Consider the following 288,358-nt stretch of genomic DNA (forward strand, 5'->3'; position numbering starts at 1 on the left):
GTATCCCAGAACTTATAATACTAAAAAAAGACACTAAGCTTAAAAAAAAAAAAACCACTGTCTTATAATGCTATCAAATTTCAATAGGAGCAATTAAATAACAGCAGTTAAACTAAAAAGAGATAAAATTGCTTTAGAAAAGAGAAAACACAGACAACTCTTCTGTTGCAATTATGGGTGCTCAGAGGTCAGCTGCTGTGAAGGTGGAGTCAAACCTTCATGTGACTCTGGAGTCAAATCTTCATGTGATCCCATCACAGCTTCAAGCTCTCCCTGAAGATTCAGGGGCTTTCCTAATGTTATCAGGACCTGTGAGCTGCATGCAGAACAGCAGGAGAAAAGGGTCACTGGAAAAGACTGGAATTAAAACTCTGTTTTAGCCAATATTTATCTGTTATGGTCATTTTCTTTTCTTGACTCATTGAGAGTTCTCTTGGTCAACAGAGCTGCCATTCAACTTTCTTAAGCCCTTTCCCATAGAAGAGAACCTGGTTTTGATAGGAAAGAATCATTCTTTCCAATTTTTGGCCCAGGCCTTTGGCCATCTTCCCATAGAGGTTGCACTTCTGAGATGTGTAGTTCATGCTAACATATGCTTTGGGAAGTTTGTTCTCTGTTTCTAAGCAGCACATTTTGTCCTTAGCTGATGTTCTCTGAAGCTTCATTATATGTTCTTGATGTATTTTAGGCAGTATTTGAAGTTTCAGCTGAAGCTTCTGAATCCCACTTTCAAGCTGTGAGTTTTCAGACTGCAAAGACACTTGCTCAGTTTGGAGACCTTTTATTTGTCCTGTAAGTTATTCATTTGTTTGATTTTTTTCAGAAAAGTCTTTGAATATTTCTTATTTTTCTCCTTGAAGGCATTTAGTGGAAACATCTACATTAATAGATTCCATGAGTTTCTTCACCTTCTGACTGCTAGCCTAGGTGATCTCCATTTTCTGATTCACTCTTTGTCTCTAATTCCACGTTGCTATCATTCATTTAATCTTTAAAGAGATCAGGAAAATGTGTGATCTTCAGCACGGTTTCAGTCAGACATCTTAATTTTCTCTCTTTGTTATTTACAACCGTTTTCATTCCTGGGTTTGAGTTTTCAAACACTTTTTTCTGTTCTTTAAGCTTTGCTTCCATACTGCAGTTTCTTGGGCAAACAGTTTTAGACTTTCCCAAAGATGAGTATTTTCTTTCAAAGTGTGCATTAATTTATTCTGAAGCAATCTGCCTCCTTCTGAGATACTTTTAAGACCTTTTTTTTTTTTTGCATCAGTCACTTGAGATTGGAGGATTTTTTTTTTCGTTTTTTTTTGTTTTGTTTGTTTGTTAACTTTTAGAGACAGGGTCTCACTCTGTCACCCAGGCTGGACTGCAGTGGCGCGATTTCAGCTCACTGTAACCTCTGTCTCCTGGATTCAAGTGATTCTCCTGCTCAGCCTCCCAAGTAGCTGGGATTTCAGGCATGGGCCACCACACCCAGCTCATTTTTGTATTTTTGTACACATGAGGTTTCGCTACGTTGCCCTAGCCTGGTCTGAAGCTCCTGGGCTCAAACAATCTACCCGCCTTGGCCTCCAAAAGTGCTGGGATTACAGGTGTGAGCCACCACATCCAGCCAAGATTAGTGGGATTTTGATGCCTTTTTGAGTGATCATCATTAACCTATGCAATGAAAATTCAAGCTCACTTTTCTGTCCTTTTCCAAGGAAGTCTCCTGTGTCCCTAAGTGAAGACCTGTTTGGACTTTTATTACGTGCTTTGAAACTCAGAGTTTATTGCTTTGGGGGACTGGCTTTCACCACAGGTGACTTGAGGGCTTGATAGGCTTCTGTAATTATTCCCATCTTTTCACTAACTTTGTGATATTCTTAGATCTGGGCAGAAAGTCTTTTGGCCAGCTTATCCCTCCTTGAAGTCTGTTGGCTGTTTACTATAAAAACAACGACAGCAGCACACACCAGGATCTTCCAGGGAAATCCAAAGAGACCTGAGACTTGTCTCAAGCTTTAAGACAACACCAGAAAAGCACCCCACAGCTGCTCTGAGACCAGTTGGGAGGATAGCTTTGTGACAGAAAGCAGGCTCTCCTTGGCTCCAAAGGGCACTGCAGCCCCGCCTCTGATTACCAGTATCCTGTAGGCCACAGCTGACTGCATGGAACCTTAGAGAGTATTGCCTTAAATTCAAACAAGTGCCTGGCAAGCAGGACAGACCACCAGTTGGGCTGGGGAGAGGGGAAACCAACCAGGTTCTATAAAACGCACTTTGAGGCTGGGCTTGGTGGCTCAGCCTGTAATCCCAGCACTCTAGGAGGCCAAGGTGGGCACATCACGAGATCAGGAGATTGAGACCATCCTGGCTACAGTGAGCCGAGACTGTGCTACTGCACTCCAGCCTGGGTGACAGAGGGAAACTACGTCTCAAAAAAAAAAAAGCACTTTGATTTTCTCTGCACACATAGAAAGTGGTATTATTATCCAGTGCATTTGGGGAAATGGAAAGATCTGATTGCAGCCAGAGACCACCTTGGAGCTTGCACCACTCTAGGCCCCACCTGGCCATACAGAAGCCCCAGAAGATCAAAGCAGTGTTATGCTTTTCCCACTTCTCTGCACATGGGCATCGGGGGGCATGATAATGGGCCTGAAGTAGAAGAGGGCTCATGTGCTCATATCCCTGGGTGAGGTGAACTCTCTTGAATCAAAGTTTCTCTCTGCAACAGAAAGGCTTGATTCTGTCTTAAAAGTACAGAGATCTCCCTGACCCGACGGCTCCCACTCTCCCCTGTGTTTGCTCAGTGCAGGCAGGCAGACACAGAAGACTGAAGGGTCTCACTAGAGGTATTAATTAAAAGAACTAAAAGAGGTATTAATTATTGAAGAACTCTGGGGAGATCAGTTGAAACTGCCAAGGTCTTCAAGTTTCATGGACTTTCTGTGGAGCGAGTTAGTCCTTGTTTGATCCAAGTGGATGGGGATGAGTCTCCTCTGGGGCTGACTTCATGATCCAGGCTCCTTCCCTCATGTGGCCCTGCCATTTTCCACACATGCCTCTCAAGGTCACCCTGGAGCCAGTCTCCAATCCACAGAGTCATCTTCAGAAAGTGTGCTGCTGCGTAGAGAGCAGATCTTCTTTTGGCTAAATTTGCCACTTTTAATTTCTTCAAATCACATCTTATTCTCTTACTATCTTTCCAGTAGACTCAGGCTAAGAGCCTCCTTGTCCATCACCTGGGTCTCTGCTGTGAATGATTCCTCCCTAGTACAACTTCCAGGATTCTCTGTCTTGGTCTGTCCTAAGTCAGAAAAAAAAGGCCTCTGGGTGTCTGTAGGTAGAGTTCAGTTCTCAGACTGACAGCATCTGTAGTTGCAGGCCTGTGCTGGGAGATAGTCCTATTGCTGCTAACACAAAAGGTCGGTGGCTCAGGCAGCCCTGGAAGAGATATGGGGCTACTCAGGTGGAGAGAATTACACTGCACAGCAATGCAGGGATGGTCTTCTTCTGGGGCATTCCAGCAGCCATACCTCAGGGCACCATGGCCCAAAGTCATGTTGCAGATGAGAAGTTGCTGAGCACCAACAAGGAAAAATGCCTGGACCAGTAGAGCTGTTGGGCAGAGCTTCCAGACCCAAATCCTACTAGTCATACCCTTATGGGCGACGATGTAGCTCACTGGGTGGAGTTAATGATGTGGGGGCTGGAAAGGGCAGAATGGCAGGCTGGAAATTCAGGTAAGAGTTGAAGTTGTGGTCTTGAGTCTGAAATCTGTACGACAGACCAGCAGGGTGAGAATTTACGCAGGATTTTTATGGTACATTCTTTTTTTTCTTTCTTTTTGTTGTTGTTGTTTTTTTTAAGAGACTTGGTCTTCCTTTGTCATCCAGGCTGGAATGCAGTGGTGTGGTCATAGCACACTGCTGCCTCGAATCCCTGGGCTCAAAAGATCCTCCTGCCTCAGCTTCCCAAAGTGATGGTATGACAGGCATGAGCTCCCACACCTGGCCTCTATGGTACATTGTTGAGACAGAATTCCTTCTTCCATCTTTCTACTTTTTGATGTATAATTTTATTTCAACTACACTGGAGAAAAGGAGGACTTTCAAAAGTAGGAAAAATACAATCTCTAACAAAAAATAATAGTGTAAAATGGCAAAAAGGAATTCCCTCTTCTGGGATTGACAGAGATTTACAATTCAGAAGTAACCTGCAAAATGTAACTGAGAAAGCTCAAAGGAAGAGACAAATTCCCACACTTGATCTAACTCTGAAAGTACAGTTTAGGTAAGGGATGGCCTTACACGTTGACCCAGGGCAGGCACACAACATGTCTCCAGATTGCAAAGCTCAGCCTTGGGAAGGGAGAGAAAATGATGAAAATGTTCAAACCTTAGATTTCCTGCAGGCTTGACAAATGAAGCCTGACATCTCACCTGATTTTGGGAGTGTCTGCTCTTCTGCAGCAGGTCTTATTTTAACTATTTGATCCTAAGAGTAGGGATTTCTCAGCACAATATAATTGTGACAAAGCACTTGCTCTGACGCAGAAGCTGTTGACCTGGTTGGTGCCAAGGCCAACTTTGAGCAGATTTCCTGCGAGCAGATGGGTCAAGGAAAGTTTTTCACTGATGAGTAATTTATTTAATATTGCCACATTGCCCTCCTCCTTTTCTGGGAGTGCCGTTAACAGAATGCTCCCTAGACTTGCCTGAATGACATTCACTGCCCCAGTGTGAGAATATTATTATTATTATTATTATTTTGTATAGGATAGGTTTGCTTGTTAAGGATGTTTTGTTATTTCAGCAGCCTTCAAACATGTAATAAATAAATTTCCCTTGGGTTGGCCCTTCCTCTCATTTCCTGAAGGAGGAGCTGATTGTTCTCACAGCTCCCCTGGGATATTTCAGGCCGTCTTCAAATGACTAAAGTGATGATGACGTCATTCCCTTGTGCACACCATTCACGTAGAGAACCCGGGGAAGGTCATTTATAGTATCAGCATCAAGGCTGGGATTGTCTGCCCTGGATTTCTCTGAAGCTAAAGAAACCACCACATGAAGTTTCCACAGAATATGGTAGAAGAGGCTTAAACTCATTGAGATGCTCCTTTAGAATATTTGCCTTGCATAGTAGCATCTAGAGAAGAATAAAAAGACTTGATTATTTCCGAAGAGAATGAGGACAGTGTGATTTCCAACACAAAGTGCAGCTAGTTCTGCCTGACACTGGACAAAAACCATTAAGCAGATAAGCCTTGCAAACATAATGGACATTTCTGGAAGATGATGACTTCTCTTCAGTGCTATGTAATTAGATTTGAGTGTATGAAGCAAAGGTGCTAAAGCTATATTGCTGCCCACTCAAAATGATTGAATGATTATGCAAAATTTATTCCTCAGAAGTGTGGGATGCTCAGAGCTCAATTGCTTGCAGTCCTGAAATAAGAAGCTATAATTTGACAGTCACTTAAACTGATGTTTTTTTCAATAATAATGAATTGTTCATTTTGTAAATGAACCCCAAATCCTCAGTCCTGGTAACTGACTAAACATTCCTGCACCCTAATTTCAGGGACATAATTATGTAATTATGAAGTTATTAAGTAAAGCCAAAAAAATATAAATATAAATGATTCTGAGGGTTCAGGGGGTTTATCTAACATGACAACATTATTGGAATTATTATTAACGTGAGTTTCTACAACATTTATTTCCATAAGTGTTCCAAATTATTGTGCTTTTTAAAGTTTTTCTCCAGGGAGAGAAACAACAAAAAAGGGGAGTGCGCTAGAAAAAAGGCTCTTCCTATTCTTTTCCTGTTCAAAATTTTAGCTGATTTGAATGCTACAGATTTATCATTTGGTGAATCCTATATGTTCTCCTTTTTCACTCCAAATCAAATATTTTATTCTTTTTCTATTATCTACAGTATTAAAGTATATTCTATTATATTTAGAAAATATAAATAAAATAAAAGAAGAAAAATATTCTGAAATTTGAAACCAATATTGTTAAACTTAATTTTATTATGAAAATAAACCGGGCCAGGTGCGGTGGCTCATGCCTGTAATCCCAGCACTTTGGGAGGCCAAGGTGGGGGAATCACGAGGTCAAGAGTTCAAGAACAGCCTGGCCAACATGGTGAAACCCCGTCTCTACTAAGAATACAAAAATTAGCTTGGTGTGGTGGTACATGCCTGTAATCCCAGCTACTCGGGAGGCTGAGGCAGGAGAATTGCTTGAACCCAGGAGGCGGAGGCTGCAGTGAGCCGAGGTTGCACCACTGCACTCCAGCCTGGGCAACAGAGCAAGACTCCATCTTGAAAAAAAATAAAAAAGAAAGAAAAGAAGCTCCACTCCAATTACATTGAATTTTACAGATATTCTTTAAAGTATAGCAATGGCATGCCCTTAGCCTATTAAGTGTATTTGATTGATAATTTCAGTACATAATTTATTCTCAATGCAGGCTTAGGAGTTAGATCGCCTGGGTCAGATTTTGTGATTCATCCATCACAGCTGTGTGACCTCTGGAAAATTACTTATTTTTTTCATGCTCCATCTTCTTCACCTGATATAATGAAGTGTGGATAATAGTACATCTACTTTCTAGGGTTATTATGAAGATTATCTGAATCAATTATTGAAAGTACTAAGAATAGTGCTTAGCTTATCCTAAGAATTCAATAAATATTAGCTATATTGATAGCGATTACAATAGTAGTGTGCAAAACGATACTTAACTAAATATCTTAGTAGATACAGATAGCTGGGTGAGGTCTAATTCTTGTCCTCAATGAGTTTATAGTGGAATAAGGCAAATAAGTGAATGACAATAATATAAAGATGAGAAGAAAATTCTGAAGTATTTGATATTATGTCGGGGTTAAAGAATCATTAATCCAACACACATTCTGAGGTACCCGGGGATTTTGGTACCTGTGACAAGTTTTGATAAATCTAATATGTGTTGAATTGCTTAGGACAAAATTTTGATTTGAGAGGGTTCAAGAAAGCAAGAGACTAGAGGTACTTGAGGCATCCAACTATAAACCATTTTATCAAGGAATTTTGCAACAATGGGAAGCAGAAAAATAAGGGTAATGGAGAAAAAATGTGGTGTTCAGATGTTTGTTCTACTTAAGATGGGAGATAGAATCATATAATTTAATGATGAGTGACTGATCCAGTTCAGAGAAAGAAATAGATCATGAAGAAGAGAGTAGAATTGCTGGAATGATGTCCTCTAGTAGGTAAGATTGGATGAAATCTAGAACATAAGTGAGAAGTTGGCCACAGGTAAGATCAGGAGGGCAACAGCTTAAAAGGAGGTAATTTTGGTATAACAGAAGCTGGTCAATGCACAGATATTGCGAAGAACATTGTGGCAGTGCCCTTCTGATTGCTTCCAAGTTTTCAGTGAAAAAAAGTAGCTGAAAGTAAAGATTGGAGATGAAATATTAGGTGTTCTAAGAGGGAAGAAAAGGTATACAACAATTGTCTAGGAGACTGAGGGTGCATGTGGGAAGATGATGAGCAGGTACAGACTTGGGTTTTATCAGGGTTAAAGTGTTTGCCAAGAGTGCATATGAGCAACAAGGGAATAGTTATAATTAAGAAGTATAAAATTTAATTTAAATTAGATCAGAGAGATATGATGTCATTAGGAGGTAGCTGGTTAATGGTTAGCAATTCTCAACAAGCTAAAGATAGTTGTAATCAGAGGGAATGATAAAGAAAGGTCTCATAGAGTGGAATGCGTGGAATTGATATTTTAGAGAGATTGTGGATATTGAAACAGACAAGGCCCAGAATATGGCCATGGGAGTAAGAGAATGAGATAGGTGGAGTAGGAGATCCTTCATTCACTTATTAACTAAATATTATAGACAAGAAGATCAAAGAACTGAGAAGACAGGATATTATGTAATCTATATGAGTTTTGGTGTTGTAATACAGGATTGCAAAGAGTAAGAGTCATCCAGGAAAGAACTCTTAATAAAGACTTTTATTAAGAGTTTAGTAGGTGACGGCCATATGGAGGGAAGTGCATGGAGTGTGCTGATGCGTAAGCTGAAGCTAAAGGACTTGAGGGGGGTAGAGGGGAGAATGGTCTCAAGAGTAAGGCTTCCTTGGTCTGGAGGTGCCAGGGATGTGGCCAAGAAACAGTCATCTCTGAAGTGAGCCGATTAGAAAAAGCCATGCTCTTAAGAGAAAGCCATATTTTGGTTAGAGTTAAGTTTAAAGATAACAGCAATTTTTCTGACTACTGACTTTAAATTCTGAAGGGTACAGTGGAAGAAGGGTTTTAGATGTTGTAGAAGAATGGAGAGAAGTTAGAAAAGGCAATGTAGGTTAGAATCTGAAGGATGACATGACTGGGGAGACCTTGAATTCTTGCGAAAAGCAAGATAAGATGATTTCTCAATATTTTATGGCAGAGAGTGATAGTGAGGCCTGGATTGCTGGATGGAAGGAGAGTGAAGCTCTTGTCAGGAGGACATGGAGATCCAGGAGGTCCTCTTCATTCAATAATGATGATGTGAAAGAGGGAATGAGTTTTCTTTTTCTTTTTCTTTCTTTTCTTTTCTTTTCTTTCTTTTTTTTTTTTTTGAGATGGAGACTCGCTCTATCACTCAGGCTGGAATGCAGCGGTGCGTGCCATCTCGGATCACTGCAGCCTCCATCTCCCAGGTTCAAGCGATTCTCCTGCCTCAGGCTCCCAAGTAGCTGAGATTACAGGCACCCACCACCATGTCCCCCTAATTTTTGTATTTTTAGTAGATACAGGGTTTCATCCTGTTGGTCAGGCTGGTCTCGAACTCCTGACCTCAAGTTGTCACCTGCCTTTTCAAATCCAGAGAAACAGAGTTCCTGAGATTCCTCTGGACTGGTGATGTTGCCAGGAGGTGAGAAGATGCACTGGCTTCTCTGATACAGTCAGGCAAGGCAGGTAGGCAGGTTTGACATAAATCCCGGGTCAAGAATGGCCATCAAGGTGACTTATTCTACACCAGGGTCCTAGGGTTTCTCCATCTTATTACTATCAACATTTTTTGCTAAGTAACTCTCTGTTGTGGGGGCTGTCCTGTGAGTTCTGGAATATTTAACAGAATCTCTGACCTCTACCCACTGGTTTTCAGTAGCACAGTCTCAGTTGGGACAACCAATAATGTCTCCAGACATTGCCAATGTTCTTTGGAGAGCAAAAAATCACCTCCAGTTGAGAACCACTTGTCTAAATCTATGTAAGGAATCATGAGAGCATAGGAGACAGGGCAGTAAACTTTATTGGGATATATCAGGAAAGGCTTCACACAGGAAGTAATAATTTTCTGGGCAATCCAAACACTTGGGGAAAGAATTCACAGTGAGGAAATATTAAAAGAAACTTGATGTTGCTGTTTATTAAGCTAATTGAGTCATTAGGTGGGACCGTTTCTAAATGAGTGGGTATATAAATTAAGGACCCTTATGTTTGTTTAGATTTGTAGGATGTTGACATGATCAAAAAACACTCATTGTTACCGCTTTGTATATAGAATGAAGAAATCCTATATCTTCCTTAAATTACCGCTTTTCGTGACCCTGAAGTATACAACTATTGAAAAAAAAGACACAATCAATTCATATGAAAATGTCATAAGAGTGGAATTTTTTTCACAGATTTGTGACTGCAAACAGATGGTGAAAAATCATGAGAACGAGTCTGTTCATTGTTGAAACTATCTATTCCAAAAGATAGTCCTCATCAAAGTTAGACTCTAAGTCACAGTTTTAGAAAATATTTGAGCTGGTTTAATGCTACCCTTTTCATCTTCATTCTTAGTTTCCTCTTAATGTGTCAGTGCATTTTTATGTCTAGGGTATTGCATACCAAAGTTGACATTAAATTCAAAACATTGCTTATATAAACTCAAAATTGAGATAATTACAAACAACCGCATAATTGACTGTTCAGATATTTTTCATTCAGCATCTTGGCCTCAAGTAAATATAGCGCAAATATGACGTTAAAACAGATTGTGCCTTTTCAAACTTCTCATACTACATAGCAGAGCCTGTACAATGGACTAATCTCACTATTTACAATGCTTTAATTCTTACGTTCAATTCTTGTTCAGTTTTCAACATCTATTGTCTTTATGATGTAATAACCTCCTAACTGAGATAGATTAGAATTATTTTGTCCTCAGGAATGCATAGAGTTGCTAGGAGCGGTGACATAGTGAAAGTTTGGGACTCCCTTATGTGACTCAGTGCACTGACTCAGTGTATCTTTACTCCCCTAGGATGGTCCTCTAGATGATCTTCACCTTGATAACTAGATTGACATAATCAGATGGGAATGATAATCATGAACTGAACCCACTGTGGGAAAAGTCACTTAGTTCAAGCTGATAATGCAAAGGCATTCTTCATATCATTTGGTTTTCTCCTTTCCCATAAAAAGATAGAGAGAATGATCATTTTGGAGTAGTCTGCCAACAGTGTTCTGATCTTTAAGTAAATTTTAGGTAATTAGAGATACACTAACATATTGGATTATTATAAATGTGATGCCTTTAATCATAAGAATACTATTTGACAGTATTTACTTTTGAGGTTTTCCAAAAGTATGTTCTCCTGAAGGTTCTTCAATAGTAGTATCAATTTGGGACCAACAGTGTGTTGTAGAATCACTAATAAAGTGAATTTTTCCATTATGCCTTTGAGAGAGTACCATCTAAAAAAATCACACCATAGGACTTCACTTCTGGGAAGTAGACATACTTTTTCCAATTTCTTCCTCTAAGAACAACTAAAAGCTAATTATATACACAAAACAAATTCTGAAAAGTGGAGAAAAGAAGGATGATGGCTAGGAACCTCAGAACCCAAAGAATAAAACAACAGTGTGTCCCCTGGGTTTTCTTTCACCTCATATATCCCAGACTTGGAGATGAAGAAGCAGCAACCCAGACTGGCCAACAGGTAAAGACAACAGAAACCTCAGCAAAGTTTGCTGTCTCTAGCTAAACTCATTAAGACTGTGTGGTATTGGTAAAGGGATAACAGATAAATCAATGGAACAGACTAGCTAAAGGACCAGAAAAAGGGCAGCCTAGTAAGAACACTTTTAGACAATAACTCCTCTGCTCTAGCAGAATACCGTGGAAAAAACTGTGGCCCTACTCCCGCCCATGACAATAAAGACCGAATGGATAGCCTAGACTGCCATTCTCACCACTGTAATGAGGTGCCCCAACCCACCTGGCAGTGTGAGATCAGAGAAGCCTGGGTAGGGAGCTGGAACTTTCATCCCTGCTAAGTGGCCATGAAGCATCCCTCTGAGGTAGTGTCAGTGGAGACCTTGTGAAGATACAGGACTTCCCCATCTGTCAGTAACGGGGCATCTCTCCCCATCCCTCTCCCCTGCTGTGGTTATGAAAGTGGAGGCCTAGTGTGAGACTTTCAGCAAAGCCCAGAGGAGGTGAGACGCCACCTCATGGTGTCAATGGTGAACAAATAGAGAGACTAAAGAAGAAATTTCTACCCCTCCCAGCCAAGGTAGCATCAGAGGAGAGCCAGAGGGAAGACAGAACCTCACTTCTAGCCAGGATTACCAAGTAGCCCCTCCACTTTGGGTGTCAACAGAAGTCAGCTGGGGTACCTGGATTTCTACCCCTGCCCATTTGTAACAAACTGGCACCCCTCATTTCCCCGGCTGAAGAGGTATTAGAGGACACCAGCTAAAATAAGTTTAAATAAGATCAAAAGTCTTCTACCATCATACCCTAAATCTTAGTAAATTTTAGGTAATTAGAGATACACTAACATATGGCATTATTATAAATATGATGCCTTTAATCATAAGAATACTATTTGGTTTTAATTAACATTACTTGTCATACCAAGATACAGTAAAAACACAATTTGAATAAAAAATGTCAACCTATAGACACCAACACTGAGATGACAGACATGTTTGAATTCTCTGACAAGGATTTTAAAGCAGATGCCATAAACATATTTCAGTGTGTAATTATGAAGACACTTTAAGTAAATTAAAAAATAGAAATTCTCATCAAATACTTTCTATTCTTTTTTTTTTGATAAGTCTTTCTATTTGTTCTGGAAATAAATAGAAGAGATGAAGAAGAACCGAATGGACATTTTAGAACTTAATAATACAAAAAGTGAAATCTCAACAGAAGTTAGAATGAAGCAGCTACCCAATCCGGAAAGCAGAAAACAGACTGGGAAAGAAATAAAGAGCCTAAAGGATCTGAGGGATTATAGCAAAAGATCTACCATTGGTGTCATTGGAGTCCTGGAGGGGTAGGAGAAAGACAGCAGGGAACTGAAAAAGTACTTGAAGAAATAATGGCTAAAACATTTTAAATACATCAAAATACACAAATAATATAATGAGTGGAATTACTCTACCCAATTTCATGACATAGTATGTTGTTATAATCATCAAGACTGTGTGGTATTGGTAAAGGGATAACAGATAAATCAATGGAACAGACTAGAGAACCCAGAAATATATCCAAACAACTATGCTCAATTAATTTCTGACAAAGGCACAAAAGCAATTTGTTGAAGGAAAGATAGAGTTTTAAACAAGTGGCTCTGGGTCAGTTGGCTATTCATCAGCAAAAAATTGAATCTCTATCTAACCGTCATACTATATATAAAAATTAATTCAACATGGGTCAAAGACTTAAAAGTAAAATATAAAATTATGAGATGTAGGACTAGGCAAAGAATTCTTAAATTCAACACCAGAAGGACAATCCCTAAAAAAGTTGATAAATTGTACTTCATTGAAAATGCACTGTGAGAGGATTAAAGAGGATTGAAAGGTGAGGATTGAAACACAAGCTACAGACTGGAAGAAAATATTTGCAAACCATATATCTGACAAAGGACTAGTACCTAGAATATATAAAGGATTCTCAACACTCAACAGCAAAAAAACGCAAACAAGCAAACAATTCCATAGTTACAAAACAATGAGTATTGGGTGAAAGCCACACAAAAGGAACAGAACAAAATAGTGTCTTCCGTGTTTGGTAAATCCATTGGGACTTAAAACTGAATTTCTTCCTGAATCATCAGTGTGTTTCCAAAGTTTATTTGAAGTTTTTCCTTTTAGATCACCATGTATGAAATTTAATTTTATGTCTTCTCAACCTATTATGGAATATCTGACATGTGATGACACATTATTTTCTTAAGAGTTAAGACAAGAGTTCCTCAGGGATGCTTGCATGTATCAACCTCAGAAAGTCATTTAGTATTGTGTAGTTTTAAGGTAATCACAGATAAAATGATTGTTTTACATTCGTATGTCTATGAAATCCTTGTGTTAATCAGGGATATTGGTTACTAAATATATTATAGAAGAAAATACTTGGTTTCTTAAATAAGATTTTTTTTTTTTTTTTTTACAGAATAAGAACTCATTCTAGAAATGAGTTGGATTTTTTTTGGCAAAAATTTATTACTAAATGATTTCTCCATTTTTTAAATCACTGACATTTTTATTTCCTGATGAAAATGAATTGTACAGGTCTGTCAAATATGCTGACCAAACTTCAGGCAAGTTGAGAACTTGACATTTTTTGCCACCTATTTTGCCCAAATTGAATTGGATATTCCTTTATGCTCTTTAAAAACCTCAGTGTGAACCAGTGTAAAATCTACCTATCATCTCACTGATTATATATTTTCTTGGGCTCTTTAAAAATTATATAAGGAAATTTCACAGAGCAAACAACATAAAGTTTGTCTGGTGGAACAGCTAAAATCACACTGCTTCTTTTATTACATTATTCTTTATCCTGGAACTTTATGTGGGGTCATTTACTAGCACACACTTTCCCTCTTTACACTTAAAAATGTTAGACTCCTTTCAATTCCAGCTTTATTAGACATATGGACTTATATAGAAATACGCACAAAATGTGTCCAAAACATTTCCAAAATGTTACTTCTCTATACCCTACTTACATACTGAAAGTGTTATGCTCTTGTACATTCATGGAATATCCATGTTATATAGCAGAGGAATCCATTTGTTAAAATTGACATGGCGTTAGGGAAAGTCTTATAACCTAGAAAAAAATCTCAAAAATGGTATCTTTATTTTAGATCTGTTTACTATTCGTTTAAAAGAATGACAGAAACATGAACTGCTGCCTTGGCACACATGAAGGACTAATTAGTATCTCTTACTTTTACCCAAATGCCTGAGGCCACACAATATCCTGGAAAGAAAACAGAAAATTATTAGGGAGCGTATGTTTTAGTTATGCCTCTCCCACTTGCCTGAGACTGTTCGTGATTAAGTAAACCTTTGTGTTTCAATTTCCCTATCTTGTAAAGTCCTGATAATATATGCTCTGCTAATTTCCTACAGATTTAATATAAATCTGTGTTTTTTACATAGTTGGCATTATTCCGAGTACTTTACATGCACGGAGGAATAAAATTATAATGACTTACTGTGCTTTGCATTTCCAACATTTCTAGCTCCCTCTGTCTTTTCCCCACCCACTTCTCAAATTTAGGGACTTCTCAAGACGTTTTATACTTACTGCCCTCGGGGTAGAGTTCTTACAGTAGTAATACAAGGAATCTACTGAGCATACTTGTTGCTGTTGTTTTAAAGTAGACTTTTGAGCCTCAAAGTCAAGTCCATGTCATTGAGACAAAATTTTTTTGAGTTTTCACATGTATCTATTGAATAGCAAGAGCCAAGCTTCCCTGTCTAAACAATAAACAGAGAATATATAGTAAGAGCTAGGCTTTTTCCTCCCCAGCCACCTAGATTGTATTTAAAATTCCACAGGTTGGGAAGAAGACGAGAAATTACAGAGGGAAGAGTACAGTGAGGTTCTCTGTACAGGGACATTGGATGGCCCTGGCCCCATCTCCAGAGAGCCATTGGTTGGATTAGGCTTTAGCTGAGATAATCTAAACAGAGCTGTGCACTCCGCTTTCTCGGAAAAGTGAACAAGCAGGGTGCGGGCTCTTCCTGATGTGTGCCAGCCGGTGGTAGCAGCAGAAGTGTAGAGATGCCGGCATGACTTGCTGAGGCAGAAAAGGCTTGAGGAAATTTACTGAGTCTCTGCAGTCTTGAACATCATCTGTGTTTCTTACAAGCCCACAAGACTAGGGATAGCCAAAAATGAAACTGTATATCTGAGTTCCTTGAGAGTCAGGTCAAGGAAAATAGAGATTGTGTTGACTAGCAATTGGAGAATTCCAGAAAAGCAGACATCTAAGCAAATGACAGTGTGGTTGGCTGACCTCATCCAAGGACCAGAAAGTGCAGAAATTCACACAGGGCAATATGGAACAGATGCTGATATCCAGGAGCAGGTGTTCTCTCTCAGCACCACAATGTGTAAATTCCTCATGGCTAAGATGCTACTTGGTTAAATTTAAAGTCTGAAATGACAAAATTTTTCCGTAGTTAGCCAACATTATTTTTTTCATCAGATATATATTACCTAAAAAGAGAGATAAAATCACATTATAGACAAAAATTACATTATTTATTAAAAATGTTAAAAAAAATTTTTTACATATAAAAAAGTTAAAAAAAGTTTTTTGCATTACTGAATAAATGGGATGAAATTCATGCCAATCTCACACACATGATTTTAATACCCACAATAGTTATGTGAAGAAATGATTATTATTATTGTTCTCCTTTTTACATAGGGAATTGTAGGCTTTGGATAAGAAACTTGCCCAGGTTCACACAGATGATATAGGGCAAAACTGGGAACCAAACAAAGTATGCCTGGTTGGGGAGACCTAATTCTTAATCAAAAGAAATAATGAATGTGGTAAAATTTGCAAATAATGTGCTACAATAGAAGTTCATGTTACATACTTATTACAAAATTATTTTTGTAGTCTGCATATCAAAGTATATAATCAACAGAGTGAAAAGACAAAAGACAACCTACAGTGTATTAGTTTGCTGGGGCTGCCATAACCAAAAAAACACAGACTGGTGGCTTAAATAACAGAAATTTGTTTTCTCACAATTCTGGAGGCTGGAAGTCCAAGATCAAGGTGTCAGCAGATTAGGTATCTTTTGAGGCTTTGACACATGGCCATCTTCTTGCTGTGTACTCAAATAATCTTGCGTTGGTGTGCATACATATCTGTGCCCTAACTTTCTCTTCTAAATGGACACCAGTCAAATTGGTTTAGGATCTATCAATATGATTTCATTTCACCTTAATTACTTCTTGAAAGGCTTTACCTTCAAACACACATTTTGAGGTAGGGGAAGTTAGGACTTCAACACATCAATTCAGTGGGGACACAATTTAGTCCATCACATGTGGTGTAAGAGAAAACACTTGCAAAACATATCTCTGATAAAAATTGAATATCCAGAAAACAGATAGAACTCCTGCACTAAATAACAATAAAATATAGGCTAAAGACTTGAATAGACATTTCGCCAAAGAAGATACACAAATGGTAAAGAAGCATATGAAAAGATGCTCAGCATCACTCATCATTAGGGAAATGCAAGTCAAAACCACAATGAGATATCACCTCACACCCATTAGGAGAGCTTTTATTTAAAAACAAAAAACAGAAAATAACAAGTGTTGGTGAGGATCTGGAGAAATTAGAATCCTTGTACATTATTGGTAGGAATGGAATATGGTGCAGCACTTTGAATAACAGTATGGCGTTTCCTCCAAAATTCAATTACCATTTGATGCAGCAACTCTGCTTTCAAATATATATCCAAAGGAATTGAAAGCAAGATCCCAAGGAGTTACTGGAACGCCATTGTTCATTACAGCATTATTCACTATAGCCAAGAGGTGGAAACAGCCAAGTGTCCATCAATGGTAAATGGATAAACAACACTGTATGTGGAATACACATACAATGGAATATTATTCTGCCTTAACAAGAAAAGAAATTCTGACACATACTACAACATGAATGAACCTTGAGGACATTATGCTAAATGGAATAAGCCAGTGACAAAAGGACAGATACTATATGATTTTATTTACATGATCTATCTAGAGTAGTTGACTCCATGGAGACAGAAAGTAGAATGGCAGTTGCCAGGGGCTGGGAGTTGGGGGGGTGTGTGGGAGGGGAGAAAATAAGGTGCTATGGTTTAATGGATGTAGAGTTTCAGCTTTATAAGATGAAATGTTCTGGAGATTGGTTGCACAATAATGTGAATAGACTTTAATGCTACCGAACTGTACATTTTAAAATAATTAAGACATAAATTTCATGCAATATACACTCTAGTTTTACACAATTTAAAAAATATATATTTTCGAAGATTTGCTTAACATTTGACTCCAGGACAGAAAATGAAAGATGATTTCTTTTACAAAAAGTATTTTTAAGCCAGCCACAGTGGCTCACGCCTGTAATCCCAGCACTTTGGGAGGCCGAGGCGGGCAGATCACTTGAGCCCAGGAGCTTCAGACCAGACTGGTCAACATGGCAAAACCTCGTCTCTACCGAAAATACAAAGATTAGCTGGGCGTGATGGCACACGCCTGTGATCTCAGCTACTGAGGAGGCTGAGGCACAAGAATTGCTTGAACTGGGGAGGCGGAAGATATCCACTGCACTCCAGCCTGGGCGACAGAGCAGACCCTGTCAAAAAAAAAAAATTATAAATATATAATAGGTTCAGTAAACATACAGGATTCACTCTACAGAAATCTTGCGTTGTAATGTGTAATTTAGATTACATTATAGGTAATGTTTCATTACTTCTTGATGTCTATAATTATAAATCGATATATATACATTAAAAAAAGGATCCATTTTAACTATTAATGCCCTTTGTTCTATTTCCCCCACTTATGGAATGTCTGAAAATAAATATATCATCATATTTTATAGCTACCCACTTTCAGTAGATATTTTTACATATTTTTAGTGCCTAAGTACTCAGGTACCATCACCCGTGTTACCACTTGGTTTCAAAATGCACATGAATTTCACCTTTACAAAATTAGATGTAGTTCAAAGCCAAATAAAAACACATTTCTGGAAATGAATAATTGTATATGGATGCTATCAAGATAGTCTTGGCTTATGCGCCAATAACAAACTTCCCCCAAATCTCTGTTCGCTTCATACAGCAAAAGAAGATTTCTAAATCTACTCTGAGTCAGGACAATGGCCACCTGCTATATTCTTTGGCCTTTTGATTTCAGCATGAGGCCTCCTCAATAGTTAATCTTGAATGAAGAGTGTATTATTATTATTATTTTGAGACAGAGTATTGCCCAGGCTGAAGTACAGTGGTGCGATCTTGGCTCACTGCAACCTCTACCTCCCGGGTTCAAGAGATTCTCCTGTCAGCCTCTGGAGTAGCTGAGATTACAGGAGCGTGCCACCAGGCCTGGCTAATTTTTGTATTTTTAGTAGAAACAGGGTTTCACCATGTTGGCCAGGCTGGTCTCAAACTCCTGACCTCAGGTGATCCATCCACCTCGGCCTCCCAAAGTGCTGTGATTACAGGCATGAGCCACTGTGCCCAGCCAAGAGTGTATTATTTTGCTAGCATTGATGTAAAATATGCCACAAACTAAGTGGCATAAAGCAACAGAAATGTATGGTCTCACAGTTCTGGAAGCCAGAGGTCTAAAATCAAGGTGCAGGCAGAGCTCTCTCTCGATTCTCTTAGGAGGAATCTGTTCTATGCTTTTCTCTGAGCTTCTAGCATCACTGGTGGTGCTTGACAATCCCTATCTTGCATCTGTGTGACCCCAGCCTCTGCCTGTGCATCGCTTGGTGCTCTCTCCTGGTGTGTCTTCGCATCATCTTCTCATAAGGACCCCAGTCACGTTGGATGGAGGGCCCACCCTCCTCCAGTGTGACCTCATTGTCGTCTACCTAATTACATCTGCAAGAACACTATTCCCAAATGGGTCACCTTCTGAGGTACTGGCGATTAGGACTTCAGTATATTTTGGGAGGTATACAACCCAACTTACAACAAAGGAGAAGAAAGTAAGGGGGAATTGCACAGTGACCCTTCAATGCTTTGGTCAAAAGGTGGCACAAGTTGCTTCTGCTCACAATCCCTTGGCCAGAAGCAGTCACATGGCCCCACCTGACTACAAGTGAGTGAAAACACATCATTCCCATGTGCCCAGAAACTGACAAGTATAAAGCCTAATGGTTTGGATTCATAACATGTGGCTGATCTTCTGGGAAATGTCATCTGCCTCTCTTACTGTGTGGCTTTAAAACATGTCTGCAAATTCTCAGACAATCCTCTCACACAAGGTGGCGTCTAAATGTCTTCTGAAGATGGACAAGCCTTTGTGACCCACTTTTATTAGAATGTTGTGAGGCTCGATTAGAAACAAAGCTGCTGTGGGGCACACGTCTTGGCAGCCCTGAGGGGGCACCTAAGAGGCCCTGCTCTCCTGAAGCCACCATGCTGGAAAGACCATGTGGCAAGGCCACAGACAAATAGAGATTATGGAGCCCCACTGATGTTAGAAAGTAGCTATTTTAATATTCCCAGAGCCATCCTCCCACAGGGGTGAGTGAAGAAGCCCTCATATAATTCTAGCCATCAGTCTTGAAGTCCCCCAGTCACAGCTGAGGCCTCATGGGGCTATGCTGTGCTCAGCTGGAATTCCTGACCCACAGAATCTGTGAGCAGAATAAATGTCACTAAGTGTTGGGGCGATTTGTTGTATTTCCATGGTAATGGGCACCATGCTATTTATATTTCTCTGGCAGGATCAGTATCTTGAGAAGAGGGGTAGATGCAGAGGCAGATGTGTCTCTCGTCTTTTCCACGTGAAAGGAGGAGTGGCATATTCTGGAAAGAGCTGAAAGCAAGAGGCTTGCTTCCTGGTATTGCTTAAAAGAATTTAAAAACTATTCAGAAAGTAAATATATTATTTTTAAATATCCCTTCTGAAGATATTCTAGACCTTCTCTTTTCTTTTTTTCATTTCCAAAAATCTTTATTCACTTTTTAATTGATATTTGATAGATATACAAACTTTCAGGGTACACGTGACAATTCCATACATTCATATAATGTATAAAGATCAAATTAGTGTTATTGGGCTATGCATCACCCTAAATATTTATCTTTTCTTTATTCTAGGAACATTTGAATTATTCTCTTTTAGTTATTTTGAAAGGTACAATAGATTACTGTAAACTGTAGTCAGCTTACTAATCTTATTTCTTCTAACTGTATATATTTGTACCCATTGATCAATCTACCTGTCTCTTTTGTAAACAGCCTTTATTAATAGAAAATTGTACATATAAATAAATCCACTTTTTCAACATGGAAAATTGATCTCATCTTCTCATATTCTGATTTCAGGAGAAATCACTCTTCTTATTTATCTACTTAAAAATTTTACTAAGTTGTCTCTTTATGCATTTATCATTTCAAAAAATTACAATATTAACAGTGATTGTCTCTTGATGATAGAATTAAGTGAATTTAAAATGTTAGTCCTAAATTCGTTTATTTTCTGAACATTGTATAAAGAATTTAGATTCTTTTTATAATCTAGTTTAAAGTGAAAATAGCTTTTGAGAAATATGACATGTGATATCAATTGATTGAGAAGGAATGGAATAGGCACCACAAGGGGCTTAATGACACCAGGAAAAGTTTAGTGTTAGGAAAAGAAAAGAAATACTTGGGAAAAGTAGAGGGTCCAGTCCAAACTTATGAAAAACCAGACAGTGGTAGAAAATGCTACTGGGATTTTTGTGGAGTTCTTTGTAAGCTAGAAGGAAGATTCTGCTTCTGATATAGAATTCAAGATTGTAAATTAAATGTTTAGGTAAATAATATAATCGGAATAGTGTTTTAGGAAGATGATTGTATTCATAGTGCTTCATTTCAAATATAGTGAAAAATGGGGGAGAAGGGAATTGATAAAATAACGCACAGTTGCTTACTTCCTACTTAGAAGAATAAAAGATGTTTGATGATGGACACAAGCTGATCTGAGAGTCAAGGCAGCTTTACAGAGGGTAAAGAAGAAAACTCCTATAATAAGTAAGTCTGGCTGTACTGTGTTCTTCCTGAACAAAAGAACCGTGTATTTCTCTGTAGACTCTCTAGAAATAAACAAAGGAGTTAGTTTCTACGGATTAGGTCCTTCTTAAATAAAGTCCCCACCCAATAAACTAGTTTTAAGAACTAGTAGGGGCGGGTCACCGTGGCTCACGCCTGTAATCCCAGCACTTTGGAAGGCCACGGCAGGCAGATCACAAGGTCAGGAGTTTGAGAACAGCCTGACCAACATGGTGAAAACCCGTCTCTACTAAAAATACAAAAATTAGCTGGGTGAGGTGGTGCGCACCTGTAGTCCCAGCTACTTGGGAGGCTGAGGCAGGATAATCACTTGAACCCGGGAGGTGGAGGTTGCAGTGAGCTGAGGTTGCACCACTGCACTCCAGCCTGGGCAACAGAATGAGAGCAAGACTCCATCTCAAAAAAAAAAAAAAAAAGTTAATATGAAAAAGTATTACTAGTTCTTTTTTTGTTGTTTTTTGTTTTTTGAGATGGAGTTTCGTTCTGTAGCCCAGGCTGGAGTGCAGTGGTGTGATCTTGGCTCACTGCAACCTCCGCCTTCCAGGTTCAAGCGATTCTCCTGCCTCAGCCTCCTAAGTAGCTGGGACTGCAGGCACTCACCACCACGCCCAGATAATTTTTTTGTATTTTTAGTAGAGGCAGAGTTACACTATGTTGGCTAGGATGGTCTCCATCTCCTGACCTTGTGATCCGCCCACCTTGGCCTCCCAAAGTGCTGGGATTACAGGCATGAGCCACAGCGCCCAGCCTCCTATTAACTTTTTAACTGACTATTATTTTTGTGATTGTCACTTTGGATTAATAGTGATTAGGCAACTGAAATATAGCTCTCAGCCCAACAGAAGTGTTATATTGCTTGAATTCTTTTATTGGAAACACATTGGGCAATTCAAAGGAATGAGCAAAGAATCAAATAGAAGTTGGAAACAATATCCAAACAAGAAAACAATTTGCATTACCTCCTGACAGTTAGTTTTAAACCTTGTCTTACTAAAAGTGTGACTCTTCAATCTATAAACTGACCACTTCCTTATTTAAAATCAAAAGTTGAATATTTGAATTAATCTTCATTTCCAAAAGTTAAAAAATTTCCAAGAGTTTAGAAAAGTTTTCTTTAATTGAGGAATAAAACTGTAGAGTTCTCCTCAGTAATATACTTCCAAAATCCTTTATCCTTTCAGCTTTTGTTTTTTTCTTTCCAAACTCCAATGACAGAAAACAGAAACCAGCTCTGTGCTTCCAAGTTTCTGGAATAGTTGCAGATGAGTCAATATAAATGCCAATTTTCTGGTCTGGTCTAGAGTGAATATTTTGGTGATAGTTTTGATAATTTTTGATACCTGGTGCTTTTGAATCCAGTTACAGGAAAAATGCAGCAATTTCTCACTTTTGTTTTTATGGAGAAAAAACACTCAAGCAAGTCATGTTTTTCTAAGTTGTTGTGGTTTTTTTTTTTTTTCCAGTATCAGAGAAAAAACAAAAAACATCTGTTTTCCTTCAAGTCTTTGTGACTTTCCATGTCCATTCCTCAGTTATTACCAACTGAATATAAAGTGGGTGATTTTTCTAGGATGCTTTCTGAAGAACAGGAATAAATAAACTTGGGAATCTGATATTTCTGAACCATAAGTTCTGCATTTTGGATTGGCAAGGAATTCTCAGCTCCTAACAAACCAAACTATGACCTAGGTTAACTTGCTATTTGCATCTGGTTTGCACTCACCTCATGGCATCAAGCCATCTCCATGCATGTGATGGTGGAAACATTTGCAAGACGTGGCAGTGACAACAAAGGTAGCATTATGACCTCAGGGGTGTGTGTAAGACTTGGGGCTTGGTCTGCAGTAGGAGACAATTATTCTGCAATCTTCCTGGTCCTGCCATTAATTTATTTAAGTCCTGGAAGAATACTTAAATTGGTCTCAAGTTCCATCAGCAAGATGGGAGTAAGTATACATATCAATCTCAAGGGCATTATCTGAATCATGACAAAAATAGATATTGGTTACTTAACTTTACAAATCATTAGAGAGAAATATAACTAATACTATAGTACACTCTTCTGAAAACTAAGATTGTAATAGAATTAATAGGACATTTCCAGGACTTATAGGCATTATATTTGAAATCAAATTTTCCAAATGTTTATTTTTTCTCTCATTCATCTCAAATTCTGCCAGTAACCATGCATTGATATAAACTAATATAGCCCAAATGTGTAACTACCATTATACCTAAAGTTAATCTGATATATTTATCTGCTGATGGTTTATTGCTCTGCCTTCATTTAGTGTTACAGATGCAAAGCTGGACACAATAGTGGATGCTTCATAAAGGATACTGATAAAAGAAAATATACTAAGTATCTGAGGCGATAGAGGATGAAGTGCAACACTGTGCTTATAGCCCAGCTGCAGCTTTATACAGGAACGGCAGGCAGGGCTGAGGAATTTCTTTTGAGTGCCCACTGTGTACAACACATAGCACTAGATATCCTTTAATGTACTAGCTCATTTAATCCTCATAAAAACCCTTTGGAATGTGAGTTATTTGTTCCTTTTTTCCAAATGGTAGAACTTGAGGTTCATTGTGATGAATGAAGGTGTGTGTAATCACAGCGTTGGTTAGAGGCAGAAGTAGAAGTCAGAGTTCTCTCTGACTCTAAAACTTAGACCCAGCTGATAGGCCACTTTCACTTCCTAAGAGCTGAAACTGGCCATCTAAGTAGGAAGGAATGAAGGTCAATTCGTGGCTTTTGTTTGTAGTTTTTACAGTGTGGCTCCATTGATGATAGCAAGTTATCTGTTAGGCAGAATTCTAAGATGACCCGTGACCTTCTTCTGCTGGATGTTCCTCTTTTGATCGTGTTATATTACGAGGCATGGAGAGTTTGCAGATGTTGGGATTACTGATCAATTGACCTTAAAATAGGGAGATAATCTCGGTGGGTTTAACCTAAACACATGAGCCTTTTACAATTTTCTCCAGCTGCTTGCGGAAGAGTAAGTCAGAAATAATCTAAGCATGGAAACAATTCTACGTGAGGGAAATTAATCACTGCTGATATGAAAGCTGAAACAGATGGCTTAAGGGATGAGAGTGGTGCTAGGGGCCCCTGGTCAACCTCCAGCAAGACAACAGGTACTCAGCCCTGCAACAGCCAGGAACTCAATGCTGCCCACACCGTGAATGAGTTTTGAGGCAGATTTTTCCCAAGAACCTCTAGAGAAGAGTCCAGGCCAGCCAACATCATTAGTTCAACCTTGTAAGGCTTTGAGCAGAATCAGCTTTCTGGACTTCTGATCTATAGGAAGGTAGGCTAATAAACGTGTGCTGTTTTAAGCTGCTAAATTTCTATAATTTGTTTTGCAGCAATTGGGTTACTGGTCAAATTAACATTGTTTGCACTTACACATACTAGTATTGTTCTTGACACAGTTCTTAATTATGAGTTTGGTTGCCTACTGGAATAATTGGATCAATGTATTACTTTTCTTTAGTATGAGATTTCCTCCACTGGAAGACTTGCTCTTCTTTATTTGAGCAGGTTGATGTGTGCCAAATCAGAATAATGCATTTGATTCTGTCAACTTTTAGTTCGTTAAAGATAATTTATTTTAAAAGAGTATAGAGTTTGGTCTAAAATGTAATATTTTCTATATGTTCAAAAAGTGGACCATGTTTTTAATAGGAGATGCAAAGGCCTACCTGGTAGTGGAATGCTGGCTACAAAATGAATATGTCTGTGTTTGTGAAGGAAAGAAGTTATTGCAGAAAAAGTGTCTTGTGTACTGTTAAGAATTAAAAAGGCTTTGAATCCACTGGAATATCTGGCAACTTTGCTATAAAGTCTTGTTTTCATTAAAATGGTTTGGGCTGAACCTTTCTTTGATAATTTAAAATTCCTTTCCACTCTCCCTCCTCCTTTCTGCCTCTAACTCCCATGCTTAAAGCATCACTGGTATTTTGGCAAATCAGGCTAAGTTAAAAACAAACTACTTGCTTACATATTCTCCAGCATCTGTCTAGCAGTCACACAAGAGTGCGCTGGCGCTTTCTTCCTGCTGCTCTTGTGTATGTTTCCTGTTGCCCTTATTACTTACTGGCCTAATTATCCCTATCCAGGAGTTCTATATTCCATGGAAAGCCTCATTGCTGAAATGGCCTAGACACGTAAACAATAGCATCTGTAATGTCCGTGTCTATTCACTTCTCTGTTTCTTTCTTTTTTTTTTTTTTTTTTTTTTGTTTGAGATGGAGTTTCGCTCTGTCACCTAGGCTGGAGTGCAGTGGCGCCATCTCACCTCACTGCAAGCTCCGCCTCCCAGGTTCAGGCCATTCTCCTGCCTCAGCCTCCCGAGTAGCTGGGACTACAGGCGCCCGCCACCACGCCCGGCTAATTTTTTGTATTTTTAGTAGAGATGGGGTTTCATCGTGTTAGCCGGGATGATCTCCATCTCTTGACCTCATGATCCACCCACCTCGGCCTCCCAAAGTGCTGGGATTACAGGTGTAAGCCACCGCGCCCAGCCACTTCTCTGTTTCTTTAGTCGTTTCTTCCTTTACTCTTGTATTCTTCGATCTAGCCTTGTTTTGGTTACCAGTGTTATGTAACCAACTATTATTTACCTAGTACTATAAAATTGCAACAGCTGTGTTACACTCATTGATTCTATGTGTTAGGAATTCTGGTAGGGCACAGCAGAGATGGCTTATGTCTGCCCATAATGTCTGTGGCCTCAGCTGAAGGTGATTCAAACATCTGAGGGCTGGAATAACCTGAGGTCTTCTTCACTCAGCAGCCCGTCTGGTGCCCTAGTACCTGAGTTGATGTGACCCAAAAGCTGGACTAAGGGCCAGGCATGGTGTCTCACGCCTGTAATCCCAGCACTTTGGGAGGCCAAGGCAGGTGAATCACCTGAAGTCAGGAGTTCGAGACCAGCCTGGCCAACATGGTGAAACCCGGTCTCTACTAAAAACATAAAAATTAGCGCATGGTGGCACGCGCCTGTAGTCCCAGCTACTCAGGAGGCTGAGGCAGGAGACTCACTTGAACCTGGGAGGTGGAGGTTCCAGTGAGCCGAGATCACACCACTGCACTCTAGCCTGGCTAAGCTCTAAAGCCATTAAGAACCCTAGAACAGTTACACCCAGGACTGTGTGTACACCCAGCCTGGGTGACAGAGTGAAACTCCGTCTCAAAAAAACAGAACAAAAACAAAGGCTGGACTCAGCTGGAAATGTTGACTGGAACTGGGTTAGGATATTTACCCACTGGACAGGCTGCAGGTAGGTGTTCCACAGTTATGGCTAGGTTCCAGGCTAGTTCTGAACCCACCCAGACCTGTAGCTAGGTTCTGTGAGAAACATACCAAGGGGCGATGTCCAAAGAGTGAGGGTCTCAAACATCCCAACCATAAATGCATTATGATACTTATGATCTGGTATTAAAGGTCACATAGCAGCATTTGCACATGTAGTTGTACTCTATTGGTTGAAACAACTACAAGTCCACCCAGGTGCAAGAGAAGGAGACATAGGCTACACTTTTTGAGGGGAGAGTAGCAACGCACATTTTAGAGAAATATTTTGAATGGGATCTATTTGGTGGCCATCTTTAGAAAATGCAGCATGCCACAATCTGCCCTAGGGCTACAACAATTTGTATCCCACTGACATGCAAAATAAAAACACCCTCTCCCAAGACCCCCAAAAGTCTCCATTTTGACTTTCATTTTAGACTCAAGGTCCAGAATCTTATCATCTAAATTGGGTGATATGGGGCTGGGTGTGCCGACTCATGCCTGTAATCCCAGCACTTTAGGAGGCCCAGACAGGAGGATCACTTAAGCTCAGGAGTTTGAAACCATCCTGGGCAGCTTAATGAGACCTCGTCTCTGCAAAAAACAAACAAACAAAAAACAAACCTAAGTGAGCGTGGCGGCATGCCTATAGTCCCAACTACTCAGGAGGCTGAGGTGGGAGGTCACTTGAGCCTGGGAGGCCTAGGCTGCAGTGAGCTGTGATTGCTCCACCGTACTCCAGCCTGAGTGACAGAGTGAGACCCCATCTCAATCAGTCAATCAATCAAATGGGTGATATGTAAATAAGACACCTCGAGTGCAGTTCCTCAAGTATTTCTTGCAATCTGACCTGTGAATGTAAGAGAGAGGTTATCTTTCTCCAAAACACTGAACATACAATAGTCAAACCGATATAGGATAACCACTGCTATTCGAAAATATAATCACTGTTTCATAGCAATTCTGAAATCCAGCAGGGAACATGTTACCAGTTCCTTGATAAGGCTTAGACCCACAACCTGAGAGTTCTTCTCCGCAGCTCTTATATTCATCCTGGGCTCTTTGTTCCACCCGAGTCATTTTTCCTTTTTATAAGGAGTAGTCCATGTCTACAGCTAAGCAGATTTGTATTTGTCTGTTTCTTTATTTTTTAAATCATGTATCTTGCCAGTAAAAGTTTTGGAGTTCAAAAGCCTTTTTTCATTTGATACTGTCTCTGTCCCTTTTATTCCCATCTGATATAATTTCTTTAAAAATGTTGTGGGTTTGTTGTATGTCAATTTATAAGTCTAACATTTTGAGAGGGAGTCTCACTCTGTCACCCAGGCTGGAGTGCAGAGCCAATCTTGGCTCACTGCAACCTCCACTTCTGGGTTTGAGAGATTCTCCTGCCTCAGCCTCCGAAGTAGCTGGGATTACAGGTGCCCGTCACCAGGCCCAGCTAATTTTTGTATTTTTAGTAGAGACAGGGTTTCACTATTTTGGCCAGGCTGGTCTCGGATTCCTCACCTCAGGTGATCTGCCCACCTCGGCCTCCCAAAGTGCTGGGATTACAGGCATGAGCCACCACACCCAACCTGGAATAACATTCTTAAGACCTTTAGAAGCCTTAATATTTTTCTTAACAGAGACATGCCCTGAAGATGGTTTGAAAGCTTTTGGTCCATCTCAGTGTGTCTACAGGGCACAAACATAAATTTTTCCGAGGTCTGCATAAAGGGTTTTGTAGTCACATCTAAGGTTTCATCTTGATTCCAAGACAATGTTTTTCTGCTAGCTCTCTGGATTTAATATTTGAATCAATGACTCTTTCTTAATTGAGAAGCCTTTTCTGTCTGGAAAGACTCTCCTAAACCCTTGATAGTTGTTCTTGAAAAGGAAGAGTTTATTTTTTAGTTAATTTCTCTCTGCTCTCACATTCTACTATAGCTGGCTAGAAGAAACCACAATGCACCTTACACTCTTCTTCCAAAAACCTCCTTACCTTGATTAAGTTCATTAGCATATTTCTTATTTTCCGTATTACTGGTGGTAACTGTGTTGACAAGCTTTCTACCATTATATATACAAGTTTCCTTCCTCTAGCTTCCAATAACAATCTCCTCAGTCTCTTTCACACTTTCACTGACTCCCTTTTTGAGGACTGTGTTACTTTTCTGTGGAAGCTACAACAAAGTACCACAAGCTGGGTAGTTTAAACCAACAGAAATTTATTCTCTCACAGTTCCAGAGGACAGGTCAAAAATCAGTTTCATTGGGGAAGGTCAAGATATTGGCAGGGCCATGCTCCCTCTGAAAATTCTTTTTTTTTTTTTGAGATGGAATTTCACTCATCACCCAGGCTGGAGTGCAATGGCGAGATCTCGGCTCACTGCAACCTCCGCCTCCTGAGTTCAAGCGATTCTCCCGCCTCAGCCTCCTGGGTAGCTGGAATTACAGACACCCACCACCACACCCGGCTAATTTTTTGTATTTTTAGTAGAGATGGGGTTTCACCATGTTGGCCAGGCGGATCTTGAACTCCTGACCTCAGGTGATCCACCTGCCTCGGCCTCCCAATCCCTCTGAAAAATTCTAGGGCAGAATCTGTTCCTCACCTCTCCCAGCCTCTGGTAGCTGCATCACTCCAATCTCTGCCTCTGTTTTTACTTTGTCTTTGTCTCTGGGTGCGGTCAAATCTCCCTCTGCCTTTGCCTTATAAGGACATTTGTGATTGCACTTAAGGCCCACCTGGATAATCCAGGGAAATCTCCCTATCACAGAATACTTTGATCACACTTGGAAAGAACCTTAAAAAAGATAACATTCACAGTTTCCTGGGTGATGATGTGGACATCTTTTGAAGGGCATTTTTTAGCCTACTACAAGGCTTTTTGGACATCTGTCTGACACACAATCCTAAAAACAAATTCCACCTGTTTTAGGTTTTGTTTTGGTGGTACTTCATTTCTAGATCCCCAATTCCATTTCATTTACCATGATGGCATAAATAAAGCACCTCAGACCTTGTTCAAATAATTATAATCATGTTGTTTTCCTCGAAGATCTTGTGGTTCAGGAATTCAGACAGGATTCAGTGAGATGTCTTGTCTCTGCTCCGTGATATCTGGGGCCTCTGCTGGGCTTCATTGGAATGACAGTGACTTGGAATCATGTGGAAGCTTCCTCACCCTTATGTCTGGCACCTGAGCTGGGATGAATCTAAGGCGGTGCTCAGCGGGGAATGTGCACCAGAGCATCCGCATGTGGCTCTTCTGTGTTGCTGAGTCCTCATAGCATGGAAGCAGAGTAACCAAGGGATCCTCCTGAAAGGGTGTTTGGAGAGCCCCATGACCCCACTGGGCTCAATCAGTCACAGCCCACACAGATTTGAGTGGACAGGACTTGCGATGGGGCAACTGCTGTGCCACTTGCCACACCATCTTCCTCCTTTTTTGTTTAGGTGTTTATAACATGTGCTAAGTTTCAATTCTTTTTTTTATCTTAAAATAAATCATGTCTTTTTAGGATAAAGAGAACTCTTTTTAGGTTAAGGGAACCAAGCAGAATCAGCATTCATGATGAACAAGCATTCACCCCCATCTGTATAATAAATCAGGAAACCAATGTAATGTGCAGACAGCTCCTGAATTAGCAATTGTGTCTCATTGAAGGAGTCCATAAGAATACAGTGTAAATGTTTTAAGGCCCAACAGCCAGGTAGTGAAGAGAGTGAACTCTGGAGGTAGCTGCTCTGGGTTCAATTCCCAGGTATATCACTTATTAGTTCTTAGTTTAGGAAAATTTATTCAACCTTTTAGTGCCTCACTTTCCACATTTCTAAAATGGAGATCACATTACCTTCCTCACCCAGTGCAATGGAGACTAAATTAATATCTATATGGAAAGCACATAAAGCAATATAAGAAATAGCAATACTCATTAGTTTCTGTGAAATCAACTTTTCAATTCATCTTTACTACTAAATGGCTAAGAATAGACACACACACAGACACCACCACCCTTCCCCCCGAAACATGTAAAAATCTTGAATCACTGCCCTTGCGAATCAATGGCTAAGGAAAAGATTGGTACTGTCATGAATGTTTGAGAGCTGAGAGGGTCTAAAAGGATTCGGAACACAAAATTTAACAAAAATATAAAAGGCACTAAGGAAAAAGAAACATTTTTATAATACCTGAATCACTTTTCTCTTTTTCTGCCTTAATAATTCTCCAGACAGTGAACTCTTTGGTGAGCCTAAATAACTCCTCAAGATGCCTGGAGGAAATGTCCCACAGAAGCAGGTTTTTTTAAAGGACATTAATTAATGGAGTTGTTTAGCTTTATATTTTTGAATAACAATATTTAAAGAGGGTCTGAATAGTATACTACATGGTTAACTTCTCAATTTCTGCCTGTAGAAAATATGTTAAGAGTTTTCAGTAGAGAGCAGACTCTCTCAATCGTGAAGACATAATAATTATTTACCCGGCTTACTGTTTTTCATTGCAAATGTAAAGGCATTCTCTTTTTATGGACTCAAAAATCACTTTTAAAAAACTTGATTTTGAAAATAAATAGTAAAAATTATGACACTGGAATATTATCGATGAGTAGGACCGAGGAAAAAAGGGCAGAGTGGAAAATATTGGAAATGGCAAGGTCTGGAATTTCCAAAAGCACGAGCTGACTCTAAACCTTCAGATAAAAATTTTCCTCTCCTCGAACATTGGCCTCACACTTTTCTGGGTGTCGTTTTGGACTGTCAAGGCTGAGATGAATAATTTGGGATTTTCTCATGACTTCTGATCTGTAGCAGCTTGGATTTACTTAGACTTCAGCACCTTCAAAATGACATATTAGTGTCATCTATGTTCTTTCATGGAGAAATAATTCTGCCTTCCTCAACTGTCCCCTGCCACTGAATTTAATATGTGAGCATTTTGCTGTTTGGAAGTTTTCCAACTTCCCCATAAAGACCAGTCGATCACCTTGTCGCCCTTGTAAAGGTATAACTGCCTCTCTCAAAGAGAAATAGTTGAGATATTTGTGGCTAGAGGCAACTTATTTATTATTATTATTACTGTTATTATCATTATGATTGCCCAGTGGCAGATGAAAGGAGTTCTGTAGTATCAACGGGTCTGGCACCTTTGTTTCAGCTGGGGTGGCTTTAGAAGTGGGCCAAGCAGTCACCTGTGTGAGCTCCCGATTTGTAAGACCTCTGTGTCTACAGATATCCTGGTTTATTCTCCTTTGTTGACACATTTGAGCACCGTTATAGCCATAATTTTATTTGGTGGCATGTGATTGTTGAAATGCTCTTTTTGTACTTTGTACTTGCAACTGTGTGGGGCTAAAGCTGAACATTGTTTTCTGTGATTTATAACAACGCGGGAGAAAGATTAGATCTCTCACGTAATTATTCAGGATTTGGCGGATTCTTGAGCTGGATTTTAAGTGATTAGAAGAAAAAGGGGGTTTTGGAGCAAAATACTCCTTCATCATCTTGATTTTGGAGGACTTTTATACTCAGGGTGGTTAAAATATGCATGTGAATATGGCAATGTAGACCTTATTGCTGAGGCATTGGAAGCCTCCTCTTATTTCTCTCAAGCTTTTGAAGAAGAGTGTTCCAAAGGACACTGGACATGCTGCCTTAACCCAAACCACACCCCTCACCCTAGGCTCCCCTCACCCTATGCTCCCCAGCACACTCACCTCACTACTAAAAATCAATTCATGTCTATTCTCTGCTTCAAAATAATATTTCTCCTTAACACTCAGGGCAACTTTGATTTCCTGAGCCCTCACTTTGAATTTCTACCACCATCCTAGAAATAGGCATGATTCTTAACCTCATCTAAGTATGAAAAAACCAGGACTGAGAAAGTTCAATAACCTGTTATTTTGTATTTAGAACACATACGTTTAACCACTAGCTTCTCATTCTCCAAATCTCTAAATGGGAACAATTATAACTGAAATGTTAGGATTTTGAAGAATTGAAGAAAATGTGTGTAAATATCTCATGTTATGTCTAATGTATTGTCTCACTTAATTTCAAAAATAGCTAAAAGATCTTATTGAGATGAAAAGTTCCTGGATTGAGTATGATTCCATATCATTTGAAATGCAAGAATATATTTACCCCACATATATTACAGGTTTTGAAAAGCCAATAAAATTATGGTTCTAGTCTCCTTAACTCAGTTACTTTCAGCAGGAAATAGCCTGGTTTTTTTCCATGAAGTGGCTGTGTGATCCCAATACACTAGTGTCTTTTACTGAACAATATTTTGCATATATTATAACTTTCTATTTCTATTTTTTTTTTTTTTTTAGACAGAGCCTCGCTCTGTCACCCAGGCTGGAGTGCAGTGGCGCGACCTCGGCTCACTACAAGCTCCGCCTCCAGGGTTCACGCCATTCTCCTGCCTCAGCCTCCCAAGTAGCTGGGACTACAGGCACCCACCACCACGCCCGGCTAATTTTTTGTATTTTTAGTAGTCATGGGGTTTCACCATGTTGGCCAGGATGGTCTCAATCTCCTGACCTCATGATCTGCCCACCTTGGCCTCCCAAAGTGCTGGGATTACAGGTGTGAGCCACCGCACTGGGCCATAACTTTCTAAGACTGAAGATTCAATAGTAAAATAAATTTTTTCTCTGAAATTTGACTATGCAAATGATAATCTACAGTGACTTCTTTTCTGTCCGTTGCTAACTCCCAGCTTTTTGCGTCTACTGGGCTAAAAAGCGTTGTGCTCTACATGCAATAGCGAAAGTGCAGGCTTGGGTTCTTCCAGGGCTCTGACACAGAGAAGGGGTGAGGGGACTCTAATCTATTGGCTATTTAAGACACTAGACAGTAGCATCTTAGTTTGAGGACAAAGACTGAAAAGCAGGGTAACTTGAGAATGACCTGGGATCTGATTTCTGAGATCTGTGGAGATCTATAGGAAGATCTCCATTGGTCTCACATTATTGATCTGACTCTCAAAAGCCAAAGAAGGAGCTGAACACCCCAGCTGAGTCTCCCTTGTCTCGAGTCTAGGGAAAGTAGAACTCCCCCAGGTGTTTCTGCAGAAACAGGCAACTTCTTAATGATCAATAATGAGACATAGGAATTAAAATCATGATATTCCAATTAATCAGTAGATAAATAGCAAGAAAAGTCAATCACCTTTGAAGCTTGAATTATTTGACTGGAAGATGAGGTATAAAAATATTTCAAAGTCCAGAATGAAAATATTATGGAGATGAACATATGAGGGAAACGAAAATACCTTTGGGAGGATATATTTAAGAAGTCAAGCAGGTGATTAACAGAACTTCTAGAAGAAAAAAACAAATAGCGAAAGGGCAATACATATACGAATAATATTGTATTGTGTAACCAAATTATCCTAAAACGAAGTGGCTTAAAACAGTATACTTTTTCTTTATCCCATAGTTTTGATGGGTCAGGAATCCCAGAGAGGGTTAGTGGAATGGTTCTGGCTCAGGGCCTCACATGGGATTGCAGTCAAACTCTCAGCTGCGTCTGCAATCTCTGAACTTGACTGTTGATAACACATCCACTTTCAGCTAACTCATGTGGCTGCTGGTAGAAGGTGAACCATATGAATTGTTTTAAACAGAACAGCCCAGAGCAGGGGTGTCCCCAAAGCAAGTGATTTAAGAAAGAGAATGAAAGTGAGTGAGCAACAATGCTCAAGATAGAAGCCAAAGTCTTATACCTGAATCTTGGGAGTGACTTGCCATTTCTTCTACTCTCTGCTGCAACACTTCAGCCTTGGTATAACATTCGAGGGGACTCCACAAGAGTGGGAATACTAGGAGGTGGAGATTATTGGCAACCATCTTAGAAGCTGCCTGCCACAAATATTATAGAAGGAATATCTCTAGAGTTGAAGAAGAACCTCAACCTGAAATTTCAGAGGGCACACTCAATTCCAAGTTGGGTCAATAACAAAACATGCACACATATTCTCCATAAAGGTCTCCAATGCTAAATATCAAGTGGAAACCAGATAAGCTTCAAGTTTAAACTCACCTGTTACACCAAAGTAGAAAATGTGCAACTGGCCTGACATATATCTCTGCAAGAATGTAGGCCAGAAGACAGTGGGATAATATCTATAAGTGAATGACACATGACTGCAACTCAACGATTATAGATCAAAGGCTGAGGGGCGGTGGCTCATGCCTGTAATCCCAGCACTTTGGGAGGCCCAGGCGGGCGGATCACCTGAGGTCAGGAGTTTGAGACCAGCCTGGCCAACTTGGCAAAACCCCGTCTCTATTAAAAACACAAAAATTTGCCAGGTGTGGTGGCGGGCACCTGTAATCCCAGCTACTCAGGAGGTTTAGGAAGGAGAATCGCTTGAACCCAGGAGGCGGAGGTTGCAGTAGTGAGTCAAGATTGCGCCACTGCACTCCAGCCTGGGTGACAGAGCAAGACTCCATCAAATTAAAAAAAAAAAAAGAATTATAGATCAAGATATCAAGCTGAGCTAGCATATGCCTAAATAAAATATAAAAGAGAGTTTAGAATACATATCATGCATTTACCCCATGAGAAAAAGAATTGAGAAAAGACATTAACCAATCACCGAATAGACCATTATACAGAGCTCAAGACAGGGGAAAATAAAAGCAGAAAGGAAATACATGTAAACATTGTTGCATGGATGAGAATATATAATGCAAATGGTAACTAGGACTTTTGAAAGGGAAGGATAGAATAAGCTATATTTTGGTAACTCTCAGCCCCCAGATTTCTGTGGCTTTCAACAATAAAAGCTCACTTCTCACTTGCTCATACAAATCCTCTTTACGTTGAGCAAATCTCCCAAACAGCCAACCTCCATGAGTCCACTCAAATTTCAAGCTGCTTAAATGTTGTGGCTGTACCATCTTAAGACAAGCGCTTCCCCTTGATCCTTGATTTTCCTGGGAGAGGAAGATGGAGGTTCTAGAATTCCACAAAGGCTTTTCACTGCCTCAGCCCAGAAAAACCCAACATGACTTCTTGTATTTTATTGGCCAAGGACTGTTTGATGGCCTCGCCTAAGTGTAGGGGAGCTAGGAGATGAAATGCAGGAAATAAAGGAGAATTTTACGTATCTTAGCAAACGTAGGGGTAGGAAATGTGAGGTGAACCAGGGAAAGTCCACTGCTACCATGGGACATCAATAAAAGACTACGAGATGATGGAGATCAATGTATTGCAAAGTCGTCATCTAATTGAGGTGGATAGGAGGACTGTGGGTCTTACTAGAGAAAATGGTTTTTATCTTGTCTTCATATTATAGTTGAATCTCTGTGTGAGAGGACAGAAAGTGAAATTATCAATAAATTGAGTGGACATTTGAAGTGGATTTTCTTTATCAAACCGACAAAAATAAAGAGCAGGGCGTGGTGGCTCATGCCTGTAATCCCAGCACTTGGGAGGCCAGTTGGGGAGGATTGCTTGAGCCCAGGAGTTCAAGACCAGCCTGAGCAACATAGTGAAACTCCATCTCCACAAAAAAAATTAGCTGGGTGTGGTGGTGCGAGACTACAGTCTCAGCTTCTCAGAGGACTGAGGTGGGAGGATTGCTTGAGCCCAGGAGGTCCAAGCTGCAGTGAGCTGTGATTGTGCCACCGCACTCCAGCCTGGGTGACAGAGTGAAACTCTGTCTCAAAATAACAATAATAAGGATAATAAGTAAAGAGGAAATAACAGTACAAATAAATAATATGATTGTGTATAAAATAAATCAATTATATGGGACATTAAACTAAATATGAACAAATCAGATTCTTACATTAGAATTCAAAAACATATTTGCTGTTTTCAAGAAACAAGCTTAAAACAAATGAATCAAGGAAGACAGAAAATAAAGAGGCAATTGCAAACTGAATTAAAAGAGTGGAGCTATTAATACCAGAAAATATAGGCCTTTGGGGTGAAAGCACTGAATAGAATAAAGGGTATATTGTGTAAAACATTTCAATTCCAGTTTGATTTAAAAGTACATCAATCTATTGGGCAAAAATATATTCTTCATAATTGACATCAGAGTAATTAACATTGTGTGCGTCTGACCATGTGCAAAAACTGGTGCTAGGTGCTTCTGTGGAAATTGTATGTATTTTGGAAATGTTCTTATACTAAGCATTCTGGCATTCTGCTCTCATGCTCTTCAACTTTGTAGATGGTTTGGGGTGTAATGTTTAAAATGCAAAGATAGATGAATATTTGTGACCATTATTGCAACTTATTTAATGCTGCACATGATTAAAAAATACCAAATTTCTTCATTTTGTCAATCATTTGAAGTGTCTTAAACTAACTCATTGGTTCAAAGTCCTATAATCCAATGTGAAGACACTTCAATCTTCCAACTAAGAATGGTATCACCCTCTTTTTTCAGTAGTTCAACTTCGTTATATATTTTTGTAACTAGACCTAAAATTCAGTTGTGAGAGTTTCATTTATAATTGAGTCAGACTTTGTGTTACAAATGATAGTTTTGTAATAATAGTTCAGGCGATATACTGAAAACAGGAAACATTTAAATGAAACCCATTCCTTTAGTCTGAGGCAGATAACATTTTCTTTTTAGATATCATCTCAAAAGTGAACGTGTTGAGTTTACTTGACTATGAAGAAAACATTTCATAGACTATGAAATTACATGGAAATATCTGGTTTGCTATAAATAGAATTATGTGGCACAGGAGCTCATGAGGCTCTGGCGATTTAAAGTTATTCTGTTCTCAAAAAAAAGTAGGTAAACAGACTGCACATATGAAAGAATAAAGTTAGGCAGGAAATAGGAGGATTGCCAACCTGGCAATGTCTTCACAGGGCCTGACAGGACACAAAATTGGAAAGGTGCTGTCTAAAGTACTGAAATTCTTTTTAGTCACAGTCACTTGTGGACAGAAAAAGAATCTGATTTCCTTGGTGATAAAGAAAAAAACTGGCGGACTGAAGTAAATATTTTTAAATAGAATGAATAACATTTGAATATTTTAGTCTGTCTAAAAAACACAAAACATAAATTACTGGATACTGATTTATTAGAAATTGTATCTAAAATCAAACTGGATAGTTTGAGACTTCTTCATACAAATGGCTCCATAGTATATGAGCACACTGAGTGGGTGGATGCAGCTGAAGTTTTCTGAGAAGGTTATCATATGAAATGAGGACAGCAACAGGGCAAAAGTGAAAAAAATGAAATTTGAGACTATTTCTGCAATGATTCTTTCTTTCAAATATGTCTATTGCTCATAATACTATGTGAAGAAAAAATACAAGAAGGCTGCAAGGTATAATGTTTTAAATGTACTCTGTTACCTGCAACTTATTTGACTTCTGTTTGGAAAATATTCATGGCATTGTAGCCTGAAAAGCCATTTCATGATTGAAAGAGGTCACAGGTTAAATTTGTATTCTTTTATTACTCTTATTTATTGTAAGTAGCATAGGCTTTTAACAGACATCATTCAGCTTTTAACCAGACACGTTATTTTGAAGTTTCCTAGAGCTGCCATTGGGGGGTTGAGATGTGAGTGTGGGGGTGCAGGAAATGGAAAAAAGACTACATAATTAAAAGTTTCAAAGATAAATGGATTGATCTTGAGCATATCCTGAGTACTACGAAGTCATCGTAAGGATATAAAATGAGAAAATACAGAAAACCACCAGCATGTTCACACTTACACTATTAGTTTATTGTTCTCTATTTGTGAACAGTTAGCTTGATGCTTTTGTTTGTTTTTGTGTACCTAGGTGCCGTCTTCTTGAACAGTGAAAGAGTAGTTTTTTGAAACATCATAGTCCACAGTTTGAATCCTCTGAATAACACATGTGTCTGTTTTAGTTACCAAAACAATGTATCTTTCAAGCATTTATATAATATTATATATAAATATATAATAACATTGTGAGTTATTTACGTGAAATGAATGCATGCATATTTATTCAATGCTCTCTTCTTATTTAGCGACTCCATTGAAAAGAAACATAATATATGGAAAAATTACTAGAAAATCTAGGAAAACTGACTGAATGCTTTGGAAAGACACAGTCAAGGTGAGTCAATTTTTTTAAAAAAAGCTGAACGATTAGGTACGCACAAGTCAAGTATCAATGTTTGGGTCAAACAAAAAATAATTTTTTTTACAGTTTGCTTTGAGAAACTTGAATTTCTAATCCACTTTATTGAAATAAAAACTTAAAAACAAAGGATCGCAGGTATTATGTCTGTAAGAAAGCCAACACCTAACTCCAAAGAACAGGTCTTATTCCCACAACAGAAGCCTAGTGAATCAGTGCACATGTGTATATAAAATTCAATTATATTTAAAATATGATTATGTTATACTTAATGATCCTCAGTTTCACTTTCAGATTAATGAGCCACCAACAATGAGCTCTGATTACTTAATGATAAGACCTTTCTATTTCAATAGATTTCAGTCTTTATGCTGCACAAATAGCAGAGGCTAAAAACACTTATTTTGATGTTTTTAATTTTGTACAATGAAAATTAAACACCTCATACATTCCACACCTATTGCCAAGGGACATGCACAGCTGGACACAGAACCTCAATTGAGATTCTGTTACCACTTTCATTCGGGGAGTGCCATTCTCTCCCCTGCTTCTAACCTTCCTCTTACCCTATGTTGTTTTTGACATTAACAGAAAGATTTTATATTTTTATATGAAGATCAATAAAATGCCATTAGAAGAGAAAGAAGTTATTTTATATTTTTCTCAGTAGAAAACACCTTCGCCAGGATTCCTTACAAGTTACCTGGTTGGTGACTAACAAGAGCTGGTGTCAATTCTGTAACCATCTTTGGGGGCCACTTCTGTATAGAGAGTAAGTTGTAAAGGCCATTTCCAAATTAAGGCATGTTTATCCTCAGCATGTGGAAAAGACAAATTGTTAAGATGTGACTTCTTTCAATATTTGTGCTACGTAAACATCATAATCTTAAGAAGCAGTGGGACTTGGAGATAAAATGCCATCAGACTGGCTAGAAGTCCCTCATTCAATTCTCTAAACTCTGTAGTAAAATTCTTATGAAGACCGCTAATAACTCTCTGCTAGACAGATGACAGGTAGTATCTGGAGGAATTTATAAAAAAAAAACAAACTCTAAGACTGAAATAATCAGGTTTAGAAAAAGGCTGGTGATGGATCCAGTCATTTGCCTTCTGAAACAAAGCAGTCAGGCAGATCTGAATAAAACAGCAAGTTGCTAGGTAATTCTCCCACAGTGTGACAGTTGGCTAGAGAGATCACCAGGGGAAGTTAGGCCCCCTTCCTCTTCTGTATTGGTGCTAATTTTGAGGTGATTAAACTAATATTCTCCCCTTCACACACCTTTAGGCATCATTTGGAGATTGAAATTCCCAGAAAATACAAAGTACGGAAGTTGTGGGAGTGACTGATATTATGTCTTATGAGATGAAGTCCTTGTGGCTATTAGGACCTAAGAAAATTAGGTAAAAGAAGAGAAATAAGGAACACATGCTGTATTCACCAGAGGAAAAAAAATGGTTAAGGCTAAAATATCACAATACTGATGAAAGAATCAAAAAAGATGAATAAAAATAGTATATGGCCTAGGAAGGAACCAAAAATACATAAGAAAATAATACATAATAAAAGATACATGGAATAAACACACACACACACATCCCACAGGAGAAAATAATTATTTGAAAATATTGGTAGAGAAATTGACTAAATGATTTGGGCAAAACATAAATCAAACCATACACTGAAATAAATTCTTGTTTAAAAAGTTAAACTTTGTATATATTACCATTAAGTAACCATTTACTTGTTTAAAATAAGATTTTTTGAGACAAAATAATTGATAATTTATATCACAGATTTTCTGTCATGCTTACATTTTGTAAGTTTGTTTTCTCCTCTGGATAGTTTCACCTCCTTATGCTGGATATGCGACGACTCCAGGAATTTTCTAATCTAAGAACGAGCGTGTTCAGTGAAATATCATCGGTGTTGCAATCCGGGGGAGCACGTGAATGTGCCTGCCAGGGGAGTCAAAAGCCCTTCTTGTAGAACCGTGAAAGGAAATAGGAAGTGAAAGCTTTGCCATGTAGAACATTCCTCCACACTGAGAGCACAGAGGATACAGACTTAGTTCATATCCCAGCTTCAATCTTAGAGTGCCGTGTAGATATTCCTCTGTGAGTAATGACATTTCCTCAACATTTATATAACCCTGAAATATCTTCTGATTTCTGCCTTTGGTGTATAGGAAGCAACAGCACTTCTTTTAAAAGGGGAAGGAGGGTCAGCGCGGTGGCTTATGCCTGTAATCCCGGCACTTTGGGAGGCCGAGGCGGGCAGATCATGAGGTCAAGAGATGGAGACCACCCTGGCCAACATGGTGAAACCCCGTCTCTACTAAAAATACAAAAATCAGCTGGGTGAGGTGGCTCACACCTGTAGTCCCAGCTACTCGGGAGGCTGAGGCAGGAGAATCGTTTGGACCCGGGAGGCGGAGGTTGCAGTGAGCCGAGATAGTGCCACTGAACTCCAGCGACAGAGCAAGACTCTGTCTCAAAAAAACAAACAAACAAAAAAAAAAAACAAAAAAAAAAAAAAAGAAGAAGGGAGAGGGGAAGTAGGTCAATATAATGAAAGATAGCAAAGTAAAATAGTTTGACTACATAACATTTTGTTTTGTACCTAGAAACAACAAAAACTACATTCTCAAGATAATAGAAAACAAAAAAATGCAAACAAGCAGAATATCAAAGGTTAAGTAGTATTAACACTTAAAAAGCTCATACAGTTTGATAAGGAAAGCAATCCAATAAAAATTGACAAAAGCCTTGAATAGGTTTGTCACAGAGAAATACTTTGTCAATGCTTGAAAGCATGTTCTACCTCACTAGTGATCAATAAAACTGGAAATGAAAACAATTAAGATAGCTTTTTCACTCACAAATTGGCCAAGATTTTTTGAAGACAGTATTAGTCGAGTTGCAATGAAACTTCAGTCTTTCGTACTATTGGGTATAAATGGCCACCATATTTTCTGGAGGGCAATATTGGGATTTGTATCATGATGCCTAAAAAATTAATAGCTTTGACCCATAGGTTCTACAAGTAGGAACTAGCTTGAGGAACTAGATCCATGGACAAAAACATATAAACAAATACAAATTATTATTATATGAAGGGTGAAAAATTATGTTCAGCTTTAATATTAGTGGTCATTCAAAATTGAAACATTGTAAAACAAAAATGTGTACACAAAAAATTATGTGCTAACTGCCTGAAACAAATTTGTATAAGTCATATGATCCGTTTTGTATATTCATTAAAATAGTCATAAAAATATAAACAATGTAATAAGTATGTTTGAATAGTATTATGATGGGCTACTTTAATTTTCTCATATATACATTATTCATTTTCTAGTGTAAACATGAACTTTTTCCAAAATTATTACTTTTAATAAGAGGTAGTAGATAAAATAACAGATTACAATAGCTGTTGTAAAATGAATTATTTCATACTCTGTTGTATCTGATATCTTTTATCCTGCAAAATAAAGTTTGCTTCTTAAAATGTTGAATTTGTGATTTTTTTTTCTCTTTTCCACCTTCTTCCTCCTCCCCACCTGTACCTACTACTAATAAAAGTGAGCACAGACTGATGCTGAAAGGAAAGATCTTATGGAATTTGACTAATCAAATCAATCTTTCTCCAAAGGAGTAAACAAATATAGGAAAAAATGAAATATGTGATTGGCTTATGATATGTTTAATGCCAAAATATTAACTGAAACCTTAACATATGCATGGACAATAAATGGGGTATTGAATAAATATTTATTGATCATCGTTTACATGCAAAATCTGTTGTGGTTTTGATAGACACTATTGCATTGAATCTTTACAGCAACATTGACCCCAATGTGGATTAAGGAACTGAGGCTTAGAGAGGTTACATGACCTAACAGCTATTGAGGAGTGTCGGCATTCAAACTGGGCTCTTTCTCCTACACCAAATGAACTTCATTAGCATAGTTTATTTGGGTCAATCTATTCTTTTTCACATATCATGTTAACAAAATGACACATGTCTAACCAATTGGAAATTATTTAAACATAGTTTAAAATGCTACTAACACAATATGTATTAGCATATTTTTCCAAAATCGTAAAGTTGCTTACAATTGTGGATGCCCGGTCACCTTCAGATGTTGAATATAGTCCGCCAGGTTGTGGCTGCCTTACCAAAATATATAAAGATAGTGTTTTATTTCAAGACCAGCTCATTTCCCAAATGTGTACGAAGTAGTCCTTATAGAGGAATATTCTATGGTTATAGTAAAATAAAAATAGTACCTGAAAGCTGGAACCTATGGATAATATTTAAGGTGGGACTTACAATATGGAGGATAGTCTATATTTTTATGAACATTATAGTACGATCCTGTTTTACTTAGTTGTCTACTAGTATTTCAAAATTATATATGCACACACTCTTTGTCTGAAGATATTTACAGCATTATTTTTAAATTACTGCCACCTCTCCTCCAAGCTCTCACAATTCTACACCTTAACCTTTAACCTTTTTGACAAACTATGCTTTGAATCACATTGACTGAACCTTCTGTTGTTCATCTTTTAAGAAATTTACACTGGATTTCAGTGGATCTCTATAAATTTATTTTCCTCTGACAAGAGAAAGAATAAAAATTAAATTCAAATATACCAGAAATGTGGTGAGAATTCCCAGCATAGCTATTGCTGAGTTAGAGTATTTTTTTCCAACAGCTGCTTAATAGTTACATATAACTTTATAAGCAAGTTATATGTTAAGGACATGGTGTTACCCCTTTGTTCAGTTTGAAGTACAGGAACATTTCGCATTGCTTAGTGACATTTTCCAGATCATGCTGCCTTTAAAAAATGCAGTAACAATTCCCTCATAGTTAATGTTTGAAAAGTTCTGATTTAAACTGAGTTTATAAGATTTAAGAAAAAAGCGTTTTTTATTAAAAATGAAAAAAATTCCTACTGAAATGTGAGAAATTCTTAATCAAGTAGAAATTTGAATAAAAATTCAAATTTTATTTTCAAAGTTTATTTTCAACTTTTTGTTATTAATATTCAGGTACATTTAATTTTTTCATATTCATTTCTTTTCTGTTTCTTTCGTTTCAAAAACATTTTTTATGCAGTCAAAACTGCCTCTCATTCTTGGAATATTTATCTTGATCTTTCACAGCAAACTTCCAGTCTCTGTGTGCTGTTTTACATATTAAAGGAGGAAATGTCAGGAATGATATATTTGAAGCACAGTTTCATGACCTGATGTAACAAAAAGTATGATTGATTCCAAAATGCATTACAACATTGTTTTATATAATCATAGTGGTGGTAAATTTAGATTCTAAAATTTGATGTTTGACCAAATACCAATATTTTCTCAAGTTTCCTCCCTCTTAGAATTTTGAGGCTTAACTTCTGGATGCTTAGAAATTAATTAATTAATTTAATTCTGCTTAGAAAGAGAATTTCACATTTGAAACTACCCAAGATTATAGAAATTACATAGTGAGGGCTTATTATGAATCAGGCACTGTTCTAACCTTTAAAATAATTGTGAATTTTGTAACCAGCAACCAAGGAATTAATTGCCCTTTGAAATCAACAACTGTGGCTGTGATTCTTGGTCCCCCATAGAATCCCAGTGTGGAGTGAGGCCATCAGTTTTATCTTCTGCTTGGAAAACCATTTATAGATTGCCACAGTTATCACCAGAGTTCCTTCCAGTAATTTAGTTACTATATTGGTAATGAATGAAAGCATCAAACAATTGTTTAGAATTAAATATAAGCTCCTTACAATGTGGGGCATCAGACTATCAAGGCAGCTATTTTTAAGTCCGACTTCGGAGCAAAATCCAGTTCATGCATACAGATATTTTATCATTTTTACTTCAAGCTCAGTAAAGCCGTTTTTCAACAAGCTCTCTCAGGTAGAGTTTTCAGTATAACTTGAATAATTGAGCTAATTGTTCTCTCTGCAAATCTCCAGATTGTAAAATTCTTGTTTACTTTTCTTTTATCCCCAGCTCTCAACACTACTCAGATACTCTAACTGTCTTGGGATATTTTCATTGGTTTCAAAATGTTTGATTCATATTCGACTTTTTCTTGCTAATTAAAATTTGGGCACAAAGATTTCTAAGGACTGAATTGTGTCCCCTCCCCCAAATCCATATGTTCAAGCTCTAACCTCTAATGTATTTTGAGATAAGACCTTCAGGGAGGCAACTAAGGTTAAATGAGCTCATAAAGGCGGGGTCCTCAGCCAGCAGTACTGGTGTCCTTGTAAGAACAGGAACAGATACCAGATCTCACTCTTTCTCTCTCCATATGTACAGAGAAAATCTATGTGAGAACGTAGTGAGAAGGTGGCCATCTGGAAGCCAGGAAGAGAGGCTTCACCAGAAACCAGCCAGGATGGCACCCTGATCTTGGACTTCTAGCCTCCATAGCTGTGAAAACATAAATTTCTGTTGTTTAAGCCACCAGCCTGTGGTATTCTGTTAGGGAAACTCTACCAGGCTCTACCAGGGAAAGTGGGTTTGAAAATGCAACCTTCTGAAAAACCTAGGCATATTTGGATTTGCATCTATTTGCATCTGGATTTGCATCAAACAGGGAAACCTCTGTATGAAGATGCAAAGTCCTTGGTAAAATAAATTTTCATAAGAGAAGAGAGAATCAAGGCATATGAATTTGGTGAAAGAATTCTTAAAAGTTCAGGACTGTCCATAACTTTATTTGTAAAAATGAGAGGTTGACCTCTACAATTACTGAAAACCCCTTCTAGGTCTAAACCAAATTCCTCGAATTATCTCAGATGCAGACAAGAGACTGATGATTGTTTAAGTGAACTCTGCAAACTCCAATATCCCTCCATTATTGAAGCTCTAGTTTCCCGGAAGCCCAGGGAATAAGTTACCACATGATGTGGACAAATAAGAGTTCTCTTTCCTACATGCCCTAGAGGGTGAGTTGTCAAGCTTGACTGCCCACCCAGATACTGAGGTAGGAGGTGGGGCTCAGACACTGGACCAAATGGAGGACTAGCTAAAACAGGTCCAGGGAAGAAGCACCTCCCCCTAAGACAGGCCCACCAGTGTACCATGTCAGCTTACCATTGCTACAGCAACACCTGGAAGTTAGCACCGCTTTCCACCACAATGACCTGAAACCTCAGAAGTTACGACGCTCATCCTAGAAATTCCTTTATAAACTTCCCCTTTATTTGCACGTAATTAAAAGTGAGTATAAATATGACTGCAGAACTGCCTCTTGGCTGCTATTCTGGGCACACTGCCTACGGGGTAGCCCTGCTCCACAAGGAGAAGTACCTCTGCTGCTGCTTCAATAAAAGTTGCTGTCTCACACCACTGGCTTGTCCTTGAATTCTTTCCTAGATGAAGCCAAGAACCCTCCCTGGCTGAGCCCCAATTTTGGGGCTTGCCTGTCCTTCATCAATATGATAGGGACAACTGAGCTTGTAAATTTCTCACACAAAGAGCAAGCCAGTCATATGTCTTGTTAGAAAAAAAAAATCACAACCAAATTCTCAGGTGATCCAAAATTTCATGTAAAAACATCTGCTTTAAATCTAGAAATTAGGAAATTATTAGTTTCTTCATGCTCTCTCAAAAGCAATACACCATTGTATGAATAATCATAGATGATGTGGCATTAGAGTGTCCATGTGCACAAGTAAAGAATGAAGTTATTTCATGCCAAATACCTTTCACTGTTTTATTTCAGACTTTTACCACTGAAATTTTCAAACAACCATCACGGTATTTATCTCATTTACTTAATAAATACCACAATCCAATTCAAATACTGCTGAAGAGATAATATAATTTTGTCTTTACCATTCTTGTTCACAAATTGCAGAAATTTCTCTGTGCATTTCAAGACGTGACCACACCTTCCCTATCCCTGTCCCAACAGGTCATGAGACCCCCCTCATGTTTTCTTAAAATTTTAGTGTTCCTGCTTTTTCTCTTTTGTTTTCCTTTCTCACCCTTCCTTATTTTGTTCCATATTTTTCCTTCCTACTTTCTCCTTTTCTTCATTTCCTTTCTTCCTTCGTTTTTCCCTCCCTTTTGTTAGCAAGTCCAAGTGCTTGTCTGTGGCCCTTTACTTACTGCGTGCTCTATGAGGAGAATGAGCTTCAAAGGTATCATCACAATTAAGAAGTGCAGTATTAAAATGGGTATCATTCTGTCAATCCAAAGCCTGGGAAAGAAAGGAAGGAAGCTGAGAATGTTTGAACTTAAGATTCCAAAATCTTATCTGATTCCTGGTATTGTTTTTCCTGTGATAGCTATTATTGAGCAGCAGTTGCCAAAAATATTGTGGAGTGGAAACATTAGAGTATGAGTGTAAAGAAAGAAATAATAAAGGGTTAAATCATATTGTTTAAGATGAGAAGGTGATATAGAAAAAAAAAAACTAGTGCTTTGAAAAAAACCTGTATAGAAAGGAAATATGAAGTGTGAATAACAGGGAGAAGCCATTTGTTACATATTTAGGAAGGGCTCTGTGAAATCTGGATGGCGTGTGTTTAGCGACGTCACTAATATCAAAGAAAAGGAGTCCTTTTAAAATTGAATGGACAGAGTTACATTTTTTATAGGTGTAATCATATTTCCAATAAAGAAATTCAATGGACCAGGCATGGTAGCTCATGCCTGTAATCCCAGCACTTTGGGAACCCAAGGCTGGCGAATCACTTGAGGTCAGGACCACTCGAGACCAGCCTGGCCAACACGGTGAAACTTCATCTCTACTAAAAATACAAAAATCAGCTGGGCATGGTGACGAGTGCCTGTAATCCCAGCTACTCGGAGGCTGAGGCAGGAGACTCACTTGAACCCTGGAAGTGGAGGTTCAGTGAGCTGAGATCATACCACTGCACTACAGCCTTGGTGATAGAGTGAGATTCTGTCTTAAAAAAAAAATTACTGAACAGAGCTATATAAACTATATACATTTGAATATAAGAAAATGAATTTTCAAAAAGGCTAAGAGGATGCACAGCTGCCTTAAAATAATGAAAAAAATTCCACATGACTTTAATGGCACATTAAAAATATTGCTATAAAGTCCAATGGTGTTGAATATTCCTGAAAACTTTTTTCTCTTTTTAAAAGTATTCAGAAATTTTCTTTGTAAAATTAAGTATTTTGGTTTGAGACATTTTCAATTCTTTCTTAGCTGGAAATTCATTACTCAGTGAATTTTTAAAAAGTTTTTAACAGTGTTTCACCATCATTTCTATCCAATCAAAACAGTTATTGCTGGTAGTGTGGACAGTCATCGTCATGTTTCATCAAGTCTGATATATAATCAGTCCTGGTGGGTGAGTCTATGGGTAGTATTCAACATTTTGACCTCTGTACTTACAATTATATAGATGTCAAATCCCAGAAACAAAGGTCCAATCCCTAATGAAATCCTATCATCAGAATGCCATATGGTAACAACATTAGAAATTGATTTTTGCTTCAAAGGCCTTGCCTGGACTGAATACAGTATATGTGCATCTGATTGAGCTTTGGAAGGCATGCACGAGAAGTCTTAATTTTTCCTTCCTTATGAAAGTTTCATGGTTTAATTTTTTTCAAGATGTTTGAAAATAAATTTTTCAAAGTCTTTATCCATATCACCTTTGATATGAAGAAATCAGGAAGAATGATGCTTTGAGCTATGGAAATGTGTTAGGATTTAAGAAGTAGAATTAGAATTATAGTATAAGGCTGATATGTTTTTCATTTATAATTTTTTTACATGCAACATTTTTAAAAGATAAATATTTCCTCTTAATGGGGTCAGTAATCTCAAGAATGCTGTGTCCCTGGAGTTCTTAAAATGTTCTGGTTTTGCTTTCCCCTTGTACATAGTTTAGAACAAACTTTGTAACTTCAGAGCCAGGATTTCATACACAATTTTAATCCAACTCTTTCCTTCACAGATTAACATGCTGAGACTCGGGAGGTGGTGATTTGCCTAGGGACACAGAAAAGTAAGGATTAAAAACTTAGTTTAGGATTCCCAATCCAGAGCTCCTTCTATTACAGTATGCTTCTTTAGACAACGAGTTGTTAGTTATGTAATGAAAAGAACATATGAAACTGGCTCACACTTCCATAAGCTAGCAGATAGTTATTCCCCACTTTAAAAATATCCATATAGGGCAGGGCGCGGTGGCTCACACCTGTAATCCCAGCACTTTGGGAGGCCGAGGTGGGCGGATCATGAGGTCAGGAGATCGAGACCATCCTGGCTAACACGGTGAAACCCCGTCTCCACTAAAAATACAAAAAATTAGCCGGGCATGGTGGCAGGCACCTGTAGTCCCAGGTACTTGGGAGGCTGAGGCAGGAGAATGGCGTGAACCTGGGAGGCAGAGCTTGCAGTGAGCCGAGATCGCACCACTGTACTCCAGCCTGGGCTACAGAGCGAGACTCCTTCTTAAAAAAAAAAAAAAAATCCATATATACCAATAATTCAAACATACGAACAGATAAATTAGTAATTCTTTCATAATTAATTACTTTATGACACGATATGTGTCACTGACTTCCTTAAATTGTTGTTTGGGTGTACGATAGACACTTTTATTTGGATTTATTCAGGACTTTCTAGAATTCATCTAGAAAAAATCAGACACATTCCTGCTCTTTCTTCTGTAGCAGAGTGAAATACTATTTTTATGCTATTCTCATTTTTAATTTAAAAGGTAAAGTCCCTAAAAAATATCCTTTGGAAAACCTGCTAATGAAAGCTCAGATCTTGGGGACAGCATAGCAATGTAGAAGAGTGTGGGCCGAGAGACCTGTGTATTCTCTTAGCCCCAGCACTTCCTAGACAGATAAACATGGGAGCTTCAGTATGTAGGTAAGGAGTTTCATAAGCTTTGCCGTATTCATACAGCAAATGTATGAAACAATTGCTGTAATATGAACTCTCTCACCTGTTGTGTCTGTTTCTTCTCTCTCATCCACTGAGTAAAATTCCTTCATAAGCGGGGTATCCCTTGAGAAAGCCTAGTGCCTAGAGATAAGTTCATGACCCTTTCTCTTTTCTTTAAAGTGCATTCTAGGTACGTCAGTGAATTCAGTCTTATATTTGCCACTCAAACTTGTTTTGAGTGGTGTGAATACAAAGAACAAAGGTTATTTTTAGAAATTCTAATAATGGAATCTGTTTCAGCCAAGCAGTTAGTAAATGTCAAAAGCTTTCCCCCAAAAAATCTGGACGCTAACTCTTACACAACTGCTCACCAAAACAATTTTTCCTTGAGTCTTTTAAAAGGAGTATGTGCTATTAGGTTTCTGGACATAAAATTCTGTTTATAAACTTTCTAAGATTTGGAATATACTAACTGCTTTAAGATAATAACTGCTGCGAGCTTCCAGAGTTTTCTTAACTTTATCACTTAGGTTGACTGAATTGGCATCTCAGGACTTTCCTGCAAAGTTTATGAACATTCTCACTGTAGTTTTTAGCTTTTTTGCTGCATCATATTTGTTAATCTAATTAATTGTTTAGCTTTATCTTTAGTCCATTTTCTTCACTGGCTACACAACATCTCACTCATTATAATGTGTTGAAGAGGGATTTTTATGGTCCACATAAAATTGTTTGCAAGTATCTTCGGCAATATATTATCTTTGTTTACGATACTCTCACTTTTGGTCAAAATTATTACATCTCCAGGGACAAGATTAAATAGTTTTTCTGGCATGATTCAGGCTTTAGTTTTTGATTTCGTGTTTTCATTCTTTGGTTTACCCCAAAAAACTAATGTTTAGCACACGGTTTAGTTTGTTTTCAAACCTGATAACGTATGACAGTCATTGTATCAGGTTCTACTATTCTTTACATGGCCTCAGGGTGCTTACTGAAACTTAGAATATATTTTACTCCTAATTTAGCTTAAAAATTAATGAATATATCAAATGTAAAAATGATTGGCCAGATCAACAGTAACAGATTATGTAATGTTTATTTATATTCCTTTTGGCTCAAATAAGATGAAAAAATGAATCTTAGCTGAATTTCAAAGATGATGAGCATTTTATACACTAGGGATTGTGATTCCCTATAAGATGAAAAGAGGTTATTTTGATCTCAATTTTCGTTTTGTAATCACCCATTGTCAAATTTACTTTTCAAAGTTTTTTTTTTTAACTATTCTTAAGTTTGAAAACTTTCTAGACCTTAGCCAGTATGTAGAATGCCCAATGCATATGTTGACTGCTGACAAGCTTCAGAGCCATTGTTACTAAAAAATAGAAAAATAGTCTATAATTCGTAAATGAGAGTGTTTTGGAAGACTGCTTTCCTTTTCCAGGACATAAACAACTTTACTTCATGAACTAGATGATAATGCTGTACAGAGCACACAGCTGGAATTCAGTAACCATTGCACTAAAACCATTTTTTAAAGTTAGTATTGAAAACAGGATATTTTCAGGGCACTGACTTCCTAATTAAACAGTTTGAAAGAAAACATTATTTTGTAGCAAAATATATAGATACTGATATTTTGTATCATACTGATTTGTCACCTATACCAGTTAAAAATGTTTTAGTGGGCTTCTGTAGTCCCAGCTACTCGAGAGGCTGAGGCGGGACAATGGCTTGAACCCAGAAGGCAGAGCTTGCAGTGAGCCGAGATCGCACCACTGCACTCCAGCCTGGGCAACAGAGCGAGATTCCGTTTCAAAAAAACAAAAATGTTTTAGTTAAATTAATGTGCTACCTTTACATGCTTATGAGGAATATTTTCTCTTTTCAGGACTAATTATTTTTATACAGTAGTTATGATGTACCAGTATATAATTCTCTGTCAACGAACAAACCACTTATTTGGTTTTATTTATGCAGGCAAAATCTTTGTTTTAGTAAAAGGTATTTTAGGCTGGGCACGGTGGTTCATGCCTGTAATCCCAGCACTTTGAGGCCGACGTCTGTGGATCACTTGAGGTCAGGAGTTCGTGATCAGACTGGCCAACATGGTGAAACCCCATCTGCACTAAAAATACAAAAATTAGCCAGGTGTGCCGGCACGTGCCTATAATCCCAGCTACTCAGGAGGCTGAGGCAGGAGAATCACTTGAATCCGGGAGGCAGAGGTTAGGGGCAGTGAGCTGAGATCACGCCACTGCACTCCAGCCTGGGCAACAGAGCAACACTATCTGAAGAAAAAAAAAAAAAAAGATAAAGGTATTTTAGTGTAATGCCTTTTTGAAAATGAAACAAGCACTTCAATTGTGTGGCTGAAATGTTTCCTTTTAAACATGCATGAGTATTTAAATATTATTTTTAGTTTTTTTTTAAAATGTATTGGATAGGAGCACTTCCACTCACAAAAAGTATTTTAGCTGGCCAGAAAAAGTCAAATATTTGGAAAAGATTATTTTTGAGAAAATATTTAAAGCCATTTTAATATATACTGCAGGATTTTCTACCAACGTAAGATTCTGAATGTTCTCAGAGCACTGAATGACTTTTAATCACAATGCTAAGTAGTCTATCTTACAAGATGTTTCATATTGATTCACTTGGTCATAAATTCAAAAGTATCATGTACTAAAATGTTTATAATCATTAAACATATAAGAGATGAAGCAATAGCATTCTGTTGTCCTCTGACACTCTCTTTCACAGGATCATACTTTTTATCATAGTAATACATATGTGACATCTGGTTAGAGAACAAAAAAGGGCAGAGAAAGATCAGTGTCTTCATGATAGTAGTTTTCGTTCATCATGTAAGATGATAATGGACTGAACTTAGCAGCTTATAATACAATTTTCATTTTATTTTAAACATATTTTGCATGATATAAAAATATTGATCACAGTGAGTTTTACCAATTGTTGTTGCTATAAAAATGAATGCAGAAACAATATTTTTAGTGGAAATAAATTATATAGTCATTCTTTTAAAGAAATCACAAGAGGAAAATCTTGGCTGTTTGGTCATTGGCAGAAAACCAGTCTTTACAAGAGGCCTTTTGCAGATGAGCTCCAGTCCATTTCTGTAAAGTTATCCACATGGTTCAGGAAAGACAGACTTTTGTCTTTGTTAGCATGGACCCACAAGGGTCTCTCTGTTCACAGACAGTTCTACTGTGGCAACACAGTTTTCCATAATAGAAAATCGATGAACTGGAAAACAGTACAATCTTAGCTCATTTGTGGTCTTTTCCAATATGAAGGGACACAACGACACACTTCTTCACTATATGAAAATCCTGGCTCACAAGCCTTCTGGCGGTTCGTACATGGCCGTCTGTAACAGCTAGGAGAACAAACAAGAACACACTTACGTTAAAGATCAAGGCAATGGATTCATCATGCTACCAAGGTATTTCTGTGTTTTTAAATTTCAGACTGGAATAAAATTACTAATTTTATGACGAAATTGTTCATAGGTTTAAAAAAGTTTGTTTCTGCTTAGAATTACAACATTTAAGAGGAATGGAAAAGCCTTAAAATAAAAGTCTTGCTTGCTGATATAACAAATGGAAGGATGAGGTATTGTAAGCATTAGTTCCTTTGAAGTGCTCTTTGCTTCATGGGTGAAAGAAACATAAAACAGAAATTCTGAAAGTGAACACTGAAGGTCTGCTGACTTACTGTGATCACATAAGCATGGCAGAATTCACATGAGTCTGGGACTTGTATGGGACCCAGACTTCCAGGCAATTAAACCCAGCCATGTTGGCAGAACTGTGGTCCTCAGTGAGCAGCCCCACCCTCACTCTTGTGTCTCTACTTGGCAGCTGGCTGCATGACGGTGACTAACTCTTCCTTTCCACCTTGGCTCCAGGTGAAACAGAGGCATTCTGGGGCAGGGAGGTGAGAAGGACAATACTCAGCAGCGAGGGTCCCCTTCCTCCCATCCTAGACTTCCAGTTTCCAGTAGCGGTGAGAGGACAAATTATCAATTGGTCAGTGTGTCTCCTGCCCTGTTGCTCCAGTGAATTGAGGCTTCATTTTTTGAGACAGAGTCTTGTTCTGTCGCCCAGGCTGGAGCGCAGTGGGGCAATCTCAGCTTACTGCAACCTCCGCCTCCTGGGCTCAAGCCATTCTTGTGTCTCAGCCTCCCGAGTAGCTGGGATTACAGGTATGTGTGGCCACGCCTGGCTAAGTTTCTGTATTTTTCATAGAGCCAGGGTTTTGCCATGTTGGCTGGGCTGGTCTTGAACTCCTGGCCTCAAGTGATCTGCCCGCCTTGGCCTTCCAAAGTGCTAGGATTACAGGTGTGAGCCACCACGCCTGGTGAGAATTGGAGCTATCTTTTAAAAACATTTTGGAGTATGAGCATGCCTAATGTGTGGGAATAGGTGTAAAGGGAAAAGTGCAAGATGACCTGAGGTGGAAATCAAAAGTGTGCTATAAAAAACCCTACACAATTTGGTTTTGACATTTCATTTATTTGGCTCTAGAAAAGAAAGCATGTCTAGTTAATTTTTCTTAAACTTTGCAAATGCAAATTCATAGTTATGACTACTGGTATTCCTCTACTAAAAAGGGATATGATACTTAATGATCCATAAAAGCTGTTAATTAAGGCAATGAACCAAAGAATATATACTCTGCCTACTGCACTTTGTAATAGATATTAAGAGAGAATGAGGAGAATATATATTTTCAAAATATGATATTTTCTCTTTTGCTCCAATTTATATCACAAAGCTTGGAATTATACACTTAGAAAAATGAATCTAGGATGAGTTGCAGTAAACAGAGTCTTTTTGAAAGAATGTATAGTATTAGGAGAAATGCAATGATAGAAATATTGTCTGTGTTCATATAATTCTGTAGAAAAGTAGGTATGCAGACATAAGAATTTCAGATTTTTCAATGTATACTAAATTCACTCAATAAGAATTCAATATAAAACATAGTTTAATAAGGCTTAAAAAGATTTAGTATCTATATCCTTCTGAAAATAGTAGCATATACATTTTTGAAATGTCCTCTTGGTTATTACAGTAGGAATATATAGGTAAAATTGGAATATAGTTCTTTCTCAAAATAAAATTATACCTATGATGTACTTTGCAGTATAAGGGAAGAAAAATATAATCAATGAGATAGCCAGATCCACTAAAGCCTTTTTATCCAGTAGCTAAAATATTAGTTTAGGAAAACCACCAAAAATATACATTAAAATAAGGACACAAAACTCTTGAGAATAAAAAGATGAACTCGTTATATACTGTGGAAAAATAATAATGAACATTAGTGAAGATAGTAAATAAATGAAATACAAGCTTTTTTCTGTTAAAAAGAACATTATCTACCCATATGTAAAGAATGGATGTAAAAAGAGAATCCAGTGAAAGTGATTAAAAACAAATGGTCTGAAAATTAAGTAGACAACTAGGAAAGTACAATGTCATGTCATAGAAGAGGTGAGCTTAAAGAAAAAGGCCATGGAAAGGACAGGTTACCTAAGGACAAAATTCTCTGTTGGATTTGGCAACTATGAGGCCAATGAAACGTTAAACAGAGGTTTAACATAGCACTGTAGGCCATAAACCAGGTTTTAGTTGGTTGAATACATGGTAGGTGAAAGAGGTGAAAACAAATGCCTCGTTTTTGAGCAGCTTTGAAGAGAACAGACCTGGGTTGCTAAAGTTTGCTCAACTTCACAGTAAGAGGCTAATAAAATAGAAGAAATTTGGGAACTTTTATAAACTAAGGGGAAAAAAAGTAGAGTTGAAGATGTTCAAGTTACAGAAGAAAGAAGGAATGGCATGAAGCAATGTTGAAGGAATGTGGAGAAAATGTCAAACGGACAGGTCTGGCTTAAATAGTAGGATCAATTTATTCTCTGAGATTAAAGAGGAAGAGGTTTCGGGATTAACACTGAATGTGCTTGAGTCGAATAACTTCATTTTTTTTTTCTTGATGCAGAAGAGTCAAAACCAAGTTTAAGACATGAGTCTTGGGTACCTTTAACAACATATTCATTTATTTCTCTAATTCTATCAAATACTTAGCTATGTATTTTCATTTCCAGATATAATTCTATACCAGTGGTACTCTCCTGTCCTTTGTTTGTAAGTTTTGCATAAAAATTGTCTGCATTTAGAACAGTTGTCCTAAATTATGTCTGAAGGCATCCTACTTTTTGGTGGGGGTGAAGTGGATTGCCTTTAGGTATTTTGAAAACATCCCACAGGAACCACTAATTTAGAGTATATTCTGAGCTTGGATCTAATTTTGATCCTCAAGGCTCCTGTCTTGCTTTTTTGGAAGCAAATCCAGTCTCATGCAAGTTTAGCATTGGTTAAAAAAATATAAGATTTTTGTCTTTCAGAATGTATTGGCCTCATTCTAACAAGCAATTGTTACTTTGGTTAAGAAAACTGCTTTTGGTTTAGAGCATATTTCTAGTAAGATAAATTAATATTCTTCATGAGGATCTCTTACCTGCATGTTTGGTGGTGGAACTTCTTTCCTTTTAACAAGCATTTCTGTGGACTTTCTGTACATTCACAGGCACATTTTCCAGGATTTAGGGGTTGATTTCTGGGGCAGGTTCTTTTACATACACACTGGCATGTGTTTTCATCAAATTCTCGGTTGGCCCCACATTGGCTGGGGAAGAGTTTGTTTTTACAGACACACTGGCATGAGTTTCTGTCTAGTTCTTTGTGGGGTCCACAGCTGGCAGGCCGAAGCCCCGCTCTGCAGACACACTGACAGGTCTCTTCATCCAGCTCCTTGTTTGGTCCACAGATGTCATGGAATCCATCTGTTGAGTCTAGACAAATAGTCAGAGAATCTTTACTATACCTTACTTGGTTCTGGGTGTGGCATGAAACAAAAGCTTTTAAAAGCATCTTCCTTTTGTATGTTTTCCATCAAAGGATTGGGTACAAACATGAGTATGTTCCTTTATAAAGGAGTTCAAAATAATACCAACGTGAAGTAGAAAATGTACTATTTTTTAGTCACTTATTTAGAAGAATGATGAATATTATATGTGTGGTTTTAATATTAGAGTATGTTAATCACAATATAGACCCCTGGCGTTTAGTCTTTAAAGCATCATTCTGCTTACCATCTCCAGCATCCGAGGAAAACATAAAATCTTCCTGAGCCAGGCATCTGCAGATGTGATTATTCCACATGTAATTGGTGGGGCAGGTCTTGTTCGCTGCCTGACACCTTTGGAAGAAACAGACGAGGTTTAGCAATGGTGTAACTGGTACCTAGAAGGGACCATCTCTGCTCACATATGTATCAAAATAATGCTCATAGAAAAGCTTTAAAAATATAAGAATTATGAGATAAAATGTGAATGTTTTCTCCCAAACTCTCTCTACCCACAACTGCTATAAAATTCCAATCCCAGAGGTGATCACTGTTTGTGGTATGGTCTTAGAGGACACCAGACTTTTATCTTTTTAAGGCAAACACATTGGTTTGTATAATCATATAGGGTTTTAGCTTGTGAAATAAATAAGGTAAAACCTTTTGCTTTAAAATTTTTTTCCATTATACAATATATCATGGACATTTTTATATGTCATTGAGTAGAGTTCTGCTCCATTATTTTTAGTGGCTATGTAATATTCCATACAAAAGATGTACCATTATTTATTTTATTCATCTCTTAGGTAACTATCTACATCACTTTGATTTTGGCTTTTCCAAGCAATACTGGAGGAAACATCTATGTAAATGTATCTTTACTGACTTATTTCTGAAGCACAGATCCCCATCTTGTAAAGCCTCCAGAAATGCAAAATTTCCACTCTGTACTCCCCCAAAAAGTTATCAAAGATATTTTGTTTCATTGTTGTTCTAGCTCTTTACTTCCTTCCTTCCCTCCCTCCCTCCTTTCTTCCTTCCCTTCCCCTCCTTTCCCCTTTCTTCCCACCTTCCTTCCTTGTTTTAGAGTAAAAATTATGAACCTACAGGCTTCAGTCAAGTACCCTAATTGCTCCTTTGATGGTCCAATGGCCCCACTGTTGCTACCTGAGACCCCTCTCTGTTGGTGCCCACGTGACATGAGCCCTCTCTGGGGTGAACATATATCACAAGCTCAGCTTGCTCATTTTCTCCTCCACACCTGGCATCAGCCATTTCTTCAGGAGCCCTAATTCTCTTTGTTGGAAAACAGCATTTTAGAGGCTATCATTTGAGATCAGAAGTGTTTAGTGCCATCAGATCACATTACTACTAGACCTTTTCAGGGGGCAGAGCTAGAAAAATGCATTATATCCTGTAGAATGTTTTCCTAGTTAATATTTACCCAGTAGAAGGATTTTTGGTTTTAAATATGCTAATTTACAGGATATATATCAACTTCTCACTACCTCATTTTTTCATCTAATGTTGGTGTAGACATCAAATAGAAGTATTTATTTATATCTTTCACACTCATTATATATTGTAAACAACTTTATGTGCTGGAAGAATGTTGAGTTACATTCCAAATTGATAGAACATAGTAAGAATCCTATGTAGCCATCTTAACATGTGCATTGAGTATAAACAAACAGGCCAGTTACTAAGAAAGTTTTGCAGACATACTCAGTGTGACAATACATCTTTCTTTTAATAATAGCCTGGTAACTCTTACAGCATCACATAGAGGAATTTTTCAACAGAAAAACAAGCAAATCTGCATTTTGCAACCAAAATGCAGCTTGAACATCTTCCTTCAGCTTGAACATCATTTCTGAAGATTTACCAAAGCTTTCCTGTCCAGCAAGTCTCTACAGCATCTACTAGACACAGACATGGGGAAGGTCTCTTCATTCCTCTTCATATGACAGTTTGTCGAAGATTGCCCCCTTGTCCTCCATCCACCCATCACCTTCTGCAAATAGCAATGACTGATTTGACCTTTCTTTGTCCCTTCTTGAGTTTCTTCAAGAGTCATTTCTCCTTTAGCAAGGTGAAAAACAGTCTATTATGGGTCTTTTATTTATTTTAATTTTGACTTTTAACTTTTTGATTGCTGTGTTATTTGCTATGCTATACCACAAAGTGACAATTTCTCATACAGCATATACACGGTCCATGTAACTAGATACAAAGCAACTGTATGTTAGCAACATCAATAATTGCTGATTAGGAAACAATATACATTTTAGATTTTATCAAGAGAGTTTGTCACTTTTCTATGCTTTTCTACAGGCATTATTAGGTATCAATTATTTTGTAGGAAATAGCTATGTTTTGGTTTACCTTCCATTCACTATAATTGTTCCCATTTAGAACAGAAATGTGCTCTCAAAATCTATTTTTGGGAATAGATTACTGATCTTAAGCAAGAGATTCCTGCACACATTTTTAGAGAAAAAATTTCATACTGTTACTTCCAAATCCAATTAACATTACTGGATTTTAATGTACTACTTTGACTTCATACTAATAACTTCCATGAAAACCTTGGCTTCTAACAATCTTCACATAAACTGTTATTTGCTTTATCCTGCATATATTATGTACTTCTATGTTCTTACTTTTGAGAATGTCAAACATGTATGTAATTATCAGAGTTAAGACTATGAGAAAAATGTACAGTCAGAGAAGTTCTGTATCATCAGCAAGTTTCTTTTTTTTTTTTTGGCTTTTTGGTTTATGTTTTCAGGGTATCTTCTTGCCAAAAAATTGCATATATGTTTTTTCACATTTTGTTACACAGATAGCATCCGTTACACATTATTGTAAACCTTGTTTTTTTCACTTACCAATATTTCTTGGAGAACATTGTACCTTCCTAATAATTTTAGGAATTCCAAGGGCAAGTCTCTACTCATTGCGCATTTTTGTCATTATTTTCTAGGTTAATCATGAACATATATTGTTCTAGATAAAATGCAGACAGTCAGGACTTATCCAAAACAGTATCATTGTTTTTAAAATTTATATCCTCTTGATAGTTAGCATCCTTCCATCAAATATGATACAACTTATATTAAGTTCTATAATAGCAATGCAATTAATCCTGGCTGCATGAAACTCATAATCTTCTATAAATGATGGTAAAAACATTTTGGTTATGTCGCTTCTGTGTTGATTGATATATGGTTTAAGTAACACACTGCCATGTTGGCATCGAGTGGCCATTATAACGTGTTGGTAGAAAGGCATCTTTCATTTTACCAACATGTGATTTATACTGCCATTACCTAAGCCAGTGTTATTCCAGCTGCTGCTTGCAACCCATTAATGAATCATGAAATCAATGACATGGGCTCAGAAATGCATTTTAAAATGTAATAGAATGATATGTAATAAAATACAAACCAATAGAATGCATGTGATACAGATTGGTTCCTAAAGAAAGCACCGTGCTTCAAAAGTGAGGAGCAAGTTCTTCGCATTTAAAACTTCTCAGGCAAAAATGGTGGGCAGGGGGTCAACATTTCCAAAATATTTTTATTTTAGAATGAAAGGAAATGTGGTCATGATGGATAGAGGTTTAGTAAAATTTGGTTATCTCCTTTACGTTTTAATCTCCAAAGCATTTCTCCTTACAGAAATTTCTCTTCTAGTTCTGAATATTAAAGTATGCATAAATACTTTAAAGGTTTATAATTATGTTTTTTGTATAGTGTATTTATAAAAGACATTGATTCAAAGACATTCTGTCTGCAAAGCAAAGCAGGGAATTGCACAATTATTTGCAAGGTATGTCTATGTTGAGAATCATGTGAATAAACTAACTTTCCTATCCCCCCACCGACCCCACCACACACACACACAGGCACAACCACAATCCTGCCTATAACCTGTATGAAGGATAAAGATGCTTTTATCAGAATTGTTTCATTAATTATTTTCACAGCTTCACTTGACTTTGGTGTGGCAGCTATTGCTTTATGCTGGTTAAAATCACGTGACAAAAATATGAGTATATGTGTTTTTCAAACTAAAGAACAATGAATTTAATGATAAATAAAATCTTAGTTTGCATTTATCTCTCCTTTGAAATATTAAAAGATAAATGTATTCCAAATACGTTCTGTTACATTATATTCTAAACGTTGGGTAATAATTACCAGCTCTTGGGGAGGAGCCAAGATGGCCAAATAGGAACAGCTCCGGTCTACAGCTCCCAGCCTGAGCAACGCAGAAGACGGGTGATTTCTGCATTTCCATCTGAGGTACCGGGTTCATCTCACTAGGGAGTGCCAGACAGTGGGCGCAGGTCAGTGGGTGCACGCACCGTGCGCGAGCCGAAGCAGGGCGAGGCATTGCCTCACTTGGGAAGCACAAGTGGTCAGGGAGTTCCCTTTCCTAGTCAAAGAAAGGGGTGAGGGGCAGCACCTGGAAAATCGGGTCACTCCCACCCGAATACTGCGCTTTTCCGACGGGCTTAAAAAACGGCGCACCGGCCCGGCGCGGTGGCTCACGCCTGTAATCCCAGCACTTTGGGAGGCCGAGGCGGGCGGATCACGAGGTCAGGAGATCGAGACCATCCCGGCTAAAACGGTGAAACCCCGTCTCTACTAAAAATACAAAAAATTAGCCGGGCGTAGTGGCGGGCGCCTGTAGTCCCAGCTACTTGGGAGGCTGAGGCAGGAGAATGGCGTGAACCCGGCAGGCGGAGCTTGCAGTGAGCCGAGATCCCGCCACTGCACTCCAGCCTGGGCGACAGAGCGAGACTCCGTCTCAAAAACAAACAAACAAACAAACAAAAAAAAAACAAAAAACGGCACACCACGAGATTATACCCGCACCTGGCTCGAGGGTCCTACGCCCACGGAGTCTCGCTGATTGCTAGCACAGCAGTCTGAGATCAAACTGCAAGGCGGCAATGAGGCTGGGGGAGGGACGCCCGCCATTGCCCAGGCTTGATTAGGTAAACAAAGCAGCCGGGAAGCTCGAACTGGGTGGAGCCCACCACAGCTCAAGGAGGCCTGCCTGCCTCTGTAGGCTCCACCTCTGGGGGCAGGGCACAGACAAACAAAAAGACAGAAGTAACTTCTGCAGACTTAAATGTCCCTGTCTGACAGCTTTGAAGAGAGCAGTGGTTCTCCCAGCACGCAGCTGGAGATCTGAGAACGGGCAGACTGCTTCCTCAAGTGGGTCCCTGACCCCTGACCCCCGAGCAGCCTAACTGGGAGGCACCCCCCAGCAGGGGCACACTGACACCTCACACAGCAGGGTATTCCAACAGACCTGCAGCTGAGGGTCCTGTCTGTTAGAAGGAAAACTAACAAACAGAAAGGACATCCACACCGAAAACCCATCTGTACATCACCATCATCAAAGACCAAAAGTCGATAAAACCACAAAGATGGGGAAAAAACAGAACAGAAAAACTGGAAAGTCTAAAAAGCAGAGTGCCTCTCCTCCTCCAAAGAAACACAGTTCCTTACCAGCAATGGAACAAAGCTGGATGGAGAATAACTTTGACGAGCTGCGAGAAGAAGGCTTCAGACGATCAAATTACTCTGAGCTACAGGAGGACATTCAAACCAAAGGCAAAGAAGTTGAAAACTTTGAAAAAAATTTAGAAGAATGTATAACTAGAATAACCAATACAGAGAAGTGCTTAAAGGAGCTGATGGAGCTGAAAACCAAGGCTCGAGAACTACGTGAAGAATGCAGAAGCCTCAGGAGCCGATGCAATCAACTGGAAGAAAGAGTATCAGCAATGGAAGATGAAATGAATGAAATGAAGCGAGAAGGGAAGTTTAGAGAAAAAAGAATAAAAAGAAATGAGCAAAGCCTCCAAGAAATATGGGACTATGTGAAAAGACCAAATCTATGTCTGATTGGTGTACCTGAAAGTGATGGGGAGAATGGAACCAAGTTGGAAAACACTCTGCAGGATATTATCCAGGAGAACTTCCCCAATCTAGCAAGGCAGGCCAACGTTCAGATTCAGGAAATACAGAGAATGCCACAAAGATACTCCTCGAGAAGAGCAACTCCAAGACACATAACTGTCAGATTCACCAAAGTTGAAATGAAGGAAAAAATGTTAAGGGCAGCCAGAGAGAAAGGTCTGGTTACCCTCAAAGGGAAGCCCATCAGACTAACAGAGGATCTCTCGGCAGAAACCCTACAAGCCAGAAGAGAGTGGGGGCCAATATTCAACATTCTTAAAGAAAAGAATTTTCAACCCAGAATTTCATATCCAGCCAAAATAAGCTTCATATAAGTGAAGGAGAAATAAAATACTTTACAGACAAGCAAATGCTGAGAGATTTTGTCACCACCAGGCCTGCCCTAAAAGAGCTCCTGAAGGAAGCGCTAAATATGGAAAGGAACAACTGGTACCAGCCGCTGCAAAATCATGCCAAAATGTAAAGACCATCGAGACTAGGAAGAAACTGCATCAACTAATGAGCAAAATAACCAGCTAACATCATAATGACAGGATCAAATTCACACATAACAATATTAACTTTAAATGTCAATGGACTAAATGCTCCAATTAAAAGACACAGACTGGCAAATTGGATAAAGAGTCAAGACCCATCAGTGTGCTGTATTCAGGAAACCCATCTCACGTGCAGAGACACACATAGGCTCAAAATAAAAGGATGGAGGAAGATCTACCAAGCAAATGGAAAACAAAAAAAGGCAGGGGTTGTAATCCTAGTCTCTGATAAAACAGACTTTAAACCAACAAAGATCAAAAGAGACAAAAAAGGCCATTACATAATCGTAAAGGGATCAATTCAACAAGAAGAGCTAACTATCCTAAATATATATGCACCCAATACAGGAGCACCAAGATTCATAAAGCAAGTCCTGAGTGACCTACAAAGAGACTTAGACTCCCACACATTAATAATGGGAGACTTTAACACCCACTGTCAACATTAGACAGATCAACGAGACAGAAAGTCAACAAGGATACGCAGGAATTGAACTCAGTTCTGCACCAAGCGGACCTAATAGACATCTACAGAACTCTCCACCCCAAATCAATGGAATATATATTTTTTTCAGCACCACACCACACCTATTCCAAAATTGACCACATACTTGGAAGTAAAGCTCTCCTCAGCAAATGTAAAAGAACAGAAATTATAACAAACTATCTCTCAGACCACAGTGCAATCAAACTAGAACTCAGGATTAAGAATCTCACTCAAAACTGCTCAACTACATGGAAACTGAACAACCTGCTCCTGAATGACTACTGGGTACGTAACGAAATGAAGGCAGAAATAAAGATGTTCTTTGAAACCAACGAGAACAAAGACACAACATACCAGAATCTCTGGGACGCATTCAAAGCAGTGTGTAGAGGGAAATTTATAGCACTAAATGCCCACAAGAGAAAGCAGGAAAGATCCAAAATTGACACCCTAACATCACAATTAAAAGAACTAGAAAAGCAAGAGCAAACACATTCAAAAGCTAGCAGAAGGCAAGAAATAACTAAAATCAGAGCAGAACTGAAGGAAATAGAGACACAAAAAACCCTTCAAAAATTAATGAATCCAGGAGCTGGTTTTTTGAAGGGATCAACAAAATTGATAGACTGCTAGCAAGACTAATAAAGAAAAAAAGAGAGAAGAATCAAATAGACGCAATAAAAAATGATAAAGGGGATATCACCACCGATCCCACAGAAATACAAACTACCATCAGAGAATACTACAAACACCTCTATGCAAATAAACTAGAAAATCTAGAAGAAATGAATAAATTCCTCGACACATACACTCTCCCAAGACTAAACCAGGAAGAAGTTGAATCTCTGAATAGACCAATAACAGGATCTGAAATTGTGGCAATAATCAATAGCTTACCAACCAAAAAGAGTCCAGGACCAGACGGATTCACAGCCCAATTCTACCAGAGGTACAAGGAGGAACTGGTACCATTCCTTCTGAAACTATTCCAATCAATAGAAAAAGAGGGAATCCTCCCTAACTCATTTTATGAGGCCAGCATCATTCTGATATGAAAGCCAGGCAGAGACACAACAAAAAAAGAGAATTTTAGACCAATATCCTTGATGAACATTGATGCAAAAATCCTCAATAAAATACTGGCAAAACGAATCCAGCAGCACATCAAAAAGCTTATCCACCATGATCAAGCGGGCTTCATCCCTGGGATGCAAGACTGGTTCAATATATGCAAATCAATAAATAAATGTAATCCAGCATATAAACAGAGCCAAAGACAAAAACCACATGATTATCTCAATAGATGCAGAAAAAGCCTTTGACAAAATTCAACAACCCTTCATGCTAAAAACTCTCAATAAATTAGGTATTGATGGGACATATTTCAAAATAATAAGAGCTATCTATGACAAACCCACAGCCAATATCATACTGAATGGGCAAAAACTGGAAGCATTCCCTTTGAAAACTGGCACAAGACAGGGATGCCCTCTCTCACCACTACTATTCAACATAGTGTTGGAAGTTCTGGCCAGGGCAATTAGGCAGGAGAAGGAAATAAAGGGTATTCAATTAGGAAAAGAGGAAGTCAAATTGTCCCTGTTTGCAGACAACATGATTGTATATCTAGAAAACCCCATTGTCTCAGCCAAAAATCTCCTTAAGCTGATAAGCAACTTCAGCAAAGTCTCCAGATACAAAATCAATGTACAAAAATCACAAGCACTCTTATACACCAACAACAGACAAACAGAGAGCCAAATCATGAGTGAACTCCCATTCACAATTGCTTCAAAGAGAATAAAATACCTAGGAATCCAACTTACAAGGGATGTGAAGGACCTCTTCAAGGAGAACTACAAACCACTGCTCAAGGAAATAAAAGAGGATACAAACAAATGGAAGAACATTCCATGCTCATGGGTAGGAAGAATCAATATCGTGAAAATGGCCATACTGCCCAAGGTAATTTACAGATTCAATGCCATCCCCATCAAGCTACCAATGACTTTCTTCACAGAACTGGAAAAAACTACTTTAAAGTTCATATGGAACCAAAAAAGAGCCTGCATCACCAAGTCAACCCTAAGCCAAAAGAACAAAGCTGGAGGCATCACCCTACCTGACTTCAAACTATACCACAAGGCTACAGTAACCAAAACAGCATGGTACTGGTTCAAAACAGAGATATAGATCAATGGAACAGAACAGAGCCCTCAGAAATAACGCCGCATATCTACAACAATCTGATCTTTGACAAACCTGAGAAAAACAAGCAATGGGGAAAGGATGCCCTATTTAATAAATGGTGCTGGGAAAACTGGCTAGCCATATGTAGAAAGCTGAAACTGGATCCCTTCCTTACACCTTATACAAAAATCAGTTCAAGATGGATTAAAGACTTAAACGTTAGACCTAAAACCATAAAAACCCTAGAAGAAAACCTAGGCATTACCATTCAGGACATAGGCATGGGCAAGGACTTCACGTCTAAAACACCAAAAGCAATGGCAACAAAAGACAAAATTGATAAATGGGATCTAATTAAACTAAAGAGCTTCTGCACAGCAAAAGAAACTACCATCAGAGTGAACAGGCAACCTACAAAATGGGAGAAAATTTTCACAACCTACTCATCTGACAAAGGGCTAATATCCAGAATCTACAATGAACTCAAACAAATTTACAAGAAAAAAACAAACAACCCCATCAAAAAGTGGGCGAAGGACATGAACAGACACTTCTCAAAAGAAGACATTTATGCAGCCAAAAAACACATGAAAAAATGCTCACCATCACTGGTCATCAGAGAAATGCAAATCAAAACTACAATGAGATACCATCTCACACCACGTAGAATGGCAATCATTCAAAAGTCAGGAAACAACAGGTGCTGGAGAGGATGTGGAGAAATAGGAACACTTTTACACTGTTGGTGGGACTGTAAACTAGTTCAACCATTGTGGAAGTCAGTGTGGCGATTCCTCAGGGATCTAGAACTGGAAATACCATTTGACCCAGCCATCCCATTACTGGGTATATACCCAAAGAACTATAAATCATGCTGCTATAAAGACACATGCACACGTATGTTTATTGCGGCATTATTCACGATAGCAAAGACTTGGAACCAACCCAAATGTCCAACAATGATAGACTGGATTAAGAAAATGTGGCACATATACACCATGGAATACTATGCAGCCATAAAAAATGATGAGTTCATGTCCTTTGTAGGGACATGGATGAAATTGGAAGTCATCATTCTCAGTAAACTATCACAAGAACAAAAAACCAAACACCGCATATTCTCACTCATAGGTGGGAATTGAACAATGAGATCACATGGACACAGGAAGGGGAACATCACACTCTGGGGACTGTTGTGGGGTGGAGGGAGGGGGAGGGATAGCATTGGGAGATATACCTAATGGTAGATGACAAGTTAGTGGGTGCAGCACACCAGCATGGCACATGTATACATATGTAACTAACCTGCACAATGTGCACATGTACCCTAAAACTTAAAGTATAATAATAAAAATAAAAATAATAATAATAATAATAATTACTAGCTCTTATACTTTCAACATCACAGCAGGCTATTTTGTGCATGCTATTTTTGTGATTCTCATATTCTACACTCTTTGCCACGGAGGTTTTCCTACACTTGGAGATTTCTTGACTCCTCAAATCCACATTTAAGGAACTAAAACATGCTATCACCTTTTGTTTGGTCTTAGTCAGAACTGGGCTGAAATGTTATTCTTTTTCAAAGAGCTATAATCTGCTATAATCTCTTATACATTTGTATATACATATACATATATATAATATTCATGCATTTTTCCAGCTTTATTGAAGTATGATTGATAAATATTGTACATATATAAGGTATACAAAGTGATGTTTTGGTATATGTATACACTGTGAAATGATTACCAAAATCAAGCTAATTAACATATCCACACCTCAAAGAGTTACTGTGTGTGTGGGGGAGTTGGGGGGTGCAGTGAGAATACTATTGAGTAGAGTAACTATGCTGTACTATACGTTAGGTCTCCAGAGCATATTCACCTTGTAACTGCAAGTTGTCACACTCTAACATTTCCCCATGTCCCCCACCCCCAAGACCGTGGTGACCACTCTTCTATTCTGTATCTATGAATTCTACTTTTCTAGATTCCATATATAAGGGAGATCAGTAATATGCATCTTTCTGTGTCTGGCTTATTTCACTCAGCACAATTTCCTCCAGGTTATTTCACGTTGTTGGAAATGACAGAATCTTTGTAATATATTTCTAATTGAAAAAAATTAACTGCACCTTGATTTATGTTAAACTACTTATTGATTTACTTCCCCAGATCTCTCTTAAAATACTTCACAGATCATTCAAAATGAATGATAACATTAATGTCAATTCAACTGTAGCACATGATGATTTTCTTGAAAAGCAAATTATTTCTATAGATACGAACTGTGTTATTAATCAAGTACTCTCATTGGAAGCTCTTTTAATAAGGTTTTTCACAACAACACAACAAATAAAAATTTGGCTTACCATGTGGCACCTATGGTTCCATAGCTGTGTCCCTCAAATAGCCTTCCTATCTCTAGTCTTGTTCAATGGGAAGTGTGAGCCACCAGCATTAGTGAAACCCATGTTTCAAGGCAGGTACCACAAGCTCTCATGCATTCCTTCAGAGCATCGTCATGTCACTCAGCGGGTTATCCAACAGGATGTTCTGTACCCCATTAAAGAAACAAATAAGGGAAACCTGACTCCATTAACAATCTTGATAAATACCAAAATAGGGTTTTGGTTTTCCACATGCCAACTGCTGATGTTATCTGAAGTTCAAACTTGTAATTGTATTATGAAGAACATAGATACAGACCCTTCTTGCCCAAGCTTTCTGTCTGAATAGCAGCTGGAAGAGCAACTATATTCTTTCATTGTCAGAGCTACAGAGCCCTGGGTAAAAATGCTTCAACAATTTTGTCCCAAATATCTTTGAACTGTCATGTTCATCTTGAGTTTGTTACGCCTGACGCTTGTATACACTTGACTATGTACACAGAGACTGATTTGCTTACACTTTGGAAACAGCAGTTAATAGTGAATGGAAGGTGGTTAAGTAAAAGTGGCCTTTATATTCAACGTTATTAAGTAACTTCTTCAGTACTACAGGTAAAAATCAGAAATACATATATTTTAGGTTTTATATAAATTGTTAAAAAGGCACATGCTTAATCGTATGTATCAAAAACACATAGACTTATCTTCTGTTGTACTGATTTTTATTGATTCTGCATGAACTTGTGTTAGCGTCTGTTTGTGTTACTGTTTGCTCTTGTTCCATTAGTCTACTCACAGGGAGAACAGTGAACAGAGTTGGGGTTTGTTCAGATATTAAAGGAAAAGATGGTGAGTAGGATGAATCAATGAAAACTCCATAGTTGTAACAATTTTGCCAGTCTTAATGTTTGAAAGGCTAATACAATCATTGCATTAATTTAAAACATGGGTTTAGGCTGGGCACGGTGGCTTACGCCTGTAATCCCAGCATTTTGGGAGGTCGAGATGGGCAGATCACCTGAGGTCAGGAGTTTGAGACAAGCCTGGCCAATATGGCGAAACCCCATCTCTACTAAAAATATACAAATTAGCCAGGTGTGGTGGCACGTGCTTGTAATCCCAGTTACTCAGGAGGCTGAGGCAGGAGAATCGCTGGAACCCGGGAGGCAGAGGATGCAGTGAGCTGAGATCACGCCACTGCACTCTAGCCTGGGCAACAGCATGAGACTCTCGAAAAAAAAAAAAGGGTGTTTATATGTTTAATTTTTTCCTTTTTGTCTGAGTATAAACTAAGCAGTAATCTGCCACATAAAAAACTCACCTAGTCTGAGACTGACTTGGATATAAAACATGTCACATTGTGTGGTCACCAACTGGCTAAGTACAGGACTTAACTGAGTTGGAAAGCCACCAGAAGTGGGGATGGGGACACAGGGAGAGTAGGATAAGTATGGAAGCTTGTAATTTTCTGCTCTACTATTTTTTATATTTTCTTGGATATACAAGCTTGAGAGAAGTATTGGCAGGTTGAAACAATGGAAAATCCATGGTTATTGGATTTATCAGCTTGTCACATAATTCAAGGATAAGTAACCAGGAATTAAGAAAAAAGGTCCTCCAACAACAGCCGCTGGTCTCATTACCTTGTCACAGCCATACGTCATTAACAGAAAAACAAAAACAAAACAATGATGACAATAAAAAACACGTTATGAGGGTATAAGAGTTGATATGACATCAAAGTGGCTGGTTGATGCCAGGAATACAGGGGAGGAGAAATGAACAGGCGGAACACGGAGACTTTTAGGGCAGTAAAAGTATTCTGCATGATACTGTAATGATTGACACATCATTTATACCTTTGTCAAAATCCACAGAACTTACACCCAAAAAAGAGGGAACCCTAATGTAAGCTATGGATTTTAGTTAACGATCACATGTCAGTATCGGCTCCTCAACTGTTACAAATGTACCATGCTAATGCAAGATGTTAAAACTAGAGGAAACTCGTGAAAGAGGATGTTATATGAAAACTCTCTATACTTTCTGCTTTTTCTGTAACCTAAAATGGTTAAAAAATGTATATTAAATTTTAGAAAACAACTGGTAAATCTGGTCTAATATGATATTAACAAAAATTGTCCATGTGTTTGGTTGAATGTAACTTTAAACTTTAGGACAATCTTTGATCTAATAGCCCCCAATTCTAGGCAAATCACTGCCATAATTTCGGTGCAGAGATGTATTGATGCAATCTCCTCAGCTGTATATATTTTGCTGTTATTTCTCACAATCTATCAGCAAGCCATAGGAACGCTGTGCTTTCAATTATCGTATTTTAGAAGGTAGAAACAAGACTGTCCAAAGGCAGGCAAACTATATATAAAAGTTACCTTCCCTTTACAAAAACAGTAACGCTCACAGCCTGGAATCTCTTGCCTGAGTTCCACTGGTAAATCCATTCACATCAACAGGTGATCCTTTGAAGTGTGAGACAATGTTTAGATAATGAGCTTTATAGGAAAGGGGATGAACAGACATATGACTTACGATTTCAAAAATAACCGTATATGGACATAAAGATTTTGAACTGGCAAAGAGGATAATTTCAGGGGAGACTAAAGATGCATGTTTTAAAATGCTGAAAAACAGTAGTTTCTGATGATCTAGTACGAGACTGTGGTCCAATTAACTGGAAGCTAAGCTATCTCTCCATTTCTGCTCTGATACAGTTTATTAAATTTATGTTATTAGGCTATTTTGCTTCATTGTCTTTTGGTAAAGCAATAATGTATAACCTTCAAATTAAAAAGGAAAGAGTGAAGCATTATGGCTAAAAGTACAACTTATGGATATTTAAGCATCTAGGCATTTGGACTGAGGATCTGTTAAATATTAATAGACCAAAAACACGGAGACCTCAAGTTCCAAATCAAATGTTTCCTTGGCTATAAATCTACTTACTCTATTCCTTGGAAATAAGACATGTTCTCATAAGAATAAAATCTTCTTAAATAAACCCTAGTAAGTGTAACTTCTTGCAAGCAAATAAGTTTTACTGAGTAAACAATGTCAACATTTTAATAAAAGAAATAAAAGACAGCAAATAAATAAATATGCAAATTAGCCTTCAGGCTAGATTTATCCATTTTTTTTCCTCATCTTTTTTCATCCCTTTTCTCTTTTTCACCACGAGGCGACTGTCTTCCAAATTGAAATAATACCTATCTTCTATATTTATTATCCATTAAAAATAATTCAAGATTTCTTGGCTATGCTGAACATTGTCTTGTCAATCATTCCTCTACCCAGAAACAACCTCTGCTCCCCTAATACCTCTACAGAATAGGTGAAATTCCCTAGGCTGCTGCTCAAAGCTTTAGAATCACAGTATTGTGTTTTCATTTAATATCCAATTGCTTTCACAGCTTAAGACTGAAATCAACCTGGTTTATTAACTGTGCACAGAACGTGTTATTTTATTACATCTTTAGGGACATTGTCCATGCTAACCAAATAACTAATAAATTTAGCACTATTAACTTCAAGGTCCTTGTCTATTTGACATCACTCTCTCCTCTTTGATTGTACTCTCTTGCTAATCTGTAGTGTATATTGACTTCCCTATAGTACATCGTCACAGAATAAAAAAAACATAAAAACTTGTGTTTATTTAATGGAATGCTATATAGTTATTAAATGAATACACCAGGTGTACAGATAGCAATATGACTATATCTGTAAAACATAATGTCAAGAGAAAAAAAGTAATGCCAACATTTTAACTTAAAATACAAAACACTCAAAGCTGCACTGTATAATATCTTCTGGTATGTTAATAAATCCAGATGCCATAAAAATACAGAAGAGTGAGAATAATACAATTTTTGAGTGGTGGTTACTTCTGGGAATGAAGAGTGAAGAATGATGACTGGGGATTTGGGTTGTATCTTTAGTAAATACAAAAAAATAGTTGTTACATTTCAAATTGGGGTAGAAGGGAACTTTTTTGTTTTGTTTTTGTTTTGTCCTTGATGTTTGATATTTTTTAATTTATAGAAGTTAAAAATAAAGAAAATCTGTTATATATACACAACGGAGTACTATTTAGCCATAAAAAGAATGCAATCCTGTCATTTGCATCAACATGGAGGGAACTGGAGGCTATTATGTTAAGTGAAATAAGCTGGGCACAGAAAGACACATATCTCATGTTCTCACTCATTTATGAGAGCCAAAAAGTGAATCTCACGGAAGTAGAGAGTAGAATGATGGTTACTAGAGTCTGGGAAGTGTGGGTCAGTTGTGGGGGGAATGAAGAGAGGTTGGTAATGCATTCCAAAGTACAGTTATATAGAAGAAACAAGTTCTAGTATTCCACAGCACAGTAGGGTAACAATAGTTAATAATATTTTATTATATATTTCAAAATAGCTAGAAGATTTAAAATGTTTACAACACAAAGAAATGATAAATGTTTGAGGTGATGGATATCCAAAATATCCTGAGCTGACCATTACGCATTATATGTATGTATCAAAATATCACATATACCCCATAAATATGTACAATTATGTATCAACTAAAAAACAATAAAAATGCAGTCATAGCCACACCTCAAAAGAAATGGATTATATCCAAACAAATTTAGTTTGAATCTCTGCTTTGCTACTTTTCTAGTTGTGTGACATTGGGGAAATTTACTTACCCTTTCTGATTCAGTTTCTCATGTGTAAATGTGAATTTCTTTCACTGTCTTGCTTTCTCTCCCCCTTTCTCAAAACACATTCTCCCTCTCTGTGCCCAGAGTATGGTAAGTTATTAGTAAATAAACATCTCTATTTCATGCTGTTCAGCTAACAGAGTAAGTCCCAGTTATTCTTGAACCTTTCTAATATTTGGCACCTCTTACCACTTCCTCCTTCCTTGAACTCATGTCTCCACTGGCTTTTGTGGTCTCTCTCTCTGTTGTTATTCCGATTGTTCTGATTGCTTCTTCTCAGTCTCCCGTACAGATTACTGTTTCTCCAGATTATTGTGTCTGCTCTACAGATAACTGTTTCTTAAATATTGATTTCCCCACAGTTTCATCTGTGGCTCATCTTGTCTTCTTACTTGCTATATTTCTTTTGGTTGAGGTCATCTCTTCCAATTACTCTACCACTCTGATGTCTTACAAATATTACAAGCACTCAAGCTAACATGTGTTAAAAACTCAGTTCTCCTTTTCAGGTAAGTTCCTACTATGAACAGGTGCTCCTTGTCTTTTGAATGTCATCCATACAGTTTCATCCTCAACTTCTCCCACTTTACCATCCCCCATATGCGGTTCCCAAGTCATATGCTTTCTTGTATTTCAAACGTCTTTTCCACCTCTTTTCTTTCTATCCCCATATCCACTGCTGTGGCCACCATCTTTATTATTTTTCACTCAGATTATTTCAAATGATTACTCCCGAATTTTTCCACCTCCCGTTTTGCTTCCTCTAATCCACACACTCCCTTGCCACCAAGCTGTTCTTTCTATAATACAAAACTGCAGATACCACATCTCTGCATATATACTTTTAGTAGTTCTCAAGAGACTTTAAGAAACAGCCCATCCTTGGCTGGGCATATGTGATTCTGTTGACCTCTCCAGACTCATGTATCCCCTCTCTACTGTAGCCATGTCTCCAAGATGCTTCCTCACCACACTGATTTCACTGATTTCAGTCATATGTTTACATGTCTGGTTCAAGAATGGAATTTCTTCTGGAGTAACAATTCTATGTATCTTTCTATCTCTGTGGTCTAACCACCTTATTAGTATCTAGCAGAAACACAAATGCTATTTGTTGAATGAGTGAATGAAGTACAGCATAGTGTTTTAGACACTTACTATACTAGAAATATTGTTTGTTTGTACTCTAGTACATGAGTTATTTTAGCTAAAGAATTATATTATTCATTTAAAAATACCCCACATTTCCTAATACAGTATTATAGAGATAGAAGACCTGACATAAATGTCTCATGAATGAATAAACAAACACTACTACCAAGGAGGAAAATCTAGGGGATCGCTACTTAATCACAAATGACTCCCTCCATGAAAAGAAAGTCTCTACTAAAGGGCCCATGGAAATACATGGAGTTAAATTTGAAGAAAATATGAGAGGAAATAATTGGAAAAAATAATCTGTGAGAACACCAATATGAAAATTGGTATCTAACTCTGTCTGCTAAAGAGAATTGCTACTTCCTCTGGCTTTTATGAAACTTTCTGATATTGAGACTTGAAAGTTTTTCTGTAAATACTAGAAATGTTAGAAGATATTGGGGGGAACACATGGGTTTCAGAAATAAAATGATTTTAATTTTTATATTTTCCTGGCAGTTTTTTTGGCTCTTTAGCATTTTACACATTAACATTTCTAAGACTCAATTTCCAAATCTGTAGGATGTTAGTAAAAATAGTAGCGATCATTTATTGAATGCTTAATATGTTTTAGGCACTGTGCTAATATTTAACATGGATTGCTGGTTATAAAGATCACAACATCCTTGAGTTAGGAGTTATTATTATTATACTATGCTATTCTACAATATCAGATTAACATGGCTATGGTATGTCAAATATGGTATAATGCTATTGAACAGATTGATTTCAGTGAAGATTAGCTTATAAATATTCTGTATGATGTTATATGTAACATTCTTACTTATGTGCTCTTTTGTAGATTAAAAAAAATGTGTCACAAGAAAGTTTACAGAACCTACTCAAACTCAAAGAGAAATCAGAGACTAAATTCTCAAAACTGGAAGCTCCCTACAGCATCCACACTCTTCAGCCTTGTACTATGTGATGTGTATTACGAATGGAGCCACCGGCAGTATTTGTATGAACATGAGACAATGTGTGGCAGATGCTTGGTGCTTTGTAATATTTAGTAAAATAAAACAATAATAATGTAACTATAATATGTGTTGTTCTTACTTGACTATAAGTGCTCTAAGTTCAGAGCCAGCCAAGCGCATCTTTGTTTTCTCTAATAGGATCTAGAAGCATTCTTTATCTTAGTGACTCAACGTATAGTTTTTGGATGACTGTGGGAAATCTCCCTCCCTAATCAAAGATTTGACTTAAAATGTTATTGTAAAGGTTTTAAAAAATCTACTATTTTGGCTGGGCGTGGTGGCTCATGCCTGCAATCCCAGCACTTTGGGAGGCCGAGGCGGGTAGATCACAAGGTCAGGAGTTCAAGACCAGCCTGGCCAGAATGGTGAAACCCCATCTCTACTAAAAATACAAAAATTAACCAGGCATGGTGGCGGGCAACTGTAATCACAGCTACTCGGGAGGATGAGGCAGAGAATTGCTTGAACCCAGGAGGAGGAGGTTGCAGTGAGCTGAGATCACGTCATTGTACTCCAGCCTGGGTGATAGAGTGAGAATCTGTCTCAAAAAAAAAAAAAAAAAAAAAAAAAAAAAGAGAAATCTACTATTTGAAACCTAAGCTACTTAAAAAATTGTACTTAATAAAGGAATTCTTTTCTAGGCTTTTCAAAAATCAATTTTATTGGGGAATAATTTGCATACAATAACATGCTCCTATTTTGAATTTATCATCTTTTCGTAAGTTTATGTATCCACATTAACTACTGTCACAATCAAAATAAAGAATGTTTCTAACACCTCACAATGTCTCTCTTGCCCATTGTCAGTCAATCCTGATCCAAATCCTCAAACAAACACTGAATTGCGTTCTCTCACTCTAGAGTACATTTGCGTCTTTTAAGGGCCTCATGTAAATCAAATCATAGAGAATGTACTCTTTTTAGCCAAGCTTATTTCACTCAACTTAATGTCTCTGAGATCCTTTTATGTTCTTGTGTGTATCAGTAGTTCATTCTTTTTACATTGCTCAGCAATGTTCCACTGTATGCATATACTAAGATGTGTTAATCCACTCATCTTTCATGGGCATTTGAGTTGTTTCCAGTTATTGACTAATAAAGAACATTTGTACACAAGTTATTGTGTGGAAATATGTACATGTTAAATTCATAAGAAACTGTCAACTGTTTTGAAAAATGATTGAACAATTTTAATGCCCATTGGTGACATAGGAGTTTTGGTTGCACCACATTCTAACACTTGTTTTTGTCAGTGTTTTTAATTTTAGCCACCGTGGTGGTGATTGTTCCTCTTAAATCTTAACAAATGTTAGAATTTTATAACATAGTCACATGTCCATCATATATATATTATCACTAGTGTAGCTTTTATTGAATTGTGGGCCATAATTCATAAAGGGTTGAGACCAATATTTTCACAAAGAAAAACAGAATAGAAAAATTATTTGGGTATATCACACGTAATAATAAGGCAAATATTCATAAAGGGAGTAAAATCATCTCTAAGGGGGTAAAAATTGGGTATGAGGCCTGGATGGGGCTAAAATCTTAATATCTCAATGATTTTTGGCTCTCCAAAACCCAAGAAAATAATATTCCTTAATACTTAAATTCTATTTGGTTTTATTGGCCATTACATGAACAGCATTGGCAACGGAACACACCCCAAGTGTTTGCAATATATGAGCTATGAAATTATGGTGACTAGATGGCTATGACTGGAGGATTTTCTCTTAATTGACTGAGTGATTTCAAACATATACTGAGTGGTACCTATGTGGGCCTATTGGCTGCCATTGGTTGCCCTGTGGATATTGCTTATGCTTGGTCCTTGGTGTTTTCATGTGTGACTTGAGCTTTGAGAATTAAATAATAATAATTTATATTTTATTATTAATTCTACAAATGTTAGTCATACCATTACATGTCAAATGATGAAAAGAAAAAGTTGACAATATCTAAATTAATATTTATCATCTATATAAGTTAAAAGTTTTCTCATACTGAGCAAAGTTAATAGTTAAGCTCTCCAAATATTTTTAAAGAAGTTATTTTAAAAATTATTTTACTTTTGCTGGAAAAATAGTGATTTTGAATGTTTTTATAAATTATTATATTTGTATTATATATTCATATCAATTGTTACTTTGCATATGTAATTTGATATATTACAATTTATATAAGTAAACAGATTACCTTAAAAGTTTCCTGGCAAATACAATTATAAATTTATGTTAGCTGTTAAGAGATTAAAAATTTTTAATTTAAATGTTAACTTAAACATTTTATTTGTTATTTAACACTACATTGAACAAAAAAGTAAACTTTACACTTCCTTTTTATGTATAAAGCACAGAGATACATATAGTATAAAGACAGAGTATATTTGTTACATTAAAATTTTATGGGGAAAGTGATTAGGGAAAAAATGTTTATAAAAGGATCCTTGGGGTTGTGATAATGAGAAAGCTTGAGCAGCACCATAATTAAGGACAATATTTTTAAATGGTAATTTGTTTTAGTTTTATGCTTATACATAATTAATTACATGTGAAGTTATCTAGCTAATTTAAAATTCTCTAATATCGACATATATATATACACAGAGACACACTATGTGTGTGTATACCACACATCCTGGTTTGGAATATAAAATGTTTTTCTTACTGTAGATAGTGGTTTTAAAAATACTGAAAAACACATGGGTGAGGAAATGAATCAGACTTAGATATTAATGGTAATAATAAATTTGCCCTTTAATGACTACCTTCTGGATACCAGACACTCTGCTAAGCATTGCATAAGCATTCAGTACTTCATTCAATCCTCTTTACATCTTTACAGTTTATATATAAGTAAACTGAGTTTCAGAGACATAAAACACCTACCTGATCACAGAGAATGAATTAGTGGCAAATCTGAATTCAGAATCAGGTATGGCTTACTCTAAGACTCAGGCTCTTTTTGCTGTAGCTTCCTGTCTCTTCTTGACCTCAAACAGTGTATAGGATAGTAGTTATATGAATAAGTAATGATGAAAACATGGCAAATGCTATAAAATACATCCAGGAAATGAGTCATTTTATTTAACAAGCATTTATGTACATTATTTAGCCAACAGCTTTGGAGTGTGATTTCCACCTTTATCTGTAAAATAAGGCAAATGCTGCTGCTGACCTTCTAGATGATTTTGTTAAGGGTTAAATCAGACAATGCAGGTAAAGGGGCTGAGAGCACAGGAATGGCTCAAGTATTTTTGAGTGTTGTTAGCTGAATGTTGCAGACAATATAAACTTACTGGAAACACTCTCATAATCCAGTTCCACATGCAACATTTGCAGACCCTGATAAAGCCATGTGAGGATGAAGTTAATCCAGTGAGTGCTATGGGTATTCAAGAAGCAAAGTTGGCCGTGGTATTCGGACAAGACAAATGCAGGAGAAAGACCTTTACCTGAACTCTGAGAAATGGAGAGGGCTTTGGAAAGGCAGAACACAAGCCAGGGCCAGAATAGAAACAAGATACAGAGCAGGAAATGAGCTTGGCGTTCTGGGAATCGGACTTGGTGAAACACAGACTGGGTGAATAATGGAAGACAAAACAAGAAAGGAAGGCTGACACCAGAATAGGGTGGTGAGAAATTTGTGCTCAGTTCTTTGAGCAACTGAAAGTCACTGTTTCTGGTGAGATGAATGAAACGATGCCTTTTAAAGCTTACTTCATAAAACAGTGACATTATACAACAGGAGAAAGACTTGATGCTTGAAAACTAGTATTAATATCACTGCATTAGATCAGAGACATGCATAATGAAGTGGATGATAATGGCAGTGATGGAAATGAAATATAAGTTTAGCTTGGAACACATATCTCCCCCTCCTCCAAAATAATCAATTGTGTTTAGATGGGATAGAAGAAGAAGAAGAAGTAATGACAACTCTGTGATTTCAAGGCCTCAAAGAAAATGAGAAAACACTGCCATGAATAATGTAGAAATAAAGGATTTAACAAGTCTTTCTCTTTGTACTTACAGCTAATATAATTACAAGCAAAGCAATAGAAGATAGATTTAGATAAAATATTATAAGTCAAAAATATGGTTAGATCTTCAAATGTCATTTTGGAAGCCATGAGTATGGAGATAATGGCTAAAGCTCTCAGAATGGAGGAGTCACTGAGGGCTTCTGCTCAGGGCTGAGGAAGGTGAACAGAACTCTCTAGCCTGCGGGGATGAAATTGCACATACGGCATCCTCTTGAGTTCAGATGGTAGTGGTCTCTTGCTTGTATTAGCATACATTTATTCACAAATGTCTGTAAGATCTTTGCTTTCTCACATAAAAGGGGACAGATCTCTGTCACTCAAATTAGGCTATCTTCCAGGTTTTCCTAAACTGTCCCTGGACAAACAAGGGGTCCCCCTATCTGCCACACTAAGCAGAGTAGTACAACGTGATTCAGTGGGGAAAACCATGGTTTGCATATTACATTTATTGTTGAGTCTTTTAAAAATGTAAGGTTTTCTTTTTTGTAATATATATGTATTTTGATCAATTTATTTATACATTTGTTACAAATGCTAGAGTTATGTAAGTTTCATCCATATGCACCGGATATCCTAAGGAACAAAGGGTTGCATCCCTACTTTGGGGCAGAAAACTCTCAGATCTTAGGCAGTAATGCATATTAATTCATTATCAGCTATTCACAGGGTCAGAACATGATCATACAGGAGAACGTGATAAGTTCTCCTATATGATCACATGAGGTATATGCTGCCATTTGCCCCTCCAAAAAAATAGGATGGAAAGGAAACCTGAATAACAAATAATGGTTTGAATGTCAATTTGAAATGATATTAACAGAAATTTTTTTCAAGTAATTAAGCACTATTTCACTATTCAAATATTGCTGAAATAAGAAACATGGAGATACATATATACACATATACACACACACACATATATATTTTTATGTTTGAGATTGAAGAAAGCAACTGAATGCTAATAGATATAAAATTATTTATATTTACTTTTTGTTTTGGCCTAAAATCTTATCAAGGCTGAAATGTTTTGAACTTTAATATGATTTATGAGTTAGCATACCTGATTTCAGGAATGTTAAATCAATTAAGCTACCTTACTGATATTTTATGAACACTGGTGGAATGTGTTTTATTTCACAGACATACTTCTTTTATATTGTGAATTACTTTGCCTCTAAAATACGCTTCCCACTGAATTTTAATTTTCAGTTTATTTTCATTGTATACTATACAAAATTTTGTCTTTGTTTTGTATTTGAAGCAGAGTATATTACAGTAAATTTCACAGAGGTTATTTGTTTAACTTATGTTTACTTGAAAATAATTTAATATTAGTAGAGGATGCAGAAAAAATAGATTTAATTCATACTCACTGTGGTAGTGTTGCTGGCAGGGAACGTCTAATAATGGAATGAACTTGTCTGTAAACATCCAGTTTAGACATGCATCGGCAGGAAGTGTGATTGGCAAAACTGATTGTTACTGGTTTGGGGCCTTGAGAGAGAGGCACTGTAATTTCAAATAACTACAAAGAAGGGACAAAAAGAAGAAAAAATTATATAGATGCTGTAAAGCACTTTTATGGTAAATATTGGAGTCCGAAAAAGAGTGAGATTAGCTCTATATAAGTAGCTGCCTAGTGTACGCAGGACGCTATGTTTTTATGATTACAAAGTAAAAACTGTCTTGCTCCTAACCAGTATCTTTTATCAGAGTAATAAATACTCCATATGTTTATCTTATGTCACTAGTTATGAAGCATATTAGAATTAGGATAACCAACTAATTGGTTATCCTATTAGACGTGACAGAACAATGTGTTCAAGAAAAAAGAACTGTTTCAAAGTTATAGATTATTTGAAATGAACATTTAAAATATTCCAGGGATTTAAAAAGTGTCACACACAGAAACATCTTTGTGATTTAGGAGCAAAGCTATTGGCCACACAACCCAGAAATACTTGGTTATGACCTACTTTAAATAAACTGAATACATAGACGTAAGTTACATAGATGTAAAGTTAATTTTTATTAAATTTCTACCTCAATGTAGTTTTATATGTCTTAGATCTCTTATAAATTGATTATGTTTAAAACAAAAAAAACTACATTTATAATTTAATAGATAAAGCCATGTTTCTGCTATCTTGGTAAAGGAATTATGAAAATAATGAGCTTAAAATAAAGTAGGGCATTTTACACAATTCTGAATTACAGTCAAAATTTAGTTTAACTGGTCTCCTTCTGAACGCCTTATTTATGGATCAAGAACTTCTTGTGTTCTCTTCCTTCTCCAAAAACAATGTTTTAAATTAAATAAACAAATACATCATTGATTAAGTAAAACTAAGTAGATTTAAATTCCTAGTGTTCTTACACTCTAAATCATTACCAGAAAAAATGGTAAAAGTGAAATCTTGCCCACTAACTGCTTGATAAGATCAACTTGCAGTCATTTAACTATAATTGATCCATGTATTACTTGGTGTCTTCATGACAATCTGAGCAGTGATAAAAAAGATGACAAACTTCAAAGCATTGTGACTTGGCCTTTGCTGAACTTTCACGCCATCAGCTGAAGACCATTGAAAATATTTATGGGATAGGATTAGCTGCCAATTTTGTCCATGCCAACAAGGAGACTTTTTAAATGAATTCTGAATAATGAAATACAGAAATATGTAAATTATAAAATGCATATTGTCTTCATTCAAGATGTATTCCTTATATATTCATTTAAAATGTAACTACTTTCTTTAGAAAACAATATGCTTTAGAAGAAATAGGTACAGGGTTATACCCAGACAGGTGGCTTTTATTAGCTCTCCCATTTATAAGTAGCATAAATTTGGAAAATTCATTTGACTTCTCCAAGCTGTATTTTTCTTTGATAATCAGTAAACTAAGGATAACACTTGACTCATTATTCTCAGATTATAAAGATTACATAAACTAAATGAATCTGATATGTATATTATTTGCTATACAGATCTAAGTTATTACTATTTGTGTAAATTCTCAAGATTCTAGGTATTCTCCACAATACTGTCTGATCTGCATAGATAACTTCACTATGTGACCTCAACATATGCCACTATTATGATTTTGACCAGTTTCTTATCTAAAAAGATACCCGTTTATACACGTTGGATAAAATCTTTGATTAGGTGAAATATTGCAATGGCAGTAATCCTTTGCACTATATATACCTATTTTAAGAGAGAATTCTGCAGTGTCTTCATAAGCTACAATTTTTCTATCTTTTAAGACATCTATGGAATCTATATTAAGAACTAGCACTACAGAAGACATACAAAGTGGTTTTAAAAAGCAATTTTTAATAAATTTATAAAATTACTTATTTTTTATATTTGTATAATTTATAATTTGATTATTTAAGCTCTGCAATAATGTAGATGGTAGGAAGGTGTACCTAAGAATTTAGGTCTAGTAGGCAGTCACATATGTGTGTCTAGAGTTTAGGAGAGCCATTGAAAAGTCATGAACATTTAAGCTGTAATTGGAGTCTTGGACATTGATGAGATTACTTGATGAGCACTCTAAATGAAAAGAGAAAATGTCTAAGAATAGAAACCTGGGGCACAGGAACATCTATGAGGTGGGAAGAGGCAAAGGAACTAGTGAATATGTCTGGGAAGAAGCATAACAATGATGGAGCATCAGGAGGGGAGACTGTCAAGCCAACGGGTGCCAGAGAAAGAGGGGAGAGCTTCAAACAGGTGTGTGTGGTCACAGGGCCACATGTCTTCGGGAAGTCAAATGTAACAAGAATTGACAGGAGATAACCAGCACCCGATGTGGTTCCAAGGGCTGTGGCAGGGCAGGGGCTGTAGGAAGGAAGCAGCAGTGGAGACGGGGGACAAGAAGAGGTGCTCCATGTGACTAGTGGGAAAGGGCTCAAGTGGCTCAGACCAGCAGAAACAATTTTGCTTACACGCACAGTGTTTGTAATCTGATATGGTTTGGATCTGTGTCTCCTCCAAATCTCATGTTGAAATGTGATTCCCAATGTTAGAGGTGGGAGCTGGCGGGAGATGAATGGGTCATGGGACCAGATCCCTCATGAATGGCTTAGCACCATCCTTCGGTAAGAAGTGAGATTTTCCTGTTAGTTCATGCTAGAGCTGGTTGTTTAAAGGAGTCTGAGACCTCTCCCTTCCCTCTCTTGCTCACACTCTGGCCATATGACACACCAGCGCCCCCTTCCACCAAGATTGCAAGCTTCCTGAGGCATCACCAGAAGGTGAGCAAATGCCAGCATCATGCTTCCTGTACAGCCTGCAGAACCATAAGCCAATTAAGCCTATTTTCTTTATAAACTACCCAGTCTTAGGTATTCCTTTATAGCAATGCAAAAACAAAGTAATAAGTAAGCACAGCAGGATTTGGCATTGTCTCCAGTGAAACCAGGCAGGACAGAGCCTGATAGTGAAGGTAAGGCACTATTTGAGATAACTAACAGCTATTGTAGAAGAGTTTATGTTTTCCCACCCCTAACCCTTGGCAGCATCATTCCTGCTCCCACTGATGGCTGCCCTTCCAGATTCTGCCCCAGCCTGTTTTCCAAATGGTAGACAGATTGCCGTGAGCAGTATCAGTGATCATGGAGAGACCTCATCCATGCCTAGGTAGATAATGTTCACAAATCAGGATCCACCCATGGGTATCAAGCATGAATTCAGGAACAGCAGCTTTGAAGAATGTTCTGGTGAGATGAAGAATAGCTAATTCACATTAAGAAAGCATCTTCCTGGAAAACTAAGTGTGGCTCTATGCTTTCAAAGGCTGCAAGAAATGTGTTTTTGAATACACTGACTAAAAGAATAAGGAGACAGGTAAAACAGCACTAAAACCAAATCACTGTTTAGAGAACTGTCTTTTCCTCTAAGTTGAAGACTTTTATAAGTGGTAAAATGGAAGACTTTTTTACAGTTGGAGAGAAAAAAATCTTTGTTGCAGTTTAACTACTTAAAGGAAATAAAGGAAATCACAACATAAAGGAATCAAAATCAAAATCTTAATAACTAATGTCTCATTTCTCTTTTTTGTGTCTAAGTAGCAATTGGCAGGCTGAATTCAGTTAATTTTGTCAAAAGGAACAGAGATTGAAAAATTAAAGTTAAAAAATTTTGTTCTTCTCTTGAAACACATCCTCTATCCCTAAATTTTGACCTGCTACTTGATGATACCAGTGTGAAAAAATTTTAAGAGTCCAGAGAAAGATACCTTTGATAATATTAAAAGTAGAAAGAGTCTTGATAATTGAGTTTTATTTATCTATCAACTTCAGGAAAATTAGTAATATCTACTGGGAATATGCCATCTGGGTATGTATTAAGATATAATTGTACCTATACCAGCTCTTGTCACATACTAAAGAGGCCTCTTTAATTTTTCTAATTCTTTCTGTGCTGGTCTCATGTGTGTATATTGACTGACTTACTCTTATCAGTTAGACATGATTACAGTTTCTACTGCCTTTTCAATAAATATAGTAAATTCTATTTTCTTGTTTACAGACCACTTTGTGAATTTTTACATAGCTATATTTAATCCCTACGTTACTAAGAATTTCCGTAAGCTTTTTTTCCTAGATAGTATGTGCTTAGAAAATATACATTTTTTGAACTGAAAAAATAATAATTAGAAGTGCATTATAAACTTGCATGGCGCCCTCCCAAAATAAATACATAACATTTTCAAATCACTGGCAACTTCCCTACTCCACGAAGTATGTAAGAATAAACAAGAGTTTACTTAGTCTTGAGAAACAGACAGTAATTAGAGTCCTGGATCTTCAATTTACTACTTCTGAGACTTGGAAAAATTACCTAACTTCCCCAAGCCTCCATTTCATTACCTATAAAATAGGGATAATAATAATGGTGATTTCAGTGTAATGTTTGGATTTCTCTTCCTCCTCTTCTTTCTCTTGTTCTTTATCATCATTCACATCAGCCAAGATTTAGTTAAATTTTTGTTAAAGAAATTCTAAATTTTAAAATTTTTATTTAAAATCTTTCCTTGTTTAGTTTTCAGTAACTATTTATTCAGTACCTACATGATACCAAGCACCTTGCTAGAATCTCAGGATAACAGTCATCAGTAATGACCTTGCCTCTATGCTGATCAGAAACCTAACAATGAGGGCGGGGCATGGTGACTCACGCCTGTAACCCCAGCACTTTGGGAGGCTGAGGTGGGAGGATCACTTGAGGTCAGGAGTTCAAGACCAGCCGGCCCAACATGGTGAAATCCCGTTTCTACTAAAAATACTAAAATTAGCTGGGTGGCGTGGCGGATGCCTGTAATCCCAGCTACTTGGGAGGCTGAGGCAGGAGAGTTTCTTGAACCCGGGAGGCAGAGGTTGCAGTGAGCCCAGATTGCACCACTGCACCTGCACTCCAGCCTGGCCAACAGAGGTGGACTCCCTCTCCGAAAAAAAAAAAAAAAAAAAAAAGAAAAAGAAAAAAAAAGAGACCTCACGGTGAGGGTGAATGAGAACATACATATACACAGAGAGAGATACTATGGTAGAATTTCTGAAATACCAAATAGCTTACCGTAAACACTGGAGTTTAATTCCCTTATGCAATTTGTTCTTGCCATTAATAATGATCTGAACTAACATAGTAACTAGAATTTCCTCTCAAAAGAGTTTAGATCTATCCAAACATATCAATGTTTGAAACAGTAAGTAGATTATTTTAAGAAAATATGAATCATGATACTATTGTCAGACTATTTTGTGCTTTATTGTGTATATAATAGTATTTTCTGTTCTACATTTAAGTTCATAGCACATAAAATTTATGTATTATTCAGCACTAGCTAATAGCTCCAAGTATGTTTATTTAGTAAATACTGATTGATGATGTATTTAACTGATAATGTATCTATTATAATTTGATATTTTGAAAATTATGATTTTTCTAAAACAGTTTTATACAATAAAGTGAATTGTTCTGAACCAATAAGTAATATTAACTTGTGTCCAATGTAGGACACAAAAAAAGTTGTAATAATACAATTCATTATGAAGCCTGACATATACTTTAGGCATATAATACCAGTTGTTGGTTTTGGAGAAGATCAAAAGGACATATAAAAAAAGGCATTTAAGCAAGGTTGGAAACTGAAAAAAAAATCTGACTGTATATTCTGTAAAACTATAATAAACAAGAGGAAATGGCAAGTGTTTCCAACTGAGAGGTTCCCAGTTGTAATCTACTGGCATTCTTTAATAGGAATATTTAATAGTCAATTCTCACCAACAAGAATGGACTTCAAATAAAGCCACATTTTGAAACAATAGGTTGTTTACAGCAGCATAGCAACGGCTATAAAGCAACAATTCCTAATCGTACTTATCTTGCTGGCTATTCAAGAAAAAGGTGTAGAACTTCCTTACTGAGAGGATCTTGAGTTATAATTTAGTACTAAATTATAAGTAATGTTTGTGTGGATACAAATATGACACAAAAAATGCCTTCCTTTAAAACACCATTATATCCTAAATATAACCAGTTTCTCTTCAGAACAAATCTCACTACCATATTTAATTTAAATTTAAATATTCCAAACTTTAGTCCATTAAGTACAGATATATGTACCCCCAGAAGAATATGATTAATAACTATAAAATCAGATTTTAAAACTACAACGAATTTAAAGAAATAATGCCCCAAAATGGGAAAAGGTCTTAGCATTTTGACTTAGCATTGCAACCACATGGCCAGCTATAAAAGGCCTGTGGAACTTAAATTGGGTTTGGGAAAGAAAATGGAATAACAGATAGCCTAACAGATTTAAATCTGGTACTGAATTAATTTTAACATATTGTTATGCATAAAAAGTATACACAGTACCACAATTAAAATAAAAACCTCAATTGAAGAGTTTTAGAAATACTGAATAAAATACGTGAATCTCATTGTACCTTGGGTTGGAAAAAAGTGGTATTTTTCACAGATGCATTAATTATGTTCTTAAGGCAAATGTTATTCTTAAAGAAAGTTCTGATAACTGGTACTGGCATAGAGTTCTTTTTCCACATCAGGATAAAACCTGATTTCCAAAAACTGTGCTTGCCAAATATTAACTTGCTAAAGATACAATACAAATCACGTTCCACTTGCTGAATACAAAGGAATGTAATAAATTAATCTTCCAGACTGCTGCAGTATTCTGTTTAATTAATGGAAGAAATATCTCTGACTGCAGTGCAAAATAATACCTCTAATTTCATTATATAGTTGCATATTTTACTTAGGTTTAAATATTTTTTGTTGTAAAATTTTATGAAACATCCAACTTAAATATAATCGAGCATGTCTTTGTTAATATACATGCTCATATTATTGATTGCTCATATTATTGCTTTATAAAATAATGAAAAAGAAGTAGCTGCTTGTTTTTAAGATGGCAATGTAGAATTTAAAATAATGCTGCTTCTATGTATCAGAATTAGCTCATAGCAAGCTAGCTTCTTAACTAAACTGGCTTCTTTAGTCTGGCACTAATGAACACAGCAAAGAACTTCTAGTTCCTTGAGCTTGATTTAACCCCACCATTTTCAGGAAGACTCTAGAGATTGAGCTGTTTTTCTTTATTCTTTCCTAGATTTAGTAAAATATATAAGGTAAATACTAACATTCAAGTAACTTTTAATCCAAATGTGTGCCTCAAAAGCAGATGACTTTCTTCTGCTTCTGCTTTCATCACCAAATAATTTACCCCCTGCAAAATTCATTTTCTACTTTTTGGTTATATCTCTTAAACATACAACTTCTCATAAGAAAATATACTCAAAGTGTATGTTTATGAAAGAGGTTGAAAAGACATCCAATCTACTTAACTTTTCAAAGCCACTTAGATACTTGTGTGGAGAACTTTGAAGCAGTTTTTATCCATTAGTATACTTTGGAATGCACAGTGCATATGCTTTTACTTTTCAATGAACAGCTGGCTTCCTCACACGCCCTGATAACCTCCCCTTCATTGAGTCCCATTTTAAAAAAGCATTTCTATGAAGTATCTATAAAAAACTTGAGTTTAACATTACCTAAGGTACATTGTCCTTACAATTTACATCATGCCAATTGGTGGCTTTGCTACAAAATGTGCCTGGAACTCTTTTAACAAAACGAAAAGTCTTTTTTTTGTTTTTTTTTACCTTAAGAAAACACAGCATTAAGAAATTTCCTTTTATATTTGAAGGAAATCATCACACACTCCCATTCATACTACACTGATAATGCAATAAATTGAATAAACTCAGGAAAAGCTGCTACTTAAGTACACGTTTTCAGAACTTGGAATATTAGTAAAAATGTAGGAACACTGCATTCTTGCTTTCAGAAATTTTATGCCTCGACCTCCCTTGGTTTATAAACATCCTGGATATGCACTTCCATAAGCCTTTGTACTTTTCCTTCACAACACTTAAACTACTTTTAATTACTTGATAAATGTTGATTTCGCTTGCTAATTTGTTAGTTCCATAGGGCAGGATCTATCCATCACTGTACACCTACACTTTGTGCATAGCATGCTTTTAGTACATAATATGAAGCGTCACATAATGGGTGTACCACATGCACTTGTCTAACTGAATTTAAATTAAAACTATCTGCCGGGTGCGGTGGCTCATGCCTGTAATCCCAGCACATTGGGTGGCCGAGGCGAGTGGATCACTTGAAGTCAGGAGTTCGAGACCAGCCTGGCCAACGTGGTGAAAACCTATCTCTATTAAAATACAAAATCAGCTGGGCGTGGTGGTGGACACCTGTAATCCCAGCTACTCGGGAGGCTGAGGCAGGAGAATCGCTTGAACCCAGGAGGTGGAGGTTGCAGTGAGCCAAGATCACACCATTGCACTCCAGCCTGGGTGACAAGAGTGAGACTCCGTTTCAAAAAAAAAAAAATTCCTTATACTATAAACAAAAATATAAGCGAATCCTTTGGATAGGAAAAGGGCATGATAATACAAAATCAAAGAGGGAAATGCAGGGCACAGCTAATGATGAATGTTGGCTTTCCCTTGGTACTGATGTTTGCTCTTCTCTTGTGATACATCAATACCCTAAGAATTAATAAGCACACCAGGCTTCAAATGACATTTATCAGAATGATGCTTCCTCCCAAATCTATATTTAAAGACCCAGTTATTGTTCTAAAATTTTAGAATTGTACATCAAACCTTCTGGTATCTCCACCTAAACACCATTCAGACTCTTTCAAATCAGCATATTCAAAATTTGACCTTTGACCCCAAATTTGTTTCTTTTTATTCAAATATTCATTTTATTCACTTCTAAGTGTTTGCTATGTGCCAACTACTGTGCTATTGTTCAGTGTAACAAGCAGACGCAATCTTTGTTTTCATGGAGTCTAGAACCTATGGAATAAGACTGGGTGCAGTGGCTCACACCTGTAATCCCAGCACTTTGGGAGGCAGAGGTGGGAGGATCACCTGAGGTCAGGAGTTTCTAGACCAGCCTGGCTAACATGGTGAAACCCCATCTCTACTACAAATACAAAAAATTAGCCAGGTGTGGTGGTGCACACCTGCAATCCCAGCTACTTGGGAGGCTGAGGCAAGATAATCACTTGAACCCAGGAGGCAGAGGTCACAGTGAGCTGAGTTCCTGCCACTGCACTCCCCCACCTGGGCAACAAGAGTGAGACTCCATCTAAAAAAAAAAAAAAAAAAAAAACCTAGGGAATTAAACAAAGATAAAACAATCTGACAGATAAGGTAATGATGCTAAGATACAGCAACAATGGATGCTGTGGAAGCACATAACAGAATGTCCTGGAAGTCACATTTATGTTTAGGCCTAAGGATGAGTAGACATTAACTAGATACATCGAGATACGGGATCATGTGTAGGGAGATGTTTCAAACACAGAGTACAGCATTGCAATACTGGAGGTGACAGATATTGACATAACCCAAGAAGTGAAAAGAATTTGGGTCTTAGTGGTAAGTAGTGTTTGTGGGGAAAAGCATTGACATTTGAGGCTGGACACTTAGGTAGCATCCAGATCATTGAGGGCCCAGGAAATTATGTTTAAGGGATTTTGTCTGAAAGAAGAGTTCCATTCAAAACACTAACAACTTAGAACATTTGTACCAATCAATCTGACCAGATGCTGGCCTAAGCAACCCAATTAGAAAAGATAAGCTTATCACCACACTAGTTGAATGCTGGCTCCATCCCAATAAGGCAATGTTATCAAGGAGTTTTTAGCAGTATCTGACTTAGCATTAAGAAAAGAAAAAAAAATCACTGCTAAAAAGTGGCAAATAGATTGGAGGAAAGGAAGAATGGAGGTAGGAGACCAGTTATTAGGCTTGTCCAAGAGGAATGGTCTAGGTAAGGGGTAAATGTGACCTAGATCAGAGCGGGATTAGCAGCGTGGAGACACTGGATAGGTCCTAGAGATGTTTGCAAGGTAGATTGAATAGCAATTAGTTTTGGTGAAAGGAAGAATAACTTGGCTTGACCGACTGGCTGAATGATGATGTCATTTACTAAGACACAGAACACTGGAAAAAGAATAGGATTCACTTACTTGCTTATTTGGGCAAGGTGGTAGGGAATAGGTTCTAACTGTTAAGTGAGACAGACTGACCTGTCTGAGGGACAGCCAAGTCACAAGGTTGAGTGGACAGTATAGAAATCAGGAAAGAAGCCTGAATTGGAGGGAAAGGTTTGGGAAAAGTAAAAAAAAGTAGATGAGAAAATACAAGGAGAGTTACAGTCTGCAGAGAAGGTGTCTTAGGTCAGAATTCTCAGGAGAAATACCATATTTTTGATGAACTACAAATTTTTAATTCTCAAAATCTTCAAATCTTTAAAAAATTAAAATGACAAAATAAAAACTAATGCTATATAAATTTTAAAATATGACTGCATTACAGATCAGAATGTATAAATATTGTGATTATTGTAAATATATAGCCCACCAATAGGATAGAAAAAAAACTGAAAAAAAAATCAACCAATAACAAAAAAGCAGACAAACTTCAGAAATTTCATGGGCAAGTCCTGATTTTTCACACAAGCAAATGATTGGGAAGAAGTTGACAAAACTCATATCAACATTGTAAATCTATTATAAAAGTAAGCCTAAATTCTGCAAAGCTGGGAGGTGAAAGAGATGAAATACAGCAAGAAAAGATTCCATGTGATCTAAAGTAGACAATTTTCTTATAGCAAATATCTGATGTTTAAGTACTAAGTAGACTGGGCAAAATTATTTCACCTATATGCAGCTTACACTTAGCACTAAATGCTCATCTTACCCCTGGCCCCTTGTAATTTTTTTCTTTTGTTTTTTTTTTGTTTTTTTTTTTTTTGAGGCAGGGTCTGGCTCTGTCACCCAGGCTGGAGTGCAGTGCTGCGATCTTTACTCACTGCAGCCTCTGCCTTCCAGGATCCAGCAATCCTCCCACCTCAGCTACCTCCCGCGTAGCTGGGACCACAGGTGCACAACACCATGCCTGGCTAATTTTTATACTTTTTTGGGGAGACAGGGTTTCACTATGTTGCCCAGGCTGGTCTCCAATTCCTAAGCTCAAGAGATCTGCCTGTCTTGGCATCCCAAAGTGCTGGGATTACAGGTGTAAGCCACAGTGCCCAGCGAAGCCTTGCAATTTCTAAAGCCTAAACCTCTCCAACACCTCCCTCTTGATAGAGCAATTTTTATGCTACTGAGCATACACACCTACCCTTGAATAAATACTTTCACTCCAATACCCACTGGGTGAATGTGACACCTAATTAGACCAATGCAGAAAATGAATATGCAATGGTCACAGAAAAAACTCAAATGGTTAATAGAAGACTAAATTTATTTACTTTGCTTACTAACAATGTACTGATTTTCTGTTTTCCAAGTTTAGATTTTACCTAAGGTATGCTTAGGTATCTATTTGGCCCATATGTAAAGTATGCATTTATTTGGTTGACCAATAGTAAGAAAGATATAATGTTGGCTTTTGCTCATATTAACTAATGAATGAGAGAATAAAGAAGAATTTTCTTCCTTATCTGTAAGAGAAACAGATATCTATATCTCATCTAGTCATCTGGATATCTAGATATAGATATAGATAGATATGTTTCTTTTACAGATACATATATGTATATCTGTATATACATATGTATATATATACATACATATATAAAGTTTATATTTAGGTTTGGGGGTCCATGTGCAGGTTTGTTACATACGTAAACTTTTATTTTAGGTTTGGGGGTGCATGTGCAGGTTTGTGACATAGGTAAACTTTTATTTTAGGTTTGGGGTTTTATTTTAGGTTTGGGGGTCCATGTGCAGGTTTGTGGGTCCATGTGCAGGTTTGTGACATAGGTAAACTTTTATTTTAAGTTTGGGGTTTTATTTTAGGTTTGGGGGTCCATGTGCAGGTTTGTGACATAGGTAAACTTTTATTTTAGGTTTGGGGGTCCATGTGCAGATTTGTGACATAGGTAAACTTTTATTTTAGGTTTCGCGGTGCATATGCAGATTTGCGACACAGGTAAACTTTTATTTTAGGTTTGGGGGTGCATGTGCAGGTTTGTGACATAGGTAAACTTTTATTTTAGGTTTGGGGTTTTATTTTAGGTTTGGGGGTGCATGTGCAGGTTTGTGACATAAACTTTTATTTTAGGTTTGGGGTTTTATTTTAGGTTTGGGGGTCCATGTGCAGGTTTGTTACATAGGTAAACTTTTATTTTAGGTTTGGGGGTCCATGTGCAGGTTTGTTAAATAGGTAAACTTTTATTTTAGGTTTGGGGGTGCATGTGCAGGTTTGTGACATAGGTAAACTCATGTCATGGGGGTTGTTGCACAGATTATTTCATCACCCAGGAATTAAGCCCAGTACCCAATAGTTACCTTTTCTGTTCCTCTCCAGAAACAGATATTTTTTAAAAGATCAAGCTAAATTGATAGCATAAACGTTTGTTTAGCAAAAAGACCAATTATTTGAAAATTCCACAAGTGTGTTAATCAGCTATTTTATTATTAATAATCTTCAAGGCAGCAGTTTTAAAGCCTGGTTTAAAGGGAAAAGGCTAGGGGTCAGGGAACAAACTCCCTAAAACTGTGGGGGGAAATGCTGTGGATGTGTCTATATTTTCATTTGTTCTCATGAAAGGGTCCACAGTTTTTATGTGATACTAAAAGAGATTTGTGCACTGATTCTGTGGTAGGCACTGGGATAAGTAGTGAACGGATCTGTTTTTGCCTTTGTGGAGGAGGGAGACATTAATCAAGTAACAATGACTACATAACTATAAACTATGTGATTATAGGCTGTAATAAATACTATTTTAAAAATATGGGAAACTATAAAGCATTTACTACAAATATTGGGTCTAATCCAAATAGGTCAGAAAGTCTTGCCTGAGGCCTTGCCAAAGCCACTTGACACCCAAATTAAGATCTGAAGAGCTAGCACCTCAGGAAAGAGGAGACAGGAAGGCCAGGTTAACCTAAAGGTGTGTGTGCAAGGGCCCAGGAGCAGAGGAAACACGATGATGCCCAGGAATTGGAGAAAGTCTAGAGCACTGGAAGCACAAGATCAAGAATCATTACATTAGATGATGCTGAACAGGGGCTATGGGGCAGAGATTGCAGGTTGTGATAAAGATGTGGTCTTGAAAATCCTGCATGTTCTCATTTATGTGGGAGCTAAACGAGTGGATCTCATGGAAGTAGAGAGAAGAATACTGATTATCAGAGGCTGGGAGGGGCAAGGGTAGGGAGGATGGAGAGAGGATGGTTGAGGGGTACAAAAGCACAGTTAAATAGAAGGAGTAAGTTTTAGTGTTCAATAGTACATCAGGGAAATTGGAGTGAATAACGATATATTGTATATTTTTTAAAAAGCTGCAAGAGAAGTACTGTATTGTTCCCAATAGAAAGAAAAGATAAATGTTTGAGATGATGGATATCCCAATTACCCTGATTTGATCATTACACATTTTGTACAGGTATCAACATATAACACATGACCCCAAAATATGTACAGCTATGATATGTCAATAAATATAACCTTCAAAAAAGATTTTTGTCTTATTTTACAAGCAATGGGAAATCACTGAAAGGCCTTTATGCTGGAGACTGACATCAGCTCTGTGGGGTTTTTTTGTTTTTGAAACAGGGTCATGCTCTGTCACCTAGGCTGGGAGTGCAGTGGTGCAATCCTAGCACACTGCAGCCCTGAACTCCTGGGCTCCAGCGATCCTCCTGCCTCTGCCTCCTCAGCAGCTGAGACCACAGGCGTGAGCCACCATGCCTAGCCATAGATTTGGATCTATGTTTTTAAAAAATATGCTTGAAAGTAATTTATAGAAAAGATTATGAAGAAAGGAAATGGAAGGAGGAAGAGCAGAGAGAAGGTTATCTTATTAGTTGGAAACAGTATCCAAAGTACCTTGGTTTACTATTTGATTTAAATCAAATACCATATTAGGAATATAATCTAGAATACATCATATTGCTTAACTGAATTATTTTAAAATATAAATCATTAACGGCATTCCAAAAATTGTATATTTCAATTCCTAAATCATCCATATTTATTTTCTCTAACTTTAAAAGGAAATGACATATTTCTCAAGAGACTCAGTATACCAAAATTCCCATTAAGAGGTTTGGCTTGAAGATAAAAACAACATTTTAATTATTAATATGTTTTAAAAATGAATATTACCTTTCAAAGAATATCTGCTTGGCCTAAGTATTTCTATTTAATTTATTTTAAAGTATGCAGTTCTAAAATTTAGAGGATCTTAAAGAATCCTGTTTGATTTCAGGGTTATGATAAAATACATAATACCAATAAAACCTGTTAAAGTAGTATTAATTTATTTAGAATAGTAAGTACAAAACTATAACGTCTTATTGTTTATTGTTGTTTGATAAAGACTCAGGGAGGATAAATGAACTAAGGATAACTTTTGCTATGTCCAATAGTATAATTATATGTTAGTCTATCAAAAATATTATAATTTTGGCAACCACTGAAATATTGTCATGTTCCTACAACTGTACATTTTTCTGGTAAAGTTTCTAAATGCAGGACTATGTTTAGAGTCACATTGTATTCCTTGAGAACACATGTTGGAACGACCCCTACATTATTTTGCTGTGCTTTTAGGAAATAATCAGAATGAATTGCATCTGGCTAAGCTTAACTAACTATGATACTAAAAGAAATGATAGCAGGCCCCAAAGCATCACCTTTTAATTTTTTTTAACCTTTAGAGTTGAGGCAGAGGCAAGCTGAATAGAAAATTTAGCTTTATAATTTATTTTTTGTTTCTTCTTGCAAGTCTTAATCTAAAATGGCTTGTTTCTTTATCAAGTGGGTGAGCAATATAAAGAAACTCAATTTTTGAAAAGAAAGCAATTAATTTGGGTTGTATAATAAGACAATGTCTCCAAACTCAGAGGCCAAATGATCGTAACAGTAAAAATTTTGGAAATATTCAGCTAGCTGAAAAAATGTAGTTCATGGAATTGAGATAGTAATCTTAACTCTGATTTCTATTAATACTATATTGAAATAAGAGTAGGTTTTATTACTGAAAACCATGTAGATCAGCTAAAGTTTGCATAAAATTAAAATGTGAATTTTCTGTCATACCACATCATACAAATCAAATCTAACACCACATCTTTCAATTTCATTTTTCATTCTCCAGGTCAAAGAACAGTTCTGAATTTAGCCAGATTTACGTGTGTGAGTCTAACTCCAAAAATAGCTTAGAAAGGTCATTAGGACAACCACAGTTTTGTCTTTCGGGAGAAGTTTGCTTCAGTCCAGCCCACGGGACTGGATTTCTCCAAACATTTCTGTTCAGAGGCCAGAGGTGCACACAATTTCAAACAACACTTTCATGGTTATCGCCAGCACATACGCGTGTTCCACAGCCAGCCTCCTCTACCACGTAAGGCCCACAAAGCGGGTTTATGTGTCTGGTCTGAAAATCCCTGATCCAAAGCCAACCTTAAGAGACATTTCCTGGTTATCAGAAGCTTACCATTTAATGAGATAAACTTCCCAGTTTATTCAAAACATCTGAGATTTAGTGTCAGAGTTATTTCCTTTGCTTTCGACAGGAAGACAATAAATTTCTTCAGTGAGATGGCTTATTTCAATACTATACCACTGTTTCACAGAACACACGCATTTAATTTTACACTTTGAATACTGTTTGCACTGTTATCTCCACCATCTGAAAACTCACCCATTTAAAAGTATTTTATTGCCAAATGAACATGTTTATTCTTGAAGATCAACACACACACATACACACGTACATGTACACACATACATACGTATATTTATTGTTTTCTGCATGAGGCTTTGACTCCACTATATGAAGAGTTTGCAAAGTAATAAAGCATCAATTACTTTCTTTGTGACACTGTGTTGTCAAACACACAAAACACTGAAAAACTGACTTCATTCCCCTAAAGAAAATATGAGACCCTGAGTTGAACCAAGTTAGTTTAAAGCAACCAGAAGTTTAAACACATCATCCCCAAAGTTAAAGCTTCTGATTAAGGGGGCTCTCGCAGGTAGCAGGAATGGGCAATACCCACCGTCTTGCTGAGGTAGCTCGTGCTGGTGTTCATGCACTGCAGCCCCTCACTATTGCAGCAACCCCCACATCTGTAGACGGACACACATGGAGGTTTAAAGAAGGTGTTTGTCGCGACTCCAAACTCCTTCCCCACATCTATACACACCTCCCGTGGCATGCATTGAGTCTTTCTCCACTCATTATCAATACCTGTCAAGTCATAGGGAAATCAGTAAGTTTTACGGAAACCACCAAGATAAAAAAAGCCCACAGCAGCTGCAAATCACTCACATTCATTTCAGATTTTAACATTTAAGTTCAATATATAACTAAAGAGACAGCTGATGGGATCCTAAATTGACTTGTGAATGAGAATGATATAACATTGAAAAGACAAGCTAAGGATATTTCTTAAACTCATTTCTATAGCTAGGCAATAAGAAAAATTAGCATTATGCTTTATTAAAAGTACACCAATATCCCACAACACTAATGTTTGGTTTTTCTTTCTTAGGAAAATGGTAATTTAATATATGAATGTTTATAAGATGTGCAGAGAGAGTCATGTTCATTCTCTATAGTATGGGCCATTTTTGTGCTCTCAATGCAAATATAAATATAATTTTATTTTTCTTTAAAACTGAGTTGCATATGAGAAGACAGCTATGGTTTTAGATTCAAGTCAAACGTCCTTTTCAGGCGGACTATTTGGCAACCTTGAGTAATGTCGTGGCTGCAGCTACATAAAATACAAGGCTATTTTTCACCAACTGGGACTCATTCTGAACTTTCTTCAGCAAAGTCAATATTTCCTATCCCTTTTAACTCTCCTCTGGAATTTTGTTTCTGATGAGTTAGTAGCTTACCTATAATACTGTTGACTTTTTAAATTCTGCATTACAAATAATGTACTTCCTAAGTATACTAGTTTACTTATCCCATATTTCCCCTAAAATAGAATTTTTGGAAAAGGACATAAACTATTGGTTATACAACCATGAAGCCATTTTGTTTGCCTCTGTTCTCAAAATACTTTCCAATATCAAACTTTTATAGCGATTAAGAGCTACCAACTGAAGGCAAATATGTTTTTAAATTACTCCACCACTTTTTAATTTTTTTTAATAGAGATGAGGTCTTGCTGTGTTGTTCAGGCTGGTCTCTGACTCTGGCTTCAAGCAATCCTCCCACTTTGGCCTCCCAATGGTCTCGGATTACAGACATGAACCTCTGTGCCCAGTCATACCCCACCAATTGATGCTATGACATTTTATGCAACATGATCATTTTTTGTGAAGCTTTATGCTAGATACCTCATCAGCTTAAGTCCCGCTCTGAGCCAGTTATCTGTGAAGCAGCAAAGCAACAAGTGACATCTGAAAAGGTGATTTCAAATGAAGCATTTCTCAATCCAAATCAGATAGGAAATTAAGGTATAATTATTTGATAAGATAAAGAATGTTTAAGTTATTAAACAGATATAGTATGTAAAATATAGCCATCTGTTTTAAAAATTTTCCAATGGCTATCACCTGAAAAAATAAATGTGTGTTGTTTATGCATGGACCTATCTATCCTGTATTTTATGAAGTCATCTTAATACTCAAAGTGAAATCATAAAATGTTGTATTTTGAAGTAATTCTTTATTTTCTATTTGCTTTCCGCCCTAAAGGTGTATTCGGTGATACAAACACTGAAATTAAAGAACCAGGCTGGCAACTTCTACTGGTTTGATATATAAGGCTTACTATACATTTTATTTCCCATACTTACTTTTCAAGATCTCTGTATTATAATGTGCTGCAGCAAATTTTATAGTCTCTTCTGTCCTTGAGTTGAGGTTGGCCTGTTCTCTGTTATGTTGCCAGCCTCCTTTCCTTAGCTGACACTTGTACATTTTCCAATATTCTGGGTAGAGTACAGTCATGAGTTCATCTACACTGGACACAGACCGTAACTGCTCCTCCAGATCTTTGCTTGCATAAGCCTGTCAAAGAAAAATGCAAGATCAATGACTTACCAGCTTAAGGGATTTAGAAACAAATGCACTATAAAACGGTTAGGTTTAATAGTATCTATGCTCCGTTCCCTAACACAAATATTATTAATTACTCCTAAATTACTTCACTTTCCTTGGTAAAATTATATTTGTATTTTAATTTGTATGAACCAAAACAATTAAAAATACATATTTTGTTGTTAGGAAAAAAATTTTGTGATATAATTTTAAAATAATTTTAAGGTAGCTTATTTATTTTATTCATAGCTCTTTCAAATAATTGGTCAATTTGTATGTTTGAAAATTTATTCATTTGTATCACTCTACTAAACAGATAAAATTACACTGAAATCCACCCTAATGCTTTGCTTTATTTTTAGTTACCAGCAACAATACAATATGCTTAAGCAGGATGCTTGAGAGTAGGAATTTTACTTTCATGGGAGCTATTTTAGAACAAATAATCATATGAAGAAAGGAATTTCAACAACATTGTCACAGTAAGATTTATATTTTGGCAGAATCTCTCAATATTTAAAAGAAAATTTTATCATCAAGATTAATACCACCTTCATAGAAATGAAATAGTTCAGAGAACACTAAATCTTATTGACGGCTAACTGCATACATAAGTATACTCATTTAAGTAGAACATTCCAAATTATATTTTAGTAGTTACCATATCTAAGAAATAAATACAATTTTTTTCTAATTATGCTTTAGAATTAGGAAAAAGGAAACTTGTATAGCTTTATCTATCTGCCAAGTAAAATACAACATCAATTGTTTATTTTATATTGTCATGATTATCCCAGCTTTTAAATATAAATATGTAAGTAAATACTTTGGACACTGGTTCTCAAAGTTTAGTCGAATAAGAGTCAATGAACTAACTGTCAGAAATGCAGGTAACTGTCCCCCACCTCTCCATGGTTTCTTGGGTGGATCAAGAACCTACATTTTAACAGATTATAGTTTTCCTGTCTAATTTTTGAGCACAAAATGAACATATTTGCCTTAAAATTGAAATCTTATTTAATCTGAAAAGTATTTTTCACTTCTATTTTTAATAATCGAAGTTATTCTATGTAAGTGATTTTTGTACCATATATTGAGAAACATAATCTAATCTCATTTTTTAATTTCATTATAACAGAGCCTCCTAAAAATAAAAGTCAATTATTAATATGAAATGTGTTGTTCCCTATTAGATAATGAAGTTGGCTGTGAATGTTGAGTTTACCCTTTCACTACCATTTATGGTATGATTTGAGTATATCACTTAATCTCTGTAGGTCTATGTTAGAAAAATATTTATATTATTCCATTACTTTCTGAAGTATATGGGATGATTCCTGATACACCATACAGCCATAGAAAATCTACTGAATATGGGAAGGGTGGAGGTGGAGAGGAGATCTTAGTTTAAATGAAAGTTACAAAACATCCTCTCACAGTTTCCCAATTAGATGTTTATAAAATATTTGCCAAAAAAACTCACTTATGACACAACATTCAAAACTCAAAAGTGTTTCAGAATCTCAAAAGGTTACTACTGAAGGGAAAATTTATAAAAGTGATTATAAAAATAACAATATGTGAGGTGATGGATATGTTAACATGATTATGATAATCATTTCACAATGTACATGTACAGCAAAACATCGCATCACATACCTTAAATATATACCATTTTTATTTGTCAGTCACACCTCAATAATGTTGGAAAAAAAACAGTGTACAGGTGTATTTGTGGTCACTGTTACCTGCAGTAAAATGTGACAGATCAGTTTTTGTTTGTCTCTGCTTGTTGAATAGCCCTAGAAGAAAAGGAGCAATAGGGACCTGTGTGTGATTGGAAGGTTCCTGGAACTCTCCACTACAAGTCAGCTGTGATTCAAGACAGGTTGTGACCTAAACTGATCACATCTATTTCCAGAACAGGTCTGCATGTTCAGCCTAGCAAGAGGAGCTGCAATACAACATCCTTACACAATATAATAAAAGATATTCACCGAACTGTTAAGAAAGGGATGATGGTAGACAGAGACTTTCAATTAAGTATTATTTGAAGTTTTAAGACAGACAAATTAGTACCGTAAAACTTCGAAATGAGAAATAACTATAACAATATTTATATTTATTAAAAAAACACTGTTCCTCAATAGATCAGCTGGAGAAAAACATAAGCATAACATTCACAATAGAGAAAATGCAATATTAAAAAATGAAAAAAGTAGAAAAGCTATTATATTTATACTCTTAGGCTGAAAAAGGCCTTTTTAAAGTGAATATAAAATAAAATGAAAATTTTTGTATGGCAGAAAACACTGCAAACAAATTAAAAGACAATAAAGTACGAAATTATTTGCAATATACATAATGGATAAAAATGGACTAATATTCTTAAAACACTGCATGAATACTGGTGCTTCAATAGAAAGATGGACAAAGAAGGTGAACTGAATATTAACGAAGAAGAAATATAAATAATACATATTGTATGATGGCAAAAGTGAAAGAAACTATAATTCTTTTCAATCCTTTTCAATCTATATCTAAGAGACCCCCAGACTAAAGTTCAAGTTCATTCTTTTAACAAATTAGCACCTGAAGTTTTCTTGCATTTGTAGCAATTAGCACCTAATTTGTTAAAAGAATGAACTTGAATTTTAATCTGGGGGTCTCTTAGGTACAGATTGGTTTGAGGAACCTGAGTAGAAAGATATCACTAAAAATGGACCAAACTAGAGGTTTTCAGGGGAGCCAGATAATATCAATGAGAAGATGCATGACTCATTAGTTTTTGAGAAAAGAGGATTTCAAACCCAATTTCTCCTTCAGTGGAATCCGTGAAAGTGGATGGAAAGGCCTGAATAAATAATGTAAACATTGCTTAGCTATTCAGAAGATAACATATGGAGAGAAGAAAGAAAACACATTCATTGAAAAAAAAAAACTCTTCAGAGAGCTTTTTTTTCAGAAGAAAATATTTGTGATCATAGATGAAGCAAAGTTTTCTTACACTTAATACCAATAGCAATTTACATAATTTTTAAAGTGACAAATTATATTTCCAGAAAATCGAAATATTCTGCTTTCCATAAAACACACAAATGATAAACAGTGAGAAAACATTTACAAAGCACATAACTGGTAAAGACTTGTATCTGAAATATAATCAAAAACACAAACATGGACAAATGATTTGATCAAACTCACCAAAGAAGATAAGCAGTTTACAAACCAACAAAAAGAAGTAATATAATGCATTAAATTAGAGAAATGCTTATTAAAACCTTAATAAGACACCACTCCACACCCATTAGAGTGGATAAAATTAAAAATACAACCCTAAGTGCTCACAAGGACGTGCAGCAACTGGAACTCTCACATGTTGCTGTTGAAAATGTAAATCTGTACAGCCACTTTGCAAAAACAGTTGGGCAGTTTCTCACAAAGTTAAACATATACTTACTAAAATTTCAGTCCTGTATAGTATCTGTTTAGGTGAAACAAAAACTTATGTTCACATAAAAATTTGTATGCAATATGTTTATGGAGGGTTTACTCATAATAATGAAAACTGAAAACACCCAAATGTTCTTTAGCTGGGCAAATGGATAAAATGTGATTGTACATTCATGTAATGGAATATCCAACAATGAAAAGAAGACTACTACTGATATCTGCCACAATAGGAACAAATCTCAAATGCATTAAAACAAGTAAAGCAAGCCAGATTCAAAATGCTACATGATGTGTGATTCCTTTATATAACATTCTTTAATAGGCAAATCTACAGGGGGAGTAACAGAAGTCATTGTAAAAGGCTAGAGGCGGAGAATGAGTATGACCACAAAGTGTCACCAGGGAATATGTTTGGGAAGGGGAGAAGTGATGTATCTTGACTGTGGGGATGGTGGTTATACAACTCTAGTTGTCAAAACTCGCTATAAACAGTAAATTTCTCCATATGTAATTTCACCCTTATTAAAAAGAATAGATCCTAAATCTAAATTTTAAATACACATAAACTGAGAGCTAAATAGAATTTAAAATTTCATCTAAAAACTTAAACCCAAAGAAACTAAAAGGTAAATTTAAAGGGGAGACACAACCCTAATGCTCTTGATTTCTCAGCAATCTAAAGAACTTTAAAAAAATAATTTTGCTTTCATTCTAGAAATAAATTGCTTGGTACAAACAGGATTTTATGAAATTTCTTTTTTGTTGTTTTCAGATGGTAAGACCTTATCTTCTGAGACCTCTGAGTTGACAGCAATATTAAATTATGTTGAAGATCTTGACAAAACTAGTAATCTGTGGTCTTATTTGTGTTTTGCTTCTAGTCACCAGCTAGGTAACTTTGAATAAGTTACTAAAATTCTCTGGGTCTCAGTTTCTCCATTTATAAGACAGTGAGTATAATAACTGTAAAAACTTCTATTGCTTTATGTTTTTATACATAAACATACAATAAGTATGGCCAAGTACAATAAATAAAAGATTAAATAAGAAAGTCACCAAGTTACTTCTAGTTTAGGTGAAATCCACATGGTGTTTGGTTATATTATTATCTGTAATTTTGGCAAATAGTTTATAATTTGAAGCATATTTAGCAGTTACTGTAATAAATAAATTAGTTATTAAAAACCAAGAATTTAGCACTGAGTTTGTTCCACTACAAGTGCTCAGCAAACAGACTACACTATCACATTTTTATGTTAGAAAACCTATCTTTAGACTAAGAAATATACGCGAGAATTTCTAAAACAAATAACGTTCACCTTTTGAAACTAAAAATAACCCCTTTTGTGGACAATCAATGTCAAATGTGAAGTCATTATGAACTAAGTGCAAAAACTGAGTGAAAGGAATTTGCAGACTTTAAGAAACTGCTAAAAATAGCAAAAACTAAGTGGCAGAAGGAATTTACATTTCTTTAGGAAACCTAAAGGAATGTAAAAGTATTTGAAAAGAAAATGTTTAGAATGAACATGTGCGTTTATTATACATTCATATCCAAAATTGAGGGTTTCAGTTATAAAATGGCTGTGGGAAAACAATCAACAGACTTCTAAGCATGTAATTTTATAATAATATTTTTTAAAATTTAAACTGATAATTTTATGCCTTTGTATGAAAGCAGAAATTAAATAAATGTAATTTAAAAGCATTCAGCCATTTTTTTTTTCTTTTTACCTTCAATGACTGGCAAAGCAAATGTTTCTGATTTTGCCAAAAATGCTATCTATAGATGATGAAGAGGCCAGTTATTGCTTTGAAAAAAGGGTCTATTTCAAGCCACCTCTGTCATGGAATTTTGCTGTTTTCAATCTGTTTCATCTCCTCTGGGAACTCCTTCCTACATCACTTTCTAACTGTAAAATAAATGATCCAAATACAATTTTTAAATCCCCATGTTCTATTATAATTTCTGAAAACCAGTCTTTCAGGTATAAATGGAAATCTGTCTTCTGTTCATTATATGACTTTAGATATTTTTAAAATATTGTTCTTTATCCAGCACTTATAGCCTGTAATTTAAGACTACTTTGCTTATCATTATTTCATCAGGGTAATGTTAGTGATTGTGTATTTTTATTTTAACAATTTAAATTTCCACTGTTTGGATGTAAAATGACAGCATTCTGACTCATCGGTCTTTGAACCGATAAGTTTCACTATTCACACATAAAACAGGAAAGAAAAGAAGAAGACAAAAAAATTACTAGTGGATATATGCCAGGACCACCTTTTCTTGTTTCAGCACTGGATGTTTTGGACAGAGGCTCTTAGAGGAAATCTTCCCAGAAATTAAATTCCTATTTTTGCCCATTCTGGTGTGTAGGAAGAGTTCAATGGAAATTGTGAAACACAAAATGTAAGAGGTTACATATGCAGGCTTCTGAACAGGGGCAATTTTGAACAGAATACTGCAGGGTTGAAGTTGGACTCTGGAGAATTTACCATTGACCTGAAAATGTAAGGGGCCATGGGACCACATAACATCATGCCAGCTGCTTCAAAGAGGTGCCTGCCATTTAGGTCATTTTCAAAATCATCATTTGAGAGGACTGTGAAATTGTTTCAGTGAATTATATAAAATTGTTTCCTGTAATCTTTCAAAATGTATTTTATGTAAATTGGCACATTTAAATAGCCTTCTATAATATCTTAAATAGCAAAGCCTTTGGAAACTAATTTGCCTTAATTGAAATAGGTGCACCTGTTCATTCAAAAGCAAATTTACCTCATTACATGCTAGAAAAAAGACACTATCTCCACCTTGAAGCCCCACCTCGAAGACCCACCTCCTCCATGGAATCTAGACCTAAAAAGTACTTCTCAATTAGGAGAAAAATCTTGGAAGTAATTTGCACCTAAGTCACTAGTGCAAAAACAGAAGACCACATGCTTTTGGACAATGATAGCTTTGAATTTCACTGTTTCTTAAAGTTCCCCCATATTTCTAGAAAGCTTTCCTAATAAAATGCCCATATTTTGTATAAATATCCTATAGGTAAATTTTGTAGTGTTTTCTCTTGATTTATATAACTTTAAATAACTACTTGTCGGCCTATGCATATAGGCCGATATATAATAGTTAAGAGACTAGCTTTTAGACTTGGAATTTTACTCAGCTGTACCACTTATCACCTGTGGAACTTGAGTACATCATTTCCTCTCACTGTGCCTCAATTAGTTCTACTATAAAAAATATAATAGATGCACCTGCCTTGTAATTTCTTGTGATGATTTAAAAAGATGTCTTTATAGAATTTAACATAATGCTTAGTACACGTAACACTTCATAAGTATTAAGATATTTTCTCTGAGGCATTAAGTGATTTAAGTATTTTGAAGTTTAAATTTATACACATTTAAAAAATAAAAGACTCTTTCTTGGTTGTAAGTACTCATTTGAATGAAAATATTTCTTGCAGTGATTTAAAAATATTTCTTTAGTAAAATTAATTTTGCATAATTGTTTGTTAAATAATTAATTGTTAAATATTTCATGACTGCTTCAAAAATTTTCATATTCCTAATAAGGTACTGTTCACCAAATTAAAAACAATTCTTGGCTAAACACATAGCAATAGAAAAAACTATAGACTAAATATTTATCAATGCACTACACAGTGAAGCATAAGTCATTTTAATTTTAAGGATGGATTTTTAAGTAATGATCCTTCCAGTTCAACAAATGATAACTAATGTTTTTATTTTAAGTATTCTTAAACAAAATATATATCAGTATATAAATTTTAAGTGGTTATACAAAACATACACTATTTACAAACCTGACTGATAATATTAATGAAAAGACCACCCACTTTATTGTATTAACTAATAAACATCCTAACGTCAAATGTAAACCAACATTGAAAAAGAAATGTAAACCACCATAAAAATTAGTTCATTGAAGGAGGGAATTATATTATAAAGTTTGTTGAAAAATATTCTATATTTATTAACATTAATGTTAAATGTTAATAAATATAGAATATGTTTATAATATATATAGAATATGTTTATAATATATAAATATAGAATATATTTATAATATATAAATACAGAATAAATATTATAAATATAGCATATTTTCCAACAAACGTTATAATATAATCTCTTTTTAACATTTCTATGTTAAATTTGAGATGTTTTACAAATCAATAAAATATAGACGAATCCAGAATTTATTCAATGTTTCCTGAAAGATAATTTATGTCTTTTAGTGTTCATGTAATTTATGAATGTTCAAAATAAAAAGTTTGAAAAGAAAATATACCTTTCTTCACTTGATTAAAAAAGGCCCCAAATAATAATATAAATTCAGATTCTGAACAGAATAATCATAAAAATAGTTATATATTAACTATTGTAGGATAACTGCTTTTCTCCAGTAAAGCCATCCTTAGAAAATCATATCAATTCTTCACAATTTATTTTTAGCATATTTTATTCCTTAGTGATTATTTGAAAATCACCCACGTTTTCAATTCCCATCATATATAATTACAAATTGGGTTTAAAATATATTTATATATCTTTATAAGCTACAGAAGCAGAAAGCAGAAGATGAACAGAATATGTCTTGCAAATGAGAGATATTGTGGTACATTCTTCAGTTGCTGAATAAAGGTTTAATGGTTGTGATGGTGATAATAATTTAAACAAACTGAACAAACTGTCCTCTTGAAAGAATAAGATGCTAATACAGCTAACAAGGGAAGTGAAAGACCTCTTCAAGGAGAAGTACAAACCACTGATAAAAAATTCAGAGAGGACACAAGCAAATGGAAAAGCATTTCATGCTCATGGATAGGAAGAATCAATATCATGAAAATGGCCATACTGCCCAAAGTAATTGATAGATTCAATGCTATTTCCATTAAACTACCATTGGTATTCTTCACAGCATTAGAAAAACTTTTAAAAAATTCATATGGAATCAAAAAAGAGCCCAGATAGCCAAGACAATCCTAAGCAAAAAGCACAAAGCTGGAGGCATCACACTACCTGATTTCAAACTATACTACAAGTCAACAGTAACCAAAACAGCAGGATACTGGTACAAGAAGAGACACATAGACCAATGGAACAGAACAGAGAACCCAGGAATAAAGCCACACACCTACAACCATCTGACTTTTGACAAACCTGACAAAAATAAACAATAGAGAAAGGACTCCCTATTTAATAAATGGTGCTGGGAGAACTGGCTAGCCACATGCAGAAAATTGAAACTTGACCCTTTCCTTACATCATATGCAAAAATTAACTCAAGATGGATTAAAGATTTAAATGTAAAACTCAAAACTACAAAAATCCTAGAAGATAATCTAGGCAATACCATTGAGGACACAGGCATAGGCAAAGATTTCATGACGAAGACGCCAAAAGCGATTGCAACAAAAGCAAAGATTGACGAATGGGATCTAATTAAACTAAAGAGCTTCTTCACAGCAAAAGAAACTATCATCGGAGTTAACAGACAACCTACAGAATGGGAGAAAACTTCTGCAATCTATCCATCTGACAAAAGTCTAATATCCAGAGTCTACAAGGAACTTAAATTTACAAGAAAAAAAAATCCCATTAAAAAGTGGGCAAAGAACATGAACAGAGACTCTTTATCCAGTCTATCATTGATGGGCAATGATTTTATAATATAATGATTTATATTCCTTTGGGTATATACCCAGTAATGGGATTGCAGGGTCGAATGGTATTTCTGCCTCTCAAAAGAAGACATACATGCAGCTGACAAACATATGAAATAAAAGCTCAATATCACTGATCATTAGAGAAATGCAAAATCAAAACCACAATGAGATACCATCTTATTCCAATCAGAATGGCTATTATTAAGAAGTCAAAAAACAACACATGCTGGTGGTGTTGTGGAGAAAAAGGAACCCTTTACACTGTTTGTGGGAGTATTAATTAGTTTAACCATTCTGAAAGACAGTGTGGTGATTCCCCAAATACCTAGAGGCAGAAATACCACTTGACCCTGCAATCCCATTACTGGGTATATACCCAAAGGAATATAAATCATTATATTACAAAATCATTGCCCATCAATGATAGACTGGATAAAGAGAATGTGGTACATATACACTATGGAAAACTATGTAGCCATAAAAAGGAACGAGATCATGTCCTTTGTAGGGACATGGATGGAGCTGGAAGCCATCATCCTGAGCAAACTAATGCAGGAGCAGAAAAGCAAACACTGCATGTTCTCACTTATAAGTGGGAGCTGAATGATGAGAACACATGCACACATGGGAGGGAACAACACACACTGGGGCCTGTTGTGGGGGGAGCGTATGAGGGTAGGGAACGCATCGGAAGAATAGTTAATGGATGCTGGGTTTAATACCTATGTGATAGGATGATCTGTGCAGCAAACCACCATGGCACACATTTACCTACGTAACAAACCTACACATCCTGCACATGAACCCCTGAACTTAAAAGTTGAAGAAAAGAAAAAAGAAAATCAAAGAATAAGATGCTAGACCTCGGCAAATGGTGGGAACAAACCACAGATTGAAATCGAGAGAGGAAGGTTTTGAGATCATTAAAGAAATAAAATAAAACAAGGTAAGTAATAAGTTGACACTTGCAAGTCTAAATGCCAGGCTAATAGGCATTATGGCTATAGAATATATATAACTATATATTCGATATATCGAATATATATAACTATATATTCGATATATCGAATATATATAACTATATATTCGATATATCGAATATATATAACTATTCGATATATAGAATATATATAACTATATATTATATATTCTATATATTCTATACATATATTCTATATATATATTCTATATATAGAATATATAACTATATATAGAAGTTATATATATAGAATATATATAACTATATATAACTATATATTCTATATATAGAATATATATCTATATATAGAATATATAACTATATATAGAATATATATATAGAATATATATAACTATATATTCTCTATATAGAGTATATATCTATATAGAGTATATATAACTATATTTATAAATAAATATATATAACTATATATTTATATATAGTTATATATATTCTATATATAGTTATATATAACTATATATTTATATATAGTTATATATATTCTATATATAGTTATATATATATTCTATATAGAGTATATAGAGTATATATAACTATATATTCTATATATAGAGAGTATATATAACTATATATTCTATATATAGAGAGTATATATAACTATATATAGAACATATGTAACTATATATTCTATATATAGAGAGAGAATACATATAACTATATATATATTTGATCAAATCTAGCCTTCCCTAATAACTGGAATACTCACATTATTTTCTAGATGTGGCTCCAAATAACTTATTTTAGATTTGCCATCGTCATTTATACTATTCAGAAGAAAACACTGCCACAGGTCATGGAGACATTTTCAAAAGTAAATATTCCAAAAACGTCCTAAGCAAAGACAAAAATCACATTTGTCCGAAGTTCAGGTGATTTTTGTTTCATTGCACCTTAAACAGTTTTATATATGTAGAACCTCAATTAACACGTTTATTACAATAAATAACGTTCAAGGAATGAATAGCAAGTACTCAACAAAAGTTTGTTGTATAACGTTATCATCGATTAGTTAACCAGGTTAAGAGCTTTCTGGATTTGAAAGTTAAACCAAAAAGAGGAATATAAAGTATCTTTAGATTTACATTCTTAATTCATCAATTATTTTTATCAATGTAATTAATTGTTCATTGTCCAATATCTCTTATGTATTGTTTGTTGCCACATGGAAGAGTCCAGGTATTTATTTTTAAACCAAATGCTCCATTTTGGTAGGCTTTCTTAGTAGATCGGAAAGTTATACAACACAGGGAAGATTATGTTTGTTACATTTAAATCCTAACATTGCAGCATGGAAACATTTTTAGTGTACGGAACAGGAAAAAAATGTTTGTGCTAATTCCTGCTGATTTAATTGTTGGAATAATGACGGGGTTTATGTCAATCACTCTAGTGCCCAGGGCTGTGTGAGCTGGACAATCAACATTGATGAAAATTATATTGGAACATTCCACAGGCACATTAAAACCCGAACATTTCAGGCCAGAGAGTCCACTTAGGGGGTTGATTTATCTGGTTTGGTTTATTTTTAGTGTCATAGCAATTGGGAAACTGTCAGATAGCTACTGAATTATGCTTTGTATGTGATGTCTCAGACCGTCAGATCTTAATTTTAAACGGAGTACACACACACAGTGTCTCTTTCATCCTAAAACACATTATTCTATGGATAATAAAAAAAGATAAAATGTAACCTTCACTTGAAAAACCATTACATGTATATTGCAAATTGAAATGTTTGGTGCAACTGTTACTGATTGTACTGTTCATTAGAAAAAAGAAAATCTGAATTGCAACCAAGATCTACATAAAGGAAAGGAAAGGTGAACTAGAGAGATTCACATTATACAGTTTCTTGACATGTAACCAGATTTTGGAAGAAAAGTTATAAATGATACATTATTAAAGTAAGTCTCCTAATTAAGTTGTTTTTTTCTCCTCCTCCTTCTTCATGTATTTAAGCACATAATTTAAGAGGAAAATAGCGATATGCAGATCAGAAATATTAATTCAAACCCTAGTTCCTCTGTTTTTTGTTTGCTTGTTAATTTTTTGTTTGATTTATTTTAGATTCAGGGGCCACATGTGCAGGTGGGTTACAAAGGTGTATTGTTTCAGGCTTCAATTTGGCTTCTACAACCCTTGTTCTCCTCCCTCTTTCCCCCCATTTTGGAGTCCCCAGTGTCTACTGTTTCCATCTTTATGTGCTTACATGACCACTGTTTAGCTCCCGTATAAGTGAGAACATGAAGTATTTGATTTTCTGTTTCTGTGTTAATTCACTTAGGAAAACGGCCTCCAGCAGAGTCCATGTTGCTGCAAAGCACATCATTTCATCCTTTTACGGACGCATAGTATTCCATGGTGTGTATGTACCACATTTTCTGTATCCAGTCCCCCGCTGATAGGAACTTAGGCTGATTCCATGACTTTGCTATTAAAAATAGTGCTGCGATAAACATGAGTGCAGATGTCTGTTTGACAGGATGTTTCTTTTCCTCTTATATAGTACCACCCGCATACCAGTAATGGGGTTGCTGGGTCAAACTGTAGTTCTATTTTTAGTTCTTTGAGAAATTTTCATATTGTTTTCCTTAGGATTGAACTAATTTACATTCTCACTAAAACTGTGTAAATGTTCTTTACTTTTTCATCCACCCTCAAATAATTATTAATTATCATTCTGATTCTCAGCTTTCTTAAGCTTAAATGTGTTTCATAATAACTCTCTTGAAGGCTGTTCTAAAGATGAAAATGCTTAATATGTTTCAAAATGGCATATCACCATCTTTATACATTTTCTTAACACTAACTTGTAAGTTGTAAAATTGCAAAAGTCAGACCTAATCTTAATTTTATTCAAATTCCCCCATGATTGTTGGTGTAAGTCTTGTTTATGATGATGTGAAAAGCCAAACATTGAATTTATTCAACAAAAATTTATATGGCAAGAACTCAGTCAGGTGCTGGAGAAGACAAGTGGATGTCTCCTAAGTTGAGACAGTAGTCATTCTGATATTACGGAAATATTACAATGATAAGCAACTGAGTTTAGCGAACTACAGAAGCGAGCCCAAGTGGGTGCTGCATCAAAGGAACCGGAAGAAGCAGATACTGAAGGCCAGAAATACTCAGTAAGGGACTGGCTGCCCAGGAAAGTGAGAAGCACAAGAACAGATCAAGTGAGAGAGTCAAAAGGTAGACCTGGGCAAACACCTGTATTGAGCAGTGCTGGCAATTCTCCTAGCACATTCTCAACTTCTTGTGTCCTGTGATAGGCCATCTGCATTCAAATAACTGAAGAAATAGTAGATGATAGAAGCTTGTTTCCAAACTATCTATTTTCATATTTAAAAAAATGCTAAAAATATTTGGGACAAAAAAATCTGTAATAAAGTGTGTATGGAGGTATTTGATATGCCCTGTTAATTAATAAAAACTGAAATAATGTCCAATAAAAATTGTACAATAGAATCATAAAGTAAGCATAAATGATTAAAACTCTTGTCATGACAACTGACTAGAGACGGGATGTACCATGCACAATTATGTAGTCACCGGATATAAATAATGTATAATATATGTAAACAACATTGGTGAAAAACAGCATATAATAATATAATCTGTATAAAACAATATATTATACCGATATATAAATATATAAATTATGAAATATATAATATTATAGATAGATATAGATATATATGTCTGATGCTCCAGGATAGCAGATAATTGGCTTAAATCTCTCCAGCAGCAGTGGCATGTTATTTTATATTTCAGCTTCTACTGTTTTATTCATATGGATATAAATGTATGTAGGCATTTAATAGTATATGTTATTCTGTGATTTTAAAATATTTATTCTGCAAGCTAAATAAAAATCACCTTTCTAACCTCTTCATAATACCTCAGCAATGTAAATGTGAAACAAATATTGTTTCTGTCCTATGACCCCAATCTTGTGTGGACTCCATATTTAAGTCCACACAAATTTATCAATATTTTCATTTCCAAAAATGTTGGTCATCATTCCAAAAGGGAACAATAGCCACAATTCCCAGAAACATTTGTTACTAGATTTTTAAAGATTAGCTATCCATTCTCAAATTCATTACCTGACTCAAAATTTTCATGTTTACAGCATTAGTAAAATTTGAATGTAGTAAAAATCCCATTCTAAGGAAAAAAATGTCACTTTATGTTGAAAATGTTTGATGGTGATTAACCCTGGATTCTCATTTATATGAATCCATTGACTCTGTCTGGCTATGAAGTCACCAGATCAAATTATTTCAATGAACTAAATTATACAATACCAGTCTCCAATTTATAAACATAATTTATTACTAAGCTATGAGTAAGAATATACAGAGTGCTCAGAACATCTAGAGAATTCAGGGCAGCAGGTACACAATTTAAAAAGAAAAAAAAAACCTATTTTCTTAGAAATGCTCAAGTGTCCAGGGCTAACTTTTCCTTCTGAAATATCAAGGTTCTTTTCTGAATGGAAAAGTAACTCTCCATTCCGTTTATAACCGAGGGTTCAAGTGGGAGGCAATGTAGTAGGCCTATAGCTACAAAGTTCAGTAGGCAAGGCCTGTTCCTGTATAGCCTTAGGATGAAAGATGGCATTTAGCAGAGGAGATTTTGGCATCTCCATCCCAATATTTTTATAAAGTCATTGATGAAGAAAAAGATATCAACACGTTTATTATAATAGTAACAATTATTAGTATGTTTATTATTGTTGACCAGGGTCTGTGCTAGTTTTTAAAAAATACATTATCATCTCTCCTATAATACTTCAGTGTAGATAATATTAATTTGTTTTATAAATGAAGAAGCTGAGGCTTAGAGAGAGGTTAAATAGCTGACAAAAGGTATGCAGCCAGTAAGTAGGAAAGAGAAGACTGACTCAAGCCCATATGCTTATGATTTTTGCACTAATTACAAAGCCTGTGTTACTTACACCATATTACATTATTTCTACGCTAATTCCAAAATCCCCTAACTTTTACAAGCCCTAGTTGTAGTGCAGCCTTGATAACTGGGTCCCAGCCTTACCTTTTCTGTCTGAATTCTCCAGACAACCAGCTTTTTACTGGTCCACAATAGAGACTGTCCTACGTGCTAGTAACTGACCAAGGTTTCAAGGACAGGAAGTCCTGAATCAAACATCTCAGCCACTTATCCTTAGGGACTTCCAAGCTTTACCCTTTTCTTGAATCCCTTGGGAGGCTTTATCAATTCCTTTATAAGTCATCCAGTTGATAATTACTTGCCTGAATATCTACTGGTGCTACCATCACTATATCAATGATTATAAAACTTTTGTTAAAAATGCATATATGTAATTTCTTTTTTGTTAAAAAAATTTTCAACTCCCAGGTCCATCTCCTGAATTATTTGTTCATCATTTGACAATCAGGCATTCCATGTGATTAGATCTCGGGAACACTCATTCAACAGCGCACACTGTGCTGCGTGTTCCACCTGAACCTGCCAGGAACCGAGGATTTATCTGCCTTCACTGCCTGACTAGAGAAATAGCCAGATAGAGTTCCAGGAACTGTCACTAGAAAGTGTCCCCAACTAATGGGGCACACATCCTGGCCTACCAACAATTCATGGGAAAAGTCCAGGTACTTTAGGTATTTACAGGTTCATCTGAAGCCAAAAATGTGATGTCCTGCTAACACTATACTGGGACCTGCTTGGGTCTGTCCTGAGAAGATCACAGATGGAGTATTATGTCCAGTTGTAATTGTCACATTTTAAGACAGAGGGGAATGATCAGATGGGGATGACAGCAACAGTGAGAATATGGAAAGTCAGGCTGTATAAAGTGTGGTTCAGAGAACAAGAGAGATGTAGCATGGGAAACATAAGCCTGAAGAAAGAGATATCTTTTTGCAAATAATGGCTGTGGACATATGGAAGACTTCTTTTCTATTACTGAGAGGACAGAGCCAGTACCAGTGTACAAGGGCAAAATTTTAATTCAGTTTAAGAAATAGTTTTCTAAGACCTAGGGCTTCCCAATAATGTAATGTAAAGGAGTGAAGTCAACATAAAACAGAAGTCAAGTAATTTGTGAGGTATGCCAAGAAAGATACCAGGCCAGGGACAGTGAAGAAAACATTAGTACTAGAAGATAATACCACAGAGCATTTTCTATTTATTAGTCACCATTTGTTTTCATCATTTTCAAAAATGAGACAAGCAAGGTGTCTCTGTGACACACAAAAAATACCTTATCCTCACCTTGCCTCAGTCTGTGCTACCTTTCTGCTCTCTGCTTATATATATGATTGGTCCAGGTCCAGGGGTAGAGAAAATTAACTCATGCTAGGCCAATAATGTCCACCTTTATGAGAATTCTAAACTTATTTTTAAGAAAACACAGAGCTGGGCATTCTCTGGAAATGAACAAATGATATGTCAGAGAGAAAGATGTGAAATCCCACTGATGTCCAGGAGCCACCAGCAACCTTCCAGAGCCTTGGCTATGCAGTTTTTATTTGGTGTTCTGCACTATCATTGCATTAATTTTTAAAGGAAAAAAGCCCTCTTAATTTAGTAGTTTGTGAGCACCAGTTTCCATTATTTGCTGAATAATAATATACTTTTAAAAACCTCTTCCTCTTCCTTATAATTCCTATATTTTATTGATGTGTCTTCTCTCTTGGTACTTACATTTTGGAAAGTTGTGCAAATTAGGGTATATGTGATAACACCAAATGCTAAACAGCCTTTTGATTGGTTGATGCTGTGGTTTCTAGTATGAGTAAAGCAACCAAGAGAAAGTTGATTGCCATATTAAATTCACAATAGCACACAAACAATATCAAACCCCTACTAAAATTCCAAGCAACCACTAAATTTATCAAAGGTCGCCATCCATCAGTTATTCATATAAAGCCAGTAAAATAAGGCAGATGCCAGATGTTGATGAACTCCTGTTTGCTGAATTTATTAACCAGATGCAGAAATTTACTCATTGCTTGAGTGCTTCGATATCACAGAGATATGCACTTTAAGAATATGCAGATAGGGAGATTAAATAGCATCACTTGACTGTGCGTCTGCCGCATAGCAATGCATAATGAATAAGTAGTATGCTTTTGCTTCATGTTTCCTATTTACATAATTCAAAGCTTTGACATCATGGAAATATATCATGGGATTGTATCCTGTTACATCATGCATAAAATCTAACAGTGTAGTTATATAAGCTATGAAAACAGAAGCATAGGGAAATGAGATGCACTTAAACACTAATCAAGATAAATGCAAATTGAAGGCATGAACTGAATATGTTCTTCTTCACCAGGACTATGTATTACAATAAACTAATTTGAGTTATTCATACATAAATGATGATCCCAATCTTATTTTGAATAATTAATAATGAGTAAACATAAAGGCAGAAATAAATTAGATAAAAACAAATCCCTTTTAAAAAAAAGAAATAGCACAGTCTTTATTCAAAAACTCTAAGGACTGTGACTGCAAACCCTGGGTCAGAAGGTAAGATTAGGCTTCTTAAGTGCACCATGTAAATAACAATCAAGTTTCAAGGCTGGGCGTGGTCCTCACACCTGCAATCCCAGTACTTTGGGAGGCCAAGCTGGAGGACTGCTTGAGCCTAGGAGTTCAAGACCATCCTGGGCAATACAGCGAGACCCCCATCTCTACAAAAAATTTAAAAATTAGCCAGGCTCATTAGCCATGAGCTTGTAGTCCCAGCTACTCAGGACACTGAGGCAGGAGGATCCCTTGAGCCCAGGTTCAAGGCTGCAGTGAGCTACAATTGTGCCACTGCACTCTATCCTGGGCAACAGAGCCAGACCCTGTCTCAAAAACAAATGAACAAAAATCAAGTTCTCTTTCATTAAGCATCTTATAAGGAGGGAAGACAAATGAGGGTCAGGAAATAGGAGGAAGCTGGCTTGGGGCAAATAATAATTACTTTGCTAATTACAAACTGAAAGTTCAGCCTAAGATTTTTAAAAATATTATTTAAAATTTAAATATTAAAATATATAAAAATTTCATTTAAACAAATTTTTAGAACAATTCCTTTGGGATTAGCAAGGGCTTTTAAAATATACCTTGAGGCATTCAATATGTATATAAAAACTTTGGGAATTTTACACTATGCCAAGACTGCAGCAAACTGGTTTTGTGTGGACCCCACATAGGCCCATTATTAGGTGACGACATACATACAATTTATTTTAAAACAAAATTTTTCTATGTTTTAGAATCAACTCACAGATAACTGTTGAAGTGAAGAATGATTACTTTACCATAATAAACAACAAAGCAAACTGACATAGAATGACACAGAGGAGGGTTCTAGAATAAACAGAGATATCAATCCAAATTTGAGCTTTGCAGGGTTATACACTATAAAATCTGCTATACTTGTGGCTCTTATCCAACCTCATTAAAGTTTCAGTTTCTTCAACTATGAAACAAGAACAATAATATCCATATCACCAGATATGGCTTGTGAATTAAACAAATAGTAGTGTCTGGATATTTCAAGTAGTACGTATACAGCATAAATATAGAAACGAAGAAAAGAAGGAAAGAGGAAAGGAAAGAAGGAAGAAAGAAAGGGAGGAAGATTGCTTAATTTGGCATTAATATACACATAAGAATATAATAGGTATTAAACTGCACTTTTTACAATTAAGACTTTCAGGAAAACAACTTTCCAGAATAAACCCCTATTTCTGATAGTAATCAGAAATGCTCTGTGAGCACTGTCGCATATTTTAATTATAAGCTTTTGCTAAAACTCTTTACCAAAGTAAAGTGATATGAACTTTAAAAGAAGTTTCTGAATATATTTAAATATTTTATTGATATAGTCTACCCACAAAATTTAAAAAAGTCATATACTTTTACAAAATTCTTCTAAAAATTACTTGAAGATTTATGATGAATGAGTATAAAATATTTAACTACAAAAGACTGTTGGAATAAAACCATATGGAATATAAAATAAAAATTTATGTAAATGATGGGTAAACATATATAACAAGATTAAAAGGTCATATTATTCTTGAAAGAAGAAGTTTATAATGCAAGTCAATAATGCAATAATCTCAACCTAAACTTAGATAATGCTAACAAAGACTGAGAGTGAATGGAAGCTAGAGCTGAAATTAGAAGCTGAGTATAGACTTGGTCTCAAATAGGGAAGACTCAAAGATGTTGAGTCCTTTTGGCCTAACAATGAATACAGGAGAATGGATGTTGATGGAAACCTTAAAAACACTCAAGTCCTCTCCCTCCACTGACAATTAAAAGCTTGGAAAATATAAAAAACAAACTCAAAGAAAAGATTGAACCAACTATTAAACTTCTTTTAAACAGAAAAGAGATGTTATAGTGTTGGAAAAAATCAATTTGAGATTATTTATTCACAAATACTTCGATATGCTCCTTTCATTCCAAGTTATTTAATATTTTTTATTGTTTTAAATGTCAAATTTTGTGTATTTTTTAGCACACTATAAAATGTGTACTTTATTTACCCATAAAATGATTTTCATTACCTAAAATTAGGCTCTCAGAATAAAAATATTTTCTTTATTCTGTCATCTATTAGTGTATATATTTAATTATAGCCACAAAGTTCAATTACTTAAGAATTTCTTACCTTGAATGTGAGGTACATATGTATACAAAAATATTTATAGAATATAAAATTTTCAAGAACATAAAAAATAAAATCTTAGAAAGTGGTCAAATATATACCAAAAATCCAATTGTGAGTCATTAAATATGAAAACTGAAATTGAGATAGTATGTCACTCCCTCTTGTTATACAGAAGAGAATTTGGCGGAGTCTCTTACATGATTTTTTTCTTTGTAATAACATAGTTAAGTAGCAGAAGCAAAAATAAACTCCAGAACCCCTACTTAACTGTCCCACCATGTACTATATTCTATAACATATTGTGTCTCTTCATCTTTGAAAAAAACCTGTTAGCTTTACACTGAATTACTGAAAATTACAGTGTAAACATTTATTAAAAAATTATGCCAAAATGCAGTATTAAAAAAATAGATCGGTAAACAATCTTCAATTCATGGAAAATTTGAAAGAACTAGAGATTTTTTTTATTTCTAAAATTAAATTTTCAGCAAAATCCAAAAGGAAAATAAATATTGAACATTTTTAAATTAATCCTTACAGGAGTCATAACACTGGGTACATGCAGAAAGGTTCATTATTACTCCGATCTCTGAAACTAAATGTAAAGCAGTTGTTCAGATAAATGAAGACCACAGCCCTTACTGTGTTGTGACATATCAGTAATTATGACTATGTGGATTTATCAAACTCACATATTAGTGATAATCAAATTAGATTTTTATAAAACTACATGATGATTACAAGAATAACCTAAAACAAAACTATATTTGTTTTGAAAGTTTAAAATAGAGACTGAAGAAAATATACTATATAGATACTAACTTGAAAAAAATTTATATATGTAGTAATACTAATGCCAGTAAGAAAAAAATGTAAAACAATGCATCAAAGGGTTCACAATACAGTAAAAGACGTAGAGTCCACTGAGAAGCCATTTCAATTATAAACCTAACATTACTACCTTTAGATTTCTAAAGGACTTGCATACCTAAACCCTTCAGGGGAAGCAGGAATTTAGTAAAATAGAAAAGATCTAACATAAATTTAACAAGTTTCTTCTCATAGGTATACATATAAAATCCTGTCTGGATTGACATCTTTTTCAGATACACAAAAACTATTTATGAAAACTGACCACCAGCTGGGTTCCAAAAGATCACAAACAATTTCAAAGAATTGGTATCTTACAGAACCAATGTTTTTTTACCATGATGTTACAATAGAAATCGTTAATTAATAGATACTGCAAAAACTTTCTGCAAAAAATTTCTATACGTTTGAAAACTTCAGTAGCCCATGGGTTATAACAGGAAATCCCAATAGGACAAAAAGAAAAAAAAGAAAGAGAACCAGAACTTTACAATAAAAGGAATACTTTTCCAAACTTGTGGGAAGAAGTTAAAAGAGAAATGGATACATTTATTTAATAAATGAAATACATTTATTAAAAACTATAAGACTGAGAATAATAAATTTAAGGTAATTCAACTCAAGAAGTTAGAAAAAGAATGAAAATGTACTTAAACAATCTAAAAGGAAGGATTTAATCAAAGCAACAGTATAAAATAGTGAAATATAAACACAGAAATAGAGAGAGCCAAAAAACCAAACAAAATTCTTTGAAGAGACTAAAGAGTAAACAAACAGTCTTCCAAGAATGAAAGAGAAAACTTACAAAGAATTTTAGAATTGAAACGCGAATAGCTCTTTATAGAATGGATGGCAAAAATCATAAGGGACTACTGTCAGTATTTTCATACAAATAAATTTGAAAATTCAAGGCATTTCAACCACATAATTGACAAAGGATTAATAGAATGATCAAAGAATTCCTACAAACTAAAAAGACCACCATTCTTTTTATAAGGAAACATCAAAATGTTCACTACAGTACTAATTGCAGCAGCAAAATGTTTGAAGAAAATGGAATATCCTTTACCAGAGAATTGCTAACCCATGGGTCATACAACAGATTTCTACATATATATTAAAGCTATAGGCATCAACAAGGCTTAATCCCTAAAATAAAACATAAACAAAAACAGAAAATAACATGTTGAAGAATGTATGTTCAGCACAACATAATTTACAAAAAGTTGGATAGATCAATGATATGTGTAAACGTAAAAAAAAAGCATAAAAATATAAATACTAAATTCAGAATATTGGTTAACTTGGTGGAGGAAGGGGAATGAGATTTCTGAAGGCTTATATGGGGGTCTTCAATTTACCTGTAAGTTTTTTTCTCATAACAATATCTGGAAACATAAGGCAAAATGAAAGAATTTGATAGAGCCCCACCATGGGTCCCTGAGGCTTTTAGGTCTCTGTCCTCCTCTGTATATTTGGAATATGTCATAAAGAAAAAAAAAATAAATGGATAAATTTCATATTTCTTTGTTTTTATAAAATATAAGATTAAACCCAATTTAGCTTACATTCTGAAAAATTCAGTATACAAGTCTTACCAAAATGTAATAGTTATTTTTTTAATTTTCCATGAAATTGCGTTAAAATTTTTGAGCTGTATCTTTTCTGTGATAAATACTCCAGTATCCTCAATATTAAATTGAAGGCCTTCATGGAGTTAATGAAGTTCTTTACGATTTTAAAGCCCTAAACAAGTGGAAAATGGCAGACAGGCTGCCCCGGATCCTGAAAGGTGCTAGGAAACAGAGGGCACAATTTATATGGAAAATAAAGGCCTCAAGAGTCACTCTTCCTCCAGTCTTGAGATGACTTTTACATAGCTCATATTGGCACTCCGAATGGCCTGCTGACTTTCTACAATCTGAGTGTAATAGAGACAACAACTTTTGACTCCAAACGTTCTAAGGTTACTGCCAACAAAACTACTCTTCAGTGTTCAGTAGGAGCACAATGCCTGTAGGATGAAGGGATAAGATGCAAAGAGAATCACTTCCTTCTCTTCACTATTAAAACGGAAATGTCTTTGAGTGAGTCTTTAGTCAATTCAGTAGTGACGCAAAGATGAAGACATCCTCTGATTAAAATTTCCCATGTAAGATGTAAATGTGCACATGTACATGATAATGTAAGTTATATCACACAAAACTAAGAAATAATAACTTACACACAAATCTAAGTTACATCACACATAACTAAGAAATAGGACTTTCCCATGTTAGAATTAGAACTTGGCTAATAAAATCAGGGGGGCTATAGGGAAAGAGCCTAGACTTCCAAGACCACTGGCTAGGACACTTGGTAGCAAGATTTGTGGCCCAGTTGCTATTTGTGAAGTCTGCTTCCTCATTTGATAACAACAGTACCTATAATCAGATGTTATTTTAAGGACCAAAACTATAGAATATGTTCAATAAATAATTGTTAGAATTTATTGATGGAGGGTAGAAACTAAATGCATGGAAACAGGTGCACAACTGCTAGTTGTCATTGACAGCAATTAACTAAAACCTACAAGGAGGAGAAATTTTGCCCCGCCTCTCCTACCTCTAGCCTGATCCTGCTGAAACAGTCAGTGACAGGCAGCTGCTGTGGCATTCTTAAGGGCTGGTGAATGGTAGTGCTGACTAAAAATCAAACAGCAAATTGTTTATTATTGTTTTGCTTTGGGTCTATTTTGGGGAGGGCCAGGAAATGGCAGAGGGTGTGAAGGAATGATGTAGAGTCCACAGGATGAAACACTCAAGTGCCAATTCCTTATGTACAGGCTTAAGAAGAGAGAAGCCAGCAACTGCACCTTATGGAATTGATTAGCTGTGTGAATTCCTCACGCATGAGTCCATGGCAGCTGGAGTAACAGTATGAAACTGCTCAGCAGGCAGCTCTTTTGGTCACTGGCAGCTACGATGACCCTTTCATAGGGATGATTTGTTTATTTCTGTGCCCCAAAGAATCTTTGCAAACATAAAGACATACAGAAGGGAGAATATGAGATAGAATATTATTTTACCAAAGTTTTAGGAAATTGAGAGTTAGAACAGTTTTATAACTCCTCCCTCATGAATGATGTGGAGAAGTTTACCATTTAATAGTCCACTAAAGTGCTTTTATTCCTGCATACATGAATTGTTTTAAAATATTTCTATTTAAGGCACAGAAAATGCAAATTAAAATGCATAAGACAATAACAAGGACAATTTTTACTCTCAATTAATAGTCAATCTTTTAACTGTTATGACTTACTCATCATAAATATAGCATATACTTGCCAGTTTGATACAGAAATACTCAGAAATCTACAAATTGACTAGGATTATGTGGTTTAATTTATGTCTTTTGGATATCTGATTTCTTTTAGCACTATTATTTGCTAACAAAGCCAAATAAAATTGCATGTACTATGTTGCAGACTACAACGTCCTTTCGCCTAGGTTATTCAAATTAATACTTACAATGAACTCATGAGGGAAGTCAGAATATTATTACTGTAACCATATTCCAGATGATGAACATAAAGCAAAGAGAAATTAAAAGTTATCTGAGGTTAAATAGAGAGTAATTAGGCAGAATTCCAACTTAGTTTTGCTTACTCGAATTTCGAATTCTTTCAATGGTCAAAACACAGCATTTATCACTGCAGTGACATACGGACAGTGGAAATACTGCTATGACCTTTAAAACATAGGTCTTAACTTGTTTTTTTTTTTTTTACTTGAGGTGACTTTACCTCTGTGTTTATTAGGTAGCTCATTAGTTTCTCATTGCTGCTGGTGTAAAGTACTACAAGTTTAGTTGCTTAAAACATTAGAAATGCATTTTTTTTTACAGCTTTGCAGGTGAAATGTCCAAAATGGTTTTCACTGGGCTACGATCAAGGTGTCTGGCAAAGCCTGTAAGGGGCTCTGGAGAAGAATACACTTTCTTCCCTTTTCTAGCTTCTAGAAGCTCCATGCTCTCCTTGGCTCATGGCTTCCTTCCACATTCAAAGCCATCAATGACCAGATGAGTCTTTTTCACATCACACCATTCTGAATCTGACTCCACATCCTCTCTCTTTCACTTATAAAGAGCCTGTAAAGACACTGGAACCATGTAGATAATCCAGGATCATAATCTTTCCATCTCAAGATCCTTAATTTAACCACACCTGCAAAACCCCTTCTGCCATGTAGGTAACAAGTCCACAGGTTCCAGGGAGTAGGTTGTGGACATCTTTGGGGGCCATTATTCTGCTTACCACAGGTAGATTTGAGTTATCAAAAAACTATCTATCTATACCAGTGTGAAGTGGGATGAATAAACATAGGAAAATATTTAAAAGTTTCTTAGGATATCCACTGATAAGTCCTAAAGAGAACTGTTATATATTACATAAAAATATAACTTTCTCAAATATACCTACAATTCCTGAAAATACAGATTGTCACAGGGTCTGCACCAACATATACATTCAAATAGAAACCCATGAACTTAAGAGCATTGTCTGTATATTCTATCTGTCCTATTACAGGTAAGTAATTTCTATATTTCACAGTTTTCATGTAGTTACTTTCATCTGTTGGTTCCAATTCGTATAGATGTATACATTCAGAAATGCATGCAGATTACCATGCATATATGAGTAGTTTAGAAGACCTTGTTAATAGCCTGCGAGCTGTCCATGGTCTCAGTATTTCAGTAGATACCAGTCCAACTTTCAACTGTTATCATCTCCACTTTATTCCCTGAGTTTTTGCTCTTACTGCCAGAACCCATGCTGCCCACTTACAGCAGACAGGAGACAAGTAATTATGCTCCCCAGAGCAGCCCTAAGCCAAAGTTTAACAAGACTTTTTGTATAAATACCCAGCTCCCTTGCATCTTGGTCAGGATAAGTCTGAGTTGTGTGTTCTACACTGTTTCATAGAGTCCCCTGTAGAATTAAACTCCAGATACCCATAACGATAGCTCGCTTGATAACATACCATTTATTGGGTCCTCTCCCATCCTGTCTCATTTTACCATTTTCCTGCCAAAGTGCCCTGGGATTGCCTCCCAGATAGACTCCTTGCCTCAATTCCCTGTCTCAAAGTCTACTTCTAGGGAAACCCAAATTAAAACACTCAGAAATATTTGCAGATAATTGTTATCATCCATTGACATGCTAGGTAAATACTAAACTATCATACATCCATAATCCTACTGATACACATATTTGTATTCATATCACTATGAATATTCAACCCATACGTTAATTTCTCTATGATGAATGTATTACCACATTACTGTACAGCCAGTCAGATATTTTTAGGTTGATGACTCATCTAAACAGCTGAATAATGTATCAGGTTAAGTAATGCATTATTTACTGTAATGCATTGTCAACGCATTACAGTAATGATTTATTATATGAATGCTATATTCCTATGCCAGAGATTATTTTATAGATATATTAGTTGATATAGTAAGTTAAGAGAATAATTTGGTACATGGGAGGGAGCATAATGTGATGTAGACATCAAAGACTATAGGTAAAGTTCTAAGGTCTGAAACACATGAGCTCAAATTCTGACTCTGCCACTGAAATAACTGGATAACCCTGGGCTTATCTCCCACATTCATGACTTTTTAAATCTATTAAGTGATAATAACAATATAAATTTATAATATTCTGAGATTAGAGGAGATACTATTTTCTTATTTAATAAAATGTACTAAATGCTTATAAGCTATTTTTTGAATGTCAAAAATTAGTCTAGGTTCTGGGCATTCAGCTATGAACAAAACACTTTAAAGCTTCTGGAATTTCTACTAAAGAAGTAGAATCAATTAAGGAATAAACAATAAATGAAGAAAATGAAGTGTTGATGACAATAAACTGAGGGTCATGATAGAAACTGGGTGGCTACTTTAGAACAGATAAGGAAGGGTAGATTCCCTTAAGGAATTGGTAGCTGGGACCTCCACAAAAAAGAGCCAGTCATGCCCATCTAGGGAAGAACATTCCAGGCTCTTTGAAAAGAATGTGCTTACATGTTAGACAAGAAAGAGCCGTAGCCTTTTGAAAAGAACGGGCATGGCATGTGATGGGGATGAAAAAAACGTACTCCAATTCTGATAGGTCTTATCATCCATACAGAGTTTGGATTTTAGTCCAGATATGATGGAAAGAAGTCACTGCTAGGTTAAGATGTAGAAATGATATTATCTCATTTACAATGAAACACACCCTGATTTCAAGAAGTAGATTAGATTTTAAGGGTGTAAAGCAAGAAAAAGATAGGACAATTAGGTTCTATTGCAATCACCAGAGCAAAGGATGATGACAGCTTAGCCTAGAAGAATAACAGGTGAAATGGATGGATTTGGAATATATTTCAGAGGAAGAGAAGCTTTTTGACTTCCTAATAGATTGCTGGAAGGTTTAGGCAACTAGGTAAAATGAAAAATCAAGGATGTTTGCTAGATTGGTTATATGAATTACATACAAAGCACTCTGCTCAATTCTGGACATATATTAAACACTCAGTAGATGGTAGCTAGACAATAATGCTTGGTGGCTAGAAAAGAGAACTTAAATGTAGACGGTAAAATGAGGAATAAATGGACAGAGTATGTTAACAGGTGATGGAAATAAGTATTCATTATTAATTATTCCTTATTCATACTTTTTTTTCTAGGCACCATTCATAATCTAGACCTATATAACTAAACAGTGAATGTTAGGGGCCATAAAGGAACACACATGTGTACTTGTCTTCAATTCCATTTCAATTACATGCCAATTGAATGGAATAAGCAATAATAAACACACAAGAATTAGAAGACAAAGGTCCCTAGATCTGTGATAAAAGCTTATAATATCAATATGAGAACAACATTATCCACCTCTTCTAATCTAAGTCATGCCACTGTATGCACAGAGCATAAAACTATAATGGGTAATTTGATCTGTTAACAACGATTTCAATAATAGAAAGCAAGACTCATACTGCTAACACAATAATATTGGTACAGTCATAGATAATCAAATTCTAAAATAATTCTAAATATGTATTACCAGGGCTAAAAAACTTTAAAGAACATCAGCAAAAAAAAAAAAGTGCTCTTCATTAACAATTTTTGTGATTATTCACCACCTTGGGTTTAACTTTTAAATTCTCTTTCTTCTAGTTGAACATACCGTCTGCTAGTTTTCTCCATTGTCTTTTTCAGGTTCCAATTCTTTCTCACAGATTTAATTCTCATATAATTATCCTTATGTTTAAAGAGAAATAGTCCTCTTTAATCTACCTGAAATTATAATTAACCTAATTAAAGATTTGGTGTCCTAAAGGAAAATTTATATTCAGGGAAAGTATAGATTTACCATGTTTTGGGGGAATATTATTCCATTATATTTAATATACTGCCTTTGACTTAATCCCCATAAAAGTAAAAACACAACTCCACTGGACAGATCCTGAATCTGAAATTTCATATTTCATAAATCTGAAATTATGTATTCTACTTCTCAACACTTTCTTTTGTAAATTACTCATTCATTCAATAATATACATTCTTTATTACTTGGTTATGTGTGAAAATTCTTTGTATTTTTAACCCTTAGGAGAGAAGTTATTTAGACATAGTCTTATTAGAGTGAGAAATAAGACATATTGACAAACAAGTTGTTAGTAGAAGAAAGCAAAGATTGGTTACCAGCAGCAAACAATATTCTATCATATATGTGAGGACAAATATTTCCTCAGTTTTGAAGAACAAATAAGTTAATTGCCTCAGTTTTTCTTAATAAAGTTTATTCATAATCATTGTGAGGTTTGCCACACTTCAGTCACCTCACCGATCTACCAAATGAATATCTAGAAGTTTAATTTCTTTCCCAGTAGTAAATTCATATTTAGATGAACAAGTACCAAGCATCAATCATACCAGACACTTCCCAGAGCTAGGACATGCACATTTTTTAATCTTGGCAGCTGGTGCTAGAAAACCTCCGTCTTACTGACTAGAACTGAATTAAATGTGGTTATCAATCTCGATTGTTGTCAGGGAGGATGTAAGGTACATTAATAAGTAGCTTCCCAAATCGACAGCTTTCTGACTTGCTGCATTTCTTGCTCTGAGTAACCTATCTCCAGAAAGTGGGCTCCTCTTCTAACCCTAGTGATTACTTTAGTTTGTGTCCTGTATGCAAAGTCTGATACTTTTCCATGATGTCTACCTCTGGCCCCACATTGCATTCAAATACCAGTCGTCATTTACATCCATGCTGTCAATGCTTTTTCTCCTCAGATGCCCAGGTTCTAGCCCTTTCCTGTACTCATACCATCACATGGCCATTGTAAACAACAAAACCCTGGTTTCTTTCATGTTATTTAGCTTCCAGTGGCATTTGCTCAGCTGTATCCTTGGCATTGCAAGCTCATCCCACTGCCATCCAGGGCCAGTGATAGCAGCCACGATTACTCATCTAAAAGTTCATTGTTAGCAAATTATATTTTAAATGCCCTAAGAGAGTTTCCCATTGAAAAGACTGAGACTTTCTGAAAAGCTAAGAAACTAAAATAATACCTTACTGAAGTAAAAACTCAAAAACTATACTTTTTATTGAACTTTGGAACTGTCAGGATAAATTTTCTTTTCTTCAACTTATGTTTAGAAATTAAATGTAATAGACTACCCTTTGGAAAGACTTCTTAGACCTGCCAATTTGGGGGTTGAGCCCATATATTTGGGACAGTGGGGGGAAAAAAGGTACTTTGTTCAACCATAAAAAAGAAGGAAATCCGGCCATTTGCAAAAAGATGAATAAAACTAAAGGGCATTATGCTTAGCAATATAAGCCAGGCACAAAAAGACAAATATGCATGATCACGCTTAAATGTAGAAATTTAAAAAAATCAAATGATAGAAGCAGAGAGTAGAATGGTGGATACCAGGGGCTCGGGGACTGGTGGGGTGGTCAACGGGGAGATGTTGTGTACAGGGTACAGTTTCAATTAGACAGAAGGGATAATTTCTGAAGATGTAATATACTCATGGTGACTATGGTAAATAATAATAGAGTAGATTTCAAACATTCTCATCACAAAAAATGATAAGTATGTGAGATGATAATGTGCTAATCAGTTTGATTTAATCATTCCACAATGTACTTCAATCAAAACGTCACAGTGTACACCATGCATATAGCCGAGTTTTCATTTCTCATTTTTAAAAAGTAAAAAAAAATAAAATAATTTAAGTCTTCTATCTCCAAATACATCACTAGAACAAGACATGCTTTTTGGAGAGGAGAGATGCAGCAATTGGTTTATATCGCATTTGCCAGTGAAATAAATTTAATTATTGGGACTGTTTGAATAAAATATATTAAAATATTTTTAAAAATTTAAAATGTTAACATGGTATCATTGACGAAGGCATAGCTTCCAAATTTAGAGAAAATATGTAAAGAAATAAGTGTTTTTACACAGAAAAAATTAAAAATAGTTAATAACAAGGAGGACATAAAACAAATAAGTCGAAATGAGGTAATGCAGTTTTAAAATCATATTCTTGAGGGATAGATCAGGAGATGAAAAATAGCGTATTTTAAGAGATATTTTTAAAGCAGGCTATGAAATAATAGGTTTTATTTTCTCTGAATATAGCTTTGGAAAATATAGAGCAAAGAATGGTAAGTTTTAATGGTGATAGTACAGATATATATTTTAAGATATTTATGCTTTTTAGAAATTACCTACAAAGATCTTAAAGTTCTTCTGTAACTTGAAAAACAATTCAAAATATAGGCCATTTTTAATTGAATTTTATGCATAGGTTTCAATTAAGATATTAGGCAATAGGCTTTTCCCTAATAGCTGCTCCCAAAGAAAAAAGAATTTCTCTAGGCAAAGCCATCTTTTAGCGGTTGGTAGATTTAATCTGACTCAAGCCTCGCTAAAATATCTTCCAATGTTTTTAGGTTATACTGTCTATATATTCTTAATAAATATTTATCAGCCCTGTAACTGAAGTTTCCCCAGAGTAGTAGGTAAGAAAGAAATGTGATGAGAATTCCACTCCACAGCAAGCTTTTTCTCTTTCCTTTTCTTATCCAACACTCCCCCTCACATATCTATGCCAGAATTTTTTCATACGAGCTAAAGCTGTTCTCTAAAACACAGAATGAAAGACTTAGCCCTTTCTCTAGCCAATTTTTCCCATGCATGTGATATTGCCAAAGTCATATTTATTCCCCTCAAATACTCCATTCATTAATAATATGCTGACTCCAAAACAATGAATTTTTTTTAAAGAACCGAAGAAATGCGATATTGAGGGAGCTTCAAATGGCACTGATCTTAGCTGGATGTATTCTAAGCTTATCATCACTCACTCGTGGTACTAGCAATGATTGTTTCGCACATGGCAAAATCATACATAGGTAGGAAAAAGAAGTTTATGATACTGCAAGTCTGGCCCAATGGGCAAAGTTCAAAGATCCCATGAATTTGAAGTGATTTCCTCCACTTCAGAAGTGGAAGGGGAAAACGTTCTGTATTTTCTTGTGATTGATTTAATAAAAGCAAGTGAATATTTAAAAAAGTATATGATTATAGATCCTATACAAAATTGTCCTAAAATTGTGAGAAAATTAAATTATACAATTGATGTACTCATATATTTACCTTTACTTGCAATACCTTTTCTCTCAAGTACATTGAGATAATATTCAGTGTAAGTATCAGTGAGAACTTATTTAAGTCCTCAGCGAACATTCTAATATAAATATCCTTAGCCTAGGATCATAAGTATAAAAATATTGTGAATATAAAATCATAATATTCAAACTGGTTCATAACTATATGCCCATGCAAGTTTTCTGAGGAGTAAATAATGAGTTTTATAGATGCTCCCTAAATAAAGAAACAAGGAAACTATGTCACAGTTTTATTAAGATTACAGGAATTTGGAATGTTGAATACTACATTAAGGACAATAGTGAATGAATAAATCAGCAAATACATGATTTTTAAAGGTGCTCCCTAAATAAACAAGGAAAACAATGTCGCAGTTTTATTAAGATTACAGTAATTTGTAATGTTGAATACTGCATTAAGGACAACAGTGAACGAATGTGTGTGGGCCCACGTGTATGTGTCTTCTGTCTCTGATTGTCAGCCAGTTTCCCTACATTATACATGTGCCTATGTAACCTTGGAAAAATAAACATATACTTAACACTTTTGTTAACTTTATTATTATAGGACACAGAAATAATAAAAAGGAAGTGCTTTCAGGCAGATGGAAGGGATCAGAGAAGAGACGAAGGCATGGAATACAAAATGAAACAGCAGAGAGTGCTAGAATTCAGAGTTGGAAGAAGCCATCAGCCTGGAAGAAAATCTGGCCCAAGACAGAGAAAGGTAAGAAAGCAATTAAGAGTAAGCTCAGATGTCTCTGACGTATCAGTTTTCTTTAGAATGCATTTATTCTGTGCCAGCGAAGCTCAGGGAAGAGGTGGAAATCTGTTTCACCCCATACCTATGACTGAAGAGGCTCTGCCTGCACAGCGGATACTATGGTAGCTGATGTCAGATGTAGGCTCAGAACATGAGGCCTGAAACTCACCAGGTCTTAGGGACAGTTCTAAAATTTCTTATAAAAACTGAATCAGTTATTTCTTGGTATAGTTTGAATGTCCCCTCCAAAACTCATGTTGAATTCTAATTGCCAATGTAAGAATATGGGGGGAGGTGGGGCCTTTAAGAGGTGATTAGGTCATGAAGCCTTTGCCCAGATTGGTGGGTTTAATGCCTTTACAAAAGGGCTTTCATGTATCATGGGTTCTATCTCTTTGCTCTTCTGTCCGTCTGCCATGTGAGGAGCAACATTCCTCCCCTCCAGAGGACGCAGCCTTCAAAGCGCCACCTTAGAAGCAGAGACGGGGCCCTCACCAGGCTCCTGACCTGCCAGCAACTTGATCTTGAACGTTTCAATCTCTAGAACTGTGAAAACTAGATTTCTATTTTTCATCATGTACCCAGTTTTAGGTATTCTGTCACAGCAGCACAAATCAGACTTAAGACATTTCTGTTTCTAACAGTTCGGTAGAAGACTCTTTCTGAAAAAGTGCATCTATCTATTTATCTACATACATGCACACATATGTACTTCCATATGTTTAAACATATGTGTGTCTGCATATAAAGATCTATTAAGAAGGTAAAGTATTCCTAGGGGTGCAAAAATAAAGTGAAATAATTCAGAGAGTATTCAACACTAAGTCATATTCACCCTGGAACAGTTGCTCCAGCTGGTGAACCTGGGCTTTGAACTTGACAGTTTAACAGGCAACAGAGCCCAGAGCTCTCTTAAAGAGTCTAATAGTAGTTCCCTAAGTTAAGCTAGAACAAATCTATAGTGTCCTCTCAATATAAGGGCAAACTAGAAAAATAACTCTGATCTACAGAAGGAGACTGCAAGGAAATTTGCCTGTCTCAACATTTGCTCTGGGTAAAAGGAAGAAAGAAATCTCCTCCTTGGGATATAATCAGGAGAAAGCTCTCATCCTAGTTGTGGTCTGAAGTAACACTATCTGTGTGGTTCGAGCAGACTTAAGCCAAAAATACCTTTGAAAGTGGTCTCTATTTATAGTGTCCACAGGTGCGGAGCACAAGCAAACAAAAAGCTGCTCTAGAGAAATTCATCTTCAACTAATTCCCAAATACAATTCCAAGGAAAAAGGACCAAAAGTGAAAGATCAAAAAGCACGCCATTTCTATTAATAATAAATGCATATTTGGGAGATATTATACAACATAATCTCACCACATTGAAAATAAGAGAAAATGAAAAAAAACTATAGTTAACATGAATGAATCACAGAGATGATATTAAGATAAAGCAAGTTATAATAATGCAAGTTGCAAAGAGGTGCATAGAACATCATTCCAATTACATAAATTTCAAAAGCAAAAACTCAATGAAATATTTATAAGGAATACATATACATAAAACTCAATGGGACTGGTAGTATTTTATTTTTAACTTGAGTAGCGGTACACTGGCATTCATTTATTGTTATAGATCTTAAGTATATGTTATATTCTTTCACGTAATCAATATTTAATAGAAATATCTTCAAATAATTTGGTTCATATTAACCCACTGGAAGTAAAGTAAATATTATTACTACTTTCAGAAATGCATGATTTAACCTTACAGGTTCCATAAGGTTTCTGTATCATTTGAGACATATTTACTAAATTTACTATGTGATGGTTATTGTAATCAGTACTTTAGGTGAATATTTTCCAATTAATCCTCCTAAGAGTCCTCTAAAAAAAGGTCTTTTTTTTTCTGATTACAGGTGATAAAACTAAGTTTTCAATGGAACGGTATCTCAAACATAGTAAGAGGAATTTAAACCAAAGGCCTATCCAAACAAAAATGTGTTCCCTTAGTCACTAAGCCATACTAACGGCACAATAATTATCAAGGTAGTTGACTTAGCAACTTCCACTTCTGACCATGATGGAATAGCTTGTGACAAAACAATGTTCCCACTGAGAACAACTAGAAAATATGAGATGAAACGAAAAGCAACAAACACCTATTTGAAGATATAACCATAGAGACAGCCAAGCTTTCAGTTGCCAAGATCCTGGGCAGAAACATAAAGTAAGAGAGGTGAGCAGACATTATGAGAGCAACATTTTCCCTTGGGTAATATAATATGATAGTCCTTGGATAGGTAAGAGGCTGAAAATCCAGGCAGAAAACAACAGAGTTAACAAAAGTGAGACTGCCAGCATTTTCACAGAGCTGGAGAGACAAAACATTAAAGTTTGGGCCTTTAAAGGCAGTCAGATTTGAGGGGCTAAGATCACGGACAGAGGGTACACAAAACAAGAGAGAAATGAGGTTCCCTGATACTTAAGGTTTTCCTTTTGAGGCACTAAGTTTTCAAATTATCCATGGTAAGAAGCAAAGAAGCCAAGCAAATATCTTCTGAAAAGCACAAGAATGTATGCAACAGTCTCATAGTGCAGAGGTTACAAAAATTGAAGTTCAGAACCCACCAAAGAAAAAAAATCTCATAAATTCATAGGCTCTGAATGGGTATCCTGAAAGACAACTCCCAAGGAAAGTGGGTAGGCCATACCAGACTGATACACACAGGCTTCAGAAAAGCTTCTAGCCATGTCATATTCTAATGGAACTGGAGTGATCTGTCTGCCTTTTGGCTGATTACCAGAGGATACACTGAATCCTCTCTAGAAAGGCAAAACTGCATAGTCTAGACAGTTATAATTTTTAAATAAAACATCAAACATTCAATCAAAAGTTTTCAGCAAATAAGAAAAATATCCACAAATAAGACTAACAAAAAAATAGAAAAAATAGACAATAAAAATGAAACTTCAGTTGTGCTTGATATTAAAATAGGTATTGTATACTCAGGAAGCTGAACTGGGAGGATCTCTTGAGCCCAGAAATTCAAGACCACCTTCAGCAACATAGCAAGACTCTGCCTCAAAAAAAAGAAATAGGTATTGTTAAAGTACTACAACTAGTATGTTTGAGAAAACAGAAAGGAAGATGAAGAATTTGAGCAAAGAATAGAATTTATTTTACAAAACAGAAATTTGAGAACTGTAAAATGTAATAACTGAAAATAGGTCTCAATATATGGAATTAATAATATTAGAGCTAAAGAAAGGATTAGTGAACTGGAAGACAGATCAGTAGAAAACATCCAGAGAAAACTAGAAAAAAAAAAGCATAATAGACATAGATGATTGGAAAAGTGACATAGAGATATAGAGCAGATACTGCAAATGTTTAATATATATTTAACTGGAGGATAGAGACTATAAAGAAAAAGGCATATTTAAAGAAGTAGTTTTCTAGGATTTTCCAAGATAACAAAAAGCATCAAGCTGTAGATTCAAAAATTGCTATGATCATCAAACAGATTAAACACAAAGAAAGCTACATCTAAAATACTACACCATAATAGAACTACTGAAATCCAAAGACAGAATTTTTTTTTTTTTTTTTTTTTTTGAGGCAGAGTCTCGCTCTGTCGCCCAGGCTGGAGTGCAGTGGCGTGATCTCGGCTCACTGTAACCTCCGCCTCCTGGGTTCACGCCATTCTCCTGCCTCAGCCTCCCGAGTAGCTGGACTACAGGTGCCCGCCACCACACCCGGCTAATTTTTGTATTTTTAGTAGAGACGGGGTTTCACCGTGTTAGCCAGGATGGTCTCAATCTCCTGACCTCGTGATCCCCCTGCCTTGGCCTCCCAAAGTGCTGGGATTACAGGAGTGAGCCACCGTGCCCGGCCCCAAAGACAGAATTTTAAATGCTAACAGTGAAAATCATTTCTTGTTCAAAGAAGCAACAATAAGATTGATAGTGGATGTAATAAAAAACAGAGGGTAATATGGAAAAAAATCTTTAGAATATAGAAAATAAATGCCAACCTAGAATACTATACACAGAAAAAAAAAGACAATGAAATGCAAAAACAAATATCCTTTGCCATAGCTTCCAAAATGTCTCATACCTAGGTACCGAAAAGGAAGATATGCAAGGTCTCTACACAAAAAGAAAAACTTAAAAATGATTATATAATAGGATAAATGCTATAAGGCCAAAATAGAAAGCCCATTATTGCTAATATATCAGTTTTCCCCAAATCAATTTTTAGATTCAATGGAATCTCAATATCTATATTCAAGGTGATATTAAAGAACAAACTGTAGGTATTTCTGTCAAATATTAAGGTACAATGAAGCTGTGCATGGTGGCTCACAGCTATAATCCCAGCACTTTCAGAGGCTGATGCAGGAGGATCAATTGAACCCAGGAGTTCAAGGCCAGTCTGGGCAACATAGTGAAGCCTTATCTCTACAGAAGAACACAAAAATTAGCCAAGTGTAGTGGTGAGTACCTGTAGTCCCAGGTACTCAGGAGACTGAGGTGGGAGGACTGCTGGACCCTGAGAGATTGTGGCTGTGGTGAGCCATTATTGCACTATTGCACTTCAGCCTGTGTGACAGAATGACACTCTGTCTCAAAAAAAAAAAAAAAAACAAGGAAAAGAAAAGATACTATGGAACTTCAGAATTTCAGGCAGTGTGATACTAATGCCAGAGAGCATACAATCGTAAAACAGAGTCCAGAAAGAAACCGTATAGAGACATGATTTATTTACAAGGGTAATGCTACAGAGCAGCAGAGAAATATGCTAGGTTACCTAGTTATCCAAATTAAAAATAACTAGTCTTGATTTCTACCCTCCCCACTACACAAATATCAATTCCAGGTTGATCGTAAATATAAATCTGAAAGTGAAAAAGCAATAAAGCTTCTACAAGACTATTTTCATAACATTGGATAGACAAATGTTTCTTAAACAAGACATAAAAAATATTAATCATAGAGGAAAAACAAGAAAAAATCACCTTACATTAAAATTAAAGAAATCTGGCCAGTAAAAAAAAAGAAAGAAAGAAAGAAAAAAGACCAGTAAGAGATGGAAGAAGATATCTGCAATACACACAGCTTTAAAAAGCCTGGCAACCAAATCATGTAAAGGAATTGTAGAAATCTAAAAAAAAAAAAAAAAAAAAACAACCAAAAAGAAAAATGAACAAAACACTTAAACAGGCATTTTATAAAAGAGGATATCCAAATGGGCAACAAGCTTGTCAAAAGATGTCCAACTTCATCAGTTTCCATGAAAAGGCAAAATAAAACCACAATGGGATGCTATTACATCACCACCACAATAGCTAAAATAAAAAAGACTAACAATGCCAAGTATTTGGCTGGGATGTGAAGAAAAAATAGGTTGGATATTCATTCTCCTCACTCTCCCTCTGCCTCACCACATTTATGGTGCCTCACCATAGTGAGAGAAGTGTGTGCACTCTACAGTTAGAGCTTCTATTGACAGCCCCTCTCCTACAGTGCCCAGCAATTTCCAGGGCTGATAGCACTATTCGCTCACCTTGCCCCTGCAGGACTAGGGTAGTTAGGACTTCCCACTGTTGATAGTACCTGGATGCTTCATGTTCTTTTGTTCTTTTCTGTTTCCTTGACACTGTCCACACCTCTATAAAATGAACCAGTCGTTAAACTCTTTTAATTGAAACACTGCCAGGGCAATGACTACTATTACTTGATAGAGATTTTGGTTTTTACTTTTTGTGAAGTAGGGAACTATTCTAGGGCCTTACATATAACAGGAGAGGAATATAATGTGACTTACATCCTAAAAGGATTCTTCTTTCTGCTCAGTTGAGAATACACTCTAGGGAGGTGAAGATAAGAACCAGTGAGACTGGTAAACAGAACGCTGCCCTGATCCAAGTGGAAGACGATGGTGGCTCAGGTCAGAGATGTAGCAAGTGGTTAGACTCTGGTTATATTTTTGAAGACACAGCCAAGAGGATTGGATTCCCTGATGAGTCTGAATGTAGGGTAGGAAAGAAAGAAGTCAAGGATGATACCATGAATTTTGACTTGACCAACTCGGAGCAATTTGTTGCCACTGACTGAGTTAGGGAAGGCTATAGGTAGAGCTAGAGCAAATTTGATCAGAAACGGAGAGATAAAAATTTCAACTGGGAATGTTTAAATTTGAAGTGTCTGTTAGCCATCTGAGTGGAAATGACAAAGGCAGCTAGTTATATTTTAAAGTTAAGAAGACAGATTTGGACTAAAGATACAGATATGAAGATATCTAGAACCATGGGACTGGGTTAAATCACTAAGAGAGTGAATAGAAATGAAAAATAATAGAGGACAGTGGGCTGAGCCCTGAACACTTCGACATTAAAAGTTCAAGGAGAGTAGCCAGCAGTGGAGAATGGGATGGAGTAACCACCACTGAGGTAAAATGAGTGCATTGAAGACAAAGCTGAAAAATAATGATCAAACATTGTAAATGCTGCCAAGTAAGAGGATGTTTTATACATATATATATATATATATATATTTCAAATTTTTCTGAGTACTATGATATTTCGACATCTTAAAAAAAAGTTTATGGCTTGGGAGAGATGGCCCTCCAGGGGCTGCCAATCCTTACAGACAGCAAAAACCTCAGCAGGGAGAACACCTTTGGTATGCAAATTACCCAATCCAGAGCCATACCTCCTTTATCTGGCTATATACCCCAGGAGACAATATTCCTCTGCCTTAATTTCCCACTGTCAGGTATCAAGCAACTAGGGATTAATCCTATACCTTAGAGCCTACTGAAAGTATTCAAACCAGCCAGTTCTAAACTGTTTACCCTACTCTACTCTGCCTTGCCTTTACCCTGAAACTCCAGTAAAGGCTGTGGCATAAGCTCTCTCCTCTTTCCTGTCTTCTGCCACATGGAGAACCACCCCCCACCCCCCGTGCTGTGGTCTGTAATGTCAATGTCCCTCCAAAATTCACATGTTAAAATATCAACCCCAGCGTTTTGGTATTAAGAGGCCAGACCTTTGGGAGATGATGAGGTCATGAGGGTGGAGCCCTCAAGAATAAATTGGTACCCTTATAAAAGAGGCTTGGGAGAGCCTGCTTCCTCCTTACCCCTATCACCATGTGAGGGGGACGTGCAACAAGGCACCATCTATGAAGAGTGGGCCCTCAGCAGATGCCCAATCTGCTGGCTCCTTGATCTTGGACTTCCCAACCTCCAGAACTATGAACAATGAATTTTCTGTTCTTTATAAATTATCCAGTCTAAGACACTTTGTTATAGCAGGCTGAACAAACTAAGACACCCTGTGACCCTGTGTGGCATGCGGTGACCTCCTGTCTAAGACCTATGAGTATAATAAACTTTGTTTCATTGTGCCTCTCCTGTGTGTCCTCTTGCGGTCTCACCTGTGACCATCACAGAAAAGCTCACAGAACAGAGAAGTTCTAATAACTGTTGGCTTTAGCAACATGGAGGTCACTGGTATCTTGGAGCTATTTGTTATTTATATTTAATAAATATGTAATTAGCTAGCAGATATTACATTAATAAATGGCTATTTAGATTAATTTTATTCCATCTGTGGGGCCTTTGGTCACAAAACCTCAAATGAGAACCACGAAAGCATGAACATGACTCACAGGGATGGAGTTAGAATTCTAACAGGCCCTGGAGTGGGAACTAATGCTTTATCAGTAGCTAACATGAGACAATGCTTTAAATGAGCTCTGTTACAATGTTGTAACGTATACACTATTTTGCCCAGTTCACAGCCTGACTCAGAAAGCCTGACTCACAGAATTAAGGTCATACAGCTCCTGAGGCCCATCACTAAATTCAAATCCAGTTCTGATTTGGCAGTTTATGCTGTTTCAACCTACCCTGTACTCTCCAGTAATAACATAAAATAGAATGATTAAAGAAGGTTAATCTGAATTATCTGGGAATCAAATCTGGGTCCCTGAACTCCCTGAAAATATTATTTCCTAGTAACCCATGCCAAAAAAATAAGTCAATAAGACATATTCCTATAATGCTTGGGAAGAAATTTCTATTTACTAGAAAGAAGTCCTCAGATTAAAAAATATCTGATAGTTACATATGATCTTAATAGTAGTTCTGCAAACTTGATTAAATATTTAAGCTTCCAATTGTAGTTGGATCTTATCCCTCTTTTCTCATTAGGCAGAAAATATTTAGAAAAGCTACATTAGTAAAAACCAGGCTAACTTCTTTCCACAGCTACCTAATGACTTCAGTCAGTATTATTGTTTAAAATTAATAGGCCACATTTAACAAAAACTTTATATTATTAAATTTCTTCTCAAAACATGTTTAGCAAGAATATCTGGCTACTCATCTTTTTAACCTTGACAACTCATTTCCAATGCAAAAGGGTAAATCCTACTATTAACAGCATTGTTTTTGTGGAAACAGTTTAAGACACTAGTCACTAGCATGATTTTCTAAATATGCTTAGCAGGTTTATTTGGCTACATATGAAGTCTCTTTTAAAACCTGACATATTATTTCCAGTGACCTGAATAGGATATTTATCTGAGAAAGCAGACCAGAATAAAGCCTCTATACAGACTTTCCAGATAGAGAATAAAAATAGTATCTAATATATTTTCGACTTTGAAATTATCTATTTCTGTTATAGTGTCCTCTGGATCACTGCCCCTGAAAAATAGCTGAGCTCCTATTTTAGCAATATATACTCTCTTGAGGTGGTTTCAGAAGATTAGGACACAGAGTTCAATACAAGCTATGAGAATTCCACTGCAGCTGGCAAACACTGAGGCCTGTCATAGACTTTTCTTGTTTTTCCACATGAGAAGCACCTTCTCCACTCCTCTCTTCCATCCACAGGGAATCCAATTCTGACTTGACCTTTGAGATACCCATGAGAATGTCCATTCTTCTACCCCTCTGCCATAATACAACCTACTACTGTCTTTCATTCAATTGAAGGTGCAAGTAACTGATACACACACACACACACACACACACACACAAAGGTATTGCTCTCAAGGACATTTACTTAATTTTTAAAAAAGGAATCAAAGCTTGAAATAAAATAATTAAATTCTACTTTGAAAACAAGTTAACCTGGTTTTTGCTAGTACAGCTTTTCTAAATATTTTCATCCTAATGGGAAAACATCAGCATATGTGACAATTACCCTTATTCAAGTCACATTAAGAATAATTCAAAACATTAAAGAAAATACTACAGTTGCAGGGGAAACAATTTAAATAATATAAACTGGCCAAACCCTAGTGAATCAGATGATGATCTATGGAAACTGACCAACGGAAAATATCTAAAGTTCAAATGCCCTTATAATAGCTGTTTTCTGCCATCTTTTAAATGTCTTTCCATGTCAAATCCCTCTTAAGTTTGATACACAGTCTACTTACCAAAAAAAATTGTTTAACACATATATGATTATGAATTTGAATAATAAAGCAATATTGTAAAATATCAAGAGTAGTAAGGAAATAACAGAGGACTGTATCCAAGGTTTCCATTAACATCATAAATGCACTAAATGCATTTTTGTGAGCTTATGTTTTCCATTTTTGTATTTCTTTCTCTGTGAGTAACGTGTAAGACACTTAAGAGAGGCACAGGTAGACACACTGCAGCAACAAGAAAAGTCTAAGGTTCTTGTTATCTGGTACCAGTGCTGTGGACACGCCACTTGGAAGGAGGAACCACTGTTTTTCCTCTGTGAGGACAACACACTGCATCTGTACCAGGTGTTTTATGGGAAGAGTGAATAAATTTTAATCATTCATCGCCCTCTTATGCTTAGATGTTTGTCATGATCACACAGTGTGGGATCTACAAATCAACACAGGAAAGTTGGAATTATGGTATTCTGTTATCAGAGGAGCCTGTGATCTGAAAATAGCTGATCCCCCAATTTTCATATGACACTTGTGTGAAGAAAAAGAACAGAAATCTCCATCAGTACCAACTGTTCTCAGAAAAGGCACAGCCTAACAGAAAGAAAAGAATGAGCACGTTGGCTGCAGAAAGCCCTATTACGGTTTACACATTAAGAAACGGAGAGGAAACGATCCAAAAGAAGGCAAAATTTGAATATTTCCTGTTTCCAATGTCACAAAAATTACAGAGTAAAAGTGAAATCAACACCAATATGTTAAAGAAAATATTTTAATGTTATATTTACTTAATTTGACATTATTTAATTGGTCTTACACTGAAATCGACACTACTCAAATACTTTTTCAAGAGGAGTGGCCTTCAAGTTTTTCCTTTCTCTGTTATGCGATTTGACACAATGAAATTAGCAAGTTTAAGTTCTCATGTTTTATAAGGTTTTCATGTAAGTGCTACCTCTCCAAACTGGAATTTTAATCTTTTGGACAGTCAAAAGGTCTTACATGGTAGCATTCATCTTTCTTTCTTAAACACAATACTTCAGTAACATTAATCTTTCAGGTGGGTATACAAAGAGTACATCAACGTTGCAAACAACCTGGAGAAAACAAATCTAGAAAGTACAATGACGCAATGTCACAAATGTGGTTGCCTCCTGCTACAGCGTGAATGTGTTCCCCAAACTTCATGTGTTGGAAATTTAATCCCCAATGCAAAAGCATTGAAAGGTGGGACCTTCAGAAGGTGATTAGGTCATGAGGCTCTGCCCACCTGAATGGATTAATGGTATTATCTTGGGAGTGGGCTCCTTATCACAGGAATGAGTTTGTTATATAAAGTTCCACCTGTTCTTGCACTCTGGAGAAATCTCTCCTGATGTGATGCCTTCCACCATGAGAAGACACAGTAAGAAGGCCCTCACCAGACACAGCCCTGCAACCCTGGACTTTCCAGTCTTCAGAATTGTGAGGAAAACTAATTTCTTTTTATTATAAATCATCCAGTTTGTGATTTACAGCAACATAAAACAGACCACGATACCTACCCAAAGTACATTCATTCTCCTTTCCTTCTTTGTGAAAAGAATTTCAATATTGTTAGAAAGTGCATGTATTTTCTTTATCGGCTTCTCTTACAGCCAGGAATGGCAAAAATGCACTTCTACCTGAGAAGATGTAAGGGCAAATCTACTGGGGATTTCAGAGAAAACTTTTGCTTTGGTTTGAATGTGTTAAGGCAACAACCTCCTCTCTCACTATTCTTTCTTCCTTGAAATCAGACATAAAGCTGCACAACAATCAGCCATGTTGTGACCACGAGGAATGAAGCACAGAAGGCCAAACTCTAAAAATGATCAAGTGAAAAAAGCACAGGAGTCTGGACATTGATGATATGATGTTGCTCCATGTGGTACCAGCCCTTAAACGCCCACTGGGGCCTTTTAGTTACTAGAGAAAAATAAACTCCAATTTGCTTTAGCCACTACAGTTAGATTTTGTTACACACAAACAAATCCCATTTTAACTGATACTCTCAAAATAGTTAGTGAAATCACCAGAGAATGAAATAAACTTATTTTACAATTTGATCATACCTATAAAAATAATAAATGTCTTCCTAGTATACAAAAAAACAGAAGCAGGGGAAAAATTTTAGAGAAGGAGACCAAAGAAAGAAGAATAAAAGCAAAATTTTAAAAAGTGAAGGCAAATAGTAGAGAGGTTAAATAAAGATAGCACTGAAAATTGATGGGAAGCAGCAATAATTTTCATGTGTAGGTTTGTTGTTGTTTTTTAAGAGACAGGGTCTTGCTCTGTTTCCCAGGCTGGAGTACAGTGGCACTATCACAGGTCACTACAGCCTTGGACTCCTAGGTTTGAGCGATCCTCCACCCTCGGCCTTCGGAGTACTTGGGTATATGCCACCATGCCTGGCTAATTTTTTTTAATTTTCATTTTTATTTTTTATTTTTGTAGAGATGGGGTCTCACCGTGTTACCCAGGCTGGTCGTGAACTCTTTTTTAATTACAGCTGAGTCATTAGGGTGAGGTTATATTTAATATACTTTACTTAACACAATAAAAATTTGAGTTATTAAACTCAACAATGCTCATCTTTAGAAGTCCAGAAAATTCACTTATAGAGGCGGCTTCATTTGTTTAGAATATTAAATAAATGACAAGTTAGTATTCTCTGCTTGTGAAATTTACTGGTTCCCTGTGCATTGCTAGGAAAAATAACAGAATCAATAATACATATTATACAGTTTATTTATGATATGTCACTACTTGCAATTATTAAATAATATATGCTATAGGACTACTTAATATTAATTTAGCAGATAATTTTAATAGAATGAAACTGCATAATAAATAAAAATTTTGATTCATATTTTGAATTATTAAACCCAGCAAAAATTATGAGAATTAACTTTATGAGTGTTAGTTTTTAAATAAAATAGAGAAGAATATGTAACATCATTAATAACTTTGAAAGCCACAGAGCCAAATGAGTGAATCACTTCTGCTCGTCACTCAGCCACTATTATTTCGTTATGCTAATTACACAGTCTATGTGTTTGGAGTCTGTTAAATGTTTATTTTTGTGGCAAACAACTATCTTTGCATATGTAAAATGGGGACAACATGTGAAAGAGGAGAATATGAAACCAAAAATTTAAGTATCAAAGAATCAAGAAATGGAAAAATATAACCAATCCTATAAAATGATCCTCCCATATACACTCAATAAGTAAAAATACACTTCATGGTCCAGACTGTCTTGAAGATATATTACACATTAGAACATATGCTTGTTAGTGGGTGCAGCGCACCAGCATGGCACTTGTATACATATGTAACTAACCTGCACATTGTGCACATGTACCCTAAAACTTAAAGTATAATAATAAAAAAAAAAAGAATGCAAAAAAAAAAAAAGAACTTATGCTTTACTGTTGCTTTCTGCACTTGAAACATCTTGATTTGTATCCTCTAGATTGTCAGGTAAGAATATCGTTAGAGATCAATTGGTCCAGCCTCAGACTAGGGCAAGCTTCAGCCCGATTGATCAGATGTGAACACCTCATATGGTCAAAGTGCCTTGAGCAGAGGAAATACACTGTGCAGATAATACTGACTCACAGGTATTATAACAATCTACCAGATGGGAAATAACGTGGCAGAAGTGACTTTTAGATATTTACCCTGGAGTGGAGGATGATAAATCCACTGCTCCAAGTAGAAGCAAGTAACCTGCAGACAGAGGGCTTGTCAAGTATAAAACCTTTAATCATTTCAGATATACTACGGATTGGCCTATGGGCTCCAGCTCTAGAATTTTACAACTGAGAAAAAAAAAGTAATGAAAGAGAAATATGTTGTGTTCATAAATAAACTATTAGAATAAATAATTTAAACAAGATTATATTTCTTATTTATCATTTGATGTTGATTTTTTAACCCAAAACCTTAACTTGAAACTCTTAATCAGTATAAAAGAGCTTGAGTATATTTAAAATTGTGTTGGACAGCCTGTTTCTTAGGATAACTCTATATGTCAGCCAATCACATTTTTTGAATCACCTCTAAACATTCCATTGACTTTTGTAATTGCAGTTAAAACAGTTCATGTGACATATGCAAGCAGTTGTTGACAGATGAGAAGATAAGCTTATAGGCCATGTATTGTATTTCCAGCTGTTTTAAATTTAAATTAACATTCTTTCGTAATTTCTAATTTTGATGATTATGATGACAAATTCAGGCTTGCAAAAGCCTAGACTCAAACTAGATTTTTGAATAGTTCAAGTGTTTAATTACTTATTAATCTGAATGAAGTACGTAATATATTTTCTTGTTTGCATTTGTTTTTACTATCAGTTCTGAGACTTCTCATCCAAGTTTGTCCTCTCTCAGTTCTTTCTAGTTACCATTTCCCAAACAATCAGAGATGGTCAAGGGTCATTCCCACGCTATTAACACTTTTAAAAGCTAGAAGAAACAAAGGTATAGGCTTACCAAAAAAAAAAGAACCTTTATTTATTTGAAATGTGGCAATTGAATAAAGCTTCTTAAAGTATGTACAAAATATAAACACATAACATTTTAAAGGAATCTATCAGCCAAGCAAAGAATGTTAGGTTATAAACACACAAATTATCTTAACCCTAAGGGTCAATAAATTAAGATCATGATAGTACAACTTTGGAAAGTTACTCCATAATCGAGGCAACATATTAATTATTAAAATCTTGCTTTACATAAGTCTGAAAGTGTTATTTTGAGAAACAAAGGTAAAGTTTTAAAATTATAAAACATTTTCTGATTTCCATGGAAGGAAATAAGGGAACAAGAAGAAAAGCAGTGCCTTAGCAAAAAAAAGCAAAAGTTTTCCCATAAATCCCTGCTAGATTTTCTCTTATGAGCAAGAACTATTCGAGGGCAACATTAGCTGCAAAGGACGCTGGGAAGTGAGTTGAATTTTTTTCTTCGTTTTTTAAACTGGGTACATGTGACCTCAAACACAATTTGGTCAAAACTACATTTAAAACCTCCAATTAACACTTTGAATTACACTAAAATAAAAAGGAGCCAATGAAGAGAGGCACAATACAAAACATATGATCAAGTTCACAATGAGTAGAAGCAGCACAACTGTGCCCTATATTTCACAGGTGTGGCCAAGGCCACCTACAGAAGAGTCGTACAAGAGAACCAAAGCCAAAGAGAGAGAAGAATATGGGTCAGAAAAGAATCATCACATCCTGATACTGACACACAGTGGACCAAGCCCTAGCTTAACAACTGTCCTTTATTCAATAAAATATGGTGCAACGGCCAAAGATTTATGGCAAAAATAGAAAATTGTTAACATTCATAAAGTTTTAGGTGTGTTTTATTTTGCTTGGCTTTGGTTTTTTGTATCTATCAAAATGAACAACTTAGACATGCTAAAAGTTTTATCATAGTATCAATATTTATAGTTATTCCATTATTTATCTTTAATATTTTAAATTATAAATAGCACAGTAAGTGTTGTATTGTTCTAATATCTCCTGCTTTAATATTTATTACACAGCATAACTGGACGGGAGATGTTTTAACTTCACTGAACATTAAAAACTACTGGCCGGGTGCGGTAGCTCACGCCTGTAATCCCAGCACTTTGGGAGGCCGAGGTGGGTGGATCACAAGGTCAGGAGATCCAGACCATCCTGGCTAACATGGTGAAACCCCATCTCTACTAAAAAAAAATACAAAAAATTAGCCGGGCGTGGTGGCGGGCGCCTGTAGTCCCAGCTACTCAGGAGGCTGAGGCAGGACAATGGCTTGAACCCAGGAGGCGGAGCTTGCAGTGAGCCGAGATCGCACCACTGCACTCCAGCCTGGCCGAGACAGCGAGACTCCGTCTCAAACAAACAAACAAAAAACTACTGCATGGGCTTTGAAATAGCTATGTAACTAATTGTTATTTTTTGCTTCAGTCTAAGTTCTTGTCTATATTCATATACCATAACAAATGAGTCACTATTGTCTATATAAAACTTTTAAATACCTAAAACACTTTACATCTTGGAATCTTATAGAATTGGAATTTTACTGAATCTTATAGAACTGTTTTCCTCAGATTTTATATAATACCTAAATACTGGCTTATAGGCAATAACTAGCTAAATAATAAACAAATATTATGAAGTGACATATAGACATATAAAAGCAATTCTTGTTATATATAGGCCAGGCTCCGTGGCTCACACCTGTAATCCCAGCACTTTGGGAGGCCGAGGCAGGCGGATCACAAGGTCAGGAGATCGAGACCATCCTGGTTAACATTGAAACCCTGTCTCTATTAAAAATACAAAAACTTAGCTGGGCATGGTGGTGGGCACCCGTAGTCCCTGCTACTCGGGAGGCTGGGGCAGGAGAATGGCATGAACCCAGGAGGTGGAGCTTGCAGTGAGCCAAGATTGTGCCACTGCACTCCAGCCTGGGCGACAGAGCAAGACTTTGTCTCAAAAAAAAAAAAAAAAAAAAAAAAAAAAAAAGCTATTCTTGTTATATGTAGAGGATCTATTTTATAGTCAAAATGTGCCTAAATATATGGTTCTTCAGCTTATTTTACAGCTTATTTTACTTGAAGGTATAACCACATTCTAAAATAATCTTTCAAATACAACAACTTGGTATCTTTTCTGTTTATAGTTCAAAATGAATTTTTTTCCCCACAATTATGATCACTGAGATGCTGAACTTGAATCAGAGTAAAGCATAAATAGGAAAAAACAACTACAAAACAGAGGACAATACGACTTCACTTGCTGATGGTCTAGCTGTGGCAAATGCAGTTTCCTCACAATAGACATACTTGCTGGCAAGCTCTGATGACTAAACTGTGCTGGAAGTTACACAGAATTTCGATTGCTATTTGCTCACAATTATAATTGGGAGCAAGAAAGACAATGCCAAAAGGAAATAAAACACATATTTAGGAAAAAAAAAACAAGTAAATAGGAGCTTTTTCTAGTAAAGAATGCTAGTAGAGGGCAAGTTGTTCCTTAGGATGCCCCCCGCCACCAACAAAAAGTCTTCAACAGCCAGCCAGAGGCCAGAAATCCCAAATTATTTAACGCTACTACATATATTATAATCAAATGTTGGATCAAGTAGGAATAACCCAATTAAATAATTTTAGCTAAATCATCTAACTCTGATGGCAAGTTATTTTGTTGAACAACTAAAGATTTATAAGGGCTATTGTAAATAATATTTACCTCTCAATTACCACATTCCCAGAATAGAAGTCATGCTTTGATGACTAAACATGGCCCGGCGTCAACCCCTGCTGCAAGACATTTGCTCTGATCTAAACACCCCCTAGTTTGCATGTACAGGGACAAAACCTTCTCAATTTTCTAAGAATATTTCTTTCTGTCCTCATAAACTCGAGATATTCCCCCTAAAAAAATGCTGATTTCAAAATTTAGCAATGGAATAAATCAGTTTGACAAAATTTTAACAAAATTTTACATGTTGCCAAAGACTGGCCACCTTCTGCCCCCACCACCAATCAATCAATCATCACAGAACAGGAAAAAATGTCTAATTCTTCAGATTAAGTGCACACGCCATATGCTAGAATGTATAGTGCTGTATTTATGAATATAGTCTATGTACTAAGTTTTTCAAGCCATAAAACTAGCTAATATTACATTAAAATCAAAGCTATCCTAATATAATAACATCATGTATAAATCAAAATAGTGGGAAGATGTACAATTAGAGATGAAAAGACAACAGAGCTGATAGAACCTGATTTTCCAAAAGAATTTAAATTTAAATTTAAGAAAATCTAGTCCCAATATATAGTATTTTTTATAGGATGATATTTATATAAGTAATACAAGGTGGTATAAACAATGAATAATTCCTCACTGTGATGGACATAGTTATTTTGTCATTAGTAAAAGTAGTTTGAAGTAAGAAGTTATTGGAAGAAGTTTTTTTCTGGAAGAAGTTTAAAATGTTTTAATTGCAAAATAGTATACTGGAGTAAAAGAATAAAAGGAAAGAAAAGAATGTGTAATTTATAAAGAAGATTTGCATAACACGTGTCTAAAATTTTGGTTTAAAAAAGAGTACTACTCTTTCTGTGAGCACCCAGGGGCACATCATCAAGTGGGGTGAAACACTTTCCTCTGGAGTGAAACATTAACCTCTAAGTTACAATCACTTTTAACCTCCTGAGGAGACCATGCTCCTGGAATGACTGCACATTTTCCTATTGCACATAGGAAGGGAACTGCTAATGTCAGTGCGAAAGCAAAGCCCCCAGATAGGAAAAAAAAAAAGATAAAAGGCTCCCTATCGATTTAATTAACTCAAATGTTAATACGTTAGGCTTAGAAAACCAGAAACTGTTCTGGACAAGAATGAACTTAAACATGGACAGAAAACAATGTGCGAATGTACCACCAGTGAAATCATGTGTCTTCAGAACTTTGTGTGCTATTAAGTTGGAGTGAAACCCACAGTAACATGTATTAAAGCCCATGTTTAAGACATCTTGGTCATATTTTATTAAAGAACGACAGCTCTTAAACATGTACATCTTTAACTGGAACTTGTTGCAGTTCTTAGTAATGGCAACTGATTGCTTGGCATTTTACAGGGGTATCTATTAAAACTCTTTTCTAGGCCAGGTGTGGTGGCTCACGCCTGTAATCCCAACACTTTGGGAGGCAGAGGCGGGCAGGTCACCTGAGGTCAGGTGTTCAAGACCAGCCTGGCCAACAGGGTGAAACCCAGTCTCTACTAAATAATACAAAAATTAGCCTGGCATGGTGGTGCGTGCCTGTAATCCCAGCTACTCAGAAGGCTGAAGCAGGGAGAATTGCTTGAACCCGGGAGGCGGAGGTTGCAGTGAGCCGAGATTACCCCACTGCACTCCAGCCTGGGCGACAGAGCGAGACTCCATCTCAAAAAAAAAAAAAAAAAACTCCTTCTAACCCATTCACTAAGCACTAAGCACGCATTTAATACCCATGTGTAATACACAGTGCACCAAGGACAGCATGGAGTTCATCTCGACATCACAGATTTAATTTTAGCTGTACATATATTAATTTATATCATTTCAATGATTGAATGGAAAATGAAATTATATCTATACAGTTATATTAAATTTAAATCAGGCATATGTGTCCTCCTCCTTCCCAACACATTGCAGATATTTAACAGGGGTGTAATAAAGTTAAACTCAACATCAAGGATACATTTAATTAGGAAAATAGCACAGAAAAGCAAAATTTGAATTTCAGGTGTTTTGCACTAGAGGAAGCCCGAGCGTCAGTCTTCTACGTGTGTCGTGTTAACATGACTTGAGGCTGTCACACTAGCACTGCTCCTAGTTTTAGACAGATAGAAGAATAAATGTCAAATCAACATGGCACAAAAAATCACCAATTTTAAATATTTTCAATCTTTAATTTACTAAGTTATGTGTCACTGTGTGCTATATTATAGTAATAAAATAACTACACTGTGCTCTCATGGACATGAGCACAAAGGTACATTTTTCTAAAGTAAAACAGAATTGGTCTCTAACAGAGCAGGCTTCACTGCTACCAATATTAAAGGAAAAAAAATATTGCATTAAAATTTATGACATCATTATTTGCTTTAATGTGTATCTGAAGCAGCTTCAAATTACCCAATTGTTAAGTGTGATGGTCATGACTCATGAATAATTTTGGCCTTAATAAAATTCTAATTTGGCATGGACAGACACCAAAATTAAAAGAGAGATCTAGGACTCAGAGAGAACAAACAATGAATCACTATTATGTTAAAACTAAAATTTGGCTCTGAGACAAAGGGATCAGTTTGTTTTTTAGGGAAGTCATAAATGTCATGACCTGTAAGCAAACATGAATCTCAGTAAGTGTTCTCTTTTTTCAAAACATAAACTTGGAAGAGGACTTTTAAAAGGATAAAGTAACTAAATACACAAAACAGACACAAACAAAAAGAAAGAATTAAAAATATTCCATGTAGGCAATGATATTATAGTAAATTAAATCACAGTGATTTAAAATAGCCTCGCATCTGGTATCTGATATCAACTAGCTACTTCCAAGAAATTTGGAGTGAGTGGAAATAACAATCCCTTTTACAGGTTATAGGAATTCAATCACAGGATTCATGGCAGCTGTGTGGTCACTTCAGTTAAAACAGAGTAGTCAAGACCATTTTCTTTAACATTTCAGTCTGATTTGCCAAATTCATCCACTCTTGGGGCAGGGAGGGACCTGGAGGGGCTCATTTAATTGTAAACAAAGACAAGGGAAGGTGAACTGTTTTCACTATTGTTCACCAAGTGAACTATTTGGTAAAATCATTACCCACACATCCTTTTAGGTAAGGTGATTATGTTTGTCATTTCAGTAAAAGGGCGTTAAACTTTGAACACTGCTTGCCTGAAGCAGATTAAGTAGTCGGCTTCCCATACCCTATTCAATTACCACAAGGGAGAAAGTGCTGCCTGTCTCAGAGTGGCACTCACTCACACGCATGACTCTTCCTCAACTACCGCAGTGCCAAGGTCTGATTATTTTCACAAATGTTTCATCCTTTTCCAATATTTTAACAAGTTGGAACCAAAAGTATTATCAAGTTCAAGACTGTTTCTTCTACATAAAAAGAATATTAAATAAGCAGTTATTTGAATCCTGTTTCTAACAATAAAAATGTAAGCAAAGCACTTGTAAGAGAAAAAGAAATTAGGCTGGAACAGCGGCTCATGCCTGTAATCCCAGCACTTTGGGAGGCCAAGGCAGATCACTTGAGCCCAGGAGTTTGAGAGCAGCCTGGGCAACTTAGTGAGACCTCATTTCTACAAAAAATTTTAAAAAATAGCTGGGTGGGGTGGCACGTGCCTGTGATCCCAGCTACTTGGGAAGCTGAGGTAGGTGGATCACTTGAGTACAGGAGGCGGAGGCTGCAACGAGCCACGTTCATGCCACTGCACTGCAGCCTGGGAAATAGAGTGAGGCCTGTCTCAAATTAAAAAAAAAAAAAATTTTTAAATAAAAAAAAGTTGAGAGAAAAATAAATTAGTGTGACAATGAAAAATTACTATGAAGAAAATCACATTAAAATGTTAATTTGAATTCTATAATTGGGAAAACATAATAGCACTGAACTATAAAGCTTCATTTTATTATATGCTTACATACAATTCTAATTCTGAAATACAAATATTAATACGAAAATTGCTTTTAAAAAGATGATACAGTATCTCCATAGAGATGTGAATGAATAATATAGTATTATCTAATTTTTAATGTACTTACATACTACCTGAGGGTCTATTTAGTGTTTAGTGCTTTGTTCCAGTTCCAGTCAGAAAAAAAATTCTGTTTAAAAATGTGGTATCTGGTCAAAAGTTCTAAAATACTCCAACTAACATCTGCACTGGAATCCTAGGGAAGTGAATACTTTCTGGATGTTACTGAATCAAAAAAATATGCTGTCAGCTGTTCAAGAGCTGGGAAGTGTGTCCACCACTGATTTTTCCTCCCTTTTTCCTGTCTGCTCACGGGCCTCCAATGCCCCCAGCACTGTAGTCTTCAGCACAGGGTAACCACGCAAGTCACAGCACTGACTGGCAAATTGACAAAGAGAACCACCAAACAAAATCAACTATTTGGAATAAACTAGAGTACTCAAGCAAATCAGCTTACTCTCAGAGAAGGAAAGTATCTACTCCATAATTCATCCCAGTGTCCCAGTGTCCGCACATCTCAGACAGCACACGCTGTACTAGTTACCATTCTGGAAGAGGGTCCCTTAGGAACAGTGCAATCACATTTTCCTAAACAAATTCACACAAGTTTAACTCTGGCATATAGCATTCTCCCCTTAAGTTTTCTTTATATTTTCCTCAGTGAAATTGTTGATATTTTAGGTATTCTGTGATGATTTCATTGTAAATTTAGAATGCATATTTATTTTTTGTGGCAATAATATAGATGAGATATTTACACATCAAAGTAGCAACATTAGCATGTTTCATTAATAAACATTTAAACTTGAAAATGTATATGCTCTGAATATATTCAAGATGAGTTCATATTAAATTATATGGCATTATAAAAAGCTTATGTGTACCAAAATCCTTTACAGCCAAATGACCTAAGTATGAATGAAGCACATAAGGAGACAGCATCATCCCAGATTCTTTGGTTTGGTGTGGTCTATGGACACCTGTGCTGCCCTCCAGGAGAGGAACAAACCCCGGCACCCAGGGGAAGTGGGAACATATTATAGGCAGAACTACAGTATGTAGCCTCCAGACACTGAATGATTAAACACCCTGCATTTCCTTCACCTGTTTCAAAATCAAACATCAGTATTATATCCTCTTGCTATATTTTAGAAATTGGGAAAATTGTCAGTAATTTATAATTTTAAAAATTTAATAAATTAGTTGCAAGGTGCTGAAGAATCACAGTTATGTCATATGTCTAGGACATAGTACTTACATGCTATATTCTTTGTTTGTTTTCTGATCATGAAGACTATCTATTTAACACAAATTTACAGAAAGCTTACTATATGCCAATCATGGTTCCAAGGGCTTTATATGTATGCACATGCTGTTTTTTTTTTTTTTTTTTTGAAACAGAGTCTCACTCTGTTGCCCAGGCTGGAGTGCAGTGGGGTGATCTCAGCTCACTCACTGCAACCTCCGCCTCCTGGGCTCAAGCCATCTTCTCACCTCAGCCTCCAGAGTAGCTGTGAATACAGGCACGTGTCACCATGCCCAGTTAATTTTTCTATTTTTTGTAGAGATAGGGTTTTCCCCATGTTGCTCAGGCTGGTCTCAAACTCCTGGGTTCAAGTGATCTACCTGACTCAGACTCCCAAAGTGCTGGGATTACAGACGTGAGCCACCACACCTGGCCTATATACACATTCTTATCCTCAAAACAACCTGATTAAGCAGGCATTAATTATATTCTACATTTTGGAAGAGGACTTTTAAAAGGATAAAGTAACTAGGCTGGGCGTGGTGGTTCACACCTGTAATCCCAGCACTTTGGGAGGCCGAGGCGGGCAGATCACGAGGTCAGGAGATTGAGACCATTCTGGCTAACATGGTCAAACCCCGTCTCTACTAAAAAAATATAAAAAAAAAATTAGCTGGGTGTGGTGGTGGGCACCTGTAGTTCCAGCTACTCAGGAGGCTGAGGCAGGAGAATGGCGTGAACCTGGGAGGCGGAGCTTGCAGTGAGCTGAGATAGCACCACTGCATTCCATCCAGCCTGGGCTACAGAGCCAGAGTCTGTCTCAAAAAAAAAAAAAAAAAAAAAAAGATAAAGTAACTAAATACACAAAACAGACACAAAGAAAAAGAAAAAATTAAAAATTAAAAATTAGCATCTACTCATTGTGCTACAAAGAAGCAGAGAGAAACTAAGTAACTTGTCCAAGGTCACACAGGTACTAAGAGGCATCCTCAGGACATGAATACAGAAAGGCATGTCCATACCCTGTGCTCTTATCCACTGCACTGCATCTCTAAACAAGTTACGTCACTGACACAAGCAACAGTTATGTGACTGAAACAAGCAGAAATATTGGCAGTGAGTTCTTCCAGGCGCTATCACAGGCAGTGTAAACAGAGTGCATAGGTTCTGCAGTTAGCAAAATAGCTAGCTTTGATCCCAGCCTTTATCACTTATGACTGCATACTTTACTATTGCATAAAAGTAAGAGAAAATGGTAATTTAGGGATGAAGTTTTAGGTAAATTAAATTACAAAATAAATGTCTAAATAGAAACCTTTCAACTATAGAAGTCAAACCACATCTTTCTGGTCTACCCCAAAATATACATCTTTCCACCTGTCCAAATGAGGACAGGTTGAAGCCAAACTTCTTTAGAAGTGAGTCTTTTAAACTTGTAAGTATTACCTTTTACACAAAGTTGTGCATTTGAATATTTCCTCTTTCAGTATGTCCTTTCTCTAGTAGGTGGCATCTCTTGAGTTTGAGTAAATTATTCCACCATATTTAAAAAAACCTTTTATAAGAACAGCCAAAGTATTTATATTGTTTATTTGGTAGTTTACCCACCTCCTCACATCCCCACTCCCACCTTTCTGGTCTCATTTTTAGCAGATTTTAAAAAGCAGGAATTTCCAGGACACTTTAGGGTTCTCTCCTTCTCTTTTTTTTCAATTGCCCACTGACCTACAAATAAATGTGTGTGCAAATATAGAGATTCTAATCTTGTACACTTCTGATTGTCTAAATATTCTATTTCAATGAACTGTCTACAAATTCTTAACCATGCAAGAAAGAACACGTAAGTCACACTTGGCAGTCTGAAGAACTATTAAGCGGTGTATGCATGAATATGTGTGTGGGGGGTTCTGTGTATGTGTATCTAAGCATGACCACTGTTTACACTGCTTGCTTCGTTTGGAATGCAAACCATAATGGCAGAGATGTCTATTTCTATACTTTTGTAAATGTATCCAGATAGCACAATGATGGGTGCCTACAGTAAGTCAAAAGTAATCACCACTATCATCGCCAGCAATCAGGAGCATATAGAGGAGTTCGAATACCATATATGGGTGGCCACTGTAATGAGAAAGGCAGAGTCACTGCCAGACACTTTAAGAAACCCTGCAGTTGAAAATGGCTTCTGAGAAGCTTCTGAGAAGCTTCTGGTCAGCTTTCTTAGACACTTCTGTGCAACAATGCCAGGTTAAGCTCCTTAAAAACCTCACTTTCAGCATACCACTAAAGAATCTTCATTGGCTCCTGCTGCTTTCAACTCAAACTCAGACTTTCTCTTTGGTTTTCACACTTCCCACCATGCTCCCTTCAGTTTCCCTTAAAGCTCTTGACTTTTGCACCAAAGGGTTTGCTTCTAGTTCCCCAAATATCCCTGACCTTTACTTCCTCTGTACTTTGCTGTCATTCTTCAATATTCAAAACATCCCTCTCTCCCCCATTTCTGTAATTAGCATCTACTCATTTTTAACATTGGGTCTCATATCATTCCACCTTTCCCAGGCCTGCCCATGCAACTCCCAGAAGGCTAGCCAACAACTGGTGGTAACTCACAAGACTCTCTTACAAAACCACTTACATGGTCTGGATTTATAGTTTAATTCACTTGTAGTATTTTTAATGAGTAAATTTATTTTCTCCAAAATGATTATAAGCTTGTTATAGACAAGATCACTCACTCTACATTTTTTGCATCACACACTGAACTGTAATTTCCTGCTTAGAACTGAAGCTGCCACTAGTAAGAACTGATTAACATGAGTTGAAGTAGATTAAAGAGCAAATAAACCTGGTACTAATGGGTAAAAAGGAATTAGGAGCATCCACATGGCTTCTTTCTTGAATTCCTGGATTACCTTTCCCTGCCTCTTCCAGGCAGCCCCAAGGCAATAAAGCAATGGAGGAAGGCCTGTGGAACAGGGCTACAATCCATCTGCTTATCCAAAATGCCTGGAGACTGCAAGAGTCTCTGAACCTGGAATTTTTCTGGAAACCAAGTGCATAGACATATTAATACTCACACCCCAAAAACAAGCAGGACTGATGGCAGCATCATGTAAATAAATACATTACTATTTTCCCAGTGAAGATTAGAAATATTTAAATTAGATAATAATGACTATAAATAGCCTTATGTCAGTTCAGATCAGGATTATAGCACCAAATAATTTAAGAAAATTAGCTTTTGGGGCCGGGCGCAGTGGCTCATGCCTGTAATCCCAGCACTTTAGGAGATCAAGTGGATCACCTGAAGTCAGGAGTTTGAAACCAGCTTCGCCTACAAGACAAAACCCTCTCTCTATGAAAAATACAAAAATTAGCCTGCTCTAGTGGCACATGCCTGTAATTCCAGCTACTTGGGAGGCTGAGGCACGAGAATCGCTTGAACCCACGAGGCAGAGGTTGCAGTGAGCCAACATCATGCCACTGCACTCCAGCCTGGGCAATAGAGCATGACCCTGTCTCAAAAAAAAAAAAAAAAAGGAAAGAAAGAAAAAGAAAATGAGTTTTTGGATTTCAAAATTGGAAAAAAAACTATCGTGGATAACTCCTAACACCTGAAAGCCACTAGGGCGCGAGCAGTATAAGGAAACAGTACTAATCCACTGACAAAGCATTTAATGTACAATTTGATTAATTCCATGATGGATGCCCAATAAAGCAAATTAAATAAAAACAGTCTCTGCTTTCTCATGGTTAAACATAAACTCTGAAAAAAAAAATTAATCAACCGAGGAAAGAAGCCACCCCAAAAATTTACACTAGTAAGTTTCAGAAAAACAATTACACAAACCTAAAATATTTATAGTAAATTTTATAATTACACTATAACTCAAACTCATCAGCATCTCTCCTTGTTTAAAGTTCTCTGCTATATCTGTTTTTTCTAATGAGAAAAATCAATGATAACTTAATCCACAATTTATACAAATCTGTACATACAAATATGTGTTTGTAACAAAAGGTAGACCCATATAGTATTTATAAAATGCACATCTACAAGGAATAATGTAACTGGTGAAAGGTGAAACAATATATGCTCAGAAGTCAGAGGAAGTATAACGCTTCTGCCAACTTAAATTTGTTCTTTCCAAATCCACTTATTTGTGAAAGGTCATTTGGCAGAGGTAAAATCACAATCTTTCACTGAAGTTACTTGAGCACAACTTTGAAAAACCGTTTGTCAGAAAATCTTGTTAAGCCTCCAGTTAAGCAGTCGTTCTTATAATATTACCATGGATTAGGTCATTTATAATTTATCTTTAGTCAAACGAACACCATGTGGTAAAGCCTGGAAGAAAGTCTGGGTTTATTTCCGTTTGTCCCGTTGTGGGGAATTAGGACCTAAATAAATGCAACAAGGTGCCCCTAACTGCAAAGTCACACGCAGTGCTTTTCTCTGCCTTCCTGCACGCTGCTATAGTGTGCCAAAGGAGACCAGCAGAGGGGCTGAAAGGAGTCTGAATCACAGGCCCAAAGGCCCAAACCCATTACCACATTTCTCTAAAACATACATGCTTCTCGATTTACGATGGGGCTACATCCTGACAAATTCCTCCTGAGTTGAAAATATATTTAATATACAGTAGAGTACCTGTTGTTTACTCTCACGATCACATGGCTGACTGGTCACAGCTCACTTCCATTGTCCAGCATCCAGAGAAAGTATTTTACTGCATATTATTAGCCCAGGAAAAGATCAAAATTCAAACCTTGAAGTATGGTTTCTACTGAATGTCTATCGACTTTGCACCATTGTAAAGTCCAAAAGTCCTAAATAGAACCATTCTAAGTCGGGGACTGTTGGTATATGCCATAAAACTTTTTTTAAAAGAAAAAAAGGAAAAAAACATCTATTCTTTTTCCTGGTTAAGTCATTCAGATCTTGGGTTCATCATCCTTAATGAAATAAAATAATGTCCATATTATGGAGGTGTAGTGAAAAACAAAACTAACTTGCAAAGCTCTTTGCGAAGTGCTTAACACACGTTATGAACATCACAGATAATGATTATAAACTCCTACTCTCAATAACAACCCCAGGACTGCCAAAGGCAAGCAGGCAAGCACAGTCCCAGGGATTCGGGAAACCTTCATTAGTCTCACGCCAGTTCCTCTGTTGGTGAAAACCCCAGCAAGAGCTGAGAAACAGCATTCTGGGTTGGACACATGGAGATAACTAGGAGGCCAGGACCTTCCTCTCAAGAGGAACCGGAACCAGAACTGGAAGTCCAAAATGAAATCTAAATCCACTACCCTCCGTCTTTCTCAACTCAACTGAAAAGGACAGGATTAGAGATCTACGGGTCTTAGACATATGCCACTAAGATCAGTAATTAACTGCTTTCTATGAAGCAATTTTGATAACTGTCTTGTGAATAAATAGCTATCAATCAGATATTCATAGTTCAGAAGACTATAATGGAGTGGAAATCAAAATGAAAGATGAATTGAACTTTCTATATCTAAAACCTCATATAAGTAGCATCACTCAGAGGAATGTCAGAAATCTCTTATAAGAGTAGATGTTGACAAACATAATCATATACTATAAGAAAAATTGTAAATAGAACAGCTTCAGACTTGCTATTCTCTTTTGTTCCCATCATGTCCAGTTAATTTTACTTTTGCCTGCCTTACTTTTTTGACACTGTCTTGTTTGTGTTAACATCCTTCAGAGAAACATTTTAAGACTTTTCAGTAAGTCATGCAACCACAAATAACTAGAAATAGGAATCCAGTAAATGCAAATATAAGTCGAGGAATAAGGAGATCTTCATTCTATTTGTGATTTTTACCTACAATCTTTTGCATGGCTTTACGGGTGGGCTGAAGGGCTGGATGGCTAACCTTGGTTCATAGTTTGTGTGCTATTTTTGATTTTTTAAATATTAAAAAAGTTCCTAGGTGAAAGTTATGAAAACATTGCATCTATTGGGATTATAGATATTTAGCATCTTCTGTTTACCTTCTGAAATATTTTCTTGGGGTTCATGTAGTTATAGAAAATTAACAATTGATTTCTCCCCAGTTCTTCTCTAGTGCTTAAATCTAAATGTGGTGCTTGTACAGGCCACTAGGGAGAGACATAGAGTCTTCATATCAGTTTCTTGGCAGTTGTGTGACATGTTTCATAGCAAGGACACAGCAGTTTCACTGAATGCATTAATGACACATGCCCTGTCAAGGCTCTATTCACCCACTGGGGAACGACACTTTAATGGAGCAATGAAATACTGCTTTGTGGTCTATGGAACTCAGAGATGATGTTTCATATGGGAAATGATGTTTCATCACATAGGAAAGGAACCCACATCACATGCAGAATACTAACCCATATTCACCATACAGAATATAAAAATGGTTAAATATGAAAAGCGACATTTGCAAACAAAAATGCATAGTGATTTTCACAGCAATGGTAAAATTTGCCATATCACCAATGGCAAATTTTACATCACCAACGAAGACACTTTTGAAAGTTAAAAATAAGTTAACTTTTTTAATCCTCCAATCCCATACCTATACATAACACACGTAAACACACACACACACACACTCAAGGTACATTAATTCTAGACTCACCCAGCAGTGAGTGACTCTCATACAGGCTATTGGCTTATCAGGGAATGTTTCTCATTTTACTCTCTACTGCACATTTTCTTACTGTAAACCAAAGTAAGTGACCGTAACCAATACAGAGATGTTGCCTTACTAAATCATACTTTTACTAGTTTTGACTTTGCAGAAATAGCAAATAGGTACTGCAAAATCAAGGACTCAAATTATCAGAAGCGTTATTGAGCCGATTATTACATTTCTGCGGTATTTAAGAACAGAAAGATATTTTCATCACTATAGTTACGGCAATGTAAGTATAGGCACTGAAAATTATTTTTGTGATTCACAGAATGCAGTCTGTTCTATTTCATGTATATTGTTTTTACTCAAGAGGCATTCCTTTAACCCCTATATTAAATTATTACACATTCCAACATTTTAATGTTTTCCCAAAATTTAAATGCAAAGGTAGTTTGATTTCCAAAAATTAGTCTTCTCAATCTTTAAGTGTATTTCAAAATATAAATATAAATAAAATATTTCAAAATATAAGGCTATTTTCTACACATTGTGTATGTGTTAATCAACAGTCAAATTAAAGTTGACTGTAACACACCACAGGTACCTCTCCACTTGCCACCAGTTGAAATAAACTACCGCAGTATAGTTCCAGCAAGGGGTACTGCAAGTGTTTGAACTGAAATGTCGAATATAACTTCTTTAGGAACTCTCTTAAGCATACTCTATATGGTTATGGCAGGTATGAACTTTTTAGATAAAGATATACTCTTTTGGAAGAGCCAGTAAGAAGTAGGAACACACACAAATCCTTTTTCAAAATCAGGATGCCTCAAAAGTATTTTGGCAACATTTTCAGGCAAAGGATTAAACACCTCTTATTTAAAAGAAAACAAAACAAACAAAAAACCCAAACAAGAAAAAAAAAAACTTAGTTTGCAGTATCTCATGACCAGATTTTAGGAATGAAGAGCTTATAAAGTTGAAACAAGCCTTGCATTGCTTGATTGTGATCTAACTGACTCTAATCTCCCGTTACATCTCAAGTCTGACCAACTTCAAGTGAACTCTGAAAGCTCTGGAGCCTGGTTACTAAAGTCCCTGACACTTTTTTTCTAAAGTCGCTCACAGCGCCTGGTGCTCTGCAGACTATGAACACTCCAGGAAAGTAAGGCTGGGTTGACTGATCACCAGTGTCCCAGAATCTGTTTGGAGTCCCATGAATCAGCTGGGGAAAGAAACGAGCATTTCCCGACCAAAATGAACTCATACTCTCCAGAGCCCCGCTGACTGGGCAGGGTTCAAGACCCCTTGGTTGCCCCAGAGGAAACCAGTCTGAAATAGATTTCGGGATCTCTCACTGGGCACCTCTCCGGGCCCTTCACTCGTGTAACTTGCTTGCCTCTCTAGTAACAACTTTCTATTTAAAAAGAAGAAGATTTTTCTCCAAAGCAGCGTGCACTGAGCTCAGTAACTTTGGATCCCACGTACACAAGCTTAAAGCACACACACTTTCCCCCGCGCAGGTTCTCGGGTCCGCCGCAGACCCTAACGCAAACTCTCGGGTTCTCCGCAAACCCTAACGCAGACCTACCGTGGCCTCGCCCGCGTCGGGCTCCGCGTCCGAGAGGTCGAGTCCGGACTCGAAGGCGGCGGCGGCGGCGGGCGCCTCGCGAGGACCCGGGAGCAGCGCAGCGGCGAGCAGAGAACACGCCACAGAGAAGAAGCCCAGCAAGTGCATGGTGGAAGGACCGGGGGTGGGGGACCGGTCCGCTGGCGGGGGCAGGGGTGGGGGCGCGGGCGCCCCTGCGAGGCCGCGGGCCCCTCCTGGTCCCTCTCCCCCGGGCTCCTCCCGGCGACCCCCCCTGGGCGAGCCGGAGGCGGCGGGAGCGGGTCCGGGGCTCCGCGTTCCCAACTTTGCAGGGCGCCCTCCCAGCCAGTGCCGGGGAAAGGCGGCGGGTGTCAGGTAAAAGCCTCACAGGAAACCGGACATCCGAGCTCCCCGCATTCGGAGCCCGCGAGGTGAAGCGAGGGCGAGGGAGGACGCCGCCGCGGTCCGCGTCGGTGTAGCTTTTTGGAGAGGCGGGGCGGGGGACACCAGAACACCCCGCGATGTTCAGCCCCTCCAAACCCGCCAGAGCCCTCGTCCCCCTCCTCCCTCCCCTTCCCCGAAGTGAGAGGAGCCGGGCCGCGGGCGCTGCGGCGGGGGCGCTGGCGGCGGTGCCGGGGGCGGGAGGAGGGCGGCGGGGCGGCTGGCGGCGGCGGGGCCCGGGAGCGCCGCGGCGCAGGATCCTCCAGAGCGCGCCGGGCTGAGCGGCGGCGGCGGCGGCGGCGGGCGCAGGGGCAGGGCATGACTGACGCGCCCTCTGCCTGCGCTTATGTGAGAGAAAGCGGCCGAGGGAGGGAGCGTGCCGAGCCCGGGCTGCCCTCCCCTCTCACTCTCCCTCGGAAGCCGTCTCCCTGGAGCTCCCCGTTTCCCTCGCCTCCTCCCCGGCGGCCCCACCTCCCCCGGCCCCCCTCTGGATCTCTCCCTCCCCGCCCCTGTCCCCTGCGGGGAGCGGGCGGCCGGAGGGGCAAGTTCAGTCCCGGGGCTGGCGGTTGGCGGGACCGGCTTTAGAGGTGATGCGACCACCCTGGACCACGTGCAGCGGGGAGAAACTGGGCACCGTGGGGTGGAGGGAGCCCCCGCTTTATCCTCGGCCACTCCCGAGTTCTTGTCCTCCCTCCCGCACGCCTGGCCCCCAGAGCCCTGCTCAAAGTTTGGAAATGTCCTGGGGGTTGTAAAAGTTCCAAGAAAAGGTCATCACTATGTCAGAGAACCCTATGGGACCTCGGAGGGGTCCCCTCTCTCCCTTGGTCTGTGTAGTTGAAAGTTGCCTGATGATCCAAGAACCGCAGTTCTCAGGATGCAGTGCAGGCTGTTGGGATGGATGCTAATGATCCCTTTGGAATCCTAAACTTCTGACAGGTGAAGAGAAGGGCCAGAATCTTCGTGGAGAGTAAAGAGACACATTGTCAGCTTCTGCAAGAAGTTGGTTTACTTGAAAAAGGGGGTGATAAAGAGAGATGTGTGTGAGACATATTCCAGAAAGGATGTGTAGCATCCAAAGAAAAGTGACTGCATTTCCCCATTGGAAAAGCACTGGGGTTTCCGTTGGGCTGGTGGCATTGGCTAGCTGCCTCCTTGGGGCAGGGTGAGCAGGTTACAGAGGACCACGCTAAGGGGTTTCAACAGTGTACAGAACATCAAAAGTCTGCCTTTCACTCCCAATCTACTTTTAAGTACACAGATGTTATAGGTCCATAATATCTTACCGGAAGAAGAGACTTTCTTATCTGGTTCAACTCTAGATTTGAAACTCCTCACCCATAATTTACTTGAAGGCTTAAATATCTCAAAGGACAGGGAACCTTCCATTCTGTGTGGCTGTTCACTCCCTTTATTGATGAGCAACACTGCTGAAAAGCATTTCCTTCTATCTCTCTATTGCTTTTGACTCCTGGAGTTTTACACAATAAATCTAATCTCACTTCCACAACTGAGTCCTTCAAATATTTTGAAAATATTTATCATGGTCTCCCTAAGCTAACTTTACTCCTGGCTAAATATCCCTTTTATTCCCCAAGATGACAGTTCCAGTTTCCCCCCTTAACCATACTGTTAGCTTTCCATGTTCATGAAGTATGCGGTTGAGAACATGGCTCGGTACTTAGTGCTGTAATGAGCATGCAGAATGGACAGTATGCCTTTGTTGATACAGCCTTGGATTGAGTTTATTTTCTGGCAGCCAAATCACAGTGTTGACTCACACTACCCTTAAAGTCAACAAAATTCCTCAATAATTTTTCATATGTACTGCTACTTAGTCACGTCTAAATTCCCCTGTATTTGTGGAGTTAAGTTTACTGTATCCAAGATGCTTTTTTATGTATCTTTATGAAATTCCATCCCATCAGACTCGGTCCATGATCTAGCCTGTTGAGATGTTTTGTGATTTGGAACATGGTCAGTGTATCACTCTCTTGCTGTCTTCCTGCTCTATGCATATTTGATCAGCCTGCCATAGTTATCTTCAGACATTGATAGATCTGTGAAAAGGGAACAGCTAAGGGCAGACTGGGGTAGGATTTGAATAGAAGGTGGAGTTTCCATTCAACCATTTGCTATTACAATGATTCTAAACTTTGATTGCACTTGGCATCACAAAAGGAGATTTTGAAAAAACAGATGCTTGAGTACACCTTCTGCCTTTCTGGCTTAACTGGTCTAACTGGAGTAAGGCTTGGACATCAGGATTCTAATAGGCAAACAAAATTGAGAACCACAGGCATTTCCAACACCCACAGGCCTAGCAGCGGGTGAAGACTGGAAAATCAACAAACTCAAAATATATCCAAAATATATTAATATCATATTAACTACTGTTTCATTTAAATACAGCAGTAAGCTGTATTCAAACTTTTTTCTCACAAAAGTGTTATCTTCCTGCTGCTATACTTTGAGTCAGAAAATGCTGGCAAAAAGTTTATTTGAATAAAAAAAAGGTCTCCAAAAACAATCATGCAGTAGTTGTTTGTCTTAAGGTTGGTCGGGCACGGTGGCTCACGCCTGTAATCCCAGCACTTTGGGAGGCCGAGGCGGGTGGATCATGAGGTCAGGAGATCGAGACCATCCTAGCTAACACCGTCCATCTTAGGGAGACCATGATAAATATTTTCAAACGTTGGTGAAACCCCGTCTCTACTTAAAACACACACACACACACACACACACACACACACACACACACACACACACACACACACACACAGAATGTCTTAAGGTAAAAACGAATAGTTGCTCAGGACTTTTTGGTTTTTTTTCTTCCTTACCCCCTGGAAACACTTTTTGCCACTAGCAGATTTTAAAGGTTGAGAAAGTCCTTTTCACTGGTTTGTGAGTTCATCACTAGCTTCATGCAAGACCTATTTTACAACAGGTCTTCTAAATCTGGTTATTCAAAAAGCATTGCTCAGTCAGTGGAGAAAGAGAGGTAGCAGGGCCCCAGCCAGAATAACACCTCTTTTACATATTGAGTTTTTGTTTTCTTTGATGATAGGTTTTGTTCTTTGTGTTTTGTGTCTGTGTGTGTGTGTGTGTGTGTGTGTGTGTGTGTGTTTGTTTGTTTGAGATGGAGTCTCGCTCTGTCTCCCATGCTGGAGTGCAGTTAGAGTACAGTGGCACCATGTCAGCTCACTGCAACCCCTGGGTTCAAGCTATTCTCCTGCCTCAGCCTCCCAAGTAGATATGGGAGATGATAGTTTTGGATGGCAAAATAATGATGATAATATATCCATTGTACATTCTCTAATATCCATTCTGACCATCTACTTTATTTCTCATTTGTTATTCCCTACCTTCTTGCTTTGTTAGTTTTACTTTGTTGCTTCATTTCAAGCTTTTTTAGCTGAATGCTTAGTTCATTTTTCTTCTTTTTAGTTTAAAAATACAAGTTTCGGGCCATGTGTGGTGGCTCACATCTGTAATCCCAGCATTTGGGGAGGCTGAGGAAGGAGGATCACTTGAAGTTACTTTGAGACCAGCCTGGGCAACACAGCAAGACCCCATCTCTGCAATCAATCAGTCGATCAATAAAATACAAGTTTTGTCTAAATTCTGCTTTACTTGTATTTCTCAATTTTGATACGTAGTGCTTCCTTTGGCAAACAGTTGCAAATATATCTTAATTTGTTTATATTTTTAACCCCCAAATTATTTGTGTTTTCTTAGTTTAGGGATATATGATTTTTATCAATTTCTAATTTTATTATATTTAATTTTTGCTATAAATGATGTTGCTTTTAGAAATGCATTCAGGCTTTCTTTGTAGTCCTGGACATGGCTGATCATTGCAACTAATTCTGTGTGTGCTTTATTTTTGTTGGGTATTAATTTTGAGCTTATTATAATGTTCAAATCTTGTTTGGGAATGACGTTAAAATCTCCAGTTATAATTGTTGACATGTTTTTCTGTTTCTGACAGTAGTTCTTCCTGTTATTTTTTAACATAATGGGATACTATATCATTTTGATCTAATTTTCTTCTTGGTAGTATACAATGTCATTTTTTTAACTTCTGATATTTTTATTTGAAGTTCTACTTTTTCTGATATTAAAATCATAGGCTTTAAGAATTGAGATCAGCTGTGAACATGACTTAGGTAAAACTATGAACCAGTTATGTACACATGACTTAGTTGTTTCTTCTAGGAAACATTAGCCTGGAAAAGATAAGACTGCAATCCAGTATTTAAATTCAGTGTTTGCTTCAAGAAATGCTGGCAAAACAATATATCGAAGATAATAATATTCTGACTCTGGTAAACAGCCTGCTTATTAATGACAGTTTTCTTACCCAAACTCTCACTTACAGATGTTAACTGATCCTAAACTACTAGATCATGAACGTTGCCCAATCTTACTCAATTCCCCACTTTGAAAGACCCACCTTAAACTACTCGTGTCCAGACTCCAAAGCTCTACAACTATTCTGCTTCTGACTTACCCAAGACACCCTAAGACCCTGTCCAGGTGGCACTCTCCCTTACTGCTGTAGGTTCGGCTAAATGGAACTTTTGTTTATTGAAAACTTTTCTACTGATATTTTCGGGTGTACAACAACTTGGAGGTCCCATTGAAATCCTTCTCCCTAGTAGCTCAAGCAAAGATCCTAAATTCAAAAATAGTGCAAATCACTGAGGCCTCTTGAGCTTCCTGGCTTGGTGGGGGGAATCACTCTGACTGCAATGAAGGGTTATGTCTTCTGTTAGATTTCAGTCCCAGTTTCTTTTTATCAAGCTACCAAATGCTAAAAGATCTCCTTTCAAGAACCCTTTGATTATTTGATCAGACTTGAACAAATTTATCCTCAATAGATATCTGCCTTATTACTATTGCTTTTTATCCCTGCTGCCTTCATAATTTTCTCATGGGAGTCAAAAAAAGGAAGTTCATAAGAAAGAGAATAAGCACGGGTCCTGTTAAGTCAATTCACTGAGCCATCCCTTGGGACTAGATGCCCAGAAGGATTGGTATTGACTAGACAGATATTGCCATAAACTTTATCAAAAGCTTATACAACGATTTGAAGTCTTGTTTTGTCTGTGAGACACTGATTTTGAATGAGATCTCTTGGTCAAACTTTCCGTCTTCCCAAACTGCACATTTATCAGATTTGCCACTGGAGATTACCTAACCTTTAGTTTGGGGAGCCAAGGGCATGAGGTACACAAACAACTCATTTGACCACCCATTGCCAGATCATTTTGCCTTTGTCTCAGATTAAACCCAAGTTCATATCCCCTCCAAGCCATATTCCTGCCTCCTACATGTATTTTGCACTATAACTGATACTATGTATCTCTGTCTAAACAGCTTAATTTTACCAACATTAATTTAGAATTTCAGAGGCCATTTGAGAAACCTTTTGTAAGAACAAAACTGTTCATTTGAGAGGTGCCTTATGGAAAGAGAGTGAAATTCCAAACATTCAATGATATGTATGTTCTGATTGATATAAGAAGTCTTACAATAAAAATACAGATTCCACAATTGCTTCAGTAATTGTTCCACGGAAGGCGCAAATGAAAAAATGTGAAAAGCTCTTTTTTAGATCTGCCCAAATCACCACTTGACTCAAAAAGCTTTTACCTTTACTATTCCTGTTCTCTCACCCAGTTGCCCTCCAAGTTCCCCTTCCCTGACACTCTTTCTGATGTCCCTTTTCTTCTGGCCAGCTAGAAACACTAAATGCTCAATTGGCTCTTAAAGTTGACCAAATCAGTATAAGCTCATTATGGCAGATTTTAAGCCCTGGGTTGGGTCTAAGGTAAACGTCATTTTCAAAAACTTCCAAAGTCTATGCAAGGTAGGTATAAATTTACAGAGAAATTTGCAATAGTTCTAGGAACACATAATTCAGGGTTCCCAGATCTCTATCAACTGATTTATAGGTTATTATCAACCTCAAATGCAACAAAATGTGTTGGAAAAGGCAGTGTGAATACCTTGAGTATGATTTAAGAGACTCCACATTTCAGAGTAAAACCAGAGGAACTTAAAAAAGCTATAAATTTTAGACAAAACTTTTGGAGTTTATGCACCAAAACAAAAATGACAGCATTGGAAACCTCAGGGGGATGCTCCATCACACCTATAGAAAACATTCAGATGTAGGTCCTGGAACATGTGCAGTGCCAGCTCTTGCTTCACTTTCTCTGAGTGGCCTAATGTCAGAAATAGGGAAATTTAACATACAAGCAAAACTGGAAAGGAAGATCATCCTGTTGCTAGACCTCCAAGCCCTCACGGAATGAAACTAAAGGGGAAAAAAAGGAAGTAGGAAATCAGTGACGCTCTTCCAAATGAGGGTCAAGGACTCAGTTTCCTATTTGCCCTTAAATGCTCAAGGAGAATTTCTGTGTCTTAAAAGGTGGTCTTGTGAATGTTTGATCCTGGCACTATCATATCAACCAAAAGACTTGCCACTGTCACATGACCTCTTTCTCAGAGTTAAACAACTCCAGTGGTGGCTATCTCTAATAATCCACAAATTCTCCCTGTTGCATACTGTGCCTGTCATCTTCAGACCTTACCGAGGAATGTTCTTCATAATCTGTCACTTTCAGAATGGCAGTTTGTTGTCACCAGTGGACCTCAGGTGGAACCTTGCAAACATTTTTCATTAAATTTTCCACCTCAAGAAGGACAAATTGATCACTGTACTTTGTCAACATTGGTAGGGTAATTTTATGGAGGTTGCTGAGAATGTCTCCAGTTGCTGGTCTCTTCTGCACCAGCGTAATCTAGTTAAACTGTAAAGGTGGAGGCTGGACAAGAACTCAAGTGTCAGGGTACCTTTGAACCCTTACAAATGGGTTTCATACAGTCACCTCCTTGGTATGGATTTTGAATATCCTAGTCAATGTTTGCTAATTTCCAAAGTGAGAGGAAACTTTTGTCTGTTAGAAAGGTAGATTCTGACAGTAACAGCTCGCCCTTTGAAGTTTGGATATTTCTCACCCAATTTAGGGCTCTACCATACTTTGGGCAGACATGGCAAAGCACCACAAGGGACTCACACAATATACTCACTCTTATCACCAACAAGTATGGCTTGCATTTTCTTCATATTCTCCCAAGGAATCTTGGCACGACCTGAAAAACAAAGACTTTGTCATCTGGAAAAGACAGCATAGAAAAAATTCCTAGAAACCACATTGGAAAGAAATAGCAGATAAATTTGACTAGAACAGCAGTTAAACTTGAGGGTATAGATGCTTGGATTTATGTCTCCCAGCTAAAAAGACACAAAGTTTGGCCCACTGACAAAAGGACTGACATTCCATTAGAAGATTGAAAATTAGGGATTCTAAAGTATTTTTCAGAAGCCAGTGGCCCTTGGAATAGAGACAGCTTCTACCACGAAGCTTTGTTTCAAGATGGCAACTGCAGGATGTGGACAGCTTCCACTCAAGACTTACAAAGACTTACAAAAGTCTTTGAAGTTTGGATATTTCTTACCCAATTTGGGGTTCTACCATACTTTGGGCAGACATGACAAAGCATTATAAGGGACTCACGCAATATATTCAGTCTTATCACCAATAAATACGAACTGCATTTTCTTTCTTTCTTTTTTTTTTTTTTTTTTTTGAGACGGAGTTTTGCTCTTGTTGCCCAGGCTGGAGTGCAGTGGTGCGATCTTGGCTCACCGCAACCTCCGCCTCCTGGGTTCAAGTGATTCTCCTGCCTCAGCCTTCTGAGTAGCTGGGATTACAGGCATGCGCCACCATGCCCGCCTAATTTTGTATTTTTTAGTAGAGATGGGGTTTCTCCATGTTGGTCAGACTAGTCTCGAACTCCCGACTTCAGGTGATACACCCGCCTCGGCCTCCCAAAGTGCTGGGATTACAGGCGTGAGCCACTGTGCCTGGCCCGTTAATCCCAGCACTTTGGGAGGCCGAGGCAGGTGTATCACGAGGTCAGGAGATTGAGACCATCCTGGCTAACACAACAGTGAAACCCCGTCTCTACTAAAAATACAAAAAGTTAGCTGGGTGTGGTGGCGGGCGCCTGTAGTCCCAGCTATTTGGGAGGCTGAGGCAGGAGAATGGCGTGAGGTGGAGCTTGCAGTGAGCCGAGAATGCACCACTGAGCTCCAGCCTGGGCGGCAGAGCGAGACTCTTGTCTCAAAAAAAAAAAAAAAGAAAAAGAAAAAAAAAGATATGCAGACTTACAAAAGACTTAACAAAATTTACAGTTTTACAAGACTTACAAAACTAGATTTTAATGGCTGGTGTTTTTTTCCTTCTATATTTTCTTTCATCATTGAAGGCTCAAAAGTCTGGGTAGTTAACCAATGGTTGTTATTTCTTACCCAGTAAAAATTCATGTTCTCTAACTTGAATATTGCTTTCTGTATCTTTAGTCATTCCTTGATATGACAACTCAGATATCAAGAGAAATGTATGCATGATGTGGCCAAAACCAACAATCAAGCACACTTTTCCCTATGAGTGCCAACCTGCTAGTACCAACCGTTTGTTATGAAATACTTGATTTCGTTCATAACTGGACTCAACCACTAACTGAATTTTTATGTGAAAGAGAACACAACAGAGCAGGTAACCAAAATCAAAACCTCCCTGGAAAGAAAGGTTTCTGCCTCCACTGAAATCATACTCAAGGATCCTTTCTCAAAGATAACATCTGCAAACAAACTTTCATGGAGAAAAGCCTCAGAAAGGGAACAAGGAACAGATGGTTTGTATTTAAGATCTGACTCAGATTTACAAACCTTACAATGAAGGCTTACTATGGAAGTAACTCTTTTGGTTGTCTATCATATATACCCTGGGTGACCTTTGTTGAACCTCTTTTTGTCACATAGGGTTTATGTGAATACTAAATTAGTTAATATGTGTAAGGAACTTAAAATAATATTTAGTATCTAGTAACCTCTCAATAAACTTTGGATAAAGCATTAATAATTGTAGATGTGTTATTGTGTGTTATTAATATCATGTCTGATATACTAATCTTTATTTCTTCCTTATATTTACGACATTTTTTCTGTTGTTTTACCCTTGTATTTAAGTGACTATTCAAATGGTATCAGATTTGAACATTGACTTTCTTTTTTAAGCAACTTGAAAATGTCATTCTATTGTATTCCCTCATCAAATATTGTACCAAGAAATCTAAGCATAATAATAGTTTATAGCCATCTTATGTCCCTTATGTATCTGACTGTATTTTTAGGGGTGCTACAAATTCTAATGTATTTGTTACTCCCCCAAATCTTATGATATAGAAATTATTATAATCTATATTATGTCAACAAGAAAACTGAGCTATGAAGAAGTTAAGTATCTTGTTTAATGTTTCAGAGCTAGTTTTTGACTGAGCCTAAACTCAGGGGATTAGGCACTGCCCTCTCCTTCCCCTTTATGAATATAAACATGATACTTTTCCTTGTTAGATGGTTAGCCATTCTTGTTGGAAAATTTTAGAACATTTTCTTTGTTTTTTATTATATTGAATTTTACCATTGTTTGTCCATAGGGAATTATTCATAACTTCTTTAGCACAGTTGCGGCCCTTTTAATCAGTGTGTGTGTGTGTGTGTGTGTATGTGTGTGTAATTTCGAAGAAATTATTAGTCAAATAATCTATACAAAGTATCTCTCTTGTTATAGTTCTCTAGAATTTCTTGCATACAGATATTGACATTTTTACCTTTATAATAATAGCTTATAGCCATATTGTGCCTACTCTGTGTCTGGCTATATTTTTAGGGATGTTGCAAATTCTCATATATTTAGTACTCCCCAAAATATTATTATATAGAAATTACTATAATCTCTATATATATATCAACAAGGACACTGAGTTATGGAGAAGCTCATGTGTTAACTTTTCTTATATTCCTTCTGTCTATCCATCCTTTCCTAATTGCATATGGAGATTCAGTTGTTCCAGCAAAATATATTGTAAAGACTGTTCTTTTCCCACTGCATTTGGACCTGTGTCAAACATTCATTGTCCATATATGTATGGGTTTATTCTGGATATCTATTTTGTTCCATTGATCTGTTTGTCTGTCTTTAGCCCAACACCACATTGTCTTGATTACTTAAGCTTTAAAATCAGTCATGAAGTTGTCTAATGTTAGTCATCCAATTTGTTAATTTTTGCCAAAAATATTTTGACCAGTGTAGCCAAACATATGTATAATATGTATTTCTATGTTAATTTCATAACCAGCTTATAAGTTTCTACCAAAAAAAGTCTGCTGGGATTTTGATAATGATCAAAACTTGATAGAGGTCAATTTGAGTACAATTGGCATCCTAAAAATATTGAGTCTTCTGATTCATGAACAAGGTATATCTTGCCAAATATGTAGGTCCTCTTTAATTTCACTCTGCAACATTCTGTAGTTTTCTTTTTACAGGTCTTATATGTCTTTGACAGATTTGTCCCCCAGTTTTTTATAATTGTTTATGCTATTGTACTGATTTTTTTTTTTAATTCCTTTTTTTTTTTTTTTTTTTGAGATGGAGTGTCACTCTGTCACCCAGGCTGGAATGCAGTGGCATGATCTGGACTCACTACTGCAACCTCTGCCTACCAGGTTCAAGTGATTCTCCTGCCTCAGCCTCCCGAGTAGCTGGGATTACAGGCACACACCACCACGTTTGGCCAATTTTTTTTTTTCTTTTTGAGAGAGAGACAGGGTTTCACTATATTGGCCAGGCTGGTTCCAAACTCCTGACCTCAAGTGATCCACCCGCCTTTGCTTCCCGAAGTGCTGGGATTACAGACGTGAGCCACTGCGTCCTGCCTAAAATTTCAATTCTTGATTGCTAATTACAATTGATTTTTGTATATAGATCTTGTATCCTGCAGCCTGGCTAAATTTACTTATTAGTGCTGGTAGACTTTTTGTAGATGCCATAAGATTTTCTAAATAGCTGATTATGTAGTCTGTGAATAAAGACAGTTCTCGTTCTTACTTTCCAGTCTGGATGCATTTATTTTTCTTTCCCAATTCCACTGGATATAATCAATAAAATATTGAATAGAAGTTGTGAGAGTCTGCATCTGTTGAGATGATCATATAGTTTTTCTTTTTTAGTTGCTTAATATGATGAATCATACTGATTGGTTTTTGAGTGTTAAACCAACCTTTTATTGCTGAAATAACTCCAAGAGTTTGTGTAGAATTGGTGTTATTTTTTCCTAAACATTTAGCATAACTCAATTAGCTGTCTGGACCTGGAGTTTTCTTTGTGGTAAGATTTTTAACTGTAAATTCAGTTTATTTAATAAATATAAGTCCATTCAGATTATTTATTTCTTCTTGAATGAGCTTTTGTGTTTTGTACCTTTCAAGGATAGCTTTTATTTTATTTAAGTTGTCACATTTATTGGCATAAAGTTTTTTATAATATAACCTTATTATTTTTAATATATGTGGAATCTATGATGATGTCACCTCTCTTGTTGCTGATATTAGTAGTTTAATAGCTTGTATCTTCTCTCTCCCCAACCCCTATCAGTCTGGCTGGAGGCTTATCAATTTTATTGATTTCTCAAAAAACTACTTTTTATTTCATTGTTTTTTCTGATTTTTTCCTTTTTTTTCCTACTCCATTGATTTTGGCCCTCATCATTATTTTTTCTTCCGTTTGGGCTGGGATTAACTTTATGTATTTATATATTTATATTTACATATACTTATATTTATATGAGCCAAAAAAAATCAAGGCTAACAAAAGTTTAAAAGATTCAAGGTAATTTTACATATTTTACAAATTTTCAAGGTAAATTTACATATACTTATATATAAATATATATACTTATATATATAATTAACCCCAGCCTAAACATATATATATATATATTTTAGTATCCGAACACAAACAAGTCACTGATTTGAGACCTTTTTCATTTTTAGTGCTGTAACTTTCCTTCTAAGTACTGATTTAGTAACTTACCACAAAATCTGATATGTTATGCTTTAATTTTCATTCAGTAAGAAATACTTTCTAATTTGCCTTTTGATTTTTTTCTTTGACTTGTGGGTTACTTATAATTGTGGCATGTAGTTTCTAAATATTTTTGAATATCCTGGAAATCCTTCTGTTGCTTCTAACTTAATTTTATTATGAGCAGAAAACGTAGTTTTTATGACTTGAATCTTTTAAAATTTGGTTAGCCTTGATTTTTTGGCTCAGAACATTATCTATCTTGGTAAATGTTTCATCTGCACTTGAAAAGAATGTATGTTATGCTATGGTAGGATGGAATTTTCTATACTTGTCAATTAGGTCAAGTTGATGAATAGTGTTAATTCTTCTATAACCCCTCTGACCTTCTGATGTTCTCTCTGTATATTCCATCAATTATTGAGAGAGAGTTTTGATATCTCGAATTGGATTTATCCATTTCTTCTTGCAACTGAATCAGTTTTTGCTTCATGTATCTTTAATCTCTGTTAAATGTGACTATGTAACATACTGTTGGGAAAAGAAGATATTTTGAGAATAAAAAAGGGCTATAATGATAATTACACTGGAACAATAGGAATAAACCCAAATTGTCCTGAGAGCATATATTCAATCCATGTTGAAAATGGTGGTGAAATATTTTTCTCTTGCATAATAGGGCCTGTGGGTAAGAAGTACATGCTGATTGTGGTGGCTCTGCTTTCCCCAGGGCTACAGGGTTAGTAAGGCTTTCTGCTTTGCCACATGGCTCCTATCTCAGGATTGCCTCATGCTCACAAGACAGAAGACATCACATGCAGGGTCTAGATTTCTCATTCTCACTTACCATTCCATCACTGAATCCCACATATGTTGCTTCTTCAAACTGGCATATTGAACAAGGAAGATTTGTGGTGTGTAACTAGAAAACAACTGTATTTTTTCCCTACCACATACTCACGTTTACTTTTGCCAATTGAATCAAAATTATGATGAGCCCAATGAGTTGTTTAATTATTCCTAGGTGATAAAAAGTCTCCCTGTTCCCTCTAGACATAGAAACAGTCTGAGTTTTGTAATTTATTATCCTAATTCAGTTTAACAATAATATCTGAAAAAGAATTCCTGTCTTTGCTAAAAATCACAGCTTTTATCCTCTCCCTAATGGTATTAAAGTCTCACCACCAACAACAGAAAAGCAGTAGTTCTCATTGTTTTACTTTGCTACCCCTCCACCTCCTTTTGCTAGCTACCTTTTCTGATGCCTTCAAGTCACTGTAAGAGAAAGAAAAAGAGGAAGGTAGAGGGGCAAAGAAATAGGAGGAAAATTACTTCCTCACTTTTACTATTACTAGCCTAATGCTGTGCCTTCGGTATTCTTTAATTGAAAGCACAGTATTAGGCTAGTAAAAGTCAGGAAATAATTTTCATTCAGGTTGCAGATGTTTAGAGCTAACTCTCTTGGATTATTTTGGTTTTCTGAAAACCCTCTTATCACTGGAGGTATTACACCTGCAGTTTGCTTGAACTGCATGGATTCATTAATTTTCCAACTGAGGGCTTATGCCATTTCTCAGCCAGATCACATAGTGCCGTGTAGGACTTGTTAAGGATATGAATTTTAGGGAAATTAATGAGAAGTCAAACATTGGTCCTAGAACGGACCAAGGATGGAGAGTGGCATAATCAAACTTACACTTTTAAGTGAATACACTGACTACAGTGACAAAAATAGACCGGAAGAGTTTTTGAGCAAATAAAAGTCAGAATACAATTGTGAGAATTCAGTCCAGAGAGGATCATAAGTTTAATGAGAGTACTGGCAGTAGATGTGGAAATAGGTGGATAGACTCAGGAGAGTTAAAGTTTACAGAATTGTCTGTTTTATTGGGCATAGGAATGAACAAGAAGAAAGTTGTAGGGCTAAATGTCACGTTTAAAGCTTTTGCCATTGGATTGATGGGAGCGCCATTCAGCAAGATATGAAAGCTGAATAGGACCAAGTTATGCAGGGAGATTGCAAGTTCCACATTAGATATGTGGAGTTTCAGTTACCAGTGATGCATCCACATGGGAATATCGGATACTTAGCCGATGATATAATAGACTGGAGCCCAGAAGAGGGGCCTGGTTTGAAGACACACATTTGAGAGACATCAATGCATGCTAATTAGAGCTGGGGGAGTGAAGCTAATTATCCTGAGAGAAGGAATAAAGAGAATGGAAAAGCCTGAGACCAATCCTTGGCAAACACTATCATAAAAGCCAGGAAGAGGAGGATGAGCCCACAAAGGCATGTGACAAGTGGACTAGGAGTTAGAAGGAAAGCTGAGAAACTGGGTTGTCCCAGATGTCAAAGGATGAGAGTAGAGGAGGATAGACGTAGCCACTGGCAATGTAAAATCCTGCCAATTAAGTAAGATGAGCTCTGGCAAAAACTCTCTGGATTTCTCTGCTGCTCTCATTTAAATATTTTGTTGTAATGTTGGACGCATAAGGCAGATTGCAGTAGGTTGAAAAGGGAAAGGAAAACAAGGAAATAAAGACAATGAGCATGGAAAATGCTTTTGGAACGAAAATACGAGGGGAAGGGTTAAGTGGTAGCTGGTGTGGGAACTGATGTCAAATGTTGATATATTCATCTTTAATTAAATATGATGTGTGCGTTGCAATTATGTTTTTAAAGAATATGGACTTTCATGGGCAGATATGCAGGATAAAGTGAGAAATAAAATAGGAATGCACTCAAATATACATATATAAATATTATTCTAATTGTTAACTGTACAAGCAAAGAAAAAATGACTAAGAAAATACAGTAAGTTTTTAACAGTTTATCTCTTGAAAGTAGGTTGGAGAATGACTTTTTCTTGTATTGTTCTTTGTGTATTTCACAAAATATATACATAGTTAATAAATACTAAATCAATATATACTAATTGTGTATATACAGTACATGTATATTATATATAGTATACAGGTATATAGTATATGTATACATATGCCATATATACACACTATATACTTATATAGAGAATATGTACTATATACATATATACATTATATACACATGCTATATATACATACTATATACATATATAGTACACATATATACTATATATAATGTGTATATATAGCATATGTATAGAGTATATAGTATATACATGTAGATTATATGTATATACTCTATATAGATATATATATGTATATACTATATACTCTTATGTATGTATATATATACTCTATATGTACATACTCTATATAGAGCATATTGTACGCTATATGTATATACTATATACTCTATACATATGTATATGTACAGATATACATATATGTATATAGTGTGTATATATAGCATATGTATACATATATACATAAGGGTATGTATGTATATACTGTATAAATATACATATCCTATATATAGTCACAATTAGTACATATTGCTTTAACATTTATTTTAAAAACATTCTTTCTCTGAGACAATAAATATGTGTGAAATTGCTAACATGTATGTTAGAAATAAATTTTCAGTGCCGCAAAAGAAATAGCACTGAAACATGAATTTTCTCAGCAAGGCAATTTTACTTCTATAGAAGGGTGCATCTCATGGATGGAGCAATGGTGAGAGCACACCTGAACATGGGAGGGGAAGGGGTTCTTATTCTGACACAGATAGCCCCTACTGCTGTGTCATTCCCTTATTGGCTAGGGTTGGACCGCACAGTCTAAACTAATTCCGATTGACTGTTTTAAAGAGAGTGGGGTATGAGCCAGAGTGGCGGGGTGAGCAGTTTCAACGGGAAGGATGGTTACAGAACAGGTAACTAAAAGTGACTCAGGTCAGAGTAGGTGACGAGGGGTGACTCAGGATGGAGCAGGTGACCAGGGAAACAGATGTGAACTACTGATTAGAACTGGTGGAAAGGTTTTTTACTGAAACTAGGGACAAGGAGACAAAGAGAACAAGGAACTTAAACTTTAAAATGAAGAACAAAGGACAAGAAACTTCACATACTGACATACTGATTCTTTGAAGAGAAACTTGGAACTCACTGTATTTAACAATGTAGAACACTAATTAAAGATAAAGCTTTATATAAATTCCTGAATGAGCATAAGCATAGTAAAAACTATAGTAATTTTGCAAGAAGCAATCAAGATTGGAGGGAAATGAGAAGAAATAACCATGAAGGAAGTAAAAACTAGGCTTCGCAGGACCAGTGGGGAATTGGAAAAGCAAGACCATGAGAAAAGAGCAATCTACATGTTCTGGGGAAAGGTGCTGGAATGGAGGCAGTACACAGATTGGAATTAAACACGGTGGAGTTGGGTAGAAAGGTGGAGATGCATGTGGAAGCATGTAAGATGACATTGCAAAATGTGGGGAGAAAGGAAGCCAAATTAGAGTTAGCTGAAATTTAGAAGACACTTGATATTGACCATAAGTTTAGTTACTACTCTGATTGTAATGACCACCCTCTGATAAATTTTAAACAGTAAAGTGACATGATAAGAAGAGCATTTTTGAAGAATGAATTTTTATCATTATTTAGGCCAGAACAGAGGTATGTTAGGAGATAGAGAAAATGAATTTAAAGGTAGAGAAACAGGATAAAATAATTTCCCCGAAAACTTACAGGACAGATGGCAAAGAACTAAACTAGGTTGATTATGTGAGTTTGAACTTAAAAAGGATTGCTAGAGACTATGAGTAAATGAGGGTACTGTTCCTTATTGAAGATCTACTATGTGAAAGTGGGAGAAATCAAATTTTCACAATCATCATCTTAGTTTCTCCTAGCAATCCAGTGGGGTGCTTATTACGTTTCCTATGGATGAGGAAACAGAGTAATATTAATATTCATTTGGCTGAGTTCATACTCTTCTGCAAAACTTAGGTGTGTATCTCCAGAATTTGTCTTATTTTTCTACTCAGCACATTATATAGAGCCCTGTGAAGACATAAAAGTCAAACCAAAGTATAGAGAAGTAGGGAGAAATAACTTTTGGATCTGTTGAAATTGGAGTGCAGCAGGATATATAGGGGACCACAGAACTACTTTTGGTTAGCGTCCAAGTCTTTTTCATTGTTTTGGGTTTGCTTTTTTTTTTGGCGGGAGCAACATCAATAAACTAAGGTATACCACACACACACAATTCAGTAGCTTTCTTAATGCCATTTCTGGAATTCAAGCCAAAGATTTTAACCCAAAAATATTGATGGAAATTCCTTCATTCCTTTATTCCTTCTTTCTTCCCTTCCTCGTTCCCTTCCCTCCTCCCTGCCTTCCTTCTTTTCTACCCATCCACTTTCCTCCTTTCCAGCCTCCTTTTTTCTTGTATAACTATTTTCCCTTATCTGACTGTGGAGCCCTTCTTCTATCTATTAATGATTTCTATTTCTCCCTATTTTTCTAAGAGAATTTATGGCAGTTTATAATATGACAGTTTTATTGTTGCTTTATATTATTCTGTTGATATTGTTTTTTGATATACAAACTTTTTTTTCATATTTTTATGAAGTCTAATGTGTCTTTTTTTTTGGTTGTCTGTGCTTTTGGTGCCATATCAAGAAATCATTGCCAGTTCAACATTGTGAAGCTTTTTCCCTGTGTTTAATTCCAAGAGTTTTATAGTATTAGATCTTATATTTAGGTCTTTGATCAATTTTGAGTAAACAGTATATAAACTAAAATCAATTAATATTAATAAAATAAGATTAGGATAATAAGATGAAGAATGACTAAAGAAGAAGTAATTAAAAGTACGTGAAATTAATGTCAAATATATTTGAGTGAATTAGTTTATCAGAGATTTTTATGTGTAGTCATCCAAATGGTTATTTGCATTTAAAGATAACCTTAAGTTCATGACAGAGTATATTTAGCCATCTGTTTTTTAATAGGTTATTTTTAAGACTTCAGTTTTAAAGAAAACAATAAGGTTTTTATAGGAATTTCATTATAACAAACTGGCACACATATAAATACATTGTTGTTTAAAATTAGAATGATTTCATCCATAGTTATTATGTTTTAGAATACAGATAAGCTGCAAAAGAAATCACAGGAAATGCCTCTTTTCTGAAAGAACACCATAAAACACCGTAGATAACATCACTCGCTTTTTGTACTGAATAGGTCATTTAGAGTTGACAGCATACGTGAATAATTACATTTCATCTTATATTTTCTCTATAATAATGAAATGTTTAGTAAAAATAACATTTATTTTGAAAGAAATTCACAGAATATTGCAGTGTTTAAAAATGACAATCATGTCTAAGAAGGCATCAATAATTCTGAATGTCTATAAAGTAGTTTGCACAAAAGTCAAGCTGGTAAACAAAGTTTCTTTAAAGTTATTGCATCAATTTTCATAAGGAATATTGTCTATAGTATTCCTTTCTTGCAGTGCTTTGTCAGGCTTTGGTATGAAGTAATGCTGGCCTCATAGGAGTTAGAAAATGTTGCCTCATCTGCAATTTATTGAGAAAGTTTTGGAAGGATTATTATTAGTTATTTAAATGTTTGCTAGAATTCACTGTTGAAGCCATCAAGTCCAGAACTTTTTTGTTCAGGAGATTTTTGATTAGTGATTCAATCTTCTTACTAGTTACAGATCTATTCACATTTTCTATTTCTTCATGCTTTAGCCTTCGTAGGTTTTGTATTTCTAGGAATTTGTCTATTTCATCTAGGTTATCCAACTTGTTGGTGTACAGTTGTTCATACTATTCTCTTAGAATCCTTCTTACTTCTGTAGAATCAGTAGTAATGTCCCCACTTTTATTCTGATTTTAGCAATTTAAGTCTTCTCCTTTTTTCTTAGTCTGTCTAGCTAAAAGCTTTATCAATTTTGTTTATCTTTTCTAAAAACCAACTTTTGGTTTCACTGATCTTCTCTATTTTTCTATTCCCTATTTCACTGATCTCTGCACCTAGCTTTATTATTTACTTCCTTCTTCTAGCATTGTGTTTAATTTGTTCTTTTTCTAGTTCTTTAAATTGTAAATTTAGGTTGTTGATTTGAGATTTTTTTTGTATTTTTTGATAAATGCATTTACACCTATAAATTTTCCCCTTAGAACTTGTTTTGCTGCATCTCATAAATTTTAGGATGTTGTGTTTATAATTCCATTTATTGAAATTCTAGAATAGGCAGACAAAACTAATTTAAGGAGAGAATCAGAACAGTTGCCTTGAGAGAGGTGTAATTGACAAGGGGAACATAATCATTGTCTGGAAAGGTAGAAATGTTCTATACCATAATGGATTTGGGTCTACATAGCTGTATACATTTATGAAAATTTTACAGCTAAAATTTCAGTACATTCAGTGCATGTATCTTACACCTAAAATAGACTTATAATAATAGTAATTGTCATTATTCTTAACCATAACATAATTATCATTAATACTATTGTTGTTGATATTATTGAGTGGCAGGTGGGGAATCAATCAAAGTATAGATTTAAGCATAGCAGAACGTGGCTGCCCATGGTGGGTCATGCCTGTAATTCCAGTGCTTTAGGAGGCTGAAGCAGGAAGATTGCTTAAACCCAGGAGTTTGAGACCAGCCTGGGCAACATAGCAAGACCCCATCTCTACAAAAAAATTTTAAAAGGTAGCCTGGCATGGTGGTGCACACCTGTGGTCCCAGCTACTATTCTGGAGGCCAAGGCAGGAGGATCTCTTGAACCTAGGAATTTGAGGCTGTAGTGAACAATGATTGCACAATTGCACTCCAGCCTGGGTGACACAGTGAACCCTGTCTTTAAAAAAAAAATAGTAGAATGTTTATAAATATTGAAGCTAAGTAATGACAAATGGGTATTCATTATATTCTGTTTACCTTCTATGGTATGATCTAACATAAAACAAAATAATGAAATTAATAATCTAAGGATTAACTCTCCAAAATTATTATGTTATGATATTCCAGAAAAGACCACATACACATTATATACAAATCCATCTATGCTTCAATCAGTATTTTATAAAGCTAATCTGACCCTTGGGAAAGTTCTAGAGTAAGCTGTTTTTATTACTTTATTTCCCATTTATGTAGACTAGTATACAGTACAAACTATAACAACTCTGAATGGTTATGCCAAGAATTATTAAATGTATCACTATCCCTCAAGCCTTCTGAGTGCCACATTCTATTATAAATGTGAATTCGATTATACTTTCTTGTTCCTTACAATTCATAATGATTGCTGCCTGTGTGTAATTATATTAAACATGATTTCAAATTGAAACTATAATTCTAGTTTGCAAAATGTAAGAGTTTATGTCTCATGGTTTTCAATTATTCATGTTATACTTCAGCCACAGTCCTTACTTGATTGTAATCTACCAATCTCACCTCAAATAAAATTGCAGACATAAAGTCAAAACAAGAAATTGGTGTATTATGAAATCATAAAACATTAATGAGACATGATATCTGCAAAACATTATGAGGTCATGGTTATTATTTATAACTTCCTCCATCTCTCTGTATTTCACATTTGCTTTGTTCTCAGAAAACATTGTAACTGGTCAGGATTCAATATCAGGTAATATAACCTAAACCTTCATTGCCAAAAATTCTGAGTGCTTGCTGGTCCTATCTGTGTGGAGTTGCAGTACCCATCAGTGAACGTATAAGGCAGTACTAAGAGGTGCTTGTACAACCTCAATTCTCAAAGGGTAGTCCTCCAACAAACAGCCTGAGCATCATCTAGGAATTTGTTAGAAATTTTGGATCTGGCCGGGCGCGGTGGCTCACGCCTGTAATCCCAGCGCTTTGGGAGGCCGAGGCGGGCGGATCACGAGGTCAGGAGATCGAGACCATCCTGGCTAACACGGTGAAACCCCATCTCTACTAAAAATATAAAAAATTAGCCGGGCGTGGTGGCGGGTGCCTGTAGTCCCAGCTACTCGGGAGGCTGAGGCAGGAGAATGGCGTGAACCCGGGAGGCGGAGCTTGCAGTGAGCCGAGATCGCGCCGCTGCACTCCAGCCTGGGCGACAGAGCAAGACTACGTCTCAAAAAAAAAAAAAAAAAAAAAGAAATTTTGGATCTGATGCCCCAACCCTGACCCATTCTAATTAACTCTGCATTTTAAACAGATTCTCCAGGCGATTCCTCATTAATGGCTTGTCAAACACTTCCCAAGTGTAGATAATCATTTGAGTCTTTGATACTGAGTTCTGTGACTCTATTTTATAGCAGCAATCGTGTTTCCCCTCAGTAATCCTTATATATCCTAACGAACTTGGTAGCACCTGATGATCACATTTACTATTATATTTATGAGACATTCATGCAAAATGGAAGTTAAGGGTGCGTCCAGTCAAAGGCAGAGTAGGACGCTCTCTAGGTGGAGAGAATTGAGGGGTTGATAAACCCTCAAATATTCCCACTGTGCTACAGAAGCTTGGCATTTCTTTTAAGGCAGGGGTGTTGAAAGCAACCATACTCTGCATAACGCCAGGGTGCTGCTAAGCATCTTCTACAGCCACTGTGTACGGTAAAAGGCAAAGCTAACAGGGCTGGACTCTAGAGCCCCAGTGCTTCAACTGGGGTAACCCCTACTGTGTCCATGTGTTATATTAGAGATTCACTTAACTTTTCTTTGGAAAAACAGTTTCTGCTAAATAAAATTAAAAATTGAAAATCTCTAGGTTGGCATATGACCAGGAGGTCATCAAATTACATACGGTTCTCAGGAAAGGTAACATATTAACCCATAATCATGTACTGCTTCCGAGAAAGAATCCATTAATCAGGTTGGTTACTTGAGAGAACAGCGTGCTAAACAATTAAAACCAGAACATTTACTTTTAATGGCTTGATAAAACTGACCCAATTTTAATATGTAATAAGAAAACTTGGACAGTCAGATAATTATTTGTGAAGCCAGGGAAATGGAAAGAAAAGTATTGATTAAGAGGACTATATATGTGTATGCATGTGTATCAATATAGATATAGATACTGAATTTCAGATTTTTAAAAAAACTAAATTTCCTCCTTTTAAAAATGTTCTTTTGACTTTTTTATTTAGTATATATTGTGTAATGGTTATCACAATCAGATTACTGAACACATCCTGTTCATCTTATAACTGAAAGTTTGTCTCCTGTGACGGACATCTCTCCATTTCTCTCATCCCCCAGTCCTTGCAATCATTGTAATACTCTTAGTTTCCATAAGTTTGACTTTTTCCACATTCCACATGTAAGTGAGATCATACGGTGTTTGTCTTTCTGCCCCCCGACTTATTTCGCTTAGCATAATGGCCTCCAGGTTCATTCATGTTGTCACAGAAGGCTGAATAATTCCCTTACGTATGTGTGCCACATTTTCATTATTCATTCATCCATTGATGCACACTTAGGTTGCTTCCATATCTTGGCTTTTGTGAGTAATGCTGCAGCAAGCACGGGAATGCAGTGTCTCTTCAACATACTAATTTCCATTTCCTTTGGATATATACCCAGAAATGCAATTACTGGATTATACGATGATTCTATTTTTTATTTTTTGAGGAATATTCTTACTGTTTTTTATAACAGTTGGACTAATTCATATTCCCAACAATAGTGTACACGGATTTCCTTATCTCCACATTTTTACCAACACTTGTAACCTTTTTTCTTTTTATAGTAGCCATGCTAATAGGTGAGAGGTGATATCTCATTGTGGTTTTAATTTGCAATTCTGGTGATTAGTGATGCTAAGCATTTTTTCATATGCCTGTTGGCCATTTATGTATCTTCTTTGAAAAAATGTCTATTTGGGTCCTTTGCCCATTTTTAATTGAGTTATTTGGAGGGTTTTTATTTTTGTTTTTTTTCTTTTTGGCTATTGAGTTGTCTGACTTCCATATATATTGTGGAGATTGACTCCTTATCAGATAATTGGCAAATATATTCTCCCATTCCATAGACTGCCTTTTTATTTTCTTGGTTGTTTCCTGTGCAGGTTTTTTTTGTTTGTTTTTTCTTTCAATGTGCTTTATTAAAGTGTCTGTAAAGATTGTCACCACAAAGAAAAAGGTGACTGCTTCAGTGAAAAAATTCCATGAAATTATTTTTAGACACCATATTTTTCTTTTTAATGGGGGAAAATACATGTAAAGAAAAAATGAGTTTGTGTGATTAAAAAGAGAGTGCTGTTTCATTCTTTGTGACTATGAGCCATGCCTAACAGTTAAGAGAGTTATTTTAAAACACTAGATGTATTGGAGGTCACAGCTCAAAATTGGCTGACATCCTAAATCTCTGATACATTATATCACTTTACATTGCAGGCTATATGTTTAGTAATATGTATTATTTAAAATATTAACATTTAAAATTTTTATCTTAATACGTAAAATTACCTGTAACATAACCTATGACCCAACTTGACATCCTCCTTCCAGGTAAGAAAGAATCTGCATGAGAACATAGTCAGGGAGGTAAGGGACAGACAGGGAACTGGGGTCATTAGAGTAGTGTCGATTATAGTTTCACTGTCCAACTGTGTAATCCCACGCCAATCCATGCCCAGAATCAGGCAAGAAGTGGGAACAAAGTGTATCCTCAGTATTTTGTCCTAGCTAGCACCCATGTACTTTGCTTGTTTGTTTGTTTTGTTTTGTTTTGTTTTTGAGACAGAGTTTCGCTCTTGTTCCCCAGGCTGGAGTGCAATGGCGCAATCTCGGGTCGTGGCAACCTCTGCCTCCTGGGTTCAAGTGATTCTTCTGCTTCAGCCTCCAGAGTAGCTGGGATTACAGGCATGTGCCACCGTGCCTGGCTCATTTTGTATTTTTGGTAGAGACAGGGTTTCTCCATGTTGGCCAGGCTGGTCTCAAACTCCCGACCTCAGGTGACCCACCTGCCTCGGCCTCCCAAAGTGCTGGGATTACAGGCATGAGCCACCATGCCCTGCCACACTCATGTACTTTTAATAACTTTATTTTTGTTACTGTATCATAAGGCTACATATCAAAACTATAAAAATGAATAGCTCTGGGGTTTGTATGTACCAGTGCTCAGTAGGAAGAAAGAACAAAGAGTGATTATCTGGAATCATTTAAACTTCTAGCCCAGCCCTGTGCATAGAAATATAATGTAAGCCACAGATATGAGCCACAGAGGAAATTTTAAATGTTCTAGTAGCCATCTTAAAGAAAAATAAAAAGCAGCAGGTGAAATTAATTTTAACCGTATATTTCATTTTATCCAATAGATCCAAAATATTTTCATTTTAACCTGAAATCAATATAACATTACTAATTGGATACTTATTTTGAAGTCTTTTTAATTGTACTAAGTCTTAAATATCTGGGATATATTTTTAGTTACAGCCCATCTCAATTCAGACTTGCTATGTTTCAAGTTCTCAATAGCCACATGAAGCTGGTGGCCACTACAGTGCATAGCACAGTTCTAGACCATTATTCTCCCTCCCCTGCAGTACAGCCCACACTATTTAGCCACATTTCTTTTTCTCACTAACCTATACTGTTTCTTAAGGAAGTCCACACTAATCGATCGCTTTGCATACCCAATTAATTGATGTTTGCATACCAAATGCACTACTTCATCTTTAACTCTTGCATTAGCTACATCATTTAAATGTTTATGCAGATAAGCAACTCACATTTTGACTTTCAGTTCCCTGATCTCTTCAAATCAAATGCATTTCCTCTCTCTTCAGCTTTAGTCATTCCATCTGAAGACCAGACTATGGACTTTGCATTCAATTGCATCCATTATGCCTCTCAATGCTTATGTTTTTGATATGGTTCACTCAGACTACAGCCTCCCACACTTTCACTTTCAGTGTGGCCAGTCTCTCATTTTCGCTCTTTGACTACATTGAGGCCACAGCCCTCTAATCCTCTGTCTACTCCCTCTAGACCCTTTCTTCTTCCTAGTCACATTTATGTACTAAACACGGATGGCAGAAGTCCACAGAGCCTGGTCTGAGGATGGTCTAAGGAACAGATGTCAGCAGAGCTGAAAACCACCTCTAGGATATGGTGTTACCTTAGATCAGGGGCTTTGCGGTGTTCTTTGTGTTTCTTGTTACCAGTAGGCCCATGATAGACCTGTTCCACGCCATTTCACTTCAAAGATGCTCAGACATATGTGCATGATAGGAGCTGATAGGAGCAGCTCAGCTTGGTTCCAAGCTTTGACACTGCTACGTGCCTCTGTGGACCCTTCCAGGGTGATTCTATCAGCCTCCATGGCTTTAAATAGCATGTACCCTGTTAGCTCCAGTACCAGCATTTCCAGTCCTGTCTTTAGCTTGCATACTTCTTGTCTCTTTCTTGATTTTTCCAGTTGTTATTGTCTTCTCCCTGCTCTTCTCCTCACATTGTCTCCCTTTTTTAATGTCTTTACTATCAAGTTCAACAAACAGAAAACTGGGAGCTATCCCCCTCCCAGCTTTATCTCTTCATTCCGTATATTTAAGCAACCAAATTCTGGTACTTCTACAGAAATCACTCTTGAATTTCTCCCCTGTTCTCTCCATTCATAGTCAGCACCTTAGTTCAGGCCCTGACCTTTATACTATTACAAATGGCATCGGTATTGGTCATCCTGAGTCCAGGTTGCAAACCAGTTGCCACAGTGCTGTTAACATACTCTTGTAAATTGTAAAGCTGATTATCTTATCCTTACGCTTAGAATATTTTATCCACTTTCTATTGAGTATATCAGAGGCTTTCACATGCATCATTTTAGAGCAGAATGATTTTTAGAAATGAAATTAGCAGTGAGTTTAAATATACAAAATATAACAAAAGTAGCAGAGAGCCTCACCAGAAATTAAATTTGTGAGAATAGCCCCTTGATCCATTTTTAAGACAGACCATGCCAGAAAATGTCTATGACCAATTGAAAGCATCCCATTGATGCTTTAGAAAAAAAGGGGAGAGTTAGGAACCCTGGAATCCTCAGAAGAATGAGTGCAGGGTGCATGGACCTATTTTTCCTGAAGATAATGTGTGTTAGGTTTTTTATACTTCTGTGGTTTAAATGGAAACTATGATTCTCTCCTAAATCAACTGCTGGGAACTGGAGGGGACTGTGTATCCTAGATCCTTGAGGTGCAATCCTGCCCCACCCTCATGAAGTCAGCTGCTTCTCTGGCAAGGGTTGTGAACCATATTTCTGTAATGACAAACTATTTATTTTTAGTTTTTCAACTCTCTTTTAGTAAACATTGAAATTATTTTATCGTCTCATACTATGAGATTATTTCAAGTTTTGCTTACTCCTTCCAAAGATTTTGAGAAACAGTTATTTTTAGTTTACATAGAGAAGAAAGTCATAGATTCTTAAAAATGTATATGTTCTATCTGTCAGCATAATCTTCCAAAGTTTTTTTGCCCGTATGGATTGATTTTGTTTTTGCTGACTGAACTATCAAAATGGCCCCAACAATTGTGAAAGTATACAAAATTCAATTTCGAATGCATTACATTTACAGAACTATTTCCAGAAAAACAGAAAATGTCCCAATAAAAAGTATTTTCAAATGAAAAAGCTAGAGTTTAAATATATATCCTTAAATAGATAAAATTTAAAGAAAACATTTTATATATATGATTACAAAATTGGGCCAAAGAGATAGTTTTTTTATAGGTTTACATTTATATTGGAAATTCATGCAAATTTTCTAAATACAGTTCATGACTTTTTGCTGACATTTTCAGTTATGGTCACTATGTTTAAGGAAAATGAAAGCACGTGAATGTAGAAGGAGTATGAATATAGACAATTTCATTTCTTCTGGAATGTTCTTGACAAAATTGAGGTGGAAAGAGAGCAGGAGTAGCCTTTCTGAAAGTAATATTTGCTATCCACCTGGTATTTCATTTTAAAAATTTAAAATAAGATCTCTTTATTTAAAGTTATTGTTGCTGCTGCTGTTGTTGTTGCTGCTGTTATATCTGTAATCTGCCAGCCCAAAGCAAGAAATTTTGGAAGTTGACAAAGGTCGCGATTTCTTCACTCCAGCTACTTCCTGGTGTACAGAACAACTCAAGATTTGCTGGGAAAAGCTGGGAGACATTGCAAAAAAGCACAGAAATTGTCTCCCTGTGAAAGAAAAGATCAAGATCCCATTTCCTCTTCCTTCTGAGGTAATACCAATAGAGATGAGTAAGCAGGAAAGTTTAAGATTTTCTCATGGGGCATCTCATCCTGATACAGACCTGAAACTGACAACCAGGCACAATGCCAAAGCCTAGGTTGTTGTGGGGAAGGGCTGCTTGTGGGATCAATATTCCTGAAGACAAAAATCTCTCTGTGTTCAATCTCTAATCCACTCGCCCAATGCTTTGTGCTTAACAGGCATGCACAAATAATTTTTTTTAGTGTAAAAGTAGGAATCCAGGTATCTAAAAGTATGGAATGACTATAGCTGGATGTAACATTGGAAAAGGAGGATCAAGGAGATTTGCTTACCTTTCCCTTCTCCCAGAGTTATCTTCAACAGGCCTTGCTAGATCAGTAGTAAGATGATGAGACTTGCAGAGCAGTGAGCAGGAACCACATGCAATACTCTTTGCGTGCAATGGTGGTTCTTGCTCCAGATCTTCCTTCCTGTAGTATTTGGAACCAGTACTGCCTGCACATCAAGCTTGCATGGCAATGATATTTTCAGGACATTCCTCTGATGCATCCATGCTGTTGGTAGTGGTACGTAAAGCTGGACTTCTTATTGGTCAGCCTTGGAGTCTCCAGCTTGGCAACACTTGTTCAAAAATAAGCAACCAGCATCTCATGACACTTTGCTGTCCTCCAGCATCAAGATGATGCTCCTGAATTCTGACAATACCTCTACTTCAGGAGCAGAAATGCCTGAATTATATGATCAACGTTCCCAAGTAAATGGGATTATCCCAGGACATGTAGGTTCACATTAATGTAATTAGTAAAAGAACTGTAATCTTTTTGGCCTCTCAAGCTGGTAAAGCAGGAAATCAAAACTCTGTTCATACTCTTACAATGTGAATTTCATTATTGCATGAGACCATGCTGTTTATTATGAATTTATCCAAGAAGAGAAAACATACTTGACACAATAGAACATGCTAAAGAAATATACCAACTTTCTCACTTATCTGGACAAATTAAATCCAACTTGCAAACTTGAGTTGTGAAATATAATAATAATAAAATCTATATGAAGTTTAAGAACAGGTTTATTTGTGATTAGAAAATGACAGAAAATTCAGAAAATTAATTTACCTATCAGTATTCCTTTTATATCCAATTAATTTAAAATTGTATATTCTGTGATAGGAAGCTAGTTTGTACTTGTAGAATATACTATATAATCCATAAATAGCCATGACTTTTTCATTCAAAAAGATTGGGCATTGAGTTTGCTATAGAATTTTCATATTGATTTTAAATAAATATTCTAAAATAAGATATGAGGGTCTTATCCCAAAGAAAATGAATTTTAAACAAAAGCATCAAGTATGCCTTGTCTTCAAGAGAAAACCACTGGATTGCAAAAGTGGATATAGTTTTAATATTGGCCTTTAATTCTTCCTATAACTGTTTGGAAACACAGTACGCCTGCCATCAGTATCCATGCTATGTGATAAATCAAACAGCAAAATATGTGAATGTGATGTGTCTGCCTTTTAAATGACTATTCTGTTTTCCACATTTCTGTACACAGAGGAAGTAGATAAAATGTCACCTGTAGCTAATCATGAGGATGCATTTTATTGAATACTTCTATGGTAGAATCTACGGCATTTTCTGCTGAGCTGCTATCAAGCTGTGTTAGGGTACTGGATCTACCAATTACGTTTATGTTAGGTTACTTACAAGGGTAGCAATACAATAAAACAGTGAGACAAGGAAAGAAGAAATCTCTGTTGCCTTTGCTCCTTGAGTTAGTAAAGGCAAAGAAAAAGTGAAATTCTTGATAGCTGTCTGCACTGAAACATTTCAGCTCAATTCTCTTTCCCAAAGATCAAGTAAAGAAGGCTAATCTTGTTTTCTAGACACTTAACTCTTTTTCTTAGGCATCTTTAGTCCTTATTTTGCCTGAGAGCCTCTTAAAGGGAATATTGTATTTTAAAGTGACTCTTTAGTAATACAAACACAATAGTCCCGAATACATCAGTGTCACAGTAATCGTGTTCAGAAGTTCACACAAGCTGAATACCAGAAAGCTGAATGCCTTTCTTCCCAGTGGCATGAATACTCACAAGGCATACCATTTTAGTGGCAAATTCACTGCTATTTCATCTACAGAAATGATCACAAGACAACTGCGATAAATGGGAATATGAAAAGATGTATCAAAAGTAAAAATAGGGCCGGGCGCGGTGTCTCATGCCTGCAATCCCAGCACTTTGGGAGGCCGAGATGGGTGGATCACTTGAGGTAAGGAGTTCGAGACCAGCCTGGCCAGCACAGTGAAACCCCGTCTCTACTAAAAATACAAAAATTAGCTGGGCATGGTTGTGGATGCCTGTAATCCCAGCTACCCGGGAAGCAGAGGCAGGAGAATCGCTTGAACCCAGGAGGTGGTTGTTGCAGTGAGCCGAGGTCAAGCCACTGCACTCCAGCCTGGGTGACAGACCGAGACTCCATCTCAAAAAAAGTAAAAAAAAAAAAAAAAAAAAAAAAAAGGAAATGGAAAACATAGCCTTTTCTTAACATTTATCAACATTAGTGTTGTTCTATGAAAATTTAGATTTGGCTTACTTTGCTTATCAGATGAGTATGCTTATCAGATAGCCATTTCACTACCAATGTGTGGGATCTTAGATTCTAGATTAATGGCCCCCAATTCCTAAGTGGCAGAGATGTGCCACCAGACCTCTTAAAAGTCAGCAAACAAGAGAAGGCCATTTCCTCCTGTAAAGCATGTGTCTCTCTACACAACATAGATGAAGAGCCTGTTCAATGCTATTATAAAAGATAATTGCCATCTTTACTTAAAGTTGAATGATAAAGTGAAATAAACAATTCATTTGAAAGATTATTAGGACCTCTTTTATCAAAGATCAGAGGCTTTGGATTATGGATACCTAAATTTGAATTCGACCTCTGCTTCTGATAGATTTTGTGGCTTTAGGAATATTTGTTCCCCTTCTTTAGAAAGCAGGACTCAGGGAAGAGACCAAACTTTGAGGTCATTTAAATGACCACCTGTAAAATTCCTCAGACACCAAAAACTGTTGATCCGTGATTGTTTGTACTTTTATAAATTTTTAAATAGAAATATTGAATCGTATTATATCAAATAAAACATTATTTACTTGGCATCATGATGTTTGTAATAGTGTTCTAAAAATTGTCAAATGATATATAAGATGAGTTATTATTGCTGAAATAACAAATTAAGTACAGTGTCTTACCTTGGGAGAGCCAAATCCATCAAAGTCCCGGGTGATGATATAGCGGAGCAAAGCAATTCTGAATTCTGGGTTTCAGTTGCCTGGGTTTGAGTTTCAATTCTACCACTTGCCATGCGGCAGATATTGGACATGTTACTTAACCTATTTATACTTCACTTGTTTCATCTGTAAATTAGGAATAATTCTCATAAAACTAAATCGTGGGCTGTTATGAATTAATATTTGTAAAGTACTTAATATGGTGCCTAGCACATAGTAAGTGGTTTGAAAGGGTTAGATAAATATAAAACATTCAACATCAAGATGTCTGGAAACTACCAAAGTGGTACATTTGAATTTTACCGAATCGATTTTAGCCCTAATTCTGACGGAGTTGATGTGTGGTTACGATCAGAATAGTGTTTAGAGTGAGTTGACCCAAATCTGTGAGTGTGGGGTAAAAAATGGGTCAGCAATTTGGGACACATGAAACAATCAGTGAGAAATGTGGGATCAGGATAAGATGCAAAGTGGCACCATCTGAAACCAAGGATGCAGAAGAGTGTAAGTTTATAAGATAGTTTTGGAGCTGTGACTGAAAAACTACCACTGACCAGTCCTCTGTGCCGGATGTAATGGAGCCAGTGGAACCCCGTCATAGCTGTGTAGTCACCACCATGTTGGGATCCCTGAATCTGCTTTGGCCTGATGTACCCCAGCAACTCAGACTTCACAACCTAGCTCCTCACTCCTGTCTTGCCTATTTAGACTTAAAGGACCTCCCAGCCTGCGAATCAGACACCACTCTCACTATCAGGTTTTCCTGGCAGAAACCCATAGTAGGGGGTAACATTTGAGAAGAATCCTTAAATTCCCTGGAGTATAGACTTGGCCCTTGCCTGCTCACATCAATAATGACACCTCAGTTCTAGGAACTTGTCAAGAAGTCACTATTTTACTTTTGCCAAAACTTTGCTAGAGCAATGAATTTTGTGTTAATGATGTTTGGGAATACTTGTATATAAAATAAGAGTGCTTGATGAGAAGGATGTCTGGAATTGAGTATATAAATGTTTATATGCTGGAAAACTCACTAATTTTGGCAATCAGCTTAATAATTATTTGCATAAGTTCTGTACAAAAAAAATGGTTTTCTGAGGGTCACAGAAAGCTCTCGTTTTTTTATAGGAGAAAAATGGATACATAGAAATAGAAAATATAACTAATTGAAATAATCATCCATGAAAGTAATTTAGCTCAGCCGGGCGTGGTGGCTCACATCTGTAATCCCAGCACTTTGGGAGGCCAAGGCGGGTAGATCACAAGGTCAGAAGTTTGAGACCAACCTGGCCAAGATGGTGTAACCCCGTCTCCACTAAAAATACAAAAAAATTAGCCGGACGTGGTGGTGTGTGACTGTAATTCCAGCTACTTGGGAGGCTGAGGCAGAGAATTGCTTGAACCCCAGAGGCGGAGGTTGCAGTGGGCTGAGATCGCGCCACTGCACTCTAGCCTGGGCGACAGAGTGAGACTCCGTCTCAAAAAAAAAAAAAAAAGAAAGAAAAGAAAACAAATTAGCTTACTTAGCAAGTCAGGACTATACTCCACAAACAAGTAGAGTTCTCTATAAGAATTTAGGTTCTTTATAAAAATTTTATTTATAAAAAATGTAGTCCTAAAGAAAAATTTGGTTTAAAAGTAATTTGGTGTTTTGCTCTTAAATTGAGGGTTATTAATTATGCTGGCAAGAAGATAAAATTGTTTCAAAGCTGGCACAATTTTTATTCTGAAGTTAAGACCTTTCAGCAGAGTGTTCACATTGCTGTTTTAGATGTTTGCCTAAAACTAAGGAGTTTGTGGTTTTTGTCTGCCACAGAAGTAATATAATCCCGAGTCAAATTAAGCTAGTGCTATGGTACTTCCTTAGTTTTAAAATTCAATATTCTTGATATTCATGACAGTTCCCTTTTTGAGAACTGATTTTCTGCAGTTCAGTGATACTCCATAATGCCTAATAGATGCAAAGGTAAATATGGTATGTGCACATCTAGGCAGTTTGGGCTGAATATAGGAAGAATTCAAGCCCAGAACTAAACCACTGCCTTTCAAAGCTGATGTCATAGAAGGAATGAAGAGAGAAACAAGTCAGTTTATTTTGCCCCTGCCCTGACCCTCTTACACCAACCACCTGGGGTTGAGCCAGACCTCTCAAGTTAAGGACACACTCCTCTATGAGACTGCCCACACTCCAGATGCCAGCTGCAAGTTTGAGGTTCCCCAGGCCACCTTCACTACTGAGCAACCGGCTACAAATTTGGAGGTTGCCACAATCTCTTCACATTTGATTCACTAAAATAACTCACCAAACTTAGGAAAGTGCTGTATTTATGATTATGCTTTTATTACACCAAAAGGAAATTAGAATCATCCAAAGGGAGAGACTCACAGGGTGAGCTCTGACAGGGGCCTTACCTGAAGCTTCCATTGTCCTGTCTTTGTGGAGTCCTAGATGGCATTCTATTCAACACACACTTGTGCGGCAATACTGAAGAGCTGACAACCAGGGGTTCTCCTGAGCTTCAGTGTCCATGGATTTTATTGGGATTTCATTACATAGATGTGATTGATTGAATTTTTGGCCATGCTACTCAATCTCTAGCCTCCCTACCTCCCTCAGGGATTAAGCTGTTATTACCCAATTCAAAGGCCCAACCCTCTAATTACATAGTTGATCCTTCTGGTAATCCCATTCTAATTCATCTAATTAGCCTAAACTAAGAGCCCACTGTGAGTCATCTTGTTAGTATAAATTATCAAGTGTTATCTGAGGGGCTCACTATGATTCAGAAAGACACTCCTATCTCTTAGGAAATTCCAAGAATTTAAAGTCTATCTATCAGGAGCTGGGGACAAAGATTAGCCAAATTCTTTATCATGCAGCCTTATCTAGCTAAAAGTGTCTGAGTTTCTAAAGAAATGGGTTCAATATTTTAATGGTTTTTTTCTTGTCCTATTTCTATTAATAATGGCCTATAATGCTCTCTGACCCCTACATTCTTCTCTAGGTTTCTTAGTAGTGAGGTCTAACTTGCTTCCTTCCTCCTGGGCTCTGAAACTAAGGAGAGAACTAGATAATAGAATGGCTGATACTTACAGAAAAGTACCGCACAGTAGGTGTCACTCTAAGTGCTCCACACTTGTCTCTCAGTTAAATGATCACAAAACTTTCTATGAGATAAGCACTATTCCTACCCCTTTATTGGGATCAGATTTCTCTGCATATATCAGATAATAAAAATACAGCAAGGCTGGGTGCGGTGGCTCACGCCTGTACTCCCAGCATTTTGGGAGGCCAAGGCAGGTGGGTCACTTGAGATCAGAAGTTCGAGACCAGCCTAGCCAACATGGTGAAACCCTGTCTCTACTAAAAATGCAAAAATTAGCCAGATGTGGTGGTGGGCACTTGTATAATCCTAGCTACTCAGGAGGCTGAGGCAGGAGAACTGATTGAACCTTGGAGGCAGAGGTTGAGTGAGCCAAGATTGTGCCAGGGCACTCCAGCCTGGGCGACAGAGCGAGACTCTGTAAAAAAAAAAAAAAAAAAAAAAAAAAAAAGCAGTGACAATACCAACCACAACCAGTAGCTTAAATATATACATGTTTCTTTTCTCACACAGAAAATGTGCAGAGGTAGATAGTCCATGACGGACAGAGAACATATTCTTCCCCTGCTCCTGTTCTACCTTTCATTGCCCTTCACTGTACATACCAATATAGCTGTTCTAGCTCCAGCATCTATATAGAACAGCTATTTACAGTGAAGCTATAAATAGAATAGCTAGCATTCTATTTATTGCATCAGAAGATGGTAGTGACTTCTCCATTTGAAGAGACTTTCCCAAACGTCCATGCAGCATGCATACATACCTCTGACTCCCTGACTTACCCAGCAACTTGATTTTGAAAATAGAAAGAGAAAAGCAGTTTGTCACCAACAAGCAGTTTGTCACCTACAAGGGATGCTTAATATGAAAATAACTTCTGATTTTGCATCAAAATCTATGGAAGCCAGAAGGCAGTGAGATGACATATTCCAAGTGCTGAAAGAAAAAATAATTCTATATTGGGTAAAATTACCCTTCAAAAATAAAGGGGGAAATCAAGATATTTTCAGATAAATGTAAAAATGACAGCATTCATTGCTAGTAACTTTCTTGCTCTGCAAAAATGCTAAAGGGAGTCCTTCAGGCTGAAATAAAAGAATGCTATACAGTAACTTTTTTTCCTATCTAACTTAAAAGACAACTGTGTAAAACAATGGTTGTAAATCTATATTGAAGGCACACTGCATATTAATACGTAATTTGTGATAATATCAACATAAAGTAGGGAGATTGAGTGGTATAGGAGCAAAGCTCTTATAAAATTGAAATTAAATTGGTATTAATCTAAACTAGATTGAAGTCAAAATTTGAACTAGATTGGTATTTGTTTGAACTAGATAAAATCAGGGAGAGTGATGCCTCCAGCTTTATTCTTTTTGCTCAAGGCTGTATTGACTGTTTGGGGTTTTTTGTAGTTCCCTTTGTAGATCCATATGAATTTAAGGATATTTTCCCATTTTTGTAAGAAATAACATTGCAATTTTGATAGGGATTGCATTGAATTTTGCATATCACTTTCGGTAGTAGGGACTTTTTTCAATATTAATTCTTCCAATCCATGAGCATTTGATATCTTTTCATTTATTTGTATTTTCTTCCATTTCTTTCATCAGCATTTTATAGTTAACAGATATTTTGCCCCCTTGGTTAAGTTTACATCTAAGTATTTATTGTAAATGGGATTTTTCTCTTAATTTTCTTTTCAGATAGCCCATTATTAGCATTTAGAAATGCTACCATTTTTGTATGTTGATTTTGTATCCTGCAACCTTACGAATTTATTATCAGGTCTAAAATTTTTATGATAGAGTCTTTAGGGTTTTTATATATAATATCATGTTACCAAAAAAATAGAGACAATTTCATTTCTTCCTTTCCTGTTAAAATGCCATTTATTTCTTTCTTTTGCCTAAGATCTGGCTAAGTATTCCACTAAATCAACTCAAAATGATGAAAAACTTAAATATTCAGGTCTTATCTGAAACCGTACAATTACTAGAAGAAAACACAGGAGAAAAGCTTCGTGACATTCTTCTAGGCAATAATTCTTTTAAAGATATGACCCTAAAAGGACAGTCACCAAAAGCAAAAATAGGCAAATGGGATTACATCAAACTAAAGGCTGCTGCACATCAAGAAAAACAAATAACAAAGTGAAGAGAAAATCCACAGCATGAGAGTAAATACTGGCAAATCATGCATCTTATAATGGGTTAATATTCAAAATATGTAAGGAATTCAAGCAACTCAATAGCAAGAAAATATATAACCTGATTTAAAAAATGGGCAAAGAACCTGAACAGACACTTCTCAAAAGAAGACACACAAATGGTCAATAGGTACATGGAAAAATGCTCAGCATCAGTAATTATTAGGGAAATACAAAATAAAACCACAATGAGATATTACCTCAGACCCATTGGAATGGCTTTTATTAAAAAGAGGAAATAAAACAAGTGATACAGAGAATGGGAAGAAGAGAGCTCATACATTTTTGGTGAAATTGTAAATTAGTACCTTTTATGGAAAATGGTATGGAGGTTCCTCAAAAAGCAAAAAATAGAACTACTCTATGACCCAGTAATCCCGCTTCTGGGTATCTATCCAAAGGAGCTGAAATCAATATATCAACAGGATGTCCGTTCTCTCGTGTTTATTGCAGCCTCATTCACAATAGCCAAGATACAGGAACAATGTAAGTGTCCATTAATGGATGAATGGATAAAGAAAATGTGGTAAATATACACAATGGAGTAGTATTCAGCCTCTAAAAAGGGAGAAATTCTGTCATTTGCAACAACATGGATGAATCTAGAGGACATTATGCTAAATAAAATAAGCCAGAAACAGAAAGACAAAGATCATCTGATCTAACAAAGTTATGGAATTGGAGAGTAGAAGAATAGTTACCAGAGGCTGGGGTTAGGGTAGGGATAAAGAGAATAGGGAGTTGTTGATCAAAGGGTTCAAAGTTTTAGATTGATAAGAGGAATCAATTTTAAGATCTAGATCTATTCCACTGTAGGGTGGCTATAGTCAATAATAATGTATTATATATTTCAAAATAATTTAGAGAGTAAATTTCAAATGTCTCACCATAAAAAATGATAAGTAAGTGAAGTGATGGGCATGTTAACTAGTTTGACTTAATCCTACCATACTGTATACATATATTAAAACATCACATTGTACCCCATGAATGTACACAATTATGATTTGTCAATCAAAAATTTATAAAAATAAATCCAATAATATATGCAATGTATATACAATTGTTTAGCCATATGTGAAAGAATGAATTTGGATGCCTACCTCACACCATTTTACAAAAATTAACCCTATAAGTGTCAAATAATACGTTTTAATTCTTATGTAGGAATTAAAGCTATACAATTCTTAGACGGAAACATAGGTGTAAATTTTTGTGACCTTGGATTAGGCCATGGTTTCATAAATATGACACCAAAAGCCATGCAACAAAAGAAAATAATAAATACATTGACTTCATAAAACATTAAAAACTTTTGTCAAACAAATGACATTATTAAGAAAGTGAAATGACTACCTTTAGAATGGGAGAAAATATTTGCAAATTATATATCTGCTAAAGGTCTAATATCTAGAATATAAAAAGAACTCCTACAACTCAACAACGAATGGCCAAATGACTCAATTTCTTTAAATGAGCAAAGGACTTGAACAGATAATTCTCTTAAGAAGTCCTGCATGGCCGGGCACAGTGGCTCACGCCTGTACTCCCAGCACTTTGGGAGGCCGAGGCGGGCAGATCACGAGGTCAGGAGATCAAGACCATCCTGGCTAACACGGTGAAACCCCGTCTCTACTAAAAATACAAAAAATTAGCCGGGCGTGGTGGTGGGCACCTGTAGTCCCAGCTACTCTGGAGGCTGAGGCAGGAGAATGGCGTGAACCCGGGAGGCAGAGCTTGCAGTGAGTCGAGATTGCGCCACTGCACTCCAGCCTGGGCAACAGAAGGAGACTCGGTCTCAAAAAAAAAAAAAAAAAAGTGTGGTGTGTGTGTGTATATATATATATATATATATATATATATATATATATATATATGCAATGGGTTATTATTTAAGCATAAGAAGGAATAAAGTACTGACACATGCTACCACATGGATGATCCTTAAAAACATTCACTTGTGCTAAGTGAAAGAAACCAGATGCAAAAGGTCACATATTGTATGATTTTGTTTATATGAAATATCTGGAATAGGCAAATCCAGAAAATAGGTAAATTCAAAGAGGCAGAAAGTATTACTCATGGGGTGAGGGGAGGAGGAATGGGGAATGACTGCTTGATGGATAAGTGCCTTCTTTTTGGGGTGATGGAAATTATCTGGCATTAGATAGTGCTATATTTTGAGTATTATGTAAGCCACTGAAATTATACACTGTAAAATGGTTAAAATGGTGAATTTCAGTTATATGAATTTTATATCCAGTTTTTTAAAAAGATCTTGCTCAGAAGAAATATCTTTGCTCCAGGACATCCATCTACCTTCTCAGTCCAAGGCCCTCACCAGCTTCTTTTACATTTTCCCAGGAATATTATAACTTTTGAGAAACAAACTGCTTTTTTAAACATCACACTGCTAAAAAATCAAGAAAGTGAGAGTTCCATGTTTTGCTTTTAATCGGTATAAGGTATATTGTGAAGATAAACTAAATTTGAATAATTCTGAATAAATTAGTGGAAAATAATGACCTTATTGTTGGTTAAGTGCGGGGAAAATAAACTATTACGTTTGGATGAACTTAGCTTTTCCTTGTGAAGGTTGCCAGACTAGCTATTATTAATGTACTGTAATTTCCACAAGGTTTCTTTCTTCTGGTGAAAGATTTTTTTTTTCCATTTTCTGATCAAAGCACTCCACTTGACAACATTCAAAAATGAGTGTGCCTGTGCCTTCTCCAAAACACCTTTGGTATGTCGGTGAGACCTCGTCATCCTCTAGTGGTTCTATTCAAAAGTTACATTCCACATAGATGTCCGCTTGAGCTTTAGCCAGTAGATACCGTCCTCAGTGCTTACCGTGATACTCCAAGCAGTTTCTTCTGGATGACTTCCAGAGCATCACAGCTCACGTGAACTGAGACTACTCTGCTTTAGCTCCATTCTAATGGAATGAAATACTCTGTTCATCTTTTCTTTCTCACTGTTTCTATTCTCTTTCCACCATCTCATATGCCAAAATATCCTGTAGAATATTTATTTTCTATTTTGAGCCACAACAGTCACTATTATATAGATTCCTAATACACTTTTCTCAATATTTAGAAAAAGTGATAATCATAAGTAGTGTAAAATATTCCAGTCACCGAGTATGTACTATTAAAACATTTTCTCCTTGCACCAAACAGCCATAGCAGGGTTTTGTTTTGTTTCATTTTGCTTTATTATCCGACATGTAGTCTCTTCCGAAAAAAGTGTATTTTAGATCCCACAAATAAACGTATCAAGACATCAAGAAACAGGTAATAATTTATAAAATTTTGAACTTGCACTTACTTTTTTTACTGATTCCAACCAAGAAAAAAGTAATGCAAATATAAATCCCTTTAAAAATTCTATCATGAAGACAGAAATAGCTGCTGGATTTAAAATCTAATTTATAATGTAGTGATAAGAATAATAATGTTAAATGTCATACGACTATGTAGAAACAGCATGTAGTTTCAAGCAACTAATGAGCTCTTTTGGAAATAAATAATTCTCTTTTGGATAAATAAATGTTCTCTTTTGGAACTAATTCAATATTATCTTTTAATACCTGAAGCAGAGGGGTACCAGAATATTGCTGCAAACATCTGGGGGCAAGACTTTTGTCCAATATTAAACATGTCTGTAATATAAATATATTCTTTTAAAAATTATCTGTTTTTTTATAAGAAGGAACTGTGTTGTATATTTATTTCAAATATTCTATACTTTAAACTGCTGTTATAGGAATATTACAGGAAATATTTCTGTGTGGTCAAAAGAAGGCAAATTAGGTATAAAATTTGCTTGGATGTATTAACTTGAGCTTTGGAAAGAGCCAGGAAAGACATTGAGATTTTTTTTGCAGCTTTCCAGTCTTTCCGCCTTTCTCCTTCCCCTGTAGCTGTAAGATTGCCTCTCCCCACTCCTCACGCCAATTTTGCTGTCCTGCTGGGAACCCTTTTCAGAGAGAACAAGATATATAGATACATGATTGATAGATAGAAAGATAGATAGATAGATAGATAGATAGATAGATAGATAGATAGATAGATAGAGATAGATGATAGAGAGACAGATAGATGCTATTGTAAATAACATTCTACTGTCTCTTTATTAAATACCACGTTCCCAATTATTTATGTGTAAATTATCTGCAGTGTCTATTAATAGTCTGAATTTCTCACTCTTATTGCACTTTATTGTCTTGGTAGACTGGGATCACCATCAGAGTACAATTACCTCCAGGACAGGAAGATAGGTCAAATTTAATACAATGTGATTACATAAGCGTGAGTGGATTTTTCCTTGCTATTGATAAATTTCATTAGCTAAGATATTTGATATCTGTTTCATAATGCTAAAAATATGTGCAAATATTCTCTTTTATCAGCACATTTATTGTCAGCCCTCCATATCTGTGGGTTCCACATCTGTGGATCCAACCAACTGTAGTTTGAAAATATGTTTTAAAAATGGATGGTTGCATCTGTACTAAACATATATAGTATAGACTTTTTTTTACTAACAATTCCCTAAACAATGGAGTATAACTATTTACATAGTGTTTACATCATATTAGGTATTATAAGTAATCTAGAGATAATTTAAAGTATATGGGAAGATGTGCATAGTTTCTATGCAAATACTACATCCTTTTATGGGGACTTAAGCATCCATGGGTTTTAGCACCTGTGAGGGGTCCTGAAACCAATCCCCCAGGGATACTGAGGGACGACTACATTCTCTATTACTTCCTTTGATGAGGTTACTGACCTCCACTGATAAATTCTCATGCATTTGTAATGGACTTAACTCCAATGTTTTTGTAAACATATAGTATTAGTGAGCAACTTCTATGGGTTTTATTTTTGCAGTAAGTTGGATTACTCACTAGATTGTGAGCTACTTAATGTCTTATACATCTTTATAGTCTCTGTGTTGCCCACAGTAGGTAGTCAATATTTGCTGAACAGAAGTTAAACATTTTTTAATCACTATATATGATATTTCTTTGGCATAAATGGGTTTTTAATGTGTTAGAGTTTCATATGCTTAAAAATGTGTTCAAAAGAAAACTATCTTTATGTCAAAAAGATTTATACAGTTTGCTTTTTAAAGTCTGTGTGAATGAACCAATACTCTGTCTTATGTCACAGCTGGACACTCCAATTCACCGCTTTAAGTCCAGCACTGCTAATTCCCTGACTAGCTTCCCTAGGAAAGGATATTCTTTTAAGTCTGGCGCTATGCTGTAAACACACTCCTGTTTATTCCAGCTAATGAGAAACAGGCTGTCTGGAAATGTGTCTCTGAGGAAAATACTGAGCAAATCTTTAGAAAATAAAGCACTCCAGATTGATTGAAAAGATAACATTTGGTAACATGGTGCAAGAAAAACTATAATATCAAGCTCAAAAGAAGGCAAATTAGGTATAAAATTTGCTTGGATGTGTCAACTGGAGCTTTGGAAAGAGCCAGGAAAGACACAGAATTTTTGCATCTGTCCGATCTTGCCCCTTTCTCCTTCCCTTGTAGCTTTAGGATTGCATCTCCCACTCCTCACACCAACTTTGCTGTCCTGCTGGGAACCCTTTTCTGGTCTTGTTATCTTTCTTTAAGATCAGCCAGGCTGTCTCTTCCTCTTTTTCTTCTGGTAATAAGGTGTCTAATAATTTATAGCCTTTTAATCTAATGGCTCTTTCTGTGGACAGTTTCAAATCTCTTCTTTAGATACTTGCATTTGAAAAGCCACTAACTTTTGAAACATAGTCGTTATTATCAAAAAGTTTTGTAGGACTGTGCCTTACTGAGCATTGATTTTTGTACTTGGAGAATAGTTTTATCAAAAACATAAATTATTTCACTTATTCACTTAGGGTAAAATGCCTAACAGTAGACAAGTGACAAGACTTAAAAAAAAAAAAAGCAGTTTCTCATCAAATTCTAAATCTCTTGAATCTCTCGTCTTCATAATTCTTCAACTCCTTGAAAGTATATGAACTGCTTATTGGTCATTAACTTATTTGTAAATGCAAGTGGAACTCCCATTTTAAATACATCCCCTATTGATTCTAAACCATACTCTAAATTTGTCTATGTTGCCCATTCCCTTCCAACTTTAGCCATCGCTGAAACTTCAATTGCTTTCCTGATGCTACCAAAAGAGCAGTATCATCAGTGCCCCCTCACTAATCATGTAATCTTCCTTCAGAAAGCATTTATGTTTTTTGTTATTTTCCTATAAGAAGAGAAGAAAGTCTGTTTTGGACTTCGTCCAGCCAACACTATTAGGCAATTTCCACTAATAAAAAGTGTCATGAGCCATGATAGAAAAGTTTTACTACTTTAAGAATTTTTTCCATTTCATAGCCAAAGAATATCTGAATTTTGGAGATAACACATAAATATAGAGTTTTAGGTTCTACAAAGAACTAGGGTACAGAAAAATAACTTGGTCATTTCCCCAGGAAATACTCTGACTACTAATACCACAACGACTCCTAACACCACTACTGTAACAATTTCACATTTCACAGTATTTTCCCTCTCCATAGCTTCAATTGCAGCCAACATGGAATCCAAAGAGAACCAGAACTTTCGTTGTGAGAATGTTTTACACTTATTCCATTTACACTTAACACTTCATCATAAAAGTAGAACAGGTAATCTCAATGATATTTCATTGGAGGCTCTAAGAGGCTAAATGAACGACTTGATTAAGTTTACCAGGTTTATAGCAGAAATCTACTAATGTCTTCATTTCTGACCTACAAATGGCCAATGGGTCTAAATTTATGGGCCATAGACATTCAGGGTTCTATAGACTTACTTTAAAGAGATTCATATCTACAGATATATATTTTAAACTAAATAAATATTACAATAATATCTTTGTATTTTTCAATATGATAAAATACAAATTAACTTTTAAATTTTATTGGATTTAGAGTGTATTTTTATTATATATTTCTTAGGCAATGATTAAAAATAAAGTTACTACTACTATAGTGTCTGGATTCTTTTTTAATGTTAATGAAAGATTTTCATACCAAAAAATGTTGGGAACCCCTGTGCTAAATTATGATTCAGGTTGCTGTATTTAATTATGATTTGGGTCTCTGGGCCACAAATAAAGCTAGGAGAAGGAAAGAACTTATCTATGAAGAAAGCAAAGCTTCTTTTGGTTTTCTATGCACCTTTTCTGTAGCTTTTATTCCTATCTGTCACATCCTCACCCCTTACATGTCTCTCTTTCCTCTTCCATCAGGAAAAACAAACAAACTAAAAAACTTCATGATGTTTATGGAAGCTACATGTGTTTTTACTAACAATATTTATTGAATGTCTATTGTGGATGTGGTAATGTGCTATACACCTTATACACATCAACTCATTTTATTCTGACATCAACCATATAAAATGGATATTATTCGTCATATGTTGCAGATGAAGAAACTGAGGTTCAGAAATATTTACCCTTCAAAGTCACAAAACTGATGAACTGCAAACTCATGACTCAAAATCATGGCTGACAAATCCCAATGCCTACATTCTTTCAAAGGTAAATATTTGAATTTTTACATTTTTAAGGCTCAGGTATGAAGTTAAGTAACTTAGGTCATTCTAGAATATAGAGTTTCATTTTGCTATTTTAAAGTAGCAGCTGTTCTTTGAACATAGAGGTTGTGTCTTCTTTGTTCACCTGTCAATCTTCAGCACATAGCAAAATGTCTGGCATATACCAAATGCCCAGTGAAGGCTTTTTAAATCCTTTCTCATTCTTTCCACTTTCTACATTCAGTTAATCATTCTCTCTCAAAAATGTCTCTCAAATTTTACTTCTCTTTATTTCTATTGCCACTGTATTTGTATAAGTTCTTGTTGTGAACAGAATCATGTCCACCAGAATTCATATGTTGAAGCCTTAACACCCAACATGACTATATTTTGAGATAGGGCCCTTAAAGAGACAATTAACGTGTAAATAATTGAGTGTATGGTAGTTAATAAAGAGCCAGTAGAATATTAGTTACAATAGCATGCACCACATATACATCTTGCTCTCTTTGGGTTTACACACAATTACCTACTGTCCTATCCCTCTAACTGCAACAGTAAGTATTGAAATTTGGGTCATAAGGGTGGGGCCCTAATCCAATATGACAGATGTCCTTATAAGAAGAGGAAAAGACAACAGCAATGCACGCACAGAGAAAAGGCCGTCTGAGGACACAGCGAGAAGATGGCCATCTGCAATCCTAGGAGAGGGGTCCCAGAATAAACCACCTTTAAATCGATTTCAAACCTATTATGGAATTATTCATGCTAAATATACCATAGTGTTTATATTTCTAGGCCAACATGATAAGCATATTAAAAATGACTCCAAAGCAGATCACAAGTAGAATCTAAATTATTGACTGGTTTGCTTTTTAGAAAATTATGTAGCAATTCCCTCACTTAGGAAAATTTAATTTTAGGCTACTTTGCATGGTTTCCAACTGTAACTTTCCATGGGAAAAAAATACAGGAAAATGGGCATGATATACTTAACATCGTTGAAAATGCATAATGACTCCACCTTTCTGAATATTGGTCAAATGTTACATTCCTAAGAACTTCATTTGTTGAATCATCAAACTTTGTTAGTGAAGACCTAGGTATGGAGGTTAAAAGCTGTTTTTACAATTATTAGGCTACAAATAGTTATTACATAAAATTTGTAGATGCAATAGAAATTTGCTTGCCAAATATTTAACTAATTTGACTATAGTGTGAAATCTTCTTAAAGTGGATGATCTGATGATTCTTTGCTCACTGAGGACAGCAGCGTAGGAGTAAAATTTTAGTTATTTTTAAGAACCCATTTCTTAAAATGTATGGCATGAATTGTACTCATTATTTCCAGCTTCAAGTATTCCACGAGAATTACTCTGTTTCTTTGTTTGTGGTATAATCATGGGAAGTTCACCTAAGGGCAGAGTGGTAAGTGTAGAAAATCCTGGTTTATTGCAACACATGGGGACTATATTTGGCCTTCGAAAGGATTACTTGCTCTAAAGTTTTAGCATGCAGCATCTAGTATTCAGGATAAAACATCATGTTTTTTCTTAAAATCCTGGTCAAAGTTCTGGTCAAATAGCATACTAGCTTTTTTTTTTTTTTTTTTTTTTTTTTTTGCCCAGGCAAAACTGCATTGTCATTGTGTCCGTGATATCCAGTTAATACCTTGTTAATAGCCTATACCCTCTAGTAGGCTTTAAAAAAAAGGTCTTTGTAGGGTGGGGACACAGATGAACATAAATCATAATTAATTAACAGGCCACAAGGATTGCCATGAAAATAATAGCTTCCTGGGTCCTTCAAATCTAATCTACCATCAAACTTTCAGAGTCAAAGCAATCTCTTTGACAGCCACTTGAGTTAATTTGAAATTAGATAAGTGGAGAAAGCAGAGAAGCTTTCCTTTTATTGAATAAAAATTAACTTCTAAACCATGGAAAAATAACCTTTCCTGTGATTTTGTGATTGGTGATCACACTGGAAAATTGTTCAAAAGTATTAAAAATATTGATTCAATAATGGATAATCTTTTACAGCTTTTATTTTTAGTGTCCCTTGAAGAACCCAATTCTTTAATTACTCTTACAGAAGGAACACAACTTCATAATCCTTAATTTAGGTTCAATAGAGCAACAACAATCGTTGGATCAAGACAAGTCTAGGTTTAAATTCTGTATTTTTAACTTGTAGTAACCGTTCTAGATGCCAAGTTTCCCTTCATAAAACTAGGGTAGTACAGGCTCACTATCCCTTATTCACAATTCTGAAACCCCTAAACCACTAGAAACCATTTTTTTCTTACTTTGCAGAAAAACCTGATGTGACCCGAATCCATTATGTGAAAACCTGACTAGCACTGATGTGGGGCTACTTACAGCCTTTACTTATTCTATCCTATATAGATATGCATACATTTCACTGAGGAAGGATTAATGTTGTTTACCGAAGAAAGACACCCCAGGCCTAAAACCCAAAGATTTCGGAATCCTGACACATATTTAGCCGGAAGGATTTCATATAAGGGATTATGGACCTGTAATACCAATGATGAGGATTCATATGCAGAGTAAAAAAGCAATCAATATTAATTAGTAATGCTTGACCCAAAGTAGATTTTTTTCAACAAACACATTGTTTCCTGTTCCTTCACAGACAAGTGTTCTGTGCAAAATTATATTCGTGTTAAATGATCCATTTATTGCCTTACCTCCCCAATAAATGTGTGATGACATCTTTTAAAAAAGAATAATTTTGGTTCAGATCTATAAGATGTGACAAACCGCAATTGTGATGTTTGGAATGATTCCAACACAGTATTACAGTTTTTTTTAAAGGCCATGCCATGGACAGTTTCTTATTGTCTTACCTCACTGGGCACGCCCAGTGCTGGCCGTGTATTGTGACTTGCACAGACAGGAAGGCCACTAGGATCCTGAAATGCTAGAAATAACTCAAAAATAAAAAATAAACACCAGCAGTAAAAAGTTAGACAATGGAGAAAATGATTTAGAAGGAAAGCCTAAATATTTTAACTCAGTGTTTGACTATGAAAATGGGTAAAGAGAATGGCATATTCAGAAAGTATCTAAACCAAAGTCAGTGAGAGAACTACTTAACATGACACTAGAGTGAATAACCTTAAAGGAATGTTATTCTCATTTATCAATTCAAGGTGATGATAGGACTAGTTCATCATTTCGATTTCAAGATTTACTGTTTTCCAAGTGTATCTTGGCTATTGCCTCGTTCTCATGAGTCTCTAAATACCGTTCACTAAGCCCAAATTAATTGTCTGAAGGCACATAGTGAAGCAGTAATACTGGTTAGCAATGTTTGTTTCATCAATGAAGCTACTGCTCTTTCCATAAGTATGACTAATAGGTTAAAAATATGCAAAGGGAAACTTGGGAAGTCTGAGGGATTTTCCAACTCCAACAACCAATTCTCTGATTCTCTGGACACCAGCTGGGTGTATAACAACTCAGTTCAATTCTGACACCCAGAGTTAGCTCAGATCCCACAGCTTAAAGGCTTGGTCCCACAGGACTACCCCCACTTCAGGTGTCTGTCATAAATCCTGGGCCTCCGGTACTTCTGACCAACTGGCTATAAATTCAGGATTCTCCTGATCCCTTCCTAAGGTTTGGTAATTTGCTCGAATGCCTCACAGAACTCAAGAAGATGCTTCTCTTATGTTTACTGGTTTATTATAAAGGACACAAATGAACGTCCATATAAAAAGATACATAACGTGAGGTTCAGAAGGGTTTCCAAGCAGAGGCGCTTCCATCTCCATCCTCCATGGGTGGACAAGTTCACTAATTCTAAAGCTCATTGATTCCTGTTATTCAAGAGTTTTTATAGAGCTCAGTCTCCAGCCCTTCTTCCCTCCCTAAAAGTCAAGGGTGGGGCTGAAAGTTTCCACCCTCTAATCACTTGGTCTTTCTGGTAACCAGCCCCAACCTGAGGCTATGTAGGGATCCCATCCAAAGTCAACTAATTAGCATACATTCTGCTGTGGAAAGGAGCTCTTTATGCATAAAAGAAGACTCTCTGATCAGGGAAATTTCAAGAGTTTTAGGAGCTCTGTGCTAGGCACTGGGACAAAGAACAAATATATTTCTTCTTTTTTTTTTCTTTTTTTTATTACACTTTAAGTTTTAGGGTACATGTGCACAACATGCAGGTTAGTTACATATGTATACATGTACCGTGTTGGTGTGCTGCACCCATTAACTCGTCATTTAACATTAGGTATATCTCCTAATGCTATCCCTCCCCCATCCCCCGACAAATATATTTCTTATTACACTACAGTAGTTCCCCCTGCCCCTTATCTGTGGTTTTACTTTCCATGGTTTCAGCTGCTTGTGGTCAACCACAGTTTAAAAATAGTAAATGGAAAATTACAGAAATAATTAACTTTAAGTTTTAAATTGGACATCTTTGAATAGTGTGATGAAATATTACACTGTCCCTCTCCAGCCCACCCAGAACCAGAATCATCCCTTTGTCCAGAGTACCCATGCTCTATATACTGCCTGTCTGTTAGTCACTTAGTGACTGCTTTGACTGTCAGATCAACTGTCGGCAGTATCATCGCAGTGCTTGTGTTAAAGTAACCCTTTTTTACTTAACAGTGGTCCCAAAATTCAAGGCTAGTGAGTTTGGATTTGCCAAAAGAAGCTGTAAAGTGCTTCCTTTAAGTGAAAAGGTGAAAGTCCTTGTTTTAGTCCATTTTTGCATTGCTAAAAAGAAATATCTGAGACTGGGTAACTTATTAGAAAAGAGGTTTAATTGTGTCATCCTTCTGCACACTGTACAAGAAACAGTACTAGCCGGGCACGGTGGCTCACGCCTGTAATCCCAGCACTTTGGGAGGCCAGTGCGGGCAGATCACTTGAGGTCAGGAGTTTGAGACCAGCCTGGCCAGAGATGGCAAAAACTCATCACTGCTAAAAATACAAAAATTAGCTGGGCATGGTGGCATACGCCTGTAATCTCAGCTACTCCAGAGGCTGAGGCATGAGAATCGCTTGAACCCAGGAAGTGGAGGTTGCAGTGAGCCGAGATCGCACCATTGCACTCCAGCCTGGGCAACAGAACGAGACTCCATCTCAAAAAAGAAATGTAGTACCAGCTTCTGAAATTGTAAAGGAGAGAGAAACTTGTTCATAGTATATACAAGATTCAGTATTATCTGAGGTTTCAAGCATCCATAAAGAGTCTTGCATGACATCCCACATGGACAAGGGGAAACTACTGTATTTTAAGGAATTTTAAAAAACTATTTTCTGAAAACCCATTATATCCAGATCAACTATAGCATGGAGAAATCATATAAGTACTATTCGTGTTTGACTAATTAACACTTCAAAAAGAGAACCAGAAAATCAACAGAGAAAAATTTATACTGTGAAGGAATGGGGAGGGGGAGCATCTAGATTTATTATCTCTCCCAGTAGAAAGAATGCAATGTTACATTTCACACATGAGTTTTTTTATGGAAGACTATTTTTCAATGTTAAAAATATCTCCCTCCCAACATCAGCTAATTTGGAAAAAAATAATTCAACAACATATCAGAGGCCTATTACCAACTTCTAATGTAGCGAAAATTGGCAAATTATTATACACCAGGGAGATAGGATTTCATGACCTTCCTATTTTTTCTTTACAAAATGTCAGGGAAACCTTACTGTCTCACTCTAGCTGGATATTAATGATAATTATTTTTTGGTACAAACTCTTTTCAGATATAATGATGTCCTCTATTTTCCTTCTTGCATTGGTTTTACTCCCACGAGAGTGACTTCCATTCCCTTATTGCACAAGGCCAAAAATCCCCACAAACAGCTGTCAATCTTACTCTTTTGCACAGAAATTTTTAAACATCTGGCAGGAAAGCCATTCTTAATCTTTTACAATTGTAGATTAATATCTTAAATTTGTACCAAGAAGGCAGGAACCTATGTGAAAAGAAGTTGAGTGTGTTAGTCATTCTGACTCATCACTAAATAGGATTATTGAGGACTTAATCAACTTAAATTTATCTTTAGAATATGCCAAAAATTTCCTTTAACTACATATGGCCTTTTATAGGTTATTTTTTTCATGGAGACAAAAGTTGAGAACTCAAGTCCCTGGTTATCTGTATATAGCCAACTGGCTGTAAGTCAGGAATCCCCACTAATCCCTGAATCTCATTATTTCCTCCATATGCAAAGAAATAAAAACAGTCAATGCAAGCACAGTAGGCTCTTGGTATCCGTGGGTTATGTATTCTCAGATTTCAACCAATTATAGATTGAAAATATTTGAAAAAAAGGTAAAAAATAACAATACAACAATAAAAATAGTACAAATAAAAATACAATACAGTGAACAATTATTTACATAGTATTTTTATTGTATTAGATATCATAAGTAATCTAGAGATGTTTTAAAGTATACGGGAGGATATGCACAGGTTATATGTAAAAAAAAAGTACTTCTTTTATTTAAATTAGATTCAAACAAGTTCCTATACATGTATATTTATATGGTTAGCAAATTTATTCACATCCATGGATTTTGGTATCCAAAGGGAATCCTGGAACCAATCCCCTGAAGATACCGAGGGACAACTGTATGTACATAGCATTGCATTGGTCCAGCATCCAAATAATGTAAACATTTGCTATCATAGGTTTAAGGCAAATAAAACAAAAATACTTTTTTAAAAAAGTCAAGTAATTTTAAAAAGTTATTTTATTTAATTTCACTGTTCTTTAGAGTACACAGGCTAATACCTTTGTTGGCATTGCTCTGTATATCAACATAAGAGAAAGTTTTGAAACTAAGCAGGCCTCAGGTTGGATTCTAGTTTGCTACTTTCCATCTGGATAAGTTGGGTTGAGTTAACCAGCCATGTGAAGTCTCATTTTCCTCATCTAGCAAACGGACATAAGAGCACCTACCTCAAGGTGTAGTTGAGAAGACTAATGAGATAATATATGTCATAAGCACTTAATAATGATTGTTTTCACTCAAGTTTTTTTACTCTAAGTATTTGTAACTTCTAAGTTTTACAGCATCTGTAGTTAAGATCAGTAGAAGCAACGCCACTGGGACACCTGTTGCAGGAACACAAGCAAGTCTACATCTTCTCCAAGCTAAACTGCTGAAGTGTCTTGGGTCCCTTGTTTTTGTCTTCTGCTTTACTTTTCCCTGACTTTGGTTTCTCTGGATGTAATTTCTTTCTGATACAAGTTCGTCCTCAGTTCTACTTTTGTTTCCCCCTAATAACCTTTGGCAACTGAACTTCAAGCTCTTTTGTGTTGAATTTTTTGCTGTCCTCTGTTTATTTTATTCATTCATTGTTTTTCCTGATGCAATGTGGCTAAAATGCAGCTCCAGATGCAAAACAGTTTTAGGTAAATTTTCGTTCAAGATTATTACATTAAAATTTAATACTCATAGCATATTCTTGCCTTATAATTTACTATGAAAAAGCCCTCCACATTTAATATTTGAAATAAATCTACATGAGCTAAACAAAAATCATGCATGTATACTAATGAGTAGAATACACTCTAGGTAATCAATGCATTGATCACCTATTAGTATTCACAGATGTTCTAATATATAATGTTTAAGGCATACGAATCTATATCAAAAACATTATTCTTATTAACAGTTACAAAACAATGCTGCTAGTCATTCAATAATGACAGTATTTATCTTCTTCCTAGAAAATGTCCTTTTAATGGTGAGCATTTTGCTTAGTATGGCTAAAATAATATTAATAAATCATGTATTTGTTTCAAGATATGCCAAAGCCAAGAGGTTTATGAAACCGCTTCATCATTTTCTGCTTGATTTTTCCCTCACATATTCTGCCAGGAGTTATTGTAAATTCAGTCCTAATTCGATTAAGACATTCCCAGTCACCTCTTCCTCATATTCTTATGTACACTAGCCAAAATTAGTCAGATAAGTAAAGTTTTCCTTTGACGAGGGGATTTTGATTCTTAAGCCAAAAATAATAGATTTAATGCTGGAAAGATTTAACAGAAAAAATAAACAGAAGATTTTTTCAAAGGGAAATGAAAATATTGAAAGTAAAATAAATCATAGTAATAAAGCTGCAATAAATATTTGATTATTAAAATTCATTGAAGAGGTCACATTTCTATATCCTACAATAAGATAACATTTCTTTTTTCTGGGTTAAGTACCATCAAGGCCTTTGACCTTAAGGCAACTTCCTGAGGCAACTTACAATGGAGACTCCACAATCAACAGAAGCTTTGAGGGTCCCACCAGGCACACAAGTGGAGTGGAGTGACATGGCTGTGGGTTTGATCTGAATGGGAATGAGTTTCTTAGGAAAGCCTAATTCACCAGTTCCAATAATGCTTGAGCAGTAATCTTATAGCTTATGTGCTTTGTAAGAGAAGTCTTTAATGCAGGTAAAGACAGGATAAGTGAATACAGGAACAATCAGGAGAAAAGTATACTTTAATGTACCATTTAGGGGATGGAGAAGAAAGAAAAGAAAAAGAAACAATTATTTCAAGGTCTCATTAACCTTCCTCCACTCAATCTATGTCAAGTAAACATCCCACAAGTGATTATGAAGAAATAGTATAGGTCGAGTATTTCTAACCCCAAAAGCTTCAAAATATAAAGCTTTTTGAGCACCAACATGATGCCACACACAAGTGGAAAATTCCACACCTGACCTTATGTGATGAGTCACAGTCAAAACACAGGCACACAACACAGTTTATTCAGCATCCCTAAGTGAATAAAGACCCTCCCAGCCTTTTTCAGCTGCAATATATCTTGTCTTCACACACCCAGATTCCCCGATGCAAGCACGCCTACAAAGGGTAATAGAATGGCACACGTGCAGACCATACATGTCAATGGCAGGTTCTCTGTAATGCCCCAAGTAGCGCTAAGCTCTATGTGCATTTCTCATTGTGTTTTTTGCGTATTCGTTCTGCAGTGTAAAGGCACTGTTGAAAACACCAAAAATGGCCGAGGGCAGTGGCTCATGCCTGTAATCCCAGCACTTTGGGAGGCCGATGCAGGTGGATCACGAGGTCAGGAGATCGAGGCCATCCTGGCGAACACAGTGAAAGCCCGTCTCTACTAAAAATACAAAAAGAATTAGCTGGGCGAGGTGGTGGGCGCCTGTAGTCCCAGCTACTCGGGAGGCTGAGGCAGGAGAATGGCATGAACCCAGGAGGCAGAGCTTGCAGTGAGCCAAGATCGCACCACTGCACTCCAGCCTGGGCGACAGAGCAAGACTCCATCTCCAAAAAAAAAAAAAGCTAAAAACACTTACAGATACCCTACAGGTAACACTGATAAGAAAAACAGGGAACATTTATGTTTATCTATAGCACAGGAAGTCAACCTATTGGAGAAACTGGAAAGTAATGTAGGTATGAAACATCTTACGGAAGAGTATGGTGTTAGAATGACCACCCTATATTGACCTGAAGAAACAGAAGGATAGACTGTTGAAATTCTATGCTGAAAGCAATGCCAGAAAAATAGAAAAATACTGCATAAAGCTGAAAGTGAAGATCCTGATTGTGCATTGAAAGAGGAGATCCATCAGCATCACAGTAATACATGCCACTTAATGGTATGCTGATGATGAAACAAGCAAAGATCTATACATTGGATGGAACTGTGATTCAACAGTTTCATTGCAGAAATTTAAGTGAAGACACAGCATCAAATTTTTAAAGATTTTTGGTAATAAAGCACTGCTGATAATGAAGCAGTGGAGAAATTCCTTGAAGAGTTTGCCGGGGTCACTGCTGATGAAAATCTGATGCCAGAAGAAGTCTGTAATACTGATGAAACATCACTAATTTGGTGTTACAGCTGATGAGACAGCCTTTACAGGAATTAAGGATACCAAGGACAGTAAAACTGGGATGTGCTAATGCGGCAGGCATGCATAACCATAAACTTGTTATGATAGGCAAAAGCTTGCACTCTCACTGTTTTCAAGAAATAAATTGCTTACTAGTTTATTATGCTAACAAAAAGGAATGGATCCCCAGAGCTATCTTTACTGATTGTTTTCACAAATGCTTTGTACTAGTGGCTCATGCTCAATGTAGGGAAGCAGAACTGGATGACAACTGCAAGGTTGTGCTATTCTTTCACAACTATTCTTCTCATCTTCCAGCTGAAAGTCTCATAAAAATAATATTGATGCCATGAAATTTCCCCCAAATTTGACTTCATGAATTCAGCCATGCAACCTGGTATCCTTATATCAATGAAGAGTAAATATACAAGTACTTTCTTGAACAGCAGGCTAACAGCAGTGAACAAAGGCATGGATGCAGAAGGTTTTCAAAAGGTGTTTAGCATGAAGGATGCAATATATGCTGTTACCAATGCTTAGAACTCAGTGACTAAAGACACTTATTCCGGTTTATTCCTGGTACAGCCTCGGGCCTGAGACTATGTTCACTAATGATGAACAAGGTCATGGCTTTGAAGGATTCCATTTGTCAAGTGCACAAAAAAATGATGTCTGACCTCATTACATATGCAAAAAATATACCTTCAGAGTTCTGTAAGCTGGAAGAAGCAGATGTGTCAGTTTATAAAATCAAAGGGAGACTTCTAAGACAAAAACCATTGTTAGTGAAGCAGACGACTTTGAAGAAAACATTTTAAAAAGTCATCCAGCAGAATGTCTCTTCATCTCTAGAGGACTCACCCACTTCCTGGTTTCTCGACTGCTTCTGATATTTCTTCTCACCTAAGAAAGTAAAACACAGTGTACAGTGCATTTTAATGGAACAGAACATCCTAGGTGGAGACTGAGAGCCTGCTGGTGTTTATTGTTGCTGTTGTTTAACAGCTGATACAGGTATCTGGTGCAGCTGCTATGCTGCTCAGTTACCCTGAACACGTTATTGTTTTACTGTATTTATGACATGTCCATTTTTTTTTTTTACTGTTAAGTACCTATGTGTGAGTAAGTGTGAGAAAATGATTGCTTGTTGGTAGCATATAAATTCAGAGTCAGGAATAATGGTGATGCCAAACAACCACAGATTGTCCACATGGGTGACAGAGATAGGGACACCTTTACTTTCACCTTTGTGTACTTTCAATGTACACAGACTTTGTTTTATGCACACAATTATTTAAAATATTGCATGAAATTACCTTCAGGTTATGCATATAAGGTATATATAAAACATGAATACATTTTGTGTTTAGACTTGGGCCCCATCCCCAAGATATCTCATTGTGAGTATATGTGTATGCAAATATTCCAAAATCTGAAAAGTTCTAAACTATGAAATACTTTCGTTCTTAAGCATTTTGGATAAGAGATGCTCAATTTCATTTATGAGCTAACTGAGACAGATTTAAAATGGTTTACTAAAAGTTTTACAGTGAATTAATAGGAGAAATAGAGCGACTGGAACAAGTTCTCTTTTAGGGTCCCAGAAAAATCTGGAAAGATTATTTTGTTTAAAAGTATGAGAACATTACATGAGAAGTAGATTATTTGGTCATACAAGAAATCACTAGTAAGATACCACAATTAACATAACAGAAGGAAAACGGATGATTTATACTCATTAACTAATTTATGGATAAGTACAGGTGTTTTAAGGAGAAAATTATTTATACAACATGGTTCACTTGTGATATACTGCAAATAACTAAGTTTCTTTCCTCAGAGCAGAAGAGAAAGGAACATTTTAAGTGGAAATAGGTCTCAGGTGTTAAGAAGGAAGAAAATGATTCTTCAGTATATACTTCATGTCTAAAGGCATAGTTGAAAACTTCCAAACAAAAATTTAATTGACCATAATTTTCCACACATAGATAAAAATCTAATCTAATAAATTTAGCAGCTATGCAAATATAGGTATGTATATGAACTTGTCTGATCTTATTTAAGTAAAGGAAGCACTTTTTTGTAAATGACAATCTTTTGGGGTATGTAAAATTTATTATATTATCTTTTCTTCCCCAAGATGTTACACAAGTATCACTAGTTCCTGAGCACTGAGAAGGGTTTGAAGTCAGAGTTAGCACAAAAGCTGCATATTTGTGTTTTGGTTAATGTTGCTTAAATGCCATGTTCATTTTCTGGCCTTCAGACTCTTGTCCACTATCATACCAAAGCACTTGAGACTCTTTTAATAAGAAACAAATCATCTCATTCTTTGCACAGAGATAGAGTTTAAATGTTAACATCTCAGGGAAAAACAACAAATAGTGAATTAAATTTATTCTGAGCTGTAACATCTGATATTGGAATTTTCTAATAACAAGTGTTTTCTATGCTCAGCCCATGAAATATTTTGGAGGTCAGGGGCCCTAAGATTCACATACAGTTGGGTTTAACTCAGAGCACACATTCTTAGATGTGATAAAAATTTAGAGATCAATGCAATTTAGAGAGTAATGTCTAGCAGCACAAAACCATCCCAAAGTTCAGAGTTTAGGCTAAAATGTGCTAGAAGATATGATTTCAACCTGAAGTCTAGATAAGGATTCCTTCTCCTTTCTCATTGTTCAAGAGATATGAGGTTATGCACTACCCTAATTTGATTCACAAGTCATGGGATCCATGAAGAACCTAGAATTGAGAGACAGGGAGAACACTCTCCTTCTCCCCACTACCATCATGTTAGAAGATTTGACTTAGACAGACTTAATGGCTGGAAACAGGAATCAGAGAAGGGGTCATTGTCCTTCTTACTGATAAATTAGTTAGGAATTAACATAGTCAGCATGGAGCCTATTTCCTAATTTTGAGGTAAAATAACCACAGTGCAAATATAAACCAGATTTTATACAGCTGAGACTCCAACATGCATGTTAAAGGGAAAATGAGATAATGAACAGAGTTAATGTATTCACTTCAATGTGTTCCTCTCATAGATAGGAACACAGAGCTTATTCTTAAGAGACCAGATGAAGAAGAAGATATTAACATTCTTCTTTACCCAAAAAGTGAGGGAAAATATTGTTATGAATAAGATTAGGAAAAAATTGCTTAAAGTTAAATTTTCTTTCCTGCAGGCCTTCTCATAGACTATCATACGCTAAATTACTTTATGAATCTTCATGAGGAGGGTTATATTAAGGATCATGTTCAAACATATTTGGCCATGAAACTCTTTATTAATATCTCTCAGGAGTAGTGAACCAAGAGATTCAGTTCAGGAAACACTGATTACAAATGAGAACTAACCTCAGTGATGAAAAGGATGTAGAATGTGTGAGCTATCAATTCTTCTCACTCTGCAAGTTTTGCCTTCCTCAAAAAGCAAAGCACTGCAAGGAGGCTATTGCAACATCAATGCAAGAGATGAGGGTGTATCATGATCTTATCAAGTCCATTGAACTGGGAAACTCTAGGGCAACATTCTCATTGTATTTCAAATGAAAGTTGTACCCTGAAGTTGTGGAACATGGAGGACCTGAGGGCAATAGTTGTAAAGGTGGTGAGAAGTTGCTGGATGTAAGGTGTATGTTGAAAGCTAAGCTAATAGAATTTGTTTTAGCTTGGATTTTGGATGTGAGCCAAAGAGGAATAAAGGATGATCTATATGTTTTGGCAGAAGCATAAAGTGAATGGTCATCCATGAGAGAAGCGAGTTTTGGCTTGGAGGGAAATAGAATTCCATTTTGGACTTTATAAGTGTTAGATTCATACCTAAGTGTCAAGTGTCCAGTTTGACATGTCTCTGATCTGAGGGCATATGGAAGGGTTGGAGTGGTAAATTTGTGAATTATCAGATAGAAGATAGTATTTAAAGTTGTGGAAATAAATGTTATCATCTAGGGCATGGAGTATTTAAATGAAGGGTGAGTCAAGAGGACACTTAAACACATAAAAGTTAGGGCATGAGAAGAATTAATAAAATAAATATATATGCAATGGACCAATGTAGTAAGGAGATAAATTTAAAAGGTATGGTATCCTAGAAACCAAGCAGAAAAATATTTCAAGAATAAATAAGGAATCTAGTATGTCAACCAATGCTGAAAGTTAAATGGAAATTATTGATCACATTAACAATCAAACGATGAGAAAGAAAGCACAGTATCAAGATAATTAGGTTGAAGAATATAGACAGCAAGTAAAGAGAAATCTTTGGAAAAATTTTGCCAGGAAGGGAGGCAAAGATTAAGGAAACAATGGTGAACCTAACGATTTATTTATTTTTTTAAATTAAAAAGGATTAAAGCATGCTTATATGCTGAAGGGAATTATCCATTAAAAAGGGAGGAAATAATATTGCAGAATAAAGCAAAGCCCCTTTTTGAGTTTAGAAGGTATGGGGTTCCGTCCACAAGTCAGAGATTTGATCTTAACCTGAAGAAGCAGTGGCAGATAGTGGTTAAAAACAACAGACTCCAATGCTAGACTACAGTCCCAGTTTCAAACGGGATACCACTATACACCTATGCCTTAAATCCAAAATTCAGATAACACTGAATGCTGGTGAGGATGTGGAGAAACAGGCACTCTATTCATTGGGAATGCAAAATAATCCAGCCACTTTGGAAGACAGTTTTGCAGTTTCTTACAAAACTAACATAGCCTTATTACATGAGCCAGCAATTGTGCTCCTTGGTATTTGTCCAAATAAATAAAAAACATATGTTCACACAAAAACCTGCATACAAATGTTTATAGCAGCTTTATTCATAATACATGAATGGATAAATAAACTGTGGTACATCTATATGACAGAATATTGTATCCTGCCAATTATTTCTTTCCTTAGATGTTTCCCCAGGAATTAGAATATGTAGAACATGTATAACACTGGAACATCGGATATATATATAACAAAACAGTTGCTCCTCATTCCTTCCAGATGCAGTGCAGTCTGTATAAACGAAAACTAAATTAGACATGAGGCACTCCCTTTTCTGTTGGAAGAAAATGGCTGATGATGGACCATTTTAAATGGGTTACCCTTATTGGTACACTAATGTCACTAAAATAATAATACCAATAAATCTGGAGACTTCAACATTTGGCCAAGATGGAGTAAGAAAGACTGAATTTGCTCTCCTGAGTAAAACAACACGTAAATGAATACAATTAATAAAAACATGCTATTTACAGTACTGGACATCAGAGAAAGAACACTGATCTCTGAGAGGCAAAAAAACAAAAAACAAACAAACAAAAAAAACAAACAAACAAGGCAAACTAAGCAATTAACTCAGGTTACTGCATAATTTAGTTTTCAGCTGTAGTGCAATGCAGATAAACCCAGACAAAGTGCTGTGGAGTCCCTGAGTTGAGGAGACAGAGCTAAGAGTCCATAGAAACCAAGGCAGCTGGAGTTTCCAAGCCAAAGTAATAGAAGAAAACTAAGCGAATAGAGGACTGTAGAAACACATGGAAATGTCTTTATGTATTCAGCAGAGTATTGATCAAAAAATGTGTGCATGTGAGGAAACTTCCTAAGGCTGGGGAAAGAGTCATAAACAAGAATTAAAGAGCAGGAATAGTGTCTGCAGAACTAACCAAATTGAAAATCCTCAAATTAATGGGACATTGGGTACAGTACTCAAATAGGCCTTGCCTCTGGAGAGTTCTGGACTAATCACAGCCCTGGTTCTACCTAAAAAACTGAAAACATAAAAGGATCAAACTGTTTTTAAGTAACATAACTATATCCCCCAACAAAGCACAAATATATGTATAGGATTATAAAAACATAAAGTTCTCCAAAGAGAAAACCACAATGTTTGGCACCCAATTAAAAACAATCAGGCTTGTAAAAAAGTAGGAAAATGTGAAATATGATGAGAAGAAGAATCAATCAAAAATGATCCAGAAATGGCACAGATGTGATAGTGAGCACAAGGATATTAAAAACAGTTATGCTACTTACATTCTATGTTAAAAAAAGAAAAAAAAGAAATTTAAGTAGAGATAAATAGAACAAATTATAAAAACTACATATTCTGAGATGAAAACTTTTACTGGATAGGATTAAGAATAGATTAAAATTATAATCCCAGAACTTTGGGAGGTCAAGGCAGGCGGATCAGGAGGTCAAGAGATTGAGACCATCCTGGTCAACATGGTGAAACCTGTTTCTACTAAAAATACAAAAATTAGCTGGGCGTGGTGGCACGTGCCTGTAATCCCAGCCACTTGGGAGGCTGAGGTAGGAGAATCACTTGAACCCGGGAGGTGGAGGTTGCAGTGAGCCAAGATGGCGCCATTGCACTCCAGCCTGGGCAACAAGAATGAAACTCTGTCTCAAACAAAAAAAAAAAAAAGGAAAGAAAAAGAAAAGAATAGATTAAATTTTTCAGAGGAAAAGGTTAGTAAACTGAAAGACATAGCAATAAAAAATATCAAGAATAAAACTTACAGAATAAGAATTTTTGAAAATGCACACAGTGGCTGGGCACAGTAGCTCATGCCTATAATCCCAGCATTTTGGGAGGCCAAGGCGAGCAGATAACTTGAGGTCAGGAGTTTGAGACCAGCCTGGCCAACATGGCGAAACCCCATCTCTACTAAAAAGTACAAAAAAAAATTAGGTGTGGTGGTGAGTGCCTGTAATCTGTAATCCCAGCTACTTGGGAGGCTGAGGCAGGAGAATTGCTTGAACCTGGGAGGCAGAGGTTGCAGTGAGCTGAGATCGTGCCATTGCACTCCAGCCTGGGTGACAGAACAAGACACCATCTCCAAAAAAAAAAAAAAATGAAAATGCACACAGCATAGTAACCTGTAGCAGTGGCACAGTTTCAAGTGGTCTAAAATACATTGTGACTGGAGTGCCTGAGGAAGAGAAAGGAGTGAGGAGGAAATATATCTGAAGAATTAATGTTTGAAAATTTTTAAAAGTTTGATAAAAATATAAAGTCAAATATCTGAGAATATCAATAATCTTCAAGTAAAACAACAATAACAAAATTAACCAAAGAAGATCATAATAAAATTGTTTATAACAGTGATAAGGAAAAAAATTAAAAGTAGAAGGGAAAAAGAGATGTCAAATTCAGAGAATCAAAGATAAGATTGACAACATATTTTGCATAGGAACCAATGCAACCAAGAGGTCAGTGGAGCAATATCCTTAAAGCAGCAAAAGAAAATCTGTCAACCTAGAATTCTGTATACCTAGCAACAGTATCTTTAAAAACCTAAGATGAAATAAAGATTTTTTAGATATGCAAAAGCTGAAAGAATTAATGATCAGCATACCCACATTTTAAGAAATTTTGAAAGTCAAGCAAAAAGATGATACTGAATTAAAACATGGATTTTTTTCACTCACAGGAATGAAGAGAAGATGCTAATTACATGGATCAATATGTAGGTTTTTATTATTTAGATCTTTCAAAGGTAATGGGTATCCAAATAAAAATAATAACAATCTATTCTAGATGTTCTAAAATACATGAAGTCAAAATTTGTGACAAATAGCACAAAAGCTGGAAGAGGAAATATGAGTGTAACATTTTTAAGTTAAATATGATGTGAAATAATAGCTCATGAAGGTAGACTATAATAGTTATAATGGCTGTATTTTAAATACCCCAAACAACACCTGAAATAACCAAACAAAGGAGATAAAATGGCATTATAAAAAGTACTTAATCCAAAAGAAGGCAGGAAAAATGGGAAAAAGGAAATAAAGAACACATAGAAAAATAGAAAATAAATAGCAAGATGATAGATTTAAACCTAACCATATTAATAATCATATTAAATGTAAATGTTCTAAATACCATAAATCAAAGTCAGAGTTTGTCAGGTTGAATAAAAAGCTAGACCTATTATCCGTAATATCCCCTTACTATACTTACATAATATTATATGTAAAGTCTATAATTATGTCATTGCTCTCATTCCTGATATTTGTACTTTCATATCGTTTCCCTATATTTTTCTTGATTCAATCTGCAAGTCCTATAGCTGCAAGGAACTGAATACTTCAAACAGTAATTGGTATTCATAAGTACTGCTGGTGAGAATGTAAATGGTACAACATATTTGTAAACCAGTTTGACAATAAAACAGCTATCAAATGATTCAGTCATTCCACTCCCAAGTATTTTCTCAAGATAAAGGAAAATATATGCTCCTACTAAGAACTGTACGTGAATAGTCATAGCAACTTTATTGTAATAATAAAAAAGTCGATACAATCCAAGTGTCCATCGGCATCTCCATGGTTAAACCCATTGTTATATCCCCACATAAAAGAACACTTCTTAGCAATACAGAAGAATGGACTATCAATATACATTATAATATAAATTAGTCTCAAAATCATTATGCTAAGTGTAGGAACTCAGGCCACATAAAAAAATTATTTTATTAATGGATTAATATAAAATTCTAGGAAATGCAAGGTATAGTGACCAAATACAGATCAGAAGTTTTCTAGAGACAGGGAAGGCTGTGGTAGAATGAAGTGGGCAGGAGGTAGGAATTAAGAAGCGGGGGCAAGGAAGCGTTGGGGATTGACAGATATGTTCTTTCATTTTTTTTTAGATGGAGTCTCACTCTGTCACCAGGCTGGAGTGCAGTGGCGAGATCTCGGCTCACTGCAACCTCTGACTCCCTGGTTCAAGTGATTCTCCTGCCTCAGCCTTTCTAGTAGCTGGGACTACAGGTGCGCGCCACCATGCCCACCTAATTTTTGTATTTTTAGTAGAGACAGGATTTAACCATGTTGACCAGGATGGTCTCAATCTCTTGACCTCCAGTGATCCCCTCGCTTCGGCCTCCCAAAGTGTTGGGATTACAGGCATGTGGCACCATGCCTGGTGGACAGATATGTTCTTTTTCTGATTCTGGTGATGGTTTCATGAAATATACACATGTCAAAATGTTTCAATTTGTATACTTAAATATATGCAGCCAACTGTATTACAACTTTGAGTTTATAAAACTGTTTATAAACAAATAAAGCCTTTTTGTTTCAATCCCTGAACTGTCTGTTTTCCTGTTTCGGGAATAGATTCTTGAACTCTGCAAAGACATAATACAAGTACAATAACTTGACCTATATCAAAATTAGCCTTGACCTTGTTCATTGGTGAAAAGCTACTATTTGCTTTTGGCCTTTGGCTTAGCCTTGGGAACTCATAAGCTGAATGCCTGTCTTATTTATTTACCTGAACTTATACTGCATGTTGAATGATTGTAAAATCCTTGCAATCTTTTAGGTTGCCATCAAATTGAATCTCAGGAACAAGAACAAGATGTGTCATGAAGATTTATTGTTAATATCTGACTACTCACTTTCAAATTTAGGTACACATTCTAGATAGATGCACCTTGAAATGTGTTTCATGTATTGGAATTTTATCAGTCAGTTGAAGAATATATAAATATCATCTTAAGGGTAAAATTGATAATAATTAATGATAATTATGAAAGCTATTCATTTTATGTACAAATCAATTCTTGAGAACTTTCAGGTAGTCAAATAAATACAGTGGCAGTTAATTGGTATATAATGAAAAGTAACATAGATGAAAATTCAGTTCTTGTTATCATGAAATTCAATTTAATCGTACTTTGGAACATTGCTATATTCAAGATCTATTGGCAATTTCTTCCAAAATGTGTGTGAAACAGTAAATTCAAGAAGATAGTAATCTGAGTGAGGGCAATAACTTTAAATTTCCTTCCGAAAATACTTCAAACGCATGTACATCAACAAGGCAGAAAGCTTCAATGTGTGGGATTGCTACAAAGAAATTGCGTCATTATCATCAACCCAACAATTTTTATCTCTCAGAATTAGAAGAGAAACAAGTTTACATCAGTCTCTACTTTTGCATAGAGGAAAGGAATATAGCATTTTTATAAAAACATCAAGAAATGTACTCTGCTTGAAGATTCATGACCTTTGGAAAATTACTGGTTTACGTTCTGCAAAACCACAGGCCAATAATGTAGATTTGTTTTAACGATGAATTTAATGTTATGCCAAAAATTTCTTCATTTCTTGTTTCATATCTCACAATTTTATGAATTGCCATTTGATACGTTTCTCAACATTCTCTCAGTCAATATTCCAATTAGCAGTAATAGATTTTAAATAACATTTTCCCCTGGTACACATCTCCCCTGAGAAAAATTATAGACATCTATAACATAAGATTCTGTCTCCAACTATCATGAAGAAGTAGATAATAGCATAGAGGCAAATATTATTTGACATATGACTAATACTTACTTTTGTCCCTGAGCTACATCTAACTCAAAGTACAACTGATCTTTTCTTGCATGGGGGACCTTCTGCGAGCCTGCCACATGTTTAGATAAAAATTTTATCTTGGTTGCCTCCCTCACCACATCAAGTTAGACAGAAGCACACCTGCAATAGAGTATTTCTAGAGTTCATGAGGATCTGGGGAAGGAAGAGTTGCTATTGCTTCAAAGGTTGGAGCATTAAGTTTCAAAGTTCCTGAAATAGGAAGCCAGAATTCCAGGAAAGGTTCTCTCTGACAATTCTTCAAAATACTCTTCTCTCCCACCCCTTCTGGCTTGGGGTATGGTAGGCACATGTGTGCTCACACACATACTAACAGTCGAAAGAAATATGCCTGGCAGATGTCCTTGACCATTTTGGGGCCCTTGATTCAGTGTGCCTAAACTGAATGAATGTATCCTGACTACATGAGGTCTGCTATGTGTCAGATGTGGGTGGCCAGATGGTTACAGTTCTTCTGTTTATAATGTCAACTGCTCACTCTTCAAAAAGACCACTGTAATAGCCTACGGGTAAGCACAGCTATGCTTATTAGCCTTCTGCAGTAGGGAAAGCATCACCTATACAGTCTAGTTTGTTTCTCAATAGGGAGATTAGAGATGAGTTAACAATAGGATTTGGAGATTAAAGATCAAGTAGTTTAAGGAGGACTTTCCATGTAAGGATCTGATTGAGACAGGGCAAATTCATCAATCATATAGTTGTTTAGAATTGGTGGACATAATGAGGTGATCTTGAAGTATGTCTTGATAGGTAAACAGCTGCTTGATAGTAAGCTGTTAGCTCAGATGAGCAAACTATTGTGAGAATAGGACCATTTATAGTTCTGTAGTTCAAATAAGTCAGAGAATAATTTATATAGTTAAAATAAACTGACTTTCAAGAATTTTCTGAAGCAAACTGTAAAACTATTTATATAATATTTCCTACAATACATTGTAAAGTTATGTTGACACAGTTGGCCTAAGTCCTCAGTCCTGACAGTTCAACCAAATGGATATTGGTGGCTTCAGTTCTCATGACCAATTCATCGTGATGGAAGAAAATTGGATATGTGTTCATGGTTTGTGTAGGGGTGCTTTCTTTTTTTTTTTTTTTTAGATGGAGTTTCACTCGTTGTTGCCCAGGCTGGAGTGCAATGCTACGATCTTGGCTCACTGCAACCTCCACCGCCTGGGTTCAAGCAATTTTCCTGTCTCAGCCTTCCAAGTAGCTGGGATTATAGGCGCCTGCCACCATGCCTGGCTAATTTTTGTATTTTTAGTAGAGACGGGATTTCACCATATTGGCCACACTGGTCTCGAACTCCTGACCTTAGGTGATCCACCCACCTCGGCCTCCCAAAGTGCTGAGATTACAGCTGTGAGCCACCACACCCAACCTATCTTGGGGTGCTTTCTAATCAAAGGTGGGCATCTATTATCTCTACTTTCCATTTGTTGTCACTTCTCTCCACTACCTCCACCCCTTTGCCAAGCAGGCAAACTTTCTTAGTCATTTCTTAGTGGAGAACACTTTATGTTATTGCTAATTCTTTCACTCTCTTTCATTGCTTTCTTACTCAGTGAGATACAGCAGAATACAATGGTTCATACGTGGGCTCAAGTGACAGATTTCCCCACTGTGTGTTCTGTGTAGCCTTGGGCAAAGTTACTTAGATACTCCACGCTTCACTTTCCGCAAAATCATGATGGTGGAGGGTTGATATGAGAATCAAATAAGTTAACGTAGGTAAAGATCTCAGAACAGAGCCTGGCACGTAGTGTTGACTTTTATCACAATGCTGATTATTTCAAAGCATTGCTGTGATGCTTAATTAAATGAAAGAAAATGTATAAAGCAACTAGAACAGTGGAAATAATAAAAAGTGTTGACTATTACATTATGTGTAGCTAATTAATGTGTATTAGCTCTTTTTGATTGTATGTAATGCTATCCAGAAATCAGTGCAGAAGGGCAGGGGAGGCTTTTAAATTATAAGGGGCAAGTATTCTTTTATTTTAAAATTACTTAGGATAACATACAGGAATATACTTGGCACGTAATATATGCCAATACGATGTTTTCATGTTATGGAAGAAAGGATTTAGAATCAGATAACCATAAGTCTGAATTTCTGTATTTTGAGAACTTACACATCAAAAAGTTAATATCTCAGCCTCATGAACTTCCTATAGATGGGCATAGTAACATCAAATTCATAGACTTGTTGCCAGAATTCAATGAAATAATGCATAGAATTGTACAGAGCATAAGGTTGTAGAAAAATACTATTTCCTTTTTGCCTCCTCTTCCTTTTACCTCAATAGTCTTCATTTAAATTTTCTGTAAAGTCAAAAAGTCAAATTAGATTATCTTTCAGCTCTAAAATTTTCTCATTCTATACTTACACTTAGAACGATTTCTTCTTTCTCTTAACTTTCAGAGAAGCCCTTTAAATCTGTGTTACCTTGAGCCATTTAGCACTGAAATATATGTGGCCTGGGTTCATTCTCTAGTAATGAGAATCTCATATCTTTCCCAAAGGCAGGCACTATATTGCGGGTTTCTCATGTATAGTTTACCATGCCAAGCAATGCTGAGCATGCACTTGTCAATAAGTACCCATTGGCTTGTTCAGTATTATAAATCCATACACAGTGAATCAGCATCTACTGAAAGGTACAAATACTTTGAAGTGTCATTAGTGCTATATAAGTGAAAGATTCATTTCATTGTGTTCTAGACACTTGAACACTTTCCTTGGGTCATTGAACATATTTAATGTATTCACTTAAAAGCACAGCAAGAGTACTTCTTTTCAAGGTCTTAGTGATAGATTTTAATGAAGAGTATAATGAAGGAGTCTATGGGGCTGAGCCTGCAGCAGGAGATAATAGAATGCAGCTTAATACATTACAGCATAGTCTCCAAGGCTTCAAACTCCCAGCTTAAATGATGTTATATAATTTTATTCTACTCAAGCTTGGGTAGAAATTTCTCATTTCAAAAGTGACTGAGGTTGGTGTTTTTGATAAATGGTATCTTAGCTCTCATTTCCCAACATCCTCTCTTCCTAAGCTAAAAATAAAAATGAAATACAAGAGATAAATAACGAATCTTACTGATATATAGAATGATGCTTTCATTGTTTCAGACCAGGGGAGTGGAGGAGTCCAAGAGGCTAGGGGTAATGGTAGGTTCCAGATATATTTCCTTTAATCTTGTACCAATAGTTCCATTTTTTTCTCATTTTCTCAATACTTTATTTCTAATGCTGAATCTTTTTCATTACGCTTGATATCTGAATGTGGTCATAAATCTTACTACATAGCACCTAAAAATTCCTGTCAAAGTGATTATTATTTTAAAATAATAAAATGTAGCCAAAGAAAATTTTTATTATTTACTAATAAAATTATTGCAAAACATAGATTGGGTGTAAAGTTATATTTTTCTAAAAATAGTTTTTGATATCACATAATCATGAATATTATCTTAAATTTGACATCATGAAGAAATATAAAATCTGAGCAGACCAATAATGAGTAACAACATGAAATCAGTAATAAAAATCCCCAATCAAAGAAGAGTTCAGGACCCTATGGCATCACTTTTGAATTTTACTAAACATTTAAAGAAGAACTAATACCAATCTACTCAAACAATTCCCCAAAATTAATGACTTGGGAATACTTCCAAGTTTCTTCAATGAGGCCAGCATTACTCTAATACCAAAACCATACAAGGCCCAAACAAAAAAAGAAAACTATAGACCAGTATCCCTAATGAATATAGATGCCAGATCTGCAACAAGATGCCAGGCAACTGAATTCAACAGCACATTAAAATGATCATTCATTGTGATGGGGTAGGATTCATCCCATGGATGCAAGGATGGTTCAACATACACAAATCAATAAATATAATATGTCACATTAATGGAACGAAGGGGAAAAACCATATGATCATTTTAATAGATGCAGAAAAAGCATTTGACAAAATTCAACATCCCTTCCTGATAAGAACTCTCAACAAATTAGGTATAGAAGATAAGTGGTCAACAGGTATATGAAAAAATGCTCAACATCTCAAACCATTAGATAAATGCAAATCAAAACCACAATGAAATATCACTTCACCCCAGTTAGAATGGTATATTAGCCCATTCTGCCATAAAGATACTACCCAATACTGGGTAATTTATAAACGAAAGAGGTTTAATTGACTCGCAGTTTTGCATGGCTGTGGAAGCCTCAGGAAACTTACAATCATGGCAGAAGGGGAAGCAGGCATATCTTACATGGGGCAGGCAAGAGGAAGTGTGTGTGAGCGCAGGAAAAACTACCGTTTATAAAACCATCAGATCTTGTTAGAATTCACTCACTATCATGAGAACAACAGCATGGGGGAAACTGCCTCCATAATCCAATCACTTCCCTCCTTCAACACATGGGGATTACATGTCCCTTTCTGGACATCTAGGAATTACAATTAGAGATGAGATTTGGGTGGGAACACAGAGCCAAACCATATCAAATGGCTACTACCAAAAATACAAAAAATAACAAATAATGGCATAGATATGGAGAAAGGGGAACACTTAAACATTGTTGGTGGGAATGTAAATTAAATATTAGCCATTATGGAGTCTGATTATGGATGTCCCTCAAAAAACTAAAAACAGAACTACCATAAAATTCTGCAATTCTACTACTGGACCCAAAATGATCCAAAAATCATTTTGTCAAAGAGATATCTGTACTCTCATGTTTATTGCAGCAGTAGTCACAATAGCCAAGATATGGAACCAACCTAGGTGTTCAACAATACCTAGGTTGATGAATACGTAAAGAAAATGTGGTAGATACACAATTGAACATCATTTAGCCATTAAAAATTGAATGAAATCCTGTCCCATGTGGTGAAACGGATAAACCTGAAGAGCAATATGTTAAGTGAAATAAGCCAGACACAGAAAGACAAATACCACATGACCTCATTCATATGTGGAATCTAAAAGAGTTGATCTCATAGAAATAGAGAGTAGAAAGATAGTTAACAGGGCATGGAAAGGGTATGGGTAGAAAGAGCATAGGAATTTATTTATTTATTTTTTACAATATAGTTCAACAGCCCAGAAATATCAGTTAGACGCTTTCTTCTTCAGGTAACAGAAACATAAATTACTGTGGCTTAAAGAATAGTTTATTTTTCCTTATATACTAAGAATTCTATCTGTGGTGGCTGCAGGAGCAGGTTCCATATCTCATTGAAGTCGGGATGATGTCTTGGTGATTTCTTGGGCCATTTCCTCATAGTTAAAAAGATGAGCTGGGCGCAGTGGCTCATGCCTGTAATCCCAGACTAACATGGAGAAACCCCATCTCTACTAAAAATACAAAAATTAGCCAGGTGTGGTGGCACATGCCTGTAATCCCAGCTACTCGGGAGGCTGAGGCAGGAGAATCGCTTGAACCTGAGAGGCAGAGGTTACGGTGAGCTGGAGATTGCGCCATTGCCCTCCAGCCTGGGCAACAAGAGTGAAACTCCGTCTCAAAAAAACAAAACAAACAAACAAACAAAAAAGCGCTGCTGCAACTCCAAGTTTCATATATGCATTTAAATAAAGAAGAAGGAAAGGAGGTATAGACCATTTTTTAAATCAAAAAAAGCAAAAGCTTTCTGCCAGACCTCAGAAAGTGAAAACAACAACAAACCCAAACAAACTAACAAACAAAAAGCAAAAGCTTTCACAGAAATTTCCTATTATATTTAACTGGCCAGAGTTGTGTCATGTGAAACTCATAGATGTGAGAGAATCTAGGGAAGTGAACATTTAAAAACTTCAGTTTTGATATCAGAGGTAGAAAAGGGAAAAAAGACTTAGAAATAGGCATTGAATAAGCCCAACCCATAGGGCCATCCACATCAGTTGTAAAGGTAGGGAACACAGATATATGTATAGGTCCAGATATGGGTTTTTCAGGTGATCCCACAAAAGACAAATAGAACAAAAATATTAAGGAACTAGTCAAGAAAGTGCTTGAATTGATAATTCATAGAAGTTAAGGGAATCCCAGAAGAGGATTCATGTATAGGGAAACAATAAAGCATCTAGATTTTTTAAATATGTGGAAGAACAAAGCTGACAAAAAAAGCAATGGAGAAAGGACTCTCTATTCAGTAAGTGGTGCTGGGACAACTGGCTAGCCAAATGCAGAAGACTGAAACTGGACCCCTACCTTACTCCGTATACAAAAATTAAGTTGAGATGGATTAAAGATTGAAATGTAAAACCTGAAACTGTAAAAACCCTGGAAAACAACCTAAGCAATATCATTCTAGACATGGGAACAGGCAAAAATGTCATGACAAAGATGCCAAAAACCAATTGCAACAAAACAAAAATTGATAAATGGAATATACATAAACTAAAGAGCTTCTGCACAGCAAAAGAAGCCATCAACAGAGTAAACAGACAACCTACAAAATAGGAGAAAATTTTTGCAAACTATGCATCTGAGAAAGGTCTAATATCTAACATCTATAACAAACTTAAACAAATTTATAAGAAAAAATGACCCTACCAAAAATTGGGCAAAGGACATGAACAGACACTTTTCATACATACATGTGGCCACATACATGTGGCCAAGAAGTATATGAAGAAAAGCTCAACATCACTGTCCATTAGAGAAATGCAAATCAAAACGACAGTGAGATATTATCTCACACCTGTCAGAATGGCTATTGCTAAAAAGTCAAAAAATAACAGGTACTGTCAAGGTTGTAGGGAAAAAGGAATGTTTATACACTGTTGGTAGAAGTGTGAATTAGTTCAGCTATCATGGAAAACAGTGAGGTGATTTCTCAAAGACCTGAAAACAGAATTACCATTCAACCCAGCAATCCCATTACTGGGTATATACCCAATGTAATATAAATTACTCTATCATAAAGATACATGCACGCATATGTTCACTGCAGCACTATTCACAATAGCAAATAAATGAAATCAACCTAAATGCCCATCAATGGTAGACTGGATAAAAGAAATGTGGTACATATACAACATGGAATACTATGCAGCCATAAAAACGAACAAGATCATGTCCTTTGCAGGAACACAGATGGAGCTGAAGGCCATCTTCTTTAGCAAACTAGTGCAGGAACAGAAAACCAAATACCACATGTTCTCACTTATAAGTGGGAGCTAAAAGATGAGAACACATGGACACATAGAGGCCAACAAGAGACACTGGGGCCTATCAAAGTGTGAAGGGTGGGATGAGGGAGACGATAAGGAAATATAACTAATAGGTATTAGTCTTAATACCTGGGCAATGAAATAATCTGTACAACAAACCCCCATGACACAAGTTTACCTATGTAACAAATCTGCACATGTACCCCTAAACTTCAAAGTTAAAAAACCATGGAAGAACAGTAGTTGTGAGATTTACTAAATGAGAGAGGTAGATGGGATAGTGGTGTGGTCAGGAAGTAAGAGTTTGAATTTGCGATCTCAGGTGTTGGAGCTTACTATCCAAATTAGTGATCGAGCAGTAGAATTTAATCAACATGGAAAGCAGGAGGAAGCCATTGTATGTTTTGGGGGAAAAGAAAGTAACATGAAAGCTTTTCTGTGAGTACCCTAATATGATAGCAGGTTGCAAAAATGTTTTGGAAGTAACAAAGAATAGAACCAATTATGGAAACCCAAGTTATGGTTTCTGCTTTTATACTTTCTTCCAGGAGAAGTAACTATTGTCCAATAAGCATCATTTGTGCTTTATAATTTATGTGCTTTTTTCATATCACAAAGTCTACCTTTAAGCCCTGCCAGTTAGATGCCAGTCACATTGATCCCACATTGGATCATGGAATGGATCACGGTTGATCCTTTTCAAGAACACCTATCCTCGAGCTGTGTTGTCAATAAGTCTGGTGCTCAGTAGTTTAGCTCTAAGACATGTATTGGTGAATAAGATTGAGCAGATGTGGAAGGCCAGGGTCTTACTTTGTTTTAAATTAAGGGATCTTCTGATTAAGGAATCACAGCTTGTTTTCACAAATATAGTTTTGAAAGGGGATTCCATATGATGACACAGTTCCCAGACCATTTCTTGTAAATCTCAAATATTGTCAGTAACTGGCATCTAGTATAAAACCAGCAGTGCTTTGTAACTATAGAAGGATGAGTGGAAACTTGTCTGAGGCAGAAAAGAAAACGAAATTGACTTGCATTTGCAATCTTTTTGGGTAAATTCATTCAGTTGGTTAGAGAAAGATCCTAATTTGCTGAGATTGTGAAATCACCACTTACTGTTAGTTTTAACAGGGAGACAAATTTTCAGTTCCCTTAATCAACATGTCAAGTCTGTATATTTAAGATATATTTTTAAATTATACTTTTTATTATTTTTTCATAAAAGTTATTTTATTAGAGAAAAACAAAACAACCACAGCAAACAACCTTAGTTCAGAATCTGTTCTCAGTGACAAGGTTTCATTAGCTCAGTTACCTTCTGTTTAGTGGAGTTAAACTAACTGTTTCCGGGGCATGCCTTTCCCCAGATTTTATAAAGTTAATGAATGTAAGATGATGTAAAGGCAAGCTGCTCAACTGGGGAAGCTCAAGTTTTAAATAAAATCATTTTAAAGGCTATTTTTATTAGCTAAAAGGGAAAGACATTTTCACAGGCAGATCTAATTTCCTTTAATCTCTCCTGTTCAGTCTCTTCTCATGAGTTTTTCTAGAATTACTGATTGTCAGTTCAGGTCCGTTTTCCTTACACTCTCTTCCCTAGTCTCTACTTTAATTTTTCCATCTAAATAATTGGATCTTAAACTACAATAAATCCATTTTAACCAAACTTATTTTTCTTTGTAAAGCTATCAACAGTGTTGTCAATAATAGTTGTAACTTTAGAAGTAGCACTTTTTAGGTAATAAACTAGGAAAAAATAATAAAACAACTTCTAAGTATAAAAACTGGGCTTATTTTAGCTACTGCTGTTTAGTAGATTGAATCATTATCAAAAAAATCTTACTAATTCTCTCGCCTCAGAACTTTGCTGTGATCCCTGTCAATCCTATACAGTAAGCCCCAGAATCTCATCTCCAGAATTCTTTTCCTATTCAATTTACTTTTATTATTTTGGCCTCTTTCCTCTGCACCCACTGAACCCCAACCAAGTAAATTTTAGAGAAAAAGATGATGATTTCTTTCAACTTTTTTTCTGTTTTTATATCTTTTCAGTCATCCTTGTAGCTTCTGCAACTTATTTTCTCTGTTTAACGCATCAGAGAAATTTTCATCAAAAATAAAACCTGTCTTCTATAAAGCATCCCTAATTAAATGGAAGTAAGACATAGTTTAAAATATCAAAAAGATACATACAGCATATGCCTGTGGTTCCAAAGCAACAGAATGAAAAGTGGGGAGTTCCACCCATCTATTTGGAAATTTTTACTAGTTTGTTTCATTTTGTTTTTGCTGAGTTGATTGATTTGGCAATTTATTTTATGGTCTGGGCAAGGCTCTGTTTTCACATTGCCAACCAACTGGTCGATCCATTAAAGAATCACTCTGATGAATTTGTTCATGTCATGAAAACAAAATAATTTGTTCATAGAACTTTTTCTTTTTAAGTCAAAATGTTGGAGATCATATTTATATCAAAACATGTGCAATGTCTGTTTTTGCTGCAACAAAAGCATTTTTAAACAATGCTGTAGCTCTCACAGCATTTCTTTAGATATATAATTGTTTGCTTGTAGTGTATTCATTTCTTCTAACTTTGTGTTTACAAAGAGCTTAACACATTGTAGAAGCTTAATAAAAATGCATTAGGTTGATAATGATATGCCTTTTCTTGCTGTTCTTACTCATTAAAGACTTTAAACTGCTGAACTGCATGTTTTAAAATTGCTTTCCAGGCCAGGCACGGTGGCTCACACTTGTAATCCCAGCACTTTGGGAGGCCAAGGCGAGCAGATCACTTGAGGACAGGAGTTCAAACCAGACTGGCCAATGTGGTGAAACCCCATCTCTACTAAAATACAAAAATTAGCCAAGTGTGGTAGCACATGCCTGTAATCCCAGCTAATTTAGGAGGCTGAGGCACGAGAATCGCTTGAATCCAGAAGGCGGAAGTTGCGACAGAGTGAGACTCTATCTCAAATAAATAAATAAATTAAAATAAATTAAATTAAATTGCTTCCCAGATTTTTGAAAAACAAGCACATTCTGAGTCTTCCGTCTCCTATACACGAATATTTCATTTTATGTATTGACAATGATTTACTCAGAAGTTCTTCAACATATGTTGGTTACGTGCATTGAAACTTTACCTTTGCTATATTTCACTAATCTTTACAATCCTCACTGAGATATCCAATATCCAAACTGAGGCTTAGAGAGATAAAATGAATTATCCAAGGTCACATATTTATTAACTGACAAATCTTCACTCTATCGTAAAGTGTTTCCTAGTTGTCTGCAACTGTTATCTCCCTTTGTTTAATCTTTTATATGATTTAGTGTTTGTGGAATTCTTTGAAAAATGAGATAAGTGTATTGAATTCTAGAATTGGAAGGGGTATCACATATCATATTTTGCTAGTAAATTTTTCTCATTTCTTGCAATAAGAGAAATATCTTCTTCATCTCCCCCAGTAGCATCTGTGGAACCTCAACTCTTAGCTGATGATCTCACTTCATATTCTCCTGGAAAATAGAAGTTATCAGATAATTGTTAATCTAATGTCCCCACTACCAAATCCACTGGTCAAGTTAAATCTATCATGAACTTTATGAAGATAGATGAATTAATTCTATCATTCTATTTTTTTTTTTTTTTTTTTGAGACTGGGTCTCACTCTGTTGCCCAGGCTGGCCTGCAGTGGCACAATCTCAGCTCACTGCAACGTCTGCCTCCTGAGCCCAAATGATCCTCCTGCCTCAGCCTCCTGAGTAGTTGGGACCATAGGTGTGCATCACCACATGTGACTATTTTGTTTTGTTTTGTTTTGTTTTGTTTTGGTGGAGACAGAGTTTTGCCACGTTGTCCAGGCTGGTCTCAAACTCCTGAGCTCAGGTGATCCACCTGCCTCAGCCTCCCAGAGTTCTGGGTTTACAGGCATAAGCCACCATGCCCAGCCAGGTCTATCAATCTTTTTAACATAGTTTTACATTTTTTTCTTGAGAATTTTTTTTTTCTTTTAGCTTTTGTGAAATTGCCTCCTGCCTCACTGGTCATTCTTTCTTTGTCTCTTTTGCTGCTTCCGACTACACTGCCGTATCAGTAAGTGTTGGACTGTCCCGAGGCCTGTTCTTTGGTCTCTTTCTCTAAACACACTCATTCCTTGGAAAAGCCCATCTAGTCCCACAGCTTGGAAATCCACTTAGGTGGATTATACCTGATGTTATCTTCAATCCCTTAGCCCTCCCTTAAGCTCAGACAGATATCAAACTGCATACCTGACGTTTTCACATTGATGTTTAATAGTTATCTAAAATATCCAAGACAGGACATGTGATTCCCCCAACTCCTGACAACCTCATTTTCCTCTACTATGCCCATCTTCATTTATGACACACTCCCTCTAGTCATAGATCTGATCATTACCTGATACTGCTTCTCTTCTTTCTACTTCTAAATTTAATATACCAGCAAATATTATTGGCTGTACTTAAATAGACATCTTAAACTTGGCTAGTTAACCCATCTTCCTTGCTGCCATACCAGTCTAAGCTGCCATCATCGATCACCTGCATCACAACAATAGCTTTCTAGCACTTTCCTTGTGCTTTCACTCCCCTAAACTATGTTCTCCACACCAAACTCAGTCACCACATCATTAAACAACTACTTATTGAGAATGCACCAGGAATTAGGTACTGTCCTAAGCATTGCAAATAAAATAGCAAAACAAATTCAACCAGAAATCTCTTCTTTCTTTCCATTTGTATTTCCAGGGGACACTCAGTTTATATATATGTGTGTGTGTGTGTACATATGTGTTTGTATATATAGATAAATAGTATATTTGAGACAGTGATTTAAAAATAAAGCAAGATAGAGAAAGTAGAGTGCAGGGTGAGTGGAAAGCTATTATTTTATATAGGGTTATGAAGAAAGGATTTGCTGATAAGGTTATATTTTATACAGAACCTGAAGAAAAGTGGGAATAAGTCATGTATCTGGGGAAAGAGCCATTTAGGTAGAACCAGCATTAGGAGAAGGGGCCTCACAGCAGAGTCACCTCGGTGTTTTCAGGGAACACGAAGGAGGCCAGTTGGACAGAGTGGGCAGGAAGGCATTGTAGTGGAAGTAGCAGAAGACAAATCAGATAATTATCAGTAGGTCATATCATGCAGGCTCTCCTATAAACCATTATGCCTTTTCATTTAACATTAAGCCAATGAAAAATTTTTGAGCTACAAAACAACGTTTTTACCATTTAAATACATTACTCTGGCCACTATGTGGAGAATGAGTGGGAAGGGTAAAGCAGGCAGGCAGGCCAGCTGAGAAGTTTGCATCATCATAATCTAGGTGAGAAGTTTTGCATCACCGTTATCCAGATGACATAATGGTAGTTTAAACCAGGTTGCCAGGGCTGTGGGAGGGACAACTGGTCAGAGTCTATGTACATTTTGTAGGTAAAGACTACAGCTTTCTTCTGGTGAATTGTAGTGAGACACCAAGGCTCTTGACCTGAGCAACTGAAAATGCTCTTATTAATGAGATGGGGAAAACCATGGACGGAGTGGGTTTTGAAAGAGAAAATAGAATTTGGATTTCAGACAGGAAATGTCTGTTAGACCTTTAAGTGAATTCTAGTAGATATTTATGTAAGTCAGTATGAACTTCAGAAGAGAGCTGGGGACTGCAGATAATAATTTATGAGATGCCAATGTACAGATGGCATTTAAAATTTAACTTGGATAAAATTACTTAGAATCTAAATATAGATGGGTGAAGGAGAAATGAATTCCGGGGCACTCTAATATCTCGAAGATGAAAAGAGGAGGAGTAGTCTACAAAGACATTATTTGTTAAATCTCTACTTATTGATTGATACACTTTATTTATATTTTGTTATAGGTTGTGAATGTCTAGGTCTTATCCCTGTTTTCCCTTTTCTTCTACTTCCTGATTAATAATTAAAATGAATCATCATTAAATTTATATAGGGATTTACTGCCTTCTATTTATGATAACATATTTTTTAAAATCCCTTTAAAATAAATATTATTTATAAGGTAAAAAACACAAACATGATTGAGGCATTTAAAATAAGTAAGACAGAGAGACAAATCAAAAATATTCAATAGTGGGGAAAAATAGTATAAAGGAAGTTATGTTTCTATACATCCACTGATAGTCAAGTTCCATATTCATATACTCAACAATAGGCAAAAATTGTAGAGTACTAGCAATGTATGTTCATAAGAATTATACAACTCACGAGTTTTTGACCTGAGATCTTACCATCGGGAAGTCCCTTTCAATAAATCCACCAATTTATTGAAATGGTATGCATTATTTTTGCATTTAAGAGCATTTTTTCAGAAGAGAGAGGGGTGCATAGCTTTATTCACATTTTCTTTTCTTTTTTTAATTTTACTTTAAGTTCTGGGACACGTGCAGAATGTGCAGGTTTGTTACCTAGTTATACATGTGCCATGGTGGTCTGCTATACCTACCAACTTACCATCTAGGTTTTAAGCCCCACATGCATGAGGTATTTGTCCTAATGCTCTCCATCCCCTTCCCCACCACCCTCTGACAGGACCCGTTGTGTGATGTTCCCCTCCCTGTGTCCATGTGTTCTCATTGTTCAACTCCCACTTATGAGTGAGAACATGTGGTGTTTGGTTTTCGGTTCCTCTGTTAGTTTGCTGAGGATGATGGTTTTCAGCTTCATCCATGTCCCTGCAAAGGACATGATCTCATTCTTTTTTATGGCTGCATAGTATTCCATGGTATATATGTGCCACATTTTCTTTATCCAGTCTATCATTGATGGGCATTTGGGTTGGTTCCAAGTCTTTGCGATTGTAAACAGTACTGCAATAAACATACATGTGCATGTGTCTTGATAGTAGAATGATTTATAATCCTTTGGGTATATACCAGCAATGGGATTGCTAGGTCAAATGGAATTTCTGGTTCTAGATCCTTGATGAATTGCTACTCTGTCTTCTACAATGGTTGAACTAATAATATACATTCCCACCAACAGTGTAAAAGTGTTCCTATTTCTCCACATCCTTGCCAGCATCTGTTGTTTCCTAACTTTTTAATGACTGCCATTCTAACTGGCATGAGATGGTACCTCATTGCAGTTTTGATTTGCATTTCTCTAATGACCAGTGATGAAGAGCTTTTTTTCATGTTTATTGGCCACATAAATGTCTTCTTTTAAGAAATGTCTGTTCATGTCCTTCACCCACTTTTTGATGGGGTTGTTTGTTTTCTTGTAAATTTGTTTAAGTTCCCTGTAGAGTCCGGATATTAGACCTTTGTCAGATGGATAGATTGCAAAAATTTTCTCCCATTCTCTATGTTGCCTGTTCATGCTGATGATAGTTTCTTTTGCTCTGCAGAAGCTCTCTAGTTTAATTAGATCCCATTTGTCAATTTTGGCTTTTGTTGCAATTGCTTTTGGTGTTTTAGTCATGAAGTCTTTGCCCATGCCTATGTCCTGAATGGTATTGCCTAGGTTTTCTTCTAGGGTTTTTGTGGCTTTAGGTTTTATGTTTAAGTCTCAAATGAATCTTGAGTTAATTTTTGTATAAGTGTATGGAACAGGTCCAGTATATGATTTCTGCATATGGCTAGCCAGTTTTCCCACCACCATTTATTAAGTAGGGAATCCTTTCCCCATTGCTTGTTTTTGTTAGGTTTGTCGAAGATCAGATGATTGTAGATGTGTGGTGTTATTTCTGAGGCCTCTGTTCTGTTCCATTGGTGTATATATCTGTTTTGGTACCAGCACCATGCTGTTTTAGTTACTGTAGCCTTGTAGTATAGTTTGAAGTCAGGTAGCATGATGCCTCCAGCTTTGTTCTTTTTGTTTAGGATTGTCTTGACTATACCCCTAAAACATCGTGAACCACTCTAAATATACAGCTTTCAAATAAATTTCACATTTCTTCCAAGTAGAGCTCACTGGTAACATTAAAAACTCAAATTTATACTCAAAAGACACTGGGGATAGGGGAACAAAAGGAATAAGAGCCAAATTGTTACTGATTTTCAACAGGTACATTTGAAAGAAACAGGGTTAGAGTTGTTATTAGGGCAGTAGTGATTAGATTGCACAAATAACTGGGCAATGTCAATTCTCGGTATTCTGTGTTACCATTTCAGTTCTCAGTTTTCTGTTTGAAAAAGGACTTAAATTTTTCTTCAGCTGATTTTAGTTGAACATCCCCACTAAATATGGTAGAATGTGAAAGGCTATTTTTAAATGTAATAAACCATAAAAAATGCTTATGGTCTCAGAAATTCTGCTTGTCCTCTTAATGATGCACACGTTGGACTGTGAGCTTGTGGTAGAATGGAGTTAGACTTTTGATAAAGGTCAAAATGTTAATAGGACTTTTATTTTGTTTCTTTGTAATCCACTCTAAGGTTTCTAAAACTCAAAACTCTATAATTAAATTTATCTATTGAAATTCTAAATTTTTGTCGATCGTCATGATTCATAGATATTCTTACACGAAAACAAACAAAAAAGACTCCAAACAATGCAAAACAAAATATTAAAGCACAAAAGAAGTAATTAGACTAAAAATGGTACGTTAACTTTGATTACTGATACCACCGGGAAAATACCTACTTAAACCTTCTAAGCAGACCTCAGAAGACACTCTGTAATCTAATGAAAATTAGTTTTATAAAGTCAACAGGAGTCCTATTATAAAATAGAAATGTATGAACAACAGAGTCCACCATCTTGGCTGTTGTCTTGAAGTCATCTACAACGATGAGCCCTTCACGATGTTTTTCTGAATGTTCTCTACTGGACTTCCATTCAGAAATAAAAGATTTGGCAGATGGAATATTTTCATTCTTAATTTAATAAACTATATGTCAGAATTTTTGTTGTGTGATGCCTTTTGCCATTTTTAGTAGATAGTAGCAGCTGTAGAATTAATTAATGTGTACTTACTTCTGAGCCAAAATATGAAAAACAGAAATGATAACCCCTAAATTCTCTTACTTTGCCAAATGGAGTATCTAGAACCATGCCAAAAGTGAATGTTGAGAGAAAAAAAAAAAGAGAATAAAAGCTCTCTAAGCAGCTGAAATATTTATCGAAAGGCCATTATGCTATGTCTTTCTGCTCTTCTCCGAGAATCTATCAGACAAATGGTTGGATAATAGTGCAGACTTTAGTTGACTTCCTGGTCCACAGAAAGTAAGTCCCACAGTCACATAACGAAAGCAGGGAAGTAGGAGGTGTTAGGGAATGTATGACTGTAGTGTGGCTAGGGGAGGGGAGGCAATTCATAGTCTGAGAACAAGGGGAAAAAATTAGAAACAAATTTAATTTTATAATTGGATTTAAGAACCACAAACCCAAAACAGTTTGGAGCTCCTTAATACAAGTTAAAAATACCCTAGTGGTATTGAAAGTAGCACAGAATACAATTTATGTTATAATGATGTTCCTGGTTTATTCTAAAATTTGACCATATTTAATATTTCTGTTTAACCACGAGAGAAACGGTCAATGCTAATGATTCATACCCTGAGAATCAGTCACCTATTGATGGAAATAGCCAACTTGGGAGAGAGACAGACTAGATTTTACTTTAAAGTCAGCTATATTTTATATCAGTGCCCTCCAATAAATAATTTATTTTTCTTTTCCCTGCCTTCCCCGCCTTCTCTGCCTTCCCTGCCTTCCCTTTCTTCCTTTTCTTTCTTTCCTTCTTTTTCTTTTCTTTTTCTTTCTTTCTTTCTCTTTCTTTCTCTCTCCCCTTCCTTCCTTCCTTCCTTCCTTCCTTCCTTCCTTCCTTCCTTCCTTCCTTCCTTTCTTTCTTTCTTCCTTCCTTCCTTCTCTTTCTTTCTTTTTCTTTCTTTCAACTGGGTCTCTTTCTGTCACCCAGCCTGGACTGCAGTGGCACAATCTCAGCTCACTGCAACCTCCAGCTCCAGGGTTCAAGCAATTCTCACGTGTCAGCCTCCCAAGCAGCTGGGATTATAGGCACCTGCCACCATGCTGGGCTAATTTTTGTATTTTTAGTAGAGACAGGGTTTCACCATATTGCCTAGGCTAGTCTTGGACTCCCGGCCTAAGTGATCTTCCCACATCGGCCTCCCAAAGTGCCAGGATTACAGGTGTGAGCCACCATGCCTGGCCATATACGTAATTTATAATAGACACATTAAGTAAAATGAAGTAAGTGAAATTACTTTGAATAATATATTTTCTTTAATTTAATATATGCCAAATTTTATATGAATATATAATCAATATTTTAAAATATTTATGAAGTGTTTTACAATATTTTGGTATTGAATCTTTGAATCTAATGTATGTTTACACTTACAACAAAAGTATCTCAATTTTGGTACTAAATTATCACCTGAAATGTTTGATCTGTTCTTAGACTATATAAAATTTACTGTTGAAAATGTAACTATGTGCCCAAATTCATCCAAACACGCTTAAAATTTTCTAATAACTGATGCAAGCATTAGTTTTTAAATAAAATTTAAGGCAAGTAAACTTAAATAATATCAAAAATTCAGTTCTTGGGTTGCACTAGCCACATTTCCAGTACCCAATAGCCACATGTGGCTAGCACTGCAGTCTTTGATGGTGCTGTCCTGTGTGGATGTCTTTGGACAAGATTCTACAGCCCCAGTAAAAATGGGATAGCAAAACCAAAGAGTCAAGGTTTTGAATAGTTAGACATAATATTTAAAAAGAGTCTATCATATACTCATGACTCAATGAATAAGGAATAAATATTTTCATACAAAATCATTAAAAAATGTTAAGAAAATGAGTTTTAGATTTAAATAAAATTCATTTACCTGGGATACATTGCCCAGTGAGACCTGATTAATAAGATCTTAATGGATAAAATAAATGTCAGGTGATACTGAAAAAGATGTGTGAATGTACATGAGAAACTGACAGAGGAGGTGAATATTTGGAGTAATATTCAGAAGGTCGCTAGATGGTTTAATTTTCTTTTTTGGAAACTTCAATTTCAAGGGAGCAGTAAAAGGTAATCTTTAAAAAATAAAATTATTAAGCAGAGATAAGACACTATCTGATTAATAATTAACTTTGTAAAAAGGGGCAATATTTTATCCTGCCTTTCTACTAGGAAACTGTATAATTAAAACCACACTATATGCTATTATGTATGGCAATTTTAAGATTATATCTCTGGACATATACATAATAAGCAAGTTATTTTCAGTGCTCTCATACAGACATGGCGCTTAACTACTGAATGGTGGAAATTTTGTTTTAAATTATTTAAAATTATATTTAACAGAGGTTGCATATAATTCAATTGTAAACTTGCTTCTTACATAACTTTACCGTTTCTTCTTTTAGCTTTAGTGTAAAATTAGGCAAGGCAGAAACTCACATTATGGAAGTTCCCCTGAGAAAAGTAGTTTTCTAAAAGTATTTCTCTTTGTTTTCTTGTTCCCAATAGCGAAACGTTTTTGTAAATAATGGCCGAAAACATCACGTAAGATTTGCAGTATTTAATTCCCTTGAGATTAAAAGAATATTTTCCTTTAAATTAGTGGTAAGTTTTATCACCTTACATATACACAGATTCCTAGATAAATCCATTGTATGATTTTCAAAATACATCTTTCTGATATATTTTTATATTTGATCCATACCTCATTTTTTTTTTCCGGGCCTGCAGGGCCTGTACTATTACTGTGGTTTTCTAGATGAGTAAAATCAGGCATAGTGAGGTTAAGTGACTTACCCACGGTGGCTTGTTGACAATAGGGCTAGAGCCAGAACCCAAGCTGAGAAGCCAGTATTTTATCCGCAATTCCTTAGAGCTAAGTTACAAAGTATTTTTAGTATTTCCACTCGCTCCATGTCATTTAAGCCAACAAATAATGATTTACATAAGGCGATAAAATAATGTATTCTACAGAGACAGCAGGGCTTGGATAGTTTTGGAGAAAGAAACAAAATCTCTTAAAAACTGACCTCATTGTTTGAGCTTCTTTCCAGGAAACTTTTCTACATGTACTAATTTTCTTGACCAGGTTCATAAAGCCCTGACAAGTTTATATTCTCTGTATTATTTTTCTTCTGAACCTTCTGGGGCAGTAAGAGAGCAATGATGCTTGCTGCAAACATAGGCTTTAGAATCTGACAGAGATCACCTCCCTCTGACCTCAGTAACACTGGCCCCTGCTCAGGGCCTCAGGCCTTTGTGACTCAAATGCAATTAGAGATTGAGAAGCACTTCCATCTGTGTGCATGTGGCCACTTGTGATGCAAGACAGAGGCAGGACTGAGAAGACGAGAGGTGGGCTTCGTTCCTGAGAATATCCAGGAGTCCAAGAGATCTAAATTGGAAGATGGCCTTCCAATTTAGGTCAGTTTCCAATTAAGAAGGCCAGGTTTTTATGAAGCAATATTTGTCAAGGTAAGAGTATGATATGGTTTGGATGTTTGTCCCCTCCAAATCTCATGTTGAAATGTGATTCCCAATGTTGGAGGTGGGGTTTGGTTGGAGGCATTGAATCATGGGAGTAGATCCCTCATGAATGGTTTAGCACCATCTCCTTGGATGTAAGTGAGTTCTCACCTCAGTTAGTTCATGTGAAATCTGGTTGCTTAAAAGAGTCTGGGAACGCCCCCTTCTCTCTCTCTTGCTCCCACTCTTGCTATGTGACATGCTGGCTCCCCTTAGCCTTCTGCCACGATTGCAACCCTCCTGAGGCCTCACCAGAAGCAGATGCTGGCACTATGCTTTGTGTACAGCCTGCGGAATCATGAACCAAAACAACCCTTTCCTTATAAATTACCCAGTCTCAGGTATTTCTTTACAGCAATGCAAAAACAGACTAACATAGAGTATATGAGATATTTTGCTCAAAATTTTTTTGTTTGATTTGCTAAGTATTCAGACCTATGGAATATGAGTCTCCACCTATAATTTTGCCCTGATCCCTAAAAAATGTTGGAGGCAGATCCTGCAAGCAGAAGAGCATTTGAATTCTAAACTACTTAAACAGCTTCATAAGCTTAAGCAAACACCTTCTATAGTTTTATTCTTCATCATCTTTAAAATATGGACAATCAATAATAGTATTGGCTCCTTAGGTATAATGGTAGATGTGGAGTGTTCAGCTTAGTGTTTAGAGCATTTAGTGTCTTCTTCTCCAACCATGAGCAATGATCAATCTTGCTTTTCATGGGTTTAATGCTGATTCTTGTTGCCTTGTGACATTTGATTGAAATTATATATAGAAGAAGGTGAAGCTGACTTGACTGAGAGTGGATGGATCACTTCTGAGCTGCAGAAAGAATGTTAACTGATGCACAGTCATAACCTGGAGTTAACTGAACATGTCTTCATCTATGACCTAGTGTAGGACCAGAGTGAGTGACACAGCCACATCCAGCATCATGACCAGATAGATGATGGACCAACAATATCCATCAGGGTGGATAGAATTCCCTTCCTATTCCTGGGAGAAAGGAAAGCACCTAAAGAAGCAGTGAAAGGCATGGGAAATTCTTTCTTGTCCTCTGGGTCTGAAGTCCTATGACTTCTGTCAGACTTTGCATATCTCCTTGTCTTCCTAAGTGGGGAATGTGGGAGATCCTAAAGCCTAAGACCCAAGAATAACAAAGTAGAGGGAAAATGTTCTTAGTGAGATGGGAGTTCCATGAAATGTCCAAAAGGAGAGGAAAAAGTAGAATTAAGGAAAGCAAGAGAGGGAGTCAGGGGAATGTAGCATCCATTGGGCTACATTGAAGAAAGTTGGAGGTTGTATTAGTCCATTTTCATACTGCTATGAAGAAATACCCGAGACTGGGTAATTTATCAAGAAAAAGAGGTTTAATGGACTCACAGTTCCACATAGCTGGGGAGGCCTCACAATCATGGCAGAAAGTGAAGGAGGTGCAAAGGCACGTCTTCCATGGCAGCAAGCAAGCGAGTGTGTGCAGGGGAACTGCCCTTTATAAAACCATCAGATCTCATGAGACTTATTCACTATCACCAGAACAACACAGGAAAACCCACCCCCATGATTCAATTACCTCCCATCGGATCCCTCCCACAACACGTGGAGATTATGGGAGCTACAATTCAAGATGAGATTTGGGTGAGGACGCAGCCAAACCATATCAGAGGTAAAACTCTCTGCTAATTCCTGGGAAATGTGACAGTACATCTCTGAGGAAGTATGACAAATAAGGAAAATGCATGTGTGTGTGTATGTGTATATGTGTGTGAGAGAGAAAGAGACAGGCAGGGAGAGAGAGAGAAACAGAGATGGAGAGTTATACACGCCTTTATCCGTTTTCTACTTAGTGTGTCTGCGAGGTTGTTTGTGTGGGTTTATAATATTGGTGTCGGTAACAGGTATTTAACATTTGTGAGCTCAGGGGGAACTTTTAAAAACACAATTCTAGCACAAAAATCTTTATAAGAAAATATTTTATTTTTAATTTTCACACAGAAATGTTAAATGCTAGTGCAAAAACTTTCTAGATATATCTCTAATAGCTTTCACCAAAAATATATTAATGAAACTCTTTCTGTCATCTTGGGATTTTTCTCATAGTGAATAGACTACTTATTTCAAGGAAGACTTCTAACTTGAAATAAGATTATCCCTCTGTGACTACAGCATGAATCAGTGCCATTTATTAAGGTGTTAAATATTATTTTAAGCCTAGTCTTTGGACTCCAGTTTTGTGACAAGCCACTCAGGTTGGAGGAAAATTTGCTCAACACTACATCCAGAAATTAAACTTGAAATTTTCATTTAATTGGGCATGAATTCAAGTTATTAATATTTAGAGTGTTTCTCCCCACTTGATATGGTTTGGATCTGTGTCCTCACCCGAATCTCATGTCGAATTGTAATCTCCAATGTTGGTGGTGGGGCCTGGTGGGAGGCAACTGGATCCTGGGGATGGATGTCCCCCTTGATGTTCTCCTGATAGTAAGTGAGTTCTCATGAGATCTGGTTGTTCAAAAGTCTATGGCACCTCCCTACTCTCTCTCTTCCTACTGCTCTGGCCATGTAAGATGTACCTTCTTCCTCTTCACCTTCCGCCATAATTGTAAGTTTCCTGAGGCCTCCCCAGCCATGCTTCCTGGACAGCCTGCAGAACCATGAGCCAATTAAATCTCTTTTCTTTACAAATTACCCAGTCTCAGGTCATTCTTTATAGCAATGAAAGAATGAACTAATATAGACTAATATACCCCTCTAATATACAACATGTTTGAAATATGGTATAGGAAATTAGCCTTTTGCCCCAACTATAAAAATTTTATAATCAAATAACAAATTAATGAACTTAATAGTCATTGACAAAATAATCAATGATAACATACCAACTTTAGCCCATAGATTTGAAGGTGACATCTTCACTGTATGTACCCATGGAAGGCTAGTCCCATAGCCCTGCCCAGGTCTTTCACTGTAGAGCTGAAATGGTGAATAGATAGCCTCAGTGGTTTTCACTGAGGTAAACACTAAATTAGTGAGCACTAGAACCATGCTACTTTGAAATTGTTGTTATGTGAGGCAATAACTGTCCTTATTTTTTAGACTGCTTTCAATGGGCTTTATATAGCTTGAAGTTGTAGGTAACGTGCTTCATAAAACTAACCCTTACCAAAGAACGAGCTAGTGCAACTATCACCCCATTTCTAAATGTTTGCTTTTCTTATATCAAATAATAAATGCTATTAATGCCAATAAAGATTACTAAAACTATATACTAATATGTGTTGCTGATGATACCATTTTCTAATAACTATTACTATTTAATATTTTTCTTATTACTGTCAAATTGCTTACTCTGCTACACTCTCTTCCAGTGTAGTTTTATCACTTTGCATTCCTCACAGCAATGTGTGAGAGTTCCAGTTGCTTTGAATCTTTGATAGTAATTGCTATTTTAAAAAATAGGTAAGCAAAAATTTTAAAAATATAATCTAACACATTAATTAATTGCAGTTTTCAATATTATTAAAATGTCAATTCTCTCCAAGGAATATGGAGATTTAATGCAATCCCAACCAAAAGCACAAAAGACTTTTTTAAAAATAGAATTTGACAAGGGGACTCTAAAATGCATATAAATGGAAATGGCAAAAAACTGCTGAGTCACTGTTGAGAAACAGAGCGTTGTTCTACAAGATACACAGACTAATATTTAAACTACAGTATTTAGCATATGTTGTGTTGGTGCAGGGATAAATAAAACAATGGATAAGAACAGAGAATTCTGTTTAATTCAATTCCCAATTGAATAACCAATAGAAATGCATCCATATGTGCACCCAAAGATATGCACAAGAAAGTTTCTGATATAATTTTTTTTTAATCCTAAGATTTATTGGTCCTTACTTAGGGAAATATCTGTTGATGCCTATTAGCATTAGCTTATTAATCCCACACAGCATCTTTCCAAGGTAAATACTATTAACTATCCCATTTTATTAGGTTGGTGCAAAAGTTATTGCGGTTTCTGTCATTAATGGCAAAAACTGCAATAACTTTTGCACCAACCTAAACTTAAGAAGGAACTGATGTTTAAAACAGATCCACAGCCCAACAACGCACAAACAGTGTGGTGGAATCTAACTCAGCAATCTCTGATTCCAGAATTCAACTATCAACTTGCTGGTCCTCTACTTCCCGAAACTCTCCAGCCTACATTTCTTCCTCTTCTTCGGTTTCTAAACTCAAACTGACTTTGGAATGAAAGGGAGCAGCTGCTGAGGTAGGAAGGTCGGAGGTGGCCCTCCAAAAGCCTCTTTTCTGGAAGCTCCGCTGCCAAGGGCTCGACTGGAGTCCCAGGACATATTCAGAGGCCGCCAGACCCCTGCATGGAGGCCCCTCCCTTGCAGCTCCTGGTTACCATGATTGAATGATGTCCTGCAGCTCCGAGCCTCAGCCACCTATGTTGTCAAGGTTTCCTCTGTGAAAGCATCCAAAAACTCTGCCAGCACCTTCTTCTTTCCTTTTTTGTTTTCCTACCAGGGCCAGGCCAGGCTCTGCTGGCCATTTCCGATTAAGCTCCTCAGAAGGCATAGAGCCACTCACACTCAGAATTATTTAAAATAACACTAGACTGCAAATGCCCTAAATATCCATCAGAAATAAATGGATGCATAACATTGGGTGAAAGAAGCCATACACAAAGGTGTATACTATATGATTCAAGTCAAGAAATTCTTCTGTTTTTTTAACAAACACAACTAAGGAGCCGTAATTGTCATTACCTTTGGGAAAGCAAGAAGATGTGGGGGCTTGGAGGAGTCACAAGGGAGGCTTCCAGTGGTAGTCACATGGGTCCCTCCTTTTCACTAATTCATCAAATAGTGCCTTTGTGTTTTTTCTAAATGTGCAAGCCATTGCATTAGTTTCCTAGGGCATCTGTGACAAAGTACCACCAACTGAGTGGCTTAAAACAACACCAATTTATTCTCTCAGTGTTGGAGGCTGGAGTCCAAAATCAAGCAGCCAGCAGCCATGCTTCCTCTGAAACCCTTCCATGCTTCTCCTTAACTTCTGTTGGTGACCATTGTTCCTTGACGTCCCTCGGCTTGCAACTGTGTCACTCCAATCTATGCCTCTGTTGTCACATGGTTTTTTTCTTTATATTTCTGTCTTCGCATCTTTTTTTTTTTAATAAGGACAACAGTCATATTGGACTAAGGGCCCTCCCTACACTAATATGATGTCATCTTAATGACCCTATTTCCAAATAAGCTCACATTCTGAGATATTTGGGATTATGACTTCAACATATCTGTTTTGGGGACACAATTCAACCCATAGCACTCCTCAACAAAAAAGTAGGAAAAAAAAAAGCTTTAGTCTAACCTCCTGGCTGTCAATCTTGCAATATATACTTTCAGCTTTCTCTCTCTCTCTTTCTATCTCCCTCTCTCTCTTCGTATCTATTCATAGATCATACTATACTCAATGCTTTGATGATGATTTTTTAAATTTAACAATACATTGTAAGAGTTTTTCAAAATTATTACACATTTTTGTATTATATTAATGCTGTGTAATATTCCATTTTAGGGACACCATACTTTTTAAAGTAGGTCTCTGTTGCAGTACACTGGGATATTTTCTGATCTTTTTAATAATATGAACAGTTCTGAGTAGAACTTCTTAGTAGCTCAGTCACTGGATATATCCATAACAATTATTTGAAATCAGTTCCTACCTATAGACATCTATGGAGCTACTGCAGAATTACATGTCTTGATAACCAATAACAAACAGAAGTTTGGTACGCTCATTCCAGTTTTTATTGCCATCTGTGGTGTGTGAGAATCCCTATTCCTCTCCCTGTTCCTCTCACCCACTTTGGCACCAGTGTTATTATTCCTTTTTAATTTTACCAATTTTTTTTTACAAGGAAAATGTCATCTCACTATTTTAATGTGCACAGTGCTTACTTTTCAAAACTTTCTTACACATATGTATGCAACTCTCTAGTTTACAAAGGTTCATTCTTCTGCTCTGTAAACTGTTTCCTGTGCTTAATTTGGAAAGTGTGAAAGGCCAAATTTTTGTCATTAGAGCTACCATTTGAAATAGTTTCTGAGCTTTTAAATTTTATCAACCAATAAACTATAAAGATAAAAATAGAACTGACACAAGATTGTCAAATAAGACATCATTATTTTGCCAAATAAAGATGTAAAATGCAAACCAATAAAAACTTTTTCAAACCATCTTTTTTTAAAGAAGAGGATTTTTTAATACAAGAAATAGAATAGCATAATCTCAAATTTAAAAATTGTTTATTACATTGAACAAATATAGTTTTAAGAAAACTTGCTATAATTGTTTCTATTTTTCACATACATTGACAGACAATGGAAATTTCACTGGGAATAGCAATGTTTCTTGGATCGGCCATGATTACCTCAGTGCAATTATACTGCTATTCAGCCGACCACATCCTCATAAAGCCAGGTCACTTGAAACAATGTCTGTCTGGGTGAGTTTTGGAGGCAATTGGCAGTTTCCTTTAGGTACTGTCAGTACAATACATTGATATATTTAGACTGGGATGTTGTAGACATAGCTATGTGTGATTATGCCTATTTATTCTTGATATTATCTTTAGGGCTTCTGAATTACTAAGAAAAATCTAGATGTCATTAGGCTCCTGAATTTAGATCTCTGAATAGCAACCAAAGAAACTAATTTAGACAGCATAGTCTCAGCTTGGAGAAAATTCTACTCTTAAAGCCACATTTGTTGATTCCCTTGGAAAACATTCTTTTTTTTTTTTTTCTCGAGATGGAGTTTCACTCTTGTTGCCCAGGCTGGAGTGCAATGGTGCAACCTCGACTCAGTGCAACTTCCGCCTCTCAGGTTCAAGCGATTCTCCTGCCTCAGCCTCCCCAGTAGCTGGGATTGCAGGCTCCCGCCACCACACCTTGCTAATTTTTTGTATTTTTAGTAGAGACAGTTTTTCACCATGTTGGCAAGGCTGGTCTCGAACTTCTGACCTCAGGTGATCCACCCACCTCGGCCTCCCAAAGTGCTGAGATTACAGGAGTGAGCCACCGTGCCCAGCCGGAAAAACATTCCTTAAAAGTGTTTTACTTCCCAAAGCTTGTTCCAAAGGCTGGGCAGATTCTACACTGCAGGTATCCCAGAAGCTGAAGAAGGAACTGCCCAATAGGACTTATTTGCACTCTTCCTTAAAATGTCGCGGTGTGGAGTTGTGTTAACACTTCACGTGTCCTATTGCTTTCCCTAGATTTGTCCAGCTTCTGCCACTTACTAAGAGAGAGTATGTGTTTCCGAGGCGAATTGCCTGTTGCTAGCTGAGATTAGCAAAGCTTCGATAGCCAAGAGTAAACATTAGTTCTGGCTACTGCTTTTTATCCTTACTTTTTATCTGGTCTAATGTCAACACAAATTCTCCTATTACTGTCTTTCAAAATGACTTGGGAATATTGCGGTTCATGCCAAAATCAACATGAAAATAAGGTAGAGCATATTCTGTTTGGGCTGAGAGAGCAATAATATATTGTTGTTTTTCTTCTGTCTGCACATAGCCCTACATTTAGGCACTTTAGCATGTCCAGCCAAATTTTGCTTCCTAACATAGGTTTCATGTTCCTGTAGATGTTTTGTGGGATGCTCCTTCGGTATTAAAATGTGTATTTCAAGAGGCAGCCGTAGATTCTATTAAGCGTGTATGTAAACGGAGAACAAATTTTTCCCGATCTTTATCCTTTCTTTAATGTAGATAAATTCATTATGAGTTGTGCCCTGTGTGGGCTCAGTGGCAGGAACTTGCGAGATGCACACATTCCCAGGAAATGAGTTTATTTGCTCAGTAATATTATATAAATATATTGTTACCCCCATTTAAAAAGTCACCCTAAACACCCATAATGAAGGAAGTGCATAAGCTCTGACTCTTTAGGTCAATGTTTTCTGTGCTAAGCCATTAAAAGAGCATTTAGGAAAGGCTTAACCTTACTGAAATCATGTACATTTATGACACTAGAACGCTAAGTCTGTTAACAAGTCAGTCATGCACTTGGAATAACTGTTCTTCCAGGTTGAGTGTCTCTCTCCTCAAAACCACAATACCACAATTGCTATAAATGGATTTATAATGTTTAGCAAAAACTAAAATGTGTCTACATTTGAAGAATGGAATGGAGGTTTTAAAAAAGAATTTCGTGATTCAGAGACAGTTAACAGTCTTCTGACCTGGAAGAGGCCAAGATAGCAATTTCACCAGCAGAACCTTGAGTAAATAGAACAGCAGTTATTGTTATTTCCACTCAGGGGGAAATTACTTCCCTTGAATTGTCGTCAAGAGGAGTGGTTCTGATGATGTTCAGACCTGCTTCTGTGTCTTGGGACCAGGCCAGGACATCGCAGGAAGGGCCAGCCACTGCAGCATCACCCTCTGCGGTGCTCAGAGCTACCTCTCTGATGTTGTGGAGACAGAGCTCCTTGTAAGCCTTAACCATACCATGGTACTCAAGCCAATATGCCCACCATTTGCAAGTGCAGCATGATGTTTAGGATATAATGGGGATTTGAAGTAGGAGGCTTAGTTTTTTTTAGCTGTGTGTTAGTTATTTAGACTTGGTTAGTCATGTGATATGGAAATCAATCTGACATTCCCTACAACCTAGGGTCTATACATAGTATCTGAATAAACAAATTTGCTCTCCAATTCCCATTTCGTAGTCATTCTTTAAACACATCTTAACTAGAAGCAGAAACTATTGTTTCATGAAAATGGCTATACACTTATATATACTTTAATACACTTATGTATACTTTAGCTAAAATGAAATTTGTAATTGTGTCTGCTCTAGTGTATAATACATGCTCTCATATATAAAATAATAATTATGATGGCTTTTTGTAATCATTATTATTTAATTACAATATGTTAACAATAACAATAATAATACTCTTATATTTCACAGACTACTTCAGGTACAGATTATAATAAGATAACTCAAATCTCTACCTTTAATAGGAATTTATAATTTTGGGCTATGTGTTCCAGATGCCAAAGTCTCCTTTAAACTATCATAATTTATGAGAATTTATAATATTTAAAACAAATGAAAACTGTTTTATAATGAAATAATTTAATTAATTTGTGTGTGAAGTCAATGAATTTCTAAGACTGAATGTCCGGTTTGCCCACTCTGAATACTCTTGCATGACTGGTAGCAAAATTGGTCCTCACACATCAAACATAAGCTTTCTTCTGATGCTAGAAAGGCTGCTCTCTAGGAAAGCAAGAGTGAGATTCAATAAAATCCTGGTCTAGGTTTGAGTATGGGCTACGCTACACTGTCATGTGTGAGCTGGAGAAGTCTTTTGGCTTCTCCATACTTTGGCTTCTTAAATTGATTCATTTATTTGGCAATGATAATAATGTTCTAATGGGGCTGTTGGAAGACTAAGTAAGATAGTGAATGGAGAGTCCTACTCAATATCTGACTCATAGGTTCTCAGTCAAAGCTTTTATCATTATTATGTGATGCCACAATGTTTAGGCATTGTCTCAAGATAAAACTCAGGGAGAATTGAGTACAACAAGACAAGATCGAGTTGTACTCATTTTCCATTTTTCAAAAATGGTTTTTGTACTTTCTAGATTATAGAATCTGTGCTGAAAACTTGGATATAAAAAAATTGGATATTAAAATAATGGAGATTGATATTAAACAGGTAATCAGATAAAAATCACAAATGCTATTTAAAAGGGAGATTTATTTCCTTACATTTTATATTAAATTGTTTAGATTTGTACCTCTTTCATTTAGTTTACACCAATAAACATTCAAGATCTACCCCAGGTTAACTGTCAAAAGCCCTTATTATAAGCCCATTACTACTATAGAAGCCCACAGAGATAATGGGTTCCAGGACACTAACATTTTGGAGTTACTTAAGCAAAGACGCTGTCAATGACAGGAGCCTCCTATATCAAATCTACTCACTTGAGATTTAAGATGTTTCAATTTTGTAAGACCAATAGTTTCTATTTCTTGCTTTCTGATCCCACTAATTGTAATTCTCATTTGTGAAGTCTACCTAATAAAGACTTTTAGAAAGTTTAACTCCCATGTGCTTCAGGACCTTTGTGTGCAAGAGGGTATTAAGATTTCTGCTTTCATATCTGAGTAGTATTCATGATGAAAGATGCCCTAATGAAAACAAATTATTTCATTTAGTTCAATTCCCTGAAGTAAGAAATTTTTGGATCCTTGTTCTAAGAGAAAGTATAATTTTCTGCAATTTGTGAAAAAAGATTAGTTTTACTATGATTACCCCAAATTCTTGTTCTGTGTAGACAGATCCCTTATCTGATTAATGATGAATGGAATAGGATCCAGTCAGTCCCCTGGCTTTTCTCTTTTTACATGTAAAACAAACCAGAACATCTTTCATATTCGCTTTGACTGACAGACTCAGAGAATAGAGCTAAACTGCAAAAACAACCGGGGTGCAACCAAAAAGAGCTGTCGGGTGAGGAAATGTCTCAACTCTGTGAATGGCCTTTAAAATCCTGCATTTGCTAAGTGATTCCTCAGTTTTATTAAGAAAACATTAATTATCCTACATGAATTAATTTTTACTATTTCAAAGAAAACACTTAGCTTGTTTGTTGGTTGAGTATGGTTTTTCTTCATATTATATTTGTTTTATTAAAAATTACTTGTAATACAAAATTTGTATTTTAAAATAAATCAATGAGTTTATACAAATTTTGAAATTATTTGGGCTTATGCTACCAACTACTTATTTATATTTACTCCATTAACTATGGAGTTTATAAATTTATAAATAAATTCCATAAAAAGCCAATATGTGCAGAGAGGGTTTTTTAAGTTAGGAAAATTTAAGGTACAGTGAGGCTCCCCGTAAAATCATCATGTTGGAAAGTTTCACCACAGTAACTGTTGGCTCTCCTTGTACCCAGTTCATCCTGGATATCTGTACCTGCTCCTACCAAGACAATTTTCAGCAAAGGATTCTACCCTATGTCTTAGTGAGAATATGTTTGTCAACATTGCCATTTATCCTGTGTGAAAGAATAAGCAGATTATTTTATATTTCTGTGCCACATACATTTTCTTTCTTTCTTTTCTTTCTTTTTCTCTTTCTTCCTTCCTTCTTTCTTTCTTCTTTCCCTCCCTCCCTCCCTTTCTTTCTCTCTCTCTTTCTGCATTTGCTAAGTGATTCCTCAGTTTTATTAAGAAAACATTAATTATCCCACATGAATTAATTTTTATTAATTTTCTTTCTTTCTTCTTTCTTTTCCTTTCCTTTCCCTTTCTTTCTTCCTTTCCTCTTTCTTTCCCCTTCCTCCCTCCCTCCTTTCCTTCCTTTCTTTCTCTTTCTTTCTCCTTCCTTCCTTTCTTTCTGTCTTTCTCTCTCTCTCTCTTTCTTTCTTTTCTTTCTTCTTTCTTTCTCTATTTCCAAAGAAATTAACCTTAAAGAAATGGTTTAAAGAATGAGTTCTGACTCATAGAACTCAGTGGGACAGATTTGATTTTCTTACTCCAAGCCTCATAAGTTTATCCTCTTTTCCACTCTTGGATGCAATATAACTTAGTAAGACACTGGACTTGAAGTTCTTCCTCTTACTCTGTATGTGATCCTATGGAAATTAGCACCCTGAGTTTCATTTATCTTATATTTGAAGAGAGTCTAATAATGTTTCTTGTGTTAACTAAATATTTAACTACAGAATGTTGGCAAGGAGAAGCTGAAAAACAGGTGTTAACAAATCATTTTAATTACAAACTATACTAAATTTATGTACTCAAAACATCATAATTGTTACTAACAATAAAGAGGGCAGAGGCTGTAATATGGTTGGGCTTTGTGTCCCCACCCAAATCTCATCTTAAACTGTAACCCCCATAATCCCCATAACCCTCATAATCCCCACATGTTAAGGGTGGGACCAGGTGGAGGAAATTGAATCATGGGGGTAGTTTCCCCCATGCTGTTCTCATGATAGTGAGTTAGTTCTCACAACAGCTGACGGTTTTATAAGGGGCTCTTCCCCGCTTTGCTTGGCATTTCTCCTTCCCACTGCCTTGTGAAGAAGGGGCCTTGCTTCCCTTTTGCCTTCGGCTATGATTGTAAGTTTCCTGAGGCCTCCCCAGCCATGCTGAACAGTGAGTCAATTAAACCTCTTTCCTTTATAAATTACCCAGTCTTGGGCAGTTCTTTATAGAGTATGAAAATAGACTAATGAGGCTGTCCTCAACTTCTTTTGTATTCCTCTAATTTTCAACACAAACTGGAAATTTTTAGGAGACTCTTACTGAAGTATCAGACTAATAATTTCACTAATTGGTAACATCATGAAATTAAATCTGAAAATACTAGAGAATTCTGGGAAAATGTTATAAAAATAAATAATCTTAGGGAAAACTGTAGTTTTATTGTCAATAATTTTAAAATTTTGAGAATTGGTGTTAAGTAACCTGAGTTCTCATACCCTTTTCTGTGGCATGATTTATCAAACAGATTCAAATAAAATAGTCTCTAAGATCAATGATCTCAATCTTGATTTATAAAATAATAAGATATTTGTTTTTAAGATAAATTATTAAATCTTAATCATTTTAATTGTGATATTTGATAATAATTTGTATTTGAACATTTACAGCATTAAATTCAAGCTATATTTCTAAAAATTGCATTTCTAAATTATTTCGTATGGAAATCTGGCAGACTTGTTTGTCTATAACGTACCAAATCCCAGAATGATGCTAAGATATAATATTTCCTACCAATAATTCTTTTTTTGACATGCTTCATAAAGTTTTAATTTTCCTATATTAAAACTATCCAAACTAGAATCTGAGCTTCAGAGTGAAAGCGAGGGTTATCAAATGTGTCTAATTTGTAGCCACAAGGCACAGAATTAATTTCAGACTCAAATGCTTTGGGGAGGGAAGAAAACTTTATATCATACATGCCAACTAATCATGATTAGGTTATAAAAGATTGCCAAAAAGCAGTTTTTGAGCTGCACTTTCCCCCTCAGCATCACGAACCTCTTTTTCTTTCTCTATAGATTTTACATATGTATGTGTTATACATAATATATAATCAGTATATATTATATATCATATATATGTGTATATATATATAATCAACACAAATTTGTGCACAAACACACATATACACACTAACATGCATACAACTCTCGACATATATGATCAGGTTTCACTCAACTTTTACTACTGTTATTAAATATTTGTCTCCTAGCCTCTCAGTATTTGTGTGTTCATGTTTCTTCACCTCCAGAGGAAAGGAAAGAAAATGTATGTGGCACAGAAATATAAAATGATCAGCTTGTTCTTTCACACAAGATAAATGGCAATGTTGACAAACGTATTCTCACTAAGACATAGGGTAGAATCCTTTGCTCTATATTGTGCTGTGCAGTATTGGATTTGGCGATGGCACAGAGGAGGAGGAAGAGAGAAGGGTCGGGAGGAAACATTCCTTTCTATCACCATAAGATCCCCGTTGCATGCTCTGTCCTTGTGGATCTGACTCTTCGGTCTTTAAATACACTTTATTCTACACAGTCTATCTGATACTATATATAGACATCAACCTGCTCTCTATATCTATCTCTCATTCGTCTTTGTATCTACCACCTTTTTAAAAAGGCAACTTGAGACAGCATATGAAAAATTATACAACAAAATTAAAATGAGAAAGGTTAGGAAATTGAGTTAAAGGAAAAAGTTGACTGGGGAAATAAGCTGAGGGGAATGATAATTTAAGTTTAAAAAAATGCTACCTATTTACACTCCCAAGAGGCATTCCAGTTGTTAGTGAGAAAACTGGCAGGGGTGAGGGGCTTGTCCCGTCCCCTGCTCTGTCCCCACAATCTCTTCCCAGGGACTCATGCTCCTTTCCATAAACACTTGCACTGAAACTCCAGTCCAGTCCTGTTCTTTCTCATGCAGAGAATTCATTACTATTTGTCTTCTCAGGCATCTGTTCCATGCTTTGCCTTACTACTCTTATACCAGCTACTCTCATCCCAATTTCTTGTTGCCTAACATTGATTCTCTCACTTCACCACCTAATCTCTTTTCTTTCTGGTCCAAACAAGACTCTATAACTTCAATCCATACAGTCACGCTGCCGGCAATTTGGATCAAGAAAGAACCTTGTGCCTAGTGCCATGATGATGGTCAGGAGAGGACAGACATATTTCTAAAATCACAGGTTGGAACTAGATATTTGTTCCACCTATACAGGGAAATGATACTGTCTATATCTTATCTGAAAGCTAACATATAACCAGAGGAAATTTTAACATTCAAGTAATTAACACTTTAAGATTTCATGTTTTGTCTTTCAATTATGTGATGTTTTAAAATACCATATGATAGATAAAATGAGAGCATTTTAGAGTGCAAAAGCGTCTTTTAAGAATATAGCTTTCCCAAACACCTACGTACCTCAGTATCTCCCCCAAAGAAACAAACACAGAAACAAGAGAAATAAAACAAATTCAACCTCTTCATTGTCTGCATCAATACATACTACTTTTCGCCCCCCTGAAACACAGAAATGATGAAGTCCCTGTAGAATTAACTGAAAAATAAAGACAAAAAGACTAGAGGAGAAATAAATGATCAGTTATCGTTTCTCTTTCTGGCTTTCCCCATAGCTTTTTCAAAAACCAAATGGAGAAAAGATATATTTGTTATTCAGATATTTTACTGTAAACATTGTGCTCAACAGAAATATTCTAGATTATCTTTGTCATAGCAATAAGTAAAATTTTCAATGAATTATTCCAAAATTTATTTCATCTATTCTTTTTGTTCATAGACAGACTCAAATTATGCAGGGTGATACTTCTTTATGATTTATGATGCAATTACTTTAAAAAATAAAACTAAATTTAAGATTTTTAAACTATTAAAATAGTAGTAGTATTGTAGAAGTACATAATACTATAATATGATGACTTTATAATAATAATGCCAATAGAAATTAAAAGAAAAAAATCACTACTATCCTGAGTCACCAATAAATCAACCGATTTGAACAATTTTTGTGTTTTTATTCAGTCTTTGCCCATAGACTTCACAATCTATGCAGCATTAAAATCAAAGGCTTATAATTTTTAAAAAGTAATGTGGTCATTTTCCTATCCATAAATGAGTGATTAAAAAGTTTATCTCATGACAGGGTTTATATATGAAGTTAAGGTTTTATTCTTAAAAAATATAGTTTTGGAAGAAAAATGATTTTCTAGTAATGTTAGATAAACACGAAATCCAGGATTACACAAAAATGTCATGTAATTTATTTTTTAAAGTTTAGGCAACAAATTTTTAAAGTTTATTTGCCATCATTTCCTTATCATAGAGTACTCTAGGCTGGAGGCAAAATCTTCAGGATTTTGCAAGCACTTGGAATTTTAATTGTTACGATTTTATGTTTCCCTCCTCAAGGCTATTGATTCTGCAGCATATTCATGAAATCCTTCCACCTGGTTCAATCATAATTTTAATTGGAATTTGTTTTAGTAAATGTTTAGTAAATTATAGGAAAAAATATTTCCAAATGTGTAATAAAGGAATTATATATATTTAAACAAAAGCATGACTTGGTTTCATTGAAATAAACAAAATGATAAGGTAGCCACACATGGCCAATGTCTCTTGTGTCTTTTCCATCTAAATTACATTACCAGAAATAAATCAGATTCTGAATTGTCTGGCAACTGGTGGTGAGAGAAAGGAGGGGCACAGATTATGACAGATGAAATGGACAAAGATTGTGTGTGTGTGTGTGTGTGTGTGTATGTGTATTGTGAAAAAGTTGTTGACGATTTTATTGTGATAGGTTTGTAGACTAGTTTTTTAAATAATTTTTTCATCAGAAAGTTAATTTTGCTTCTTACCACACTTACATGAAAATTCTACAGTATGTGTAAAATAGAAGTGTGTTTCTATATATGCATGTGTAATAGCTGACGAAGAAAAATAAAGAGTTGACAGAAAAAACGGAGTATATCTTACATATCTCAGAAATAAGGAGAACCTATATGTCCCAGAAGTTATTGGTCATGGTAAGTATGTAAGAAAACTTATAAATTAAATTGAAAGTTATAGATCAAGGGAGATTTGATAGCTATTATTTTCTTCCTCTTAAATGTCATATTATATGTGTATATTAATGCCTGTGTGATTAAACACATAATTCAGTACAATTATTTACTTATCCCAAAGTTAAGACTTGGACTTTCTTGAATTCATGGCTATTACTAGTGGTCTTCATAATAATGATAATGAAATTATCATAATAATTATAATAGCTACCCAGTATCCACAGTTTCCACTGTCTAGGTCCTATGTCTTACATACATGTTTTCATTTAATATGTTCCTAATCCCTGAAGTAGAAATTGCTACCTGTCTTAGAAGAGAAGATCCCAAGGCTCAGCTAGTTCACATAGCTGGTAAGAGGTGGGCCTAAGGACACTGGAAACCAATGGTATTGTAACATCAAACTGACAAGGCCACGTGACAGAAGGATTTTTGGTACTAGCTTTTTGTCAATGTCAGTGAAGTTCTAATGGGCCATCAATGCAAAATTATATGGAATAAACTTACATACTTAGATTAAGTGATAATAACAGACAAAAACCTAGAATTTAGAAATTTCTAAACGTGATTGTTTCAAAATTCCAATTTAGAACTGTTTTCTTATGACCTCTAGTTAGTCATTAAGATATGTGGCTATATTGACACACGATTATAAATTTAGTTAAATCTAAGTTTTAATCATCTCTTCTTACTGTAAAGATTTAGACAATATCTATCAAGAATAACATAATACCTACCAATATTTTATCTACTGATAACATAGTAACATATTTTCATAACTTACTTCAAAATATGATAAGAGATATAGTTTAAGTTTCTGGCAAGTTCCTGAATGCCATGCTGTTTCTGATTTTAAAATATCTCTCAGATCTTAAAAACATTAATAGAAACAACATGGTCATTTAGTCACAAGCATTTTCATTTGTTTATTGTACTTCTATTTTTACCTAATCTAAGTACTCTCAGTTCTTGATCAGAACCCAATGTTATTAAATATTGATATTTACTCTCAGATATATTTTATACAACACCTAACATAAATGAAATGCTTGCCAGAAAATATTCATTCACTTTACACCTACAATTCTTTTTCAGCATACATGTACAAAAAGCTTTTGGTCCAAATAATAGAGCCTGACAGGATTTGCCCCAGGTAGGCCCTGGAAATGTTTTCCTTTGTGCTGGCCTATTTCTTTGTCACTAAGTCTGGAAAAAGGAACTTTTCCAGAACTTTTCCCTTGTGTGGCAGTCCATAAAAGAGGTACTATAAAACTGAGCTAGGCACAAGTTATTTGACCATATGACTTGTATAAGTTGTCAAAAACACTTTTATTTAGGACTGGAGTTTTAATTTTATTTTTAAAGACTACGTTGTTATAATTTATATTTTAAGTGTTTGGCTAGTGCTTTTACAAATTAAAACAAATCAGCTATTATATAGAAAAATACACTTTTGTACATGCAGCATTAAAAAAAAGAAAACGTAACTAACTTCTTTCAAAAGCCATAATGGAGATGATTCTACTTAGTCCACTTGACATTCCTTGACCTTTGTTACTATGATGAACACCACCCATTTAAAGCATCTATGTCACCAAGCATTTTAACTTCGCCATACAGCTCAGTGCTTAACGGCACATAATGGTATTCCTTGCCAAAATTATACATAACCCACCCCCAAAATTGGTAGTACGCATCACCATACATTTCACAGTATAGATTCTAAGGTAACTTGAATATGAGGATGAATTGGGACAAAGCTCTACTTACGCAAATGGTTCCGTTGAATGCTGAGTTTGACCTGTAACCTGCAAATTTTGGAACATGGTCAGAATAGAACAGTAAACAGTTCCGGATATTTGCTAATGTATGTTCACCAAGTACATGGAATTAATTTAAATACGTATTTTGAAGCCACTGTTTCTTCAAGGTACTTATATTTGACATAAAGATTAGTAATCAAACTATTTTTAATAGAACACATGTGCAGATTTTAGTTATTGATCAAAGTATAAGATTAAAAGGTCAGTTCAACATACAGAAATTAGTAAAAAATAAAAAGTACCTAGTGTGGGATTTCTCTATGATATTGCTATGGTATTATAATGGATTTGTTGAACTTGAGCTTTACTTTACTTATATGTTGCATGATATGCACAAATATTATCAAGTGAGTTACACAGAGTTCAGAAAAAAAAAGGTTATCTAATGGCAGGAGTATCACTTATGCCAATATTTACCCAAAGCCATTCTATTCCAATTAAAAAACTAGTTATTGCAAATGAATAAGAAGCAGTTCAACAAACAGAACCATATAACTGGCTTGATTTTTGTTTCATCTAAAACTAAGCATTTTTCTTTTATTTATGATTCTTATTTGCTGTCTTTTTTTCCCTTTACCTCTAATCCTCAATGAATTTTGTTAAATTCAGACCTCATTACATCTTTTATTAAGATAACCCTACCATTGCTTACTGAGTTGCTTGATACTTTTAAAAGAAATGCTAGACAAAATACATTCTCTCCAGGAAATTCCTAAACTCTAACCTTTCAGGGTCATAGAGAGCAGCAGTTTGTTGGTTTGGAAAGTGACCTGAGTTCAGCTCTTCTCCAAACAAACCTTCAGATGTTATCTGTGTGTTGGCTCAGAAGACTGCACTGCTAACCCATAGAGATCAACAGTAGCATGTTTTATCACTTTTTAGCTTTCCGTGAATGACATTCATAGGGAAGGAAATATATGCATCGTACGGAAAATGTTCAAAGATTCTTGAAGACTTTTTAAAAATTCCACATTTAGCAAAAGAAATCTATTTAAAAAACCAAAAATATCAAACAGAAGTTTATAAGGCTAAAGTGTTAAAGTCCTAATTAAATCTATACACTTCTTATATTGAAATTCAATGATCAATATATTCTTTAGATAGCTATTCCAGAAAAACAAAAGTTGTGGAACAATCAGTGTTTTCAGTTGAGAAGATGTATTAATATGGCTATCTTAAAATTGCAAACAATTCACTGTCATTGAACATTTTTATAATGATAATTCATTTTAGAAGACAACTTGCAAAGCAAATTTTAAAAAATTCACGGGGCATGAGGTAGGTAATCTGAGAAGTTTTATTTCCTCCTTGTGAAGTTTAGAGATTTAATCACTCATAAAATGAACAACGTTTACTGGAGTGAAGGGAAAGCTACAGTGAATTCTAGAAGCGTTTTAAGAAAACAACATTTTAACTTCTGTCTGTGCCGCAAAGCAGCTTCACAAAGGTGCTTGCTGTTTTATGTATTGTTTTTCTCCCGAAGGTTCAAACTTAAAGATCCCAACATGGCCCCAGCTGTAAAAGCACATCTTCCAGTTTAAATTAGATTGACAACTTCCTATAGTCAGGGAGCAAGTTTCAAGCTTTAAGACTACATCCACACTTAGTCAAAAAAGTCACTTTCCAAATTAATTTTAAACGGGAAAATTAAGATTAGAACCAGTGTCTAAAGGTTTAGGACACTTTAGGACACTCTATTAAACATATTGCTGGGACATAATTTTAATATATCTTACTTGTGTTAAATTGTTTTCTCCTTTGTGCAAGTGATTTGTTTTCTATTTATCAACTGTGAGTTAGACCATCTTCAATTAAACCAACAAGTTATTTTATTATTTGGGGAGTGATGAGGTTTGATAATTGGTACTTATATTGATTCTGTGTGCTATCAATGAAAACCTGAGTTACCATATTTGACATATTTAGTTTTTTTTTTTTCTTTTTTGTTTTTTGAGATGGAGTTTCACTCCGTCACCCAGGCTGGAGTGCAGTGGCGCGATCTCGGCTCACTGCAACTTCTGCCTCCCAGGTTCAAGCAATTCTCTGCCTCAGCCTCCCGAGTAGCTGGGATCATAGGCAAGCGCCACCACGCCTGGCTAATCTTTGTAATTTTAGTAGAGATGGGGTTTCACCATCTTGGCCAGGCTGGTCTTGAACTCCTAACCTCGTGATCCACCCGCCTTGGCTTTCCAAAGTGCTGAGATGACAGGTGTGAGCCACCGTGCCCCGCCGACATATTTAATTTAACATGCTGTTGTACAGCAAACACATAGATGCACCAAAAACATGCTGACATAATTTGTATATATTTTGTAAAATGCACTATATATTTTTACCCCTTAAAGCAGCCTTGTAATACAGAATCAAATTCTCTAAAATTAGACACCGGGAGGCAGCACTGTCTGGCATCTTCCCAGAAACAGTTGCCAGTTGATTCTGCCTCCTTCACACACTCATTACTACTCCCGAGTTATTAATGAAGCACTAATAAAATCAAACTCTTCAACTGTCAGATTAGTCAGCAGTTCACAATGACAAAGCCCTGCTTTCCTGGGGCTTTATTAGGTACCCGTGCCTATGCACATCAGTGTTCATGGAAACATCTCAGAGGCAAACTGATTTGAAAAACTCAGTGGCGCTTAGATTTAGCAGCAGGAAGCAACGCAAAGTGACTAAAACAATCTATAACTATTTTTAGGAGTAAATTTTATTAAAGACTCTCTAATTTTTTTTTTTAACCAAAGAGACATTATCTTATTTTGCGGAGTAAACATTAAAGCACATTTTGGATTTTTGTTCTTTGGCACAATGGCCTTAATTTTATCACCATATTTCTTTGCCTCTTTGAAAGTTTCCTTTTATTCTTCTCCCTTTGAATGAATACAATGTATTTAATTCCCTGTTTCCTACTTCTTTCGGCAGCAACACTCTCAAAGAATTTTTCTCAAAGAATTCACATGAGGCTCTTTGAAATGGTTTTGGAACAGAGCAATTTACAAATTCTCACCCTTTCCTAAATATTGTCAGAAGATCACTCCCTTTAGTTTTTTGCATTACTCTTCAGAAATACAGCCTTTGACAAGGGAAACAGAGCTTACAAATTAAATAATCTGTACACCATCCCCCTGTGACATGCAATTTACCTATACAATGACACACAATTTACCTATATAACAAATCTGCACATGTACCCCTGAATTTACAAATAATTTTTTTAATTAAAATTAAATTAAAAGAATTTGGCTTAAGGAACTTATTTTTATTTTTAAAACCATCTCCGAACCAAATTACGTTTTGAAACACAGGTTTTCAATCATATTATTGACACAACAGTGTATTGCCATCAGTTGTGAGGGGAAAAGCAAGTAATTTGTTACTAATAATACTGTATAGCATTTTGTGAATTCATTTCAGATCTTTAATGACGGCAGACGTTTTCAAAAGCATTCCAGAGTGTGTTTTAACTGGGAGAGAGAAGGGTCCAGTTGGTGCAAGTGTGCTGGGAATTGTGCATTGTGTTGAAACCATGTTATCTACACTAGATAGAGTAACCACTAGACTGAGTAACCATCATGTGTACCATTAACAGTTGTGGAAGTTATGAATTATTGTAGAATTTTTTTAGATGTCATGTTATAGCTTGTTCTGCCTTGAAAAAATTGCTTATGGATAAAAATTTTTGATATGAGAGAAGACAAGGAGAGATGAAGGAAACAGGAGTAGTACCAAAGTGTCTACTGGGTTGCTACAAAGCCTCATTGCATGCTAAGGTGTACCACCACAGTTGAAGGCTGCAAATGATCAGGAATGCCTTAAATGGCTTAAAACATCTTGGAATAAAAAGTCAAAAAGAACAAGAGGAATGCTGAAAATTTACTATAAAAATTTGAATGTATAAAAACATTCTAGTTATTTCATGTGAAATAGGTGATACTAAGAATGATAGCTATAATCATGAATTCAAAATAAGTGATTATTTAAATATTTAACATTTTTATTCATATCAATATATCTTAAAAATATCTAAAATCTAAATTTTCTATGTAGATAATGATATATAATTTACTTATTCTTGCTTTGTAATAAATAAGCATGCTTACTTTATTAGTGATAACTCTGAAAGCCCCATAACATTTATATTTATTTTTTCAACTGTAATTACGAAAAATGCTGAACATAAACAAAAACAGACAGAATAGCATAATAAACCCACATGTATTCTCGATCCAGTTCAACAGTTATCAACTCACAGTCAATTCTGTTTTATCTGTTCCACCAACCACTTCCCCATAACCATATTATTTGAAGCAAATCCCAGATTGTATAAGTCCATCCATAAAATGTTTACATTACCCAAAAAGATAAGAAGTCTTTACTCACACAATTATAGTGAAGTTCATTTACCTAAAATCTATAATAATTACTCATTAAATATCAGGTCAATATTCAAATTTCCAATGATCTCATGAATATCCTAATTATATGTATTTCAATATGACTGAAACAATCTCAATGTTTTGTGATGGTTCCATTTCTCTTAAATCTCCTTTAATCTATGGGTTCATCTTCTTCTTCTTCTCTCTCTCTCTCCTTTTTTTAAACCTCATACAATTTACTGTTGAAGAAGCTGGGAAGTTATTTTCTCCCAGTCTGAACATCACTTATTGTATCCCTGTGGTATATTTTAACTTGTTTCCCTGTCCTCTTATCTAAATATGTGATTACACTTAGATTTGCTTTTTCCATTTTTTGGTAAGATTTGTTTATGGGTGATAATGTGTTATTTCAACCAGAAGCCCATGATATCTGCATGTTCCTAATTTTGTGAGGTTAGCAGTAGCTATGCTTAATGTGATGATCTTTCAATAAATATCTTAATGCTGTATGGTGGGACTATTTTTATTCTATTATTTCTTCTTTATTAACTGAAATATTTATAAAAGAAGAAACTCATTTATTGATTTGGCTATTCAGTGGCACAGTGCACAGGAGAGGTTGGGTAAATGTTTGAGTCTTTACCTATATGCACCAGCTATTCAAAAGAGTGAGTCAGTTCTCTACTATCCAGAGGTGACCAGTTGGCTAAGTTATGTTAGTATCACTCACTATAGCTATTTGAATATAAACATTTAATGTATTGAACTATTTATACTCAAATTTCCCATATCAGGCTATGGGAGCCACTTCAAGATGACTGCTGAACCCGTTGGGCACAACTTTTAGACTTTCGTTATTTTCTTGATAACTGGCCTGAAAGATGGTCTAGGATTTTCTTGACCATTTCTTGACTAAGACCTGGAATCAGCCATTTTTTTTTTCAAGGATCCCTAGTTCCTTTTAATAGAAACAAATCTTAGTCTTGATATCAACTCTGGGTGATATTGAGGCTTATTGTTATGTGGTGGGTCACTGTTTCTAGACTTGTGAAATAGATGGAGCTAGGAAATATAATGTTAAGATAAAATACATCAGTAGTATATTGATACTTTGAATTAAAGACCATGACTATGGGAGTTTTGTTTAAAACCTTCTATTTTGCATTTGTTTCTTCTTTTTCCCAAACTTAGAATTCTAGTTCTCAATAATACCTGAAATAATATCCTTAACATATCACATAATTACTCATCTACTTTATTTAATTATATACATACAAACTCTAATAATAGCACCGAAACTACTTGCAAAAATTGGCTGCTGAAAGTAGGGTTTTTTTCAGTTAATAAGTTACATCCCTTTGACAATGCCTAGTCAAATTATTGTGTTTTAATATCATTTGTAGTCATTCTTCCATCAACTAAATACATATTTTATTTCTTTGCTTTATTTTATATTAGTTTTTTTAGAGATTGCTTTTTTTGAAAAAAAAGTTTATAATTATGTAAAAAATTTCCATGTAGTTCCAAAGTACAATCTACAAAACTAGATATGCTCTAGTCTAGCTTGTCACCGTGTTGTATCGACCCTATTCCTTGTCTCTTGCTTTAGCTAAACATTTTAAAAAGTTATTATTTATCCTTTCATTCTTTAAAACTTCAGATATATACACAATTATGTTCTCACATTACTTATATAAATAGCAACATTATATATCGATATCTCTATATATTCTTTTTACAATTTCATTGTCATATTTGTTCAGTCTTTTATTGTGTTTGATTCAAAAGAGAGTAACTAAAAAGAAAAATGAAAACATTTATTTGATTAAGTCAGAGGAAACAAAGAAATTTTTCCAAGTCTTTGACACTGCTTAAAGCTTTATGTATATTTAAAATGACCTTGCAAATACTAACAGAAATGACATGTGCTTCAAAAGAAGCACCATCATATCTAAGATGGTGAGAAATTAGTTATGAAATGAGTTAGAATATTCAGTGATTTGGTCAGAGTGGTTGAATTAGTTAGTGGTAGTTTTTTATTGATTGATACTTATCTATTATTTTTAAGATGTAACATTTAGTAACGAAGCTCAAATTTGGTTGCTTTAGTTCTATTTTATTGTGAGAAAGAAAAATAAACTAAAATCTTTCTCTCAGGTAAAAAATACAAATGTCATAAACTGATTGATTAAAGCCCCAAAGTTTTATTTAAGTGATAATACTCAATGTCCACAAAAGTAAGGAGAGATTAATATCCTCCATTATTGATGTTGAGATCATGAGAGTGTAAAGTAATACGGTATTTTCAGGGTCATTTAGAAACTGTTCTACCTATGTGGTGAAGGTTTGACCTAGCCATTGCACTTCTAAAATGTTATCCTAATTTTTTTTCATACAGGTGTGAAAGATAGTATATACAAGCATATTCACTTAATGTTTTGTAATAGCTACCTCCTGCCATAAAAAATAAAAAGAACTCATCTTTTACCAGAAGCATTTTTATAAATTAAGGTTTATCACACAATTAAATGCTACATAGCCATGAGAAAATGAACTATATCTACATATTCAAAGATGGCTAAGATGTATCATAGAGTGAAAAAAATCTTTAAAATCTATAGAGAGAATATAGAAAATTATACCAATTGTTAACAGGGATTAACTTTGAGAAATGGGGCTTGGAGGTGAATGTGTGTGTGTGTGTGTGTGTGTGTGTGTGTGTGTGTGTTTATGTGTATGTATTTTGGGAGAGGCACCATATTATATATAATTGTGCATGGGCTTGGAGGTGAATGTGTGCGTGTGTTTATGTGTGTGTATTTTGGGAGATGCGTCATATTATATATGATTGGGCATGGTTTGGATTTCTACATTTACATTTCCAATAGTTCTTTTAAGTATTTGAATTTTTCTTTAAGAATTGCAACTAACAGCCGGGCGCGGTGACTCACGCTTGTAATCCCAGCACTTTGGGAGGCCGAGGCGGGTGGATCACGAGGTCTGGAGACCGTGGCTAACAAGGGGAAACCCCGTCTCTACTAAAGAAAAAAAAAATTAGCCGGGCGTGCTGGCAGGCGCCTGTAGTCTCAGCTACTCGGGAGGCTGAGGCAGAATGGCGTGAACCCAGGAGGCGAAGCTTGCAATGAGCCGCCGCTGCACTCCAGCCTGGGCGACAGAGCGAGACTCCGTCTCAAAAAAAATAAAAAAGAAAGAAAAGAAAAGAATTGCAGCTACATATTATTAAAATGATTTCCATCTGGTAGCAACATGCTTGAATTGTAAAAAAAAGAAATTAAAAAGGAAATAAAACTCATCTATACTAAGAAACTAAAGTGATAAATTAAAAAGCACAGATCAAAAATCAAAGTTTTCATGCATTTAACAGCCATGCCATATAATAAAATACACTGGAGCTAATGATAGTAGAATCGAGCCCATTACAGTTCTTTGGTTTTGACAAATTTAAACAATTATCTTTCAGCACTCCTCCACGTTATCATTTTAAACTTTTAAAAATATAGAAAGTGAGAACATTAGGGAAGATAGGGGTAAGAAAATCAGGCATTTTTTTCACATCTTGTATATATATATACACATCTCTCTCTCTCTCTCTCTCTATATATATATATATCTATATAGAAAAAAATATAGAGAGGCTTGCTACCTTCAGATAAATGACTTTTTGCACTATACACACTTTTGTTAAAAAAAAAAAAAACCAAGGCAGAGCACTGTGGCTCAAGCCTGTAATCCCAGCACTTTGGGAGGCCAAGGCGGGCAGATCTCCTGAGGTCAGGAGTTTGAGATCAGCCTGGGCAACATGGTGAAACCCCGTCTCTACCAAAAATACAAAAAGTTAGCTGGGTCTGGTAGTGTGTGACTGTAGTCCCAGCTACTTGGGTGGCTGAGGCAGGAGAATCGCTTGAACCTGGGATCACCACTGCACTCCAGCCTGGGTGACAGAGCGAGACTCCCTCTCAAAAACATAAAAATAAAAATAAAAGCCTAAAAATAAAATTTCCGTCTTCATTGAAATAGACTACTAAGGAATTTTGACAATTATAATTTATTATTACTATTATTATATTTTAATTAAAATTCTTGGCATTGAATGGGCTCAGAAGGGGGTTGGTTTCCACAATTTAAGATTCCAAAGAAATTCCATATCACAATTTTGTTCAAGGAACAGTTTACATAGGTCACGTTGTGCAGTGGACTGAACCACAGGCATGCAGACAGCGCTGGTGTGAATATTTTAGGCTCCAGCAACATACTGCCTCAACTTCTAGCCCTGTTTCAGTGTTTCTCATTGGTAAAAGGAGATTTTAGTCTTATAGATGTTAGACTTCTCTTCAATATCACATGCTGCATGATTCTAGGTAGTCAATATAAAATTAATCAATAAGAAAATGGCAAATATCAATTAAATGTGTGGTGAAACATTTACTTACCAAGTTCTAATAGTGTTAGAGACAGAGTCATGGAAAAATGGGTCAAGCCAGAAAATGTTCTCTACTGCAGGAGTCTCAGATTCAGACATCTACAGGTAATTTGGATCAGTAAAGGGTGCTGGATTTAAGGCAAAAGAAATGGTGAAGGTTGTGGCAGATATGCATTGCATCCAGCGGCTTGTCGCCATATAGGAATGTGGATCGTGTTGATACGTTTTTCTGATTTTCAAGAGAAGTCAAGAATTAGGACTGTTTCATGAAATTTCTCAATTTCTAAAATATTGTGATGGTTAAACAAAGCATGCCTGTGGCTTAAATACAGACTCTGACTTGCCCATCAGTGACTCCTATTTCCAGAACTGTCTATGAAAACAGCTAGAATTAGTAGTATAGTCATTTCCTCTTTGGGTGAATCTGTGGTTTTGAAGATCACATCATTAAAATGAAATGAAACATAAATGTATTTGTCACACTTACTCATATCTAAAAGGAAAATGAAAGCGAAGATGGTGGACTACATTTTCCTGAAGCCACTGTATAGCTTAGAAAGTGGAAAATTACAACTTAACAGATTTGCAGTACTGGTTTTGGAGTCTCATATATACAGTATATTCCTAAAATTATTTATAATTTCTGATTATTTATAAGATTATTTGTGATTTCTAAGATTATTTATGATTATTTATGATTCCTAAGTTATTTATGATTTTTGTGTGTAATGCTGGAGCTCAATTTCTAAACAATGCCTATTTATCCAGGCTTGATGCACTACAATTCTCTCTGGATTACAATTCTATGATCTAGCTTTAGGCCCTTTCTTTGCAAAACAGAGAAAGGCATTTGAGTTGCTTCATTTAAAGCAATAATTAAATATATGGCAAAATTACAGGAGACATATAAAATAATACATAGCTGTAATCATTGACTCATATGCACTATCAGTTATAGCTAAAATATACAGCAAGGACCTGTCTGTACCATGTGTGTTTCTTATTCCCCTCACAAAGCAATCATTTGGGGAGCTTTATGTATTAAACGTACTGGCCACAAAGGACTTTATTTGGGAATGCTGCTGTGCTTGCTCTGGCATAGATTTTCACTCTGAAAATGTCTGTTGAGATGTGATGGCTCAAATGTTTTCATTTCCAATAGTATGTCATGGTACATTTTTCATATATATAAAGTTTTGGTGCCGAAGATTGGTAAATATTTTTACATAAAATTAAAAACTAATAGAAAAATGGAGAATACTATACTATCTTAGGCTTATTCCTCATGTTACACAAAGAGCTTTCTTCAGCATTTAAATAAATACTGCAAATACTTTCAAGGTAAGATTTATGTTAACACTGAGAAGAAAGGATATGTTGAAACCGTTTTGTTCATTTAATCAAATGTAAACAATCATTCTAGAACATTCAGATTATGATACATAGAACTTGAAATGATCCAAATTTCCTACACTCCTTTATCCAATTAGTCAAATATTTGCCAATTTTCTCATACAGCAATAGTTGAACAAGCCTATATTGGCCATTTTATATGGACAGACTGTGAAATCTCAGAAGCTCTTCCATTGGTCCTCTGTGATACACATTTGCTCTCGGAGGTAGGAAAGTGTGGTAGCAATGGAAAATGTGTGTGTACAGTGGACTAGTAACAAACACTGTCTCCAAGGGCCACAACTCAGGAGGTGATACAACTAGTCCAAAGATGTGTGGCTTGTGTTTTGCCCATAAGACCAAGTCATTGGAAAAGCTTCAATAAAAATTGTTTTTACCACATTTAGCTTTCAGGTTAATTTGTTTTTGCTTTCAGATGCAACATATCCTTGCTCTTGGTCTTACAGGTAATCAACCAAAGAATAACAATTAGGTTTAACAATGCGGAAGAAAACACTAATAAGCTGTCAGAAACCAATGTCTATCTGTAGCCTCTGAGAAACAGAGTCTGTATTTGTGATTGGAATACACAGGGCATGGGGAAATATGGTAACATTCACCTATAGCCAAAAGTTCTGAGATCAGCAGCTCTCTCTACCTTCTCCACTACAGCACCCAGTGCTGAAGAGTGCACATTGTAGGTGTACAGTCAAGATTTGCTGATCGAATGTGGCTAAGTGCACAGATTTCTCATACACATACTTTTCTATGACACCTTGTTTTTCATAAACTAGGAAATTTCACCTTGTACAAGTTATAAATTCCCATTGTTAAAAGGACAGAGACAAGAAAAGGAAGGACATTTTAAAAGCTAGCTATTCTGTTCCACCCATTAATATTTTGTTATAATATCACAAGACTAAATTGTAATAAACTCTGTTTCAGCTACGAAGAGCACTGGCCAAATAGCCAAACAGAAAAGTGTTAAACTGAGTATACTGGGGGCTTTCTGAAACACTGCTCTTTGTCTAGCTAAATATATATATATATATATATATATATATATATATATATATATATATGCTCACACACACATAGAGAAATATACACACATTTTTTTCACAATTTCAAATTACTCAAACATCGTATTTGATGATTCTTTGCCTTAGGGGAAAAAATTAGGGTAATGAAGAAGCTTTAAAAGACAAATATACTGCTTTATTTGTTTTCAGAACCATAGTTTTTGCTGATTACAAAAGTTCTGGCACTCACTGGTTATTGCAGTTTTAATATGCATTAATATTGTTATTAATTAATATGCATTACTTTTTCTGGTTTTAGTTTTTCAGTTTTCTTTTCATTATATTTTTTCTTTTTTCTTGTATTGCTTTAATGTTACTTGAGCAAAAATATGGATAGAATGATGAATTTTAATTAGTATGTCTTTTATTCCAGTGTACCATTCATACACCTCTTTGTTACACATGAAAAAATAAAGAAAACTATGGATGTACTAAACTTTAACTTTTGAACCATTGCTACAATTTGACATATGCTGGAATTTAATCCCCAAGGTGATAGCACTAAGAGGTGGGGACTGTTGGGAGGTGATTAGGCCCTGAGAATTCCACGCTCATCAAACTCTATCACTTTGACCCTTCCACCAAGTGAGGGCACAGCATCCATCCCTTCCTCCCTGTGAGAACAAGGTGCTATCTCAGAAGCAGACACTGGGCCCTTGGCAGACACTGAATCTGCTGGTGCATTGATCAATGAAAATCGATCAATTTCTCACCTTCCAGAACTGTAAGAAAAAATTGTATATTATTTATAAATTATGCAGTCTGTGATATGTTGTCATAACAGCAGGAATGGACTAAGACAACCATTAATGTTAATATTTCTCATTTGGCTGTAGTTGATAATTAAGTATTATATATTAGAGAAAAGTACATTTATAATCTGTCCCTAAAAGCCTGAAACCTTGTCAAGTTGAAAGAAAGAAAGAATATTTTGACATATTGCAAGAATGTTAAGAGAAATGCTAAGAATTCTTCTTTAAATTTATCTCATTAGTTGATTTGCTTCCAATGTACAGTAAGAAAAAAATAAGTGTGCAACATTTTCATAAATGTAAACCTCACAGAGAATGGATCTTCAATAAGGCTATATCTATAGGACATCAATTTAGAGGTTAGAGTCCCAAAAAGTATTGTCATAAGACATCTTAACAAATAATTGAATTTCTAAATAAAATACGTTGATAGTTTTCCCATGTGAGATTTTTTTTTTTTCTGATGGCTACCAATATGTCAAGTTCATGAAGACAGACTCAATATACAATAGATCCATTCACTGAATGCAGATTCTAGGTGAGACAAATTTGAGTTGTGTCAAACCATCGAGATGATTTACACATAACCTTCTAAAACTAAGAAACGTGCCTGCAACTAGTCATATGTCATTTGGGTATCTGTTTTACAGATTGTGTTTTATTTTTTTAAGTTTTGTAATAATAGTTCTAAATATTTATACAAGTAACTGTAAGCTGTAGTTACTGTTAGTCATTATTTTTGTCATATGTTCCAAAAGGAAATATTATTTTGATTTCTTCAGAAACAAATGAAAATGCAATGTATAATAGTTGATATATCAGCAAATGAAACACCTTTAAAAAATAAATTTCCTCAAGTAGCAAACACGGTGTCAAGAACTACGTAAATCAAGCTGTGATCGGTCCTGCATTCTTCCCTGTCACTGGGACGTCACATAAGTCTACTGCACTTCCGGTACTTTCCAGTTTTATGAGTAATTTTACATGCAATAAAACTTCTTCGAGCTCTTCATTTGATCGGGGATGACTGTGCAGCACTATTGGTGTCCAATAGATCATTTCTGGTATGGTTTCTTGCTTGGCCATTGCCAGTTTCAAACTGCATTGAATCCAAAGATTCTAATAAGATAAATATATTTCTCTAATGACCTTACAACAAATAATCCAGTTAATTTTCATTTCTGATATTTTAAAACTTGGAAACACTAATAAATTGTCTTTTACTTAAACCAAGTAAATGTAAATGACACTGTTCAGTGCCACAATTTGAATCTTATAAATATATTAAAACAATTTTTTATTGTGCACTAATGTCAGCATGCTTTCTAACCTTTGTAATCAGTATCAAACCCTATAGTATAAACATTAAGTATATGAGCATGAAATTGAGAGCCTAACAAGCAAACACGATGATGTCAAAGTTAAATTTAAAATTGATTATATTGAAAGAAAAACTTGCTGTTTGACTTTATTGATCAGTTAGCAAAATCAACTTTATACATTTTCTAAAGAAATAAACAGTTCATCACCACTTAGTGGATATTTCAAATGTTTTGCATTACAGTTGCAGAAATTGACTTTTGTGGCTATTAGTAGTCGTAGTAATTTTTAGTATTAATATTATTAGGAGGAGGCAGCACATTATTTCTTAAAGGACCAGATGGTGGTATTTTAGGCATTGCAGGCCAGAGGTCTTTACCACAAATACTCAGTTCTGCCATGATAGCTTTCAGGCTATCATGGAAAAGACATAAATCAATGAGTGTGGCTGTGATCCAACAAAATTTTGTTTACAAAAACAAACAGCTGGACCACAAGTGATAGATTATCAACCTCTAGATCAGTGGCATTTCATAGTTCTGTAGTGTTTTTATATTTTCACAAACAAAGTAACATAGCTATCTTGTGTTGCCTAGGCATGGACATTCACTTTTGCAGATGAGGAAACAAGAATTCAGAGTTGATTTGCACATACGAAGCAAAACAAGTGAGATCCAAGCCTCCAGACTCTACAACAGATGCTTCCAATATCTATGTCTAATGAAGTAAACTACTCTGAAAATCAAAATGTGTATTTTTTAAATTAATAAAAACTTTCTTTCTACCTCATTCTGAAATTTGTCATACAAGAGCATGAAGACAAAATAATAGCACAATCTCAGATCCCAGCCCATGGATCTGACATATGCTTAAAATTTAGGAATGGAGGCCCTTAGCCATGTTTAGGAAGACTCATGCAGACACAGAGGACTAGATAGCTGTTGCTACTTCATTGAGAAGAGTCAATTCCTTATTCAAATACTATTAAAATATTTATAGAATGAATTAATACATAAACAACTTTAAAGACATGATTAAATATGTTCTGAAAGAAATAATTAGGAATGATAATAACAACATAGTTTTATGTACATACTGAACCATTTGGATTCAATTTATTCAACAATTACAAAACAATTATTGAACACAAGGTCTGAGTTAGATATTTCTGGAGAAGCTGAGAAGATCCAGGCATAATTCCTGTTTTGAAAAGGCTAAAATATAAAAGAAAGACATGGGAATTTTTAAGGGCAATCAAAAGAGGAAATGTATATGTTAGACATAATAAAAGTGTAGGTTTTTAAAAGGTAAGTGAAATAATACTATATTTAAAAATATATGCAATGGTCAAAATATACTTTATTTTTTTCAATCTACTAACTGATTATTAATTACAATCTTACAATTTTGTTTAAAGGTACATATTATTTAAGAAAAAGAAGAAATAAATTAGAGAAACAAAAAGAATCAGAGTCAATCTGAAATAAAAACAGATGCTAAATGCCAACATCTTTTTTTGGATACTGCAAAGAAAGTTATTTCCATACGTGGATTTTGTAGCCTGCAACTTTACTGAGTTCATTAATTAGTTCTAATAGGTTTTTTTTGGGGGGGTGTCTTTAGGGCTTTTTACATATAAGATCATGTCATTGGCAAACAATTTTTTTCTTCCTCTCTTATTTAGATGCCTTTTATTCCTTTTTCCTCTTAATAGCTCTGGCTAGGACTTCTAGTATCATATTGAACAGAAGTGGCAAATGTGTGAATCCTTGCCTTTTGACAGATCTTAGAGGAAAAACTTTGTTTTCCTCAGTGAGTATGATGTTAGCTATGGACTTTTCATACATGGCCTTTATTGTGTTGAATAGTTCCATACCGAATTCATTGAGAGTATTTACCATAAAATGGTATTGAATTGGAAAATGCTTTCTCACATCTATTAGATAATCTTGTGATTTTATCCTTCAGTCTGTTAATGTGATGGACCACAGTTATTGATTTGTATAGGTTGAACTGGCCTTGTATCCCAGAGCGAAATCCCACTTGGGTCCTTCCAATATGCTATTTAATTTGATTTTCTAATATTTTGTTGAGGATTTTTGCATCCATGTTCATCAGGGATATTGTCCTGTATGTTATTTTTTGTTGCAGTGTCTGCTCTAGTTTGATACTTGGTCCCACCAAACCTGGTGTTGAGGTAGGACCTAGTGGGAGGTGTTTGGTCCTGCGGGCAGATCCCTTATGAATGGCTTTGTGCCATTCTTGTGATAGCGAGTGAGTTCTGGCTCTACTAGTTTCCACCATAGCTGGCAGCTGAAAAGAACCTGGCACATTCCCCTCTTTCTTGCTTTGTCTCTTGCCATGTGATCTCTGTACATGCCGACTCTGCTTTGCCCTCTGTCTTGTGTGGAAGTAGCCTGAGGCCCTCACCAGTAGCAGATGCTGGCATCATGCCTCTTGTACAGCCTGCAGAACTCTGGGCCAACCAAACTTCTTTTCTGTATGAATTACTCAGCCTCAGGTATTCCTGTATAGCAACACTAAACAGACTAAAATGGTATCCTTTTCTGACTTTGGTACCAGGGCAATGCTGGCCTCATAAGATGGGTTTGGAATTGTCTTAGTTCAGGCAATTATAACAAAGACCATAGACTGGGTGGTTTATAAAAAAACAGAAATGTATTTCTCACAGTTCAGGAGGCTGGAAATCCAAGATAGAAAGGCCACCATGGTCAGATTCTGGTGAAGATCCCCTTTTGGGATGCAGACTGCTGACCTCTTGTTGTATCCTCACATTACAGAAAGAACTAGAGACCTCATGGGAGTCCCTTTTACAAGGGTATTAATCCTATTGATGAGGCTCTAACCTCATGAACTAGTTACTTTCCAAAGGCCCCACCTATTAACACATTACATTGGGGGTTATGATTTCAATATATGAATTTGGGGGAGAACACAAACGTTTAGCCCATAAGAAGTGTTCTTTCTTCTATTTTTTGGAAAAGTTTGTTTTAAATGTTCTTTAAATATTTGGTAGAGTTCACCTGTAAAGCCATCTGGTCCTGGGCTTTTCTTTGTTTGAAAATTTTGATTATGGCGACAGGGCCAAGATGGCAGACTAGAAGCAACAGCATTTGGAGGCTCCCATGAAAAAACACATAATAAGCATGTGAATCCTTCACCAGCAACCAAAGTGTACAGGTTCTCTCATCAAAATTGACTAGAAGGTTGGTGTGATCCATGGAGAGAAGGAAGAGCAGTGCAATGTGGCAGCCCAGCTGAGAGCCACACTGGGAAGGGGAACCTCCTTCTCCCAGCCAAGGGAGGCAGTGAGTGAGCACGCTATCCAGCCAGGGAAACTGCTTTTCCTATGGAACTGTGCAACCCGTGGACCAGAAGATCCCACTCCTGAACCCATGCCACAGGGGACTATCATACCAAGCCCAGATGTGCATATTCTTACAGCCTCTTAGCTGGAATCTGCTTAAGCCTACTGAACTCCTGGGGGAGAGGTGACTGGCAATGGCTGCAGCTGCCTGCTGTCTAAGCCTTTTGAGCTCCTTTGGGGAGGGGCAGCAGCCAGCACTGGGACTTGCAACTGCCTAACACATTAAGCCTCCTGGGCAGAGGAAGGGCGGCACCCATTTCTATAGCTCCAGACTGTGCTTTTCTGCTGCTGGAGCTAAGGAGGCTGGATGGCTTGATCCCAAGACTTGTTCCCACAACCCAACACACCAGCTGTGGCAGTTTGCAGCCAGAGTGTGTCTTCAGGACTAACCCTGACCCATCCTTCCTCAGTGGTCAGGGCTTCCCTGCAAGATCTCCAATAACTCCAGCCAGAGGTGCAGGGAAAGAATTTGGATCTCCCGGGGCCTGAGCCCCTAGAGGGAGGGATGGCCACAGTTTCTGCAGACCAGCAGACTTAGCTTCTCCTTCTGGTAGTTCTGAGGAATCCAGGCAGCCCAGATTGAGTGAGTTTCCCCCCAGGGAAACACACCCTCTCCACCAAGGGACAAAGTGCTTCAGTAAACAAGTCCTGCTCCCCATGCCATCCAACTGGGTGAGACCCTCCAACAGGATTTGTCAGACACCCTATACAGAAATAATCCTACTGGCATCAGGTTGGTGCCTCTCCAGGTCAGAGATCCCAGAAGAAGAAGCAGGCACCCATCTTTGCTACTCTCCAGCCTTCTTGAGTGACATCTCCAGGCATGACAGCAAATCAGATGAATAGGGCCTGAAGTAAACCCCCAGCAAACTGCAGCAGCCCCACAGAAGAGGGACCTGACTATTGAAAGAAAAACAAACAAGCAGAAAGTGACAACAAAAGCATCAACAACAACAACAAAAAGGCCCCCACAAAAACCCCATCCAAGGATCAGCAGCCTCAAAGACTGAAACTAGACAAACTCAGGAAGATGAGAATCAATGAAACAATGCTGAAAACCCAAAAGGCCAGAATGCCTCTTCTGCAAATGATTGCAACATTTCTCCATCAAGGGTGTAGAACTGGATGGAGGATCAGATGGACGAATTAACAGAAGTAGGCTTCAGAAGACAGGTGATAAAAAACTACAATGAGCTAAAGGAACATGTTCTAATCCAATGCAAAGAAGCTAAGAACCTTGATAAACGGTTAGAGGAATTACTAACTAGAATAACCAGTTTAGAGAGGAACATAATAACCTGATGGAGCTGAAAAATACAGCACAAGAACTTCATAAAGCATGCAGAAGTATCAACTGCCAAATCGACCAAGTGGAAGAAAAGATATTAAGAATTTGAAGACCACCTTTCTGAAATAAGACATGCAGACAAGAATAGAGACAACAGAATGAAAAGGAATGAACAAAGCCTCCAAGAAATATGGGACTTCATAAAAAGACCAAACCTACAATTGATTGGAGTACCTGAAGGAGACGGGGAGAATGGAAACGAGCTGGAAAACACACTTCACGATATTACCCAGGAGAACTTCCCCAACCCAGCAAGACAGGCCAACATGAAAATTCGGGGAATACAGAGAACATCATTAAGATACTCCACGAGAAGATCAACCCCAAGACACATAATCATCAGATTCTCCAAGGTTGAAATGAAGGAAAAACTGTTAAGGGCAGCCAGAGAGAAAGGCCAGGTCACTTACAAAGGGAAGCCCATCAGACTAACAGCAGACCTCTTAGCAGAAAGTCTAAGAAGAGAGTGGGGGCCAATACTCAACATTCTTAAAGAAAAAAATTTTCAACCCAGAATCTCATATCCAGCCAAACTAAGCTTCATAAGCAAAGGAGAAATAAAATCCTTTCCAGACAAGCAAATGCTGAAGGATTTCATTACCACCAGGCCTCCCCTGCAAGAGCTCCTGAAAGAAGCACTAAATATGGAAAGGAAAAACCTGTACCAACCACTGCAAAAACACACCAAAATATAAAGACCAATGACTACACACCAAAATATAGATCATGAAGAGCACACCAAAATATAAAAACTACGAAGAAACTGCATCAACTAATGTGCAAAATAGCCAAATAGCATCATGATGACAGGATCAAATGCACACATAACAATACAAACCTTAAGTGTAAATGGGCTAAATGCCCCAATTAAAAGACACAGACTGGTGAATTGGATAAGAAGTCAAGACCCATCAGTGCTCTGTATTCAGGAGATCCATCTTACATGCAAAGGCACACACAGGTTCAAAATAGAGGGATGAAGGAAAATTTACCAAGCAAATGGAAAGCAAAAAATAGCAGGGGTTGCAATCCTAGTGTCTGACAAAACAGACTTTAAACCAACAAAGATCAAAAAAGACAAAGAAGGGCATTACAGAATAGTAAAGAGAACAATTCAACAAGAAGAGCTAACTATTCTAAGTATATATGCACCCAACAAAGGAGCATCCAGATTCAAAAAACAAGTACTTAGAGACCTATAAAGAGGCCGGGCATGGTGGCTCACATCTATAATCCCAGCACTTTAGGAGGGCGAGGAGGGTGAATCACCCGAGGTAAGGAGTTCGAGACCAGCCTAGCAAACATGGTGAAAACCTGCCTCTACTAAAAATACAAAAAATTAGCCAGGTGTGGTGGCACATACCTGTAATCTCAGCTTCTTAGGAAGCTGGGGCAAGAGAATTGCTTGAACCCAGGAGGCAGAGGTTGGAGTGAGCTGAGACTGGGGCACTGCACTCCAGCCTGGGCAACAGAGTGAGACTCAGTCTGAAAAGAGACAGACCTACAAAGAGACTTAGACTCCCACACAATAATAGTGGGAGACTTTAACACCAAACTGTCAGTATTAGACAGATCAATGAGACAGAAAATTAACAAGGATATTTAGGACTTGAACTCAGCTCTGGATAAAATAGACCTAGTAGATGTCTACACAACTCTCTACCCCAAATCAACAGAATACACATTCTTCTCAGTGCCACATGGCACTGATTCTAAAATCGACCACATAATAGGAAGTAAAACACTCCTCAGCAAATGGAAAAGAACTGAACTAATAACAGTCTCTCACACCACAGTGCAATCAAATTAGAACTCAGGATTAGGAAACTAACTCAAAACCACACAATTTCATGGAAATTGAACAACCTGCTCCTGAATTACTCCTGGATAAATAATAAAAGTAAGGAAGAAATCAATAAGTTCTTTGAAACCAATGAGAACAAAGAGACAACCTACCAGAATCTCTGGGACACAGCTAAAGCAGTGTAAGAGGGAAATTTATAGCACTAAATGCCCACATCAGAAAGCTGGAAAGATCTGAAATCAACATCACAATGAAACATCACAATTAAAAGAGCTAGAGAGGCAAGAGCAAACTTATCCAAAAGCTAGCAGAAGACAAGAAATAACAAAGATCAGAGAAGAATTGAAGGAGATAGAGGCGCGCACACACACACACACACACACACGCAAAACACTCCAAAAAATCAACAAATCCAGGGGCTGGTTTTTTGAAAAAAATAACAAAATAGATAGACCACTAGACTAATAAAGAAGGAGAGAGAGATGAATGAAATAGACACAATAAAAAATGACAAAGGGGCTATCACCACTGCTCCTACAGAAATACAAACTACCATCAGAGAATACTGTAAACATCTCTACACAAAGAAAGTAGAAAACCTAGAAGAAATGGATAAGTTCCTCGATGCATACACCCTATCAAGACCAAATCAGGAATAAGCTGAATCCCTGAATAGGACAATAACAAGCTCTGAAATTGAGACAATAATTAATACCCTTCCAACCAAAAAAAGCCCAGGACCAGACAGATTCACAGCTGAATTCTACCAGAAATACAAAGAGGAGCTGGTACCATTCCTTCTGAAACTATTCCAAACAACTGAAAAGGAGGGACTCCTCCCTAACTCATTATATGAAGCTAGCATCATCCTGATAACAAAACCAGGAAGAGACACAATAAAAAAATAAAATTTCAGGCCAATATCCCTGAAGAACATTGATGCAAAAATCCTCAATAAAATACTGGCAAACTGAATCCAGCAGCATATCAAAAAACTTAGCCACCACGATCAAGTTGGCTTCATCCCTAGGATGCAAGGCTGGTCCAACATACGCAAATCAATAAACATAATCCATCACTGAAACAGAACCAAAGACAAAAACCACATGATTATCTCAATAGATGCAGAAAAGGCCTTTGATAAAATTCAACATCCCTTCATGTCAAAAACTCTCAATAAACTAGGTATTGATGGAACATATCTCAAAATAATAAGAGCTATTTATGAAAAGCCTACAGCCTATTGAGTGGGCAAAAGCTGGAAGCATTCCCTTTGAGAACCAGTACAAGACAAGGTTGCCCTCTCTCACCACTCTTATTCAAGATTGTACTGGAAATTCTGGCCAGGGCAATCAGGCAAGAGAAAGAAATAAAGGGTAACCAAATAAGAAGAGAGGAAGTCAAGTTGTCTCTGTTTGCAGATGTCATGGTTTTAGATTTAGAAAACCCCATTATCTCAGCCCAAAAGCTTCTTGAACTATAAGCAACTTCAGCAAAGTCTCAGGATACAAAATTAGTGTAGAAAAATAGCAAGCATTCCTTTACACCAGTAGTAGGCAAGCAGAGAGCCAAGTCATGAATGAACTCCCATTCAAAATCACTACAAAGAGGATAAAATACCTAGGAATACAGCTAACAAAGGATGTGAAGGACCTCTTCAAGGAGAACAACAAACCACTGCTCAAGGAAATAAGAGAGGACACGAACAAATGGAAAAGCACTCCATCCTCATGGATAGGAAGAATCAATATCATGAAAATGGCCATATTGCCCAAAGTAATTTAGGTTCAATGTTATTTCCATCAAGCATTGAAGCATTGACATTCTTCTCAGAATTAGAAAAAGCTATTTTAAATTTCATATGGAATCAAAGAAGACCCTGTATATCCAAGACAATCCTACACAAAAAGAACAAAGCTGGAGGCATCACGTTACCTGATATGAAACTATATTACAAGGCTACAGGAACCAAAACAGCATGGCACTGGTACGAAAACAGACATATAGACCAATGGAGCAGAACAGAGACCTCAGAAATAATACAACACATCTAGAATCAACTGATCTTTGACAAACCTGACAAAAACAAGCAATGGGGAAAGAATCTCCTATTCAGTAAATGATGCTGGGAAAAATGGCTAGTCATATGCAGAAAACAGAAATGGAACCCCTTCCTTACACCTTATACAAAAATTAACTCAAGATGGATTAAAGACTTAAACGTAAAACCTAAAGCCATAAAATCCCTCAAGGAAAACCTAGGCAATATCACTCAGGACATAGTCATGGGCAAAGACTTTCATGACAAAAATGCCAAAAGCAATTGCAGCAAAAGTCAAAATTGACTAATAGGATCTAATTAAACTAAAGGTCTTCTGCATAGCAAAAGAAACTATCATCAGAGTGAACAGGAAACCTACAGAACAGGAGAAAATTTTTGCAATCTATCCAAAGGTCTAATATCCAGAATTTACAAGGAACTTAAATATTTTTTTTTCTTTTTTCTTTTCTTTCTTTTTTTTTGAGATGGAGTCTCACTCTGTCACCCAGGCTGGAGTGCAGTGGCACAATCTCAGCTCACTGCAAGCTCCGCCTCCTGGGTTCACGCCATTCTCCTGCCTCAACCTCCTGAGTAGCTGGGACTACAGGTGCCCACCACCACGCCCGGCTAATTTTTTGTATTTTTAGTAGAGACAGAGTTTCACTGTGTTAGCCAGGATGGTCTTGATCTCCTGACCTCGTGATCCGCCTGCCTCGGCCTCCCAAAGTGCTGGGATTACAGGCATGAGCCACCGCACTTGGCCAAACATATTTTCAAAAAAAACCAACTCCATCAAAAAGTGGGCAAAGGATATGAACAGACACTTCTCAAAAGAAGACTTTTACGTGGCTAACAAACATGAAAAAAAGCTCAACATCACTGATCATCAGAGAAACGCAAATCAAAACCACAATGAGATACCATCTCACACCAATCAGAATGACGATTAGTAAAAAGTCAGGAAACAACAGATGTTGGTGAATCTGTGGAGAAATAGAAATGCTTTTATATTGTTGGTGGGAATGTAAATTAGTTCAACCATTGTGGAAGACAGTATAGCAGTTCTTCAAGGATCTAGAACCAGAAATACCATTTGACCCAGCAATCCCATTACCCAAATGATTATAAGTCATTCTACTGTAAATACACATGTTTACTGCAGCACTATTTACAATAACAAAGACTTGGAACCAACCCAAATGCCATCAATGATAGATTGGATAAAGGAAATGTGGTACATATACACCATGGAATACTTATGCAGCCATAAAAAGGAATGAGATCATGTCCTTTGCAGGGCCATGGATGAAGAAGGAAACCATCATCCTCAGTAAACTAACACAGGAACAGAAAACCAAATACCACATTTTCTCACTCATAAGTGGGAGTTGAACATTAAGAACACATGGACATAGAGATGGGAATAACACACACCAGGGCCTGTTTGGGGGTCAGCGGGTGAGGGGAAGAAACTTAGAGGACGGGTCAATAGGTCAGCAAACCACCATGCCACACATATACCTATGCAACAAACCTGCATTCTCTGCACATGTATCCCATTTTTTTATTAGAAGAAATAAATAAAAATAAAATAAAAAATAATAAAATAAATGTAAAAAAGAAAATTTAGATTACTAATTCCTTTTACTGCTAGATTCATGCTTTCTATTTCTTCTTGATTCATATGCATATATATATATATATATATATATATATATATATATATATATATATATATATATATAAACAACAAACTATCCAAAAAGGAAATTAAGAAAATAATAATCTTGGCTGGGTGTAGTGGCTCATGACTATAATCTCAGCACTTTAGGAGGCGGAGGCAGAGGTGGATCCAGGAAAATCCCTCGAGCTAAGAAATTCGAAGCCAGTCTGGGCAATACAGTGAAACTTTATCTCTATTAAAAAACAAAAATTAACTAGGTGTAGTCGTGCTCCTGTAGTCCCAGCTACTCAGGAGGCTGAAGTGAGAGGATCACTTGAATCTGGGATGTCAAGGCTGCAGTGAGCCATGATCATGCCACTGCACTCCAGCCTGAGCAACAGAACGAGACCTTGTCTTTTTAGAAAAAAAAAAAAAATCTCATTTTCTTAGCACAAAATAAAATAAAATAAAATATCTAGGAATAAACTTAACCAATGAGGTAGAGGTTTGTATACTGAAAACTATAAAACACTAATGAAAGAAATTAAAGCTAGAAAGACTTCCCATGTTCATAGATTGGAAGAATTAATATTGGTAAAATGTCCATAGTACCCAATCTGATCTACAGATTGAATGCAGTGTCTCTCAAAATCCCAATGGCATTTTTTACAGAAATTGAAATAACAATTCTAAGATTCATACTGAATCACAAAAGATCCTGAACAGCAGCCAAGGTAATCTTGAACAAGAGAAATAAAACTGGAGGCATCCTACTTCTTGATTTCAAAATAATATAAAATGTAAAATATATTACAAAGCTACAGTAATCCAAACAAAATGGTACTGGTATAAAAACAGACATATAACCCAATAAGCAGAATAGAAATATCAGAAACACACCCTCATACACTTTTAAAGTTATATGGTTAAATGAAATCAGACCTTTATCTTACACCATACACAAAAATTAACTCAAATGGTTTAAATGCCTATATGTAAAACCTGAAACCATAAAATTTATAGAAGAAAACATAGTGGAAAATCTTCTTGACATTGTTCTTGGCAATGATTTCTTAAGTATAATACTAAAATCAAAAGCAACTAAAATAAAACTAGATAATTGTGACTATATCAAACTTACGGCTTCTGCATGGCAAGGGAAACCACCAACAAAATGAAAAGGCAATCTGTGGCATGTAAGAAGTATTTGCAAACTGTGTATCTGATTAAGGGTTAATATCCAAAATACATAGAAAACTCCTACAACTAAATAGCAAATTATAATAATAATCCTGTGAAAAAATAGGCAAGGGACCTGAATAAACATTACTCCAAAGAAGACATTGAAATGGCAAACAGATATATGAAAAAGTGCTCAACATCACTCGTCATCAGGGAAATGCAAATTAAAGCCACAGTGGCATATCACCTTGCACCAGTTAGCATGGCTATTATCAAAAATCAAACAATAAATATTGGCGAGAATACGGAGAAAAGGGAACCCTCGTACACTGTTGGTGGAAATGTAAACTTGTACAGCCTCTATGGAAAGTAGTATGAAAGTTCCTCAAAAAATTAAAAATACTAGCATAAAAACAGACATATAAACCAATGAGCAGAATAGAAATCTCAGAAACACACACACATACACATTTAAAGTTATATAGTTAAAATGAAATCAGACCCTTATCTTACACTATACACAAAAATTAACTCAAATGGTTTAAATACCTATATGTAAAACCTGAAACCATAAAATTTGTAGAAGAAAACATAGTGGAAAATCTTCTTGACATTGTTCTTGGCAATGATTTGTTGAATATAATACTAAAAACAAAGGCAACTAAAATAAAACTAGACAATTGTGGTTGATTGTCTGATTCGGCAATCCTACTGCTGAGTATATATTTAAAAATATTACATTCAAGATCCTAAAGAGATGTTTGCAACCCCATGTTCATTGCAGCATTATTCACAACAACCAAGACATGGAAGTAACCTAAATGTCCATCAGTGAATGAACGGATAAAGAAAATGTGATATGTAGATATACACAATAGAA

The 288,358-nt window shown here is 36.3% G+C and overlaps 1 protein-coding gene, 2 long non-coding RNA genes and 1 pseudogene across 3 annotated transcripts, besides 1 other annotated feature; 2 read left to right on the forward strand and 2 right to left on the reverse strand.

The window, feature by feature from the left end:
• Positions 367 to 1,298, reverse strand: LOC100421630 (cutaneous T cell lymphoma-associated antigen 1 pseudogene; annotated as a pseudogene).
• HAFML (HuR (ELAVL1) associated fibroblast migratory lncRNA) lies at positions 22,953 to 74,912 on the forward strand. The gene is made up of 3 exons (NR_183975.1): positions 22,953 to 23,045; positions 38,390 to 38,478; positions 74,672 to 74,912. It is a non-coding gene; the product is annotated as a HuR (ELAVL1) associated fibroblast migratory lncRNA (long non-coding RNA).
• Positions 52,307 to 161,691, reverse strand: VEGFC (vascular endothelial growth factor C). The gene is made up of 7 exons (NM_005429.5): positions 160,934 to 161,691; positions 98,302 to 98,515; positions 96,547 to 96,737; positions 80,268 to 80,419; positions 56,590 to 56,696; positions 55,956 to 56,289; positions 52,307 to 52,809 (listed from the first exon to the last, which is right to left on the reverse strand). Exons 1-7 carry the CDS (start codon positions 161,078 to 161,080, stop codon positions 52,695 to 52,697), a joined length of 1,260 nt encoding a protein of 419 aa, NP_005420.1. The 5' UTR covers positions 161,081 to 161,691; the 3' UTR covers positions 52,307 to 52,694.
• Positions 61,108 to 61,995: an enhancer, noted in NCBI's record as "NANOG-H3K4me1 hESC enhancer chr4:177613493-177614380 (GRCh37/hg19 assembly coordinates)". NCBI's record gives its function as "activates a minimal SCP1, AML or CMV promoter by ChIP-STARR-seq in naive H9 embryonic stem cells {active_cell/tissue: H9 hESC(naive)}" and the evidence as "EXISTENCE:reporter gene assay evidence [ECO:0000049][PMID:30033119]".
• On the forward strand, positions 244,471 to 249,369 carry LINC02509 (long intergenic non-protein coding RNA 2509). Its single transcript, NR_149104.1, has 2 exons — positions 244,471 to 244,622; positions 248,836 to 249,369. It is a non-coding gene; the product is annotated as a long intergenic non-protein coding RNA 2509 (long non-coding RNA).
• Positions 249,370 to 288,358: the final 38,989 nt, after the last annotated feature.

The sequence above is a fragment of the Homo sapiens genome, chromosome 4, assembly GCF_000001405.40.
Source record: "Homo sapiens chromosome 4, GRCh38.p14 Primary Assembly".
NCBI classification, from domain to species: domain Eukaryota; kingdom Metazoa; phylum Chordata; class Mammalia; order Primates; family Hominidae; genus Homo; species Homo sapiens.

What these genes read in the sequence shown, in the direction of transcription:
- VEGFC (NM_005429.5), bottom strand. Translation starts at nt 161,080, where the DNA reads ATGCACTTGCTGGGCTTCTTCTCTGTGGCGTGTTCTCTGCTCGCCGCT. An exon ending in TAATACAGAGATCTTGAAAA is followed by an intron (nt 96,738 to 98,301) that starts GTAAGTATGGGA and finishes ATGACTTGACAG; the next exon opens with GTATTGATAATGAGTGGAGA. An exon ending in CGAGCTACCTCAGCAAGACG is followed by an intron (nt 80,420 to 96,546) that starts GTGGGTATTGCC and finishes CCTTCTTTGTAG; the next exon opens with TTATTTGAAATTACAGTGCC.